Here is a 288,358-nt window from a genome sequence, read left to right as displayed (position 1 = left end):
TCTTGACCCACGAGGAAGTCAAGTGAATTGATTGAAGGGACAGACTCGTCCTTTTGAATTAATGTTTCAAATTATATCAACGCAGGATTTGTATTGTTCTATAACATCTCTAATTTTAACCATGCACAAACCTCAGTTTGTGGCTTTCCTTTTCACTCGGCAGCAGAAGAAAACATTGTACAGTACTTGAACATATTTTTTTTTTTAAAATGATGTTAGTCAATGGATGAACGGTAAATATATATGGACTTTGATTAATTAATAAAGGAAGGTTGAGATTTAAAGAAAGCACCCAATTAATGGTTTCCCAGCTATAGACTAGTGTCCACAGATTCCACTGAATTGCAATATGCTACATGACATAAATAATTGGAAATATATCAATCAAAGATTGCTGAAAGAAATTTATATTAATTAAAGTTGGATTATTTATTGTTAAAATTTGAATAAATATTTGTTAATTTATAATAATATTTTATAAACAAGTAGCCATTTTAGTTTTAACAATAACTCTTTTAAATTAATAATAGTCTATTTGAACTTGTTTTTAATTTAAATTTTAATAATAAATAATTTTTGATTGATATAAATTTGTTTTAATAATCCTTATTGATTGCTATTTTTCCTAAATAATTTTGAAGTCATGGCTTTAGTTGGTCTGTTTTATTTCAAGTTTTGAAACTGGTGATCCATCTCATCACAAAACATAATCGACATGGTTATAATTTCAACTGGTGCCTATTCTTAAGTTTCCCAGGCTTGATTAATGATTAATCTTCGTCAATTAATTGGTCCTTTCGTTGGAGGTAGGTATAATTGCTTTGTATGCTATAATAACCAAAACCATTTTATATCAACCATTATTCTCCAGGTTCGTGTATCTGATCCATTTTCACTTCTGTTGTGTTCATTAACTTTAAGCAACGACCTTGGTTTATTATATTGATCATGGTTAATTATATACCAAACTAGAGTCTAGTCAAGTAAGTAAACCCACCTTTGATTAGCAGCCGTGGGGTTAATGCCTTACCAGTGATGAGAAAAGTATCGATTATTATATGATAAACGACAATGAAACATGCATGTATACATGGATGCTTCTGGTTATGCCCACGTACCCATTATTATTCGCTTGCAATACATTCACTGCATACTAGGGGTGTAAATGGGCGGATATGAGCCACCCATAGTCGAACCCATTATCCGCCCATTTATGGGTAAACAGGTGGCCACCCACCCGTACCCGCTTATACCTGTTTGCACAGTATGGGCGGGTTTAGGTAGTTTTGAGTCACCCGTTTACCCACAGCACCCATTTTCTTTTAAAAAAAAAGAATCAAAACATATAATTTTCATCTATTCTAAGTTAACATAAATATTTAAGTAGCATTATTTTAAAAATTTAAATCTTTGAATAATACAAGGATAAATATTTTAATAGCAAATACTAAAAAAATAAGGATCAATAATTTTAATTTTTAAAGTCAAAACCCATTTAGCCTCATCGATCCTCATTTATCTTCTTTGGAGTCACTTGATACGGGAGAAAATTGAACAATTGACTCTTCCTCTACAAGACAAATTAAGACAATTAAATTAGTAAGTAATAATATATATTATATAATATGGAGAATTTAAATAAATTTAAATAAAATAACTTATTTATATTACCATCAACAGCACGTAAATTCTCATCAAAATAGTCAATATCATCTCTTCCAATGGGTTGCATGATGTTGATGATAGCCAATTCTTGGTGCAAATGAGTGCCTCGGCCATTTTCAAAGATAAGAAGCTCCTGAAAGTATCTAGTACTTGACCCCTAGTACTAAAAGCAAATTCCGAAGACATTGTGGAGAAAAGCAAAGCCAACAAATCACGCGCAATCAAACCCATAATTTTATATTTGGAAGAATTCACTTTTCACCATGCCAAAATGTCAAAACTATCATCACAAGCATCAACTAACTCTGCATTTAGGTACTCTTCCACTTCTAAAATTAGTTTCTTTGGATGCTTACTCATTACAATGGTTAAGAAATCTTGTATTGCCACATCAATAATTTTTTTTTAGAAGATGGAAGAACTTGCTTCCCCCCAATACTGGCACTGCTATCCCCCACCTCTGTACTAGCTTCAGATGGTTCACTACCACTAGTTATAAGAGTTGCAAGTACTCATCAAATAAGCAATGCAAGAGCTCCATAATCTTCTCTTTCATCATTTCCTTCTTTGTGTAATCACCAATAAAATGTTTAAAAGCAACTTCAACATAAGAAAATTTATATCTAGAATTAAGAATCACAATTATCTCCAATAATGGATTCATGTTTTATGCCATTCCCTAGTACTTGTCATACTTACTTTGTATCCTTTCTGCCATGTCACTCAACAAAAAATTAGATTAAGTTCCAATTGAATTTACTCGTGTCTTAATTGCAACTATATTTTAAAAGCGTGTGTTTGATATGACATAATTTAATCTAAAAAATTAAAGAGTCATAGTATAGAATCATGGTATTGAAAACCGGACCGAACCGGCAGGGTCAACCCGGAAACCGGTGAACCGGTCCCCTGTCCGGTCTGGGTTTGCTCTTAACCCGGTGAGGGAGTAAACCGGTGTAACCCGATCAACCCGGTATAACCCGGATAACCCGGTGGATTGACCGGGTTAACCGGGTTAATATTGTTTCAGACTTTTACCCCAAAACGACGTCGTTTTTGATTTTTTTTTTTCATTTTTAATTTTTCAGAGCTCTGAGTTCAGAAAAAAGATAATAAAAAAAAGTAAAATTGAAGTCAAAAAATAAAAAATTAGAGATAGAGCATGCTAAGTCTAAAAATATAGTATTTTATTATTGTTAGACTTTTGAGTGGTTGGATTTGGTTGAATATTTTTATAATTAATGTCTTTTTATTTAAATTGTATTATTTTAATCATGATCGGTTCAACCCCGATTGAACCACTAACCCGCGATCCAGTGCCATGACCGGTTCGGTTTTACGTACCTTGTATAGAATAACTCTAAAAAGGTAAGAAATTCTTTTGCCATACTCCAGTCATAAGCATTAGGAGGTTTAATTGTACCTTTATCATCATCATGATCACTAAGTGCATCTTCATCCTCCTTTTCCATCCTATCATCAACATAGCTTGAGCTAGAAAATAGTTTAACTTTCTTTTTGAAGTAGTTCTTGTAATCTTGATCCTCATCCTCTATTCTAACAAAGACCTTGGCTTTGTTTGGATTCTTTGGGCAAGATCAAAATGCCACAAAAGGTTTTTATCTCGGTTTTAGAAGAATGGCTAGAAAACCCTTTCCATAATAGTTGCATTTAGCCCGTTGCTCACCTTTTTTATTTATAAATTTTTCATAATGATTCCACATTTCAGATGTTGCACTCATTTTTCATTTAGTGGGTGGAGCTTCTTCAGCTTGGGAAGCTCTAGGTTCAATGGGTGCTGCTGGGATAATGGTGGTATTGGTAGCTTTAGATTCATGTGCCCCTTTCGTAGCTTGCACATTTTTCATAGTGAATTTAAAAATAAAAACTATACAACAGCTAAACCAAACCAATCACAAACATATTTGGTATTAGGTTCTTCACATTAACTAAAATATAAACAAAATTACAAGTTTATAACAACATAGATAAAATCTAAACACTTAAATAGTAATGGCACTAGCACTCACCTTTAACCAAACAACAATTATACTTGCTCACTGAAGTAGTTAAGGGCCAAAACAATATTATAATAGAGAGATAAGTTAAGCCTATTCAAGAATTACTAGAAATTATAACTTCAAAATTGATTGCATAAATTGACTAAATACATCAGAGCAATTGTTTTATCCATCATATGATCAGAATAAAAACTTGTATATCTAGGCTCTCTAGAAAAATGTAGGACTCAAATTAAGTGGTGAAGCTATAACTTGTACAGGTACGAGAGAACATTGAAACACTCTAACCTCAGAAGAGAAAGCTGTAACTTTTACATGATTTAAGAAACAAGATCCGCAACTCTAACCTCAGAAGAGAACACTAAAAAGCTCATTCAATGTGAGAGCTATCCCATAATTTATTACTACATGTCACCTTTATTATTGTTGTTATTGTTGTGATTTTTGGTTCAAGCATCAATTAAGGGCTAAAAGAACATTATAATAGAGGAGCCTGGAGGTCAAACCTGGAATGTGCGTGTGTCTGTTAGCTACTAGCTAAAGTGGAGTTGAGGTCGATGCTGGAGGAAGGCAAACGGTGTGTGTCTGCTAGCTGGAGCTGGAGGAAGGATAAAGATCTCACACAAGGGAATAGGGGAGATCAGGCAAACAGGGGAGAAATTGGCCAGGCGACCTTAGGAAGTAGTGGAATGATGGAGCTAGGGCACAAGCAAATAATGATAACAGTTATAGAAGCCTCACGGCTCATAGGCGAAGAGGACTCAAGGGTGTTTGAGTTTGACAAGGGTTCTAAAGTCTGGACGAGTGGATGACTTTAGCTCTTTTCTTTTCCATTTTGCGTTGCTAAGTTTTAAGTAACATACCATAAAATAAAATATATATATATATATATATATATAAAACATATATGGGCGGGTATGGGCCACTTGAGGGCTAACCCATCACCCGCCCATTTATATTTATATGGGTATCACCCGCCCTTACTCGTTCTTCTTCCCTCAAAAAATAGGTATGGATTGACCCATTTATAAACGGGTTGGGTGGGTGGGTTCAAGTATATTGCTTACCCTTATTGAATACATATCCTATCTCTCAAAAAGCAGACAAAAATCAAATTAGACTACAAAGCAATCAAGAGTCAGGATGGGAATACTAATATTAAAGTTTGGAATATTATATGAAATTGGCCTACTTATGAAAAGATTAAATTTTTTCTTTGAAAAGCTATTTGAAATTGCCTACATATTAACTTTGATCTTTCCACAAGAGATTACCCCTTCAGTTGCAACTCTCCTGACAACTCCATCCACATTTTGCGCAATTGCACAAAATTAAGGGAACTATGGACGAAACTAGTTAAACATTCCAATCTTAACGCTTTCTTTTCTCTTTCCTTGCAGGACTAGATTCTTTAGAATACAAATAATAATGTTTGAAATCTCAATACTAGAAGAACCTCTTGGAGGAAGCTTTTTTCACACATTTGTTGGAATATTTGAAAAGAGCGTTGCAAGCTTATTTATTCTGAAGATCACATACCTAACAAAAATATCATTTTCACTTGCACCTAAGGCATAATCAATCACATGTACCTTCAATCCCAACTTGAAATTATGCAGATAAACCAAGATAGATCTCTCACTAGATGGACTCCACCAAAACCTGGCCAGGTTAGTATTATATTGACAATTTAATTTTTTATGTTCTACTCTTACGGTGTCGTCTCCTTATGAGTCTTGATTTGACCTAATTTTTTCTATCTGCACGGCTTGCTGTGGCCTTGTATTCAAGATAAAAAGCAGACAAAAAGCCTCTTTCATTATTATCGTACATATATTCAAGGATTCAATGAACTAAAAACACTTTATCTTCGTCAACTAAATGCACTTTGGACTAATCTCTCCACTCATTGATTTCGATATCTGCATATTTTTCAACATCATCTGATTTTCAAAAATCATATATTGTATTAAAGCCCACTCAGATGGGCTAGTTTAGATGATATGGATGGAGTGATGTGAGTAGAAAAGTGTGCCGCCAGACAGAGTATATAAACGTGGCACTTTAAGCACGCAGGTCGTGTTTTCTTGGTTTTTGAGTTAGCTTGAAGCTGAGGATGGAGATTAACGTGTTAATATATGTATATATAAATGCATGCATCTCTCTGCAAGTGATTTTGGTTAAAATTATAAGAATTGCGTGAATCATGACACAAACGCAGCTAGCTCCGTCGAGCTACGTTTGAAATTTCATGATCTGTCCTTATCGGCTCTAGAAAACTTGTTGCTATATTCATCAGTTAGGCAAATACATTGCAGTTCGATAACTTTCAATTCCGTGTTTTAGTATTTAATTAACCAGTTTTATTCTCGCCCACATATAATTATTTTAATAAGTATATTTGCTTCTATATACGTATAAGTTCTTTTTTGGAGACTGGAATGGCTTTAATTTAAAACTGGCCTTGGAAACTTTGGCTTAGTCCACACTTTCCTAACCAAATACCAGTTGTTGACGTAAAGTATTATATCAAATTCTCAGATTCATTGAACAAGCCAACAAAACCTTCATCTCTAGAAAGATATATATATCTTAAATCAATTTGGGGGTAACATCACAATACAATGCTCCTTTTTTTTTTTTTTTATTTACTAATGTTGTGACTATCTAGCTATCATATTGTACAAAACTTCTTGTCCTGTATGATGCTGGAATGGAGGAGAAAAATCCACCGAAGTTATTGCTAGTTGGTGCTCAAACTGTCAAACATTTATTTAATTTTATCCAAGTTGCGGCAACTAGCTAGAATCGATTATTTCTAATTTTGAGTGACCTGTTTGAATACCTTTTTAGAATCAATTATAAGTTTAAAACTACATTTTTAAAAAAATTTATCCAAATACCCCATTTTTTCTAAACTCCATTTGGAATAAGTTAAAATTTATTCCATTTTAAAAAAATTAATTTTGAACATTATTAGCTTGTCACTTGGAATAGTAAAATCACCTACTCAAAATTGATTTTAAAAAAATTATCCAAACATCATTAAATTTATCATAACCAATTTCTGAAAATTTATTCAAGCATCATTACATTCTAATAATTAATTTTTTTCATAATCAATTTTTTCAATTGAAATACAAACACAACCGAGAAAGCGGATACACTGTACTTTATTTTAAAAAATAAATATGAATTGTCTAGAGTTTATTTTAAATATTTTAGACGCGATATTTTTCAAAAAAATTAATATCTTATGTTTCATAATAATTAATTAATTCAAAAATAAAAAAAGAGAAACCTGAAAAGTAAATTATAAGGGTATTTAAAATTAAAAAATAAGATATATAGATGTTATAGACCAAATAACTAAGTAAGATAACAAATAATGTTAATAAATAATTGCAAATAATAAATGGTTCTCATGAATATCCGTGTACATATACAATATTTATGTTTTTATATAGTAGATTGCATCCTTTATTAACAGAGGTATTTATTATTATTATTATTATTATTATTATAGGGATCTCCATTGAAAATAATGGGATCCCAATTACATAAATTATGAAAGCTTTGTTAGAGATGTTTTTTGATTTGTCATTATTTATCTTACAGTGCACAAAGATGTTATTATCCTAGGTCAAAAAATCTCACCTTGGTTAATTCCTTGACAAGTAATGGATCAGGACAATCTTACTCAAATCTCACTTTGAATTGAGATCACCAAATGGGAGGTTTTTCGAACCCATTTTCAACATTCATCAGTTAACTGTTAATTTACCTGACTTGATCGCCCAGATAATTAAGTAATTAACCACAACCCAATGCAAAAGGTGGGTAAATTGATAAGGAGGAAAGGAGGCTAATTTTTACGAAAATGAATAACAAGAAATAATAAAGAAAAATAACTTATTAATTTTCACTTACTCAAATCCAAATTCATAAGATTCATTTCTCACATTCACTGGTGGGTTGTATTATCTTCCCCTGTAGAGTCGTGGTGCTATGCTATGATAGAATGAGGGATTGACAATAGGAATAAAAATAAAAATTGGGATGTGTTTTGATCCAATAAACCGATTTATTTGTAATATGTGATGCAAACAAATTATGAGTTGGTTTTTGTATTTATATTTGGTTTGAATGAAAATAATAAAAGAATAAAAAAGGAAATATGATCAAATAATAGTAGGTAATACCTACAGTATAAAATAAAACATGGGTACGGAAATTTTCACAAATTTTAATTAAAAATATTATTATTTTTTTGGAGAAAAAATATTATTTTTTTAAAATGTTAAAATTCACAATAATATTAATACCAACAAACTTCGCAGTTCGCATCTCCTTTCCAAGAATCCTGTACCATTCCATCCAAAATTTGATAGAATTTCCTCATTTATTCACATCGCATTCCGGCCTGCGTAACCAAACATCATAGTCATGGTACATGCTTTTCCATTCCGGCCCATTGATGCGAACCAAACAGGGTGTAACTGCTCCATGGAAAAAAGTAAATGGCAGTGAAAAAGTAAAATAGAAGGATGCAGGAGGCGTTGCTTTGCTTATAAGGGAAAACAAATGAAAGAAAGAAAGAAAAACTCAAGTGACAGAAAGAAGACGTAGGTAGGAGGAATGTAAAGGGCCTATTATTATTAACATTTAAGGAGGGACATGGTTGAAATTACGAAGAGGACAGTGATGGTGATAAAATCCAAAAAGAGAAAAAGAAGCAAGAAAAAAGAAAAGGAGGAGTAAAGGATAAGAGTAAAGGTGAAGGTGCAGGACATATGCATGACCCTGCCTTGCACAATCAATAAATGATTATATACACAAGCATAGTAACTGTACATTTGTTTATGAAAGCTACATCTCAGTTGGTTGAACCCAGACATTGTATCTCTGGTCCATGACACTGACCCTTGCTCCATTTACACCATGACCCCACCACCCCTTCTTATACCCCGATCAATCCTCTCTCTCTCTGATCTCTCTCCCAAATTAAAACTCTTCCGCTACATCCTCACTCTCTACTCACCAACACCACCCAGTGGTTATGAGATGATCTTCTGCTATATATATAACAGAAATCTAATCTGTTGTTGAAGGAATCCAGTCTGGAAAATCCATGTTGATTTTGAAGGTGTGGACACAGTGCAGGGATAAGATATTGAAGGTAGGGAGCGAGGCTAGAGATAGGTGCATGTTACGGTACTCAGTCATGGTTCTGGCTTTGCTCACTCTCTCTATTCTGTTTCTGCCTCTGGTATTGCCTCCTCTTCCTCCTCCTCCTTTGCTCCTCCTCTTTCTTCCTCTTCTCATCTTATTCCTCCTCTTCCTCCTCGCCTTCTCTCCTTCCAAGCTTCCCAACCTTTCTTCTGCTGCTTGACTATCGCCATTATCAGATCCTTCTCACTTTCTACGTCAACACATAAATAAAGAAAGCACTTTTCTGCAGCAAGTGGATTCATGTGAGTCTGATCTTTTTTTTCCCCCTTTCCACCGGTATGTTCAATATAGTGTCTGTTTGAGTAGATCAACCGCTGTAAAATATATGAGATGGAGAGTTTTTTTTTTTTTGTTTTGTTTTAGTGGTTGATGCTGTGCGCGTTAATTTGTTTTCCATTCTATGTATCCGGCATGCTTCTTATGCTATACATTTCATCAAACCGATGGATAATCTAATAGCACGTACGGCTGGTAATATATAGGAGGAAAGAATTGATTAGATTTTCCTGATGAAATGGGTTGAATATATGTAATCCGTCAATGTTAGCTAGAAGATCTGTTATAAATACCTGCAGAAAACTAATACATTGTGCCCGGTACATTTTGCCCAGACGCGAAGAAGAAATTAAGCCCAGATATGGGAAATTTCTTGTGTACGTGTCTTCAATATCCATATGTAGGGAATGCAGGATATTAAAATCATCATGCTTTGGCGTGGTTTTTTTCATAGATGTTCTCATAGTTCGAGTTCGATCGAGCTATAAATTATAGAGGTTTTGCGTGGATTGTGTTTAATTAACTGATTTTGCTGAGATGAACAACCAAATTCATTTCATAATATTGTGGAAGGACGTGGCCGGTAAAGATATTACAGAGAGTAGGTAATTAACGGAACGACGATGGAGTTGGTTGAATCGGAGTAGTGATTAAAATTCAAAACGACCAGGTGGAGGGCGGAGGTTTGAATGTGGAGAAAGTGTACGTAGTAGCTGATGTCGATTAGTCATAAAAGGAGGCACGGAATTCAAACGTTGTCGTTCAAAATGGAAACAATATGTTGGGGCCTCAGTCAGATCCATGTATCTTCACGTCCTCTGTAAACATTTCTTCCGATGACCCAGTCCTCAACACACACATATTTTACGCAGATAAAGTCAGCTTACGAATGCGCAGTATTTCAAAGGAAATGGCTTCAAAACTTGGACTCCGAATCATATAACTATTAAGATAAGGAAGAAGATACGTTGGTAAGTAGAAGACGAAAGTTCTAGAGCGAGAAAAGAAAAACAAGCACTGGTTGTGACTTGTGAAAGCAGCTAGGAGAAATCAAAATACAAAAAGCCCAAAAAGAAATATTTAAAAATGGGGGTAGGGGAAACGAATCTTTATTCGTTTCAATGTACTCGCCCTTCCCCATAAGAGTAACCTAGTGGAAGCTTCATTCATTTCCAAAAGTCACCCCGCTGGATTTATTATTAAGTAGTTAATACTTTATTATACTATCTTGTTTAATTTATGGATAATTTGTAAGTATATATTTGTAAATGCTTTTTAAACTTAAAGGCAGGTTTCGATCGATTCGGCTCATCTAAATTTTTGTTCATAAAAAAAATCAAAAGAAAAAGTATATGCAACTAGGCTCTTTGTCAAATAATATGGGTAAAATAGGCAATTCACTCATCATCATGTGTGTGTATGAATCAACAATACAATATACTTTTACTTGGGGCGGTAAAAATTCATCAGTTGAACCTTGCATCAATCGTGCATGTATACCTAAATGATATGATGTTTTTTGAAAAATCAATCATCTAATTAATGTCTGATTAATATTGCCTACAAATCTAAAATTTGAGTTTGAATCAAGAACATCTCACCGTGAACTTTTTTTTATGCAAAGCTTAAATTTGAGATCCTATTCAAATAATGTTAAGTTCTTTTTGCTGAACTCAATGTTGATGGTAAATAAATGGTATCTGATTTTTTTAAAAAGGAGTATGATGAGAATATTTAAATGCACAAGATATGAATGACACATTTTAATGCGTTGTTAGGTACAATTTGCTATTAATAGGGTGTTGCCAGCTAGAACCTGCGCTGGTATAATATCACGCCCTCATGATCCCGCCGGTGAGAGTAAATTATATTTATTCAATTCAACTATAAAATCAATCGCACACACAGACGTACTTACTTCTGAAATTACAAATTACTCCTCCAATCTTCGTTATAATTTTTTTTTATTAACCTCACAATATTAATGTAAAAAAGTATAAAAAATGTGACTCATAAATAATATGGATGAAGTAAATGTCGAATATATGAATCAATCATGCACGCATAAAGATAAAAACGAAGGAGCCAGGCGGCTAGACATGTCTTGAATCCGGCCAAGATGATGATGATGATGATATGAGGAGCGTATCCAACTGAGAGAGAGAGAAAAGGAACGGTAGCATTTGTATTTTTAATTATACTTGTTCATGAGACACTCGATGCATGTTTTGGGGGAACTAATAATTTTTTAAAAAATTCATCAACGTATTTAAAAATTTAATAAATACCTCACTTGACTCTTATTAAATATATTACTTTTATTTTTTAATTTATAAAATATTTTTGAATGAGATTTAATGTCTTATAATATAAAATATTTTGACAATATTACCTTTTTTATTGTATTTCTTCTCTTTAATATTCTTGTATAAATAGAGTATTAAATGAATGATATTTTAAAAAAATTATATTTTTTTTTTGAGAAAGTAAAATTATAAAATATATTTAATAAATTTTATTAATATATATAATTTTATTTAAAAATATCTTACAAATGGAGAGCTTAATGACATATTTTATATGACTATTTAATGGAAGGTGGATAAAGAAACTTGTGATAAAAAAAGTAATGACACATAACTTATAAATAAAATTAAAAAATTATTTTTATATTATTAATAAGAGTGGAAGAAGTATCGAAAAAAAGAAAAAAAGACACAAGCACGCAGGGTGCCACTCCGTGAGACATAGGGATTATATGGAGGGAGGAAGGGAATTAGAAGGAGCCATGCCTGTGCGACGTAAGCCACTTGCGTTGTGTCTTTGATCTCTAAAACAAACAAAACATGGAGACATAAGATTTAAAAGGACGCCTACCCTACTCTGCCTCCCTTTAGTATTCAATTAACCACCACAACCCAACGCCCGATCTTATTTTCATGTCTCTCATCTGTATGATGACGAGCACTGTCTCTATCGGCCATAAGGAAAGAGCCAACACCATAATATAAATAATATATAGCACGTACGATTCCATGTATGCTGTAATTTAAGCTGTTCCGATCAAATTGCCCTTACTAGCTTCCACGTTACTAGCTGCGCCAAAAGGACTTTAGAGCTTCAGAAACTCACCCGAGGCATTCAAGGACCACGCAGCAAATTAGTAGTTCATTGTGCTTCATCATGTATTATAATAACATCATCCGCCAGTACATCCTAATTAGGGGTTCCCTATTTTTTTAATTTGTTGTATGAATTAACGGTCATGCATATATATTGTTACTGCAAAATTATTGACCCCGCGTCTATTTTCAATAATGCCTTTTCCAGATGTGAATTGGGAAAGCACTCTTGGACAGTTGGATTATCAGTGATTTTAAAATCAGATCGGATAGTTCGATCGGTTTGGATTTTGATCCCATCAATATATAAAACTATTTTAAAGGTTGGGCCGTTTTGGATTGACCCTCAGACTAAATTAGATCTAATTTTCAAAAATTGAACTGTTCGAAAAGAAATTAAAATTTTTTTGTTGATTTTTTTAAAACATGATTAATTTTTTAATCATTTGACATTATGTTATATCATGTGGCTTATTAAGTCATGATAAACTTAAAATATTTATTTTCTTTTAGTTAAGTAGTAATTTCATGTTTATTTTTTATATTTAGATTATAATATACCTATATAATTTTTTAATTTAATTATTATGTTATCGTTTTGACCATTGGTCTAATCCGATTGAATCATGCGAACCGTGAACTGCTGACCTTTTTAGTTTAATGTCCGATTCGGTTTTGAAAAATATTAAAATTACCCCGGTTCACTTGAATGTGTCTACATGTTGGTCCTCATCTCACTGCCCCATCTAATGACAACAACAATTTGTGTTGCTTCTTGCAAATTAAACCATCTATATTATTTACATGTATATTTATGAATAATATGATGGGCTTCATGCCATGCGCATGGTCCCTTGTAGTGTTACAATATATTATAATTTGCAGCATGTCTTTCAAAAATTAAAGAAAACATTAAATCTTATGAAATAAGTCTAAAAAATCAATAATTTTTTAATTTTTACTCCTATTAAAAAATATATTTTTTAAAATAAAATACAGCAACTTTTTCATAATTTAATGGAAGCAAAAGAGTAAAAATAAATATAAAAATCAGAGAGGTCTTTATAAATAAAACCAAAATAAATATTCTCTTCTTTCTATAAATTGAATTAGAGAAGTATGTAATAAAAATAGAGATGACATAATCAGTCCCCAAATTTTTTTTTTAAATTTCCGTTCATTGAACCTTGACCCGGGACAATTCAGTATTTAATTTGTGGTTTATAGAGATTATATTGAGTCATTGAGTAAAAAAAATAATAATAAGTATTGGGGTGTTCCCAATTTAAAATCTATCAGGGTTGAAGCGTTAATAATCGGGAAAGAAAATTAAGGATGAGAAGTTAAATTTCAATAAAAAAATATTACTTACCACTCCCTGATCGTATATATTAGTAACATTCTAAAATTATAACCTAATCTACTTTATAGATCATTAATTAATGATATTATTTTATTTTAAATTAAAATTTTTAAATTACTATTAAAAAGTAATAGAGAAAAAAATAAAAAAAATAATATTATATTATTTTTTATTTTTCTTTTTATTTGAAGATTATATTTAAAATTTTACTTATTTTATTGTATTGATATTAATAAAATTAATAAAAATAATTCATAAATGGGTCGGGAGTAAGTACTTTTCGATTTTTATATAAGTTATTTTCATTAATTTTATTAATATTGATATAAAAAAAGTATAAAATAAAAATATGTAAAATTTTAAATATATTTTTTATAATAAATTTAAAAAATAATATTATATTATTTTTTTGTTTTATAAAAATATTTTTAAAATTAAATATATTTTTTAAAATATAATTTATAAATAAAATTAGGTGAGTGCTTACTAAGCGCAGACTTAACACGGCACTAGAATGAGAAGTCGCACGCTGACACGCATATATTAAAATGGGCTTTCCCGTGGTCCTAGGTGCATGAACCCATCCCTTTCTACTCAAAGTGTGTTTATATATCCCAACAACTTGGCCATTTTGAGTCTGTTCTTCGCCTGCAACCAGACACAAACCTAGTACTCTACTTTCCCTCTCCTGGAATATTTATATTTGTGGGCACACACGGACCCTGCACGTGTCAACGAGTTGGATTATAATATTAAGAAATGTATTTGTGTCACTCCCCAAGTCCCCATCATCCCTTGCTGGCATTTCAATGATTAAATAATTAAATAAAACTTAGGTTCTCTGAATTTGTACTAAACTCGCATCCCTCACTCTTATATTTTTAACTGCAATTTGTACTTTACACAGTTAACTAGCACCAAAAAAGTAAGATGGAAATATTAAAAACTAATAGAAGATGAATATGGAATAACTATTAAAGTTGATAATTACAGTATTAAAAATAGTATTTAAAAGGCATAAAATAGAATTTTCTGAATAATTATAAATTTATAAATATAACCTATCATTCAAAGTTTTATTCCCAGATATGTGCATGGAGTTTATCGCTTGGGAGACAAAGCTATAATAAAAACATATTTTAATTTTTTTCAAAATATGTTATCATAAACTTTTCTTTTGGAATAATTTTTTTAAAAAAATGGGATGAGCACTGTAGAACCGACTTCTCTTACAAGATATAAAGAATAAAAGATGAAGATGATTATCTGTTGTTCATCGATGAAAGAAAGAAAAGATCATGGAAGAATACTCTTTTAATTCATAGATTATCGACTAAAGCCCTACATTTGTCCGTTAACATTGTTCCCTTGATAAACTAAAAACTATTGTTTGGCATCGCTAGTTTTAATAATGTAGAACGATACCAGACCATGATTAAACAATCGAATTATATGCGTTACACAAATCGAGGAAATGGATTAATTAATAAAGGAAATACTACTCGTATTTTTTAAATACAATGCAATAGGAAACTCATGCTGGTTAAATGGAAAGGCGCACGCCTTGCATTTAAAAGACCAAAACAAAACAAAAAAGCTATAAATGCCTCCAACTAGGGCAACCATTTAATAATTAATAAAATAATGGTTAAAAGAATGAAGTTAACACACGTACGGTTTTTTGTAATCATGCTGATAGATTTGATAAGCAAATTGTTTATGGAAAAAAATCCGGGTGTCAATAATTAATTAATTGAGCCCAAGTATACGTTTTGAGTTGGATTAAATGAACGTGTCCCCACTATACATCCAATCCAGGACGCTGCTCTGTATTTTTCATGCCACCACCACATAACTGTAACGTCATTCCAACATGTAAATTTGATTCACTTGCACACTAATATATACATTATTTTTATGCTTCCCGTGGAACCTACACATAGCATAGTTGATTGGTTTCGACTTTCGATTGTAATAATTTATAAGAGCTTCTTCAATCATGACATTTGTGAATGTTGACCGTGGAGTGGCCACAACTAGGCGCGCTCCACTACTGATATTATGTTCAGTCAGGACCACCCAAGTATATGCTTCACCTTTCTGGGGGCACGCGAACTTATTAATTAGTAAATTAATAAATAGTGTTAGCGATCAATGAATTTGGAGACAAGTAACAAATGATGCTATATATAGCAACTTGCTACTATATGATTTCCATTGGGTTTTCTGACACTTGTTTAATTAATTAACAAAGATTATCATCAACTTGGTGCTTTTGTTTTCATTCTGATCTCTTTTAAACATTAATAAAAAAAAATACCCGCAGTTTATGATTACATTGTCTTTTTATACTGACTTTACGAGACACAGAATTTTTTTGGCTAGTATAATAAAAAATTTATAAGGATTAAAAGGTAATTTTACCTTCAACCTGTATGTAAGAGCCATGACCATTTGAGACTATAACTTTATAAGGTATTTGTTTATAATTTTTTTTGTGATTTTTGATATGCCATTTTATGATCAATTAACTATATTAAAGTTAATATTTGTTAATAATATGATTAATATTATATCATTTTTAAATGTTAAGGGAAACATTGTACTAAAATAAGTTAGAATTTCACATTTCTAAACTTACAATTTAAAGACAAAATTATACTTTAACCCAATCTGTAGCTAATTCTTATAATTTGTATAAGAGAGTTAATAAATTCATCGACGTGGTAAAAATTAGAGGGAGTTATATGTAAACAAAATATGAACACTGGACACAATACATTTCTTAACCTGTGTGATAGAATTGGAGTTCTCCATTACTCTATACATCCCATTTACAAATCAAACTAGAAAGTATTATTATTTTTTATTACGTAGACAATATAATCCAAAGAAAAAGGCTTTTGCAGCGCTTATTTTTCAAAGTTTTGAAGTGCTGAGCCACAACCGGAAAGAAGATCAGAAGAAGCGACGTTGCTGATAATGTACTCTACACGGGAGGCAGCCACATGAATGAAAGTTAATTACTAAGTTGGGCTATTAAAAATGGTAGGGTTGGTTGGGAAACTATTTTAGAAGGTGGTGGCCGGTGATGATGCAGGTGCGGGGATTAAAATAGTACGTAGTTGAGTGACTGAAGCTGTAAATAATTCCACAATTGGTATGGAAAGTGACTTCATACCAAATGCTCTGCTCTCACTTCACCATCATATTCCCTTTTCAGCACAAGACACAGCTTCCAGACGTTGCGGTAGTGATGATCATTCTCTTCAGATTCGAAATTTCTGGTCAGACAATATATGCATCCCAGTACACGCTGTTTGGGATTCCTTTGGTAATAGTAAGTGTGGAAAGGGAAAATAAGTGGTTCGGTTAGTTGCATTATGGAGGCTTGCCCAGAACAAAGAAAGAATGACAATGAAGTCTCAAGAGTATCAAGTAATTCAAATTAGATCTTAAATATCAAACTTTAAAAATTTTTAAGTTTGGTTTTCAATTTTAAAACTTTGTTATGGTGAATTTGCAACTTGTTTTAATAATAAAAATAATTTTATTTATAATTCAACCATATTAAAATTTAAAAAATAAGTTACAAATTTTTACAATAAAATTATAAAATTGAAAGATAAATTTATGAATTCATAAAGTTTAACACTTAAAATTTAATTTAAATTAATTAATTTTTTTTTAGTACCTATCTATTATCTACCCCGGCGCAAAAGCACATGCACTGCACGCACATAGCTGGATCAGGAACCGAACTTCTATATGGTAGAGAATGACCCGCCACCAAATGGTGCCCTTCATTATGACATCTGTATGATCACACACAAATTAAAATGCTTTGGTAGGCTTTTCCGTGATGCAATATGCTCCTCCATTCTTAATTATTCAGTAAACTTTTAACTTTAATTTGTCTTCAATGTAAGTAAAAATATAGTAGTTAATTATTTTTTTAAATATTGTCTCTCCTCAATTTTATCAAATTGTTGGCAAATTTTTAATTTATAGATACATTTTATTGTGGTTATTCATTTCATGTGAAGGGTAAAATTAAAATGTCAAACTTTTTTTTTGACAAAATTAAATATTTTTATTATCATTTCTTAATAAACTTGAAGTTAATAACTTTTCTTCATAATTATAATAGGAGGGAGTGTATATATTCTAGGAATAGTATCAAAACATGCATGGTGCATGGCAATTTGGGTTATGGAGTATGTATACTTAACATTATTCAATTGATTTACGACTATTATATTTTAACTGATCATGGACTCGACAGTATCATATTACAACTACAACCCCGACCAAAAGTATTTTGCTGAAGTAAATTTGTGACGCCAGATATAAATACTCCTTACGTCAACATATTTTCATAAATTTTAGATTATTAAATAATGTCTCTTAAAATTTTAAATTTAATAATTACTAACAATTTTTTAAATCTATGGAGACAATCCTCGTCTTATTTTATTAGTGAAAAATGCGACAAATTAGCAACGCTAACAACGAATATTTAGGAAAATTACACTGCAGAGTCCATGGGATCTAACATTTACTATAAACAACCGTGAAAGTTAGAGTAATTAAATATCAAAGGGTCAGATTAAAAGACGATTAAGTAACCGTCATATCCTTTTTTAAAACACACCCTAATGTCTCACCAACACAAAAAATATAATATTACTTAATCATAACTTATTGTTGGGGGAAAATGAAAATCATTTAATCACAGTATTTAAAATAAGATGTATGATATATTAATTTTACTATTTGATTTTTAATAAATTTTTTTTAATCACATATATATTATTGTATAATATATTACATACACAATTATTTTACTATTTGATTTTTAATAAATTTTTTTTAATTATGTTTTCATTCATATTGGACATATGTATTAATTTTAAGAGTTAAAGGTTAAAAATATTCCTGAAATACAGACAAAAAACCTTAAAGTTAATTATGAATAATTTAAAACCCTCAGTTTCAAAAATTTATTATTCCATTACCTGACGTTAACTTATCTAATAATTATGTTACGTAGGTCTTACATATAAATTTTTTAATGTTTTTTATTATAAAATATTATTTGTGGACCCACATTATTATTTAAAAATTTCTCCTTATCTCTCTCACCCTCCCTCTCCGAATCACCGATCGGCCGTCTCCTCGTCCGTCTCCTCTGGGCTGAGTTCTCACCTAGAGCACTTGGAGTTTGCATCACCACGTCCATCTCCTCTAGGCTGAGTTCTCACTCCTTGCCTCGTCTTCAGTCGTGGCAGCAAGTGCTGGTACTCATCATTATCGTTGGTAGCTTCTTCCTGTAGATTGACCGCGTAGATCATGAAGGAGCAAGGGCGAGTCTCGAGAAGATGCATGCATGTATGAAAGGGGAGGGGAGAGAGAACTCTGTCACCATCAACACCTCCTCCCGAAGTCCGCCTGTGACGCCTCCCAGAAGGAGCCGTGGACGGAGATATCGTCAAATAGGATGATGAAGTCATGGAGAAGAAAACAACCTCCAGTATCTATACTTGTGGGGTCTTAGGTAGGAGAAGAAGACCATTCAATGAAATGGACATTAACCTTTAAAATAAGTTTGACTAATGGAATAGTGCCACGTTGACATCTCTTTCACTGTCTACCACTCCCAAACCATTCACCTTAACGTCGCTCTTCATCTTATAACTGGTGGTGCCACTCAACTCATACACAATCAGAAGTTTTGAAATTGCCACCGCCGATGAAGACTTCACCTCGTGAGCAAGAATAGAGAGAGTATTGGAAGGAGAAGCGAGCTCCTCAGTGACGGCATCGCCAATGGAGATTTCTCTCATCGAACTGCGCCGGATATTTGAGAAAGAATATAAGAGAATCCTGATGTCGTCCATCCATGATTAAACAAAGAGAAACAATAGAATGCTCTATTTTTACTGCTTCTCTCTGACATCGGTCACCGGCGTTTCATTGATTCTTTTTTAATTAATTTTACAGCTGATGATGAGGCAATAAAGTTGGCAAAATCTTCCCATAGTGAACATTTTATTCCTTTATATTGATGAATTTTCTCTTATCAGCTTACCCCTGTTCTTACTCACCAAAGTTTGGTTATACTTCATAGAAGATGCCAGAGGAAAAGTTGGGGAGGTGAGGTTGTGGAGGATGATGGAATGTATGTATGTATAATTCACTTGTGTTTATGGCATGGAAAAAATCATAAAAATAATTATCTAACATGTTTATGAGGCATGATGTGATGAATCAGTGAGGTTGAGTAGAGAATCCGTGGGTTGGTTTTCGAAGATGTGTGCATGGAGAGGAGAGAGAAGGTGGAGAGAGAGGAGAAAAAATATAAACAAGTTATGTGGGGGCCATAAGTAATATGTTATAATATAAAATATTAAAAAATTCATGTGTGGGACCTGTATAATGAAGCTATTAGGTAAGTTAATAATTTTTTAAAGTTGAAAAATATAAATAACTCATAATTAAGTTTAAAATTATTTGTAACCCTTCATGTGTATGTTAGGGGCTTTTTTTATCCTTAACCTTAATTTTAATGTTGGTACTTTAATTTATTGTTGTATTGTAATTGGTAAGTCATTTTAATCATTATACATTAGAATTGATAAATCATGTTATATAGATATAGATTTTTAATAGTTTGAAAGTATATTTAATATGTTTAAAATTAATATGTAAGCTTACATAAAATATTTACTGTTAAATAAGCTTTCAGGTCAAGCAGTGTTTTTAAGTAAGTTTAGACTTGAGTTGTAAAAAAAACTCTATATAAGCTTCAAGTTAGATTCAAACCTATTTGACCAAAAACTAGCTCCACCTGACTTATTTTCACCCTAATGCCATGTCATGTTTAGAGGTTAAGGAGTTTTAATTCTACTTAAAAGAGGGAGGTTAATTTGATCATCACATACATCATGGTTAGTCCCCATATTTGGGGTTTGTTTATTACTTAAGTAGGTTGATTAGATTAGTAATATTTCAAGTGAAGAAACGTCTTGTAATCATTGTCATTGTAGTATAATGAAAAAATTTCACCCATATTCTTCTCTCCTATATTGTTTTCAAAAGTAATTTAGTATCTAGTCATATATCTCGAATAGAATTATTTCCTAAAAAAGAATAATTATACACTATATTAAAATAATCTTTAGGCAAGTCAAATGCAAGAGAATATATAATTTCTTTCCACATAATTCACGTACACACACACACATATGACTTGCTAGATAAATATTTTATATAAAATAAATAAGTATTGAAAATATATATTCTTTTTTGTTAAAAAATATGAGATATTTTTAATCAAATCTCACCCCTAAAAATGTAATTATTTATTTTCAAACTAACCTTATCTTTTCATATTTACCCCTATTTAATAGGATATTTTATCATAAAATAAATATAAAATAATTTATTCAATAGAGATTTTTTATAAAAAAATAACAATTGCACTTTAAAAAAAAATAAAAATATTTAATATTTTTTAATATTTAGTATCTTAAAAAAAAAGTGTTATATTTTTCAACGGAGATGTTACAAAAGGAATTGCAACTTTTCCTGACCAAGTGGGTTTTTAGACTCACCGCCCTTCTTCCATCTCTCTTATTTGCCACCGCCATATCGTCTTCCTCCGCTGTCTGTCATTTATTGATGGCATTACCAAATTTAATTACAATTGAAATAAAATGCAAGCAGAATATTCTAAAGAAGATCCCCTTGCTGCTGAGTCACGCTGCCTCTGGTAAGTGAACAGTGTCAGTGTGGATAATTCAAACTTCAAATTAAAGTCGAATCAAAACGATGCACACGTCAAAGTTATACCCAAAAGCAAGAAAAATAAACGCCAACGCAAAACGACGCTCGAGAGCTCAACAAGTTTCGCCGCGACACGAACAAGACTATCTGTGCTCGCAACAACGGGTCAGAAAATTTCCTCAGATTTAAGGAGAGCTAGAGCTGAGATTCAATGTATGCTTGTAGGGGAATGCACCGGAAGTGGGAAAGCAATTAATGCCAATTTCTTTTTTTTTAAAAAAATTCTCCCTGCCTTGCATGAAGAGCTAAACTAATGAGGGTAATAACGATGGGATGAAATATCATAACAAGTTTGCGTTTTTTTAAATATTTTTTTAGACTTATCTTTCATTCATTATAATTAACCATCTTACCATAATTGATGGATTAAAGTTGTGTGAGGGTGCGCGTAAGTACGCATGTGTAATATCAAAAGCAAGGTAAAATCTATCATAAACAATGCAATATAAAATTTTCCAGGAAAAAAAAAAATTATCTGAATGAGGGGAATTAGGGTCGTTTTGTACGACTAATTATTTGTGTATGTTTCGTCTCATAGCCCAGCACCTATACGGTCATAAATGTATAGTATTGGCCGATCCAAACACCTGTATATATATTTTTTCGTGTGCATGTATTTTTTTTATTTGAAGCAATCCGATTCAATATTTAATATTAAATATGATCATTTCTTCTAATACAAATTCAAACCTTCATTTATCATATTCTAAAGGCTAGCTCTATTTTGTTAGATCCAATCCCTGACTCCCCATTGGCTAGCACTTAGATAGTATATATTCATGCATGTTTTCCAACTTAATGATTTTTTAAAAAATTTATAACGTGTCTTCAATTTATTTCAGTGATTAATGTTGTTTTAGGCTTTTGACGAGAAGAAAAACAAATAAAGACAAAAGATTTTCACAGGTTGGGTGGTGTGCATTTGGCATACAATTGTTGACAGCGACTTTAATTTTGAAAACTCAAGGCAAATTATATGTAAAAGTCAGTGCTCAATGTTGGAATATATGGATAAAACACAAGCAGTTCTGTTCTGGTAAACTTATATTATAAATTTAGGCCAAAAAAATTATATTATAAATAAGAGTTAAGGTATAATTATACCCCTAAACTATTTTTTAAAGAGTAATGTTTTTCCTAAATTACTTATCATAGTACTATTACTCCTAAACAAATTAATTCAGAGCAATATTGCTCCCATCGTCTAAACGTCTGTTACTATAACTAGTAGGACCCACTTTTTATGAATTTAGATGTAATTTTATCTCTAAATTATTTTTAGAAGACCAATGTTACCCTCGCCATTTAAAAATCACAAACATTCATTAACTGTAGCTAGTGAAACTCACTTTTCATTATTTTTCTTTTGTTAACATCGAATTAGGTCAGGATTTCAACTAGATTGTAGCATTCCAGTTGCTGGATTATTTCTTAGGTAATCACTTTATAATGGTTTATGTATAGACTTTTTTGTTTATAATACATATGGGAAAGTATATTTATTTATGATAGTCAATTTTGTAGACTGATCTATTCAAAGCAATAAGAAGCGACCTTTTTACCTCAAAAATGTTGTTTATATGATTTTTGTTGAATCAAGAGCTCTTCTTATAATGTTGTTAGTGTGAATTTATACTTCAACTATTATCATATTTGTCATTGAGGAAAATTAGTATAAAAATTAAGTTTCTTCTCAATGTATAGTCCATAACTTATTGAAATATTGGTAGAGAGTATTATGACACAAATAAATGCTTTCACATAAATATTGGATGATAGAAAGGATGTGAATAGAATGGCACTAGTACAAAAGGTACTTTTACTACTACACAAAAGGCTTTTCACGTTGCTTTTTTAAAGGTATTTACATCCCTATAGTGGGGGGCATATATCAAGGTGATATAAAAAGTTGACAATTCCACATCATTTTTGAGAGAGACGTGAAAAATAAAAACCATGTTCCTTTTTTTAAAAAAAAATGGACCTTTATTTTTTTGGAAAAAGGGATGTTGTTAATATAAACGGCCTCCGTTTCTATAAAAGTGATGTTATTTATTTAATTTTTTTAAATAACCAATCAGCATTTTCCTTTACAACTAATTAAACATGCAAATTTTCACAATAACAACAGCTTAACATGTACAGCCAATGTGCCTAAACAAATAACAACAGCAACAATGTAAGTATATACAAGCCAAAAGAACACCAAAGTCATTATCTATTCAAGTGTTCAATATTTACATTCAAAGTCTAACAAACTACAATAATATACTAAGCAAAGTTTCTAGCCATCTAACTTACCTATAAGTCAAGCTAAAATTCTAACTAAACAAACTATAAAATCTGAACTATGTAAATAGCTTTTGAAGAAGTTGACTTGTCAAATTATTTCAAATGTCATTTATCTCATCACTAGTGTAGGGGTACTCATTGTCAAAAAGTTACAAATTTTTATAAGATTTTTATTAGATCTAGTAAAATTCCAAAGCCTTTATAGCCCCTCTTTAAATTTTCATTGAGATTAAAATACATAACAAGTGTATATTCTCATTAGTACTGAATTGAATAATCTCATACATTTAACAGATAATATAGTATCCACTCCGTACTCCCTATCTGTCAATGGTACTAGAAAAATAAAAATCAAATGATCAGCATAAATAAAAATATGTATAGAATAATTGTGGATGAAGAACATTGAATAAAAATTATTCACTTTTGAGAATATCCAAGTCGATAAGCCATTTTTTTGTTCCATTTTTTGGTGGGCGGCAGCTTTTCCCCATTATTTAATATATCTTTAATGAACTATAATGAAATTTAAATTAAAAAAAAAGTTATTAAAGTAATTTAAATATCTAAAAAACCTAATGTTTATAAAAATAACATTAATTTACGTGTTAAATATATCTTTAGTTTTACCATTAGGTTGCTTGCCCGTAGAGAAAAATTAGTAAATCTTGTGCAAATACGGGCATACAACATAAAGAGATCAGTGATAACTACAACATGTAATGAATATAATCAGTATGAAAACAAAAAAAAAATATTACCAAGCTGAATATATATGCATAAATATAAACAATATGCCTTTCGAGAATTAGGGCTAGGTAACATGGTAATTTTATTTTTGAACTAGTATTGCTCACGTATCTTGTCTTATCGTGGATATCATTGTGAGCTGGCATCACAAAAGTTGGACACAAAAATTTAAATTGATTTTCTTTAGACCCAGTGCAAAGATTTTTGAGAAATTTATTGACAAAAAGAGATCAAAATTAATGCATATAAATTAAAATAAAAAAAGAGATAAAATATAAATAATAAATTAACAAAATTGTTGACATGGCCCAGGATATATCTTGCTTCCTCCTCAATAGGAAATCTAAGATATTTTTCTCATCAATTGCAAAAGGATATAACTTATCTACGAGCACAATTCTTTTAGGTATTGTCCACTTGATTGTCTTTGTCATTGCCTTAAAAAACTCATATAATTGTGGTAGATAAGGGAAGTTCTTAACATCCTCAGGATTCCAATGACACATCAAACGAATACAAGTTATATAAATTAATTTAAACAAAAAATCAAATAATAATAAGCATTTTTTATTATTGAAATTAACTCTCCATGTCAACAAGTCTTTTAGGCCATAGAATGAAGTGACCCAAGATTTGGCTTAATTTTACAACCTCATGAGTGGGGGAAGGATGCTGTCACATGAGGCTCAAGAACAACCTCAACTAACACCTTGACTTGGTCTTATGAAATAGTGATATGATGGATTGTTTTCTAAGCATGTATACCTGAATTGTAGTAACAACCCTCTTCATGGGCTTATTCAAATAAAAAAAACAAGGAGTTTCATCATCTACTGAGGGACTAAAGGCATGCACTATTGTCTCTTATGGATTATGGCTATATTTTGTGCTTTGAAGCACATGAGAAGTCTAGAGAAATAAGTGAAATGGTTAAATGTAAAATAAGAAAAATAGACAAGACTAAATATTTACCTAAATAAAAATAATTGAAAACCTGAGGTTGTTGCTGCTTAGTTTCTTGCTTCGTTCCTTGCATAGTTCCTTTATTAAAGACTATGGATTTGAACTCTTGAAGAAGCTGCTCACAAAACAACATGCAATCTTGTTTGTACTTTTGAGTAACCCTATTTAGTAGCTCATCAAGTTCACCTCTAAATACATCTCCTAACTTTTGTGATGTTAGTCCAAAGTACTGCTTGAAACTACTTTTCCTACCCCTCTAACACAACTAGGATATTTTGGTGTTCCAATTGCTATTGCTAAGATGTCCATTCTCCCAATAGATTGAAATAAATCTTGAAAAGCTTGTTCCTAAAGTGAATCCTATAATATAAAAGAAGGAAAAGCACAAAATTTAAGATTCAATTTAAGTCATTTAGTATAATTACTCATAATCCTTGCAACAACTTTAGCAGACTCTAAAATGATATACTAGCCTTTCTTGATCCTTGCCTCTTTCCATTTTCTTTCATAAGTTGGAGGAGGTGAGAGATTAACAACAATATTGGGATCTAATCTTGCAGCTTCCTTAAATTCCTTCCAATCGGCTTTCACAAGCTTCTTATCCAGCTTCTGATATCCCCCATGGGATAAGTAATATTGATATTTATTTTTGGACTGTTTCTCTTTGTTTAGTACATTTAATTTCTATCATTAAATTTCTACAAAGTCAAATGTATATTTTTAAAAAAATAAACCAAGTCAGTGATTGATTTTATTAATAAAATTGAGTCAAAATGTACTTGAAATTTAAGATCTCCCCATGACCTAACAAATAATGCCCAAGTCTCTTGATTAATAACATTGTATCCCAAACACGGATCCTTATTCTTCTTTTCTCCTCGAATGTATTCCTTGCTCAATGTTGACTTAAAATCTTTTCATCAATCATGTATTTATTGAAGCCAATATTTTTTCATCTTAGGGGTAAGAGAGACATCATAAGTAAGCTACAAGGTATAATATTTATAAAATAAGTTAATAACATGAAGTATAACTGAAACAATAAGATAAAAATAAAAATTTCCATACCAAAATATCATTCTAAATCATGTCCTTTGTAACTTGTGGTACTTCCTTCCATTTATAGTATAAAATGCTAGCCTTGGATTGGGCCATAAGGCCTATATAACTTATGAACTTATCCTCTTTTAGACCAAATAGTCTTCTCTCATCATGAAAATTTAAATGTACCCTCTTTATAGTACCTCGATGTAAAGCCAACTCCTTCAACTTTATACCACCCTTACCCTTCTCTTTTTAAATGCATTAGATGTGTTACCAACATCCTCACCAGAACCTTCTATGTTCTTGTTAAAAAAAATGAGATAGGTAAGTAATCTGCATTTAAATTAAATATATAAAAATAAATAAATGAATTATTAAGAGAAAACAAAATGATTGTTTTTACTAATTGAGGTCATACTTTATTCACTTTCTCAAATTCCTTCATAGTGATAATCTCTAACTGCATATTCATTATCGACCAAATCTACTTCAGTTGATCTAGGTGAAATTGTAGTAAATAGAAGGGTTTCATCAAGGTTGAAACTTGAGTCATCATCCTCCATATTAACAATCTGTCTTTTACCTTGCAGTATAATATAATGCTATTTATTTATTAGATCAGTGACATAAAATATTTGTTTCGATTGACTTGCTAAATAAAGGGCTCATCTTTAAAACCAACCCTATTGAGATCAACTAAAATAAATTCAAATTCCTTATTTATTTCAATGGTATTAAAGAGGACCTGCTTATATTTGAAAATAGGTATTTTGAATTTGGTGTAGTTTACTTTCCATATCTTTTCAATCACTTTATAATAATCCATGGAAGCTAATTATGGGTTATTATCTTTTGAATTGAAAAAATGCATTGCTTCTACTTTTACCATCACTATACTATTTTGCATGGTGATTTTATCATCTTGGGCTTTCATGTAGAAGGAATATCTATTTATATCATATCTGCCTTAACATACAACTTTAAAATAAGGTCCCTCAACTAACTATGTTATTATATTAGACACACTAGTCCCATTCATAATTATTTCTTTTAACCACCTTTTAAAAGTCTTATTGTACTCGTTAGCCAACAGCATCTCATTCTTTCTTGGATACTTGTCTTTCAACAACTTTTCATGAGTACTTAAATAAGGTTAGGCTTCTTTCATGTTATTTAAGATATACAAATGTGCTTACAACACTTCTTTATGGAACATACATTTCACTTTGACCTCCTGTGTTCCCTTACTAGCAAGTCTTGTTCCCTCATATTGAGTTTGAGGAACTCTAACAACCTTTAACTCTTTTAGACATGTAATACAAAATTCAATAGCCTCTTCAGCCATATATTATTCAATAATTAATGCTTCAAGCTAGTATGGATTCTTGGAATACCCTTTTAAAGTTTTCACGTTTCTCTCAAAAGAGTACATCTACCTTAGATAAACAGGACCTCAAAGCCTTACTTCTCTAACCAAATGAACTATCAAATGCACTATGATGTTAAAAAATATAAGAGGAAAGTGCATCTCTAATTGGCATAAAATGATATAAGCCTCACTTTTCAATTGATCTAACTTATTAGTGTCAATGACTTAGTTGTAAATAGCATTGAAGAACATACACAATCTAGTTATAATGTGTCTCACATTATCTTTCATAACACCTCGAATAGCCATTAGTAAAATTTATTGCATTAACATATGGCAATCATGAGACTTCAAACCTATTAACTTCAAATTATTCATCGAGACAAGTCTTCTAACATTTAAAGAATAACCTTGTGGCACTTTAATACTGTGTAAATATTCACACAAACTTCTTTTCTCATCTTTGGATAATGTGTGCGTTATAGTAGCAAATAAGCTCTCTTCTCATCTTCTCTTTGTGCATGCAAGCATTTTTTTATTCCTATTTTAGCCAAGTTCAGTCTGTCATTTATTTCATCCTTGATCTTACCACTTATGTGTAAGAGCACACCAACAAGACTATCACATATATTTCTCTCCACATGCATCACATCAAGACTATGCTTCACATGTGGACTTCACCAATAAGAAAGATAATGACCCTTTTTTTTTTTACAAATTCTTCTCACTTGCATTTTTTTACACTTACCAAAGATAATATTCATTCTTTCTACATGTTGATAAACTTGCTCTCTTATCAAAGTATTAGGAGCCATTTCATAATTCTATGAGCCATTAAAAGCCTTATTCAATCTATGGTAAGGGTGATACCAATCAAGAAATCTTTAATGACTAAGGTAAACTATTTTTCTTCCATGCTTAAGATGGTAATAGTGTGTTCCTTCTTCACATATAGGATAGACATTGTGCCTTTTAACACTATATCCTGACAAGTTTTTATAAACAGGAAAGTTATTTATTATGGTGAAAATTATGGTGTGCAACTTGAAATGCTCTTTCTTATAAGCATCAAATACCTCAATACCTTCCTCCCATAACATTTTTAGGTCCTCGATCAAAGGTGCCAACTAGATATCAATATTATTTTTAGGCTGTTTTGATCCCAAAATCATTAAAGATAACATTATGTACTTGCACTTTATATACAACTAAAGAGGTATGTTGTAAATAACCAATAAAATTGGCCATGCATTGTGTGTGCTACTAAGATTACTATATGGGTTGATTCCATCCATATAAAGCCTAAGCTAAAGGTTTCTTGGATTGCTATCAAATTCAGGAAACATGCAATCTATTATCTTTCATTGAGGAGAATCAGTCAAATGTCGAAGTTTTTCATCAAATATTTTCTCATCAAAATACCATATCAAATTCTTTGCCTCTATTAGATTAGTAAACAAACATTAAAAATGTGGTATTATTGGAAGATACCTTGATACCTTCATAAGAGGACTTTTAGTTATGATCTCATCACCATCAACACCATAATCTTTCTTTACTTTGTAACGCCAGGTCTTACATTTCAAACACCTGTGTAGCTCTTGATACTTATTTTTGTATAATATATAGTCATTAGGATAAGCATGTATCCTTTTATGATCCATACCCATCAGGCATAAAATTTTCTTTATCTTATACATCTATTTTAGAAGTAAATTATGGGCTGAAAGCATTTTACTCAAGAATTTAAGTAACTCCATAAAGCTTGAATTAGTCTAACCGCTTGTTGATTTTAAGTTTAACTAATCCCAACATAATAGTTAAGAGCATAAAATTAGTACATCACAGGTATAAGGGTTTCTCTGCATCACTTGTACAAATGATTGTGCAAATGATGCCATTCTAACATCATCAATCATATCTTTTATTCTATCATCCCAATCATTCACAATTGGCTCAAGCTAGGGCATAGAAGTTATTCCCACTTTCCCATGCCATATCCATCTTGTATACCTCAAATTTATCCCATCATAAATTGAATGCTCTTTTATTTCATCAACACTCAGTTTAATTTTATTCATATAGTTGACATAAGGATAGCAATACTTTTCATTTTTATTAGGAGTATTTCTTCTAACAAATTTAAGAAACTAATCCACACCATTCTTATATTCCTCACTTGTTCTCTTAGCATTCATCAAACTATAATCTATTTTATTTTTACATAATCAATCACCATATAGTCCATCAAATTAGCAATTCTCTAACTTGCATTTCGATAGTTTTTCCTTAAAGATAGGACCTCTCCAAATTTCAACAACAATAAATTAAACAATTTAAATAGTTTAAATAATTAAATATAAAATTTAAGCATAAATGAAAACAATATACCGTTAAAAAAAATTTGACAAACTTTCCTGTTAAAAATAAGACCTCTCAAAATTTCAACAATAATAAATTAAACACTTTAATTAGTCTAAATAATCAAATTTTAAATCAAAAAATGATAGATCAGAATTTGAATTATTATTGTCAAAGCAGTTATAAAGAATATTTACTGGAGTTTTAGCGGAAGCAAGGAATAATTTTTATGTAAACCAAACATTGGTGGATTAATATTTTACTCCACATCCAGTTTTTATTACATGACATTTTTTAGAAAGATTTTTTGATTCCCAATATAAGATATATAAAGAATTATTTATTATGATTTTTAAAATTCTCATTTTATCTTTATTGTAAGTTTAATTTTATGATTCAATATTCACTGTGTATCTAAGAAAAAGCATAATATAGATTGATGAATAATAAATAATAGAACAGAGAGAAATGAAAATCATGGCTGCCAAGCTATTTCTTTTTGGCTTAGCATTGGATAGGGAATTTATACATTCAATTTGATTTCATATTAAATGGAAATTAAATTGATTATAATCAATTTTATAACATAAAATAATAAGGGGAAAAATCATAGGGAGGAATGAGGAGGAGGTGGGATTCTTGAGCTTGGCAGAGAAGAAGTAAAAGAGAGAATCAATTCTGTGTGAAGGGAAGGGAAGGGAAGGGAAAGATAATAGGGCATAAATAGAATTGAGAGAAACGATATATATCAATCTTGTTTTCATTTTATTTTCTACTTTCCTCTGACTCAATCTTGCATTGAGAAGAAGTTGAGAGGAAATACATATTAGATATATATATATATATATATATATTTATTTATTTATATGTATACCAAATTGTTCAAGCAATTGATATCAATCTCAAGGATCAAAATTTTTAAGGCAAACTTTAACTTTGAATAATGAACCACAACAAACTCGACAAATGCTTTTTTAGCATTCAGAAATTCCACCACGCAAAAAAATCAATCAGTATATAAAAATGATTAACAATGGAAGAGCAAAGCAACAAGTCAAAAATACGCAAGGTTCGCACCAATCAGAGCTACTAAAATTTAAATTAAATCAAATTTTGTATTGTAAAAATTTGAGTCACAGTAGGGAAGAGAAGAGGGTTGTCGTGTGTTATTGTGGGGACGAGAAGAGAGGGCAGATGGTCGAAGGACACCATGGAGAGGAGAAGAAGAGGGTAGCTGTGGGGAGGAGAAGTAAGAGTTGCTATGGGGAGGAAAAGATAGAGCTGTGCTGCCATCAAAGGTAAAGAGGGAGATGGAGTTTCAAATTGCAGAACAACAGAATGAGGGAATTTAAAAATTTCAGCACCATCCACGTCGCTTTTCATTAAAAAGCCACGTGAATAAGAAAAAAAATGTTGTATTATTATATTATGATGTGGTTTTACAGTAAAAAGCGATGTAGCAAAGGATGGTCAATTAATTATTTTTAATCGATTTAATTCCTTAAATCAACATCATCTTCCCTGTGAAGTATGTGGATTAAATTAACCACGTTGTGTGAAACTTGCTACGATTTGGTTAATTAATCCATGTCGCTTTTTTTATTAAAGGGATGAGGATATTAAAAATAAAAATAATTATATTTAAATATCTTAATATTAACCCATGTCTTTTTAATTTTAAAAGGACATGGATAATTTAATCTTCAATATTATATTTTTTAAAAAAATTAATTTACTACATCATTTTTATGTAAAGGGACCTTAATATCCACTTATATTCAACACTTATTTATAAAATTATCACCGCCAGTATTTTTTATGTCACTTTTATAAAAAGTGATGTAAATTGAGAAATGTAAAATGTGTATTTTTTAGTAGTATTTTCATTATCTCTCTTTGATTAACGGACCAGTATTGCAAGAAGGATTTGTAACAACAGTTGTTTTTTACTTTTTACATTGATTATTAAGGCCAAGTAAAAGGAAGAGAAATGAAAAGTCAACTTTCATGTTGGTTATTTAACCGATATGAAAAAGACTTTCCACGTTGACTATTAAATTAATCAACATGAAAAGTTTCTATTTAACCAATGTTTAAATTTTTTTAATATTGGTTTTTTATATAACCGTTGTTAAAAGTTTATTTTTTAAAAAAATTTATTTTTTTATACATATAGAACTTAAACATGTAAATTTCAACAACAATAAGATTCAACTTAAATATCAATAACAATAAAATTTGAATCCAACTCCCAAGCCATGAATAAATTATATAAATATTAAAAAAAATTTGGCAGAGTTTTCCTTTAAAATAAGACATCTCAAAATTTCAATAACAATCAAATTTAACTTAAATTTTAACAACAAGAAGTTTAAATCAAACTCTCAAGCATTGTAAAATTTAAATAATATAATCTTAAACAATTTTTAAAAAACATATAATAATTTAAAAGAAAGAAACACGAAATAATTAAATCGAACAGCCATTTCAATTTGAGCATGGCTAATGTTATGTAAGAACAAAAATAAAACTTTTCATATTACAACTACTAACTACTCTAAAGTACATAAATTAAAGAAAAATTTAAAGGGGTAAAAAAGAAAACATACTTTAAAGGCAGAATGTGAACAGACGACAACATTAAGAATGAAGTACAAGAAGAATGAAGAAAACACCACACAACTGAAGAAGTGCTAAAGAAATTAACAATGAAAGAAGGAATAAAGAAGAATAAGAGAACCAAAATAGCACTTAAAGAGGGCAATGCGATTAGATGACGGCACCATGCAAAATGGCACAAAAATGGCAAAAAGTGATAGCAATGGAACTGAGACTAGTGGCTCAATGACAATGGTGGTGGATGGAGCAAGTAACACCAACAATGGCAAAAGAGGAAGCTTTTTAGATTTCGAGTTTGGGAGAGAGAGCAGTAAATGAAAAGAAACTTGAAATTGAAGAAAGAATTGTAAAAAACACATCTTTTTATAAAAATCAATATGGTTTCAAGATTCGACATTAGTTGTAAAAGCAATCAATGTGGAAACATATGAATTTTTTTTTTACAAAAAAACTTTTTGACAATCAACACGATGGATTGTAGTTTTTATGTTGGTCTTCTATAGAATTGATGTAAAAACTTTTGCATATAATTATAGTTTTCCATCGCCTTTTTTACTAAGGTTTTTTTAATAATCGACGTTAAAAGATAATGTAAAAAGGCTATTTTGTAGTGGTGAACATTTATAATTTTTAAATGAGGGGGACAACATTGCTTGTATTTAATTAACTTGGGGGGCATTCCTAATTTGATAATAGTTTAGAAGCAAAATTACACATTAATTTATGAAAAATAAGTCCTACTAGATACAATAACGAACATTTAAAAGGTAGGACAACATTACTCCAATTTAATTAGTCTATAAGCAATATTATTATGATAAGTAGTTTAGGAGTAATATTGTTTTTCTGAGAATAATTTAAAGATAAAATTACACCTTAATTCTATAAATAATTCTATTTGTAACCTCTAATTGATATCTAAAAATATAAAGTTTCAAATGTAAGAAAAATCTGGATTGAAATTGTGAAATGCGTGATTAATTGGGTAATAATAATTGCGTGACAGTTTAGAAATTAGAATGAAGCGCGGATGAATTAATGAAGAGATTTGTTGGAAATGGGGCCAACTACACTTAATTAATTTTTTGGGCCGAAAAGGTTATTTTTGACCAAAGAATCAATTGCGTTGACAAGAAGGATTTTTCCATCTCAAATTGTCATGCTAAACGAGTGGGTTGCCTCATAAACATGTTTGATTAATGACGTCTTAACTTAGTTAACAATCAATCATAAACATCAGCGCATTATGTAATTTGGTTTCATATTATTAGTTTATTTATTCGTTCAAAATTCAATACTCAAATTTAGTGGCGACAAATTTGGAATCATTTTTTGGTGGTAACTTTTCTGGACCTAAATTTTAGGTCACCAGTCGATTGATGTGAAAAAGAAATTATGAAATGGACATATAGTATTACTCTTTTTTTTTTTTTGGCCAAGACATATAGTATTACTGGGAGAGGCAAAATCCACCAACGTTATGTGTTCGTCTAAAAAGAATAATGATTATTAGAGCTGTGAGAAAGAGAAATAGATAATAAAATTGTCGCATCTCATCTAAGAAATTCTATAAATTAACGGATTAATAGACAAAAATACTTCAAATTTTTTACTCTAAGAGCGCTTGACAATTTAAACTTTTTTTGATACATTTTTACCTCACATTAAATTTTGAAAACGTTGACCATTAAATTGAAGTTTGAACAAAGGTCAAACAACATATTTGCCTTGAAACCTTTTCTTTAAGAGTGTTAGGTATCCTGAACTTCTGTTTGAAGCTTATTTCCCAATTAATTTTGCCTTGTTGTCGGTATGGATCGTTATTTTGACTTTAATTGCTACATGGCTACATGTAGCCACTTGACAATTTTAAAAAAATCCACTCAGATAGCAAGAATACCTCCATTAGTGTCAATAACAATAGCAAAATCAACTCCATGAATTGTAAGCAAGAATAATAGCAAGTAAATCCAAATTATCTAAACCTATACCCATACTAAAAAATAATCAACTATCCATTGAGTTAATTCATATGAACTTAGTTACGTAGAAGCTCTCTTCTTCTATATTTGACAATTCCACTATCTCACTCAATTATGATGACTCTGCAGACTCCAACCCTAACTTGGACTCTTCTAAGGGCTTCACAACATTAAACTTGACCATAACAGTGGTGGCAAAATCAGCAACTTGAATGTTACGAGGGGAGCACGTGGCAAGTTAGGGGAGGACAACAACAATCTAAGGGAAGTTAAGAATAGCATATTTGCACTTGATGGATAGAGTGGAGACATTGTGGGCTTGAGCAACCATTTTTAGGGGGCAAAAGTGGTGAGCCAGGTGCGAGACTTCTTACGAGGCTCACAAATTTCGAACACCCATTTTTTCTAACTTCTCTTTTGGATTCCAATCCATGATAGTGTGGGAGTTTATTGGTGCAAAAGTAGGAAGAAGAGGACGAAGAAGAAGAAGGGAGGGAAAATTGTCCCATTTTTTAAAGTTTCAAAATAAATAAGTTCCAAACAAAGTTCACAATACCTAATGCTCATTGAAAAAAAATTCTAGAATAAATATGATGTTTAACCCTTGGTCAAACTTTAATTTAACTATCAATATTTTTTATATTTAACGGTAGGGCAAAAAGACTTTCTTTTTAAAAAGTTCGAGACAAATAAAAAATGCTAAAAAAAAAAGTTTAAGGTGTCAGGTAAAATTCTAGGGCATTTTTGCCATTGATCCTAAATTAATTAATATCTTTTCAATAATGGTCTTCGTATTATTACATGTATACTCAGGATCAATAGAGTGAGGGATTATAGAAGATAAGTAAGACTTAATTAAAATTTATTATAGTTAATCAATTAAGGGTAATATTAAAAAGAGGATATAATTTTAGAAAGTTCAACCAAATTTAACAATTTTTCACTATAGCAAAATTAATTGAAAATAAATTAAGAATAAATTAGGGCTAAACCCAAAGCAAAAGGCAAAGATGCCCTTACTTAGGATATATTCCTCCAATTCTCTTTATAAGTCATTTTTACTAAAATTATCAATATCAATGTAAAAAATAAAAAGAATAAAAGTGTATAAAATTTTACATATGCTCTTATATAACAAATTTAAAAAATAATGTTATATTACTTTTTTCTTCATAAAAGATAATTTTTAAAAAAACATACCATGACTAAAAATGAGATGAAATAAACTTTTTAAAATGTTTTATAAGTAAGACAGAAGAGAGTATACTCGTAGACGTAGTGAAGCACATTTTTTATTTTCTAAAAGACTAAATTATTTTTGAGAACGAGCTCTTGGTATGGAGTTTTGCGTGAGAGTGAGGATAGGGGACACTAAAAAATACCTTTATAGACTTTGAAGATCAAATTAAAGTGACGAGAGAGATAAGACCATCAGGATTGACAGGCCAGATTCGCATGACGTCGACCAGGCTAATCAAAATAGCTGTTGTCGGCAAAAAAAAAAAAAAAGGAAGTAGAAGAAGGAAAAAACGGATTAATTAATGATAATTGTACTCATTCACACAACGTAGATATTATTTTTTCGCCTAAATTTAAGGAGTCGATCAAGAACATTTCTCGTCGTTCAAATTACAACGACTTGTGTTCAATTAGGAATACTGCTCATCCTATTTAAGTTTTTTCATCATTGCAATGTGAAATAATTAATATTTTTAAAAATTTTATCTTTTATTTATTTATTCTAGTTTGAATTTCTGTACAACAATTTATTATGATTATTAATTATAAAGAAGGATAAAATTTAAAATTACATATTTTTTAAACACATATAAAAGAAGTTGGTCAACATTGCCTTATGGCAAGGACAGAATTCAGACGGGAGCATAATATTGACTTTAATGAATATGATCAACTCATTTTTCTTGCTTAATCAGCAATGATAATTAAAGTTGCAAGATAGTATTAATTAATTAATGAGATAATGTGTTTATAGATGATTATTTGCAAAATTACCTTTCAAACTTCCGGTTATTCTGAGCAGCGAAGAACTATGCCTCGTGACTCGAAAAAAAAGAAAGAAGCATGCGCCGTGCTTATCGAGTAGAGTAAATTATCGAGTAATTACGCGAAAAGTGAGGGATGAGAATATTGATCAACTATGAGTTTGCGAAGGCTTCTAATGGAGTTGAGAATCTCGTGTTAATTTGATGCCTAGGTCATCATTCATATGCTGTTTACGTGGAGATTTTTGCTTTGCCAACCATGATCCAGTATCTTGCCGCATGATTACATTTCGATTAGCAAAAATTAATTATAAAAAACTAGATTAACAGCACATGGAGATGTTTGGATAATATTTTTTAAAATTAATTTTGATAATTGAAGATGTTTGAATTGTTTTTCAGAGTTAATTATAAAAATGGAAGAAATGAAAAATAATAAAACATCAATTCTCAAATGAAAAAAAAAAAATTATGCCAAATGAAGTTTTATTATGCGGGCGTGTATTAAATATACCTTCTTTTTTAAAAAGGGACAATTTCAGTCAAGAAATATTGTAGAAACTTAATTTCTTATGGGTCTGAAAAAATTTTGATTTTCAATTCAGTTCAATAGAAAAAATTTAAAAGAATTTTTATGATAAAAAAAAAAAATATCCTTTGTTTGCTGTGGAGAGTCATTAGTTATTATATTTTTCTTACTTCGCTTATTAATTTATTTAAATAAATTAACATCAGTTGATATGTGTTAATACATGAGTTGATATATGAATAATTATATAAGACTTAATATCAGTTGTTAAATTGTTAACTTTGCTTATCAATTTACTGATATTAGTTGTAAATTTCTGATAGATCTTGTAATTTATTAATATCAATTATAAATTACTGACAGGTCTTATAATTTATAAATAATATTAATAAATTAATGAGTAAAGTTAAAAAATTAACAACTAATGTTACTGATTGTCTGACAAATGGATATAACTTATAGGTGATATTGGTAAATTAACAAGTGCAATAAGAAAATTAATAATTAGTGATTCTATATAATGAGTGAAAAATATTTTTCACCATTGAAATTATTTTTCCTTTTCTCCTCTAAACTAAACTAAAATTTTAAAATTTTTTGAACTCGCCTGAAATCAAATCTCTACAGTAATCCTTAATTGAAATTCTCTTTTTTAAAAAAAAGGCATGCATGAATTTCTTTTTTTTTTCACAAGTCCTTCATGTACTTTTTTGATAGGTGATTTATGTAATGTCAAGTAATTAGTTAGGAGTTCAAATTTCAACCTTTATATATATATTACAATATAATTAGAAGAGAGCTATCACTTACCTCCCACACGCTAGGGAAAATATTCTCTTCTACTGACATAGCTTAGTCCTTATACAAAAAAAAAAAAAAAAACAAAGAAAAGAAAAGGACTTAGGGTCAAGGAAAAGACTTAGAGCTCATTTGCATGCTTGAAAGGAATAGAATGGAACATATTAAAAAGTTAAAAATAAAAATATGCAATGATCAAGGTGTGAGATAGGATAAGTCAATTAGATTCATGAAAAGAAAAGGGTAATTTAATTTGTAAGATTGAGAGCTATAATTCTTGAAGTTGTGGTGGGTGGAGTGATTTACACATTTAAGACATATGGTATTGAGTTTTCTTATATTTATCATGGTGGATTGAATAATTTAATTCATTCGTGTTCTTATATTTTTAATCCACTTAATTTCCTTTATTTCTAACAACCAAACAGCTCCTCAGAGAAAAAGGAGTGATGTCTACACTTTTCTCATCCCAAGTAATTTTTTCTTGCAATGTTTTGAAAGTTTAATCGAGGCATAACTTCATGGATATTTATTATAATTAGAATTAAAATACACTGATATATATACCTCTTGATTTTATGTTAATTATAGTTACCTCTTTTTTTTTGGGAAACATTTTTGGACCTCCTCTAAAATAAATAGTTATCACATACTCCCTTCGTTTAAAAATATAAGGCATTTTAATTAAATTTCATCCCCCATAAAGTAGGTTCTTATTTTTAAACTAACTCTATCTTTTTATATTTATTCCTATTTAATAAAGTATTTCACCCTAAAAAATATAAAATAATCTATTCAATAGGAGCACTTTTTTAAAAAAGATAATATTATATTTTAAAACATTCAAAATATTTTTAATTTTTTAACATCCGACCCCTTAAAAAATTTCTTACATTTTTGAATAGAGAAAATATAAATTTTTCTTTTATTTTTGATATCATTTATTTTATATATTGCCATATTTAATTTAGAGTTTTTTATCTGTGAGAAGAGGGAGTAGACAATAAAGTTACAAGGAAGAAATGATTATTTTAAAATTTCTAACATAATTTTAATAATGTATGGGAGCTTTTTGTAATTTTAGTAAAATGGAATGGAAGATACAATATTTTACTCTTATGATAATTAAGTTCCCTTATAGCCTGTAATTAATTTTTTTACAGGAAAAAAAATTCTCAACCAGTGTTATGATTAGAAAAAGATACAAGATTATTCACGGGTGGTGTATAGGAGCATATATATGCTTACGAGAGGAATTTTACGGTAATATAAATTATATTTACTTTGCTCAAATCACATGTTTACAAAACAAGAAGTCTGGCCAAGCTATTGGTAAAAAAGAATACTAATTCTAAATTGCAAAATGCCCACAAAGAAACTGTGCTGTTGAAGAGGAATTTATATTCGAATTAAAATTAAATTCATGAGTGCATTCTGAAATGAAGCCATTGGGGTGGACTTTGGCTCTTCCCAACCCCTTCTGGTCTTGTCCACTACATTATTTATCTTATCGTTTTTAAAATTAATTTTGGGTTAGATTTTAATTGTTGGAAATATATTTTTATTTGAAATTTTAAATATAAAATTATAAAATATTCACTCTGATTTTAAAGTCATCACAACTATGTAGACTTGGAAGAAGAAAGATGATAACAAGGCATAAAAAATTGAACTGGTCAAAGTTTTTGTTAAGATTCGGTGACCTCTATCAAATTGGTTATAGTTAAAATAATATATATTTTTAAATATATACACCAACTATTTAAAATTAGAAAGAAGAAAATAATGACAAAAATGTATTAAACATTTATTTCAACTAACAGACAGAAAAATCTGAGAAACAGATCAAATTGAGGGGGAAAAAAGAGAAATAAGGATATAATTATACAGCTAAAAAATTTTATAATTTCAAGAAGCTTAAATAAATGATTACAAGATATAAGATTTCTACTTGTTTTGCATGCCCTCTATCCTTTTGGCCAACCATTTGTTAATTCACGATTTTAAAAATAATGAGAGTACATATTTCATGTCCATTTATTCATTGCTTTTTTTAATCCTCACATGTAAAAATATGTATAAAACATTGGATTACAAATATTAATAATAACTAAATTTTTTAAAAATTTAAAATAATAAAAAATACGTGACCAGTTCAACCAATTGAGATTTTACTAGTTTTAATCCATCGAATTCTAAGTTGACTTAGTTTTTTATCAACATTAGATATTTTTCTATTCTATCTAATTTATAAGTTACCTTAAATATCTTAAAATTTAATAATTTTATTACTCTATTAAATATACATAATTTAATATGCATTTTCTCTCACCCACATTTAAAGAGAAGTAGATGAAGAAATTTGTAAAACAAAATCAATAACACGTTTATGATAAGAAATTACTTTGTTTAGATTATAATATAAGTCATTGTTAATTGATTAATGTCATTAAAAAATGGTTAAAATCTTGATGAGATAATGCAATTTTTAGTCCCTCAAGTTTTTTCTTAATTATCAATTTGATCCTTCAAATTTAATTTTAATCAATTTGATTTCTTAAATTTATTTTGACTAGCTACTGATTTGGTCTTTGTTGTTTAAAAATCAGTAACGTTGTTAAAAAACAGATCCCAAAATTTAGAGGAAAAAAAATAGCGCAACATAAGAAATTATGTTGATAAAGATTAAGCTAATCTGAGAACTATTTTATTTTCACTTAACTACCATGCCCAATCATCAATATACTTTACATATTATATTAATTAATCAATTTGTGCTTAAAATTTAAAGGACCCGTGTAATAATTTAAAAAATATAAGGAATTAAACTAATAAAATTTAAATATATAATTGAAACAGACTCAAAGGATTAAAAGTTTTATTATCCTAAATCATGAGTTTCTAAATTTTTTTATTTCTTTTTAATTGTACCATTGGGTGGAATAAATATATAATATTTAACGTGTTTAAATTAATCTCATTAACTACTTAAGTAAAATATAATAAAATGAGGATATAATTAAAAATATATACATATTTTGGATCAGATATGATTTTTAAAAAACGCTCTATATTATAATTCGGAGGGAAGATTCTCTCTTTCTCATGAACAAAATTGGAAGGACTACTCAGAACAATGAAGATGCATGGTTGAAATCAACTGGTTGAAATCAATGGAGAGTGGAGAGAAGTGGAATTAACATTAAAGAGCCCAAAATATTAAGGTAAAAAGCAAAAAGAAAAAAGAAAAAAGAAAAAAATACAACGGGGAAGTTTTAACCTCAACGAGGAAAATGTTAGAAATTAATGATGTAGTCTACATTCAATGCGCGAAAAAGATGAATGAATCTTTTCTTCTATAAAGTATACGTTGGTGAGTTGCATACCACCAGCGCAACTGAATTTTGGAAGAGAAAAATGGTCGAGAATGACCAGCTCGTGTAATTACATAAATAACCCTGAATTTCATAAGGCTTGAAAAGAGACGGTGTGCTGCGCCTGTTGCGGTTGAATCGAATTTAATGGTTGGTCGAATGAAGACAACGCCTCGATTCACAAATGAATCCTCTCTAACTCTAACCTCTCTCGCCCCTCCTCTTCCTCTGTCCTCCTGAAACACACTCATTAACTCTTTCTTCTTCTTCTGCTATGCTCTCTCCGTTTCTCTCTCTCTCCTCTCATAAAGAAAATGCGCCCGGATAAGCTTTTTGGGTTCAAAGGGACGATAACTCTGGTGGTTCTGGGCATCGCTCTGGTGGTTCTGCCGCTCCTGCTACCGCCGTTACCTCCGCCGCCGATGATACTGATGGTGGTGCCTGTTCTCATAATGTCGTTGCTGGTGAGGCTCGCCCTCTCTCGCTCCCCTTACCCTGAGGTGACTAATGCTCCTATTTCATATTGATACTCCCACTCAAGCCCGCTAATTTGCATGCACAAGATGACAAGATACGAGTTCGATTCTGGCCTTCTATTTTTTTCCTGTTGCTGTGAAATGTCTTGGCTTAGGAGTTGCTTGAATTTGTTCAGCTCTTTTGGTTAAGATTGTAAATAATCGTTTCAGCGCAGATTAGTCTCTTCTCTTCGATTCGGTTCCAGAATAGCTCTTTCTCACGTGTCTGACCATATTGAGATAATGAACAACGGTGGGTTGTGCAGTCGGATATATCATATGTGACCGGGTTGGTAAAAGCAATGTAGGTAATTTAAACCTGTCAATCGAGCGAATTCCAGATTAGAATAATCGTTTGCTGATAAAGTTCACATTTTTAAAAGAAAAAACGTGAGATCGCAGGGAAGCGAAGAGGAAAAAGTACGAAACGAGAGTTTGGAGTGTACGGTTATTGATGAATGATTGAATAGACAACGAAGTCTGAGGAAGAGGAAAAGGGGGGAGAGAGAGAGAGAGAGTAAGGTAACTGAGTTTGCATTTTCCGATATCAAATAGCCAAAGGAGGTGTTGGGAGAAAGAGAGTTTCGACGCCGACAAAAGGACACGTCGCGGGAGCAAGTTACAGCGAGAAGGCTTTGTTTTGTTTTCCAAGGAAGGGGAGAAGAAAGAGAGCCAAAAAGGAGAGAATTTGCGAACCGTGGGCGACATGTAAGCAAAAGCAGATTCATCTGTATCTTTTTCTACAAATTTCACATCATCATATTTCCCATTTGCGCCGACTCATCAATTCCCGCGGCTCAAGCCGACAAGGCTGAGAAAAGAATTTCTCAGTTTTATTTATAAACCATATCATTAAATATTTATCATAAATTTTGTACCAATAAAACTAGATAAGTATACAACCAACAATCAATTTTTTTTATTATGTCCAGTTATTTTTTATTAAAAATAATTTTAATCAAGACATTATTAAGTATTAAATATAGATTTTTTTTTGGGCGAGAATTCGAAACTAGCTAGTTTCGGCCAGACCAACCGCATGACCAACAGTTAATTTGATTGACAATAATATTTGAATTACGTAGAGGTGGTTTTCTATTGGGCCGGGGGGGATGAGGGAGAGCTATGACTTGATGGAAAAGGATTGATGGTGCCTTGCTGGGTGCATAAGCATAATCTAAGAGTTTGGTATCGAATAATAAAAAATAAAAAAAGGTGGGGAATGAAATCGAGAAGTGAGACGGACCTGTATCCTTTGTTCACGTTTTAAAAAAAAGGACGAGTAGGTGAGCCCTGAAAGAAACTAAATCTGGCAAGTCACAGGCGCATTGGACCGCTAAACGGCCACGTGGAATTCCCCTCCCATGAAAATAGAGTTGGTGATCGAACAAGTCGGGTACAATTTAAGTTAGATTTAGACATATAAGATTTTAAATATCTGAACATAAAAAAAAAAAAACTTATAGTTATGCTCATTTCTAATTCCTCAATTTTTTGTGTTAATCTAAATACCTGAACTATTAAATATTATTTTTTATATTTTTTTATTTCAATTCTATCTTGAAAACTAATATTATTAATTTTCATCCTATTTTTATATGATCTCATTAATAATAAAAAACTTTAGATATTCAGGCTATACCATTTAAGTTCTGGTTTAACCTGAGGATAAAAAAATCTTTTAAAATTTTCAGCTTAACTCAACATTTTCTTAAACTTATTTGATTTGATCTGTCAGACTTAATCCAAATATCACCTCTGCCTGAACACCAACAGCCATGGTATATTATGATTCCCAATTCTGAAGGGATTTCGTCTTCCTCTCTTGCGACGAACGTTCCGCCCTGGTCCCTATCCGGCATCCCCCACAGTCAAACATCACCACATGAAAATTTTCCTCGTCTTGTCATTCCTGACCCAAGAAGATTCTAGACACGGAATGGCCAGCAAACCTCTTTCCCCGAAAATTCTCGAGAAAATCGATTATGATTTTTTTCCGTATTCTCGGAAGCCGACCTTCTTTATTACCATAACCACGGGGACTGAAACACGAACGCCTATAGACTATTTGACACGAGCTTTAAGATTAAACACCGTACGACAATCATTTACCACGTTTTCCCCCTCCTACGGTTCTACCCACTTACTGGAAAACATGCTTAGCATTTTTTTTTAAAATTTTTAAAATAGAAATAACTATTTAATAGCAGATCGAGACTTGCCTAAATCCAAATAAAATAGCACCAAGCAGAAATAAAACGGCCGTCTTGTGCTCCAGAGTGCAGAACAAACTTCTGCTCAATGGAAATATCTGAACTGACAAAATACTTGATCAGTCAAACGAGCGACGAGATGCTTGGGAAAAGCAATCCATTAATTTAATTTTCGCAGTCCAAGAAAAAGAAATTCAATCGGATTGAAATAAACTGCATTTTATTTACATTTTCTTTTACAAGGGTCTTCTATACAAAGCGATGAAAAAGGCGAAGGTTAATGCTGAGAGAAGAGGGCTGCTCCACCTGCAACCAAACATGACGTTCCTCTATGGCTTTGTGGAATGGATAAATTAATCCCATGAATTTTTTTCCCATCTGTGAGGGTGAAGGGTGGTGACACGTCAGCAATTCGTGCACCAGGGCTCCGTATGACTAGACTCAAAGTAAAGCTCGGATTGTGTTCCTAAGCAGACTGCAAAGTGACCTGCTCAGCAGTTGTTGTGTCATACTTGGCATTAGCCTCTGGGGTGTCTTCTTCGCTTGGTGGAACCAGCTGCCAAAATAACGGCAAGTACTTGTCCCATCTTTCAAGATAGCCGCACCTTTGTTACTCCCAGTTTTTTCCTTCAAACATGCACAACTGGAATTAGTCTTCACAACTATGCTGACACAACAGTATTGGACTCTTCTTTTCAAACAAGATAAATAAATTCAGATGCCTAATTGCTTTGAACATGCATAGATTCCATGCGGTAGTAGGAAATGGGCCTTACAACATGGGCTTCAATAAGGTTCTTCAGCTGCATCTGCCCTACGGGCGCTGATACCCGTTGGATTTTTACGATTTCTCTGTTTACCTGTGAGCATAAAGATGAAATAACAACAGCTTGTTTATTTGTTTCCATGCAACAAAAATAAGGGCTTCATTGTTCATCTTTTTTTACATCTTTCCTTTTGACTTGTAAGTGTCCTTTCTTGGAGATGGGAAGGGGAACAGGGTATGAAAACACTTCATTGGCTGGCAAGCCAACAGCCAATGCTAGGAACTGGTGCAACAATATGGTCTTTAGTGGAATAAGTAGAATTTGTCAGCAAATTTTGTTCTATGAAAAAACACTCAATCCTTTCACTGATAAGAGAGAAGGAAAGGAGGGGGTATGAGAACGAATTATTGCATGCTCCAAAAGTGTACATTACATATCAAAGGGGACGTGAATCCCACAAGGATTTCCAAGCAGCAAGGGGTGCCAGATCCGCCAAATCAGGAAAAAGAATTCCAGGGACCAAGTCCGCTCATGCACATGGCTACTGGGAAATGGGAGAGAAGACAGTGAAAACGGGTCTTTGACACAAACCTTAGGTATGAGAGTGTTATCCTCATCAAGAATGTAAGCCAACCCTCCAGTCATTCCAGCAGCCACATTTCTACCCACTCTGAAGGAGTCAAGACACGCAATAGTCTCAGTAAATTCAGGTCAGTTCATCCAATTCACTAATCACAAAGAAAGAAGAGGTTGCGTAAACAAGGGTGAAGCTTAGATGATGAAACATTACTCACTTTCCAAGGACAACCACACAACCACCAGTCATGTACTCACAACAATGGTCTCCAGTGCCTTCAACTACAGCTTCGGCGAGTGAGTTTCTCACAGCAAATCGCTCCCCAGCTTTCCCTCTAAGAAAGATCTGCCCACCGGTTGCCCCATACAAGCAAGTGTTCCCAACAATAGTTGCATCCTCAGGTTGAAATCCTGCCTCGTCAACTGGTGTGACTACCAATTCACCCCCAGCAATTCCCTGGTAACAGTAGTACATAAATACACCTCATGCATCCGGTACTTCAGCACTAAAATTTGCAAATCGAAACCATATATTTAAGATATTAGCCTATTATGCTCAAAAGAACAAGTTAACACAGATACCTTCCCCACATAATCATTAGCCTCTCCTACAAGGCGAATGTTCATTCCAGGCGTCAAAAAGCATGCAAATGACTGACCAGCACTTCCTGTAAACCTGGAATTATGGAAAAAAGTATATCTTATTTAACTTCCATGTGATAAAACATGATATTAACTTCAGAATAGCAAAGGGCATCTTACGTTATATTCAACTGTCCAGCAAACCCAGTGTCACCATACTTCTTAGCAATAACACCAGCAATACGCCCACATACAGCACGATCAATGTTAAATATTTTAACAGTCTTATTGACAACCTTTTCATTCTCAATAGCATCTGCAATCTGGATGAAAATTATATTACTACCTTAATTAGGACATAAATATTTCCCTCAGTGTTTCATGCTTCCACTAAAAATAAAATGGAATTGAGCATATAGACTTCTTGTTTTTTTTTTTTTTTTCAAAGTCAGACAGGAGGCTTCAAGGCAGAGTAGGCGGTAGGGAGAAGGGCATGAGCAGGAATTGAACCCTTAACATGAAGTTCATTCAATCTTAAGTGGAGGCTGGGGCCATGTGAGCTATTAATGTTTGGGCACAGAATAGTTTCTTCATTTGCCACTAAGGAGGTTTAGGAATGAGATTCACTTAAAATATAAAGCGTGAATCAATAATATTTAAGCACTGAATAAGATTACCACATAAGATGGTCTAAAGAAATGGAACTGCACGGGCTGTGTCCATAATAAAACTGAGCTAGACCTATAATTGATTAAAAATCTACCTCTGGGTCTGCTAACAAAGCATCATCCAAAACCAGACCATTGGTATGAGTTTCCTGATTCCGAATTGCTGTACTGCTCCATTTTGGCAACCCAGCGCTCTGAAAAAAAGAAAGGTCCATTACATACAAGCTAGAGAAGCAGGCATTTATTGGACTCAGAAAGGCAATGCCCCACAAAAAAAAAAAAAAAGAGACAATTTAACAAATATACAACACGTACAGAGAGAATATAACTGAGATCTACATGCTGAGTTTTGACTAGAGAAATGTCTCGTGGATGCAGCAAGTCTGTCCTACCAATTACATCATCCAACTTCTCATAACCCAGCTGTGCCAATATGCCTCTTACCTGGCCAGAATAGCAAACGCATTTGTTTAATACAGGATGAGGATCGAGGAGCAACTATTTAAGCCAAACTACATAAATAATAAAACATCATCGCTAGGGACAGGTCCCATGTGACACATCGAGACAAATCTGAAAGAAGTAAACCGAAGGCATGTGATACCTCCTCAGCAACATACAGAAAGTAGTTGACAAGATCACCAGGTACACCAGGAAAGCGTGCTCGAAGTTCTTCCCTCTGGAGTGCAATCAGTTTGAAATTTGTAACAATGAAATACATACATGGCGTTGTTAAGAAAAAAGACAACTATGTAACAATATACAGCATTAAAGGAAGACTTCTATAGACCTGACTCGCAACACCAACTGGACAATTATTGGTGTGGCAAATGCGGGCCATTACACATCCAGTAGCAATCATGGCCACAGAACCAAAGCCATACTCATCAGCACCCATTGCTGCAGCCATCATCACATCAACTCCACTTCTAAAACCACCATCAACTCTGAGAATGACCCTTTCTCTAAGTCCATTTTCAATAAGTGTCTGAAAGGAAAATTGTCAATAAATAACATCCAAACTTTCACTTAAAGAATGCAAGAATAAATTGTAACAATACAATTCCATAGTTCAAATTGTAACCTGATGAGTTTCTGTAAGCCCAAGTTCCCAAGGACCTCCAGCATGCTTGATGGAACTTATTGGGCTTGCTCCAGTTCCACCATCATGTCCTGAAATCTGAGAAGCAACCACAAGATAAAATTATTTTACTCAGAAGAGCACTAAATTCAAAATATTGAATTCATTTTCTCTCGTTTTGTGTTTAACAGGTCCTTTGAGTCTACTTCAGCCTAGACCATCAAAATCAGTCCAAGATATTTAACACCAGCCTACCCCAGATGTACAACATATGACAGATCAGAGTGAACACCTGTATAATGTCAGCATTACCCTTTGCAACCCCAGATGCAACAGTGCCAATTCCAGCTTCAGCCACCAGTTTTACCGAGACCTTAGCCTTAGGGTTGACCTGTTCAATCAGAAAACCATCAAGTTTTTCTCTGGAGCACTGGATTTGATTAAAAATAAAATGAGCAGATACAAAATGCTCAGAGAGTCACCTGATGAAGATCAAAGATCAATTGAGCAAGATCCTCAATAGAATAGATGTCATGATGAGGAGGTGGAGATATAAGAGGAACACCTGGTTTAGAATTTCTCAACCTTGCAATATACATGCTAACTTTTTTTCCAGGCAATTGTCCTCCTTCACCAGGCTTTGCACCTTGTGCAATTTTAATTTCCAATTGATCAGCATTTGCCAAGAATGTTGGGGTGACTCCAAACCTCCCTGAAGCAACCTGAAGACATTGCCAGATATTCCTTTAAAAGTAATTCTTACAGTACATGAATCACTGATTGCAAAGAAGATAGTATTATGAATAACTCAATCAGCAATTTTGAGTTTATCACTGGTTAAATATTAATGTATTCTATAATTTTGATCCTCAATCTATTCTCAGCTGATAGAGGAACATGCTAATTGACATATACAGGTAGGCATTATGTATGATATGCTAATTGACATATACAGGTAGGCATTATGTATGATATGATCTACAATTACAATCTACTAGGTCAAAAATACTTCTTCATAGAGATTCCATAAGACGTTCTTGCTCCTCAAGAAAATGGATAGTGCATAGTTTCAGGGCACTGTCGCCAAGTTAGCACTACTCCAATAGTGGTGAATTAAAATCAGATTGCTTAATAAACTAGATTAGATCAGTCCTGAAATTATCCATATTAATATACCCAGGCTCCTATCTCTCGTATGCATTCCAGTCCTCAGAATGAATGAAAATATTCGAATCATAATTTTCTACACCATGCTTTGACTTAATGAATCAAGGAATCAGTTGAATATTGTTAAGCTTTGAACACAATTCAATATAAAATGACGTAGGTTGAAAGGTAAGAAGAGGAAAAGAGAGGGAGTGATGAAATGTAGGGATTAATATATTTTGAAAAAGCCTCCTATACGAGGAAATCTATCTTAATTTTATATTTCATTACTTTTTGTTTTTTTACTCTATTTAGCAAGTGGGCTGTTTTCTCACTTCATGTATTAAATGAGCTGCAAGTAGATGTTTCCTTATAGGGAAGGAAACCTCAAGCTTATATCTTATTTTGTTTTATATTTCCTTCATAAGAAGAAAACGTTAATTGTGGCTTCTATAAAAAGCCACCATGCAGCACATGTAAGGGACTTCTTAGATTTGACGAATGAATTCATTTGAGAAATTCTGAAAGCTCTTTCCCTCCAATCTGCGTTCTCTTCCTCTCAGTTCCTCCTCCCTCTTTGTTCTGTCCTTCCTCTTCTCTTTCCTCTCTCTCTGTTCTCATTTCCTGTCCCATCTAAGTCCCTGTTTCTGTTTCTTTTCCCTTATCCTATTCTGTTCAAATCAGTGTGAGTGTGAGTATGTGTTTTGCATCAGAAAGGGAAGTCGAGAGAGAGGATTTAGACAACTGAATTATTCTGATAAGCAAAAACATATCCTATTCTGAGTCCTAAGCCCCTTACTTATATACCAACCTAGGCTTAACAGTCATTAACTCCCTGAACATAATTATCCTATAACCAACATAACTACTATTTATATTATTATTTACATAACATAAAATGTTAGTGCAGTAACCTGTTTGATAGCACTAGTAGCAGTATCACCATTTTGAAGACCTTTGAGATGTGGTAGGGTTGGAGAATAACCATCAACAACATCTGTAAGGGGTTTCCATCGAATAGGATCCTGAATGCATCACACAATAAATATCATCATTTTTGGGCATTTCACCATTACTACCATAATGGGGAAAGCAATTGATGTCTAAGGAAAGGAGGGGGGGTAGTTTATAATTGATCGTGGGCACAACTACTACAGCCTGTCTTGTTGTGGAAATAAAGTTGTCTTACCTCCCCACCTTCCCCTGAATTGGATTTTCCACCTAATCTGTTCATTGCAACTGCAATTGCTTCATGTGTTTCTCTTGAAATAGCCCCGAGTGACATACCACCAGTACAAAAGCGTTGAACAATTGATGAAGCAGGTTCAACCCTTCCAACAGGTATTGAAGCACGATCACTTTTGAATTCAAGGAGGTCACGAAGAACCTGCAACAGATGCGAGCAAATATCAACAATCAATTTCAAAAGATCACAATAAAAAAAATGTAAAACTACTGAGTTTCAATCTGAAATTTATAATTTTATTTCAACCTAGGCTGCAAATCATAGAGGAGGTAGTTCGCAGAAAATCAACAACTCAATCCTCAACATAAAAGGGAATAAAAGCTAGAGAATATGAGCCAACCAACTTTAAATAAAAGGAAATAACATGCAACAAAAAGCCTCATTAAACAGGAATAAAAATGGAAGCAAAACACTTCACGTAGTCCACAATGAACTGCCACCATTCTACCCAACAATCCCATCCCATTAATGCATGGGACTTTGATGGGCACCTAATTAAGGTGAAGAAATTTCTCCTTGAAACTAACCATTAAGGTGGGAGAATCGACTCACTTGAAGTATCTCAGAGCATATCATATTACTGAATGTAGGACAGAGGCATCTCATGCACCTTAGTCCCCATTAAATTCCAACAAAAACAAAGTCATCAAAAGTAAGATCTTCAACTCACATTAACAGGCCGGTTAGCTAAATGCTGCTGATAGACTGAAAAGGCACTTTGACTTTTTTGACGAACAGCTTTGTGGAGCAACTTTGACATCTCTGGATTATTTGCATGATACTCCCCTTTGAAAAGGTGAAATAAAGTTTGTTAGAACTTTCATCTGCCAAAAAATACGGACAGAACAGACAATAATAGAATCTAGAAAAATGCAAAGCTATAACCATGGAAAACCATTAATTACTTTTGAAAAACAACCATTTTCTAAAATCTTAAATTCTGTAGAGCACAAAATAAGGTTCATTTTAGAGCTTCTAACAGTACAAAAAATTGCGTACTGTTTCTCTGAATTCTAACAAGTCAAGGAGCAATTGGTACCTCCAGGCCTAAACTGTATAAACCCAAAATTTTCTAGCCTTTTAGCAGTATCTTCAGAAAATGCCTTCACCCAGAAAGACAAAGTCTCCCTCGCCAGCTGCACAAATAGGAAGTGAGAGGGAGTTTCATTCATAATATAAAGCAAATTCAGAGCATGCCTGCATTCATATTCTGCAAATAGATTAAAACATTGAAACATTTTTGAAGGAAGTATATGTTGATGTTGAGTTCTAGTATCGTGGTTGTGGTCATGCAGCATAGTGGACAGTGTTCAGTAGGTTTGTGTTAAAGAAATTAGATTGGAAAGAAAGAGAAAGAGAGGGCAAACTAGAGAGAAGGAAAACACAGAGAGGGAGAGAGGGCAAATATGAATAAGCAATTCTTATTGGAAATCAAAGTCAGAAATTGGGTACTCTACTGCCTCTTATTTATAGTCATTATTCTCATATGAATACGTATCCTAACCTATCCAAATCCTACTAATGTAATAACAATATATTTAATATCAAATCATATCTAAATCATAAATTGCATCTAAATCTATTTAAACACTAACTAATTCTTAATTCTTTTCTTATTTATAATAATTACATAACAGTTTGTTTATTTCCAAGGAAGCAGTGATGAAAGCTCTCGCCGAGCAGAGATCCTGAAGTTGTGAATTAGAGTAAAGAACTTGCAAGGGAGGTTTTATTTTCAGCGCCTAGGTGTTCAACCAAAGTAGAGGAGATTAAAAGGGAAAAATATTGAGTTCTTCAATTTGAGTCGGCTATTTTTTGTTTCTCTCTTCAGTAGGTTTTGCTTGTAATAAGCCTTGGTTTCAACTTAGGCAAAGTCCTAAGGAATATTCGTGATTTACAAATATCCTATAGGTCAAGATTAGAATTATTAGCAAATACCCTAATAAGAAATAATACGGGTTTAGGAAAGTCTAGTATAGCAAAAGGAGTTACTAGTAAAAGGATGAGGCGTCAATTTTATGTAGGGACCCGCAGACTTCAAATACTATGTTTTGTCTAGATTCTTCGTTCTCTTTTGGGTTTCCATCCTTTCTATCTTCTTCTAAATATGTAAAGGAAAATGAATACTGTTGAAGAAAACCAGGCAGAAATAATTCAACACTTTCAAAATTAAAAATATATTCTTGGCAGCATGGAAAGGGTGCCGAGTAATAAAAAATTTTAATTTAAGGTTGCATTATTTTCTTGTTTTATTTTTGTAGCATATGGTGTGCATTTTTATCCACCAATTTTAATAATTTGAACTTTTCTATATGATACAGCACAGTATCCTAACCTCATCAAAAGTTAATCCGCCAATTTTTGATACACTTCCTCTAAATGCGAGATCAACAACTTCATGTCCTAATCCATAGATTTCAAATATCTGTGCGCCACAGTAACTACATAAAAGGAACCAAGTCAATAGTTAGTGAAAGCATACTCTTTTTGATCCTATTTATAAGTCACTTCTAACAAGCTCATCAAAATTAAGGAGAGGTAGTTAAATTATTGATGTTGCCTAAAAAAGAAACAAAATTCCCAATCTATCCTTTATTAAATGCATCATTTTTAAAACACATTCTCTCTCATATAGCTTTTCACTCTCAACTCATTGAAAATTGTGAAACGGTAGAACGGAAAGAAAGTAATTAATGATCCACCCTTTTATGGAAAGTGACTTATAAAAAGAACCAAGAATTCCTTCTAGAAAGTGACCTTATAAATAGGATCAAAGGGAGTAACATCTTTAAGAAAAGAAAATAGAAAGGGAAAACAAATATACAAGAAACCATGTATCAATTAAAACATGATTATGCCAGTGCTCCCTGGCATTAATGGTTCTTTATAACTACAGCTTTATATAAATCATAAAACAACATATACCTGGAGAGCAATGAGATACCCATTTTGGAAAGAATTTTAAGAAGACCTGCTTTAACAGCCTGAAAAGCAGATAAAAATATCGTTATTAAACAACCAAGAACTATGAATACCAAGCAAAAGTGGTGTTCTTCCAATTCCTGAAGTATATGAGAGAGAGAGAAATTACATGAATAGCATGCAAGACATATATGTACCCACAAGTAGACACTTATGCACATGCAAAAATAAATAATAAAAGACTACAGGTATTAAATATCACATACAATGAAAAACAATGCCAATCACATCTTGACCACTAACCTTGCAATAGTTCTTCTGCGCCTGTTCAATTGATACTGTAGATATCTTTCCATTCTTCATCAGATTAACAGTTTTATTACTCAAACGCCATTGCCGGCATGTCTCCAATGCCAAGTATGGACACACAGCACTACAAATTAAAACAGGCCTTTTGTCATGCTCAAAACATTAAAGTCACATAAAATGAGAATGATCTACAGTCTTTGAAAAAAAAAATTAAGGTGTCCTAAGTACATTATGCAAGACTACCATTTTATAAAGTTGTCAATTAAGAAAAAGGAAAAAAAAAAAAAAGGAAGGAGCAAGCAGTTTATCTCCATGACTAATCTACTTTCTGCAAATCCTTTCACAAAGCTACAGCATTTAGGTCTCTGATATTAGGTAAAAGTATAGATTATTAATTGGATTTAGCATAATGAATAAAATGGCATAGAAAATTAATAAGAAGTCTTATATCATCAGGTGATATCGGCCACATAGATTGAACGATGTCATTGTGCTCTATCAACAACCAAATCTTTGGGTATATTATTAACTAAAAGGTCTCGTTCAACAATTTCACTGAGTGTTCTTTTTGGTCTTCTCCTATTCCTCTTTACACGGCCCAAGACTCTTTGATAAAACATTCACAAAAAAAAGACTATAATATATAATTCCCATGGTGATCTTAAAATAAAACGTCAAAAATATGCCAAGAACCATGTACAGAGCCTTCAAAAGGCAGTAGGCATGGAAACAACCTTGCACCATATCCAATCAAACAGGCAAATTGATGGGTGCTAAAGCATTGTGCAGTGTCTGCTACAAGTGAGGCTGACATCCGTAGGCCATTCTGAATTAGATGCTGATGAACAGCACCAATAGCAAGAAGGATTGGAATTGCTGGATGAGTTGGTTCCTAAGACAAGAGGGAATAAATTAGTGCATCAACCCATGCTTAAAATAGCAATAAAAAAGTTTTGTAAAAGAAATCTGTTTTGAATGAATAAAATGGGAAGGTCAGGAGTCATTCCAAGTAGGAATAGACGATATCAAAGAAAACCTCTGTGCCCTAGTCAAATTGTAAAAAACAAAGTCCTCATAACCACCAAAAAAGGGAGGGGGAAAAACCAACGGTTAGAGCCTTTATTTTATAAAAATAATAAAAGGTTTTGCAGCCCAATTCTCAAGTCTCAATGTTTAAACGTAAGAGTGCCTTTTATGTCCACCAAATGGGGATGAAGTGGACATTTCATAAGCTACACTGCTACAGCATCATCAATACATAATTCCCATTGATCACTTCTTTCGGACCACAAACTATATGGCCAAAACCAAACCAAACCAAAACTATGAACTGGCTCTCAGTTAGCCATTAGAAAAACCTGTCCAGTTCTGACGACAATGGGAAAAAGAACTTCAACTTAATGCGGAGGTATCTGATGGACCCGTGGTATATAGAATATTTAAGCAGGGCAACAAGGGGCGGGTTGGTTACAAGGAGAGCGTGAGCAAGAATGGATCACATGACACTCATTACTAGGATGGCCTAGTCTAGGCAGCACTCTAATGAGGAAGGCTTAATAAGTACTGCAGAGAGAACATAGAGGACCAAGGAAAAATTATGGACTGGTTCGGGACTTGGAAGGCAACATCTTGAAAGTGTTTTCTCTTAAAAGGCTATTCTGCCGTTCTCTGGTGGATTGCCACTGTCCATCTGAATCTATAATTTTGGTAGTTCTCTTAAATTTTCCTGAGTGTTTGTCAGGGTTCTATCTGCATGCCTAACACCCTTGAATTAGATACTACAACTGCCAAGCTACCTCACCAAGCAAAAAACATTAGAGCATTTCGTGAATATGACACAGAACAGGGGAGAAGGCCCAGTAATATTTACACTGCACATTTCGATCCCCATAACCAAGAATACATCAATGAGGGGAAATCCTTCTTAATAGAAAATCAAAAGAAAACTAAGCCAAAGAAGGATGCTCAAAATGCAACAAAGACATCAAATCCTCTGCATGTACAAGGAACCACTTTTTTTTTTTCTTCCAAAAAGGAAGACTGCAGAGGTGCAGAGCACCAGAGAGAGGCCATAGATGATTAAAGGTCACACCTTACAGTAGGCACCTTAAAGAGGATAGATAGTCAATAGCTGTTACAAGACTGATGCAAGATTCAAGCATAGTATTATAATTGATGCAAGTACTAACGATTTAATGAAATTATTCCATGAGGCAAATCAGTAAGACATTTATTTCACCAAATTCCAGAAGGCAGGCAGTTCAGATATTCAACAAAATTTGTTGTGAACAAAGGCACCGAACAGTAATGGAGTTATGAAAGATTATCTGTGATGAATAAAACAATAGAATATTGCTCTTTTTAACAACCTATTGAAATATGATTTTTCTCATCTTTTCCACCAATTAGATGTATAAAATGCGAAGTTTCAAAGTGTCATCAATAATCTCCCTTGACCCAAAAAAAAGTGCACTTCAGAAAAAATATGTAGACACTCCAAGCTTGTACATACTAGTGCATCTGAACGGTCTGAGAAGATAAGCAACTGCGAGCCATTTCTGACAGCTTCATCAGCAGCTTCACAAAGTCTATATAATGCCTTCTCCAAGGAACCTTCAATTCCTTTGGTTATGTCGAAAAAAGTTGGTAACACTTGTGGTTTTAAGTGGGAATCTTTCAATAATGACTCAAGATCTTCTTCATTCAACACAGGACTAGGCAATATAACCTGATCCAAGACAATAGCATAAGCTTGTGGGCAGCAAAGGCCAAGGGTAACAAAATCACAGGAATCATGGACTGATACAGATTGACCAAATATGGTTAAAATTTACTCATAAGTATGCTCAAATACCTGTGAAGCATTCTCTGGTCCAACTTCCAATATATTCCCTCGCTTCCCTATGTTGACTTCAAGAGACATAACCAAGCCTTCTCGAAGAGGGTCAATAGCAGGATTTGTGACCTGCACTTGTGCAAATAAAGAACACTGAAATGGTTTTGTGAAAGAAGCTTCTAGAGCACTCCAAAGGGATTTTACATTCAAATTTTATAAAATATGAAGTCAAACAGGTGATCATATGATTCCCAGTATAATGTCTGATAAAATTCTGTATCTTAGAATATATCAATTCCACCATAGTCGATAACTCTCCTACTAACATCAGATCATAGTAAGTAGCAACAGTTGGAATACTTTTTATATAATTAATACCTATTAATTGGCCAGGAAGGGTTGGGCCTAGCCCAAACCCATTTGTCTTTAGGTGTTCAGATCTCATCACAAGTCTGTCATTGTTGAGAAAGACTAACAGAAGGGAAATCTATAATAGAGCAAGAAAGCTCCCTAATCAATCCCTCTTCCTATCAGACAAGCATAAATCCATAAAGATAGTGATGGCTCCCAACCCATTGCTGCCTATCTCTCCATCATGTCTCTGCCTACCAGATTGATAGAAAATTACACAATATAGGAAGAGAGGTTTAAGCAGAGAGAATAAGCAGTGGCATACATTGACCTCCTTATATAGACGGCAATATCAATTATCAAATGACATTGAAAATAAATTATGTTGCATTTTATAGAAATACACTGAAAAATGCAATCAAGTTTTCACTGAAGTTTGATGATTGATACAATTGGCATGTTTAACAGAGAAAATTACATGCTACAACTACATGACTTGTTGTAGAAAATAAGTTATTCTAGAGCACCTGTGCAAATCGTTGCTTGAAGTAATCAAAAAGCATATGTGGCTTCTGAGATAGTGCTGCCAAGGGAATATCATCTCCCATGCAAAATGTGGGCTCCTTTCCTTGAGAAGCCATAGATTCAATCACCATTTGGACATCTTCACTTGAGTAACCAAATGCCCTGCTCTCATTAAAGATTGGTATGGTAAGCACCACAAAAGATGGTGTATGCAGAAATCCAAAGCTAACACACTAGACCATCACCATGTTACCAACCAAATTTGAGTTCACCTGAGATTATATTTCAGATATGATCATAGGAAACAACCTTAATCCAATTACGTCAGTAAAGCAGAGACATTACACAAGATGCTTTTACTACTCCCTACGGAAAAAAATTTTGCTCTACAAGAGCAGTTTTAATGTTTTGCTGTTGCAACACTTCGTCAAATACTATTCAGAATTCAGAATGCATAGAAAAATAAGAGAATAAGGAACCATATAGGTTTTAACAATAAGCCTATGACAAATGACATAGTGATGTGTTTATATAGGATTTTGTTATGACAATACCGAAGAACACATTTTTTATCAGGATGAAACTGAAAACAAACTACGTAGAAAATTCTCACTGTTGGTGTCTTAATATTGTATCATTGTCCATGACTGCTGCTGAAAGGAAGCTTGCTGGTTTAAGAGATCGCAAATTCCCCTTGACCCACTCCCCGTATGGATTTGATATGGCTACTCGCTTTTTAACCTCTGTATTTTCAAAAACCTGCCATGCAAAATGATTGATATTTAAAACAATTCCTTTAAGGCAGTAAACACTGGAGCTTTTTACAAGCACTGATTACAAGATCATGGCCAATTATTAGTATACGAACATATAGAGAAAATGCCAGAGCTTTGCAGATCATAAATTTAGGGATACAGTGAGTGATATGAGTGCTTTCATTAGTCAATCAAATAGAAGTGTTCTAATCCGATTGACATTTGAGTTTTCAATTTGAAGGAGTCCATTTTCAAAAGGAGGTAAGGACTCAATTTTTGTACTCCTTTATCAAATCAAGAACAAGAGGAAAAAAAAAAACACTCGTTGGAGGTATTAATACATCACTAACTGATGATAGTAGTACGCAACTGATATCCCTCAATTGGATCACTGAAGGATATCAAGGAATTCCCAAAAACCAATTTTTATGGGAAAAAAGTCCGAGGCTAGATAGTCAGCCTTCTTTTCCTTCTTTGTTCTTGCTTCTTTATCGGAAGTCATAATATTTGTACGTCATTAAAATCTGATATTATGATTTCAACAAGGGGTGTTTCACTGCAAATTACATCCAAGAAATACTGGAGAAACAAGGACCTCAATATTCATATGAATAAGTAGCTATCAAAAGGCACCGTGGCGATGACCAAAAAATCAACCAAAATAAAACAAAAGTTATCATACAAACCTGACCACCAGCTAAATCAACTGTTATCATCATCCCTGGACCTAATCGGCCTTTCATGATAACCTTTGATTCATCAACTGGTACAACGCCAACCTGAGGAGCAATAAGAAAAGACAATATATCATTCATCATTGGATGTAAGTCATGAACCAGGCTTAATTCATAATAATAATTATTGCAAACAAGTACTAGAGCAGCTGATAATGAAAATTCTGAGAATCAAGTTACTATGTATTTAATTTTTCATATGACTAACTAAAAAACAATTTCAAAAAGCCTAGTCAAAACAAGAGACTTAGAGAATACAATTCTCTGCAGAACATAAACTAGATAGACTATTAGTGTCAGCCATTCCTTTACCTGCAGAGGACAGTTGAGCTTTTTTGTAAGTCTACAATAGAAAGCCAACAAGGAGGCAAAGCAACACTAACATCTAAAGGATGAGCCCAAGGGACTACGAAAGGTGCCAACAGATTAAGAAGTGGCCAGCAGGCCCACATTCCATCTGCTGAGGTAAAAGAAACTAGAAGGATGCTAATTATAAGCTAATAAAGAAAGCCTAATTCTTTAACAAACCAATAATGACAAAGATGCACAATTGATATATGATCAAGAAAAATAAGTTAGCCAGATCATAAGCTCTTCAAAGCCCAATACTGGCCAAAATAAAATTATCTACTATGCATTCTAAATTCATAAAATAAATAACTGAAATCTGACCAGTGAAATTTGTGACGCTAAATTAATCTTATATTGAATCCAAGAGATAAAAGAAGGGAATTTACCTCAGAGGCAACATAAACAACATTTTCTGATGTTCGCCAATACCTAGCAGGCCTTAATCCATTACGATCAAGACATGCACCAACAGTTTTTCCATCACTGAGTCACATAAAATCAGTTAGCAACAATCAGGAAAAAGGGGGGAATTTTGAAAGAAAAGATTAAACATAAAAAAATGCATTCTTACTAAACAATAGAGAAACAAATTGAAAAGGAAATGTTCAAAGATCATGGTTAAATGAATGGTGAAATTTTCTTTAACCTTAGCAACGAAGGCAAATGTTAGCAGAATGTAATAAAAGATTGTTGTGACCAGGGAAAATAAATAAATTCAATCCAAATCTATGTCCTTGACTTCATATATTGTGTTGCCATAGTGTGCCTCTTGAAATTCACTTTGCCAATGAGTTATTAACCTAAAATAAACTTCCTTCAGAAATTGTATTGCAGTTAATACAAAGAACAATTAGATTACCAAGAAAAGGGTGTAATCCATCTTAAAGCCAAAATTACCAAGAAAAGCCTACAGAACTAAAATCTGCATCTTGTTTGTGGAGCCCTAGGACAGATAGACAACTCCCCCCCTTTTCCTCTCATGGTAAATAAAACTCCAGCCATGCACAGATTGGGATCATCTGAATTCTACTGTTGCTTTTAGCTTCCATGCTCCAATAATCAATTTTAATTCAATATAGGCAGAAGCAAAATGAATTAAGATTCAGCAACAAAGCAAATACACTCTTCACAATTTTAGACTCATCACCTGAATAAAAGCAAGGCTGGTCCATCCCACGCCTCCATTTGACCCTTGTAGTAGTCATAGAAGTCAACCACCTAAAAAGCAACTTGGGATCACAGTTATTTCACTTCGGAAATGTAAAGTATGGTTTAGAGAATCAATTGAAATTCATATTAAAAGGCAAAAGATTTTCATCGAGCAGAGGAAGCTTCAATGAGTACTAACAGATGTTTCTTCTAAAAGTGGGGCCTAAGAACTACTCTAGATAAGCAGTTCCAGTAATAAGTGATATTTTTTTCCACTCTATTCCTTAACCTTGTAGTAGGGCTTAGGTTTCTTTAACACTGTTTGACGTTCATCACTTTCCCACTGCAATGCCCACTATTATTTGACCATTTTGCTAGCAGTTGCCAGTCACTGTTGATTAAAAATCAATAAATTCTTCTTTAAAAAAAATCAATAATTCTGTCAAGCTTTCAAGGGAAAAAAAAACTCATGAGATGATGTTAAAATTTCAGGGGAGAACATTATTAATAATTTGAAAGAATTAAATAATAACAATATCGGACTCACAGAGGTTCTCGTAATCAAACCACGAAATGGTAATATCAAAAGCTTTACACAGACTTAAAGTGACTTTTTGATTACAAGCTTTTTAAGTCATGCAGTAAAGCTCTGCGTTCTCAATAATTTTGCCAGTGAAAAAGAAACAAAATGAAGGAAAACTGTTGAATAAATCCATTTAAACCAACCCCACTAACGCAAGATCAAGGAACGAAATACCCAAGTCCCATCCATTTTAATTTCCCAATAAACACTCTGAACTGAAAGCAGTAAAATTAATTGAGCAAAATGACACCACCACTGTTCTAACCTGTGATGTTAAACCCCCCAGGAATGCACCATTCTCCCTCATTTTTCAACTACTTCAGTCACTCCATTTTGACTGCTCAAAGCAAAACACCTCATACTGCAGCAGATGCTACAAGACAATGAGGTGACAAGGTATAACAAAGTCCATTTATTAGACACAACACATTGTATCCATGAACTACACCTGTGCGATGCCAAATGACATAACAGTGTATCAAGGCTCATCACTCATGAGTAAGCCAGATAGAAGGGAGCCTGTGATCCTTAGTAACATGACATATTTCAGTAACAACTAACAACACAACAGAGTACCAAGTAAGGAAAATCAGAGATGCTCTAACGAATTATGGATTACCTCAGGGTATTTGATCATCAGAGTTGGATGATTCTTGTAAGCCTCTGGAACAAGAATCATCAATGCTTCCTCAGGACAACGACCACTTCTTATCATTAACTGAATCAAAAGATATCATATAGATTAAGAGAGATGTATATGAGTATGAACACAGTAACAAGCATTGAAAATTTCACCCACAAAAAAGACAAAAAGAAAAAGGAGAACTCTTAAAAGAAAAAACCAGGAAAAAAACAGTGCTGCTGAGGGAAAGAAAGGGGAAAAAAAAAGAATCTAAATACAAAAACACAATGGTCAGAGGGAACGTGTGGAATTGAAAAATGACAAGAAACTTTAGTATCCTTCCAGAGCAGCTAGAATTGAACAGACCATCTTTTCTCTTTCAGGTTTCAACTTTTCACTTCAACTATTTATTTCCTAGGAATCACCGAATCATTGTGCAGTAGAACTAGTAATTCTTTCAAAAAAATATAGAGAGAGCGAGCTAATGACACACTTCTGCAGCACTGTCCAGATTTGCTGAGTCTGATGCCTTTGGATTTCCAAATGGACGAATTTCATTTTCCCGACCACGCCACACAGGTGATTTTAATGATGTCTCACGAGATTGCATCCAATTTAAGTTACCCTGCAAAACCATGTTGAAATTTCCTAATTCCATCCCACGAGAATTTTAGACAGAAAAATTTCCAAAGCAAAGAAAATCAACCTGGATGGTATTGATCTCTCCATTATGACCAAGAAGCCTCATTGGCTGCGCAAGAGGCCATCTAGGACTAGTATTTGTGCTGTACCTTCGATGATAAATGGCAAAGGGGGACTTGTAAAGATCATTCTGAAGGTCAGAATAAAATAATCCAAGAACTTCTGACCGAAGCATTCCTTTGTAGACTATGGTTTGATTAGACAAAGAACAGAAATAAAGTTCACTTCCCCAACTTTCTGAGCTTACTGCTTTTTCAATCAATTTCCGGCAGACGTATAGTTCACGCTCAATGTCATCGACATTCTCTTCTTTTATGATCTTAACAAATATCTGCTGTATGTTTGGCATCGTCTCCTTTGCATAATAGCCTACTACTGAAGAATTTACAGGGACAGGTCTCCACCCAAGCACCTCAAGACCTTCTTGTCTAAATATATTTACAATAACTACAAAAGAAATTAAAATATATGTCAGAATCCAAAACAGTATATAGGAAATTGACTTCAGCCCATTCAAGAGAATGCATGCCACCAATCAAAGTCAAATAATTTTTCAAATACTCTGAATATTTATGAAAACATAAGAGATTAAATTTGAGCCCTTTTAAATGGAAGAAGAATTTGATTAATAAGACAAAAAAGTTCAAATAAGGAGGATAAGACAACCTTCTGCAACAACCCACCATTAACAAAACAAAGATGACAAGAAGAAAATGCTAGCTCAAAGGAGCACTCTGTCTCTGATCCCCCCTAAATCCATTCACAAGGAAAGCTAACAGATAACGTTATATATAACCCAATTGCAAAGTACGGAACTTGAGTCCAATATCTATAGGACTTCTGATGTAGGATTTATATGAACCATGGGTTCTCAAACCTCATGAGCTCATGACCTCTCAGTTGCAATTGTCAATGCAAGTGGTAACACCAGTACTGCAAAGCTCACCTGAGGCTAGACAGCAAGTACAAAGACAACATCCGTAGGTGACATGGCCACAGAGCCCAATGGAATGTTATGATCTAATTGCATCAACTGAAGTTTGGGATTTTTGATAGAGGATTCGTGGGAATCTTGGCCAGTCCAACCTCATGGGCTGGTTGGATGGGTCTTTTGATGGTTTATATCATACTATACTGTGGATAAAAAAGTTTTAACACACTAAAGTAAAGAGATATCAACTAAAATACAGAAAAGAAGCCAGAAAATTTACAACCTAACATATCATAGATTCCACAAGCTTAAATAGCAGTAACATATGCGATCACCAATTACAGCATGGACATCTAAGGAGCCTCTGTTTAGTTTTTTTTTTTTTTCTTTTTATGTTCTGTCTATTAACTCTAATTTTACAAGGTCCACAATTTTAACATGTCAAAAATTAAATGAATAAAAATTTATAGATGCACGGGCATGCTCATCTCAATGGAACTTCAAAATGATAAGGACAATATGGAAGAACTGTTGAATCAAACTCTTCAAAATGAAAACACTATTACCTTTCTTGACCTCTTGCAGAAGTCCTTCCTCTTTGGGCAGAAAAAACCATTCCAACACCAGTATGCAACTTATCAAAAGATGCAATCCCTTGCTTGTTCGCCCAATTGTCAAATAGATCCCATGGAATAGATGTCATCAACCCTGAACCATCGCCTGAGTCACCATCTGCTCCACAGCCACCACGATGTTCCATACAGCCCAGAGCAGAGAGAGCATCTTTAACAGTCTGATGTGATGCTTTGTTTTCCAAATTGGCAATGAATCCTACACCACAAGCTCCTCTTTCTGATATTATGTCCTCCAAGTTTGCAACCTGACAAACAAACAATCAGAACCATTTGAAATTTTGTCTATATTGATTACTTGTCACAAACAAGTTGATCACAAAACAATGAAATTGTCAAGCTAGAATGAAAGCAATGCAATGTGCAGCAACAAATATATAGTACCAACAGATAAAATTAAAATTTAAAATTTATTCTTCAAATAATGTATACCCACTATTATGAGAGAGATGAAATTCATGCTTCCACTAAATCATTCTTCTCCAGATATATCATAGCTAAAGTATCATTTAAACAGAATAAAAAGCACAACAAATAAGAAAATGGTCAAAAGCACAATTTGCCAGTTTTTTCAATACGTATTATCAATGCACATATGCATTATGGTGGTAACTGAACTGGCAGAATAAACAAAAAATGAAAATTGCATTCAATCTTCTTTATCCAAAAAAAAAATTGAATTGAATAGGAAGATGTTGTATAATGCATCCCCAAATAATGTGTTCATACATCCTGGATTTCTTAATTGTCAACAATAGCCAATCATGACCGTTGCAGCCAAAAAGAAAAGAAAGGAAAAGGGGGGAACAAAAGAAAAAAGAAAGAAAGGAGGAGGAGGAAGCAATAAATTTCCCATATAGAATCTTCTCCTACATTTGACTAAAACTACGCACAGCTCCCTATATTTCAAAATTTATAGAATCTTCTCCTAACATTGTAAAGAAACCTCATTTGGCCTTTTAAAAAGCATTTTGAGGTGAGTAACCACAATCACTACTTTTAGTCATAAGGACAGCAGCAAAGCAGCAAGTCCTCGTCAAATGAAATTGTGGGTAAATTGGTACAAATCCACCAGGACGTTTTCACAGCTTATTTACCCACTAACATAGGAGCAGTTGGGGCATTAGATAAACTTCCTTTGCACTTGTTTGGGATCCAACACCTCTTGCAATTTAAGAAAAAACCATCAAATGGATGCGTAGTGTCACAGTGCCTTACTGCCTTGTTGAATGTTAAAATGGTTTCTATAGATTCTCTAAGAAGAAGTGAGCTGTGTTAAATTTCAATTAAATCCAGTGGAGGGTGGAGTAACTACTTTTAGAATCGAACATACAAGAACAGCATGAGCAACTTGGCAAAGGATGCAGCACTTGCTTCCCATTAATCCTTGAATCACTGTTGTTCACCACCACAAATCTGCTAATATAATACAACAACAACAACAACAACAAGCCTTTATCCCACTAGGTGGGATCGGCTACATGGATTGCAAGACGCCATTGTTCTCTATCATTTATCAAGCTTTTAGGAATATTATTAATTAAGAGATCGTGTTCAACAACTTCCAAAAGTGTTCTCTTAGGCCTTCCTCTACCCCTCTTAATCGGACTCAAAGTTATATGTTCCACTCTTCTCACCGGTGCCTCCCTTGGTCTTTTTTGTACATGCTCAAACCATCTCAACTGATTTTCTACCATTTTTTCCTCAATAAGTGCTACCCTCACTTTTTCGCGTATGTGCTCATTTCGAAATCTGCTAATATAATATCTCAATGAAATGCTTATGGCCACGAAGACTTTACCCCATCACCACTATTATTTGGGTAACAAAACATTGCTTTACTGTCCTACAGGCTTCATTTTCCCTACAACTTTAGTATAAACTTAAGAAATTTCTGAGAGATTTAGACAGGTGAAAATGTCGTTTAATTACAATGGTAAGTTAACCATCATTTTTTAAAGCATTATTTGACACAACGAAGTCATAATCAAATGATCAGGTAAACAAAAGATTTATAAGGTGCCAATGTCTTTTTTCTCTTCGCATGAACTAGTTTTGGCACATGAAGCAGTTAGAAAATTGAGAAATAAATTTAAGGCTACCGCTTTCAAAGTAATTCTGAAAAATCAATGTGTAGTCATTTAGAGACAGGAAAATTAAGAAAGCACTCAAACAGTCAAAGTATCTTCCATGTCTCTCATTGCATAGTTAGAATCATGAAATGATTAATCTCTACACATTACACACGGCGGGGCACTCTCTTCTTTCTTCCAATCCAGGAAAAGCCTTTCATGTAACAATTCGACATAGAGAATTACAGGCAGATGCTTCAGAAAGAGACTTTTTCTCCGATTTTCAAGACGGATTTATTTGCCGCAATGAAGTATAGTTATTAGCCGAAGATGTTTGATTTCCCAAAAAGGGAAAGAAAAAAGGGGGGGAGGAAGAAGAATCGCCATCTCCTTAACAGCAAGAATTCAACAAAGGCAAAGTTTTCTAATATCAATGAAACAAACTTGAGAAGAAGGATAACAAAAAATATAAGCCGGTAGCAACAAAACGATCAGCATAATACGGACCTGTGGTTTTGAATCATAAGTAGCAGAACCGTCAAGAAGCTTGTTGCAGCGCTCGAGGTCAAGAACGGCTTTGACCGGGGACGAGTTCTTAGTCAAGTAATGCTGAACAGCTCTGCGAGAGGTGAAAGCTCCGAATCTGCGTCTGGCTCGCTTAGATTTGGAGCACAAACCCGTGAAGTCGACGAGTAAATTGCCACTGCCAGAGGCGAAAATGGAGGGAGCAAGGTCTGAGCGCACACTGGTATGGCGTAGTCGTGCTACGGAAGACGCTGAGTGTAGCGCCATAGCGCGCAGAGAGGGAGAGAGGGTTGGGGGGGGGGGGAGGATCGTGTGGAGCGGAGAATGGATGATAGAAAGAGAAGGGAGGGAGATAAAAAGAGGAGAGGTCAGGAAGCACCGGCCTCACACACAGCACCAGCAACGCAACTCTGGTGTCTGTTTCTTAGTTTGCCTTCGTCCACCACACTCCCTCGCTCGCTGGGTTATACTCTTCTATGCTGCGGTCTACATTCTAAACTCTGCGACTCTCGGTTTCTTGGTCCGTAAGCACCATCATCAGAGACAATTGCAAGCTTTTTTTCTGGCCTGAACATGAAGATAAATCCACGCTTCACACGCCCTCCTCCTCTAAGCACAATTACATTACAAATGCTGATTATTGATGGCGGAGCGTCCTGCGTAACGTAAGACAAATTACTTTGACGGAAATCAATATCTCATTATATAATATTGTAAAACGTAAATCTCGCGCTTATTTTAACTATTAGTTAATTAATAGTTGATTGATAATTATATTTTACTCTTCTATCAAAAATATAAAACATTTTTTAAAAATTTAAATATTTAAAAATATTTTTAAATCTTTTAAAATATAATTATTATCTTTTTTTTAAAGTAACCTCATTAATAATAAATTTATATTTATTGTAAAGTGTTTAATAGGAATAAGTATGAAAAGATAAAATTAATTTAAAAGTAAATAATTATTTTATTGAATGATAAAATTTAATTAAAATATTTTTATATTTTTTAAGGAAAGAAGTAACTATAATGCACAAAACCTCTTAAATTTTGAAGCAATTATATCTAACTCCTTTTATTTTTAAATATTTAAAATTAACCCCCTAATTTTTAATTTTATTTTCTAAAACTCCTACTGTTATTTTGTAAATATAATTTTTGTCATATTAAATTAATACAATAAGCATAATACATGATATAAAAAAATATTTTTACTATTTGTTAACTCAATTTAAGAAGGAGTAAAGTTATAATTTTTATTTTTAACATATATGATGTTATTCTTATCTTTTCAGTTGTTCTCCTTGTTCATAAGTAACGCGACTTAAGAAAAAATTAAAATTTTATATTTTTATGAATTAAAACAATATTTTATGTTAAACAAATGAAAAGAAAAACATTTAAAAGATGCCAATAATAAGAATCGCATAAATAAAAACTTATCTTTTAATAAAAAAAACTGTTATATCGCACAAGTTGTTTTTAACAAAATTAATATAAAACACTAATAATAAAAGAATACTCTCTCTATGAGATATTTTTTGAGGGATTAGATTTTTAAAAATATAAAATATTTTTTAATTTATTAAAGTATAATTATTATTTTTTTTAAAATCATTTTATGTTTATCTTAAAGTAAAATATTTTATTAAATAAGGGTAAATATAGAAAGATAGAATTAATTTGAAAACAAGTAACTATTTTATTGAGAATAAAATTCAATTAAAAATGATTTATATTTTTAAACAAAAGGAATATATTTTATTTTAAAGCTGGATGCATTCCATTTATAACATGCCAATAAAATATTTTCTTGTTTGAATAAATACTAAAAACTTCATGTAAATAAGAAAATAACAACTGCAAATAAATAAGAGTATAAAGAAAATAAATAAAACATACATTTTGGTTCTTGCATTTTGTTCATATTTTACTATAAGTCCCTATATTTTTTTTGATATTTTGAATTTCTATATTTTTATTTTTAGATATATTTTCCCTAAAACATATAGCAGAATTTATATGACTCAACAAAAATATTTTTTTCATGTCATGTGTTATGTAAATTATATCAATATAACATGATAATAACTATATTAATAAAATAATAATTAATTAATGATAAAGGATTTTAAAAAATAAAATTAAATGTCAAGAAGTTAATTTTAAAAATTAAAAAGTGAGAGGATCATAAAGTTCAAAAAATTTTATACATCGTAGCTCTATATTTTATGCATCAAATAATTAAAAAAAATCATGAAACGTCAAGGTGATGAACTGTTTCCAATAAATAGTCAAATAAAATGCTTCTTCTTCCTACACTTTTTTTTTTCTTTCACAGTTTGACGATTTTATATATTTTAATAAATAACAAATTTAAATATTTTATAACAAATGATTGATTTATAATAAACACGAATCATGACTTACACATGCTTTTCATTTTACTGCATCTCTCTGCCTCTTGTTAAAGTGTGACACTATTCAGGTAACAAAAATGACATTGTATCAACTAAAATTAACTCTCATTGCTTAAATAAATGATTAAGAATTTAAATCTTAATCATTATGCATGTAACAATTTTTTTGAAAGAGATTTATCCTTTTCCTTTTGCATTTTAGGAGAGATAATTTATGTTATTGGCAGTGTTTATTCCTCATGCTATTTTTTTTTTAAAAAAAGTATGACAATGTTTATTATATAAGATATCTCAGATAACTTTGATTGAAATTTTGGTCCGCATTATTTTTTTGGGCCAGCTTACATTAATTTATATTCGCAACTTCTTATATTATATTCTTTCTATTTTAATTTGTAAGATATTTTTAAATAAAATCACACATGTCAATAGTATTCATTAAATATATTTTAGAAATTTATTTTAAAAAGCAAAAAACAAGCTTTTAAAAATAGCTTTCAATTAAAATTTCATTTATAAAAGAACATTTATGAAAGAAAATATAATAAAAAGTGTAATATTAAAAAAAATTAGTAATAAAATTTTATTTTTATCAAAATATTTTATATTTTAATATGTAAAATTTTTTTAAAAATATATTATAATTTAACATAGAGGCAGTATCAAAAGCTTTAAAAGCAGTTCCTTGCTTTACCACCGAAACAGAACAAGGGAGTCCTAATGAGTATTAAAATATTAAAAAAAATCTCAAGGCATCGGATTCGTTGTGGGGATTGAACGCGGCGATGTAGCATTGCACCCGATAGTTTCCGAGGGAAAATTCCTTGAGAGAATCTCTAGCGGCCATAATATTATATTAGAAAATAGTTACCGTCCTTCGGAGTTACACGTAGCCGAATCGGAACTCCGCTGATGTCAGCGATTTCACAGGAAAAAGAAAAAAAAAAAAAAAAAACCTCTCCTTTTGTTTTGTCCGTTACCCATCGCCCCTTTGATGCCGCCAAACGACAACTTACCCACCACCCACATATTATCGGCGTTTCAGTTTTCCATTTTCATGCACCCTTCCTCTTAAATGCCACTAGACAACAAACTGAAAAATACTCCTTGTCTTTAAACACAGAGGCTAATCAACTCGTTTACATACATTAAAAAATTAAATGATAGTTATTCATAAAAAAAATATTTGTTGATTTTTTTCTAAAACGCTCGCCCTCTTAATTATTTATATTTGGAGTATTATTAACATAGCATATATTTTCTTAGTTCAAAATTACAAGTTATTATTAACTAATTTTCACCCTTTTATAAAAATAGTTAACATTATTAAAAACATTACTTAGGGCTTGTTTGGCAACTTGTTTTATAAACAGTTTTCTATATTTATCTTTATTTAATAAAATAAATTAACAATAAATAAATATAAAATTTTTATTAATTTCAAATATTCATTATAAGAATTTAAAAAAATTCATTAATTATTATTAAAAACACCAAAATGCTTATGATTGGGGCTTTCACAGATTGTAACCTATGTTATAGGACTAAACTAGACAAGCAACTCAATATTTATTATAATTTACATTATCACTAGTATATTATATTTGTTAATGACAGAGTGTTGTGTGTCAATGATGAACTCTTATAAATTTTCAATAATAAATTTATTATATATTTATAATAAATTTTTTATATATCAATATGAACTAACTACACTTTCAAGTTTTTAAAAATTTGGTTCATATTTTTTTGATACAAGAATTTTTTTTGGCCATCAAACCAATTTATCCCTTATAATTTTATATCAATGAAGGGAATACGTGATATAAGAATTTGACAAATAAAAAGGTAGTTAGAAAGAAACTCATGAACATGTGAGACAAAAAATATTAAATCTTACCAAAACAAGCAAATTAATTAATAACATCCTACAATTTAAGTTTGGATGGATAAGTTTCATTAATTTATGTCCGCACGTGTTAAAAATATCTGGCAGTTACTGACACGGTCAGGTGGATATCACAACATCAATGGTAGATTGGACTGGAGGTGGCACTCTCGGCTTCTGATTTCACAGCTTTTGGATACAGTGTATTTTTGGATGCAAATGGCAAGAGCTGTTTTGTTGGTTGGCTTCATTACCTTTAGGCTCCTTTCATTGTTGATTGATTCAATTCATGTTGAGATGCTCCCCTATTATTGCCATCCCCAATCAGTTTCTGAAATTAAACTAACCATAATCATCACAAGCATTATTAAATGTTTCTTCTCAGAATCAGGAAAATGACAACGGCCGCTTTTTTGTTATCAAATTACTCGGACATGAATTAGCTATCAAATTATATATCAGGCCAATCAATGTCCAGAACGTGTGATATTTTATTCACAAAAGACGTAAGCCCCAATAACAAATGCCATCGTCATTATCTAAAAATGTTGGAGTGTGAGCAAGGCGTTTTGCGTGTCTCTCTCTTTTTTTTTCCTGGAGAAGAAATGACTCAATGATTACGACCAATCAACACAAGAGGGATTCAGATCTCAAAATATCCGAAAAGCACAAGGTGCTCCATTTCAAAGGGAGCCTGAACTGAGGGGAGTTTTGTGTCATTGGAACCCCAAAAAAAAAAAAACAAATTTTTTTAGTGCTTTTCAAATGCTTAGTTGGCGTTTAGCTCAACTTGATACATTCATATTTATTAGTTATTACAAGTTAAAATAGCAGCACGATCTCAATTTCAGACAAACAACACCAACTCACTTCATTTATTTCGGTTTGTTTTTCCCCCTTCACAAGAAAGGATTATTTTGTAAGCGTTGATGTAATTATTGGAATACAATGACTTTTCTGGAATCCTAGAGCCAACTAACCTTCTCCCTTGTTTGTTCTTTTGGAATAAACCAAGTTATGCTATCTTTTTTCATTTTCTGACCTCTAGGAGCATAGAATGAATAATAGTGGCGTGCTCAATTTGCTTTTTTTTTTTTTTTGGTCCCCCTCTCATTGCCGTCAACCTCATTGTTTGGCCTCCACAGTTTTCATCACCAAAAAAGTCTGGTCCACAAGCAAGCCAATTCATCACACCCTTTTACCATACATTGAAAGATACCTTGTCAGCCGCAAGTGTTCTTTTCAAGTTTTTCTTTATCCTCAAACCCCATGTTTACAATTTATATCGTTTTATCATCGCATAGAGAATCAGCTGACATGAAAGAATCTGCTTAACTCCAATCTGTTAACAATTTAGATCCAAAAAGAAGCAGAGAAGTAAGAAATGAACATGTACATTAACTTATCCATTTCAATTTTCCTATATACACTTCAATCCAATACAAATGTCGGAACTCCTCATCACCCTCTTGTCTTGCCCATCTACGAGGAAAGATGAATTGGTCAGGAAGTCTATGGGTATTCTGTCAGCAGTTAAGGGAAAAAAGGGAAGGTGAGGTAGGGCGGCCGGCCTACTTTTTTCCGTGGCATGTTCAGGAATATGATATAGGTACTGCATAGTACATAAAATGAATGAAATGAAAGAATATGTATTGAAGTAAAGTTAGCTTGGAGGAGTGATATCCCAAGTCACGTCTGGCCATCCTACTAGTTAAAAATTTGAGTTTGGATACATCAGGCTTTGAAGTGAGTATGAAGGGTGCCATGAGAAGATAAAAAGTGAAGAGATGGTTGATGCGCTTCTTCAAATGTCTTCAGAAAATATTCTAAATATGAAGTCACGAAAGCGTCTTGAATATTGTCTAGGGTCAACGGCTGATATTGAGGTTGGATCATATTGAAAGGACTTGTATGCATGCTCGAGCTTCTTGCTGATGTCATAGTCTTGAAGTATGTCAATCACACCAAAAAACAACACAACCTCGTAAAATTCTCCAACTGGTTCTCCTACAAGCTGTAGTTCACAATCCCCTCTTCTCACCGTTCTTTCCACCCTAGCTGGCATATTCACACCCAATTTGATACTAGCCCACCTGAAAGTACCCACGTTACATTATAACAAGCACATTGATGAGTGTAGTCTTTGTGCCTAAGGCAAGATATTTGAACATAAATTTCACCTGGAAGGATCTAAAAGAAGCTGGTCCATGTCAGCTCTTGAAATACGGGGAGTTCCATTGCCCTCCATATCAACTGAGATTGAAGAGAGTGGCGGATTCATTATTAGTTTAGCAGAATATAAGTGTCACAGACATTGAGGTTGCAGAGTACTTCTTTGAAGCATATAATAATAAAACTACCTGTAGGATTACAAGATTCTGAAGGAATAAGGTCCCCATCCTCTGATATGTCTCTGAAATGAATACCCACAAGTAGACTGTAGTCCATTATCCCCTCTTGTTCCAAAAGCTCACAATCTCTATCAATTTGCCTGTGAGGACAAACAACATAACTAGCATGCTCAGTCAATCTGACTAGGAGATGGAAAAAGTAAATACCATATTCTTGGCTTTGCAGTGAAAAAAAAAAAAAATCTTCTATTACCTGCAAAACTCCTGAAACCAAGATTTTTGCAATCGGAATATAAAGTTAAGATCAAGATCTTTAAGGATGGTTGTTTCATCAATCTCTGTTTCAGGTTTATCTGTGATACGGCCAAGCGAAGAACCCTTCAAATCAAAGCGTCTATGAATGGTGTACTCAGAACAGAATAGATTTCCCATTATGATAAATCGAACCTAAAAAAAATCATTCACAATGTCTCAGAAAAATTTATAGAATATGCTATTCTGTATTCTTCATAATAGCAATATGAATTCCACCTTCTTCTGAGCAGTTCCTGTTAACTTTACACAATGCAGACCATAAAATTTAGTCACTAGTGTATTTTCAAAGGATCGAACATGATTGTAGTAGGCTGGAAGCATTCTCAAGAGCACCTACAATTGAAATCCAACACGGCCAAATTAGTTGCTAAAAAGAGGGAAATGCCTCAAATTATAAGAACCTTTAGGTGGGGGCAAGGCTTAAGTGATATTCACTTTTACTTCAGCTTTTCTCATTGTCTTGATCATGTAACGGTCATCGTTGGTCAAGTAAAAGAAGCTGCCACTTTTACCAGGAGAGGAAAATTCACGAAGGGCATCATTTCCACATATGGATATCATGTAATCAGCTGGATCCACCTTGAATAGCTTCCTTAAAGTCCTGAGCATAGATTATGATGGGAGACCAAGTCATATGTTAATGACCAAAGGAGCATTCATAAAGTAATTCTAACATAGGGAACTAAAATGCATGAACTAAAAAAATAAAATTAAAAAAAAAAGAATTAGCTCATATATATGTCATATCTTCAATGACATATGGACTATTGATAAGTAAATGACTTGGTATCATTCTTTGAAAGAAAGAAAGCAAGCAGATCAAGGTATATACCTAAAAACTACAGGGCAATAGTCCTTCCACCTAAACTCTGTGGATGAATGAGGTGGGGTATATTTAGATCCTTCAGGGGGAAATCTTGTCCAAACTTTCTCCTTGGGATCAAAAGCTGAAGGTTTCAAATCAAGAGATGCAGAAGGGGCAGGCCTTCCAACAGAATGCCTGTTCAAAATTCACACACAATCTGTAAAATGGAAAACACTGTAGATTTTTACAATGACTGCCAATTAAGAATATGAAGACAACCTAATCCCCAGTTGCAAATTGAGCATGAGGTCAAAATTTTTGTGGCCTTTGCATATGATCTCTCCCTGCCTCTTAGATTTTCTGGGAGCTTTAAGTGGACCCCCTCTTGAAATAGCATCATCAACTATATGCATGTTCAACAAATCCTCATGTAATGCTTTGACCGCAGTAGGAGTTGAATCACCAACAGCGTCAGTATCAATGACCGGAACATCCACCCCACCATCCCATAAATTCATTCTATCATACGGCTTCTCAACACCCACACTCACCCTCCCATCCACTGACCTTCTCCTTGGCTTTCCATCCCCAGTCTTGGTGGATCTCCAAACTGCAAGCTTCTTTTGAGATGGCAAAATTGAAACCTTCTCTCCTGGACAAACCTGAAACTCACTCAACTCATTGTACACTTCTTGAGGATCCCATTCTAAATGTGCTTCTTGTGATGATCCTACTGGATAATACGTTCCATTTTGTTCTTTAGGATCTTTACTCCAGTTACCCACATAAACGCTCCCATCTGGCCATTGAAAACTTCCACTTCCTTTGGGCAAACCATCTTCCCAATACCCATCATACCTATTCCCATTTGTCCACACAAACGACCCTTTCCCCCATATACATCCATTCCTCCATTCTCCGGAATATTGATTCCCATTCTTCCACAAGTAATTCCCCTGACCATCCTCTAGCCCTCGTTTCCATTCTCCTTCATACCTATCTCCATTCAAGAAACACTTCACTCCTTGGCCGTGCTTTAGATTCATACTCCATTGTCCCTTGTAGGTTTCACCATTAGGGGCCGTGTAGGTTCCTGTTCCATCCATGTAGCCACTTTTAAATTCACCTTCGTATATGGCCCCTGAAGGCCAGCTGAACCTTCCTCTTCCCATGGTCTTGCCTTTATGCCACTCTCCAACGTACATGCACCCATCAGTCCACAAGTATTTGCCCTGACCATGTGGAAAACTATCTGCCCATTGGCCTTTATAGTAATCCCCATTAGGAAGAACCTTCTCTGATAAGTATATTTCTAACGCTTCTGGGTTTTCATCGTGGTGGCTTCCTTCGTCTGAGTGAGCCATATACACCGTCCCTAACCCGAATATGCTGTTCGCGCGCTTCTTCGCAACTGCCTGCGTCTTCCGCACCGTGAATTCCCATGCCTTCATAACTCCGCTATCTCTACTAATCATTTCTCTCTATCCGCAAAACTGTGTTCTGGCCAAAATCTAAGCTTGTCTAAGGAAAATCATAGATGCCCAAAAGAAGAAATTGAATTAAGAGAAATATTTCATGCATCCCACAGGACCAAAATGAATTGGGAGCAAAAAATATCACAAGCCTGGGATGCTCCACCAATGCTGGAACATTTAAGTGGGGTAAGAAAATTACATGGAACTCTCTGCTCTGGGGTAATATTTTTCGAGTTTCTTATGCTCCTAGGGAAGAATTTCCACATTGTCCGACGAATTTCTGGTGTAACTTGTCAACCAAGCTAACGAATTGGGTTGTTTGAAGTCAAAACGTTGGAAATTGTGTCGTGCAGTGCAGTTTTTGCTCGGATGTTTGTAATTGCATTTCGCGATTGAGAGGAAGACTCGTTCTTGTCCTACAACCTCTAAGAACCATGACGTGATGTGAAGGAATCGGACCCTAAATCAAGGTGTGTGTTTGTTTACTATCCGTAGATTCCCCAACAGATTTTCCTATTCTTTTTCGCTTTTGCCCACAACAGATTTTCCAATTCGGGCAAGTTGATTGAGAAAGAAATGAAAGACATAGTTTTTCGCTAATAACCAAACGATGGTGGTACTGATCCAAATCAGAATTTTCAAGTACTGATTTGACTGCTTAACCTCTTTGGTTGGTTTCGTTGAAAAATGACGGTCAACGATTTGGAAGGAAGAAAGTGATATTAATAACACACAGAAACAAATCACGCCCTGTTATCATAACAGAATAAACTGATCGAGGAGTCAATTTAATTGAATATTTGAATGGCTATCGCTCCGGCCCCAAAAAAAAAAAAATACGGGTAGAGAATAGCTATGGGTTGTTAAACATTATTGTGTATTTAACATAATAATTGTCTGAATTAATTAAACTAACAAAGTTTGCCTATATTCTTGGGTGTGTACGACTCAATGCGAGTCCAACGGGTGGACAATCCAATTCAGGATCAAGTTCATTCATTGAATGCTATTAGTCTATTATATGCAAGGAAGAAGGCTGAAACCCGAATGTTTCAGATGCAGCATTGTTTCTTCGGTGCACCTATGCTCCCTCTTGTATTTAAGATAGGATAAATTTAATCAGTTTCACATTTATTAAAAGGTTATAGTTGTATTCTAAAAATTATTTAAATATATGTAATTTTTCATTTTGTCTTTTTTGTAATTACTAACTATAATAAATTGATTTTTAGAAATTCAAACTATGATATATAAATAAGGGGTAAAATTAAAAAATAAAATTAATTACTTTAACTCTGCTCTATATAAAACAAAATTCAAAATTTGCCTTGCGTCAGATATCGCGGGAAGTATACGTTGAAATTTGTCCCAAAATCGGGTGCTGTATTAGCATCGAAAATAATAATGCCTCAAACTGGAATATGATATTTGAAAAAAAAAAAAAAAATTTGTTCTGTCAGGTTTTAAAATTTAAATTCAATTGATGGACTTTCGCGTTCATTGTATCTTTGGAAAACATGGAGGATGCTTGCGTCGGGAGGCTCCATTTTTTTTTTTTGGGGGGGGGGGGGGGGGATGGGAAGTAATGAGTAGGCTCGTTTTTTGTTTTTTATTTATCTAACAAAGTAGGCATCATGATAACTTAGAATAGCAATCGATATTTAATATAAGAAAATAACATTTAAGATTTCTCAAAAAAAATTATTATAATAAAAGTTTATAAATTTCATATTAGATCTTGTCTAGTAAAAATATGTATATATTATTGTTAAAAGTTGAATATTGACTTATAATATGTTTTTTTAAGACAATATTCAATATGAAATTTATGGAATTGTATTGTAATAAATTTGTTTAAAAGGGCCTTTGATATCTTTCTCTCTCAAATATATAACCTCTCTTGTGAAAAACTTTACCTCTAAGGCTACCAATTAGACACTCATTTTTATTTTCAAAGAGGGAATAAATTTGTTGAATGATGTTTTTCCATAACGTGCGGAATGAAATTGTCCGAGAAAATTAGAGAGAGATTGCAAGCTAGTAGGAATTTGATATAATAAAAATAATTAATTTTTTATAACATAACAAATTTAAATTTAAATTTTTATTGAGGAATATATTCGTGTTTAATATTTAACAATATCTTGAATAAAATTATATCTAATAAAAAAGTAATATTAACTGCAGAGGACTTGGTCAGTAAATACAAACTTGATAATCGTACGGCCCAAAAAGAAGCCAATGAGGAAAAAAGCTCAGTAATCAATGATAATATCCATGTGAAGGCCCGTTTTGAGCCGTCGTATTTTGCAACCTGAAACTAGCTACTGCTGCATCTTGCGGAAAAATGTGAATTGACCCCCGAAAAAATAAAATGTAATTAGATGAACTAGTAATGTTTTTCGATATTATACAGAGTTAAGATGAGGTGTGTTATTTATTTATGACTTGTGTTGGTCAAATTTGCAATAAATTTTTTGCTAAAAATGTATAAAAAAAAATTGAACATTGAAGCAGTAATACATGAATCTCTTCACTTTTAATAGTTTAAAATTAACCCCTTTAACTTGAAAAATAATCCTACTGTTAATTATATTTTTTCTTCATAAGATCTAAAATATCATTTAATTAATAAAATATTCTTAAACAAGACATTATATTATAGAATTATGACTAATTAATTTCTTATAGTTTTTGAATAATTAGAGCATTAATAACCAAAAAAATATTAGTTCATCATATAAAATTTAAAATACTTACTTTTGTATTAATTTTATTCATTTTTTAGTTATCAATTGTGCATGATTTTCTTGTATTAAAGGATGAATTAATCTAACATCGTAATTTTTAAAATTGTGAATACTTTAGTCATGTATATTTCATTAATCTGACCTAAAATTATAAATAAAAACTTATCCTTTAAAACAATAAAACTAATATAAACTTAAATATTTAAAATTTTATACAGTAATAATAACATATTTTTGTTATCAATGACTCAACTATTTAAAAAATATAAAAAATTAATTATAAATAATTATACAATATAATGTTTTTATTTAATAATATTTTTTAATTAAATGACATTTTAACTCTTATAAAAAAATAATATAATCAATAGTATGAGTTTGAGAAAACAAAATTAAAAATAAAAGGAATTGATTTTAAATTTTTAAAGGTAGCAAGAGTAATATATAACTGTCTCAAAATTAGAAAGGTTTTACATATTTTAACCTAAATTTTCATATCTACATTAACATATATTAAAAAAAATCTGCATATCTACAGTATTTAGTGCTCATCCGTTACAACAATCAGACAGTTGTCTAGTTAGTGGGCACACGGTCTAAGGTCGGGATATTTTTCACGGTGCGCATGATAAAATCTAAACCAAGCTGCGCACTATGTGTCATAGACAATACACATTAATTTTCACTACCCGCGTGCCTAGGGGGAAAAAAAACTGTGGGCTGTTTTGTAAGCAAACAGACATACACACATTTAAATTAACTATATTTACTATTAAATTATACTGTTCGTGTGAAATATGAATATATAGTACGTGTTTTATTTTTAAAGAAAATATCATTTAAGAATCAATGAGAATATTTAATATCAATCAAGAATTAAAAGATTTTAAATATCACTGTAAGATTGAGAGACTGATTTGAAAATATAAAAACTATGTCTAATTTATTTTATATTATATGTTGATATCGATGTTAATAACTAGCAAGGGAATACGAAGGAAAAATGGAAAAGCATCTGCATAAAAACACTGATCCTTCAGACTAAAAAAGATTGAAATATTAGACTATTCTTTTGGGTTGGACTGGATAAAAGATTGAACATCTAAACTACTTGATCCAGTCCAATCCTATTAGTTTATTTAATATAATTATAATTAATTTATTTTTAACAAATGTTTTAAGTATAATTGATACTAAGGAGATAATTATATGAAGATTTGTTGAGTTTGTTTCTAAATTGTTGTTGTAATGTATTGTTGTTAAAGTTAATTGAGTGTTATTTTTGTTTAAGTTATAAATTTAAATTATTTAGACTGTAACTGAAATATTTTTTCTTCTTGTTGAAAATTATTATAGATTTATTATGATTATAGGTGTTTTTATTATATTAATTGAGTTTATTATGTTAAAATGAATTACTGCCTCTCGTAGAGAAAAAAGGGGGAAAAAAGCTAAGTGAACACTGAACTAACAAGATCAGTCTCCCAGTCCTATGAACCTAATTTGGTCTTATTAAACTTCAGATTATTATTGGACAAGACTAAACTATATGTTGCCTAATCAAGTCCTTTTCATAAAAGAGATTGGACTTCGAGTCTGGTCAAAGTCCAATGTCGTTTTGTCCTTCGTGCAACCCTAATAATACTCCCTCTATTTTAATTTACAAAGAACTATTTGAAGCCTATGTTCCATAATTCATAGTATAAAGCATTTTGCAGATTAAGTAAAATATTCAATGATATTTTACTAAATTACACCTCATAGTCAGTAATAACTAATGAGGTTAACTGTTAAGAGAATGTCAATTGTACTAGTAGTTAATGAAGGAGGCATATTTGAAAATAATATTTCAAGATATCAAAAAATTATAGTTAATTGGCATTTGATATGTGAGGTGGCTGTATGGTTCATGCGGTATTGAATGAATAAAATGACATTTGATCTTAACTTTGAGTCCTCCAAGGTTTTTGCTATGAGTATTTTGCAATATGCTGATAGAATTAAGAAAGCTTATGATGTGGATGACAATATTTGTCTCAAGCATTGAGATGATATCTAGTGGTGGCCGCTTGAAGAGATTGGTTAAAGCTCAATATTGATGGTGCTGCTAAAGGGTGACTTGGGGACGCTGGTTGTAGAGGAGTCATACAGGATTCTACTGGCGACTGAAAAGGGAATTTTGTTAATAGAGTATGTAGGTATAGCTTTGAAGGCAGAGTTATGGAGATTATAGTCTGAGTTCCTCTTGTTAAAAAGCTTGGATCTAAGGAAGGTTATTATTGAATCTAACTCTACTGCACTTGTACATATGCTGAAATAGATGTTGTCATGTTCTTGTGTGAAGAATCGATTCCTTTGTCAAATCCAGACTATGCTTGAATCTAGCTGGAATATCCGCGTGACACATACTTATCAAAAAAGGGAATTTTAGTGCGGATCAGTTGGCTAATTGGAGCCTCTCATAGGAATGTGAACATCAAGTTTTGAGTGAGCCTCCTGAAAGCTTGCTTGATGTACTATATAGGGATAGACTGGGCTTGACTTGTCTACAGTTAGCTTCAGTCTAATTTTATTTGGGCTTTGCCCCTCTATGTACCAAAAAAAAAATGTAGAAACAAGGGCAATACATTTGATGCATATTCAGTGAATAATTTTATGAAGGTGACAATTACAAGTTTCCAACTAATAAGCAATGACATTTGATGATATAAAGGTGAGAACTGAAAAAAAAAGAAACATTTAAATATACTAAAATTATATAAGATATTTTTAATTAAATTATATTTTTAAATAAATTAGTTATTTATTTTTAAACTAACATTATTTATTTATATTTATTATTATTTAATAAGATGTCTCGTTAGAGTATTTTATTTATCAAGGATTTTTTAAAAATTATTAATTATACATAAAAGATGAAAAAAAAAGCTTATATTTTCGAACATCCACCCTAAAAAAATTTCTATTTTTAAATAAGAGTAGTATGTTATTTAAAAAAGTTATGTGATATCAACGATAGTTGGGTTTAATGAAAGGAACTAACCCCTAATAATATACTGAATCAATATTCAAATTCTTATTAAAAAAAGTATCGATATTTATTGTTTAATTATATCTCAAATAAAATCACCCTTAATATAATAAAAAGATATATGTAAGTAATTGAAAAGAAAAGGCTAAGTGGCGTGTCAATAGACTGGTAAATTATTTAATTATTATTTGCAAACATGCGAGTAATATATAAACAAAATGTTAAATGGTGTGTGTGAATAGACTAATGAATTATTTAATTATTATTTGCGTGGATTATAATATTATTTTAAATTAGAATTATTTCTTGTACAGTGCACGTGATATTTTAATATTTAAAAGATAAAATTAAAATAAAATATATAATTTAAAAATAATTTATTTTTGTGTATTCAAAATATCATATTTTATTAATTTATATAAGGTTTAAGAGATATTGTTGTCTCTCAGTTATTCGTTCAGAAGCATCTAATATCCTAAATTTTTTTATAATGCAATTTCCCTCTTTAACTTTTTAAAATGATACGTTGAGTACTCTATTGAAAAAAAAATTAACTTTAACAGTTAGTTAATTAAAATATCATAAAAAATGACCTAAAAATTATAAAAGATGACCCATAAAATTACAAATAAGTATCATGTAAGAGAGTTAATATCGATTAAGTTTCTAAAACAATTGTTAGTTAAAAACGTATTTCAGCCTTTATATGGAAAAGAAATAACATTTATATCTATAATTTATATGTAATTTTGAAAACTTAATTGATATTAACGTTCTTATAGAGTACTTATGTGTACTATTATTTATGGGTCATTTTCCATAATTTTTTATTTCCTTTCTTGTAAATTTAAAGTCAACTAACTATTAGAGTTAGCTTTTTTAATGATATGGTGCTCAATGCATTATTTTCAAAAATTTAAGGAAAAAATTACATCACATAACATCCCAAATGTTAATCAAAGGGTAAAAGTAATTAATTAGTTAAATAAAATTATCAAGAGTTAAATGTAGAGTTTGAATAGCCATTTGAGACTAATGGACCTCATATGAGGTGTAAAATGGAGTTTAGTGAGCTATTGGGCTGTTTTAGACCTAAATTAATGGAGTTGCTTGTTTCAAGTCATTCATCGTGGTGGATAGTGCAGTTCATTATAATGAATGACACAAAATTTTAAATCTCAAATCTGCAACTCATATACATAAACATAGGTGGTCTCAAGGGTTTAGGCAAAAAGAAGAAGGAGAGTTCTGCTAAGATTTTGTTTTAGAGGTCCTTAAGAGTAATTTGAAACTTTCAAATCATTAGGTAAGCCTATTTTCTTCTCCTTCCACCTCTATTAGCATCTCTTTTCTGGTTCAGTTGTTAGGACCAGGGTTAAGTGCAAAGACATGAGCAACTACATAACTATGTAAAGTTACTCAAGTACAAGCGTCAGTCTCACAAGATTATGTAATATTAAAGCAAGCAATTCACTAAATGATAAACACAAGGTTATGCGTAAATCATTAAGTGGCTGAATTAAAACTAAGAACAAGTGAGAACGCCATAAGTATCTTTTTTTTATACAAAGACTAAATTCAAATTTGAATCACGAAGTTATGATAATCAAATCTTCAATTAAGGTATTTAATTATCAAGTTAAAAGATAATGGCTATAAAATAAGAAAAGCTTAGCCATAAAGTTAATGATTCATCATTCATCTTCCACTCTCTAGAATTCCTCTAAGGTGCTTAGTTCCTCATCTTTATCTCCACGGACTCCTTGAGATGCTTGCCTTGACCAAACATGTGAATCACTGGAATGAAGTGTTGAAGCTTGAAACCTTGAACACGTGGAAGGGGATGGATGAAATGGTAGAGAGGAATAGAGTATGCGTTATGTTGTGATTTGTGCAGGAAATTATGAAGAAAATGAAGGTGTTGTGTGGTTTTTGGTAGAAAAACAAGCGAGAGAAAGTGATAGGACATGAGATAATGGAATGAATGGGTGTTTTGATCTAGTTTGGATCCTTAAATTCACACGTAGATTGGTTTGGTTTAGCTCCTCAAATGAATAAAATAAAAAAAATAAAATGAAAATACAAGTAAATTCAAGTGACATAGAAGGGGCTTGCAAGATGGCATGCTCTCATTGACTTGTAAATGGTTTTGAAGTATGTAAGCTTAATCCTATACATCATCAACAATTTAATTGGATCTATTCCACCCAATTACAGTACTTGCATGCCATTTATGTTTAAAATTCCCTTCTTGACATGCTTGCCCAATTGATACATACGTACACATTTTGCATATGTCACAAAATACACATAATTTAATTTAATAAAACGTGACATTATAAAATATAATTGAAATGTAGCCTTACATTCATATTTAAATAGGATAATTTATTGAAATATCAAAGTAATGGATTCAAAGTTATCCAAAATCCACACAGACATGCAAATCCAAAACTAGAACAGATGAACGTACTTGAAATGGTCAATGAAAAGTGTTGACTCTTGTTCAATTACTCCCGAACTAAAATAAATTTGTAAAAACTAATTTGATCACTCTTCTTTTACACGTAAGATAGATGTTATCAATTTTTCTTATATATTTTCTCAAAAGTTCATTTTTTAACCAAAATATTTCTAATGCACAAAACCTAAGTACTTAGATAAATTTTCAATTTTAATGTAATGCATGTACACTTCAAGCTAATAACACATGACAGTCTTAATCAACCTAAAAAATGTGTAATAAATTAGTTTTATCATACTACTAGCAGCAACAAATTGACTTTTAGCCATAGTTGACATGTACTGAAGTCTTATAATTGCTGTTTTGTCCTTGTTCACTATGTTCTCAATGTTATTAGTATTTTTCAATGTTTTCTCATATCGTGTATTCTCTAATTCCTAGAAATATATCCGTGAAATACTTTTATGCTTTTCAAATGAATCATTAAGATCCCAGCTTTAGTTTAGTCTTTATAGATTTGCATCTCATATAGCCATGATTGATCCTTAATAATTAAGGTTTGCATAATTAGTTAAATTTAATTGGAGTTAATAGTGAAAGTTATTACACACAACATAAAATTTTAGGATACCAAATGCTTTTAAGTGAATAATTAAGTGGCAAAAATGCTCTTTAACCCTTTATATGAATAAAAATTTAAATGATGATTTATTTTATATTAAAAATTGTTTTGCCCATACATGTTAAAGATAAAAATAATTACTTATTTTATCTTAAAGTTTGCTATTCCCATTACACTTGTGCTTTTCTTTTTATCAATACTTCCTCTAGTCTCATTTATAAGTTACATACTAAAATGTTCATTTTATTTTATTTATAAGTCACAGTGCAACTTTCTAAGTAATATTTAAAAAATATTTTCAAAATTGCCTCTCTTAAAAGAGAAAAATTAACATGATATCACTTTTTTGAATTTATTATATAAGGGCATATTTGAAATTTTACACGCTTTTAATTCTTATACTTTTCTGCATTGGTATTGATGAGATTGATGAAATGGTTTATAAAGAGAATTGAATGAATATATGGGAAAATTTTGAAATCTAGTTAAAGAATACCCTTCCTATTAATTCCTCCCCCCAATCGAAAAGAAAAATTCTCCAAAGAAATATTCTTAAATCTATTGTCTCATGTGAATTAACATCTAAGCAATAGTTTTTATTTACCCTTATAATAAGAGTTACTTTTTAATATACATTAGTGCCTTATGTATATTGAAAAATATAAATAGTTTTCATTAAATTTCTCACATCCTACAAATTAAAATATAATTAACTTATTTTCTCTTAGAATTTGTTAACCATGCATCATCCTAGAAAAAATTAAAATATATACCATAATAAACTCTATACTTTAATTTATGTGATAATAGTATTTATAAATTACAATTATAGTCAAAATTAAAAATAAATAAAAATTATGTATATATTAAATAATAATTTTAAAATTAAGTAAATAGCATAGCTGATGTCATAGTACTCTCTCTTATCCTATGTATAAATCACTTTTAATCATCTCATCATTGAAATACAGTTAAATAATTAGTTTTGTCTAAAAAAAGAAAAACTTTTCAATTTATCCTTATTAAATGCTTCATATTTGAAAGATAATTTCTTTTTTATATGTAACCTTTTCCTTTGTTTATAAAAAATATATATTAAAGGGTAGAAATGAAAAAAATATTAACGATCCATTTTTTTATGTGGAAAAATTTATCAAATAGATCATTGATCACTTATAGAAAGTGATTCATGTATAGGATTGGATGTAGTACTATTTATCAATTACATGTACTGTATAACATGAAAAACCAATGAAAATAATCAAGAGAAGTTTAAGAGGTGCACATAAAAAGTAAGTTTTGTTTTAAAAGTTGTTATCTTATGCCCTCAAAAAGTGCTTTCAATTGTCAACTAGATTAGTTTAGGTCAAGAACTCGATATAATGAAGTGCACTCAAAAAATGAATTTCTATTTTATAAATTAAAATTTAAAATGCATGTGTTATCTTTAAGAAGTTAAAATTTATATAACCTTGTCTTATTTTGAATTTTTTTACTTTTGCAATTATTGAAAACATAAATAACATGCCCCATGCGTATTAAAATAAAACTATATATAAAAAATATAATCAACACATGATAGGCCCTCACCTATCATTTTTACTGTAAGCCACACATGATTCTTCAATATGCATTTTTTTTAATAAGTCATTGTTAATCTCATATAAATTTGTTTTTTATAATTTATTGTATTGTATATTTTAAAAATACAATTAAAAATATTTATTTAAAATTTTTTATTCCATGTAAGTTAAGATCCGAGAGAATAAAAATCATCCATTAAATTACACACATGCTCTTTTTTTTAATAATTTATGTAAATTAAAGTTTGTAATATTGTTACATATCAAGTTCACATTTTATAATTTTTTCTTGCAATTCTCACATTTGTTTTTTATTTTTTATTTTCAGTCTCTCTTTTGTCTTTTTTCAATCACGATTGCCAAACCATTTTTTAATCACGGGCCCCATTTTTTTTGCCTTTGATGTTTTCTCTTAAGAACACCCAACACTCTAATATGTTTTGCATAACATTTTCATTCTAAAGTAATTAATTTTGAGCACTCGTTGCCGTCGAGTTCAATCATGAGACAAATCATTTGAATTAGTTAGGTGGACTAAACTCTAACTGAAAATGCTGATATGGAACTTGTTTGACCTTTTGATTAAAATACAAAGGGCAAAAATGTTAGCATTAGTCTAAATGCAAAAATCAAACTAGATGTAAAGATAGAAATTGAAGAGGAAGAAATCAAACCAAAAATAAAAGACAAAAATCAAACCAAATGTCGAAATCAAAGACCCAAAAGTCATATACAAAGATCCATCTAAATCCACCATTTGTTAAGTTCTCCGTACCTACGATGAATAAAACAAAACAAGGTAAGAAACCAAAATGGCAGAATCAAAGAGGTTGAACCTTATAAATCGAAACTCAAGGTAAGAACCTTAGAAAATTTAAAGTTAATTGAAACCCAAGGTAAGAAACTAGAATCAAAGAGATTTTGAGCATGCACCGACTCTCCTTGCAATCAGATTCCCTGAGGTGATAAGATAAGCCCAATGAAGGGCTATCAGAGACCGCCAATGGATGATGATTTGGGTTTTGTATAGAACACAATAGAGTAGGTTAGAAGGATGATTGGAGTTAGGAAATCCATTTGCAAGGGACTTACAATAGTGGAGAATCATCAACTCATTGCCATCATTGCTGGCAAAGAGCTTTTGTTGCTGGTGCAGATGAGAAATGATGGTGGCAGTGGAGAAGACGGGTGAAAAGAGATCCATAAGAGAACATGATTTGGCTAAAAGAAATTGAAGGAGATGAATGGCAGGGCATGACATGTGGCAACTTGGAATTCAAATGGCATGACACATGGCTTTTTGGGTCAAATTTATTCCAAGTTAACAGAACATAAATTTAACAGTAAAAGAAAAAATGCTTCAATTTAATTACTTCATGAGCAAAAATGCTAAGTAAAATATGTTAGGAATGATAGGTATTTCTCAGAAAAAATTAAGTCCAAAAACACACCTTTGCTACTTTTGCAAATTTCTCAAAATTTCTCCTAAACATGAAAAATAAAAAATAAAAAAATATTTTTAAAAAAAGTTTATCTGGATCGCTAATTAAAAAATAGTTGATGAACAATGAATTCCCACTAAACTTTACAATATATATAATTTATAATTATAATTTTTTACCCTTGCATATAAAAAATAAAAAATAATTTATCTTTTGAAGATATTATTTGTGATTTTTTCCACAATTTATTATCTTTTTTACCTCACAATTCATTATCTCATACATATGCAAAATTCAAATAACAAATAACGTCTTAACGTTTGTAACATGAATCTCATATCTAGCATTATTTTTTTTCAAGGGCTCCACACTTATTTTCAACATTGCAGGTCCCATGTGATATTTAAACATACACAAATTTTGAAAAAAAGAGGCTTTTGTTACTAAATGAACGGAAGTAATATGACAAACTTCATAATATGAACAAATAAAAGAAAAGAAGATTTGAATGTCATAAGCAAGTTAGTTACGTGTCAATTTCGTTGTTCTAGACTTGAGCCGATTCATGTGCATTCGTTCAATAATTAACCTTATCGTTTTTTTCCCCTTCCCTATTTGGGAACCATGATAGTAGTATTATTATGAAGCACTTGTCATTTACGTCTCATATATCATTATCAGTACTATACTATCAAATTTGACTGCCCACTTTACATTAATTGGTTCAGTTCCCCCCCCCCTTTCGGTCTACCTTCGGTTTAAACTTTAATGGCTCACCCCACTGGTCACTGGACACACATGGCTTTGACGTGAAGTTTCGGTGTGATCATGACACGTATTTGGTCTCAGTGCATTCAAAATGAATTTGATTTGAATTTCTCAAACGCTTTTTTTTTTTTCAGTGGAAGAAGAATTTCATTAATCAAGGTTGTAAATCAAACTGTACAGCAACAAAAGGCAAATTACATCAAAATGCTATAAATTTAGTAGGATCTAGTACAGTGATCAACTATCGCTCTAATATTTGCTAAAATACTATTTACATTGAAAGTTTCATTACTAAATATATTCCGATTGCATCTATCCCATAATGTCCAACACATGATAGTAGTGCCAATCTTACAGGAAATATCAAGACGGGGGTTCATGAGTGTGCCAGCCATCCAAACCATAAAAATCAGTCTTCATGTTGATGATAGGATCTTCTTCCAAACTGCAGAAGCCAGTGTACACTCTTTGAAGTTTGAACACATGATTGATATTCTCTTAAGAACCATTGCAAAGCGCTCATTTTGGGTCCAATGTCATCCTCCTTCTAAGTCTTCCAATATTTGTAAGCAATCTACCTTGGAAAAGGAGCCATGTGAACGATTGTATTTCCACACTCTCCTCCAGATTGGTGCAACGTCATTCCACTCAGTTGATTGAGAAATATTATACGCTGACTTTGTATTAAACTTACCAGTAGCATTAAGCTGCCAAACGCTTCTTAAGAGCGCATAAAGTGTTTCATTTAAAATTTAGAATATCGATGAAATCAACGTAATTAAATACAGTAGTGTAGAATGCTAGTCTCTTTAAAAGCAATGCACATAGTATTTAAGTATAACGTGCTTGGATTGTTTAATTAGTAATTGGTTGCATGTGTAGTGAAACATTTGGAATGTCAAGCAAGTTAATATTTTTTTTATAAATAGAGGAAAAAGTTACATATAAAGGAGAAATTATTGTTTAAATATGATGCATTTAATAAATGTAAATTGAAAATTTGTCTTTTTTAGACAAAATTAATTATTTAACTACATTTCCCATGGCAAGATAATTAAAACTGGTTTATATATAGGACAGCAGGGTATACAATAATATTTGCTATACTATTTTCTTAATTTAAAATCATTATTTAATATGTACATAATTTTTTTTCATTTTTACTTTTGAATATAATTGTATTTTACAAATACAACTGTGATATAAATTATAATATAGAATTTATTATAGTGTATATTTTATTTTTCTTATGATAATGCATGGTTCAACAAATTCTAAAAGAAAGTAAGTTAATTGTATTTTAATTTGCAGAATGTGAGAAATAAAAAAAACTATTTATATTTTTTAATATACATAAGGCACTAATGTATATTAAAAAGTTACTCTTATGATAAGGATAACATATTAAAAGATAGAAATTGCAACTTAAGTTTCAATTCACACGGGACAACCACTGATAGATTCTCGAATCCTTCTCTGGGGAGATTTTTTTGATTAATCATTAGGAGAGAACTTAGTAGGAAGTATATTTTTTAACCAGGTTCCAAATTTTTCCCACGTAATAATCAAAAGGAAAAGTACCAATGTACCTTGGGTCGGGTAACACATTTTAAGATAAAATAAGTAATTATTTTTATCTTTAGCATGGGCTAAACAATTTTTAATATAAAATAAATCATTGTTCACATTTTATTTTATACAAAAGGTTAAAGAACCTTTTTGTTCCTCAAATATTCACTTAAGAGCATCTAGTATCATAAATTTTATGCGGTACAATTTTCTTTTTAAACTTTTAAAAAAGATGCATTGCTCGTCGTCATTAAAAAAATTTAACTTTTATGGTTAGTTAATTTTAAAATTATAAGAAAGGACTTCAAAAAATATAGGAAATGATCCATCAATAATATTACACATAAGTATGAAAATTAATATCAATTAAGTTTCCTAAATTACATATCAATTATAGGATAAAAATATTATTTCTTACTCGCATAAAATGTCAAAAATACAATTTTAACCAACCTTTATTTTAGAAATTTAATAAATATTAATTTTATTATATTTTACTTATTTGCAATTTTATGAATTCTTTTATGTAATGTTTAGGCTTTTTTTTTTGTAATTTTTTGACTAACTAATTGTTAAAATTAACTTTGTTAACATCATTTTGAAATTGACAAGTAAAGTTGCATTATATGAAAATTTAAGATACCGGATACTTTTAAGTGAATAGTTGAGAAATAAAAATACTTTTTAACTTTTGTATAAATTAATAAAATATGATATCTTGAGTATACAAAAATAAATTATTTTTAATTTATATAATTTGTTTTTCTTTTGTTTTTAAAATATTAAAATATTTCGTGCATTGTAGGGGAAAATAAATCTAGTTTTAAATTAAAACATCTGGATTTTGGATTCACACCTTAAAAGCTTATTCCATATTCCACTTTTTTCTTAATAGCTTGAAAGTATGGAGACAATCCTGTCCAAGTGCGGTCGGAGATTAAACGAGAACACTTCCATTAATTTGAGATTTAAGTTTGAGATTTGAGTCTTAATTCATTGTATTATGAGCAACTGACTTCCTAGATCCAAGTCCCGTCCCCATAAAATAAGCCATTCCACATTCCACCATTTTCGCATATGCCAGCAGCTCAATACGTGTACTGGGTACTATTCTATTGGCATTGTATACTTTCCCTCTCCTATAAACGAGAGAATTTTTTTTATCTTATTTATAAATCATTATATTAAGTTTTCATTGTAAATTTTTTAATTTAATCTCTATTGAATGTTAGAGAAAAAAATATATTATTAAAAATATATATTTAATAAGAGTAAAGTTAAAAAATTATTAAATTTTTAAATAGAGTTAAAAAGTTTTAATTCCTTTTTGATTCTGTTAAAACATGTAAAATTCTTTGTAAATAGTACTATAACAGTATTATACAAAGATATACTGCATTTTTTAAAAACTTATATATTTAAAAATATAAGATATTTTTAATCTTTTGAGATGTAATCATTGCTTTTTTTTTAAAAGTACCTTTATTGATAATAACTTCATATTTATTATAGGGTGTTTAATAAAGGTAAATATAAAAGGATACAATTAGTTAAAAAATAAGTATTTATTTTATTAAGGGGTGAGATTTAATTAAAAATATCTTATATTTTGTAATTGAAGGAGTAAATGACAAGTATCTAAATTCTTAAATTTAATTAGGCTTATTCTTGCGGGAAGCTATCCAATGAGCTTATCGCATTGCTAGGCTCTCCTGTAAAATATTCATTATGATTTTTGTAGTCGTGATCATCTTCCACGTTTTTTGGCAAGGAATCGGCGGACGATGAGCTGCTGTGCAATGGAAATTATTGACCTTCTTGTTTTTTTATTCGTTATTCATGTAGTTTCAGTTTGTACTTAAAAAAAAAAAAATCTAATTAGGGAAGCAGAGCAAGTGGTGGGCGTGATGAAAGAATAGTGATTTTTAAGCACTTTGGAATGCGCAGACGCTTGTCTTCTTCTGTCCGTATTGATTTGATTTCCCGTGGAATGACGAACCGCCACCTCAGCTCCCCTTCCTTCCCTATATAATTCGCGGCTTCCATAACCAAACAATCAGTTCAGTCTCCAACTTCTCAAGCCAATTGCCAACTTCGCCTTCTCCGACTTTCTAGAATTCTATCTGCACCCCACATGTATACTTTTATAGCCACTCGCTATTACTAGCCCATTGCCAAGCGCCTTTCTTTCCACGCTGTTTCGTTTTATTTTTCTCTTCCGTATTTGTGGTTCTTCAATACCGCATTTTTTTTTTCGTTTTTCTTCGACAGTTTGTTTGCGATGGCCAGCGATGGCAAGCAGAAAGATGCCGAGTTTTTCTTCGATCCGAACGAAGATGATGTCAACGATGACGATGAATCTACCAAGATTGCCATCGAGAGTGGTAGTGACGGAAGCGACGACGACGAAAATTGTGGATCACATCCTGACGCTTTCTCGTCGCAGCAATGGCCCCAAAGTTACAAGTAACACCTTCTTTAACTCGTCTCTTCGTGTATCTATCTTCCCATGATAACTTCAATACCGTTTCTTTACTCGCAGCGGCAATGCATTTGAGAAGAGTTGAAATTCCTCGAATTATGTCCATTAAGTTGATATCCTGTACTTGTCAAACATTTTATGGGGTTCGTATAAGAAGAATTAATTGAGAGGGGGACTGATATTGTTTAGGATTACTTAATAAGTGACGTTAGAATTATTTTTTGATTTTGATGTCCTCCTTTGTCTATTCTGTCTGCAAACCTGATGAACCTATAGGCACCACTTTCACTCACTGATGGCTTTATTATTGTTGTTGTTGTTATTTATCTCGGATTTCTTATGATAGAGAGACTGTCGATTCGTACACAATTGCTGCATCACCGAACATTGGGGCAGCTGTTCTACGAACACCGAGTTTGATATATTCAAGTTTTGTCAATCGTTCGAAAAGTAGTTTAAGCCTAGATGGAAAGACTCCTCTATTATCTGAGCAGGACTTAATTCAAAAGAAATCGTCATGGTTGGAGAGAGTTTCATTGCAAAAGGAACTTACTGGAGAATTACCTATTGGCCAAGGATGTAGCCTCACTCAAACAGTTTTCAACGGTAAGTTGTTTCATTGCACTTAATCAGTGATTGTTGCAACATTGGTGGGTGACAATGTAAGCGAATGAGAGCTAATCTTTTGTTTGAAAACTTGTTAAGAGATTTATGATGAAATCCTTCCTTTCTGGCTCATCTTTTGCATCCAAGAACCCGCTTTCTTATGTTCTGTTTCTAGCTAATCATTCTCTAAGGTGCTTCTGTATCTGGCAGGAGTTAATGTGATGGCTGGAGTCGGCCTTCTGTCCACATCCTATACAGTGAAACAAGGTGGATGGGCAAGCTTGGTGGTGCTGGTTCTTTTTGCAGTTGTATGTTGTTACACAGCCACACTTATGAGATACTGCTTTGAAAGCAGAGAAGGAATCCTGACATATCCAGATATCGGAGAAGCAGCTTTTGGAAGAGCTGGTCGTCTTGCCATATCCGTGAGTTTGTTTAATTTTTTTTTTTCGTTGAATGGGTTTAACTGCTGAGAAGTGCTTATGTGGCAATCTGAAGTGTTAACTGGAATTTTGTTGTTTTTGGCGCTGGCACTCGTTTGCATATGTTTATTTACTCATTTCTAGCTTTTTATTATAATTTGGTGGACCTCAAAATTTATTATCAGGCCCATGAGAAATATTCCACATCTTTTACTTAGCTTTCTCTTGAATGATTTCAGTTCTTCCCTATCATTTATCTCTTATTTTATTCTATATGTATGACGTGGGTGAGAAAGTCCCAAATGCTGACATGAACTGCTTTTAAAATAGGCAGAGTGGTGGTTTTACTACTCTGTTAACATTTTCATGTTTGGATCTTTTTCATTTTAAGATTCTGACATGTTCCGTGCTGTGTCATTCCTCCAGCCATTATGTTTTATCTCAATTCTATATGCATTATGCATGAGTGAAAATTCCCAAGTGCCGACATAAATTGCTTTTAAAATACGCAGAATGGTGGTTTTGCTACTTAGTATTTGCTAATCAATATTGTCCATTTTGGATCTTTTTGCAGATTATTTTGTACACTGAATTATATGTAAGTGCTGAATCTGTTCCTATTGTTATCATTCTTCTTAAAAATGAAAGAGAACCATGTTTTTTACTCTGTTTGTATGAGACCTCTTTTCATGTGTGCAGTCATACTGCGTGGAGTTCATCATCTTGGAAGGAGATAACCTAACTAGGCTGTTTCCTGGAACATTCCTTGATTGGGGTGTTATCCAGTTGGATTCCGTGCACTTGTTTGGAATTTTGACTGCTCTTATTATCCTCCCCACGGTTTGGTTAAGGGACCTTCGTGTAATCTCCTATCTTTCAGGTATTGCAAATTCTGAGTAAGATTATTCTTTGTTTGCAAATGCTCCTCATTTAGCATGTACTTACAAAATCTTTCTGAATGACTGCGCAGCTGGAGGGGTTGTTGCAACAATTCTTATTGTCATTTGTGTGTTCCTTTCCGGGACAACAAGTGATATTGGGTTCCATCACACAGGTCAAGTTGTGAATTGGAGTGGCATTCCATTTGCTATTGGTATCTATGGGTTTTGCTACTCAGGACATTCAGTTTTTCCAAATATTTACCAGTCTATGGCTGACAAAACCAAATTTACCAGGGCATTAATCATATGGTACAGAACATTCTTTAGCACTCACTTGCTAGACATTTTGTGTACCTATTTCATATGGTACAGAACATTCTTTGGCACTCACTAATGGCTTTTTGTGTTAGCTTTCTTCTATGTGTTTTAATATATGGAGGTGTTGCGGTCATGGGATATCTCATGTTTGGTGAAGCCACCTTGTCTCAGATAACACTTAATATGCCGCCACACTCCTTTGTCTCTAAAGTTGCATTGTGGACCACAGTGAGTCTGAAATCTTTGAGCTTCTTTAATATTTTGTTGCTTTTGTATGTTTTTGTGGATTACAATTTATTGTTGTTCTTTTCCCTTTAAGGTAATTAACCCGTTCACGAAATATGCTTTGCTGATGAACCCATTGGCAAGAAGCATAGAGGAGTTGCTGCCTGCCAGAATTGCAGATAATTGTTGGTGTTTCATTGCCCTTAGATCAGCGCTTGTTTTTTCTACAATTTGTTGTGCCTTTCTGATTCCGTTTTTTGGTAAGTTACAAAAATTTCCATCATAAAAAATCTCAATCAGTAACGGTAACTGAACAAAGTGTTATTTCTGTAGGTATTTTTCTTTTCATCCATTATGCTCAAGGGAAATTTTCTTGTTACCTATTTGTGGTAGAAATATTATTTTGGGAGGCTAAAATTCAGATAACTTATGCTTATGATTGCCCGGGTTATCTTCCAAAAACAAAAAAAACCAAAAACAAAACAAGAAGAAACTTCTGCTTTCTGAGGCAAATTTCAGATAGAGAAACAGCAAGAGAGGCAACGTTGTCTTCTAAGTTTATTAGCAGTTGCAAATACTTTGCGTAGCCGTAGCCATGCTGCAAATGTTAAAAAGAAAACGGGTACATGTTTGGATCACGAATGATATAGCATAGGGAAAATTACTTTCTGAATGGAGGAGGGTGCTAAGATCGTACGGACGGGGGATTGTGGGAGTTGCTTTCCTTAAGCTACAACACTTTTGTAGTTTTTTTTTTTGGGCCAAAGGTTTGTAGTTTTTTAATATACGTTTGAGCAATGCTAAAAATGTGTATATTTGTGTTGATTGTTCTTCTGTTAGTGGTGAATTAACTTGGATGCTGATTCCTGTAGTATCCTCGTCATTTCAAAGTGAGACGCTAATCTTGTATCATATTTTCTTTTTTCTGAAAAGAAAGCCACTTTATGCATGAAAAACATGCTTCGTCAAATTGTCAATGCTTATAAAGTGTGTTTGATGAAATCTAACATGCTTTATTATAATTTCAGGACTTGTGATGGCTCTAATTGGCTCTGTACTCAGTATTCTTGTGGTAAGCATATATTTCGATGAAATACACACACATACATACATACATATATATATATATATATGGGAAGCCACTATCTGGCGACAAAGAAGTCACTAGAATTAAAGGAAAACTAAGGTTTTAATTTCTCATTGTAACTTGTTAATTTTATGAAGTTATAGCTTTTGTTCTGAAATATCGTTTAAGTTGTGCTGCAAAATCTAGGCGAACTGCCGTATTTTCAGAAATCATCATTACATAACTAATGGTACAAAGAATTCACTTTTTAGTTGAAAGAAGCCAAAGCATATCATCCAGTATATATTTGCAAGCAATCTGTTCCTAGGATTCAGATTATGCCACTTTTGCAGATGCTTGTGAGAAGCTAGGTCATGGCATACTCAGGACCATTGCCTGTGATACTCATAGATAGTCTCTCTTATTTGAGTCGACTATTTTATATTCAGTATTCATGCAATAAACAATACCTGCGTCACAGCAAAGTTAAAGTTCATTGCAGATGGACTTGTAACATAGTGGCATATAAGCTTCTCTATAAGTGGGAGGTTACGGTTCCTGATGCCTTGTTTCCAATTAGCTCTTGACGTTGTTACAGAATTTGCTTTCCCACTTTCTAGTTTATGTCAATAGTAATACCACTAGAAGAAAAGGCCATTGAATTTCCTTAACCATAGTTCGTTCTTGATTTTGTGAAATAGTCACATGTATTATTAACGTCGTTAGATTCTTTCCAGCTTATAGTCTCGCAACCATATATCTCCACAATGTTCGTTTACATTCAATCTGACATGAGCTAGACTGCGTTGATTAATTTTTCGCTTTCACTATTGTTAATAGTTGTTAATGTTTAGTGTGAGAATTTCACATGAAACTGAATTCAGATATTGCTGAAACTCTTTTACCCCTTCCTTCACAGGCGGTCATAATGCCGGCTCTTTGTTTTATGAAAATTATGGACGGAAAGGCGACAAAAATGCAGGTTACTATATGCAGCGGATCTTTTCAGACTTAGTTAATCTTTATTTGACTTTTCTATCCTAAAACTATGGAAATCTTATTGGGATGGATTTTTTTCTTTTTCTACCACTCCCTCCCTCTTTTTTCTCTAATTCTTTGACGTCAGAAACAGTTTAAAAAATTTTTAACTTGAAAAGATTAAATTCCATGCAATCTGCTGTTGAATTGTTTCATTTCTTCTAATCTATACTTTTATTTTTCTTGACTTCCATCATCAGGTTGCTCTGAGCGTGGCAATTGCAGTGTTGGGAGTCGTTAGTGGAATTCTGGGAACATATTCTTCAGTGAAAAGAATTGCTGAAAATTACTGAAGCACTCCCTGAGACAGTTCAGCCCCTTCATATCTATATGCTAACTAATGAGTTTTCTGTGTGTGACCCTGAGGGCCGCTTGGATTGTTGTGACATGTGATCATACATAGACCTTTCTATCACCCTTGAAGTCTTTAGTGCATAGCCCTAAGCTATGTAGAGGATCGTAGCAATGCAGCGAAACTGATGGCATATTTCCATTGGTCATTCTTTTAATGTAGTAAATGTAGCTTATTTTTTCTCCCCAAAGTTATGTGGGCTTTTCTGAAAAGTTGTCATCACTTTGAAACGCCGTTCGGCCTTCGCTCCAATGAAAGGATACTCTTTTTTGTGAGAGTGGTAGGTGATGTCACCCCTATGAGCCGAGGACTCGCGATGAAATTAGGTTAAAAAAAAAAATCAATCAGACAAATTATATCAATTAATAATTATTTATTGTTAAATTTAAATAAATATTTATTGATTTGAGTTGGAGTTTTATCAATAAGAATCTATTTAGATTTTAATAAATTATTTTAAATTAATAATAATTTATTTAAAGTTGTTTTTTATTTGAATTTTAATAATAATTGGTATTTGACTGATATGAACTTTTTTCAATGGTTTTTTATTGTTAATTTTCCCAAAAAAAAAAAAAGAGAGTGAGTGAGTGAGTGAAGAACAGTGTGCTGTTGGAATCTGACAACTCTCAGTAATTTGCGGTGCCCGACATAATTGCATATGACGCAGCCTGCACCAGGTTCTTCATGACGTGATCAACTATAATAGGCACGACGTGCTCGTGGTTTTTTTTTTTTTTTTTTTTTGGGTTACAAGACTCAACGTACTTGTTATTTGAATGAACTTTCCCATATTTTGACGTAGAGAGAGAGGGAGAGAAGTTACTTTGAATGCGAACGATGATGGGCTCCTCAAGTTGTTAATATTTGAAAGAGACGGATGGATGCATTGCATTTTATTTAATTGAAGTGTCCATGGTTGATTCATACTCGAACACTATCGCGGTTGATAAAGTGAAATAAGGAATTAAATGATATAATATACTTTGCTTGTAGTGACGCCGTTTGGACAATCACCGTTGACCGTGATTAAAAGCATGAGATCGGATACCATGAGGAGTTGACGTGGCATCAACTGTGACATGTTTTTTCATGTGCTCTTGTATTTTATTTCATCTACTAGATTTAGATTTAAATTGTTAATGATAATTTTAACGGTAGGATAGGAAAGTCGATGATCGAAATACAAAACTTTATGCCCTGCCTGACTCAGAAAAATAGGGAAAAGAAAAAAATGTGAAGAGAAAAAATGAAGTAAAAATAAAAGTAGAAAGATGAACTTTAATTTTCTTGTTAATTTTAAATGGATAATAATAACATTATCATTTTTAAAAAATATTTATATATAATAAAATTTAATATTTTATCATATTATTTATATAATTTTTATTATATATATTACATATTGAATAAAAATATAATTATAAATTATTTTATTCGATACTAGCAAAAAATTATTGTCTAATTTTGATTTTTTTGTTAAATTAAATATATAATAATCTAAATTTTAAAGTGGAGGAAAAATTAAAATGAAAGTAAAGAAATGCAATATATAGGAAACAAAAAGATTGTAAATTTAAAAATTGAATTTTCTTTTTAAAATCCTCCTCAAAATCTCTCCATATTCAAAGAAAAAAGTTAAAGATATATGAGTTTTATATATTATTTTTCTCCTAATTTTCGTTTCCTCTTTTTTTTCTCTTTTTAACCAAACAGAACAAAAATGTCACTTTTTCCTCCACTTCTCTCTTTTCTCCCTCTCCAACCATAGCTTTAAGTTTTGATTTTTTTTTTTTTTGCCAACGCTTTAAGTCTTAATTTTAAACATCAAGTTATATTAAGTCAGGAATTTATTCTGTTGCCTTTTCTCTTCAACAAGATAAAATGATAATCTAGGTAAAAAAAAGATAAAATGATACATTAATTAAAATAATCATTAATTTAGGAAATGGCAAAGAAATTATAAGCGTGATTTTTCTTAAGCAAGAAGTTAAAAAAGAACAGGATGGAGAAAGAAACCTTCAGGCTTCACCGTCATCCTCAACCCTGCATATTTGGTTCGCAGTTTTGTCCAGGGCCCTGCCCCTCTCACCATTCATTCACACTTGTGTCTCTTTGTCTCTCCAGCTTCGCTTCGGCCTCATTATATGACTCGTTCCACGTCCCAACATTTTCCACAAAGTCTCTCTCCTTCCGTTTCCTTCGTCTTTCTCTCCCATTCACACAGCTCACTTCTCGTGTTGTGACCACCCACAACAATTTCCTTCTGTCGTTTCGCGGCGCTGCATGTAGTTCTTAGGCATTTTCCCTAATCTACCTCCCGGCATCACAATAAGAGTATCGCTATCCCCATCCAATTTCGCTAACCGTCTTTCATAATTTTTCGATTCGATCTCCAAAAGTTGCTCTGGACAATATGTTCGACGTTGCTTTTTCGCACTGCTCTTTCGGTATCGGCAGGCTCTGGCTTCTGTGATCCGATAGAACCTTTGTACAAATCTGGGAATGTCTGAATTGGTGGCTCGTACCGGTCGTCACCAACAGCGTTATGACTTATTATGAGGCCGGTTGCCGCCTCGTTGCTGGGTAATTCTCTCGTTCTCGTGCGCGTCATAATAATCTTCACAGAGGGTTTGAGCATTTTCTCTTATGATTTACGTGATCGACGCCATTGGCAGTGTATGCTGATTTTTATTCTTGTCGTTAGTTAATTCGACCGTCTTGTTTTGGATATTCGCTTTATTCTCCTCACATGTTAGACGTCCTATTGCAAGGCGTCTGTTGATATCAATTTTTTTCTTTCCAGTTCATATTTTGTGTCGTTACATGTTAGTAGATCTTTGAAGGGAAAGCAGCTTCTAAGGTGATTTATCCAGGAAGGACGGAATTACAGTGAGCACTGAGCCTCGAGCCGTTTCATACATGTAAGGACCATTCAACTGTAATTTAATCCAATGACATGTGCTGAAACCAACTGCTTTAATTTGCAGGCTACGGCTTCATTTTATATCATTTTGAAATTAACCTTGATAACTTTGCAATTTTACTTGTCAGCCAACTAACTTTCCTTGTTGCCATGTTAGAGTTTCAGAAAATACAAAATGCGAGTATTCAAGTATAAAAAATATTTGGGGGATTTTTTACGGGTAGAATACTTGCCTGGTACTGACAGTGAAGCTTTAACCAACTGCTGTTTATATGCTTTTCTTGTGGGAAGAATATTTAACTTGTAACGCATTTATCACCTTGCCATGATCTAATAGGTCCCCAATAACTTCAACCAGCAATTTCACGATGCAGAAACGAAAATATATATAGATATGAAAAATCACTCTTGTATTACTGAAGATGAAGAGAGTCAGAGACTAATGGCGAGACTGTGAGCTGACTGGCCTTCAAAATATTCTGACCTACAAATTGATTGACAGGTGTATTCCCTTGTATAGAAGTTCTCATGAGAATGGTGATGGTGCATCTGAAAAGACTTCGAAAGTGGTGATGGTCAGCTCAGCTAGCGGACCTGGTCTAGTGTTTCCAAAGGTACGCGAATGAAGGAATAAATAAATAAATATAAACCTTGTTAAAACAAAGAAAGAAAGCGATCTCTCCTCAGGTAACTTTGCAAGACGAACTTATGTCCTGTTCTCACTCTGTTTCTGAACATTTTTTCTTCATGTTATTATATATAACCTGTTCTTTTGATTAACTCCAATCCATGAACCTGACTGCTATATGGTTTCTTAATGAGCTGAGGCCGTGACAGCCACTTTTACTGTTTCTTTTCTTCCAGTTGCAGAATATAAAACTTAAAACCTTGCTGTGTCGTAGTTATTCTAATAAATAATATGCAATGACATAATGGCAGTGTCATTTATGCAAACATTGGTCTTAGATGATATATTCTATTCTTCAGTCTTTTGATGGATTAGATAGGTGTATATATACATCTTATTTTTTGGAGGAAAGTTAAATGTTACTTTGACTCATCATTTTATCATTCGCATAATGAAGGGGCGATGGCAAAATGATGAGACTGTTGAGGAGGCTGCGGCCGGAGAAGCTCTAGAAGAAGCTGGAGTTCGGGGAGAACTCCAGGTGAGGGTAAACTTCTTTTACACACTTAGTTTAATGAACGTTAGTCATACGAGGCTGACAGAATTGTTGATGTACGAGGCTGGCGCCAGAGTGGCTTTCTGTCTGTATTTGCTTGCGTCATCATGTTTAATACCTGCTCATCTACTACAAATTATTTTTGTAAAGGATTAATGTGTACCACATTTTTTGTCCATGTGCTTTTAAATGAAAAAAAAAGTTAAAAGAAAAATAAAAAATAAAAATGGAGATAAAAGGAAGAAATAAATCCATCCTGCAATTTGCAGTATTCAAAGTGTCTTTTCCTTCTCTATATCCCTTCCAAGAGATGTTAGACTTCAGCTACAATGATAAAAAGGGCGTGATGAGGTCGAGGCTGAACTTTGTTGAGGAGTTTTTTTTGTCCTGTTTTTAATCTTTCATTGACACAGACATTTTGTTTTTTTTTTTTTTAAAAAAAATCATAGGCAAGCCGAAGCTTGTACACACAATTAGTCTAAAACGGCTAACCACTAGAGCATAGGGATGAGTTTTCTTGCTCATTCTTTAGGATAAGATCTAGATCATTTAAATTTAAAGAATTATTTTATGTTATATTTATTAAAATAAAAATTATAAAATAATTTTAATAAATTTTTTATTTTTAATCTAGTCTAGATTTAATTTAGAGGGTCCAATTTAATATTAACATTTTTATAATTGATGTATATTAATTGTTTAGATATACTTTGCACTGTCCATATTATTAAATTTATAAAAAAAAAATTAATCTAGACTGTGCAGAGTGTATCTGAATAATTAATATACGTTAATTATAAAAATTTTAATATTGAATTGGACTCTTTAAATTAAATTTAGACTAGATTAAAAATAAAAAATTTATTAAAATTATTTTATAAATTTATATTTTAATAAGTATAATATAAAAATATATAATAATACTTTAAATCTGTATCATTTAGATTAAAATCAGGATGATTCAGATCTCATCCCAAGGATTAAGCATTAGGAAACTGATCCCCAAGGGCATATGCTCATATGTTTACAAAAAATATCACAGCACCGTGAAGGGACGCCGAGAAGCAGTTTCAAAAAAAAAAAAAATGTCTGATCCACAGAGTGTGCATTATTTTGCCAACTGATCAGCGCAAGTGATTGATTCACGACCAGTAAAAATATTGAAACAAAAATTCTGTGTCTCTAGATGTCCACTTCAACGAAGCAAGCAAAATCTAATGCTTTAGTGTAGAGTGGATGATATCTTTCTTTCTTTTTCTTTCTTTCTTTTCCTTTTTTAAGAGTCTTTGATTTTCATCCTTTAAAGCTCAACATAAACACTGTAATAATCGGGGGATGTAGAACTATAAAAGCTCTATAGTCTGTATATCTTGTTTGACTTCCCATTGGCCTCATTGTCTCTACATGGAACTTAAATAAGTGATTTTTGTTATGAATATTATTATTACAACTCAGAAGGATAGAGGGGATTATGTTGTTGGACTCATATTTCTGGCGTTGTGGTAGCCTGTCCTCAGTGGAAAGAAATCTAACAAGAAGGCTTTGTTTCAGGATTTTCTAGGGCATTACAACGTCAACAGTAATAAGACCCTAAAAGATGAGTTTTGTCCGGAAGGTTTATCCAAAGCAGCCATGTTTGCTTTGCTTGTGAAGGAGGAGCTGCAGTTCTGGCCAGAACAAAGCAATCGACAGAGAAATTGGCTAACTATTCCAGAAGCTGTACATTCGTGCCTACATCAATGGATGAGAGATGCTCTCAACGAAAGCTTTCTGAAATAGCAGGCGAATCAATTGGCGAGAGCCTCGACCAAGGATAAGGATGTAGAGTTGCCAGATTAAAGCTGAATTGGCCTTTTAATCAATTGTTGTAGGATGTAAAGTGGATAGAGTGCTGGGAATTTAGGAGTTTCTGCTGTTAGGAGCCTTGTTCCTGTACGGGATATGGACTTTATGTCACAATCATAAACTCCATTAAATGTCTGCTAAACCGAACAAGCGGAGATTCATCAAGGATCAATCCCTATCCCACCCTCTGGCAAGGTTTTTCCGTTGAACGAGAGGATGTGATGATGGGTATAGTGGGCAGAGGCGGCCCAATGCTGATATTTGCCTGTTGGTATTGAAATGACGAAACGAAGCAAAGGACTTCATATTAGCGAGGACAAATTGAGTTGCAAAAACCTCTCATATCGTATTAGAAAAAGTATTTATTGTTGGAATATTTATATAATATTTGTAGATTTTTTTAATTAATAAGTCTAAAAGAAATTAGTCTTTATGATTTTGTGTTGACAATAATAAGTGAAATACACAAGTGACTTCAATGAATAAAAATTACTTCCAACTATAATATCTAAATTGAGAAATTACTGCCTTTGCCGCCTCTGATTAACTATATATATATATATATATATCCTGCAATAATATATTCCCCAAATCACGCAACTGGCCATAAGCTAAGGTACTTGCTCGTTGATCGGATTTGTATTCCATGCGTATATTAACATGTATTGAGCGCATGTCCATACGTGGCGTAATCCTATGCAATCAAATAAGTCAACAGCTTTAAGAAGTTCTCCATAACCATGAACCAGTTTCAGCTAATCAGCCTAATGAGCATCATGCACTCATCATGCTGATGAAATTTCAATTGTTTAAATTTTATTTTAGACAGTCCAAATTTAAAATTTTTATTTTTTATTTTAGATAGTCCAAATTTTTATGTATGTTTATTAAGATAAAGTTAAAATTTCTTTAACAAATTTACTTTATCATTAATTTAAATAATATAGATTTAATTTGGATGATTTAGTTAAATATAGACTATTCAAATATCCTCTTATTAAATTTCTTAGAATTTTTATAGATTTTATTTTTGTAAATACAATATTAAAATTAAAGATAATTTCTAAATTGAAATTTCAAAAAAAAAATTTAGAAAAGAGTTACAAGTCAAAAATAATAATTTTAGATGGTTTGAAATACATCTAAATAATTAATTAATTAAAATTTTAAAATCGAGCCTTTCAAATTAAATCTATATTGTATGAACTAGTAATAAAATAATTTTATTAATATTTTTAAAATTTTTATTTTAATAAAGACAAAATAAACCTTCAAACTCGGGCGACCGAGATCACTGACACTGATTGCACGTAACTGGACGCTTGAAACATTGAAACCAATCCTTTTTGAGTTTTTTGGTCCCCACACTCTCGCTTTCACGCTAAGGATTCCCAGCTTTGCAAGTTCCGAGCAAGAAACTTCCATTTTCCGTACACGTGAATCCATCGCATCGGCGAAAGTATGGCAAGAAATATGAGAATCGCCAAGATAGGGCCATTCAAGTACAGTTTCGCAGAAAAGAGTGAGAGGCTGCTCTTCATGAAGCGAAGGGGCATTCTCAAATAGGGATCCATATTCCAGAATATAATGGCGGAATCTAATGAAGAAGGAGCTTCCTCAAGGAGGAAGTGCTATTCCCACTTCTCACCGTACGTGTCTCTCCGAAGGGATTATCGACAGCTAGAAGGCACTCAATAGGGTTTTGTCAGGTCTGGATCCCTCATCGAGGGCTTTAACGCTGAGGCAGAGATTTGGATTCGGTGTTTCAACTTTCAACCATCCCGTTGCATAGAGCTCCTTAAAACTATTGATTAAGTTGATAGCATGGAATTACGCCACGTGTATACATGCACCCAATGCATGTAGTTTCTACACGCATATATATAGAATCCAAATCCTCGCTGATCCTTCAATTTAGCATGTTGATCTTAATTTAACTATTTTGGTTGTGCTCCAAACAACAGAGCTATTTTGGATCTAGCCTTCCAAATGCGTAAAAGTCGCATTTTCTACTATATGCTTGAAGCATATGTATACTCTTCAAAGCTAGCAATTAGAAATGGCCCTTGAAAGATTAGGACCTAAATGAATTATTTTATTAAACTTTATTATATCTTAGAACTCTGTTTCATAGAGTCTAACCTTAGCCTTAGAGTCAAAGAGCTGGCCTTACAAGCCCTGATTCTAATATTTTTTTCTTTCTTAATTTTATAACATAAAAATATTTATAATTTAAGAAAAATTTATTACACAAAATATTAAGTCTAGAAAAATAAATTTATGATCCCAAAAAAGTTTACATATCAGATTTTGTTTGAGATTGAGGAGAGTGCGGCTAGCTATGGTCTGTTGAGGGGAGGCAAGGGGTGGCCGGCTAGCCGCACCGCTGAATCGCATGTGAAGTGGCAATGGGTACGGGTAACAAGGCAGGGCAAGTGAATTGGGGGATTTGGCTGTTGAAGTCAATAGATGAGGTAGACTAATAAGTTTAGGATTTTAGTTAGTCTTTTATTTTTTAAACTGATTTTTTTAAAAAATAATAGAGTTTAAAAGGATAGACCTTTTTATTTTTAAACCCATTAGAGCAAACTCTTTTAAGCCTAATTTACCATCTTTTCTTTTAATCCTAAAGTGGTGACTTGTCCCTTATTATTTTTAAATTTAAAAAGGTCAGCTTGACAAAGGCAGCTCTAGTTGTTGGCTTTAATATTTTTTATTGAACTTGTATTGATGTAATGTAATAACCTAACAATCGCATGCATTAATAACGATCATGTAATTCGCTTTTAAAGTTTCATATTACAAAAATCTAACATCGATGCCGAATTTGAAATGACTGCCAAACCTTGATTGTGGCTTCAATCAACCTGCTGCTTAAAATGCAGATTTTCATTATACACAAACCCAACAGGGAAATAGTGAGGCTACTTGAGAAACAAAAGTTCTGAATCTGATACATGCACAGTGCACTTTCAACTTGCAATGAAGTGAATATATGCCTAAGGAGAGAGACGTCCAAAGAAACAGACATCGAACCATAAGCACTTAAACGTGTGATACATGCATGTGGATGCATATATATGCCGACAGAGAATAACCAGAGCCCACCCATGATCAACTTGTGAGAAAGAGACCAGAAAACTTGCTTCCCATTGGTCATCATGCAAGTTGCATGTCAATCTTGCTTTACCAGTTAACCCCAGAAAAAGACAACTACTTAAGCAGCCATTTTTATCAGCTGCGTGTATTTAATATTTATTAGTTATAATGTGTGTGTGGATGTATATAATTATTGATCCAATGGATGCTCCTTTAATTTAATACGAGTTAATGTACGCATGAAGAATGTTAAATAAACATTGTTTCATCATTTCAGGCGATGAGAGAGCTCAAGCTCCTACTGGTACCTCTCCTCTAAAAGCTTCCAGAATCAAGAGTAGTTTAGAGTATGCGTTGATATATATGTAACTTTATCAATAATTTAGTTCCTTTTAGCAATTTTCCCTTTAAAAGTCTGCGTTGACATACACACCTGATGCTAAATTTCTCATAATTAAATTCTCCGTGCTTTTTTTTTATTCACGATAGATATAAACTAATTAAATTAACGTTATCAAAACCTTATCATGCACATGGGACATGCTAGCTAGTAAAATAGAAGTCCGAGTTCGTTGAGTAAAGGATTCCCATTTTTGTTATAAAAATTAGCACGCACGTTTTGTTGTGTACCGCTGTACAGAGTCTAAGATAGCTCATTGATGAGGTCAGGGGCGGAAAAAAAAAAAAAAAAAGGACAGCTCATTCATGATTGCTATAAAGTTTTATATATTTTCTCTTGTTTTTACAAGGCTTCATTAAATACTTTTATGAGATTAAAAATTAGTTTAATTTAGTTAAATGTGATTTTTTCTTAACTTCCTAAAATCATCCTTTCATTGATTATTTTATATGCTGGGGGCAGAGGAGAAAGAATATCATCACTTAAACTTGAAGTAGAAAATATTGTGAAATTTATTTAAATGGATCGTTAATATCTCATTAAATTTTATAAATGTAAAAAACTAGGTAGCAGAATCTCATATATAAAATCCGAGGCAATAATATACATATACATGCACATATTTATTGATAAATGGTACTTGTGGACATTAAAAATTTTAAAATAAATAGGGACAGTGCCTAAAAATCATGAATACTGCTAGCATATCCTGCTAGGTATTATATTTTGTTCACCTTTCTTTTTCTTTTTTTTTTTTATCAATAATCCATGCATCCAAACACTCACACCTCACCCCCCCCCCCCCTTTTAATATCCCATGTCTCTCTCTGTCCACGCAGTTTTTTTTTTTTTTTTTTTGCCTATATAATTTCTGGTCCATCTGTCTTTCACGCCAACTTGTCCCAATTGTTTCCTGCAGGCTGCAGCACGCAACTATGAATGAATGGACCAAGTGACCTACTGTTCCGGTTGAAAGCTATGCTGTAGTCTAGCTTCTGTAGACATACGTACATAGAGAGAGAGAGAGAGAGAGAGAGAGTTAGCTAGTAAAGAGACCTCTATATAAAGTTTTTTTTTTTGATATAATTTTATACGATGATAAAATCCATTTATCATGATTTTGAATATAATATTATAAATATATAATAATATCTAGCATCTGTAAAAAAAAACGAGAGTATGATACCAAACACATATTTAATTAATTTGTATGAAGTCAGAAGTTACAATATTCATGTTATTGGGTTTGTTATATCGTATATTCAAATAAAAATTAAAATAAGTTGAAGATATTTATAAATTATGAACACCTACTTTTTTTTAAAGGTTTCATACGCATATATAGGATTCCACAAATGGGCTTTTATAAATTATGATTGAAAAACTGATATTAAATTGGCTAGAAATCTTGACCCCTTTTCAAATCCAAATATAAAAAGATGGGAGCGGTAGGAAAAATTTTAGCTCCCCTCCCTTTTAAATTTTCAATCCAAATGAGGATAAATGAGCTTCTTCACAGGTGAAATAAATCTACACACATGTATAATTAATTCATTGAAAGCAACTATTAAGATCATTGTTAATTTCATTTACTTCCAACTGTAATATCTAAATTGAGAAATTACTTCCTTTGCCGCCTCTGATTTATATATATATATATATATATATATATCATGCAATAATATATCCCCCAAATTACGCAACTGGCTATTAATTAAGGTACTTCCTCGTTGATCGGATTTATATTCCATGCGTCTAGTAACTACTAACTACATGTACTGAGCGCATGTGCATGCGCGGCATAATCCTGTGCTATCAAACAAGTCAACAGCTTTAAGAAGTTCTATGCGAGCGTGGAACCAGTTTCAGCTAATCAGCCTGACGAGCATCAGGCACTCATCATGCTGATGAGATTTAAATCATCCAAATTTTATTTTAAATATTAAGCTAAGATTATAAATTTATTTTATCATCAATTTAAATAATATAAATTTACTTTGAATGATTTAATTAAATATAGATATTTAAATATATTCTGAACAATTTAGATTTAACATTAAATTTTTATAAACTTTATTTTGTAATACAATATTAAAAATTGTAAATTTAATCTGTCTAAAATATATCTAAATAATTAATTTATAAAAATTTTAAAATTGAGATCTTTAAATTAAATTTATATTGTACAAATTAGTGATAAAATAAATTTATTAATATTTTTTAAAATTTTTATTTTAATAAAAATAAAAAATTTAAATTAGGACGGTCCAGATCACTGAAACTGATTGCATGTAACTGTACGCTTAAATTATCGAAACTACATCCTTTTTGAGTTTTTGAGACCCCGCACTCTCGTTTTCACGCTGACCATTCCCAGCTTTGCAAGTTTCGAGCAAGAAACTTCCATTCCCAGCCCTTAGAGTTAAAGAGCTCACCAGGCCCCGATCCTAATATTTTTTTTCTTTTTTAATTTGACGACATAAAAAAATATTTACACTTTAAAAAAAGGTATTACATATAAAATTAAATCTTAAAAATAAATTTATGATCCCCAAAAAGTTTACATATAAGATTATGTTTGAGATCGATGAGAGTGTGGTTGGCTAGCCACATCGTTAAATCGTATGTGAAGTGGCAATAGATGAGGTTGACCAATAGATTTAGGATTTTAGTTGGTCTTTTATTTTTTTAACTGAATTTTTTAAAAACAATAGAGTTTAAAAGGACCGACTTTTTTATTCTTACGCCCATTAGAGCATACTCTTTTAAGCCAAAATTACCACTTTTTTTTTAAAATGGTGACCCATTCTTTATTATTTTCAGATTTAAAAGGGTCTGTTTAAAAAACTTGGCTCTAGCTAATTGTTGGGTTTAATATTTTCCATCAAACTTGTATTGATGTAATGTAATAACCTAACAATCACATGCATTAATAATGATCATGTAATTCGCTTTTAAAGTTTCATATTACAAAAATCTAACATCGATGCCGAATTTGAAATGACTGCCAAACCTTGATTCTGGCTTCAATCAACCTGCTGCTTAAAATGCAGATTTTCATTATACACAAACCCAACAGGGAAATAATGAGGCTACTTGCGAAACAAAAGTTCTGAATCTGATACATGCACAGTGCACTTTCAACTTGCAATGAAGTGAATATATGACTAAGGAGAGAGACGTCCAAAGAAACAGACATCGAACCATAAGCACTTAAACTTGTATACATGCATTTGTATGTATATATATGCGTGTGCCGACAGAGAATAACCAGAGCCCACACATGATCAACTTGGGAGAAAGAGACCTGCAAACTTGCCTCCCATTGGTCATCATGCAAGTTGCATATCAATCTTGCTTTACCAGTTAGCCCCGGAAAAAGACAACTACTTAAGCAGACATTTTTTTCTGCGTGTATTTAATATTTATTAGTTATAGTGTGTGTGTGGATGTATGTAATTACTGATCCAATGGATGCTCCTTTAATTTAACACAAGTTAATCTACGCATGAAGAATATTAAATAAACATTGTTTCATCATTAAAAGTCAAGCGATGAGACAGCTCAAGCTCTTAGTGGTACCTCTCCTCTAAATGCTTCAAGAGTAGTTTAGAGTATGCGTTGATGTGTGTGTGTGTGTGTGTAACTTTACCAATAATTTAGTTCCTTTTAGCAATTTTCCCTTTAAAAGTATGCGTTGACACACACACCTGATGCTAAATTTCTCATAATTAAATTCTCCGTTCTTTTTTTTTTATTCATGATGGATATAAACTAATTAAATTGCTTCTCTCCCGTCCATGCGGGATTAACGTTGTCAAAACCTTATCATTCATATAAGGGAGATTCAACATGCTAGCTAGTAAAATAGAAGTCTGAGTTCGTTGAGTAAAGGATTCCCATTTTTCTTATAAAAAAAGAGGACAGCTCATTCATGATTGCTATGAATTTTATACATTTTCTCTTGTTTTTACGATGCTTCATTAAATACTTTTATGAGATTGAAAATTAGTTTAATTTAGTTAAATGTGATTTTTTCATAACTTCCTAAAATTATCCTTTTATTGATTTATTTTATATACTGGGGGCAAAGGAGAAAGAATAATCATCATTTAAACTCGGAGTAGAAAAGATTGTGAAATTTATTTAAATGAATCATTAATATTTCCTTAAATTTTATAGATGTAAAAAAAACTAATAAGTAGAATCTCATATATAAAATCTGAGGGAATAATATATGTTAAGCAATGTAAAGTATTTTTTGAGAAGTTGGATGTTAAAAAATATAAGATATTTTTAGTTTTTCGAGGTGTAATCATCGTTTTTATTCAAAAGTATCCCTATTGATAATGACTTTATATTTATTGTAGGGTATTTTACAGGGATAAATGTAAAAATATAAGGCTAGTTAAAAAGTAAATAACTACTTTATTGAGAGATGAGATTCGATTAAAAATACTTTATATTTTAAAAAAAAAATGTATTGATTAATGATAGTGTGAATGGTATAACACTTTGAAATGAATAGGGACAGTGCCTAAAAATTATGAATGCTGCTAGTATATCCTGCTAGCTATTAACGCACAATTGATATTTTGTTCCACCTGTTTTTTTTGTCAAATAATCCAAGCATTTAAACACTCAGACCTCACCCTTTTTTAAAAAAAAAAAAATCCCATGTCTCTCTCTACCGCCCCCCCTACCAACACACAATTTTTTTTTTAAAATAAATTCTAGTCTGCCTGTCTTTCACGCCAACTTGTCCCAATTGTTTCCTCCTAGCACACGACTATGAATGAGCCAAGTGACCACCTATTCTTCAGGTTGGAACCTAATGCTGTACTCTGGCCTCCGGAGACAGACACACTGATATATTCCTCTTCCTCCGGTCCTCTTTATGTATTATTTTTATCAATTTTATTAACATCAATATAAAAAATATAAAAATAAAAATATATAAAATTTTAAATATATTCTCATATAACTAATTTAAAAAATAATATTATGTTGCTTTTTTTCTCTCATAAAAGATAATTTTAAAAACACATTTTAAATATTATATTTAAAAAATCACATCATGATTTATAAATAAGATCAAATAAAATTTTTAAAATTTAACTTATAAATAAGATCAGAGGAAGTACATAAAAAAGAGAGTAATAGTTAGCTAGTAAAGAGGCCTCTATAATTTTTTTTTCTTTGACCTGATGTAAATTTTATACTATGATAAACTATCTTGTAATTAATTTAGTTAATATATTAAAATTTACTTACTATGATTTGATTGAATATAAATATATTAAATATATAACATAAATCTTATCTTATAATTATATGTAGACTTTATATATAGAGAGTCCGATGAGGATGGAAACGAACGTACAATACAATATATTTTATTAAATAACTGCATTCGTGTACAATAAGCGCGCACGCACACACATATTATAAATGAGATCTGGTGCCCCTTGATTCCCTTGCTTGCGCAGAGAAAGCAAGATGCACCAACTAGAATACTAGAGCTTTATAATTTCGTTATAGAAAGTGAACCCTAGAGATTAAAGACAAATCGTACATTTATATAATTGCGCTCTCCAAATCTGCAAGTTGCAAATTAATTCCACAACCCGTGCATTCAATAACACACTTGCATCTAATTAAAGTCATTATAGAATTTGCTAAGTAGCTAGAAGATCATAACTAAATTAATGTTCCAAAGTCATAGTGTGTAAGACTTCATATAAACTCAAGCGGCTTAATTAACTTGGTTTATCTTTAAATTTTGTACATACCCGGCCCCCACATGTTTTGATCTCTCGAACCGGCTTTCGCATGTTAGAGGTCAATTATAGTAATCCTTAATTTTTTATCCCAGAACATCCTTAACTTTATTTGTCGGCTCCGATATTTTTTCTATCCCACTTGCTAAAAAGAATAAACGCACGTGCATCAACTAAAGCAGAGAAATAAAACTCATCAATCTGAACCCTGATTTTGGTTTTGCCATAATCTGACAGCCACGGTACTTTAATCTGAAGGAAAGAAGCAACCACACTGACCCATCATTAATGCACAGAAATGGTCTCGTCAATTCAAACTGCACCATGTAATTAATGAGAGAGGCCGGTTTGGTGGTTTTGTTCCTCCACCATAAACTAGCTACCGCTAGCTTCTATTATACATGCATGATTGTACTTGAAATATCATTTAATTCTTCACGAGTAAATTAGCTAAGGGCCCCCCGTGCCCATTTCTCTATCCACTTTTTACCCTCACGGCAAATAATTATTCAACTCGCTATTATCTTCAAAATGAAGACCCCAATACCACCACTAGTTTCTGCAACTTTTACGCATCAAACAAATATCTTGCTTCAGCCTTCCAATCTCCACACGCATAATGACACCACAACAACATATTAATATTGATCCATCCCATATATATCCGTTTTCTAATGACTAATTTGCGATAAAGATCAGTCCCTGATCCATGCGATTAATATCTATGTACACACTCGAATTATATTCAAAGTTACACTGTCTCTGTATCTGCGCAGTTCGCTAATATATGCACAAGCACATAATATAGAGCTCACAAGGCGTCTGAGATTATTGATTATCAGTGGACAATAGACGCCCCCTGTACGTGACAGAAGAACTATATCAACTTCTAGATAGAAGAGTACCTAATTAAAGGCCGAGCTAGCTAGCTAGCAATTGCTGAGTCAATAGTAATAATATATTATACTGCATGAAACACCTGATGATCAACTTGGGGAGATTCATAGAATGCTGAAACATTGTCCATGATCTGAGTGGTGAAAACATCGACATCATTGAACGGCCCGAACCAATCATCCACTGTGCTCCCAACTTGACCCTCCCATTTATGATTACCAGCCTCTACTAGCGGCATCACCATCCTAGAGCTACTACGGTCATTTTCAGCATGTCCGCCATTCTTCGTCTCAAAATTATCCGTCCGGTGCCCGCCGCCGCCACCTGCTCCGCCGACACTGTCACTATCATTGCTACCGTAGTCCCGGAATCTGGAGGGATCCGGCGGCGATTGGGCGTCTCGGCCGGTGAGCTCTTGCACTAGGGCCATGAATTCTGAAGCGCTGGCGCTGACCCTCATAGGGTTGGATATGTAGACAACCTTAACGGGGCTGTTTTTCTTGTCGGCCTTGCGTCGCTTGGTCGGAGTCCTCCGGTGCACGCTGCTCATCACTGAGCTGCTGGAATCCATGAAGGGATAAGATCGATGGAGAGGGGTACTTCTAGAGGCGTAAAGAGTTTCACAAGATATAGGGTAAAGGTAAAGAGTCTTGATTATTATTGATAGTGTTGTTATTTTGGCCAAGCGAAGGAGGAAAATAATGGATCTGAGAAAGACAAAACGAGAAAACGAAGGAAAATTATGGTTATAGATAGATGGGGCGATTGGAAGTAAACGGCAACGGAGATAATGATAACGAAATTACCAGTCGATGCCAAGCGCGTGAGGAGCCGAGGCAGAGATCTTCTGGAAAAAATATCATTAAAGACGCCTTGACTAATTTTTTTATAATCAAAGCCCTAAATTTTTAAAATATCACTGCAGTTTAGAGGTTATGATTTAATATTATATTTATAATAAAAATAATAAAATTACCCCTCATTAAATTAATATAAGAACAGTCTTATTTCACTCGTTCATTTACTTACGAAATATTATTCATTATCCAATCACTGGATTACATTCCAAGTGTTTAAATCATTTGAAGATGACTTGTTAGTTTATATACTGTATATTATTTATTTATTTATGAATTATTATTTATTATTCTATATTACTTATTTATTGCCTTATTTTCACTTGATTTTATTTCAAATGTTTAAATTATTTTAAGACGACTTGTTTATTTATATGTTGTATGTCGTTCATTGTCATACTTCACTTATTTATTGTCAAGCTTTTATTTGATTTCATTCTAAATAAATAAACAAGTGAAGTAGGATAATAAACAATATTATGTAAATAAATGAATGAGTAAAGTATGATATAGAATAAATAAAGTAGGGTAATTCTGATATTAATATAAATTAGAGATAATTTTATTATTTTTTTATAAATTTAATATCAAACCAGAATTTTATTATAATAATTTTTTAAAAATTTAGAAACTTCAATTTAAAACAAATCTTGGTCAAGAGATTTGTGCTTTAACTTAACCATTGGGACTGGATGTCTGGTGTTAGGGTTGTGCATAGGTAGGGTTGGGTAGGGCAGCCCATTAACCTGATGCCTTGACCTAAATGTCTTTGGGCAAAAAAACTATGCCCAAAGTCTGACCCTACCCGAAAGATGCCCGACTTTGGAGGGTTGGGCAGGCAGGGATCGAGCACCTCGTGGAGGGTCTCCAGCCTTGCTCTACCGAAAAAAATTAAAACCATCCATATAAATTTGATATGCACTATAGTAGATTAATTATTTTCATCAATAAATCACTTTAAGTTCTTATTTTAAAAATAACATATTATTAAATATCACTAGCAAAAATATTACGGTGTCATCGAAAAACTTAATGGCAAAACAAATATGAAAGAAATTTTTCATGCAAGTCACAAGTGCTGTTCAGTTCTAAATTCTAAGAAATATAGAAATATTCAACCTAAGGTTTACAAACCTAATCATCAAGGCACCTAAAAAAAAAAAAGAAACGAGAGAGGAGTGAAGTGAAAATAAACAATTAAACACCATTTATGTCTCCATCAAGTTAACAAATTACATCCTATATTATTATTTTTATAAAAAATATATTATATCTCGGGTCAGGAAAGGTCAATTGGTTGGATACCCTAGCCTTAAATTCTACTCAACCCGAAAATCGGACTCAACCCGACCATATCCAAATAGTACAGGGCAATATTTTTAAGGCTCGGGTTGGACATATTTTGCTCGGATTGGGTCGGGCATTTCGGACTTATAGATATCTTGCACAAGGCTACTTGGTGCTAGCGTAAAGGGGCTAGTGCGAAAAAATCATGAGAGAAAAATCTCGTACGGCAGAAAAAGTACTCCACACGCGCGAGATGAACGTGATGTTGAGGATTAGGGGTCAATAATTCTGCCACGTGGCGATAGGAGAAAGGCTCGGAAATATCATGACGTCATTTCTGAGGTTCATGATGACGTCGGAATAATAATGTTGGCTGCGCTCCTAGTGTTTTTTTTTTTTTTTTTCGTAGGCTTGCAAGGGAATAAAGTTAATCATGATTATGGGGCATGATTAAAATGCGGTGCGTGTGGAGATAAAGTGAAATACATATGTCTTTGGGTAAAGAAAAAAAACCGTATGTCACCTAAAAAAAAGGTATAGTGAAATGGATATGTTTAGGAACTGAAATTATTGTTTCAAAATTAATACCCAATCATATCTGGAACAAAATTATTTTTAATAAGTAAAAAATTATTGTCTTGTGAAAACAAAAAAACTAAAATTATTTCTAATCATAGAGGTTATAAAGATCAAAGCATAAAAAAATTAGCGGGGAGAAGAAAGATAAATATTGGGAGCATTTTAGTTAAAAATTACAGTAGGAACTTAATTATCAGTTGGTCCAAAAAAAATTAAAACTTTAGTTCATTCTAAAAAATAAAATTCAAATGAATTTCAATAGTAAGAATATCAAAATATTCTTAACATATTATATTATACAAAATCAGTAGTTATTAATTTTCTTACTCTACTTGTTAATTTAAAAATATGAGTTACAAATTACACAAGTTAACATGTAAATAATTATATGAGGCTTGACATTAGTTATTCAATCATAAGTGACAATATTAATTATTAAATTGTTAACTTTATTTTGTTAATTTACTAATATCAATTATAAATTATTAATAAATTTTATAATTTATAACTAATATTGGTAAATTACGAGTAATGATAGCAAATTAACAATTAATCAATTTGCATATTTTTCATTTAATCAAAACTCAATTCATGAATTTCAATCTAGTGTAACTCAATTTTTATATTTTTAATCATTAAAATATTGGCTTGTGTAGTTTATTAAATAAAATTATAAAGATTAAAATTATCTCTAAACCTTATGAACTGTATTTTCAAATAGCTAAAATTATAAAGATTGAATTATAATAGTTTAAAATTAAAGAAATGAGTTTCAGTTGAGTCAAAAATATAAAATTGAGTCACAATAAATTAATGATGATTGAGTTATAATTGAGTCAATACTAATATTAATTAAATAATTATTTTTCTTTGATTTATTACTAATATTTTTTTCCTTTAACTTTGACTGAAAAATCTTGTAGCTGACCAGTAAAAAAATTCTCACAAACTAAAGAATTGTTTTAAATTTTGTTTAAAATACTCCTGCAATGCAATAGTATGCGAATATAATTTGAAGCTTTGATAATGTATTATGAAATCAAGCATGACATGGACCAGAACGCAGGCCGGCTGATGGCGATCGAAGTACAGACAACGAGTGGAATAAATGTATTGATAATTTTGAAATAATTACTTACTTGTAGAATTTTTCAGAAGCCAAAACTAACCAAACCAGCCATATAATGAAAAAATTAGCCCAGGGCGCGCATTCTCATCATTATCGGGCTTGATCGTCCGTTTTATCCCGACAAAATCTTTGCCGTTAAATTTGAATTAATTTTAAGGTATTATATTTATAAAAATAAAAATAATAAAAAAATATAATATTAAATTGAAATTACTGTTGGCACTCATTAGAGGATGAGCACTACGCTACCCATCACCGTTGACAGGATGGGAGAGGGGTCTCTCCATTTTTTTCCCTCCACTTCCCTCATCCCCACCATTCAAATTATTTTATTAAATAATTTTTTTAAATGATAAAATTAATGAATGGTGGGGATGGGAGAAGTGGAGGGAAATGGAAAGAAAAGAAGTGAAGAAACCCCTCTCCCTGACAGGATTCGGGTAGTTCTGATTTAAGTTATCACCCTTGATAAGATTTGAAAAGCCCAAATTTAAGTTTGTATTTTTATTTTATATTTTCCAAAATAAAAATGTATAAAAAATATCAAATTTCTAATAAATTTGGTCATTATTGGTCTTTATAGTACATATTTAATTTAATATTAATTTTTTTATGAATTTTATAGATTATTTATCCATGCATACTCTAAACAGTATAAATATAATTTGAACAGTCTAATTTAATATTATATTTTTTTATAATTTTTAGAAATGGACTATTTGGATGTACTTTGTCAGTCCACATTTTGATATTAATTTTCATATTTTTTTAAATTATTTTCATAAATATAATTTTTAAAATTTTTAAAACTTAATTTAAGGTCAATGATAAAAAAATTTAAAGATAAAACGAAGAGCCATAGTTAGCTCTGATGCTCATCAATCCCAAATTGCCAATACGTATCCATTATCCTAGCAGTACTAAGCAAATAGCCAGAGTGATGTAAGTATAGAAGCTGTGATCTAATTAAATACAGCGAACAACGCGTCAAAAAATCAAATACCATATGCGGATGTATATTATTAATTATTAATTATTTACAATATATAGACGCATGATGTGCTTACAGGCCAGACAAGAAATGTAAAGGCTCTGCCCCCTGTCCTCGTACCAGCCCCATAAGCCGCTTCAATTTTTTGACCTGACAAAAGCCTCTTCATAAATACTATACCCCCTCTAACAATCTAGTGAAATGTTCCGTTTGATATAGAGATTTTATTATTATTATGAGAGTAAAAGTGTAAATAGACATAAAGAAGGAAATGGAAGTGGGAGTAAGACTTACTAAGACTTAAGAGTATATTTGGTAAATGGAAGTGAGATAAAAATTTTACTTTATATATATATTCATGTTTTGAAAAGACCATACTATCCGTTAAATTAAAAAATGAAAAATATCAACAAACAAATCAAGTAAAGGGAGATAGAAGACATAATAATAATAATAATAATAATCAATACAAATGATAAGCTTTATTTGTGCGAAGGAGGTATTTGTTGCCGCCATTGGAACAATCGATAATGGAGACTATGAATTTTTGCAAGATAAAGTACCCATGAGAAGGGATGCGACTATCAGGGCTAATTTGAAGGGAGGCATGCCGGCAATTGTTACTAACAAGATAGGGACCTCCATGCAATGGTTGGTCAATTATAGGATATAAGGTCATTTTTACTAATTAACACGTAATTCTAAAATTAAAGTAATTATTAGATTAACTCAAAAGGATTATTAAGTTTGTAAAATTATATAAAAGGGATCCCAAGTTTTTAAGCTTTCGAAAACACTCTCGTATACTTTTATAAATCAAAATTCAAAGTAAAATAAGTTTATAGAAGAATGATATACCAATTTATATCATTAAATTGATAAAATAACTTCTCACACCATAACATAGAGGTGTGCTGTGGCATGCCCTCACCATATCATGTGCAATAACACATTGCATAGTTCATAATATCATAGATGCCATCAAATGACAGCACCCCGAGGTGAATTCTTGACGTGTTTCATTTCTCTATCCAATATTTAATCGAGGCAATTTAGGTATTTACAGAAAACTCTTTCAGAGCAATAACCAATGATATTGATCTCACTCACATGTCATTTCTCATTAAAAAATTGGACACTCATTTAAAAACTTTACAACATTAAAAATACATCTAGGGTGTCTAATTTCATCTCCAAGTGTCAAAAGCTCACAAGAGTCCTAGATCATACTCAATAGGCTAGAAAGGACTTTTGTAGCATACCACAACAATTCAACAATACCTAAATCAAAATTTCAATGCTCAACCTCTTAATTACAAAACTTAAGAGGGAGCCAAATTACTATGTAATGCCACAATACTCCTTTACAATCAACAATGTCATCAATATCATATTTGCACTAATATTGTAGTCTTATATAGATTTCAAGATTAGTCATACATACACCTCAAGACTCAAAATATACAATTTAACAAGAATTATCACATACAGTGCAAGTAGTCAAAACTATGCATTCTTAGTTGGCAATGTCATTAAATTTATACATGTAATCGTTCAAAAGAAGAGAGGCCTACTAGTTATTAGATGTATACACATAAACATAATTAAATTTATAAATAAAGAGGCAAGCCATCAAGCTTCGAATGGTGACCATAACATGTGGATTTCCAGTACATACCCTTCTCCCTAAGCTGAATTCCTACGATAATGACCATGTCATGCACATATGCTCAACTCATAATATGCATATACTTATATATCAACTCTTAGCTTATAAGTTCTCAAACATTCAATTCATGGTGTACATTTTCAATCATCAACATTTACCCACGTAACTTTCTATCCGTGACATTTTCCAATTATCACAATCCTATCACTCTCTTCATTCTCATTCACTTCACATCATATTGCTTATACATGTTATCGTGTTTATGCTTAAATGAATCAGTTATCCTCAATTAACATTTAATCATATTACTAAAACTTAAATCAGTGTCTTTTGCCACATCTATATCTAATACATGTTGAAAGCACATTCATATCTTTCAAAGTAAGTTATAATTATTTATAATTAACAAAATAGATGCATAAACTAAATTTCCTCTTAATTACCTTAAACCTTTAATAGGTTAAAAGTTTTACCTCTTGAAATGATTACTTTCAAGGATCTACATAGCTTGAATGGTTTTAGAAACGATCAATCTACATTTAATCACATCTAACGTTCATTAGTATTACCATTAATGAATTCACAACCCTTTTTCTAAACACTTTATGATTCCTAAAATCTTAATCTCTCACTTTTAAATATACATATTGGGTTTGTCAACTTCCTTTAGTTCATACTAGCTTCATTAACCCTCTACACTGTCATTAATGGCACTTATCACTCTCAACCACTTCATTAAGTACTTATTTTCAGATATTTATGGCACACTTACTCCAAAAACAAGTAAGGCCATAAATGTTAGGTTTAAATAATCAAAATAACTCTCATTAATTCCATTCAAGTCAATAAATTTAGACCTATAACCACTATAGATTGAAAACTATCATTTCAATACAAACCCTAAATTAAAAATGGTATAAAAAGGGAGAGAAGAGGTTAATAGTGGCTTACCTTAGTGTAAACAAGCTTGAATCACTCTAACAAGCTTCAATATGCAAGCCTTAACAGACTAAAACACAAGCTCTACTTCTCTCTCTCTCAAAACCCACTCCTTCTTTGCTTGTTCACAAGTTTGATTTGCATTTATTATAAAAAAACTAGTGTGCCATAATGCATGGCACGAAAAAGTCTTCCCTTAGCGAGTTTATATATATGCACCACAATGATATTCTACACATCACAGCATATGGCATAGACCTAATCTTTACTTTTTTTCTTCCTTTTTATGAGGTCCACGCCACTCGACTTCATTCTAGACCTGAATCTAGGCTAAAACCACAACCCAAAATATTTGTTAGACATTTCTAGCCACATACCACATTAACTTAATTAATTAACCTAATTTAACTTAGCTAGTCACTGGTCATTTCTAGGATGTTACACAGGGGGTGAGGTTTAACCATTGTCTAAGAAGATGAGGTCGTTGCCAATCTAGTCACAATAGTTATTGTCATTACCCGTTTGTGTAACATTCTAAATTTTAATTCTTAGTTAATTAGCATGATAATCAGGTTTAAATTATTAAATAGAGTTAGTAGATAGCTAAAGATTTATGTGATGTGTGATTATAAAGAGCTAATGAGTGTTTTGGGTCATGATTTCAATCCTAAGATTGAGTATAAAGTGAAGTTGGCCACTTGGACATCAAAAAGTGAGAAAAATAAAGAAAAATGGCTTTGTGTCACATGTTGCGACGTGTGCATGGCATGCCACAATATACGAACCACCATAATACAAAATTTGCCTTTTTGTACAACATGTTGCAGCACATGGTACACTTTTTGCAAAAATAAGTTGCAAATCAAACTTGAAAAATAGAGGAGAAGAAATAGAGAATGAAGATGACCGGGAAAGCTCTGTTAAGGTTTGCTTTTAAAGAGAGATTAGAGCATTTTGACTATGCTAAACTAAAAGGGTAAGTCTCCTGGCTTATTCTTCTTCTTTTATAACCCATTTTCTTAAGCTTTTAATTAGGGTTTGATAATAAAAAACCATTTTTAATCCATATAGGTTATGTTTCCAAATTTATTAACTCAAATAGAGTTAGTTAGAGTTGTTTTGAGCATTTAAACATAGAAATTATAGTTTTAGACATTAATGGTGGATGGTAGCCATTAGTATCTAAAAAATGGGTAATAAATATGGATTATGAGGTTGTTGGGAGACATTAATGACCTTAAAAACGTTTAATGAAGCTAATGAGAGTTAAAGAGAGCTAATACACACAATAGGCAAGCCTAAATGTGAGAAATAAGAGCTTTGAGTATTTTAGCAATGGAAAATAAAAGTTAAAAGTGTGTACTTGATAATGTTAATGAGTTTAGACTTGATTAATTATAGATTAATAGTTCAAGTACTATATTTGGCTTAGAAAACAAGCTTAGAAGCAAGTTGTTGAAGGGTAAACCTCTAACCTCTTTAAGGTTTGAGGTAATCGAGGAAAATCTATCTTGGATAATTGTTTGTTAATTGTGTTATAAAGTGAGAATGAGTTTACTTGCATGTATAATTAAAATTTGTGAATGTAAAAGTATGCCATAAACCATATAATAGTGTATTAATCTTGATCTAACCTAAATGTGGAGTCAAATTCAAATTGATTTTCAAATTATCGATATGTATTGAAATGAAAAGTGTATGATATGTGATGTGATGATTGAATGTTAAAAAAGAATTGGTGCTTGAGTAAAGTGGAGATTGTATGTGATGATTTAGAATTGTTTATGCTCACATGTGTTAATTGAATAAGTGATTTAAAAATAACAAGCTTGATATTGTGAATTACAAGTATGCATAAATGCGTGAGTGGGCATGAAATATTGTATGATCACTTGGCAGGAGTTTTCCTAGGAAAGGGAATAGAAAATTCATATGGTACTTTATGGCCACCTTTTAGTGCACGAAGGTTAGCCTTGCCCCATTATTTTTTAAAGGACTGTCCCATAATTTATTAAGGAATTAGCACCTAGTCATTTTTACTTATTTGTCGAGGAGATTAGCTTAAGGTATACAACACCCTAGATATTTGAGAGAGGGAAAAATCATGGCCTAAGAGTAAGCACTGTGATCTATAATTGGGTCACACCTTACAATTGGTAAGCTTAGATAGTTCAATTACATGGATTGAACCCTGATTGATATTATAACCCATGGTTTCAATTGAAAGATGTAAGAAGGATAAAAGGAGGAATTAATCATGCATATATATATATATATATATATATATCGTAAGCTTGGGTAGTTTAATTACATGGATTGAACCCTGATTGATATTATAACCCATGGTTTCAATCGAAAGATGTAAGGAGGATAAAAGGAGGAATTAATCATGCACACACACACACACACATATATATATATCTAATATGTCACATGGTTGATAAGTTTATAGCAAGTCATGATAGTGAATAGTTGTTTATATTATGACAATGTACACGAGTTTGTGGATTAGGTCATTATCACGTGTTTATTTGTATTGTGACAATGTACCGTGCAATTTTGAAATGTGAAATATAATAATGAGTAAATTGTGAAATTACAACTTGTGTCATATGTAATCTTATACTTTTAAGTATTCAACTCCCTTTTGTGTGCTTTAATCAATTGATATGCAATTGTATAGAATGCATGTAACATAAAAAAACTAAGATATTAAAATAAATTAGGGACTAATTAAGATTATTGTGGGGTGAAATTTTGATGACTTTATTCAAAGTCATAATCTTTTTAGAAAAGGAAGAAAACAATTGTGGTTAGGTAGGATCAAAGCAAACTATTTAAGATATTGTTCTCACTTAACTTAATATAAATATTTTAATGCTTTACAAATGTTATTTGAACAAAACATATAAATTAGCTCAATTGATTTAATTTTTGAAAGGTCTAGAAATATGTATATATATACAAATATTGAATAGAATTTAAAAGAAAGAAAAAGAGAACAACAAATGGTTTTGATTTTTTATATATATAAGAAAAAGAAAAACAAAAATAAGGGTCATATTTTTGAAAGGAGGGGGGCACGTGGCTATATTATTAGGTGCTATCGTCTTCTCCTCCCAAAACATTCATTTCGGCGTCCTGGAAGAAAAGAAAAAAATAGAGCGTTTGGAAAGTGTCGATTGGAGGAGAATAATTTCAAAGGTTTGGTTATATTATAAGATTCTTGTAATGACATTTGAGTTTTTTAATACTAGATAAGTTTCTTAAATATTTCTGACAATAAAAATTTTGAAATTTCCTATAATTTTGAATTTATGGTATTTTTGATTATGGGAAAAGTTTTGGTTGATGTAGATAGATGAAATGGAATTTTTGAAAGTGTATTATTGTTGCCTGAATAGTAGGTATGATTTATTTAGGTATTTTGTCTGAATTTTTGTTTATTTGATCAAACCTTACATTAAAAATGGGTAATATGATGATTATGTTAGTGCTTAATGGGTTTTGTTAGGCTTATTAGGGTCTAATAACACTAATAAGGTTATCTTTTGAATTTTGGGATTTTTTAGTAAAAATTGGTAGTTAGGAAAATGGTGACTTTTTGCTATGGTTTGATATTTTTGATTTATCTAATTACAGATTAAACTCTTTTAGACTCTTAGAGCATTTGAGAGCTTGAAATTGAATTGAGTCCATTGGTGTTAATTTTGAGTAACTTAAGAAGTAGAGGTAATTGAGAATCTAAATTCCCTCGCATTCATGTTTTGAATATTTTTAATATTATAAAAATTATGAAATGTATATTATATGTGTAGTTACAATTTTGATATTTTTAGAAAATGTATAAAGTGGGTATAACTTTATTTGTTGAATAATGTGAGTGAAACAAGTAAGACATGCTTTATTGTAAATTATGATAATGGCTGAGAATTCTTAGGATATAAATTGTAAAGTACGCACATGTGGATAAAATTTATCATGTTGATTAGAAATTGTGATTTCTTTCATATGAAATTACATTATAGTGCATGATTGAAAAGGTGATACATTTAAGTCATGATTGAGAAGTAAAAAATAAGTGAAAATTCACCCTAGTTAGGAGATTATTAATTATAAGTTCACGTGGCATGGACAACACTTGGGTAGCTTTTAGTGTTGGATTGTTGTGGCACTGGCTCTGACAAGAGTTTGGTGTGATTCCGACTTGGCTAATGATACTCACTCTAGAAGTGGGTATATGTAACCGGCAATAATTATGACACCCTGTGGAAATTTGATTAGGAGGGGAGTCTATGGTCCAAGTTAGAGAGTGGTGTTTTTTGGCCGAGTTACCCCCTAACATTGAAGAGTTTAGGCTAGTCCAGTTATACGAATTGGTCCTATTATAAATTGTAATCCATGGGCTTAGTAAAAAGATATAAGAAGGAGATAAGGAGGAAAATCAATTAATCATGCATATTTAAATATTTTACTTTGATATAATATTATTAGTTATTACTTTACATGCCTTAATGCTTATGCCTGTATATGTTAGAAGTTAGGATTATTTAGTTGTTGATATGTTTATATCACCTCGTGTTTAATATTTATAGGTGATACATCAGGTAGTGGCAAAGAGAAGGATCTAAAGGCTTAAAGTCAGATTGCACCTTTTATAGCCTCTTTTATCTTTGTGTAGTATGATATATATAAATATATATACATAGATATATTGCCAACTTAGGGACATATTATGCATTTATGATTGTAATTGATTTTGTGACAATGGTTGTTGTATGCCTAGCCTTTTTGTGAAGCAAACTCATGAGAGTTTATAGTTGGGCTAGTGAAATTATTGTGGATAAACTATTGTGTTGAAATATTATTGAATGGGGGATGTCTAGTCGTTTTTGTCAATCCAAGCCTTTTGGACGTGCGATGTGGCTAGAAAAATTGTGATTGACATTTTGTATGATTTTGATGATAGTGTTCATGATTAAACTAGGATAGTGGGTTAATTGTTGTGGGTATTATAAGATAGGTGTACATTAATTATTGAATGGTTGTACTTACTCACCCCCACTTTTAATATTTTCTAGACTCTAGCTTTAGTGTGGAAAGGGAAAAAGCTCCAGAGGCTTAGGAAATATAAGACTCCTACTATAAAGTCTCTTAACTGCATTAATTTTTATGTAATAGTTGGAATATTGTCAATTATGATGCATTTTATTTGCACTTGCATTATGTTATTGTTTAAAATCTTGAGATATATTTTGGACTCTAAGATGTTACATATTAGTGAATTGTTAATAAGATCAAAATACTTGTGCAAGTGTATGAATGTTAATTTAATTATAACTATACACATTGATTGTAAATGCAATGCTAAAAACTTCCTTTTATATTAAAGGGGTTAAGGAGTAAAAATTTGGTATGATTAGACTTATGTGCTTATGATGTGCTGTATAGGTAATTCTAAGCCAATTGAGTGGGTCATAGGTGTTAGGAATAGCTTTTGACACATGTGTGAGGTTTTAGACACCTTCAAATTATGATGTTCATTTTTCTTGTGTGACATATTTTAGAAGTAAAAACTCATGCCACTTAGTTAGTTTATAAAAAGAGCTTTTTGTAAACAATTATATCACCTCATTTGAATATCGGGCTAAGAAATAGGGCACATCGAGAGTTACCCCAGGTTGCTATCAAATGACAACAAAATTGCTGTCTGATATGCGCAATATGCCCCGGTGCACCCCTCTGTTTTCATATTAAGCCTTTTTATTCTCGTGAGATATCTCATATTTTTAAAACATTATTGTACTCTGATTTAAGATTTCTGAAATGTTATTTAAGTATTTTGGATTATGTAAAACTTAAAATCTCATTTATATAAATTTACAAACTTGATAATTTAATTTGTTTAGTCCAATAATTACCTTGATCTTAGTGATAATTGTGATTAAGTAATTATAGATTTTATAGTTTGGTCTTCCACCGCGTCATCAAAGACTCTGTCAAAAATGGAAAGAAAGAGGCGTGAGGGCAAACATGAGAAAATGAGGAAAGAAGTGAGGGAGGAAGTGAGTTCTTCAAGTACAAGAATAAAACTAACTTTTATTATTTTTGGTGGAATCAAATTCCACGAAGAATCAAGATCTTATCTACCAAACACTATTTTTTTATTATTTCACTTTCACGTTCATTTCCCCACACCTAATTTCACTATACCAAACCTTGCACAATACTCTCACACACCATAACATATGGCATCCTTTAAAAATATTGTCACTCGTTTTTAACTATACTCTTAACTCATTTATGGCTTATTTTTGAAAAAATGGTAAATTTAAATTGTCATTATTAAGATAGTTACATAGAACATTCAACAAAATATATAATTATAAATATACTTTCTCTATTTAAAAATGTAGGGTATTTTTAATTAAATCTCTCCCCCTAATAGAATAGTTACCTACTTCTAAATTAACCCTATTTTTTTATATTTATCCCATTAAACACCATATAATAAATATAAAGTTACTATTAATAGAAGCACTTTTGAAAAAAAGACAATGATTATATCTAAAAAAACTAAAAATATCTTACATTTTTAAACTTTCAACTTCTTAAAAAATACCTTACATTTTTAAACGAAGGAAGTATAAATTTTTTTAGAAGACTAAGGTTTTACTCTATTTTTTAGAAATGTGAAATAATTATTAATATCTTTATTACTCTCTATAGGGAGTATAGGACATTGATATGTGTTTCATGGTTTTTAAAAAAACTTAAGTAAAAACCTTTACCTTTTAAATATTTTAAATGTGTTCCTTAACAATAAAAATTAAAATTTTAATACCTCTTTTCTCAAAAAATAATAAATAAAATAGGAGATAGTTAATAAAAAATAAAAAGTTACAAACTATACTCTCTAATATTTTATATTTTGAACATAGTAAAATTATAGAAAATACTATTTATCGTAGCGAGGGAAGAGTGTATATCTCCTTTCCTCCTCCTCGCATTCCTTTCCGCTTTTTCTAAAATGTTTGATTTATATACTCCTTTTGTTAAAAAATATAATATACTTTTAACTGAATTTTATCTTGTAATAAAGTGATTACTTATCTTTATACTAATCCTTTTTTTTCTTATTTACCTCTATTTAATAAAGTGTTTCACTCTAAAAAAATATAAAGTGATATATTCATTAGGGGTGCTTTTAAAAAAAGGCAATGATTATATCTTAAAAAACTCAAAATACCTTATATTTTTGAACATTCAACTTCTTAAAAAATTTCTAATGGACGAAGTATATATGTAAAGTATATCATTGTTATTGTTCATGTGCAATTATATGAACAATAATAATTTTTTTAAAAAATGTTTTATCCGTTAAAATATCACGTGGGTTAAAACAAATAAATGTGGGATCCATAGTAAAAAAAATTAATAACAGGTATAAATTCATAGTAAAAATGATAGGCATGAGATATATTATTTATTGCTTGTATTTTATATAGGTATAAAATAATATATTGTACAATAAAATATAAGTTAAACAACAAATTATAAGATATGAGAAGAGAATTATTTTTCATATTTTAATTTATATGATAATAACATATATAAAAATAATAAATCATTTTTAACATACAACACAGGTAACAAAATTGTATATATAATTGTTTAGGATCTAAATCCTCTAAAGTTAATATCTGTAAATTTCTGTAAAGTTTTCTTTTTTAAGAAATAAAGAGAAAATTTTATATTAAAAAAATAAAAAATATTTAATAAAATTACTGAAATTTACAGATATCAACTTTATAAAATTGAAATCTATTTTTTTAATATACAAGGGTTGTTATTTACGTTTTAAATACATATGTAGGAAAAAATTTAAAATACAACCAGGTATTTAAATTTTAATTCATCTACAATTTTAATTTCAAAATTTAACTTATAAAATATAATTTTATTTCAAAATAACAAAATATTAAGTAAAGTATATTGCTATTTAAATTTTAATTTATGTGAGAATAACATATCATTGGATACATGACAAGTTGTTTATTATATTTTTCATATATCCAGGAGTAACAAAATATAAAATAGTATACATAAAAATAAACTTGATACTATGAGGTTAATGAATTTATTTTTTATTACACACCTTGTAATCGTAAACTTCTTGTAGTCGTTTTTATCATCATAAGTGTATAGTCCCTCCATTAAAAAAATATAAGGCATTTTTTTAGAGTTTGAATGTTAAAAAAATGTAATTCATTTTTTATATTTCAAGGTGTAATTAATTTGCTTTTACAAAGAGCATCCCCAATAAATAAGTTGTTTTATACTTATTTTAAAGTAAAAAATTTTATTAAATAAGGATAAATATAAAAAAATAATGTTAGTTATGTGATAACTAATTACTCTGTCAAGAGTGTAATTCAATTAAAAATGTCTTACATTTTTTAACGAATGGAGTATATAATTAATCAAAAGTACTATAATATTGGCTATTCTAATTAATTAATTTAAAATTATTATTCATATTTGTTTTTACTTTTGGTTATATTATGATTTATAAATATTATTATGACATAATATATTGTATCATTCATTATGATACATGTTTTATTTTTCTCACTATGCATGGACCAACAAATTCTTAAATAAAATAAGTTAATTTTATTTCGCATGATATGATAAATTTAAAAAATATTTATAATTTTTAGGGTAATATATTATAAATCAGGAATTGTTGTTTAGAAATTGAGATGGAACAAATACTGACAAGTCTAATAATATATGTTGGAGAACAAGTTTTGGATAGAACTTAACAGAAAAGTTATTCTTTAATACAATTTTCCCTCACATCAATTGAAGTGAGGGGACAAATGTGAGTGTTACATTCTTAAATGAATTTAAATTTAAAATTACATAAAATAAGATATTACAGGTAAAAAAATAAATGATTTCAAAATGCAAGTTGTATGAGATGACATGGAGTGCAAGCTGGAGGGTGACAAGACAGCTTCGAAAAGACGGCTCTTGGAGGAGTCGATGCACTGAACCAAGTCTTTCACGTCGTTGGATTTTACAGGCGCACACGCCCCTAACCCTTTTCAGCATTTCATTTATTACACCCACGCATGCGTCAACAAACAACCTCGCTTGCTCTCGTTTATTTTTTCCGTCACTCCTATTATTTTTTTTCTAAAATCTGTAAAATAATATTCTTTTTATTTAAAAATATAAAATATTTTTTAAAAAGTTACATGTTAAAAAATATTTTAATATTTTAAAATATAATAATTATTTTTTTAAAAAATTTCACACTAAATAATTACTTTATATTTATTTTAGAGTGAAATATTTTATTATATAAAATAAATATAAAAAATAATATTTATTAAAAAAATAAATAATTAATTTATTGAAGGTTAAGATTTGATTAAAAAGATTGGTAAAAAAAATTATTTGATTAAAAATTTTTTTTTTTTTGATCAAATTGAAACCACTCCGGGGAGTGAGTGAATAATGGGGGAACCAGAGAACGCATGGAGGCATGGTTGAAGTGACAACGACGTAACATTGTAATTTACAAACGGCAGTGCATACAACGCAACTAGCAACGCCGTGTTGCAATCAGACGAGCCGTCTTTGTTTTTTTGCTTTTCGCATTTCATCGCTTTCTTGTCTTTCGTTATGATACCCTCCACACCAGGTTTCTTAAATATCCAACGACTTATGATGCAGCACGCGCGGGACATTTCTTGGTTGATGACATCCCAACTCAGCAATAATAATGCATGACACCATCTAATTAATTAATGAGCAAGTCACTTCTAATTTCGTCTTCAGATTCATCCTTCTTTGTGCGCCACAACACCCTCGTGCGGTCCTCGTCAATGAGCCCAATTCTTCATCGGGCTTAACTGCCTCGCCTAATAGCCCTTTTTTACACAAAGCCCATTTGTTATCGGGCCTACTTGCGAGGCTCATGGGCCTAAGCCCGCTTCATAAATAGAGGTATCATTATTTGCTTGTGTTTGCACTCTGTACACTGTATACACTGTACAGTACGACACAAAGAACAAACAATGACATGACAAATATTTCATGAGATCAGTACTAAAATGTTTGGTGATAGAGCTGTATATTACATTTCGCCCCGAAATACTAACCAAGTTTTTAAAAATACAGTTAAGTTTTGACGTGACGAAATAATTGCAGCGAGTTTAATACGTAATTGTTTAATTATACTAACAATTATAACAAACGTGATATAATCGGATGGCATTAATGTCAGGAGTGGATGAATTGATTGAGGTGGACGAAAAATAGACGTCATGATGATGGGCTAGTTGACGAGGGAAGGTGAAAGGTAAAAGAAAAGGAGGCTTTTGACTACTGGAGGACAGCAAACGATAATAATTATTGATTATTGATTATTACTAGTATCATAACAATTGAAGGAATGATGAGGAATGATGATAATATACTACTCCTTTTACACACACACACATATATATATTCGTCCTCATAAAATTAATATTTATTTTTATTAGATAGATTCATTTCTTTAATTATAGAGATTTTTCAGTTCAATTTTTAACTTTAAGATGTAATTATTGTATTTAATCAATCTTCTTAAATTGTTTGAATTGATTATTTTATTTTGTAACTTTCAAAACAAAATTAAAACTTTTAAAAATGTCTCTACACATTTAATTATTTTATTACAATATCATTTTATTTCCCTTCTCATTTAAAGGGTAATATTGAAAAAAAATTACTAATAAAATTTTATTTTTTTTAAATTATCCTATATTTTAAGATAATAAAATTTTTCTAAAGTTGTAATTTGAGACAATGGAAGTAATATATATACATATATATGAAGAATGATATTTAAAACCCTCCTAAAAAAATTTATTACAATAAAAACTTATGAATTTTTCTTTATATATTATGAAAACACATACACGGTTTATTAAAAGCTAAACATTAACTAACACTTTTTATTAGAAATTTCTTGAAAATTTAATAAATTAAGATTCAATTTTTAATAAAAACTTATACTATTTGTTTTTATAAAATAATATCTTGTACAAATTTTATTGGTCTTTGTCACGATACATTCCCTTAAATGTCATCCTTCCATATATATATATATATATATAATAACTTCCATAATAATAATAATAATAATTAATAATTAATTTCCACTCCAGCGTCTTGGAGCCGAAGTTACAAATTTTGACTTTGCAGTTGAACGATAGGGGTATTACTGGCATTCCATTTCGTTTACGAAACTTCCTCCTTTCCAGTGTCCACCGAGGCGGCCGCCGTTCCTTCACGTGCCTTCCATAATCCACACCCTCCGCGCCACTCCCCACCTACAACCCTTTAAAAAAAAATGCCACCATTTGTCATTAAAATTACCAAGCTACCACCACTTCCTGCCCTTTTCTGAATTATTTCGGCCGTCCTATTTTTATTTGTTATCCCAATCTCTTTTTTCGTTTTAGTTTTGCCATCTATTTTTATCCTGATTTATATTTTAAAATGCATTCTACTCTAATTGAAGACATCACTCCACAATTTAAATCATACTTGTTCCGTTCTAAATTATAAAATAATTAAATAAAATTATACATACTAATAAATTTTATTAAATATACTTAATAATTTTATTTTTTTAAAATAAAAATATAAACTTTTAAAAATATCCATTATTTAATATATTAAAAAAATAAAAATTAATTACAGAGAGAGAAATAATAATATTAAAATTAATGCATTTAATAAAACTTTAATTTATTAAAATATTTTATATTTTAAAATAAAACATTTCTTTAAAAATATTTTATAATTTAGTACGGAAGTAGATTTTTTTTGATTTTTTAAAAAATGACATTATTAACTTCTTAAGGGACAGTTTATTTTCTGGCAAGGAAAAAAAAAAGGGAAATTTTGATTAAAATGATGACAAGAACCAACTGGAATCAATCAAATTTAATCAATTGGGAATTGATGCGAATCGATTCGTTGTTGGGAACTCTGCTGCAATATAAACCATTGAAAGGACCTCTCATCATTAAAAAGGATTGCTATCACATGAGCAATTATTACTACACATAGAGTACGTCCACACAAATAATTAATCGCATTCGAATTTGAACAATACTAAAGCATTCCAAAATAATTTTTACTTTTTATATACCCACACTACTTATATGTTGAAAAAAAAAAAAGACTTGCTTTCATATCCATATTATATTCCAAATGCCCTGTCGAATATGGTACACTAATTTTATGCCGGTATTTTTATTTGTTATATTTTAAAACTGAAAAGTAAATATATCATCAGATTTACAAATGCTAACTAAACTATACAGTAAATGGGAAAGTTTAGACAACACCGATACGATCACAGGCAAGAGAACAGAGACTAAAAGGTGGCAAAGTTCACAGAAATGCGAAGAATCTAAAAAGGCGCGATTTTAAAAATGAGCGAGTTTCCGACGAAAGGGACATACGGCGGAAATTGGAATGGTCTCGATGTCACGCGACTTGGTATTTCTCTCTTTTCCCACTTCTTTGATAAATCGCGTACTACATCAACTTGATGGCTTGATTCTCTTACTTTAATATGTGACACGATAATCATAAACAGTACGCGAGTGAAAAAGCATAAAAAAATTTTCTGGTTAAAGAGTAAAAAAATGTACTGTTGAAAATTATTTTTTATTACTATATTATTGATATTGATGATTCATTGAATCAAAAGTCAAAAGGGCTCGGTATTTATCATCATCTTGTCACTGGTTAGGGTTTGCAGAGCTCTCTCTGTATCTTCTTCTGGGCTCGATCAATCCGGAGAAAAATTCTTAATTATCCTGTTTCGCCTGCTAAATTTATTTTGTCTTTACTTCAAGTCTGGGAAGGTGTCTTAAGCTTATTTGTTGCGAGTTTCGTTTTTAGAAGGTGGATTCTTGTCTGTTGTCCCCTTTTTTTTGGGTCGTGGTTCTCTATTTGGCAATTTTGTGCTGCGAAGAATTGAGCTTGAAAGCGTGGTCCTTGTTTCTAGACGGTATACGGAGAGTCATGCTGTCTTAGCTTCTTCCTCCTCGTAGTTATTTGGCTGGTCATGGTATTACATGAATTCGCAGTGCTTATTTTTATTCTGTTTTTGGAGCTTGCGATTTTCTTGAAGCTTTGGCGTTTGGAAACCGTCAAGTCTTAATATGCTTGGGTAATAGCTTTATGAGTTAAGAATAGCTTTATGTCTGTTTTAAAATTGTTTTCTGAAATGGACGCAGGCCTCCTCCGATTATTGTTTGCGGGAGATAACATGGTATTGCCGAGGATGATTATTGATGGGTAGTAGAACAATAAATACTAAGACCGACAACAATAACAAGTTTGCGAACGGCATGCCGAGTTACGCTCCTCCGCTGCCTACTTCTTCTTCCATGTAAATCTTCACATGGCTCCTCTGTTTCACATTGTTTTCTATTGTTTTTACTTCCTGCTGTCAGATTTATAATTTTTTTTAACCTTTACGTTTTAAATTTGAGCTAATGTTTCAGCACGGTTGACTGTTGTTTTCTTCACTTTCATACTCATACTGATGATAGTTATAATGTTGTAGCGTGATTCCTAATAAATAACAAATAGCAACGGGTCGTGTTGCTCGAGAGGCAGTGCTATTCTGAAAATTGACACTGCGCCTCGTGTTTGGTCAATAGGTTGTCACGAGGGTTGTTTTCTCATGGATGCGTCTTTTATAAAATGATAATACAATTTGGGGCTTTCTTTTTTAGCATGGAGATATGATTTTATGTTTGCCGGGTTTTCTGAATCTTGCATGAATATGTTTACATTATTATGACCTGTTGATGTGATGAATTTGGTTTTCCAGGGGTACGGAAGGAACTACTGTTATTCCTTCCCGAATTTCTGAATTTGGAGGCATTGATCAGTCTTTTGGATTTCGTGTGGAGGACGCTATCAATCTTAGCAGAAGTATGATGCTGACATTTTAATTTCTTATCTTTATACCCTTCTTTATTTTATTGTTGCTCCTACTCTATTCTTTTGTCATTTAATTATCTTATCTCATACTCATTGTTTTAATGATCTTCTCAGGCCCTATAAAGGGAAAAGGAAAAAAAAAAAAGAATTTTCGATGCTTTAATTATTTTCACAAATGCCTTGACTGTTTCACTGAACTTGTTTGCGGACTTAGGGTCCTTGCTGCTTGCTATTCTAATTTACCGTATTTTATGAATTTTTTCCTAATTATGTTGTGGGTAGGAAAAACAGAACAATGTACTTTCAAGTTGTTTGCTTTTGTTTTGATTTACTGGTTTATTAAGTTATGCTGCTTATAACTAACGCCTCTTGATTATTTTATAAATTTCCAGATCCTGTATTCAATCAAATGAAGTCAAATAACCAGCCTCTAGGCGTTGATGTTCAATTTGGCACTTTAAATAAGGTAATTCTGAATCTTCTGTATACAATGATCCTGAAATATTATTGGAGTTCCTACTTTTTGCACCCTTCTCTCATGTGGAAGATACAGTCAATAGCAACATCTAATGTAAAATCTCTCTGCTGCAATCATGGGGTCTCAGACATTACCACTACAAAATGACTCAAATTCCAACCTGGCTTCTACATCTGGTGGCCAGCGTGAGAACTGGGGGGAGTCCAACATGGCAGATGGTAGCCCAAGGACTGACACTTCAACAGATGATACAGATGATAAAAATCAGAGGGTGACTTTTTTGCTTCATTATACATTTTATCTTGTGGAATTTTGGTCATGCATCAATTTATTACCTTTTGGTGATGCCGTCTATTATAGCTAATGCTGTACATTCTTAAGCAGATAGAAAAATGCTTTTAGAAAAAAAAAAAAATTTATCAAATGTGGTGTTGTTTTGCAGTCTGAGAGGGGTCAATTAGCTGTTGGAGCCTCTGATTCCAGTGAGAGATCAAAAGATAAAACAGATCAGAAGGTTATATCAGTATAGTTTTGTTTGTATAATTTAAGCATGGTGTTATTGTTATATAATTACTTTATAACCATGCAGACATTACGGCGCCTAGCTCAAAATCGTGAAGCTGCAAGAAAAAGTCGGCTACGGAAAAAAGTAAGATTTTTTTAGCTGATTGAAAGTGCACTACCTCCTGCTAACGTAGTTCTTAATTATAACGAAATAATTGGGCAGCTGCTGCATACAGCATTGTCATATTACAGGTTTAATGAAAATCTGAAGTTGTTTCATGTCTCTTTCTCAATCTGTTATAATCATTGTTCATATTCATTCAGGCATATGTGCAGCAACTAGAAAGTAGCAGGCTGAAACTAACTCAACTTGAGCAGGAGCTCCAGCGAGCCCGCCAGCAGGTTTGGTTATATTATGTTTTAAGGTGTTCCTGTTCAAATTTCATGTGTTTTCTTTACAAAATGCTGTATTTTTCCTCCCTCCTATCCTGGCAATTTTATTGCATTATAGATTATAATTAGGTTATTAATCTTTTTTTGCAGGGCATATTTATTTCGAGTATGGGAGATCAGTCTCATTCAATGAGCGGAAATGGTATTTAAACTTCTTTCTCCAATCATGTGACTCAAGCCTGGGACTTAAGTACATCATTAGTGGCTTTATACTTGGAGTTGTCTCTTAGATGTTTTGAGTTTGTTTCTAATTTAAGGCTGTTACCATAACTGATCTAAAGGTTGTTAGTACTTAGCATGGCATTCAGTCAATTTATTGGTAAACTGTACTATTGACAAGAAGTAGATGATGCGTCCTGCTAAGTTGCTTGCCTTATTACAACATGGGATCCCAAATCAAGCTAAAGCTTTTTCCGTGCCTTCTTTTATCTGTAACCTAGGCTCTAAATCTAACATCAAAATGACCCTGTGATTATTGGTTGAATGAAATTTTCCTGTATATTTTAGTCCCTTTTGTTATGAGTACCTCTGGCCTTGTTAGCGGACATCATTTATATTCTGTATATGTTGGTCAAATAGACTCAAAATCACTTCATGTGATGAATTCTTGATGACAAGTTTTGATGTTTCAATCGGCATGAGTAGTGGATGCAGAAGTTTGTGAATTGTGGCTTTCCACTCTGCCAGCCTTATGTAGCTTTATCTCAAAATGCCATGCCCTTGTTCTAAATGATAGCTTACTGTAGCGTCGAAGTTGAAAAAGCTCTGAAAGGAAGCAAGAAAAATCTAGCTCTTTTGAGGAACTTGATCCTCCATTCAAAGTTCCAATTTCACGCCTCCCCTCCCTCTATCCTCGCCCTTTCTTTAATTCCTATTTTCCCAACAAGCTTCCTCTACAATCTTCTAATGAAACTTCCATGTCTTCGCTGCTCAAAAGCTGGAGCAGCTTCGTTCTTCTACCTTGTAAAAGTTTGTATTCTTTGATTGAGATTCTCAATTGCTAACACTTGTGTTACCTGGCTTTGTCCTGCAGGTGCAATGACGTTTGATGTAGAGTATGCACGTTGGTTAGAAGAGCATAATCGGCAGATAAATGAGCTAAGGGCTGCAGTCAATTCTCATGCTGGAGACATTGAACTACGGACAATTGTTGACAATGTTATGACGCACTATGAAGAGATTTTCAGGCTTAAGGGTGTTGCAGCCAAAGCTGATGTCTTCCACATCCTATCTGGAATGTGGAAAACACCAGCTGAGAGGTGTTTCATGTGGATTGGAGGCTTTCGCTCATCGGAGCTTCTCAAGGTGAGGAATCTCTCCCTCTCTCACATTCATTTTAGCTAGATGCTGTATTCTGTCATCCATGGTGTGTTGGGGTAATGGTTTGGCAATTTTCGCATTATAAATTGTTGAAGGACTTTCCGTGCAGTGATATTCTTTGTCTAACTCTGAACTTTGTTGGCTCTGGTTCAGCTTCTTGGAAGTCATTTGGAGCCATTAACAGAGCAACAGTTGATGAACATTTACAGCCTGCAACAGTCATCCCAACAGGCTGAAGATGCACTGTCCCAAGGAATGGATGCATTACAGCAGTCATTGGCTGAGACATTGGCTAATGAATCATCCACCCCCTCAGGGCCATCAGGAAATGTGGCAAACTATATGGGGCAGATGGCTATGGCGATGGGAAAGCTGGGTACTCTTGAGGGGTTTCTTCGCCAGGTAATTAACTATCTATCTATCATCTGTATTGTTGTTGCTGCCTCAGCACCTTCATTCGATGGATTTAAAGATGCAAAACATCATCGGAGTATTTGGTGGAAAAATGAAAGTATTTGGTGGAAAAATGAATGAGGAGGATTACTTTACTTTTAATTAGAGTGAGGGGTGGACATGAAAGGACTCATGCGTGTCAGTTTGACGAGAGTCCAATCATTGTGGTATATATAGTCCTAAAAGTAATGGGCGATTTTGCTCTCAGTAGACATGGTAAGATCTAATTAGTTCAAAGACGACGTCAATTTAATTGTGTGCTCGTATGACTAGGCTGACAATCTGCGACAGCAAACATTACAACAAATGCTGCGGATATTAACCACAAGGCAGTCAGCTCGAGCTCTTCTTGCAATAAGTGATTATTTCTCCAGGCTACGAGCCCTGAGTTCGCTGTGGCTTGCCAGGCCAAGGGAGTGAGGTATTTCAATGGCCCATCTGAGTTATGCTCATGAACACAATCATTGTACACCAAATTCCTCTTGAAGCCTATCAGTGTGATGTAAAATTTGTTCTGTACACGTCTTCATGTGTAATATATTTCTCCACGTACTGCTGATGTTGGTACCCACCTTTGTTGTCTCTGGCTGATTTTTCTTTAGTTTGAAAGTAGTCTCAATAATCTGGTGGTGTTGTAGATGCTTGATTGATAGAATTGAGGGAAGGATATAGGATAGTATTTGTACTCCTGTTTGTTTATAAGTGTTCAGTGCTCGAGATATCAGCTTTATTTTAGTTACTATTTACTCCCATTACTTATGGGATAATTGAGTTTAGCGCATAAATTTTAGAACAGCCAACAAAAATAATCACAAGCTTTAACATTGTGAACTGTGAAGGAGTGTTTGGTTATATTTCTAAATTTGAGAATGTTTCATCAGTATTTTGAAGATCGTGTGATATTTTGTGTTGCATGGAGTTTAAGGAGTCTTCGAATAAACCGTGCGGCATTTTGTAGCGCGCACACAGGCACGTTTTTATTGCTATAGTTGGGGCCAACATTCCTATTCCGTTTTAAACGTTTTGTAGCATACCTGCGGACCCAATAAACAATGGTACGTGGGTTTGATTTGACTTTTGAGTCAATTGAGGTGACGTGGAAATTGCCATGTATCCATTTTCTCCATTTTCTTTGCCTATAAACTCGCCTAAACAAGATGTTCAGAGTCAATATTATAATTATAGTAGGCAAAAAAAAAATATTAAAATTAAAGCGTGGGACGTTAGGGGAGAGTTTAAAATGCCGTTATTTCAAATGCCATGCATGAGAATTTGTTGGGTAAATTAAGTTTGTGGGTTTTTAGTTAACTTCATTATTCGTCTCGTTAATATCAGCAGTACGTGCAATTTTGTTTTAATTGAAAAATATTCGTAATAGATCTATTAAAATTATGAGTCCTAATTTTTTATGCAAAAATAAGAAGAAATCATGCATCATCAGCCATGCAATTTTTTTAATTAGTTTTTTTTCCCTTCTCACCAAAAACAATTAGTGTTTTTTCATGTTTTTTTTTCCAAAACTTAAGGCCCTTTGGGGCCTACAGTAGGGAATCCCAATATCATCGTCTTTATTTATCCTTGCATCCGATGTGTTGTCGACCATGCTTGATACTCATGCATCTAGAGGAGAGCTAGTGGGGGTAAAAATTACATGAACATGTCCTGTATTGACACATTTTCTATTGTCGGATGATACACCAATCTTCTTGAATGCTGAGGCTCAGAATTGTCAGCCCTTTAAACACATTTTGGATAATTACTGTAGTGTGTCAGGACATAAACTCAATTGTGACAAATCTAGCATATTCTTTTCATCTAATACACCAGGGGAGGTCAGAATATTCCAATCTCTATTTTTGGCAAACCAGATCACCTTATTTGGGCAGGACCGAAGTCTGGGAACTATGTGGTTAAAAATGCATATAGAATAAAATGGAGGAGGTCTATTCCCTTAAGCCCAGAGGTGGTGCCGGACACACAGATTTGGAAGGCTCTATGGGACATTGATGTTCTCCCAAAATTAAGATGTTTGCTTGGTGTTTGATGCATTCTGCACTTGCAACGAAGGATGCACAATACAAGAGAAGGTGTAAGTTGACTCCTCTTTGTAGCATTTGTGGTAAGGCCCCTAAACTCTTGAACATCTATTCCTCTTTTGTTGTTGGGTAAAATATGCATGGTTTGGATGCTTTCTTAATTTTCATTTAGAGAGCCATTTTACTCAACTAATTAGGGCCTGGATCATTGATTTATTTTGCATACACACTTGATTAGATAATTACGAAAAAGCATATATTTTGTGACTCTGTTAGAATATTTGGAAATTTAGATGCAGGATGATGTTTGATGGCAACTTCCCAAACCCCAGTGACCTTATTAGCTTGCTAATGTGGGTCTTTGTGAAATTGAGGCAGCAAAGGGGCCTTCAACTGGGAAAGCTAGGATTGGAATTGTTGTCAGGAGTGCAGACGGAGCCTTTCTAGCTAGCTGATTGGATACAATGCTGGTTGATTCAAGGTTCCTTGTTGGAAGTATATGTGGCTAGAAAGGCTATTGAGACTGCCCGAGAATATCCTTCTGAAAATATAATCACTGAAACAAATTGCTTTGAGCTTTTTACTATCTATTCCAGAAAATCAGTGTATAATCGTGCTTGGCAGTATCGTACGCTAGCAGGTGGCTTACTGGATATGATTTTGTCTTTTGGATCGTTATCTTTCTCTCTTGTACTTAAGGGAGTAAATCAAACTACTGACTTTCGAGGAGATTTAGCATTGAAAGAGTTGGAACCCTTGGGTCGGGTGCCTCTACCACCACCACCTCCTCTTGCTTTATACCTATCTGAGGACTAAGGCGTATCTAATTTTAGTAATTGACAGTGTGCGTTAGAGGCGGACTGAGAAGGAATTAGCGGCAACTGTAATCAATGCTAACTTTTTATGTTTTGTTGCTGTTTTCTTTTCTTTTGTTGTTTTCCTCATGTTGTTTTATTTACATTAGTTTTGTTAATTTCTTCCTGTCTACTTGTATTGTGATTAGGTTCGCCCCCTTCTCGTTATCTTGAACAAAGAATTCCTCTTCTGAAAAAAAAAAAAGAAAGAAAGAAAGAAAGAAAGAAGGTCCCTTTGGTTTAACCCTGTTATGAACCTCCAATGTTAAGAAGTGTTCTTTTTTTTTTTTTAAATAATGAAGTTTATTATGATTAAGGCTTAGTTTGGTTTGTAGAAAGTATGTTGAAGTTGGAAATGGAAATGAAATTGATACCGGAATTAGAAAAGAAAATAAAATTAAGTTTAAAAATATTTTTCGTATGATTGAAAAAAGTATAAAATGAAAACTCAAGTGAGATTAATTAGGTTGATTAGTAAACTAGCCTCTCCACCAATCCAAATTTTTAGTTAACTCAGTTTGATAGTGATCTAGATTAACCCAACTTACCCCAGGCAATTCAACAGGTTTTTGGGTTGATATGGTTATTTTTTTTTTAATTTAACCATAAAAAGTAAAAAGCTCAAAAAAGTTTCGTTTTGGAGGTTTTTAATTTTTTTTAATTTGACTAGAAAAAAATTTAAAAACTCAAAAAAGGCTGCATAAAGTGAATTCACTCTTCGAGTCTTGGCCAGTTGGCCTTCGAAGAACAGCGGTCTTTTGCGTCTTAAATCCCTGGCTGCCGTCGCTTCCCTCAGTTTTGAATCTGTCGCCGTCGCCCGTCACCTGTCGACGCTGAAGCGGTGAAGCTGTTGCTGGTCGTCATCGTCATCAAGTTTAATCGCCGTCATGGTCAAGCAATAAAGTCCTGAATCTATCGCAGTCGTCCATCGCTCTCCTCCTTCCTTTCTAACTCAGTTTTCTTCAGACTTTACTTCACCCTCAAACTAGATCGATCCTCAAACTGAGTGGCCGCTGCCTGTAACACCCTCAAATTTACAAACTGATTTTTTGCAAATTATTAATTCAACAAATCATTTTTTTTTTCATTGAACCCTTATCATACCCTTATCATGGTAGAAAAATTTCTACCATGATACATCCAAGACAATATACCACAGGTCTTAAAATATCTCAAAAAGCAATTAGAACCATGAGGGACAGACATGATCCTCATAGCATGTTATTTAAATTAGGTCATGAATCAAAAGGGACAGACATAATCCTCTTGGACATATAAATGCATTTAATAAAAAGGATTAGAGTTTACATGCTCCATAGACAAGATATGTCCTAAGTTGGCACAAGATACATTGTATAATCCAAAATAAGAGGCAACGTAAAAGATGGTGTCTCATACACCATAATTACACCTCTGGTGCTTTCTCGGCCGGATTCGCTCCTGTAAAAATATTAACCACGGGGAATGAGACTTAAAAGTCCCAGTAACCAAAAATTAATATGTAATGATGCATGCGGATGTAACTAATCATGCGATTGCTAAGTGGGCACACAAAACATTTAACCAAACAATATTTTCAAACAAACCGAACAAGTATTTAATTGCATGACTGCACCTTATCTCCTCCTTTCACCATGCTCGGACGCCAAATCACCCGGCCAAAGGTGAGTTGGACCAAGCGACACGCCACTCATTGGGTCCAATGAGGGCTTACCACGTGGTAATAATTAACCGAACAGAAATTCCCATTAACACCATACATTAAAATACCCTGACAAGTCATGCATCATTCAAATATCCAAACAGGAATATATCCGAACAATAATATCTCATCATGATAAACAAAAATAAATTTTTAACCCACTTGGCAATGATTTCACGGAAGTATATAACAGTATTTATTTTCAATAATTCATAATTTTTCCAAACAACAAAACAACACATAACCATTCACAAACACACCCATCACAACACATTAATAATGGTTACCTTGTGTCTTGAATAACAAGTTCCCCTTCACAACTCCTTTTTCACCACTATCTTTGTCAATATAATCTACATAATTATTTCACAATACTATATATTAATTTTACATTAAAATAAATAACTCTAATTTAAAGAGTTAGAAAGTCTTAGATCTATAATCCATATTAATACTAATTTAAGATTTATGCCTCATTTAACTTTCTAAATTCTTTTCTAAAATTCTCGTACCCTAATAAACTATTTTTTTTATCCTCAAATCACTTCTAGTATCACAATTTCATCATTCTATATTCTAAAAATTCGTTCAAAAATAAATTAAAAATTTTAGAATTATCCTGAAACCTCAAATCACCTTTCTATAACTCAAAAATACCTATTCATACTTAAATAAATATTTAATAATCAGAGATTTATCCCTACATCTCAGATTCCACATAAATTCAACCATATAGATCTAGATTTTAACTCAAAAATTCTTAAACATGAGTTTCAACCTCAAGAAAATATTTTATAATATTTATTATATCCCTAAGAGTTTTAACCTATATTTTAATCTATCATATCATCAGATTAACTATCCTATAAAAAAATCCTAATCAAAATATTTACTCTATCCTACAAAATAATCATATCACTAGAAAGCTAATATTATTTAGAAAATAACTATAAAATTAATTTTGTAATTAAATAAATTTTTAAATGCTAATCTAAACAGGAAAGTTAGAACATACCTGAAGAAAAAGAAAATAATCCTCCCTTGCGAGAAAACGCCGAGCAACGTGAGAGGAAGAGAGAAAAATAATATAAAAATGGGATTGTGAGTCCCAAAATTATATTAAAAAAAACTATAGGTTTGAATTTAATTATTCAAACCTTTGGGCCAAAAGTTGCAATTTTCTCTAAATTGCATCTTAGCCTCTCATGCTTCCTAATGCACACACCCCCTCCTTTTTATACATGAAGGCACCTCTTCTCTTCCCTCGTCTAACCAATGTGGGACTTAGAAACAACAACCTTCTACCCTCCTTTTTTTGTTCCTTCTACCTTCTCTTTTTTTTTAAACACACACATAAAAAAAATTATTTATATATTATATCTTATCTAAATATTGCTTATGTGGTTTTAAATTTAAATTTTTAAATTCATAATTAAATACCTAACCATAATATTATTTCTAAATAACCTCAAATAATATAAATTCCTATTATTATCATTTTTTTTTCTCAAAACCTAAATTCCACAATTTCTTTATTATATAAAAAATCAGGATGTTACACTGTCCATTGCTCTCTTAACTCTGAATCCCTAGCTGTCGACGCCATCTCCCCTTAACCAAATTGCACTCTCTCTGTGTGAATCAAAACTCATTGTGACGACCTCTACTGGTCAGTATTCTACTATTCTGTTCTCTTCCTCCTCTCCATTATTCGCTGGTTTTCATTTGTCATTGTTGCTGAGCCTTTCTGAATGTCATTGTTTGGTCGATCAGTGCGTGATTGAACTGGGAGTAAGTATTGAACTACTCTGAGTCTGAATGATCAGTGCGTGATTGTTACTTGAAAGTTAGAAAGTGTTTAGTTTTGTTGAAAATGGAAATTAAGGCTTGTAGTAGTGATTAATCTTGGATTTAATCAAATATTTTTTTAATTGATGGTTTTTTATTTAAATTGTATTATTTTGATCCTGAGTTTGCCCTCCCGTTGACCGGTTCAACTGACCGCTAACCTGTGACGACTGGTTCAGTAACGGGTCTGAGTTTCAGTACCTTGAAAAAGAGATGGAATCTTGAAATTAATTTTTCTGTATATGTATTTAAAATGAAAAAAGATAATATTATCCTCCTCTCTTTGGCACCATCCTCCTCTCCTCTCTCCCACACAACTGTCGTCCTCCACTCCTCCTCTCTTCTAATCAGACTTTTCAGATGTACACTAATCAACAAATCCTACAGTAAGCAGCACTCATAATCAAACAACTTATAAAAAAGAAAAAATCAACAAATTCATATTATAAAAAACCACAAATTAGAAAAATAAAATTGGTGAAAGTAAATGCAAATGTCAAAGATCTGGAGTTAATGAAGCTTATCAAACAACTACTTGCATCATGAAGCTTCCATGTTCTAGTATGCTAGCAACGGATAAATATGGTGAATAGTGACAATACATGTTGTGAATTTGAATGACAATGGATGAGGTGGATATGGTGTCAATGTGAACAAAATGGAGCAAAATGGAGGGAGGCCAGCGACTTTCTTTGCTGGGTTGCACACTGCATGACATCAGATGAGCATTTTGCCAACGGTGAGGGTGAAGAAGTAGAAGAGTAGAGACGCTATTGAAGATGGTGAAGTCGGAGCATGTGGCTGAGGAGTCCAATAAGTTCTTCAAGGGATTGTTCTTCTTCTTCAGGGGGTGCACGGTAGCAACGGCAAAGGCGATGGACGACATGGGTGCACAATAATGACGACGAAGGCGATGGTCAGTGTGGGTGCAAAGCGGTGATGGTGCATCTGGTGGGTGGAGGTCTAGAGGAGGGAGAAGGTCGACGGAGGCTATAGGGACAAAGTGAGAATGAAGAAAATTTTCTTGGAAAAATAAAATTTTTCTTGAGGTCTTGCCTTGAAAGTTCCAAGTATTGAAATTCTTCCTAACCAATCAAAAGGAAATCTGTTTTCCCTTTTCTTTTCCTGGCTGTTTACAATGAACCAAACCAGACCTAAGGGTGTTAGCCATTGAAGCACTAAGAGAAGATTTTTTTTGGTATCATGGGAGCCTACACTTAAAATTAAAAAAAGTTACTAAAAAAATTGTGGGGATAGTGAAACCTTTATGCTTTTAAATTTATTTCAATTATTAATTTAATTCTTCAAATTTAATTTTGATTGATATGATCTTTTGTATTTTCTTAAATTATCATGTAAATTTTTTAAGTTTTAAAACATAAATTGATTTTTAAAATAATCTAATATTTAAAATATATTGATGATTGACATGTAAATGCAACTAGATGAAAACGAATTAATCTAATTTTTATTAATATAATCTCTATGGTTTTGTTCTATTGTTTTTTGAAATTTTAGAGTACTTTTTAGCTAAATAAGTATACTTATTTTTATTGATCTATGTAACTATCATAATTATTTTAATAATTTTTAATGGTGTAATATCTATTTAAAACAAAAAGAATCAGATGATTAATTGAAATAAGTTTAAAAAATTGAATTAATAAAAAATAAATTTAAAAATTTAAATTGATAATTGAATCAAATTTAAGGGAGTAAGGATCATTCTAATTTCTAAAATTGTAACTCCGTTAGAAAGCTTTTTACTATCCATTGCAGGTATTAAAACGTCTCATTTGCCCTGCGCTCCCCTTCGCTTCTCCTCCCTCCTCCTTTATCGTCTGCCACCCCCACTGCACCACCACCTCCATCGTACAGAGCCAGCGTTTTCTTCACCTTCACCTTCTACTCCGTTGAATAGAAGCTCCGGTTAATTTTGGGTACCAAGACACTGTTCATCAACTGTTGTTTCAAAGGGTTCCACAACTTTTGTCCCACCCAGTAGCCACCATCTTTAACTGCCCTGCTTTTGTTCAAGGTTTTACTATTTTTCATCTCTTCGGTCCTACTGTCCTACTCAATGAACCCAGTTGTTGGTATCGGGCGAATTATAAGTGAATGAAGAACCGCTGGCTTGATTGTAGAAGTGAAGAACCACTGGAGGGGATTTATGACTTGTTTTCTAGAAATCAAGAAAATAGAATTATGAATTGGAGTTGAATATAAACAGTACTATGTTAATCCGTTCCTCGTTTTTACGTTACTATTATTTCGTTTGACTGACTGCTTGGTGCTCCATAAAATATATTTCCTGTTGTCCTAACAAGCTTAATTGTTGATTCTGCTGAAATGAAGTTGTTTGTGGAGCTTGTCTTTGTGGTGAATTAGAATTTTGATATTGGGTTTGAATGATCTCTGCTTGTAACTTTCTTGGCTTATTGTATTTATTTATGTCCTAAACATAACAGAGTTCGACTTTGTTCTTTACATTGCTGATCTCAAATTGCAATTTACTTGATGAATTGCTTGTTCCCAGAAATAGAGTAAGGTAATGTGAAGAAAATGTTGTAGATCCAAGGAGAACAAGCAGAATACAAGTGAAGGCTACTTGCTGACGGCCAAATTCTCATAACATGCTCTCATTGTGACAGCAACGAAATTATGCGGTAGTCTGCTCTTTGGCTTGATGGGTCTAGCTTATGCTTTTTTACTCTCTCTGAAAACTCCACGGGCAAAATTCTCCCAGATTTCTCACTTCATTTGAATGTTCAGCATTTCCACTATTAGATGAGAGGAACCCGCTTTCCTTTACATTATGGAAGCTGTCTTTCTGCGTAAACTCATCTAACAGCTACCAAACGTCATGAAAGTCCCTTCTTCCATTCCCTTTCCGCAGCTCCTTTTGCCTCCTACCAAACATAGCATAATAATTATCTCCAGTAATGGTTTGATGGAGCGTAGATGTCTCACTAGCATCTTTTGTGGGGTGTGTGAGCACTTGGAAGTAGTATTTTTCTTTCTTTTTTCACTCAGCTTGCTTTTGGATAGTGGAAGTTTCTATTGGATTTGGAATGTGATTTTGTGTACTGAATTTGTGAGTGGTCTAGGTTGTTAATGGTTCTGTCATAAATGATTGAATCTCAGTTACAGTATCATATAGAATTAGGAAGTATGGACTTTGTTATGGATTCGGTGACGCTTGAAAAATTAAACTGTCATAGCTAATCTCAAGTGATGTCTGAATTGTGTAGTACACAGACACCATTTTAAGCCATTGTTGGCTTGTTGTCGGTCATGGTTTCTTTCTGTTTACTTTTCTGCATGACAATAACTGAGCTGCGAATATTCTGTTATCTACACTTGTATACCTGTCAAAGCTTACTTAAAATGGCATATGATTGCAGGGCTTGGTCTCTATAAGAAAGAAACATGCCTCATAGAACCCGACCTATGACAGCACTACTGGTGTTTACTGGCTTAAATGTTGTGTTGGTTTCAACAATCACTCCAGTCTACGACTTTGTTTGCTTTCATCCTTATTGGGAGAGAAGGGTAAGGTTGTTGCTCCCTTTAGTTTTTTTCTATTATCTGGATCTGTTATTTTCCTATCTTCTAAAGAAAGTTTGCTACATTTTTTTTTTTTGGTCCCTTGTGCAAGTGTGTAAGATCATGCCAACTCTATCAGAGCACTTTTACTATTAGCCCGAGATACTTTAGCCATGGTGCAGACCTCAAAATTGCATAAGCAGTTTGGATAAGGTTTTTCATGAATACTCACGTTTGTTTCATTTAAAATAAATAGAAAAACATCCCCAGTAATCACATTGAACTCTCACTTGTTAGCTTAAGATACTTTAGCCTGCAGACCTCAAAATTACGTAAGTAGTTTGGATTAGGGTTTTCACGAGTACTTGCTTTTGCTCTATTTAAAACAAACAGAGAACATTCCCAGTAATCACATCGGACTCACACTTGTGATGCATAAACTTATCAGTTTTTGGATTGTTTCATAGTTCATAGTTCAATCCCAAAAAAGGGAGAACAGAGTTGTTTTATAGCAAGTAAGTGTAACACACTTGTAAATCCAATAACATCTTGATGACTATTACTCAGTCAGTTTTGGGATTGTTTCATAGTTCAAACCAATTGTTTTATAGTAAGTGTATCACAGTTATAATCCAATAACATCTTGAAAACTATTTACTCAGTTGATATGTGTATGTGTATTTATAAACGAAGCCATTGAAGATAAATTAGCAATGAAAAATATTATTCAGTGAGTTCTATGATTCCGGTGGATAGAATTTTCTGAGCTTGATTGTATATTAAAGCATTGAGCATGTAAATCTTAATTTTCTTAGAGCGGCAAGTACTGTTTTTTGGGTAGAGATCTTCAAGTTCTTCTTAGTGCATTATTTATGGAATTTTGGGCAAATTTCAAGGGCCATGTTTTACAAAACAATATGCTTTTTGAAATTCTTCTAAAAAAAAGAAAGAATAGAAAAGAAAAGAAAAGAAAAAAAGAAAGTTATCTTATCCATGCTAAGTTCAAGGCTGTGACTGGAATACGAGAACAATTACTTCATCCATTTAGTGTATATTAATAGGCATTCTTTCATTTACTTTTTAAGATCCCCTAGAAGAAATTAATCTCTGGAATTGGGTTTTTCCTTCTGTATTATTAGTTTTTAAATAAAGGTTAATGAGTATCATAAATCCTAAACTATTGTGCAAATAGCATTATGAATATTGAATTCTTGAAATGTGCAAAGACTTTTCTTAATTTTTAAACTTTGAGCGTTGGAAACCTCATTGTTAAGTTGGAGATAATGGCTACTATTTTTGTAGTTGTGGGGTCAGCCGCATACAAATATATTAGTCATCTTAATTTTTAAAAATAACAGTCGTTTTCTCTAACTTAACAGTGGGGCTTCAAGATTCGGAATTTAAAAGTTGAGGAGAGTTTTTGCACATTTAAGGGGTTTGGGGTCCAGGATATTATTTGTGTAATACTTTAGGATCTAGGATGCTCATTATCCTTTTAAATAATGATAAGCAGTGAGGCCCAAAAAAAAGTGATGAAAAGATGTATCTGCGGTTGATTTATTATTAATTAGTCTATTCAATTGACTCTTGACCTGGTCTTTGTTACAGAGGGAGCGGTATCGTCGGGAACGTGAAGCTGCAATAGCCAATAATTCAAAATCAATTTAACAGGTGCCATATGGGTAACCTTTTTGAAAGACTCTTGCTTTCAATTCCTGTTGTGGTGTAAACTATATCTTAGAATCCAAGTATGAAATCTCATATAATATTAGACCTTATTCTTTGGGTATTGTTAAAGGCATCCCTATTTTAAGTTTCAGGAGCTTTTGTTCAAGATCTGATCCAAGCAACCCACCCTGTCAGATTTACGTAGTATTTCTCTCTATTTTCTTTCCTTATTCGGCCTGAGTATTACACCATTTAGTGAGGCATGTATTCGTCATTTGATGGAAAATTGGGCAACTAGTGAATTTGGAATTGTAATAGACCGTCTTGAGTATGAAATGAAACTGACTCTGGAGCTTGAGATCCCTTGGGTGAAGAGATAAATGTGGTCCTTCAAGAGTTGTGGTTTGCTTACAAGCAATCCTCCTCCTTTTGGCTCTTCGTTTTTTGGATGTTGCTGAAAGTTTAATATTGGCTTTTTACAGAGTCACCCAAATAATCAGATTCCTTTTGGTGAAGACTTTTGAACGATCCATATTAATCTGATTGCAGTATTACTTTTAAGGGCCATCATAAAATGAGGCAATTTTCTTTCTTCTTTCTCTTTTTATCTCTCTCTACACACACACACACACACACAAATATATTTATATGAAAAATACGCCATCAGTTTTATTTCCTGTTTGACTAGTGCAGACAACGGAAGAATATTAAGAGCAATTAAAGGGGAAACCGGAATCTAGCATTATCAGATCTAGGTAATAATGAGATTGAAAAAGGAGCACCTTGGTCAGAAGTATTAACTTGGACCTTTTTGATTATGTTTGTGAAACGTACTGAGATATCTAAAATATTTTGCATGTTAAATAATGAATAATATTTTATTTTTAACCAAACGCGCCAAATAGAGGCTGGAGAAATTAGTGATTTTTACCTGCGAAGTAGGGGACAGAAATTTGAACGATAAAATAAGGATTTAAAAAAACCAAGAAGAACTAATTTTATTATACTTGTGAAATATGAGCCTGTTAAAATTTTGACCTTTGTTATCCCCCGTATCAATTAAATTAATAGATACTTTGTGGAAAGTTCATCTCTGCAAAATTACTAATCAGCGTGAATTGCTCTTGCGTTCGAGTGCGGAACAAGCTGGTTGGAAACCCGATCCGCTACACAGCCAGATGTTGACGGCTGATTCGTGATGGTACGGACAACTCACTGCTATTAATTTCAAACGTGTGGCAGTATGTGAGACAAAGTTTGAATATATTTATTTGAGATCGCATACAAATTCCTGGATTACCAATATTACAAAGGAAAGTTTTGGGGGGGGGGGAGAGCACGCTGCACGCTGGTGTGGGGCGCGTGCGGGTCAATTGGGCGCATAAAATGATGGGGCATTGATGATCAAAGGATTCAGAAACGTACAAGCGAATACAGTTATCAACATTTTATTTCCGCGTTGTTGTTGAAAAAATGGACGGGCAATAGTGGGCCCCACATGGGCAGAAACGTCGAAGGTTCAATGGCTGGATTTAAGATTTGTCATGTGTGCTCTCCACCTTTCCCACTCGCATGTGCGCCTTGTCCCGCCTTGCTTTCTTCCGGGCTTCCTCTGCGCCCCTGCTTCGCTCCCCACCCTTCGTTACGATGCGCCCCCCTTTTGGCCGTCTCTTCTTTTATTCCGCGGAGAGACACGTGCTTCTGTCTCCAGTGACACGTGTCGGTATCCTCTGCGCGCTGTTTCCTGACCATATCTCCCTAATCGGCTAATCCTCAGAATCTTCTAATGCCAGACTCATTATCCAGGTCCTTCATTTTTCATTCTTTGTAACGACAAAACATATAATTATTACTATCATATTAGTATGCAGTATGTCATTAGGATCTCGTTACTGGACTCCTCCGAATCTTCGTTAACTGTTTGTGCAGAGAGAGAGAGAATCTTTTATAACTGTTACTAGTACAACGTAATGGTGCCTCACGATATTTTACTTTAGCATTTCATTAAAGTAAATGAGTAGAAGATTACGAATTCCTGTCGATTAATAATAATAATAAGACTGGATTCTCACGAAATAAAAAAGTAAAATTGACTTGTCCTCCTCAAATCATCAATCATCTAAAGAAAAAATAATAATGGAGTCATGGCTCTTTTAGTGTTGCCATTTGTCACAGTGTCAGCCTTTCTCAGCAGAAAAAGAAAAATGAAGGAGCACTGTAAGTAGGATAGACAGGCAGGGCATGCTATAATTTCCCAGGTGCTGTTTCCATTTTCCAATCCCTGTCATTCGCACGCTAATCAGCAATCGGCATCCCCTTTCACTGCAAGAAGAGCTTTAAATAATCAGTGTCTAATTTTAAAACCCCCGCCTAAACCTCCTCCTTAATCACTCCGTATATACACACACGCACACTAGACTTCTATGTTTCTCACTCTCTCTCTCTCAATAGTGGCTAATCTTAGTTAATATAATATAGCTCAGTACTTTCACCGATTCTCGCTGATTTTGAAGTTAGGGTTCAGGGTAAGATTGTGTATGAGCTCACCGTTCCCAGATCTCTGATGGCGAACACCCACATTGGCAATGGCGCCGAGTTCGACTCCGCCAAGCCCCCTCTCCTCACCTCTTCTGCTTCCTTCAAAGCTCGCAAGAAGTCCACCGCAATCGCCCGACAGCCTTCCGAAGTAGACGATGTTATCACCCTCTTACACGGCTCTGATCCAGTCCGCGTCGAGCTCAGCCGCCTTGAGAATGAACTCCGAGGTTCCTTCTTTTCTCCCTCCTCGTTCTTCGGAATTTTTCTTTTCCGGGGGAGAATGTGAACGCATATTCCGGATGACTCTGAGCCTGATTGACTCTTCTGGCTAATTTGGGCAGGTTTACTAATTTTTTTCTCCCCAGAATGTGTATTGGAGAAGTGCGAGGCGCGTTATGCCGTTGCATTCGTTGCTTGTTAATTCCTTCTTTTTTTTAAAAAAAAAAATTGCTTGTTCGGGTTCTCATGAAGAAATTCTGTGGGAAAAAGAGAAAATCAAACCTAAAGAGGAATTTGGCCAAAAAAAAAACTAAAGAGGAATTTTGACAAAATGCTGTCGGGGCACTATATCGACTGTGGTCTTCTGTCAAGGAAACAACGTCGATTCAACTTAGCGAACTTTATGACGAGCAAAAAAAATAGCTAACTTTATCAATGACAAGATTATTCTAATTGAACTGCATTAGTTTCACGCTGAATTTGATGTATATATCTTGGGATATCTTTATCAATTAAATAATACTTCCATTCTTTCCACAACATGCAAATTTGGCCATTTTGGCAATAATTATTTGTTTTTTCTGTAAGTCAGGGTCTTTGAGGAATGAATCTTAGATATGATTTTTTACCTATTATGATGGATATTGTCCCGGACATCCATAAATAAATATATTGCATAAGAATGAATTATGGAATGTAAATGCTATCTTGCATTTTTCCTAATATCCCTTTTTCCTTGTCACCTTTGAAATAGAAACAGAACAACATTCTCTCTCTCTCTCTAATCAATGTTAAGTTGTCATCGCCATTTTGCTCGGAAAACTGTTGCTGTCAAATGGATCTTTGAACCAAAGCATGAACTTTATATGCTGCATGCGGTCAAATTGAGGCATCATTTTAGCATAGCTCAGGATCTGGTTCGAATCATCCTATATATAGATGGATAGGTTGTGGATATTCTCTGTTTAGATACCTAGATTGGGGAGTTAAGGTATGAAGATGGTTTGTTCTTCTGATGGATCTTATTTGTTGTATGCATTATGATCAAAATATTATTCCCACTTATTTTGGGTAGATGCGTTGCTATCCTGCCAATAGTGTTAAATTCTGGAGCCCAAGGTACATTATATAGCGCACTTGTATTTTCCCAAGAATCAATACCACGCCTGTATTCATCACTCCCGTCTTTCATTTGTTTCTTTATAACTGATAAGTTCTCATCAATTGAAAAGTCAGAATCTTATTTAAAAGATAATTCTCTTCATTAGAGTGGGGTGTGCCCTTGTTTTAATAATGAGCATCATTGAATATTGTTTCACTTGCAGAGAAAGATAGAGAGCTTGGGGAGGCTCTTGCAGAGATTAGGTCCTTAAAGAACTCAGAACGTCTTAAAGAAAAAGCAGTGCATGAGGTATATTTCTGTTGACTTGCTGCAGAAACTCTCCTGTCACAAAATTATTAGTTCTTTAATTGGATATATATAAGCTGCAAGCTTTCTATTTGAAGTCTTGTGCTTAATGAAGATGCCAGTATATTTTAGAATGCTGAACCCATTACAAGTATACTTATTGCTTCCATGGTCCTAATAATTTCAGATAACAGATGAGCTGAACAAGGTGGATGAAAAACTTAAAGCAACTGAAGCTCTTCTGGAAAGTAAGGTAGTATTTTAGTTATGGTCGTTCCCTTGTTGAAAATTTTTCCTCTTTTCTATAGCCATTATTTCCATGTCACCTAATGCTACATTCTGTTTCACAGAACCTTGAATTAAAAAAAGTCAATGATGAGAAAAAGGCAGCATTGGCCGCTCAATTTGCTGCCGAAGCCACACTAAGAAGAGTTCATGCTGCTCAGAAAGATGATGAAATGCCTCCTATTGAAGCTATCATCACACCTCTGGAAGCAGAGCTCAAGCTGGCAAGGATGGAGGTGTTTTTTTTTTTTAATTTATATTTGGTCTAGTATTATGCTTAAAGAGACATCCTCTTTCCACACTTAAGGCATCCTGGACTAGTGGCATGCTGTACAGTTAAAACTAATACTCCCTCCGGTTTGTATTTTATAATATAGGATATTTTCTAGAAGTTATGCTTGGTTGAAAATATAGGGCACTGGAAAATCTTATAATTTTATTCCAACTACAATTCAACTTCATTCATTAATGGTCCATTGGAATTTCAATTTTCATTATTAAAGTACTTATATAGGGCATTTAATAAGGGTATAATTGTAAATATGCATATTTTTTTTTTTTAAGATTAAAAGATTAAGGTAGCAACTAACTGTTTTTTAGGATTGTGAATTAGTTACCAATACCCCATAATGTGGACCAGAAGGAGTAAATTGGAATGGACTTGGCTTTTGGCGCAGCTACATTCTACATTCAAGTTTAGAGTCATTTTCCTATTTCATGTATGTCTTGTTCTGCTATGAGAATCAAGACCAAAAGAGTGTCCATCACACTTTGTGCTGGCTGTTTCCATGTTTCAGGTTGCAAAGTTGCAGGATGACAATAGAGCACTAGATCGGCTAACCAAATCAAAGGAGGCTGCCCTTCTTGAGGCTGAGAGAACTGTTCAAATTGCCATGGCAAAGGCATCCTTGGTTGATGATCTTCAAAACAAGAACCAAGAACTAATGAAACAGGTTGAGATATGCCAGGTGCGTCTTCCAAATTTTATTTGTTTTGTAACTCAGGCAACTGCCTACATCTTATAATCAATGAGTAGGAGGCAACATTTAGTTAAATGTGCTGCTTTAATGCCAGGAGGAGAACAAAATACTGGACAAAATGCAGCGGCAAAAGGTGGCTGAAGTTGAAAAGCTAACCCAAACAGTTCGTGAGCTTGAGGAGGCTGTCTTGGCTGGTGGGGCTGCTGCTAATGCTGTCCGTGATTACCAGCGGAAAGTGCAAGAGATGAATGTAATGATTTCCATTCTCGAAATATAAACCTTTATCATATGCCTGGTGATCGGTCTTGCTTGTTAGCCTATAGCACAAGCTTTTAGCTGCTTCTAACCTTGAAAGCATTTTTTATGGACCAATTCTAACCTTTGTAGTTTGTATATAGGAGGAGAAGAAAATTTTGGAACGGGAAGTTGCACGTGCTAAAGTTTCTGCAAACAGGGTTGCCACTGTTGTTGCAAATGAGTGGAAAGATGCTAACGACAAAGTGATGCCTGTTAAACAGTGGCTTGAAGAAAGAAAATTTTTCCAGGTATGGGATGGGTTCTGAATATTCTTTTACTTTATCTTTCACATTTTTATCTAAAAAAAGCTTTTTCCACAAGGTGCTTTCATGTTTCTCATGGCTGATTCTTACTGCAATGGGCTGATGTTTCCAACTGAACAGCTCATATAGTAGAAATGTAACAACTTTACTTAATTGTGTAACTTTACTTAGTTGTGTTTGTAATTACTCTAATGGTTCACAGTAGCTTTGTCGGTTATCCTAGCAGTTTGATGCATACATGATGTCAAGATCAGAGAACCACTTATCAGTAGACAGAGAATAGGGAAGAAACACAATAATTGCTAGCATATTTTGGGGATAGATTAACGTTTTCATGGTTTTGTAGGGTGAAATGCAGCAGCTCAGAGATAAACTAGCTATAGCTGAGCGCACTGCAAAAGCAGAAGCACAAATGAAGGTGTCTGTCTAATTTATGTTACTCCCAATCGATTTCTTTTCAGGCGTCTTCTCAATAACCAGTACTTAATTGAATTGGCTACACAGGAGAAGTATCAACTGCGATTCAAAGTTTTGGAAGAAAAGATTAAAGCATCCAATGGTAATTCTAAAATCATTGCATCAGACGTAAGAAACATTGCCAGTGGACCTTCAAGGCGTCAGTCTTTTGGAGGAGCCGAGAACCTCTCTGGATCCTCCAATGGATATCTATCAAGGAAAAGCTCAAGTTCAAAATCAGGGTCAATACGATCAAACAGTGCCAGCGTGTTATTAAAACATGCCAAACTCTCTTCTAGATCATTCGATGGTGGTATTAGATCCCTTGAGAGAGAGAGGCCAACTTCAAATGGGAGCGGGCAAGATAACATGCCAGCCAATGCCAGTGATCAAACCACCTGTACTGAGAATGTCACTGCAAGTGAGGAAAGTGCAAATGATGCGCCAATTGAAAAATCTAAAGCAGAACATGAAGACCATGTTTCTGGAATGCTGTATGACATGTTACAGAAAGAGGTTATATATCTGAGGAAAGCTTGTCATGAAAAAGACCAGACCCTTAAAGACAAGGATGATGCAATTGAGGTCTGGTATTTGATTTTTGGTTAACAGTTAAATTTTACATTAAATACTTTCTAGCTCTTCTCTAATTTAATTTGTGGTTTTCTCTTGCAAATGTGTAGATGCTCGCAAAGAAGGTTGATACATTGAACAAGGCTATGGAAGTTGAGGCCAAAAAAATGCGTAGGGAAGTAGCTGCCATGGAAAAGGAAGTTGCTGCCATGCGGGTTGGCAAGGATAACGATCATAGGGCAAGGCGAGCTAGTGCTCCAAGGGGTGCTGTAAATAGTTCTCATTTAGTTTCTTCCAGGTCAATTTCATCTTCCTTCCCTTCTTTTTTCACCATGATAGTATTTTTATTTAAAATTTGAGTAAACCTGAAGTTGATAATCTCATTTTACCTTCTTTGGATCCAGTCTTTACCTGGTTTCTGTATTAAGGCTACTGTAGAACTCGCCTATTTTTATGATCAATATGGTCAACTGTCAAAGTATATAAATTCTGCGTTTTAAAATAATAAAAGATGAGTTTGCTGGGATGCTGTTTTGCCATTGTCAAAGCCGGTCCCCGGATCCTTTTTCTTTGCACGGGCACCCTTTGAAGTTCTGCCTACTTGATATCCATTTCTCCAGATCTTGCTAGCCTTTTTCTTTTTTGGGGGTTAAAAATGTTGCTGTGAGCAGACTCATTGACGTTACTTTTTATGAAATTTTCAGGACCGGACGTAATTTTTAGGTGAAATTTTATTGGCTGTGATCCTCGGGCAAGGATGGCCAGACAAAAGGTTATCTTATGAATTATTTTTCCCCTCTGCGCTGAATAGAATGGTATGATTTTTCATAATTTCCTCCTCCTTTTTTCTTTTCTTCGTCTCAGTTTAATTAAGCTGTCTCGGCCAGGGGGGTCGTGTGTAAAGGGACTTTGTGTTTTCCCGGAAACCTTGTCTTGTACATTTCTTTGTATACTATGTCAAGAAAGAAAATTTATAAAATTAATGATTCCATGAGATTTATGGCAGAATTATCGGAGCATGGCATCCGTCAAACTGTGTTTCATTAGCATATATTATCTGGAACACAATTCTTTTATAGTGTTTTAAATAGCATATTTTCCTCTTACATTTTCTCTTGTAAGTTTATGAAAATTTTACAAAATATTTTTTGAGCCTCATGTTTACATTTACAAGCTAAAATTTGAAAATTTAAGGTCATTTCCAAATTTATGAAGAATTTTTTTTTATTTTTTATATATTTCGAAGTTGAATACTTAAAAAATAAAAATATTATAGATCAATATCAATAACAATTAACAATGCATATGAATGTGTAGTCGCCATATGACATTGAGTATAGATAGCCTATATGATTCTAATATTTATGACGTAGGAAAATAATAATGGTTGAGATTTTTTTTAAAAAAATAAAGTTTTGTTCATTGACATGATCGTACATTAATGTGTTATGTTTTTAAAAATTAATTATCATGTCTTGTAAATATTTTGAATATTCCCATGCAATAGGTACTGTTTAAGCTTTGGTTATATTGAAGTTTTGAATTTTGGCAGCAAATTAGGGAGGTATTTGATACGATTAAGGCTGGAAAAAATATTAGAAAGTGAATAACCTTAAAATTGTAAAAATGTTTGTTTTGGGCAAAAACTGTAAAGGTATTGTATAACATGCTCTTAACACGGCATCATATTATTTCCAATGTTGATTTCATGTTAAAAAAAACTAATACATCCACATTTAAATCTGGTAAAAATACAATCAATTTCATTCGATCGTCAATCAACGCCAATCATTCATTAATTTTAAAACAATAAAATTGCCGTCAATGTTCTTTTTGGTCAGGGATAAATCGCCGGTATATGTGTGCACCAACTCATCTATATCTCTATCCTATGCATAGGGACAAAAACCTATTACCTTTTTCTCATCTTGAAGATCGAACATACAACCTCCTCATTGGGGGAGGGTTGCTAATGTCCGCTAGTTTCAGGTGACAACGGCTTCTGTATTATTACTAAATCGGTATCTTTAATGTTGGCGTTAAATATCAATCAATTTTATTGCAAAAAAAAAATCAATTTAATTTTTTTTAAAAGAGTTAAAAGCAGCAAAGTTACAGCTCGTTTATTTTTTGCCAACAAGTTTCAGCTCATATTTAACGTTTATACGATCAATCTAATTTAATCATCAATTAATTTATACCGTTTTTTTTTTTTAAATCTACCAATCAATTAATGCTCAATACAGTATCTATTTAAAGTGATACCGGGGGAGGGATGGAGGGAAAATTAAGAGCTTTGTTAAAATGTAGGGTTTAGAGGGAAGCGAAGCGAGAGGGAAAGATATGGACGGCTAGTGATAGTGCTTCTGGTCTGACGCTTTCGGACAAAGTCACCCTGCAAGCAAAGCAGAGGCTAAATAATTTCTCGCCTTGCCTGCAAAATACTTCATGTCGTGGTGATGGCGCCTATTCTCAAACTCTCTTCTGCTTATCTTCCTCTTCGCTTCATGGCCTCTCGCTTCTTCCACACCGCTTCCATCTTCGCACATTCTTCTTCCTCTTCTCGTTCTTCACTCTCTTCGTCCTTTTCCTTTTCTGGGTCCTCCATGGTCTTCATGCGCAGGTACTCTCTATCTGCGCTTCCTCTTTCCCGTTTTTTATGTTCTTGACAAACTACTAAAATAACCAAGTAACGTAGCTGTAACAGGATAACGCCTGCTCAATATTACCGTCCGAACTTGAAAAATTCAATATTTCAATGCGGGCATACTTTTATTTGGTGATGTTCTTTCATCCTCTTAAAAAAGTCACGGAAGTATCTGAATGAAACCCAATAGCTGTTTTAGGTTGAACCGGGTATTAAAATTTTTCATTGGATTACCCTTTTTTCCTGGAGGAAAACGTAAATTATTGTTTGCGAGTAATTTATAAACGAGGATCGTACACTTCTTTGAGGTACTCTTACTGAGTTTCTGGGAGATACACAAACGGGTGTTTTCCGTTATGAGCTTTATAACGATTCGTGTGGTTTACCCAGGGCGACTTTTCAGCTGAGTAAAATTTCAACCCATTATCTGGTCCCAACAACAGTCACTCCGAGGGCGTATGTGTCATCTAGCTCAACAGTTGAGACTCTTCCCAGAAATGAAAGCTCCAAAGCTTATGGTTCTGATCAAATTCAGGTGTGTAGTAGGTTGTGTGTGAATTATGAATTAATCGTAGAAGGTGGATAGATCTTAATAAATTTTTTGGTGCTCAATAGTATCGTTACTACAATGTGCTGCGTACGCTTATCGCTTTATATCATTTCATGTAATGCTTTGCCCAACGTAATGAGCCAGTGGCTGTTTGATACATATAGGTCCTTGAAGGATTGGACCCTGTTAGAAAAAGGCCAGGAATGTATATTGGAAGCACGGGTCCACGTGGATTGCACCATTTGGTATGTTCTTCTAACTCTTATTGCGGTTATCTAATATCTATGTTGAAGTCTATCTGATCAAAGATGTTACTTGTTCTTACCTTAGGTCTATGAAATTTTGGATAATGCTGTTGATGAAGCTCAAGCGGGGTTTGCTTCAAAGATAGATGTCATTTTACTTGCTGATGATTCTGTGAGCATCACTGACAATGGCCGTGGGGTATGGCTTGTCATCTATGATTAAATCTCTAATTGATTTTTTTTTTTTCCATGGACTAACTGTGTTTTACCTGTGCGTTGAATGTGCTTCCTTGTTTATTTCCATTTATTAATTTGCCATGACACTATTTGATCTTAAGTTTAAGTTTAATGCATTTTTCAGGTTAATACTCACAAAATGTCATGGTTTTGCTTATCATCTGTAAAACAGTGGCAATATTATCGCAGTTATTATATTCACTTTGCATCTTCTTGCATACATAATTTTAAAATTGGGTTAAAAAAAAAATCGAATGCAATACCTGGCCACTTTTTCATGTCGATATAATTATGGAAAACTCATATCATTCTAAATTTGAAATGCATATTGTAATTGTAAATTAAAATATATTCTGTCAAGTAAAGATTGCTTTTACATATCATTTTCTTCTATGGTTGCAAGAGCCATATCAACTTCTTGCTTCATTCCAATTAAATATCATTTTTACTTGTGAATTGCAGATCCCCACTGACATGCACCCAGTTACAAATAAGTCTTCCCTGGAGACAGTATTGACGGTAATGTTGCATTTTCTGTAAACTAAATATAGCATGGAATTTGTTTGTTATTTTATTTTTGAAAGGTTTATGATTGTTTCAAAATTAAGTTTGGCTGCCATCAAATTAAATTCCAAATTTCCAATTTTGTTTATTCTCTTATTCCATCAAAATTAAGTTTGGCTCAAAATGTGGAGAAATGCCTTTGCTTTCATAAAAAGTAATTGAGTTTTAGAGTTGTTTTCTCCCCTTGATCATTGTTCTTATTATTCATTAGCAGCCTACTTCCCAAACCAAGTTTGGTCAATTGATCTCAATTGACTCTTTTGACCTTCTTATCAGTGGGGCTGCCAATTCCTGAACTTGATATCTGACATCTTCTCTCATATAACATATATAAAGTAGTCTTTGTTGTTCTCAGTTTCAACCACCTTTAGACTTGTATGCTCAAGAGCATCATCTGACCTGCATGTCTGAATAAACCTGGATATTTTTCACTTTGTGATATTTTGCATATCCATCGATGATATTCAAGGAATTGAATGTGCTCATCAACGTCAACTGTTGTGTATTGTGAAAGGTGGATGTTATCATGTTAAATGTTCTGGAAAGATAAAATATGCACTAGTTTTTGAAGAAGTCTAACTCTTGGGCTTTGATCCCTTGTGGTCATTTATCTTCTGAGATATGCAGGTGCTGCATGCAGGTGGTAAATTTGGGGGTGCAAAGAGTGGCTACTCTGTTTCAGGTGGCTTGCACGGTGTTGGTTTATCTGTTGTTAATGCCTTGTCTGAGGTGAAAACTGTCTTCTCTTGCATTAATCTTTTTTTCCCCAAAAAAAAAAAAAGTTGGTTTCCAAATCTATGGAACTTATTAGTATTCGGTTCCTTTGTGTGTACATGTGTGTAAATTATGAATTCTCCCCTTCCTGTTATGAAATCTGTTTCTTGCCCTAATATTTTAGGTAATTCGTCTGAATAATTGTGATAATGAATATGAGATAGCTAACAGTTCCATGAGAGCCATTTTTATGTGTTCTTATTATCACTAGCATATTTTGATCCCACATTTAAGGTTGCTAATACGGTTAAGTTATCTACAATTCTAACCTTGGTATTTAATTTCAGACGCTTGAGGTAACAGTGTGGCGTAATGGACTGGAATACAAGCAAAAATATTCTCGTGGGAAGCCAGTAACGCCTCTGATGTTTGACATGCTTCCTGTTGAACAAAAAGATCGTCAAGGGACATGCATCAGATTTTGGCCTGACAAAGAAGGTCTATATGATCATGCATGTTTAATTGTATGTTTAGGTTGACAGTTATATGTTCCTTCTTTCCAAGGACTTTCATTTGAATAATTTCGATCTCTGCTGAATGTGCAGTATTCACCACTGCTATTCAGTTTGACTACAACACAATTGCAGGGCGCATTAGGGAGCTAGCTTTCCTCAACCCCAAGGTAAAGTAGTTGATTTGAATCACCCAGTTGCAATGTCAGATTGTCTAATCTCGCACTCACTAATTTCATTAGAATTGGTCTCAATTTGGATAGCTCATTATGAGAATTTAGTCATGCTTTATGAGATGCCTAGTCACAGAATTTCCTCCTATGTTGCACAATTCTTTTTTTCTAGTCAGGGATGAACCACCATGAAATCTTTATTTTTATCTAATGGCACCATTTCTACCAGCTTCAGCAGACGTGATGGTATTTGTGCTACATAATTTTATTAACTGAAGATTTTCCAAGAAAAGAACGTTGTCACTATGAAAAGGGCACAAATTGGTGTCAAATATCAACATCTGATGAGGACTGACTATTACATAAATTGGAAGGAGCGAAGATATGATTTAGGGCTAGAAAGCAAAATGCAGAAATGAAAAGAATTGAATTGAGACATGGCTGTATTTTAGTACCTTGAAAATGTTTTATGCATCAATTTTGTTAAGCCCTATTGATAATATAATAGATTCTCATAATAAAACACATTTTTATGTTTTTAAGACTTTGACTTCCTAGCAACATCTATCCAGAGATATTAAACTAAGTTAGAATCTGTTGTAGAGTTATTGTTGATCTTAAACAAAGTGACACTCACAGTGAAGTTTTTAAAATTATTTAAATTTTAGAATCTGCTTCATTTCCTCCTAAGATTCTGTAGAGATCACAATACTCTGTCTCTACTTCTTGTTTCTGATTTTTTTTTTTGGTCAAAATCAGTAGAAAGTAAGAACTTCGTATTCTTGCAACATATTGTTACCTGATGTGAATAAAAGCAGTGAATATGTTCTCCTTTCATGGTAAATGAACTAGGCTTCTTGTTGAACTTTAGTTTGTTTGATAGATAATCCTACCTAGCTGATTGGGCTCAACAGAAATTGTTAACACCTCACATCCTTTTATTTTTTTGTGTGCGTCAGTGGGAACACTTTTTTGTTTATTTTTTAATTTACTTCACGTCTCACTTTGTGCTCTTTCTTGACCTTTGCAGCTTACTATAACTCTTCAGAAAGAAGATAATGATCCAGAGAAGATACAGTATAATGAGTATTGCTATGCAGGGGGGTTGGTTGAATATGTGAAATGGCTTAATACTGATAAGGTCTTTTTGCGTTTATGTTGAAATTTCTATATTGAAAAATGTTTCCTCTTTTTAAGATTATTAAGGTTTAAAAGTGCTTGTTGAGCACACATTTGCATGTTGCATCTTTCTTTTCCCTGCCTAGATTGTTGACTAATTACTTTGTCATCCAGAGAGCTCTCCATGATGTTTTGAGTTTTAGAAAAGAAGTGGATGGAATCTCAGTTGAAGTTGCTCTTCAATGGTAAGGCCTTTTGTGCTCTTAATTTTTGCAGTCCTTAAATTTGTTGGCTGGTTTTTTTTTCCTCCAAGTGTCAGGGGTCCATTCACACTATACATGGAAATTATACTACTAGTAAGGATTAACTAATTTTGATTTGCTATATATGGCAGTTATGCTTGGTTGGAGGGGAGGGGAGGGTTTTTAATGGAGGGGAGGGGATAGAGTACCGAGTAGCATGGGATAATGGGTGATATGGGGTAGTTACAGAAATATTAGGAATAATTATTATTTTCAAGTTATTTTAGAAATTATCTGTTTAATAATATTTTTTAGATTATTTTTTTGTTTTGTTGGATGGTCCTTAAATTTAGTAGTAGTGAGTATTGTAGATTATGTTAGTCATTTTATTTATTTATTTATTTTTCTAGTAGTTATGCCCCATTATCTAAGTTATGGATTAATGGGAGTATTTTTAGGAATTGTTAATTATTTTTCTGTTTATAAATACTAAGGCACAACATGTAGAAATCATCTGGAAATACAATTATTATTTTGTTATATCAGTGGAGATTCTCCTTTGGCCTTATTAATTGTATGAGTTTAAGAGTCTTGCTCATCTTCTATTAAAGATTTCCCTTTATCTTCATTAATTTATGATGTTAGATTCTAATTTCATATTTTAATAAAGATTTATCTTTCTTATTTCTCTCTGTCTATCTTGGATCTTATTATTTGGTATCAGAGCTATTTGATCCTTAATTGATCCCTTCCACTTATACACCCCTCCTAAACCTTCATCCTCACCATCCATCTCAGTATGCTATCCCTTATCTAATCATTCCTTGCCTTATCATACACACCAACTCCTTTACTTCATAGCTTGTCTTGACGTCTTTAATTCTACAGTTAGGGCACCACCAATTGTGCCAACTAGTAAAGGAATCAAAACTAGGCAAATTCATTTAGAAGTTAAGAGAGGTCAAAATCCATAAATTTGGAGTCAAGAAACCTAGGTCAGTTTATAAAGCCATGAATTTGGTTTTAGAATTTGAAGGGAAGGCACAACACATTCACAGGCCCAAGTCACGGACCCAATCCAACTAGAATAGAGCTCCTTTGACTAGGTCTTCTGTAGACACACATGACAGCAGCATCCTTCAAAGCTTTGGGCATTTATTTCAAAACCCAGTTTCTGTTTGTTGCCATGATAAAGGTCTCTGCTTTCCATCCAGAGGTACCTTTAAATCTGGGCAACATGGCAAGTCAACCTTTTCTCCAAAATTATGAAAGATGGTCTGGAACTCATCTCTTCTCTAGAAGAGAACACTGAAGCTGAAATAGAGCTAGAAAATGCTGAAAATTCCATTGCTGTAGTTTTGAGGAGGACTGCTAGAGCAACAATGAAGCTTCAAGGGATCCTCTTCAAGATTCTGCACTTGGCAAATACTGGGTCTACACAAGAAAGATATTGTCTCGCCTTGAGGACAAGCCGGATTCCTAAGGAGGGAGTATTGATAGAGTACTGAGTAGCATGGGATAATGGCTGATGTGGGGTAGTTATAGAAATATTGGGAATAATTAATATTTTCAAGTTATTTTAGATATTATCTATTCAATAATATTTTTTTACATTATTTTCCTGTTTTGTTGGGTTGTCCTTAAATTTAAGAGTAGTGGGTATTGTAGATTATGTTAGTCATTTTATTTATTTATTTATTTATTTATTTATTTTTTGGTAGTTATGCCCCATTATCTAAGTTATGGATTAATGGGAGTATTTTTAGGAATTATTAATCATTTTTCTGTCTATAAATACTAAGGCACAACATGTAGAATTATTATTTTGTTATATTAGTGGAGATTCTCCTTTGGCTTTATTAGTTGTATGATTTTAAGATTTTCCTTTATCTTTATTAATTTATGATGTTAGATTCTGATTTCACATTTTAATAAATATTTATCTTCTTTATTTCTCCCTGCCTATTTTGGATCCTATCAAGAGGGGTAGGGGGAAGTGGAAGGGGAGGGTGAATTTTCCCTCCCCTCCCCTCCCCTCCATTATAATTTTCCCAAACAAGGGGAGAGGAGGCCCTCCCCTCCTATTTTTTTTTCATTCAAACAAGGGGAGGGAAAATTAATGTACCAAACAACTAATAAGGATTAACTCGTTAAGTTTAATTGTATCTTAATACGTTTTGCTTGTCAAAATCTACTTCCAAATGGACATACAGATGTCATATGGTTTAATATTCAGCCAAATGCTCGATTACTATTCCTGATTCCTTTTATGAGTATGCTTGGTTCAGTTTACTTCTTCTTTACTAGGTGTGAAGATGCATATTCAGATACAATACTTGGATATGCTAATAGTGTACGTACTGTTGATGGAGGCACCCACATTGATGGTATGAAGGCTTCATTGACTAGAACACTTAATAATCTTGGGAAGAAGTCAAAACTTGTCAAGGTATACCTGGTGTTGTTTTCCATCCTTTTTTTTTTTTTTGTGCTTATGATGCCAGTTTATTCTCCTAAATATTCCAGAATGTTTTGTTTAAGAGCCAAAAACTGTCATGGATTGGAATCAAGTTCCATTTATTATATAGGATCCTGAAATTGCATTAATAAATATGTGGCAAGCTCCATGTGCATGCTTTGCTGTACATGTTAATTGAAAGATACCATTGGCCTCCTTGGTTTCAACGAGCCACTTCATGACTACTTTTTCTAACCATATATGACAGGATTCCTGCTAAGAATTGCCCAAAGGCTTATGCTTTATTGAAAAGGGATTTCCCTCTTAGGAGTTAGGAAAAAGGGAACTGCACTTTAAAATCACACCACCATTCTTTAGATTACAATAAACAAGATCATCACATATTATAGGAACTCCAAATACGTCATCACACATGCTAGGAGCTCAAGGAGTCTAAATCGAGTATGAAACATCAGAAGAAACTCATAATGAATTAGAGAAGAATGAACAAGAGTCAAGAGTGCTATGTTGCCTGTGACATGTGTCATGAGTTGCTATGAGCCAACACACCAACCTTAGCACAATACACACGCTGGAATCAAGAATAGAGACAAGTGGCGATATTGAAGCTGTTTTTTGAGAGGCTTGTATTCTCATCAAGACCTCCACCAAAAAGTTCTCTGTCCATACAAGGCTGGTCACCTTGCTCAAAAGCATTTCCAATCACCTGCAGCCACTTCTTCATACTCTTGTCACATGGAATCCTCGTCTTCCTGTAGATTTTGGAGGCAAAAAAGCTTATTTTTCTATTTGATTGTGATAAGGTACTTATAGGAGATTAGGTTTAGCCACACGTTAGCTAATCCCTAGAATCTTCCTAAAATCATGGGAATTAAATAAAAACAATAATAATAAAGATGCATTCAGATCTGGCCGAAATGCATGGCCCATTAGAAATACTGAAATAAATAATAAAATAAACCATTATGAGAAAACATAAATCAGTGCACTCCAATACTCCCCCTCTAATTGGTGAGTAGATTATTGATCATTCCCAGCATGGAACACAATGCCTCAAATCTGTCTTTCGTCAGCCTTCATTAAAATGTATGCTGCTTGTGCTCTAGTACACATGCAGGAGAGATCAATGATTCCTGCCTCAATTCAATCCTCTATAAAACTACGATCAATCTCAACATGTTTAGTTTGATCATGCAATATAGGGTTCGGTGCAATCTTATGGAAGCCTTATTATCACACCATGTCTTGATTGGTTGATCAATCTTGATTCCGAGACTCTTCTAATTCACATTGCCTTGCAAATTCCATGTCATAGAGCTCTATATTCAGCTTCACTTGAACTTCTTGCAACTATGCTTTGTTTCTTGCTCTTCAAAGTTACTAGATTTCCCCAGACATAAGTACAATAACCTGTTGTGACTTTCTGTCAATGATACATCCTGCCCAATCAGCTTCAATGTAAAGAGTAACATCCTTATCTCCTTTTTTAGCAAAGAGCAAGCCCTTTCCAGGCATCTTTTAGGGTATCTCAATATCCTGTGCACTATGTCCATATGTTCTTTGTGAGGATCCTATGTAAATTGACTCAACACCTGCTGCAAAGCTGATGTCTAGTCTAGTGTGGGATAAATAAACAAGTCTTCCAACTAATCTCTGATATCTTCTTTTATCTACTGAGGGTGTTCCTTTCTTTCTAAGCTTTGTTTTATAGTTTGCTTCCATAAGAGTATTAGCTGGTCTTTTTCCCAACATTCATGTATCCTTCAGCAAATCAATGGTGTACTTTCTTTGTGAGACACTGATTCCCTTATTTGATGTTGCAATTTCTAGACCAAGAAAATATCTGAGATTTCCAAGGTCTCTAATTTCAAATTCTTTTGCAAGGCTTTCCTTTAATCTTTGAATTTCACTTAGGTCATCTCCAATTGTTACAATATCATCACATAACCTGTTTCATTGCAATTATCCATTCATCACTCTCATGACACTCCCCTTGAATGGTTAATTTAGGATAGAAGGCTTGATCTTCAAAAAACATCACATTCATTGTAACATAAAACTTTTGTGTAACGGGAGAATAGCATTTATAGCCTTTTTGAGTTGGGTAATACCCTAAAAATATACACTTGATGCTTTGTGAATCAAGATCTGATAAGATTTCAGATAAAATTCAGACTTATTCAAGAAGGAAGCTGCAAAAGATAAATTGGGATTAATTTCATTTGATTTGGTATTTTGTTTAGTTTTTAAATATTTCTTTATATTCTATTTAATTCTTTAGATTTTATTAAGATTCAATATTTTATCTATTATTCAATATTTTAGATTTTAGGAGATTTTATTTAATTATCTAGTTATCTAGATTTTATTCATTATCTTAGATAGTTATCTTGATTTTATTTTAGAGTGTATTTAGCATTATAAATATGACTAGCAACCTTGAAGCTAGGATATCATCATCAATAAAACAGTCTTTTAAACCCTTTGGAGATTCTCCTGAGCTTGGCTATTGAGAGAAGTTTAGAACAAGATTCTTGTTCTATACCATCTTAATATACTTATTTCTCTTATTTCATTTTACTATCGTGGGCACCTATCAAGTTCCCCCCATTATCATTGTAAACAAATGCAGTGCAGCCAAAAACCTTTTGAGGAATGGAAATTGTGAGATGATAAGTAGGAAAGTAAGTCTGGAATTGAGGGAGTTTGGTATTAAAGAGTTTTTGAAGGCTTGCGATTTATTAAGTATGCAGACATAAGAACAGCCTCACCCTAATAAATTTTCAGTACATTCTTAGTAAACATTAGTGCTCTAGAAGTTTCCAAAAGGTGGCGATTTTTACGCTCAGTAACCCTATTTTGTTGGGGAGTATTAACACAAGACATTTGATGATGAATGCATTTTCCTCGAGATATTTTTGAAAATGAGTACTAAAATACTCCCTCCCATTATCACCTCATAAAATTTTAATATCAGTTTGAAATTGATTCTTAATGAAAATATGAAATTTCTTGAAGATATGAAAAACCTTATATTTATCTTTCATTAAATATACCCATGTCAATTGAGTGTGATCATCAATAAATGTTATAAACCATCTAGGTTTAGACAATGAACAAACTTTAGAGGGAACCCAAATGTTTCCATGAATCAAGGCAAAGGGATGAGTTGGTGTATATGGAGAAGGGATGTAAGATGCTTTGATGTGTTTGGCTAATTGAAAGAATTCACAATTGAAGGAGAAATTTATTTTATTACCAATCAGATTGGAAAACAAGTGTTTCATATGGCTAAGACTAGGGTGGCCCAAGCTATAATGCCATGACAACTCATTGCTGGAAGTTGTAGAGTGAATCTCACCTCTCCCATTTATTTGATATTCCCTCTAAATAGTAGAGATCTCCCAACTCCTTAACATTGCCAATATTTTTCCTGAGCTCAAGTCCTGAAAAATACACTCTATCAGTAAAATATACCCACAGCGTAGTTGGGCAGAAGTTTTCTTAACAGACAGCAGATTGCATAGAATGTCTGGGACATAAACAACATTATAGAGGACCTATCTGACAAAGCCACTGTACCCATGCCAAGCACCTTTGCATGTGTCATTAGCAACTTGAACTCTGGTGTGATGGTTTTTAGCATACGCCATGTTGCAATACTGGTAACAACTTTAACACCTCTATTCACTGCCCCATCAATCTTGTTTCTACATTCAGGTCATTTACTTTATGTTGGGATGGCTCTGATTAGGTCATCAATCCCATCACAATATTTCCCCTTCTATGAAAAGTGAAATTGAAATCTCAGTTTTTTGAAGCATTGCCTGCTTATTGCAGGATAAAGACATTGCCTTAAGTGGTGAGCATGTGAGAGAGGGTCTAACATGCATTGTCTCAGTCAAGGTCCGAAATCCAGAGTTTGAAGGACAAACAAAGGTACTGCTTATTTTATATTACCATGAGTGAACGCTGATATTTTTGGAACATTAAGCAGTTCTACATATATTGGGGTTTGCATGGCATATTTCACTTCCTGCTTTTGATGTCGTTCTTTGTGGTTCCTTCTTGCTCTCTTTGCTGTTAAAAAGACGAGGTTGGGAAATCCAGAGGTGCGAAAAGTGGTTGATCAATCTATTCAAGAGTACATTACTGAATATTTGGAGTTGCATCCAGATGTTCTTGATTTAATACTTTCTAAAGCTCTGAATGCTTTTAAGGTAGGCATATTTAAATAACATTTTTCAAAATTAAATCAGTTTAATTGATCCAATTGCTTCAGGAGTTGTGTCAGGTTTTTCATTTTGTTATTTGTTACATTTTCTCATGTGAATTTATCTCCAAAATAGGCAGCTCTTGCAGCAAAAAGAGCACGAGAATTGGTGAGACAGAAGAGTGTGTTGAGATCTTCATCTCTTCCAGGAAAACTAGCCGATTGCTCATCTACTAATCCTGAAGAATGTGGTATCTATTTGGCTCGTCTTTAATTAATTTTTTTTCTCTACTTGGTAGAGACAATTGTGAACCTTATGACTGATGTTCTTTAACCCATTCATTAGAATTTCTTTATTTTTTTTCTTTTCCTTTTTTTTAAATTAATTGATGAGAAGAGAAAAAAAAAAAGCAAAGGAAGTTGCAAAACGAGGACCAAGATCCCCTCTAAACAAAATAAAATAATCAGACTCTATGTAAAAAAAGCCTTTCAATTCCTTTAAAGATCCACAAGGGACACCCGCTCAAAGAAACTATTAGTAGAGATCAACAAAGAGGACATAAAACTATATTATCCCAAAGAAGATGCAGTAGATGGAATCTTGATTGAATACCATTGCTTTCTAACTAAAGACACTGCAAAACGGGGAAGGCTGCACATTGCCATGTCACTGTTATGTCATCCTTGGTTATTTGCATCTGAACTTTTGAAGCTTGTAACACAAACTTCAGGTGATAAAGCTTTAGGCGACACAAACATTTTTTAAGTCAGAATGCTTTAGGCTGGAACTTAACCATAACTTTGATGAAGTTGAGATTAAGCTGAACTGTTATATCATCCTTTTCTTGGAATGGAATGCCTTCTTAACGGACAAGTATTCTAGTTTTCTTATTTTGTCAGAGAAGCTATATATATATATATATATATATATGTATGCTTCAACCCGTTTTCATTAGAAATGGAATATTCTGCTCATTTGATGTGAGTTTCCCTTTACTCCCCTTTGTTTTATTTTCTGGTAAAATAGTTTTTTTAATATTTTGAATGAAATGTGTTGTTTCCTTATTTATGTATTGCAGAAATTTTCATAGTTGAAGGTGATTCTGCTGGAGGAAGTGCTAAACAAGGTCGTGACAGGCGTTTCCAGGTAAATATAAATCTTAGGATGAATTCCTATTATGGTGAAAAACCGCTTAATGACTTTAAGCAGTTGTGTAGCTGATAATAAGGAGGCAGCAGGCAGCATGGGCAAAGGGAAATCATGATATGAATAACTTAATTGCCATAGCCTTTCATCCATTTGAGCAATAAAGAAATTGCTCTTGCATAGCCATCTCTACCACCCTCGGACATTATTGATAACATTTAACACAACAGAAAGTAGATGAATCTATAGTGTTAATATTATCAATTGTGCAGGGGATTTTTTTTTTTTTCCTGCCATGAAGTAAATATTGATGAATGATGATATTACTTGGTTATTTTCATGAAAGCTTACAATTACTTGTGGAAATGAAAAACAGAGTAAATTTATTGATATTGTTGTGATGATATTTGGAAGTTCCTCCTATTGTAGTGTTGCCGTATGCATAATTGCATATGGCATTCATATTCCTGGATACATTTCTGATAATTTTGATTTGTTCTTCCCCTACTATTGATGTTACATATTTTTCACCTTTTGCATCTTTACTCTGTTTACTGACATGTGGGCCAATGAAAATCCTAAGTTCTGATGTTAATTTCCGATTGGTCCAAGACATATATTCGATGGCTTTCATTTTGTAATTATGTTCATGTTATATTTGCAACTACCTGTTTTGTTATTTTGGCCATGCTCTTGCACAACTGATAAACATTAGGTGTTGCGACTGTATGATTTTATTAGACAATGTTTGGTGCAGGCCATTCTTCCTCTGAGAGGCAAAATTCTAAATGTTGAACGGAAGGATGAAGCAGCAATTTACAAAAATGAAGAAATCCAAAATCTAATTCTTGCTCTTGGGCTTGGAGTGAAGGTTAAATTTTCCTATATATTATTTATTGAATTTGTTTTTGACATGATTGTAAGTAGTCGAGAGTTTGATCTTATTGAACCCATTGCTTTGCTCACATTTCAAGCCTTGAGGGTTCTTATGTTAGAGGTGCCTTGAGGATTTAAAACATTCTTGGATATCGATCTATGATTTTAAGCTTACATTGAACTGGTTTTTAGTTGTACTAATTGGCTATTGATAAAGGAGCAGAAGTAAGGTCAAAAAATAAACAAGAGTGATCTAATAGTCTCAAATGCAGTTTTCAAGCTGTTTACTTAGTCTTCACAATCCCAATTATTAAGGCCAGTATTTAAGATATTAGAAATTCCCAACAGAGACTCGTATGAAACTAGATAAATAGCAATTATTTGAAGGTTTAGAGATATTTGAAGAAGAGAGAAGAGGAGGAGAAGGAGAAAAGGAAGAAATCAAGAAACCATAGCGCTATATTCGGAGGCAATGCCATGTCCAAAAGGGAAATTAAGTGCAATCCTGAATGTGGTAGGGGAGTGACCTTAACTAAGAACAACTGAATCAAAAAACTACTGAGTCGCTGGAAGTTTTATTGCTTGTTAGCAATAGTCTCTGTATCAATTAAAATGTTAAACCAATTGGCTGAATCAGGGAGAGGATTTTAAAAAGGATGCACTCCGGTATCACAAGATTATCATTTTAACTGATGCTGATGTAGATGGTGCTCACATCCGGACGCTGCTGTTGACATTTTTCTTCAGATATCAGGTAAAGGATGGGAAAATTCTTCAAAAGAATACTTTACAAAGAAAACCAGATCAAGTCATTTAAAGAATAAATGTAAATTATATGATCCATTTGATGCGGTATATTTTTCCCCCACTTGTAGAGAGCTTTATTTGATGAAGGTTGCATATATGTTGGTGTTCCACCGCTCTACAAGGTTTGCTTATGGTTCAGTTTTGATGTTAATTTTACCCCCCAGGGAAAGAGAACACTTTTCTTCTTCTTCTTCTTCTTTTTTGTGGGTGGGGGTATTGGATGGGAAGTAATTTCTTGCTAACTTCCAGTTATATTAAATGCACTAACCAGGTTGAAAGGGGAAAGCAAGTATACTATTGCTATGATGATGCTGACCTTAGAAAACTTAGGAGTTCATTCCCTCCTAATGCAGCATACAACTTGCAAAGGTTCAAAGGTATGATTTTACTTTGTGTTGCATGCGTGCTTTTTGTTTTCTACTACTATTTCATTTGGAGAAATATATACTTTTAAATTACAATCGACCTTTGTTCCCAAGTAGAAATTTTACGAATGGTTATTAGGTTTAGAATGCATATCTTTCCTTCAATGGTTTATGTAATGATTATTTTTATCATTTGTACACCTTTTGTGCACTTCCAGTGATCAATATATTAGTTCAAAAACAGACTAAAGGCTGTATTACTATTATGCTTGAGTCAGGCTGTATTACAAGACTCACGGTTTCTCTACCTTTTAATGAGTTTTCTGGGAATTAAATTATTTTAACATCTCGTTCATAAATAGTATATCATTTTAAGGTCTATGAATGCAGGACTTGGGGAGATGATGCCTACACAATTATGGGAAACAACAATGGATCCAGAACGCAGAGTGTTGAAGCAATTAGTGGTTGAGGATGCAGCCGAGGCAAATGTTGTCTTCTCTTCCCTTATGGGAGCTCGGGTAATTTGCATTATTACTGTGATATTTTGTGAGGTGATTCGTATTAACGAAGATATTTGATTCTTGGTGATAACTACGGAAGAATATGACTGAATGGACATTGAGTTTAGAAAATCGACAGCAAGCAAAGCAACTTTAGAAGATTTCATTGAAAAAAGCGATTAATAATTTGTCTAGGATCTGATATTTTGTGTCCTATGTTGGGATTAAGTGGATATTTTCAATTTCGAAATATCGACTTTGACGGAGTTAAAATTATGGCAAAACATCGTCTGATAGTGGTTAAGTGGTCACGAAGCAAAAACACGAAAGAACCGAGTGATGTGCTTGGTAGAGGAGAGAATTTATTTTGGACCGCTTGATATATCAGATTACTAGTAGTTATATGTCGTATTCTAAATTTGCAACTCAAATTTGTGTTAGGTGGATGTTCGGAAGGAGCTGATACAAAACTCTGCAAGTATGATAGACCGTGATCAATTGGATATTTGAAGCAGTTTTTCCCTTGATAGCTACAGTGCAACATAGTCGAGCCCAATTTTTCCCTCCATACTGTGGTAAGCAAAGGCCTACGTCTACAGAGAACTAACTTTATTCTCTTCTTTTGGTGTTTGGGTAACAGCTGCCATTTAGTTATCGGAAACGCATTTTCACTGCATTCATGTAAAGCTGCCATTATGTAGATCTATCAAAATTTTGGAGGGTTGTTGGAGGTTTGTAATTTACTAATTTTCTTTCGGCCGCCACTGGAGGTCTGTATTTTAGTCATACCAATTATGTCAACGTTCTGGACGAACCGTCAATGAACTATTTCAGTTTCTGTATATTGTTTCCGTGTTTCTGCGCCACTCTGTCTGGTGTTTAATATTTCTACCGTGTGCTTGAGATTCCTGCAGTTTTCTCAGAGTTCATGTTGTAAACTTGGTTTTACTTGTAGTTTATGGCACGCTCAGTGCATCATTCTTTTTTCTTTTATTATGAAATGAAACGCATGGAGCCTTTTTGCAGAAGCAGGAATTAATCTCCTTTGAAATACTGATGGTAAAGAATAAATCTTTTTCAACTAAGTTTGCTTTGTAAGATTGGGAATATTATACAAATTGCATATAGTAATTACTAAAGGAAGTGATAATTTGTATTTTGATCTATATAAATTGCATATATTAAATTTGATTTGATTACAGAATTTCCAGTTGAAAAAATAAAAATGCCGGAAGCTACTCTGGTGTTCCAATTCAAATAGCAGTTTATGGGTTTTAACAGGGTGAACGAGCAAATTATTCAAATTCAAGTTTAGTAGCATCGTAGGTCTTAAAATTATTCATTGTATAAATTATTTTTTAAACTTTTAAGAACAGTGTAATCTAGTTTTAGTCATTAATAATGATTAATTTTAACTGTTGATTGATCAAAAAGTGATTAAAAAAAAGGACATCAAAAATTATGCAAAGGAACCAAAAAATTATAATAAAAGACTTCAAAATTACAGATAAAGATTAAAAATATTATAAGAAGGGACTAATTTTTTTTTGTTATTTTATATAATTTTTAGGTCCTTTTTTATCTTTTTTTTGGTTAAATTAATGATAAAAGTTAATTTTTATTAATAGTAAAAAAGTCAGATTGGATCTTTTTAAAAGTTAAGAATAAGTTATATAATAAATGAATGCAAGATTGATTTATGACACTAGACCTAAAATTTAAAAAATAATTTGTTCGTTTATCTTTAAATAAATATATGCCCAAGTCATGGTAAAAGGTTTTCTTCTAGTGAATTTTCTCTTGGTTCATTTTGATGCATATGAAGTTGTAATAAAGTGTTGTAATTTTCCAGAAATCCAAAGAAAAAAACAGAGAATTTTAGTTAAGGATTATTGTAAAGATTTAATTTCAAGTGAGCTCAAAAAAATTAAAATTTTAATTCAATCTAAAGGGTAAAAGTTAAAAGAATCTCAACAATGAAAAAAACTAAAATATCATTCACTTGTTATGCAAAATGGCTTGTTATTAATTTTCTTACTTCACTTGTTAATTTACGGATATAAGTTGTAAATTACATAAGTTAACATATCAATATAAGACTTGACATTAATTTTTCAATCATAAACAGCAATATCATTTATTAAACTGCTAACTTTATTTATTAATTTACTAACACCAGTTGTAAATATGTATTTACAATTGGTGTATTTACAACTAGTATTAGTAAATTAATAAGTAAAGTTAATAAGTTAACAATAAATGTTACTGATTGTCTAACAAATGATGTAATTCACTAGTGATATTAGCAAATTAACAAGTGCAACAAAAAAATTAACAATTAATAATTCTGTATAATAAATCAAAGATATTTTGATCTGTTCATCATTAAAATTTTTTTGATTTTTTCCCTTGAACTGAACTAAAATTTAAAAAAAAAATTACCAACCTAAAATTAAATCTCTATTGGAGTTCTTAACTAAAATTCTCCTGAAAATAAAAAATTAGTATTAGCATACACCCACAATGATACTTTAATCTTAAACCTAAAATAAACTCCGCAAGAAAATATGGATTTGGATCCTCTCATTCTATTTCTCTTTTTTTCCTATATCTCATCCTCTACTAATGGATTGAAAATTGGATAGTTGAGATTTACTCTCTTTGATTTTTTTTTTATAAAATACTTTTAATCATTTCATACATATTAAAAAAAGTTATGCTTTTTCTTGATATCATAAAAAAGTAAGATGCACTTTTATTTTTACTTTTAATTTTAAATAATAATGCAATGACATTAAATATTTTTATGCTGATCGAGATAAGGTAAAATTGGAAAAAATATTGTTTATTATTACAAGATGTTTTATATTTTAAATCAAAAATTACTTATAAAAGGTGTCTTATAAATAGAATCAGAAGGAGTAATTCTTATAAAATTATATAAAAATAAATAAATAAATTTAAAATGTTAAAACTTGATCAATCAATAAACAATTATAGATTATTTAGAAGTAGAAAAAAATATTTTAATCATAGTCTACAAAAAATTTTACAATTCTGAACTGTTGATGTAATATTATATCAGCATCGTCATTGGGTAAAGCTTTAAAGAAAGAAAAATAATAATAAAATATTTTTAAAATATATAAATGATAATTTAATCTCTCAAACTGTGATAATTTCCTAAAATTTTTAAGGACTTTTCTATCATTAATGAATTATCAAATTACTTTCATTAAAAATAAATAATTTATAAGTTTTATTTAAATATTCACAATTTTTTTCTCATATTCGTAATGATGTAATAGCAAATCACAATTTTGCATGTTTATTTCTTATTTTTTGTTACATTGTTGTGAATATAAGAATAAAAATTATGAATATTTAAATAAAACTTATAAATCATTTATTTTTAATAAAGATAATTTAATAATTTATATAAGTTTATTAATAACAAAAAAGTCATAGGGTCTTTAAAAAATTATGATATTTTAAAAAAACTAAATTGTCATTTATATATTTTAAAATAATTTTATTATTATTTTTCTTTGAAGAAAATTTTCCAAATAAACAAATAAATAAATAAATAAAAGTAGCGTTTCCACGGCACCGAAGAGAGAATATGCGTCTAAAATATTCGAATTCCGCAGGGGGGAGCGCGACCGCTGCATCCAAAAAGCATGGAACATCGACCTTTTTATTTTTTTTTTGCTGGAAACACTTGAAAGTTGAAAATCATCAAATTGTTCTTCCACATGGAAATCATAAACATCAACCCCATTCCTACCCTGTCACGAATGTACACACTTCTTATGCAAGTTCTGCCTTGCTGACTCGATTCAAGTCGCATTCCTCTCTCGATTTGTCTTGAAGTAATGCAAGCACGAGTTTCAAGCGTCCACAATGACAATTCGACAAACGGGTTCGCATATTTTCTCGCCATGCTTTTGGAGGATGCGCTTCAACTCTCCGATTTACTTGTGAAGGTATAGGCTTAACACGTTCTATCTATGGAATACCAGAATAATTATCTGTGAATTTTAAGAATGAGCGATCGTTATTTCGGGCTTATTGTTTGAAAGTTGGGAGATGTCTTTTTCTTCGCAAGAAAGTCCAAACAACATAGACACCAAGCGTAGTTGATAAGCGATGAACATCGATTTATATTTGAACTTTGAAGATATACAGTGCACTAAACATAAAGTGTAAATGTCATTAGTAGTCAAGTTGATGGCTTATGTGTTTTTTATCAAGTGCTTCTTTTGATGAATATTATATGGCTCTGATTTATTGGAGAATTGGAAAGGAAATTCATTCTATATGTTTCTTTCTTAATTTTTGAGAGCAGTTGAAAGTAGTGTTGGAAAGTAGTGAGGTATCTTTTTTCTAGATATGTTTTTGTCTGGGGGAAATAGTATTAAGGATTTTGCAAAACTCTGGTTAGTTTTGTGATATTAAGCTAAAAGCAGAATGCATTTCTAATAATGTCATGAATCAAAGAAGGGCGCAAGGTTAGCTTTGAAGGATGAAATTTCACAAGGCTTGTTATATAGAAGGTAGAATTTTCTGGGTTGATAAACCTGTAAGCATCCAAGAAACATAACCAAGGTGCGAGACGTCAGACTCCAGTTAAGCAACGAAGTCCTGCTAAGTTGCATTTGGCATCATATCCGTTGGTTTCCTGTTTTCAAACACTGTACTGGTAGTCAATGATCAAATGGGTGGCCTTGATTTTGATGGAGATTTAGCTGATGTATCACTGCTCAAATTATTTCGATGATTTTAGATGTTTACAGGGGGCCCAAATAGGATGTTTTCCATAAGGTATGGTAGTGAATTCTGAGAATGTCTAGTCTTCCAGTTTGCCAGGAAATAACTGCAGTGTCGAGTTTTTTTACGGACCTGTTGGTGGAGATTTAGTCCAACAGCAATGAAGAAAACAGCATTCGGATGGAAGAAATAATGATGAAAGTGATTAAAATTAAATACCACAAAAGCCCAAACATAAGTAAATAGGGGGGCTCAGTATTAGAATTGTTCTAACTAATAGTAGGAATAGAGCAAGTTTTTAATTGATTGGATGTTTAGCCGAATGAACATGACGTGTATAATTGAGGGCCTTCAGTTATTTCTGTAAATAAATTCAATTGCAATGACTTGAGTCTGAGCTCATTGCTCAAAAGATATGGCTAGATAAGCTACTTAGACCGTAAGAGCTTTACATCTATTGTTTTAAAGAATGCCAAAACTTCTTAGGTTTTGCAAGAAGGTTTCCCCAATTATGGAGCCAACCTTAATAAATACAGCAGGATTTCCTAATGGAGCTTCTACCCATGCTTCACTTCCTTTTTCAGAGAACACTTTCCCCGTCCAGATATGTAGCCAACTACTAGTCTCTCCCAATGGAAAATAGGCTTTAACTTTTTTCTTTCCTTTGTCAAGAACAGGCACCACTAGAATCTCAGAACCAACCATGAACTGCTGATAACTCAACTGAAGCACATGTTCATCACCTGGGTAATGGAGAAATAGGTGGCGGCATACAGGCAGCCCTTTTTGTGCAGCTTCCTGTGCAGAAAGAACTTGAAAAGGACATGTTAGGTGTTTGCTGAACTGAATCTACAAAATCTGGCATTAAATTGGTGCAAGGATTTTTGGAATCACCTTCACCAGTTGAATACGGTAAAATTTCCAGGCTGCGTACACTTTTGCAAAGCGTGCAAAATGTGACAGTGTTCGTTGGTTTGAGTAGAACTGGCTGTTGCGAGATGGTTTATTTCCCTGTTTGCCGAAGATACAAAATTTTCAGAAACCGATTGATGTACAAGTTGGGTATTCCAGGAAAAGTAGTCTCAGAGATTTAATGCGTTGCCGTCAAACTTTAGCAACGATTTATTGAAATTGAAAGTTCCCTTTCTCGTGGCCCTTAAGATGGCCCATATTATTCAGAATAAGGAATTTTTCAAAATAGATATCTCTATGTATAATGCCGTTTTCCTTTTTAAAGAGTAAGCATTTATACAGAAAACCGGTATTTTCTGAAATGAATGTGAATGATTTACGAGGATCGCAATACCAGTCAAACCATTTCTGTAACTTTCGAAATAGCTATGGAAAAGAAGTAACAATTATAGAACTTAGGAGGTGAATCTTCTCTTTTCAGGAGTATCATGTCAGAAACGAATATTTTCATTGTTAAGCAGGGTTCTTCACTATGATACATGCTTTAACAAACTTGATGTGAATTGGCTGTGAAGATGGAAAAAGGAAATCACGAGAGAAATTGTCATGATGCATGTGTATACTACTTACTTCATGGGTGCGGAAGATGGTGGTAAATGAATTGAGTTCCATCCATCGCAAAAGCAGCTCCTCACTTCTTGTGTACTTGATTATAGGTAAGTTTACTGTACAATAGCCTCCTATGTCACTGTGATTAAAAGCAAACCCTGAAATTCCGCTGCTTAGTAGGCCAACAACAGAACTCTTGATTCCATCATTCATCTGCCAACTAACCATTTGGTCTCCTTCCCAGAATAGCATCCCCCATCTGGGGCTATCTCTGAAACCAGCCCTCATGAAGAAAACCAAGCTCTCTTCTTTTGCCTTATCCAAATTGTCATTTTTCCATTCTTCAACAAACTCTCTGTTGACTTGGGCCCATAGTTCTGGGTATTTGTTATGAGCTGAAATAGGATCTTCACCTGAAACGTAGGGTACCAAATCTTAGTACTCACAAGCCCTAACAAGTTCTTCTTGCTATATGCTCTTCGAACATTCTTTTCTTTTTTTTTTTCTTTTCTTTTCTTTTTTCTTTTTTTTTCTTTTTCTTTTTTGGGAGTTGTGGGGAGGGGAGAATTATCAGCTTCGCAGATCAAGTAGTTAACAGAAGTGGTCGTGGGTGTACAGTCATCATTGAAACCTATTAAATTAGATTGAATTTGTTCCCCCTTTATGAATGTGTGAGCGTGTGTTTAAAAAGGAAACTGGACTAGGATCCAGTAGATAGAAGCAAAGGTATGCTTCCCAACCAATAGCCCCTGGATCTTCTGGTTGCTCGTTAAAGTTGTGGATATTTGTTAGTCACTGGAAATGGATATGAAATTCAAAAGAAGAAAAGAGCCTCGTCCAAATACTCCTTTCTTGCTTTGGCCCACTTCCATTTCTTTCTGTTTGATGATCACATGGATCATTCAGAAAAGTCCTGAGTTGTTCCGATGTGTCGAAGCTCTGGGTGAAAGAAGATAAGAAGAAAACCTGAATAGAGAACGGCATCCACAGGAAGGCCTTCCCCAAAATCAGCCATCCATCCTCTAACACCATCATTCACCATTTCTCGTAGAATTTGCTTGAACCATGTTGCAGTCTTTGGGTGTGTTAGATCCAACATGCCCACATTAAAAGCTGTATTAGGAACCATGTATGGATTCCCGTTCTTGTTTTTCACTAAGATGTCCAACTGCTTTGCCTCCTCAAAGTGGTTTCTTCTTTTGTTTGTCTTCTCATCAACCTACAGGGTCAGACAACAAATTTATATAAGTGGATTTTTGTCTCCAGTCTCCAGCTCCTGTCTAACGAAATATTTTATACCTAGTGCTCAAAGAATGTATTACCCGAGCTAGACATGGATTACAATATGTCATCACTTTGATTTGCTGAGCACTAAGATCTTTGTTAAGGTCCTTCCATCCGCTATACCTTTGTGCATCCACTTCCCAATTCCACCACAATTGTGAACCAATACAAGTTTCTCTTTGCCCTACCCAATCCTATTCAACAATTACAAATTCAAAGTAAATATACAAAATATCAAAATGTGACATCACTATATGCTAGAAGTTCACATTAGGATTGAAAGACGTTATAGAAGGCAGTTGCACTATAGGTTATCAAAAAGTCTGCTAAAACTGCATATTATTGTGTTGCTCCCTTTCCTCAAGGAATTACCTGCAACCAAAATGCTGAAATGGGAAGGTCATGGGCCCTTAGTTCATCCCAGATATGACGTACTGCTTCTGTGCCACCCTGCATTCCGACTACAGCACCAGATATTATCCACTCTGGAAGCTCAGGTTGCCTTCCAATCGTTTCTGTGAAACGTTCAATGAGTTCACAAGGTGAGTTCCCATGCAATATCCGCCCGTCAACTGAATTTCCATGTATCTGCAAGCTCCATTTCACAGAAAATTAGAAACTGCGTGTTTCTAGTAAAAGGAAAAACAAAATGAAAGGAAAGGAGAAGGGCTGGAATTAGAAACTACGTCTACATGTTCGAAGGTAGATTATATGAAAGAAAGAATACCTGGATCTGTACTCTATCCGGTATTGTCAGATCGAAGATGGTATAATCATATCCTTCAAGGTAAATGGACCTCATTTTAGATGTCATGTAGAATGGAGAAGGAGCATAAGTGGTACTCCAATCACCCCCTGCCCTGCCAATCAGTGAAATGCTGTCAACAACATATGCTTTACAGGTTGAGCATATGAAGCTTGTGCTCTGTTTTACCTGTAACTGACCAAGTTAGCAGCAAAGGTGATAGGTTGATCTCCTCTTCCAATTCCCTGTTCTTGAACAAAAATGGGTATCTTTTTCCCTTTCAAATTCATGTGAGAGAACTGCTCCCCGAAACCGTAAAATCTCTCATCCTCATCAGTTGCATACGTCACCCAAATCCTGTTGAACTCTGCTGATTCTGGTTTTTTAAATTTTGCCATTTCTTCCTCTGTTGATGAAAATAAGACAAAACCTCTTGGCCTCGAAAGATTCCAAAACCAACCAAATCTTCTTTTTCGGTTAATCAGCCTCTTCTTAAATCCTCGGTACATTCCTGAAACTGTTGTAGAGCTCTGCTTGCGTGAAATGATTTTTGGTGTTTCAGTCTTAACATGAAATCCAACCTGATTATTGTTTTTCTGACTGAACAAAACCCAGTACCTTGCGGAGGCAGAGGGTCCTGTTGCCTTGAACTGCATATTTGAATGCGTGACTTGCTTCTGAAACTTTCTATTCTTCGTCGTCGTATTGAAAAGCCTTCCCGTGATCAGCAAAGTAGGAAGATGCATACCTCTGATATCCCTTTTCTGACTTAATCCCAGGTACCCAGAAGGAGAATTTGCCACCTCGGTTTCCCGACGACGGTCGCATGGATTAACCACCCTAATAGAGTCAATGGTTTGGTGAGGACAGACCAAATGAACACCTCTGTCCTTGACAAGGAAGGATCCCCTGCTTTCTTCCACCTCGGTGTCAGCCAATGCAGCGGAGACGAAGGCCTGTCCTGGGACAGTAGACCAAATGGGTCGACTTGGCTGAGAAAGATGCGAAATTGAGAGGTATCCGCCATTGTCGGAGAACCAGGAAAGCTGAAAATCATTACCGATTGCAAAGATTTCATGTGAATGCAGTGTTTTGGAATTGAGGAAAAGAGACCCTTGAACGAAAGGAATACTTGATGGGGCAGGAGGGAAGGGGTTGTTGAAGCGGTTATGGTGCTTTTGGGTTATCTTAAGGATCGCCATGAATGAATTGTACCAGAGAAAAAAAAAATCATGTGAGATAAAATGAATGGAGAATTCTTGAGAAATGAAGCCGTCTGTTACTTTCGAAGAATTCTAGAGTTTCATTGTTCGAAACTATTGGATGGGGAAGGTTGGGAAACTCCCTTGCACGCCATATTTTGTGTGAAACGGTCCTGACACGCCTTGGACTTGACTCTGGAACAGGACAGAGTAATTGGTGCGGAACGGACTAAGCTGACTGAAAATTGAATTTTATCTTTTCTTTCATCACCTATCTACTTCTGCAGTTCTGCTCAGTATATATAATTTACGAGGTTAATGCTGGACGCGCGCCAATGAATCTTCCCCCTTCGAGACTAATCCTGAAATTGAATCTTCCCCACTTTCTGCACAGTGTTTCCCCATTCGCACTTGGTCCTCATATGAGTCAGTATTCATGCAGCTTTAACCTAAACAAAAGCGAAGATAGAATGTGCTCTTTTCTAAACTACATTAATATTAAAATAAAAAGAGTAAAATTTTAAATATATTTTTATATAACAAATTTAAAAAATATTTTCGTATTATCTTTTTTTTTATGAAAGATAATTCTAAAAATATTTTTTAAATATTATTTAAAAGTTACACTATAATTTATAAACATGATCAAATAAACTTTTTAAAATGTACTTTATAAATGAAATTAGAGGGAATACACTTTTAACTACTTTATACATAGAGAATTTTGAAATGTAGTTAAAATAATTTATATAGTTTGTATTGTATTTAATATCTAACTGTATTTTAAATATAATTACTTTTAATAGAAATATATGTAAAAGCAATAAAAATAGTTTATGTCATTAAAATTGAAAAACAGTATTATTAATTTTCAATATTATCTTAAAGTTAAAATAATTTATATTAATTACCTTTAATTTATTATATCATTGTTTTCTGCATAATTAGTATAGATATTTGTGAAAAAAGATAATTTAATGTTATTAACTTCTTGCAAAGTATTTTAGATTTAGGATGTTAGAAGCCTTTCACAGTGTATCTTTTATTAAGAATGAAAGTAATACTCAAGCCTTTCTATTCACATATGTTTTGCCTTTTAACCTTTCCTTTATTTATATATTTTTACGTTTTTTTTTTTTGGGGGGGGGGGGTTAGGGTAGGGACATTCTTGTAACTTTCACGGGCTCCTATCTTCCGTCAAATTGCCAAAAATGTACCTGGTCTTGTTAATAAGGAAGATTCAGTAAGACATGGTATACCCCGGGAAATGATTGGAAAGTAAAAGTAACATACAAATCAATAGGGTTAAGTTTCACAAAATGAATCAGTATGGATTAATGTTTGAATTTTTTTATAAAAAAATATGCTCATATTTAGTAAATGATTCTGCCTCAAACAAAATTGTTTGGCATGTATTTCAACGGTACACTGGATCTAGATCCTCAGCCATCTTCTGCTTACCTGTCTCTGCACATTCCATATGTTGCAGGCGTTGATTTCACACAGCCTCTCAAATTAATTCTTTCCCTTCCTCAACCCGCTTCTCAAGAACAGAATTAATAGACAAACCCGGGGTTCTAGTGATTGCCCTGAATAGTTGGGATTGAATCCCTTTCTTCTGTGATTCTTTTTTCAGTTGAGTCAATCTCAAAATACTCTGTATCATACAATTTAAGAAAGTCAGTTAATTGTAATAATTATATCTAAAAATAAAAAAATTAAATTAAAATACCCTATATTAATCATCATAAGCATGCATTAATTATTTCTCATTAATGTAAATATGAGGGATGATTTAAAAAATTTATAATAAATACTTATTGAAATAGACAATGTTGCTTATAAAAAATACAGGTGAAAAGTAACAATAAAAAGTGGAGGAAGTATCTGATAACTCCGACTCACTGTTTAAATCCTCCACACCCTCTTTTTCATAGGATGAGTCTTGTTCGGATATTAATTCAACATCCTTCCTACCATTGCCATGTACTTCACCCACAGGTGTTTCCAGTTCATACTCCGTATCATCCTCCTCTTTTCTTGCTTCTTGCATCAGCTTCTGAAGGAAGTTTGCGCACAATAATGTTGAGGGAAGCGTGTCCTACACTGTGAAATGTCTTGAATGAAAGAGATCCTTCGCCTGATATTTGAGGAGACTCAATGATACCAACCTCATCTTCTACTTTACTAGTTGTTCATTTAACACAGCAAGCATGAAAAGCTCCTAAACTGAATCCTCGAAGCCTACAGACAATGTGCAATAAATATTAAACGTCTTCAAAAGTTGTTAACTATAATAAATTGTTAATAAAAACTACAGTCCGGGGAAGAATATTCAATATTCATCTCTGGACTTCACAAAAAAGAGCCATAGAAAATCCTTAAGGTATATTATACATTTTTGCATAAGAATATTCACTATTTCTTGAAGCTCAATCTCTTCCCAAATGAACCATGCATTAGCCAAACTTTCGAGTAAAAGTTACTTGAACAGAACCAGCAATGCATCACTATATTGGCAGCACGTTGTATAGCGTAATATACGCATCAAATAAATCTGAAGTGTAAGCAACTAGAGGAGCATGCACAAACATAAACCCTGAACGAAAATATGAATTAGAACCTCCCTTTTTTAAATTGTAGAAATCTTATAATTTATGTTCATCTATTGTTATCCTAAATGCCACGCAGTCCTGTAAGATGCTGCCCACATTAACTAGACGCAGAAGCACCTACAAGTACCACGAAAATTTCGTATATTTGATTACCTTGCTGGATTGTTTTAACAGATGACCATTCTACATCACAAAACAGAAACATCCTAACGACCGGATCACTTCCATGTCACCCCGATCTCTCCTTAAGAATCATATTCCACAGCAAAACAAAAGTAAGAAACAAGTAAATTTTGCATCAAATAAACTACATAACACTCACCTTAGCTACTAGTGAGAGATATCGAAGCTCGATGATAGGAAGTACGCAAATAATTAGCGAAAGCAAATAGGTTAAAATAATTAAAAATTATAAAAAAGTTAGAGAAATTAATAAAAGATAACACAATAAATTTAACATAAGAAAACTCCCAATTTTGAGAGATGAAAAACCTACAAGCAATGAGCAAATAATTTCACTATAAAAAATAAAAATTATAATAATTGTCTCTTCTTTTTTAAGGATGGAGAGACAAGATAGATATATATATATATAGAGAGAGAGAGAGAGCTTCTCATCAATTAAAAATATTATTTTAAATGATAATAAATACTTTATAAAATATCAAATAGAGATATAATAAATTTATACCAAGATAATACACACACACATATATATATATAATTATAAAAAATTATAAAAATTTGAATCATAATTTTAACGGCCTAATTTCCTTAAAAGGTTGTTTGCAGAGTATTTTCATATTGGGGATTTCTATCAGTCGACGCCTTGCATTCGGAGTCACCTTTGCTGCTGAGGTAGAAATAGAAATCCATCGCTGTCACCGTAAAGCACTCAGATGTGCATACCTGCTCGGTAGAACAGCCCACGACATGGAACCTGAACTCAGAATTTTGGACTGCATCCCCCACTGCTGAGCCGATCTGCCCTTGAAGGATCCCAGGGACGCTCATTTACCTCTTACTGTTTAATCTCTCAAGAAAAATATATTCAACCCCTCCATATGAAATCAATTAATGGATGATGATAATCAATCAGCCAAGATTTTGACCCAATAAGAAATCATTGGTGCCCAATCTAGTGATATTTTTATGGAAATTATATCATTTTATGGACAAAATGTGTTTGAAATATGTTTTTTGTAATTTAAAAAATATAAATAAATAAGTTTTAATAAATTTGATAAACATTAAAATTTTAGTTTTTATAATATGATAAAAAATTAATAAATTTTATAACACGATAAAACTTTGAAAATGTATTTATTATATTGTTTTTAGTTGTACACAAAAAAAAAAATTTTTTTGGCAAATATAGATGCTTAGATAATTCTCATATTAAAGAGGAGTATTTTGATTAAATTACGAGTTTAAAAGTTAAACTTATCAATCAACTAATAGTTAGATAAATAAAAATGAGATTGGTTTATATAACATTTTTTTATGCAAGTTTTTTCAAAATAGAAAAATGGTCTTTCTTCATTTAAAAATATAAGATATTTTTAACTAAATCTCACCCCCAATAAAGTAGTTACATATTTTTAAATTAACCCTATCTTTAATTATCAATAAGGGCACTTTAAAAAAAATAATGATTACACCTCGAAAGATTAAAAATGTTTCATATTTTTAAATATCTAACCTCTTAAAAAATATCTTACATTTTTTAACGAAGGAGTATGTATCATTAAACTAAAATAAAAAGGTAGTCAATACATTTTACTTTTATAACATTGGTTAAAAAAAAAGAATTGTATGTGCTATAAATACCTAGCATCTTATAATATTTTATTTTATTTTAAAATTTGTAAAATATACATTTACTTTTAAAATTACATTTTTACTTCTTATTCTTACTCAACTTAAATTTTTAAATCTTGTTTTTTAAATAAGTTATAAACAGATTTTTACATTAAAATGATGTGAACCTTTGATATTTAACTTCTCATCTAAACTAGGCCGCAGCATCATATTTTGCTTTTTAGACAAATTTAAAAGGCTAAAAATTGTATATCCATCCTACTACTCCTTTAATTGTATTCAGGAAACACTTTTAATTAATTCACGTATACTAAGAAAATTTGTTAAAAGTAAACGATGGCCTTAAATTCTTCAGAAGTTATCTAAACTTTTTAGAACAGTCAAACCGAATTTTAATATCTTATGCATGTTAGATATTTAGCCACAATTCTTGATCATAAGGAGAATGTAGAGATGTTTAGAACTCCCTAGAATGTTCCACTAGGAATAAGGCCATTAACATATAATTGCATTCGAGTGTAATGAATCGTCGTTTGAATCAAATTCATCAACCGCATTAAGGTCGTCATCATCATCAAACAAACTAATGCTTTGCAAACATGTAGACCCTCCAAATCAGCAAAACTAGCACACTGGAGTGTCTTCCTGAAAGTCAAAACTTCAACCCTGGAACGTGACAAGGGGCTCGCCTATTTTATTTCAAATTTCGCCGACTATGCAAGCAATAGTCTCAGTCTACGTATACAGAAGAAGAACAGTCAACGTCTTGGAGAGTGATTTTTCCCAAGTATAAATCATTCATGTGATCAACACAGAGAGGGAGGCATCGTCTGTTCAGGTTTTCATGAATTGCACCCATACCTGGGACCCATGTCTCTTCGTCCAACGGGTTCACGTTTAAGCTGTTTTGCAGCAAACGTACTCGATAAAGGACACGAGTCGTTCTGTCACAGAAGTGAGCAATACAACAGGAAGGGGGCTCATCAGATGCCAGTCTAATTAAGGCCAAAGATAAAGCTCCATCAACAGGTTTTGGGTCTGAGAGATTTCTATCTCCCATCATCTTCACCTCCCTTTCAGTGGGAAAATTCACTTCTTCGTTCCCATTTATTTCATAGACTTTCAAATCTTTGCTGTAATGCTTAATGGCTTCGCGTTTAGTGGATTCATGCTTCTCCGCTAGCGTCAAGATACAAGAAAACCTCAAATGATAAGTTACAATAGTTTTGACCGTCATGAAGTTATGGCAGCAGCAGAAGAAATCAAGCCACCTTCTTGCTATGCCAGCATACCACTTGATAATATCAGCATCCTCGAGAGCCACGAGGAATTCTATTGGTCTTGGACGACCCATATGGTTTGTGAACCCAACCATTTTTACAGCCTTCCTAATGGCCACTATTGGTGCATCAACTTTCATACAGAGCCTGGTCAAATCTTCAACTGTTCTCCTAGCATACTTTTGTTCTTCTTCCTCCTTTGCCCTCCTTTCTTCTTCCTCTATTGCCCTGATAGCTTTTCTAGGATTCAAAATTTTGTCTACCTGGGCTTGAAACTGATCATATGAATCAACAAGCTTTGGCGGTAGTTGATTCCTGATGTGGTTTAAAGAAAGAAAATCACCAGCTGACAGCTTTCGATGCCATTCTCGACACTCCTCTATGTTCCCCAAGAACTCTTGCACTATTTCATCAGCCCAAGATTTAAAAATTTCTCTGACTTCATTTTCAATATTAAATTCAAATTTAAAGTCATTACTTCGCTTCAGCTTCTTATAAACATGACAAAATATCTTCAGCCCCAATTTCTTTCTGTTTCTTTCTCTAGCATTTTTCAATTCAAGAGCTCTAACTTCCTTCTGTCTAAGGTACTTCTTCCGTGCACGGATTGCTTTCTCCGACATTGGAGGGTGCAAAACAGAAGGTGGAACTGCCTGTAATTCCATTCCAAGAAAATTAATCTTCTCTGACACTGCACTATGAATAGCCGTATTCAATTTATTAACCTGTAACTCCAAATGGAGTTCCAAATGCTTCGTAACTTGTTTCATTAAGTCCATTGTAAACATCTTAGAGCCAGATGTTATAATAATTATCTCATCCAAGTACCTCACTGCATATATCTTCACTGGCTTGTAGAATACATCAGATGTAGAAACAATTAGCTTGGGATCCAATTTAGGATTCTCTTGACTTTCCGTAAGTCGTATGCGTTGAATTTCTTTATCAAAGCCATCAAAGTAAATATTTACCAAAATAGTACACAGCCCACATTCCTGAGGAAACCCCCTTCCTAGGTAAGCCCCGCCCAGTTCAATTTCCAGAGCTTGATATTCAAACAACCTCTTCATCAATTCAACCAGAATACTGTCCTCTACCTTATGTTCAATAAACAAGCATAACTTATCTACATGACTTTGATCAAACTTCTGGCGATTAAAGCCAACAGTAAACCACCAGGTGGGATTATGCACCGAGTTTTTCAGGTACCTTATAGCCGTGTGCCGTCCCATTCCGACACGGCCGCCGTAGGCGAAGGTCACGAACCGTTCATCATACACCACTTCCAACACCATCCTAATAGCCTCAATCAACACCTTCAATTTCAAATTTGGCAAAACCAAAGGCTCCCCGTTCTTCCTCAGAGGCAGTAATGTGACACAGCAAGCTCCGACATCGAACCTATTATCGCAAAGCTCTCGAGCCATCTCTTCGATGGAGAATCGCCTGGAGATTGATTCAACAAGGGAAGCTGAAGAAGGCGCGTCGGGAGCACGGTCGGCAGGCGGGGTAGTGAGGTTGTGGCAGGCGGTGAGGAGGACGGTGGGCAAAGCGACGACATTGGTTACGAGGTTGAGGAACTTACCGTGAGCGTAGTTGTTGAGAACTAGGGTCTTGATCTGGGATTGGGTTAGGGGTTGTTCAGGTATATGCTTGTCGGCTTCTTGATGGAGCGGAAGTTCGAGTGCGTGAGTAGAGTGAAATCTCAGAGCAGAGAAAGACGACCTGATTTTCTGTATTCGTCTGATGCTCCGCAGTTTGAGCATGGAAGGGGAAGAAGAGGGAGCTTGGGGATGAAAGCTTCATGCGCAATTGCGAAATGCTAGCAAAGTCGACAACCCACCGATGATTTCTTTCTCTGAAGCATAATGGGCTTGCCTTCTTTGAAGGTTTCGGCCTTTTGGGCTTAAGACAGTCAAATAAATAAACAATGGCCTGTGATTCGGATCAAGACGCCGGAGCTACCTTGGTCGGGTCGCATTCGGATCCAGAACTTGTGGGTCAGGATTGTTGGTGTTGAAGATACATGGGGCTTACCCGGACTAATACCATGGTCCACGGTCACGAAGGGATCATTGATTCGCTCCAGCAATGTGAACCATGATAGAGCATTGCAATTGAGTGAAGAATTCATCTTGCTGGAAATACGTGGCCCTTTGGAACTCGTGTGACGGATTTAAAATCCCTCGTCCTGTTTCATGGGATTATGCTCTACTAAAGATAAAAACAACGGTGGCCTCGGCTTCAGGGAAGTTTAAAAACCAAAATGTTACTTTTGTCGTGAAATTTTATTGGGGCCCTGTTATCAGACCACACAGTCTTTTGATGGAACTCCGTGACAAATATGGATGCCGGTGAGGTAGACTGACTGTTGCGGTCTCGTCCACGATGAGCACGACAACTTGTTAAAAGGATTCACAAGTTTTTTGGATTCCATCCTTAGTATAACTACCGAACTTTTCAAGATTGGGATGAAGAATTTAACAAAGTCCTTGTTTATTTTAATCCGATTAAGGCTCTTGCCCTCGCCTCACACAGATTTTCAGAACCATCGTCTCAGCGATTATATCAAAAAGATTAAGAAATTGATCACGGGAGCCTACACTGTCATCATCGATTAAGCTCTTAGAAAAGCAAGTTATTGTAGTAATGTGTTCCGGGACGATGATGATATTAAAATTTCCCACAACCTGCCACAACCTTTTTCTTTTTTTTTTCTTTTTTCTTTTTTTTTTTGGGTTTGACTCAGTCTTGTCTTCCCTACATGATTTTTGCTGTGGCCTTGCACTTAAAAAGATCACTGGTTATGAAAACAATAAATTGGTGATCTGATTTTATTTGACATGTACCTTGTAATTTAGTTAGAAGAATTGAGATCTCAATATTTTTCTATTTCAATACCCTCAATTCATGTAGTCCACGCATGAAGCTGGTGCGGTAATTTATACTAACTTCAATGAGCTAGAAAAATTTAGAATTGGCCTTAAGAAATTGTTTATTTTTATGTTTGAGCAGGCACAAATAAAGCCCGATGGAACTCAGACTTAGTTCAAATACCTGAAAAAAAGTTTAATTTTTAAAATATATGTCAAATATTATATTAATTTTTTTCATTTTTACCTTATTTTATATTGAGAGACCATATATTTGAGTATAGATATTTGCTTTAAAAAATCAAAATGGTAATATTGTTATATGATAGTGTTTAAAATATATTTAACATTGATTTTTAAATTTTAACATCCACAAAAAAAAATTTAAAAGAAGAGTTGAGTCCTTTATATTTTTTAAGTATTATAAAAAATCTATTCTTAAAATGATAAAAAATTAATTTTAAAATAAAAAAATGAATTTAAAGAAATTGGGAGAAAAATGAGTTGAACAGAAAAAAGGCCAACGTAACCGGTGATCTTCAAATTTTCTATTAATTTAGTTTCTGACTTAATACAATTTAGTCATTATAATTTTTTGAATTAAATTATTATAGAAATGAATTGCGCCAAGTCCATAGATAATAAGGATTGAGTTATTTTAAATTAAAAATTATAAAAATTAAATTATCTTGCGTTAAAATTTAGGATCTTGAGTTGATAATTAAAAAAAAAAAAAAGAGGATCTCGCTTAGAGCTTCTAAAACATATTCTTTTTGTTAAAAAATATAAAATATTTTTTAAGGAGTTGAATGTTTAAAAATATAAGGTATTTTTAATCCATCGAGGTATAATCATTGCTTTTTTAAAAAAAAGCATCCATATTAATTAATGACTTTATATTTATTATAGGATATTTAATAAGAATAAATATGAAAATATAAGATTAATTTAAAAACAAGTAATTATTTTATTGGAGAAGAAATTTAATTAAAAATACTTTATATTTTTTTAACAAAGGGAGTGAAAATTTGCACTAAAAGCCTAATAAAATATGAAAATGCTCACATACACAATTGCTAACATCTCTAGGACATATTCATATGTGCACAATATGATATCCATAAACTTTTAACACAATATTCAAGAATGTATGATACATCTGGCGCACATGGTTTAATTTAAAGTGAAATGTACAAGCAAGTAAATTATGAACAACATAATGCTCATGAATACACAACATAGTGTTTATTAATTCTTGATATAGTGAACATATGTAGACCTACAATATTATAAGGATAAAGTCCATGATAAATAATATATTTTTATTGAAACAACCTACTTTAAGTTAATGTTCACCATATGTGTTATATATTTATGAATATTGTATTGAAATTTTTAGATATTGTATTATGTATACAAAAATATTTTATCGAGATAAAAGTAAATATGTCTTTTTATTCACCATAAAATTTACAAGAATAACCATCAGACAACAGCGGAGCCACAATGAGTTAATACTTTAAAAAAAAAATTACAAGACATATAAAATTTATAACTTTACACCACCCGAACAGGGATTGACCAAAAGATACAAGTTGAGTTGCCAATGAATTTAAATAATCAATAAAATACAAGAAATAGCTATCGGCTGGGGGGCTCAATGGACAGACGGTGTACGGCAATCACGAAGAAATTGAATTTTATAAAAAAACTTACAGTTGGAAAAGGAAGAAGCTTCCAGGAAGGAGCTGCGCGCTCAAGTTGGAAGGGTTGGGAGGCGGAAAACGTGTGACCTGAAAATGAAAGCGACGCCGTCTTATCTTTGGCACGCCACGGAGACTCAAGTATATATGAACACAAGGATATGTGCACGTCTTGATACATTTAATATCCCCCCCCCCCCAAAAAAAAAGCAGCATTCAATATCTACATATTTTAATTTTTAAATATATATATATATATATTTAAGTTTTAAGGAAAACATTGAAATTATTTGTTCAGTTTCTATTTTGCTATTTTTATACCTTACCCACATTGTCGATAATTTTTTAATTCTTTTACAAAAAAAATAATATTTTTTGTATTCTGATATATTTATATATTTAAGTATCCTCCACCTACAAGGACAACTGGTAATTTTTTTTTATATAATTTTTTATACGACTATTTAACATAGACGCATTTAAATATTGTAGGATTCAATGGAAAGTCACTCTTATAAAAACAGAGGCATTTTCTGCATTTATATAGACTTAATTTAATTCTCCCTCCGTCCTAATTTATAGGGTACTTTTTAAAAAGTTTTTTCATTCTAAAATATAAAACACTTTGAGTAGATTATGATTTCATTAAATGTATCAATTTCAATATTATTTTTTCTTTCTTTAAAATTAATTTTCATCCATTTTCTTTTCAATGTGTATTAAATGGTGAGTATTTTAAAAAATTTATATTTTTATTTTAAAAAGATAAAATTATTAAGTATATTTAATAAAATTTGTTGATATATAAAATTTTATTTAAAATTTTTTTATAATTTAAAATGACAGGAGTATAATTTTTAGTTGACATCTCTTCGCATGTTCTACAGCACCGTTCACCAAATAATAACAACAAAAACGGGAATATTCCATTCATGGATACTTTCGCTACTTTCTTACCCCTTTACCCCACGATGCCATGACAAACAAACCCGCCAACCATTTTCCAACGATTATTTTCCTGCCGTTCACATTTTAAGTATCTCGTGGAATAAATGATCTCACAAACTTTGAATTAAGTATAGCCTTATATAAAATATATATCAAATACTTAAATCATGTTAATAATAATCCAGTGAATTGATATAGTCGTCACTATTTGAATTAGACATGTTTTTTGTTAGCAGACAAATTTAGCACCCACCATTAAAAACATTAGTTAATAACGTTCAATTACAGATAAAAAGTAGCTAACTCTTCGCAATTTATGTTTTATGCATAGATAATATAGACAGAATCATTTTTCAAAGACGATTCCTCTTTAAATTTGAAACGAAAATAAGCTGAAATAATAAAAATACATGGCACTCGAAAAATAATTGTGATTTATGAGATTATAATATTACAACTAGGAATACTTATTTTATTTTGCCCAAAAAAAAAGAAATACTTATCTTAATCTTTGACATAATTTTATGGTGACACTATTGATAACAAATTATTCACTAAAAGCCTGTGAGTAAAACTCATAACTAGGTCACAAAAAAAAAAAGAAAAATTATATTGAAACTTCATATAAAAAAATTAATTATTACAAAGTTCATTGATAATTAAACTAAATAAACTTTACAATAATTGGTTTTTTTATGCAGAATCTGACTGTAGTTCTTTCAAAAAGAAAAAAGGGGAAAAAAAAAAAAAAGCTCACAATAACAACAATATTTCACTGGAACTTGGGTTTCTTGATAATTGATTGCACGGCGGTGAATCTTTTCATGGCCAATGGGTTTAGTTTTAGTCCAAGTCAGTCCAAACAATACCAGCTACATCCCATAGAGACGTGGCCATTTACTCCATGTTCTCGTCCTCACATCACATGACTTACGAATTGTTTTTTTTTGTTTTTTGGTTCGGAGATAACATGGACGCGGTTGGCAAAAAGATAATAACGTGGACACGGACAAAACTGTAGGAAGAAGAACAAAATTATGTCAGGTCATGTAGTAGAAAAACCCCAACACCCTATAGACGGGTTATTGATGATTGATGATGCCAGCATAAAAAACAATCAGCAAATCTTATGATTTATAATCTTATTGATGAAGCTAATGAGAAGATAATTCAGAAGTTTTCCATCCCTGAAACTAAGAAACTAATACAATGATTCGGGACCTTTCTACTGTTTGCCATGATATTTGTGTCTTCACAGTTCAGCAACCAAATTTAACAGCGTATCTGGCAAGTAACTTGGTTTCTTCAAACACCCACGTTAAGTTCTGTTCCTAGTGCATACTGGTTCTGCTGCTTGTCCTGGTTATACAACGGCCTCAAATTATAGGTATTGATACGACAATGACAACTAAATGAAATCACTTGATCAATTAACTTATTCAATGTAAAACAGATTAATGTCAAACTTACGATATATTATATTTGTATCACAGCTCAAGTGAAACTTTTGACATTGAGAAACATGACCCTTCAATATTCAAATTGTCATCCAGAGATATCACCTTTGATATTCTACCCCGCCTTGAACAATTTTGCCTTGAAAGGAATATCTATGCACGAGAAAAAATAATTATTGAATGACTTTTTATAAAAATAAAAATACTAAATTTGATAAATTTAGCATCTCTTCCATCCCTTTTCACTTCAAAGGAGAGATCACTGGAACAGTAAAATCTCCATTTCCCCTAACAAAATCAAATGCGAGAACCACAAAGTTCTTCCCAGGTGGGTAAAAGACGCAAGTAACCAAGCAACCAAGAGAGAAAAAAAAATTGAAATTAAGTCAAATTTAAATTAATACTTTTTTTTTCAAATTATTCAAATTACACATAGTGATAACACTTCACACTTTATATACTCTTTGAAAACAAAACTACTAATTTTAAAAAAAACATTTATTCATTTAATTATTATGTTACAATATCATTTTAATTCACTTTGAATGAAGTATGATATCCACACAAATATAAATTTTTTTATTAAATTATTTTATATTTTGAAATAATGCTCTAAAATTATTTTATGATCTGAAACAAAGTCAACAATTACGAACATCAAATAACTGCAGAGAAAATTAAAACAGATGTTTTCACTTTTCAGTTATATTATACCAAAGGTTGATCATATAGAAGAATTATTTATAAATTTAATCAATTTTTTGCCAACAAATATAAATGTTTATTGACAACAGTTTTTGTCTAATATAGGCCATTTGTACATGTACATTCTCAAATATATTAGATTTATAGTAAATTTCACTGCTCAAGGACCCAAAAACTGAAACATGGATAATTAAATTTTAATTTATATCACTTTTTTTTTTCCTTCCAAGGTCGTCCTTGGGTTCAAACATTATACACCCAAATCAGCCAGAGAAGAAACGCCCGAACAAATACAGAGACAAAAAATAATGCTCGCACCCCTTCACTTGACACGATCATCGCCACTTCTTCGTGAGGATTCTAGAGGTGCATCATCATATGATCATGACCATTCATCATGTCACGTCACAGTCACCTCTGTGGCTCCATCATACGGGAAAACTCCTCGAAGCACACGAATCCATCCCCGTTCCTATCAACCCTTTTAATCATTCGCCGGCATTCCTCCAACGTGCACCGCTCGTCCCCGATAGCTTTGAAAAACTCTAACAGCTCCTCCGCCGAGATTTTCCCGTCACGATCCGTGTCGAATACCTCGAACGCCTCCCTTAAACTATCCGAGTCCGGCGTCGAACCACAGCCCGGCCCGACCCGGCTTAGTAGCGCATCGACGCTGATGCACCCGCTTCCCTCGGGATCCACGTCACTAAGCATCATTGCCACGTCCTCCTGACTCTCACCGAGCCGGGTCAGAAAGGCCTCCAACTCTTCTCGCGAGATGATTCCGTCGTCATCTCGGTCTACGAGCCTCAAAGCTTGGGCCAAATCGGACTGAATTTCAGTGGAGTGATCAGACCAGTCAGGAGAAATGTCCGGCAAGACGCTGGTGGGGGTCCTGGAGCCGGGAGCGCCTGGAGCCGGCTTGTGGGTGGATTCGTCGGAAGAAGACGATGTTCCGGAGCTGCTGAAGGACGGGGGATCGGATCTGGAGACGGCGGAGCGTTCTCTCTTGGAGCGGAAGAGTTGTTTGGCGTTGAGTCGGAAGGTTTTGGGGTTGATACTGATAAGTTTCATTGTGTAGAATGGAAGAAGAAGGAAAAGAGCAGCAGGGAGAAAGGAGATGGAGGAGAAGGGAAGAGAGTAAAGAGGTGAAGGGCTGAGGGGAAGGAGGGAGGAAGGTGGAGGGGTTAAATGGTGGGAGCGAACAAGTACCATCGAGTCCATCAGTCTGGCACCAGGGAGCTTCCACGAAGCTTCCCTTGGTCCTGCGTGATTTAAATATCATATTCCTATACTCCTACTATTTATATCTTATTTATATTATATTTTAGATTTTAGATAACAACATTGATAATGTTTTGAGCCATTCAAGACAGGTGGAGCGCAGGTTTTATTTTTTTAATCTTGTGGGTCCATGGTGTTAAATATAGAAATAAAAACATTTTTAATAAATTAAATGAAAGTTGAAGTAATTTAACACGCATTTCAATTTTTTAAAATGATTTAAGTCAATAAATAAAAAACTTATATTTATGGTAATAGAAATGATAGTTTTTGTATAGTGTGATAAATAATACCATCTCTCTCAAATTGTAACACATTTTTTTAAGGACTTTCTTATTCCAAATTATAAAATAATCTTAGAAAGTAAAATTTCATCAATAGTATTTTAATATTATTTTTTAATATTTTTATAAATAAAATATTAAATAAATGTAAAGGTTTATATTTTTATTTTAAAAATAAAATTAAAAAATATATTTAATAATTTTTATTCATATATATATATGTATAGTTTTATTTAAAAATATTTGTTTAAAGTATACTTTTAATAGTCTTTTCATTTTATATAAAATTTTATTTTGATCCTTTAATTTTATAAAATATTTTTTTAATTCTTTAACTCTAGCACAATCAATTTCATCCTAATCAATTTTTACATTAGACTTTTAAATATTAATAAAATATTATTAAATGTTAATATATTAAGTTTAATTTTTTAAAATAATAATGATTTACACAAAAAATAATTATTTAAAACTAACGAGGAAGAATTAAAAAAATAATTTATAAAATTAAAAAAATAAATTAAAATTTTATATAAAATTATATGATTAAAAGTATATTTCAGTCAAAATATTTTATAAATTGTGATGGAGAGTGACTTCATTATTGGTTTAAATGTGACTTGCGAAAAAGACGCTTCTAATTATGCCCTCAGGTGCTAGAGGGTGGGGTGACTTGGGACCATCTGGGCCGTCGGTTTGTTTTCCCGTGATTTTCTTCTTCCTCTTTTGGACGGTGAGAAAAATTATTCCAAATTTATAATTAATGGCGAAAGCTATTTTTTAAGAGAAATAGTCGGCTGTATTTTCTGTTTAATAATTATTTTAATGAAAATGATTTTAGAATGAAAAAAAAATTAATCATAGGTCCCTATAATTTTATTAAATTTTATTTTTAATCCTTATAATTTTTTTAGCATTTTCAATCTTTATAGTTTCAGTAAAATTGAGTTATGTTTGTTATTGAGATCCTTATTGTTTTAGAATTTTTAATCTGTATAAAACTTAAAACGCTGAAAAAAATTATAGGGACTCAAAAAAATTGATAAAATTATAAAATTAATAATTGTATTTTTTCTTTTTGAATCCCAAAACTTTGTCGCACGTTTCAGGTTCAGAGTTCACCTGCGCTTGACTTTTCCATCTAAGTATTATCACTATAATTAATTATTAATATTAATGGTGATGTTTAAAATCGGGCTGGAAAAAAAAAATCACGGGGGTATTTCAAAATCAGAAAATCTTACTATTCAATGCGTATTAGTGCGCATAGTGCAGCGTCTCATTCAGCCCGGTCCCTGCTTTCCCAAAAAAAAAAAAACAGGTTATTGTCACTTTGTTCGTTTTTGCCGACTTCAACATCTGAGAGATACAAGTCATTATATCAATTTACGACAATCATTGACGCCATAAAAAAACAACTCACAATTATAAATTCTGAATTACTGAAATTCTAATAACAAATCATAGTTTTTATTTGAAATTTAAAAAATATAAATAATTAATTTAAAAATCAATAAATACACTTAAAATTATTCATAATATCAGTTAAAAATTTATCACGAGAGTTAAATCTCAATTTTTTACTATCAATTTACATAAAAATTGTTTGAACAATTTAGAAAATACATTTGAAATTTTTTATAATATTATTTAGGAATTTACGAAAAACAATTATGAATCACAAGCCAATCACTTGAGATTTTTTTGTTGTCAATATATAAATAAATTGCTTAGGCATTTATAAAATAAAGTTGGAATTATTCATGATGTCAATTAAGAATTTAAGGGAGTTAGTAATGAATTGCAGGCATAATTATTAAACTCTCGAGTTGACTATATAAGTTTAATGCTTTTACATTTTTAACTTACAAAATTTTGTCAACTCACTCATAAACTCGGACTAAATACAAACTCGATTAAATTTGTGAGTTTACCTCTGAGTTTATCATTTTTACATTTCTAACCTATAAAATCATATCAACTAATTCATAAATTCAGACTATATACAAGCTTGGTTAAACTTGTTAATCTCATCAATTTTTTTTTGAGTTGAGTGAATTAATTATATATTATGAAGAATTTAGTTCATAAAAGTTATAAAACCTGGTTCAAAGAAAAAATTAAAATAAAAAATTAATATTAATAAAAAAGAAACAGATATACAAAAATAAGTTTCCCTATTTTTAAATTTTCATGTCTTGTATGTGATAGTATTTAGCAATGTATATGGGTTTAATCTCAATAATTTATATTTTAAATATATTTAAATTAAATTATAATATATTTTAATGGCTATTGTTAATAGAGATAAATTTTTATGGACTTATGATTCGAGTTTGCGATATGAATTTATATTCTTATCATAAGTTTATTTAAACTTGTGAATTTAACAACCTTGACCGCATGACAATCACTTGTGAACTTTTATTATCTCTTGAAAAATCAATAAAAACTATTTGAGAATATTTGCAGCATTAGTTGAAAACTTACGAAAGTCTATTATAGATCTCAAATTAATTAGTAAAAGATAATTTTTTATAAACTAGGATCATTGTATGTTATTGAAATGCCAATAATTCAATATTTACAACTGTCAAATATTAATGTTTTTATTGAATCCTTAATTATCATTGAAAAAAATGTACCCCATGGCAGTTTTGAAAGAAAAATATCGCAGAGTGAAAATTAAATCCATAGTACTTGGACAATAATTAAACAGAATATTCAATTTGAAATAAACAAGAGAATTATTAATGAATAATAGACTACTTTCATATTTAATCTAAGATCATTGTATATGAAATCAGTCTATCTGATCATATATGTAATTTTTGTCATGAGGAACTTACCGTGTATTCATAACATATATTCTCAAGGGGACGGGGAAGATCTGACACGCACATGATAGAGAGCATTAATAATGAAGCTCAGAAGGTTGGCGTGGCTTCTCTATCATATTCAATCATTGGCAGGTAGAGGACACTCCCTCCAGTCTTTATTGGTTAAGAATAAAATAATTTACTTTATAAATTATTTAATTAATAATGATATTTTATTTTAATAAAATATTTAAATTACATAATTTATTTATTTTTTGAGAGTTATATTTAAAATTTTATTAAATTTTATTTTTTATATTTTTTTATATTGATATTAATAAGATTGATAAAAATAATTTATAAATAAAACTTGATGAAATATAAATCAAATATATCAAAGTAAAATGAAACAAAAAATTGGAAACTCACGAACATGTAAGCTACATGAATTCAGTTGAAGAGAAGCACATGATCCCTGCATCGAGATCTGCATTTTATCAATATTTTTGTTGTGGTAGTTGAATATGAAATGACGCGAACAAGCTATACCACGAAACACTAAAGCATCAAGTCGTCCTTTTTTCCCATCTATATGTTCGACTTTAATTTGCAGGGAAAGAAGTCCCTTGAACAATGGCCGCACTATTACGCCCAAGGGAAGGGATGATGAAAATTAAAAAATAAGGACATGTTGTTTTGTTTTTGTTCTCATTTTTTAAATTTTTTTAAAACTATTCTATAATACAATTTTTTTTAAAAAAATGAAAATTTATGTGGTCGTGTCAATTAAAAATAAATTTAGAATAAAAAATAAGTTAATAGTGATTGTTATCGACAATTAATGATAGTAACTAATAATAAAAATTGATTAAAGTAGTTATAATTTTTAGCAATCAATGTTTTAAAAACAACAAAATAAAATGAAAATTTATGTGGTCGTGTCAATTAAAAATAATTTTAGAATAAAAAATAAGTTGACAGTGATTTTTATCGACAATTAATGGTAATAACTAATAATAAAAATTGGTCAAAGTAGCTATAATTTTTAGCAATCAAATTTACTATGTTTTAAAAACAACAAAAAATGAAAACAACTTAAAATTATATCTATTTCTCTGTTTTTTTTAAATATTTTTAAAAACAATTAAATGAAAAACATTTATCCAAATAAATTTTAAAATTTTTCTATTTTAAAAAATAAAAAATAGTTTTTAAAAACAAAAAACAAACCAGCTCTAAAACTTCTTGCTGAAATGTACTCATGTATTAAATGCACGTATATCATATACTCTCCTCATTTAAAAATATAAGATATTTTTAAACTAATTAACTCCTAATAAAATAATTATTTACTTTTAAATTAATCCTATCTTTCTACATTTATCCTTATCGAACACTTTATAGTAAATAAAAAGTCATTTATTAATAGAGATAATAAAAAAAAGGTAATTATTATACCTTAAAAGATTAAAAATATTTTATTTTTTTAATAGGTGAGTAAAACTTTTTGAAAGCAATGATAATGATAAATTATTTAAAGAACTGTTTGTTATAAATCGGTAGCAGTGACCTTTAAATTATAATAATTTATCTCAAAAAGACAATTTAATGCCAAGTGAAATGACTTTGGTATTACGAATAATTGCAAGATTCAAATTAAAACTCTACAAAAAAAAAATTGCACGCCAAAAAATATAATCTTAGGTTCAAAGGGTTAATTTCTGGCAACAATATATTGTCTCTTGAAGCCTGGAATTACCAAGAAGAGAGATACATCGATTCTCACGCTAGGAAGCGATATCGCGACCACGTGCCTCTTCAATTCCATGGAAGTTGCATCCATATTTTCTAAAGAACGCTTTAGTCACACCGAAACCACGCACCATTCTTTATTTATTTTTAATTTAATTACCAGCATACCTTTTTTCATCAGCAAATATTATTTGCAAACTTTATCCTCTTAACTTTCCCACGCGTCAAACTAATGTTTGGGACATGTCGTGTATAGGGACACGCCACAGTTTCCCTGAAAACCTAAGAATATTATAATTTTCTTAATTGAAAAACGTAACAGCTAGGATGCCACGTCAGAAGAGTGTTTCGTAGGATTACTCAATCAGCACAAAAAAAAAGCTTAAGGGGTAAGTTACACGGGATTTACGGGACAAGAAACACGGTTTTGACCCGGAGGTTCGACCGGGTCGAGTTATCAAAGGGAATTGTTATCGCCTGAGGCGATGAGCGTGAATATGGAATAATAAAGTTAAGTGGTTATTCGGCCCAAAGGCAGCTTTTTCCTTAACTAAATTTTTGACCTTTGCATCGCAAAATGACAAAATGTCTTCGGTGATGCCAATGCTTCCCCTAATCCACATTGTCAATACAAGGTACTTCTCACTTTATAAACACGAGATTTTTTACGGAGTTAAAATATTTTTATTCTTTAAAGCATAATTATTACTTTTTTTTAAAAAAATATCTCTATTAAATAAATAACTTTATATTTATTTTAAAATAAAATATTTTATTAAATAAAATTAAATATTAGAATATATGATTAGTTTGAAGATAAATAATTATTTCATTGGGAATTAAATTTAGTCAAAAATATCTCATATTTTTAAACAGAGATAATAAATTTTATTATTTTTTTAATTTTTTATATAAAATAAAGCTAGAGAAATACGTTTTGTAATTTTATTTATTTATTTATTATTATTTGCATTCCTAAGTAACAATCTATTATAATCTTGACTACGTAAAAAGGTAAATTTGAAAAGTTACTTGTTTTTTTAATAATCTTAAAGATATAAATTATTTTTTAATAAAAACAAGGGAGGATGAAAGAGAGGTACTAAAAAGATTAACTAATTTAAATTAGATCTCAAGTATTAAATTTCAATAATCTACAACTCAATCTTTTAATTTTACAATTTTATTGTGATAAATTTATAATTATATTTTAAATTTTAATAGAGAACAAGTTAAAATTTGGAATTTCATTGTGATGATTTTTTTTATTCTTTAATCACATTAAAATTTGACAAATAAGTTATAAATTTATCGTAATGAAATTATAAAATTAAAAGATTAAATTATAAATTTCTAAAGTTTAGTATTTGACACCTAATTAAAATTAATTAATCTTGTTAAAACCTCTTTATCAATCCCTCAAGAAGCAAAGTTGCTTGAGTTTTCTTCGCATAACTCCCTAAAAAATTACATATTTTAGTAAGTTTTTATTACAAAAAATTTAAAATTACTTCTCACATGGCTTTCGTCCACGAGACAAGACTTTTATGTAAATTTATTTGATTGAGTACAAAGATATTTCAATTATTCTTTTTATTTTCAAATATAATTATCCACTCAAGCAATTTTCTTAAATTGTATGACTTAATTTTCTCTTATATTTAAAAACAGAGAGAATATTAAGGGAGAGTCTTTGTAACTTTTTATAATTTACAAGGTTCCAGTTGATTTCGTTTATTAAATATTTTACTCCCATACGAGTTCGTTTTTAATATACTAAAAATTTCTTCCAGGATTTTTACGGCCATTAATAACTGGAAAAAATAAAAACTCAGTACTATAGTGTATGATATCCGGATTATTAAATAACCAGACCTCAGCATAAATTATACCACTCCAATCCTTGATATAGGATGAAGTTAACCAATTGCATGTTTATTAAACAATGATAATTATATCTGTAAAATTATTAAAAAAAGATGTTTTCAACTTTACCATTCTTTGCCATTTACAAAACAAATTGTATTCTAGGAATTCAAATGACAATAGATAAATAAGAGAGTCAAGTTAAAAAAATATAAATTACTCTGACTTTATCTTATATCAAGCATTAAAACAAACTTTTAAATTTTGTCTTATATTAAAGGTTGGAGGGAGTATTAAGTTTGTTATTAATTATATTATCCTTATAAAGTATTTTAAAGTTATTTAATCATAATACTGTTTGTTTTACCATCAAAAAATTTTACACCAAACTTTTAAATATTGATAGAACATCATTAAAAGTTAACATGTTAAATTTAATTTATAAAAAATAATAATATTGATATAAAAATAATCATTTAAAGCTTACAATATTTAGGTTAGAGATTGAAAAGGTATTTTATAAAATCAAAATAAAAATAAAATATTATATAAAATTAGATGAATGTTTGAATGAATTGAGCTGCTTTTGTAATATTTATAACCTTAGAATTTTTCTAATCCCATATCCCAATCGCTGCGCCCATTCACGTCCCTGTCTGCAGCTTTGGCAGACTTATTTTCGTGTTTAGAGGTTCTGTTTATACATGGGGCCAGATTCTAACCTGACACTCTAGAAACCATGCTTGGGTAATGCTAACTAAGACTATTTAATTTAACCATTCGTTGCCTTTTAGTTCATTTCAAACCAAAGGAGTGGATTTCTTCTTGGCCATGCGTTAGCTTTCCTCCTTTTACAAGCATTCTTTTTTCTTTTTTCTTTTTTTTTGGTGGGGCCAAAGTCCTTTTACAAGCATTCATTTTTTTTTATAGGCTCAAGCTTAAAAAATTTGCCTCACAAGTCGCATTCCTCGAGGGAGAAAATTGTGTTGAGAAGAACTCAGTGCATCAATGTCAAATTCAAACACTAATGCTAAACGTTATTGTTTATCAATCCACAGAACCAGTCATGTAAAAATGTATCATGTTAGTGGCCGTATCCAGAACCGACCAAAACAGATGCAATTTAACCTAACCAAAAAGAAGACGGAGAAAGAGAGAAAGAACGAAGAAGATCAGAGTCATCCAAACCCATTTACGACAAAGTTTTTGTTTGGTTTTTATCACGTGTCAAAAACAATTTGGTTTTATTTGTTTTTATTTAGCTTGAACCTAACCAAACCAAACCAATCATCTTAGAAAGTCATATGGTTGTAAATATAAATTAATTCTGCCAACTTTTATGATTTTATAAGGGTTGAACAATAGTGTTAAAAATTTGGCCCAAAAAAAAACTATTGTTAAAAGAAAAATACAGTTGAGCAATCAAGAATTCATCATTAATGATTAATCCTCAAATGATACCACAAGATTGTATAGTGTGTTTTCCACTTTGATAAATCATAGAGTATTTGATTTTTTAAGAATATTCTGGGAATAATAAAACAACGTGCATTTATAACTATTCTCCCAACGAATAAGCAGAACAAGACTTAAATAATAATAATAATAAAAATCTAGTTGCAATAGCAAAGGGCCGAAAATAAAAATCTCTGTGGGGTGGCAGCACTTGTGGACTATAATGGAGTTGGGCCACCACACCACTTCCATAAAGTCATCATAATTCACAGGAAACACGCCTTTGACTTCGGATCGTCCATTGCTTTTTCAGAGCAACAATTAACTTGATGTCTTGTATGGACATTAAAATTGTATCAAGAAAAAAGAAATTAAAGGATGTGCAGACTAAAATAAATAATCTAAAAAAATCAAATAATTGAAATTAAAATTAAAATATAAAATTTTCAGTCTAGTGATATAAAAAAAAATCTGGACTGAATATATAGGCGCGTCAACTTGTAGCACCAAATTACACGTGCCGTTGTGCAAAACGGGGAATACGTTGTTACGTGGTAAAAGTTTGACCGTGGAAGAGATGTCCTGAAACAACCGAAATCACAACTCTCAATGCAATTTCAGCTTTAAAGATTCTATTTAGCTGAGGATGTTGTTAATATTCGCATAAATTCGTGTCTTGAGATCCGAGTTCGACCCATGCAGCACGTTGCACAGTTTCAGCCACGATCATCATAATTATTCTTCTCAATCTCAATATTGTTTTCTTTTTTATTATTTATAAATATCCTTTCATCATAGACAATGCATCATGGTTGAGATACCATCATCACTAAATATAAACATTTTTTTAATAAAAATTTATTCTTTTTATTAAAAAATATAAAATATTTTTTAAAAATTTAAAAATTTAAAATATTTTTAATCTCTTAAAATATAATTATTACTTTTTTAAAAATATTTATTTTAATAATAAATTTATATTTATTATAAAGTATTTAATAAAAATAAATATAAAAAAAAAAGCTAGTTTAAAAATAGATATCTAATTTATTGAGAATAAAATTCAATTAAAAATATTTTATATTTTTAAATAAAGAAAGTAAATGTTAGTTTTTTATGTTGCATGGAACTACCTCTTTATACTATACCTAACCTCTATTAATTTACTCTCTCAAATTTAAAACTAAGTATTTTTTTCAGTAATTTTAATGTAAAATATAAATAATTTAGTATATGCAAAAGTCGTTTCCCCCCAATTTTACCTATTATATTTATTAATTTAATTTTTATTTAAAGTTATTTCTCATTCATCATGAATGTGGGACTTCAAATATCACATCGGAAAATTGCAAATTAATTTCGCAGAAGCCTAGAGTGGCCTTATATCTAGCTGGCTACCACCATTCTTTTCAGTCCACATCAATACGAGTGGTCCTTCTCTCCCCTTTTCTCCCCAAGTGTCAATATTTTCATGCTTCTTGGCCCGTGAACCGCTATAGTCTACCACATAAAAATGTAGCTACTCTTAACTTATCCTAAACCCTAGATTATAAATTATAGAGTACATCAAATAATGTGGATCCTTCATGCATTTGTATATGATAATAATGCTTCCCTAATTTATAAAATATTTTTTAAAATGATTTGATATTTTAAAATATAAAATATTTGATAAAAATATGATTTTATTAATAATTATTATTGTAATATCATGCTTCATTGTTCTATTCCTTAAATAAATTTCTTTTTCTCTTGTTATTAATGAATGGTATTTTTAAATATTTATAAAAATTAAAATTATAGTAAATTATATTTAATAATTTTATTGGTGTGTGTAATTTTTATAAAAATATTGTCTTATCAATTGAGATGGAAGGAATACAATAATTCTAATAAATTAGTAAGCTTATGCTATCCACTGGTCATGAATTTATTTCTCAGGAAATTCTGCATTTCAAGGGAATTTTCAGAAATCCATGTTCTTAGTTCAGGAGACTTGGCAAGTTTTTCTTTTTCCACATCGACTACGGTTCTCGGATGTACTTTTGCATTTTTAAGATGTAAGATGTTATTTGAAAATTTTATAATCAGACAAAATAATTTTTTGAATGCACAATTAAGGTAATTATGGGAAGTGGATTTGGAAACACACGCTAACGTCATTGGAGCTTTTCAAATTGATTTTCTATTGTTAGGTTTTTAAATTTACCATATTACCCTTACATTTTCTTGGATGTCTTAGGTTGAGTTTCGGCTTTTGACTTTCTGTGTGTGATTACCCTCCCACCTTATTTATTGCATGGTTTGTTTTATTTTAATAGTGGATATAAAAATTCTTTCATTTAGGTATTTCCTATTCCATGCTTCAAATTTCCATGCCTTTTATCGAGTCATGTTTATTTGTTTAGTAATTTCTATCGTATTTTAATAGAGTTCCGAATTTAATTAAAAATTAATTTATATATTATAGATCAAATGATTAATCATAATTTTTAATATGTATATATGTTAAATTATTTATTATATAATTTTTTTCAATACATTAAGCTTTATATTTTTATTTTTATTATTTAACATATCAAATTTTATGTTACTTGAAATTTTTATCATATTTTTTAAACATTTTAAACACATTACATTTGTATAGTAAAACTTATAAATTATTATAAATTAATATCCTTTTTAAAATTATATATTTAAAAGTATATTTTACCATGTACAATTCAAACGACTTTTAATTTAATAAAATAATTTTCATTAAATAAATTTTTATAAAATAAACTTTTGACAAATTTATTTGGGTTAATAAGTAAATAGAACCCTAAATTTTACTCGAAAATTGTCCTAAATATCAAACTTTTAAAATACGCAAAATAAATTCTAAACTTTTAAATTCATATCAAAATAAATTCTGACCTTTACTTTTTAACACTATTACCATCTATGCAGGTATTGTCCAAGGTTTATTTTCTTACAAATTTAACCTTGATTATTACAGTACCTGCATGGACAATAATGATATTAAAAAAGTTAACGGTCAAAGTTTATTTTACATGTTTTAAGAGTTCATGGTCTAACGTGATTTTCTAGCATTAGTTTAGGGTTCTATTTGCTCAATAACTTAATTTACTTTTAATCAATGAAAAACCAAACACATGCTTAGATATTTTTCACTTTAAAACATATTCTTTAAAAATTATAATATTTTTTATATTTTAACATATTTTTTGCATTTAATCAAAAAAGGTTTGAAGATGGCTTTTTTTTTTATTCATATACTCGATCCATTCATATTTAGAATAGAAGGAGAAAATGTTTTTTTTCCCTAATTAATAAGGTATGTCATTGATTTTTTATTACAGTTTTTTCTTTTCATCCTTCATTAATGTTGATGAGGGAGAAAATATTAGTACAATATATTCCCTCCATTAAAAAGATAAGATATTTTTAATTAAATCTTACTTTTCAGTAAAGTAGTTGCCTATTTTTAAACTAACTCTATCTTTTCATATTCATTCTTATTAAACACTTTACAATAAATATAAAGTCATTTATTGATAGGGGCACTTTTAAAAAAAATAATTAAACTTCAAAAAATTAAAAATGCTTTATATTTTTGAACACCCAACTCTTCAAAAAATACCTTATATTTTTTAACGGAAGGAGTATGTTTATTAGAGATTATATATTTTGGATGATTTATTTCATAATACTTCCTACATCCCAATTTATGTAGTATTTTTTGAGCAAAATTATACATGCCAAATTCATTAATTGCCGTTTACAATGTTAATTTTTCATATAAACTTTCAAAAAATATTATTCATTTTTTGGCAAGAAAAATATCATTCATTAATGAAAGAGGGAGAAGAAAATTTATTTAAAAAATAAAATAATAAATAATATTAAAATAATTATCATTACAAAACCTTATTCTTTTGCAAAATGTCTTGTATCCAGAGACATCAAATCTTCTAAAAATATGTATTATAAAATGAGATGGAGGGAATATAATATGCCTTGTGTACTCATGAGATTGCAGCTTGAATAGAGGAACAAAAGGAAGGGGAAATTGTTGATTAAAAAAAAAGATGGGGGAAATTTCCTCAAAAAGTGTTTGAAAGCTTACATCTAAGATCCTGTTGGGTATGATGGAAGCGAAAAGGGTGAATATGGACATAGAAATGGAATGGAATTGAGAAAAGTATATGTTTGGTAAGATGAAATTTAAAAAATTTTCAATTCCAATTTCACCAATTTTCTATGATAAAATCTCAGTTTTCTAACCATCATTTCATCCTTCCACTGTGCCCCTTCCTTCGTCTTCGACCCACATCGTACCCTTCCCCTATCCCTGAGGACAAGTACCACGTCAATGGTAGCGAGCACCACCCTTGATGGCAACAATGGCAATGAACCCCACCCCCAACAATAGTGATGGCAGCAAGCACTTCCCCCATGATGGTGACGGCAAGGGTCCAAAGATGCTATGGAAGGAGGTAAAGTCCAGTACCATTCTTCAAAATCTGCAACCAACAACATTTAGCAACCTCCATGATTTCTCGGCTTCACCTTGACAGCAACTTATCTCTTCTCCCTTCTTGAGCTTCTAGTTAAAATTCATGAAACCCACTTGTCGAGCTGTTAGCTATAAAGTTTTACAATTGATTTTGCTCTAGGTAAATTGTTTCTGAGGTATTCATGGAATCCCATGTGTTCTTCTTGATTGTCGAACAGGCACTTTCGAGCCATTTGTTCATTTGCTATTCAAAAGACCACAAAGTTGCTGAAGCGTAGCGCTTTGAGATTTGGAAAAATATGCAATGTCACAGAACAAATATGGTGTGAAGATTGGAGGTGTTGAAAAAAGGAGAATATTGAGATGTTGGAAGATTTTTTTTTTAATGATTTGGGTTTGAGCGATTTTTTTTTTTTGGAAATGAAGGCATTTTAGTGTTTTCATGTTTTAAACATTCAAATTAAAAAACAAATCATATTTCAATTCTATAAATATGCCAAACATATTTTTAAATCTTATATACACATCTATTTACATATCCATCTCCACTTTTATATCATTTTTTATTTTTTCAAATCAAAATCATTCCCAACATACCAAACGGGAAATAAGAAAAGGTTAGAGACCAAACATGCCAACAAAAAGATTCCTTCAATCACACTATAGATCATGAGATGATCATTTTGTCAAAAATGGATTTGAAACGCCCAACATATACCTAGGCAAATTACTATTGATCGTACATCCAAATATTCCCAAAACCGTCTATTCCAAGGGTTCCCCCCCCCCCCAACCTTTGTCACCAGCCATGTTTGTTTGGAAGAGAAAAACTGTAGGAAAAGGAAAGATAAAGATGGAATACTTTCTTCCATCGCGAAGTTAATTTTCCAAGTAAAAGGAAATTCAATTCTTTCAATTAACCTTCCCAAGCCCTCGCCCTTCAAAATAATTTTTTAAAGGAGAGGCTAACCACAGTAATTATTGTGTGCGTATTTACATCTTGAAAACACCGGACAAAGTACAAACACAAATAGACGCATGCATCCAGATACACAGATACAGATATGCACAAGAGTATGTACAGGCAGAATAGGATAGACGTGGTGGTATTTACATTGTAAAAAAAAAACTTAAAAATTTTTAAAAGTCATCTGGAAAAGAAGAAATTTCATAATCAACAGCTCTGATCCTTACCCACATCAGCGGAACAATGATCAGTTATTAAGGAATCGGCTGTTGTAGAATCATTATCTCCACAATCAGAAGCAGAGCTAGCATCCATCTCCTTCCCTGGACTGTCACTTTGAACAACACATTCAGCAACCTCGTGGCTGTGATGCTCAAGGTCATGGGTCCTAGGTTGCGTAAAGTCTTCTTTCTTGACAACATTAAACACAATCCCATTATGGATCCTCTCAGGCTGCAAAAGATCACCTTCATTCACCATTATGCTGTCAGGTGTTGAGACCCTCGAGCTCTGATTGGACTGAACCACTTGCCGATTGGAGTGAGCCACAACACCTCTATTTAGCTCAGCATCGAAATCTAGGCTCTGAACGAAGTCTACAAACTTATTTGCCGAAGCAGTTCTCATCAAAGGCCCACCAGAACGTGTCCAAGAGTTCTGATCAACATTTTCAGATTCACTGTCACTTCCATGATCATGGATGCTACGGTGGGTCATCCAGTTCTTAGTAGAGCCTTGATGCAATGAGGGATCTGTAGAAAAATCTTCAAGGGAACTTGCAGAATTCTCTCGTGCCATGCAATTCCATGAAGGGATTCTTCTTGAAGCACTGAATTTGACAGTATTGGCCAGACCATGAGAAGAAGTAGCAGATGCTCTCTCGGATGTTCTCTTGAGTCTTCTCATGTGGTTGAGCATGGCAACACATTCATCAAGAGCAATCTCAATTGCACAGTTTGCCTTTATGGCTGAAAGCTTCTCCCAAGTGCTCCTTCTCCCCTGGTTGGCTGCCTTTTGAAGCTCAACGTGGGATGGGTTCTGGATAATTTTCAAGTACTGGTGCAAGACAAAGAAAGAAACAATTCATCATAAGATTCCTCAAATACTGTCGACTGTAGTTTCAACTCAAAGGTTTAAACTATTGCCGAAGGTACATGAATAATTTTTATAATAATTCCCAATACACCCAGTACATAAAAGGCATTTGGGCTTAAAATTTGATAAAGCTTGAGCTCATCTAACTTCCGAAATTTCATTTTGATTACGAGGAATGAAGGGTGATAAGTATCAAACTTAAGACCATTTGATCACAGATGATCTAATGTCAACGCTAAAAGGTCATATCAATTCAAAAGTTCAAGATATTAAGTGAAGGCCTATGGATAATTGCTTTAATCTGTAACACTTGTATTGTTAAGGCATCACCTTTTTCCTAATAAACGAGACATTGTCAAGAAAGAAGGTAAAAAAAAAGAGGAAGAAGAAGAAGAAATATGTAAAGAGAAACATGAGCTCAGGACAAGAGAGCAATTGTGGAGACCTAGTCGAAACTTAACCATCAGGCATTATTTATTTTTTCTGAAACAATGATATATAGCTGAAACAATTTCTTTCGCCTAGCATAAATGGCTTGCTAGTATTAAATCTTCTCTGGGCACTTACCTGAGCAAGAGTAGCAGGAATAACAACAGTTACATCACCCTCCCAGTCTTGAGCAAACAACTTGGCAAGTCCACCTAATGGAAAACCAAATTCCAGTACTTGATTACATCTATGCTTCACCTCCATCTCCGTAAGATGAGCAAGCTACAGAATCAAAACCCATGTTAGTATTGTTCACAAAAAAAAAAATGTCAGTATTAGAAAAGATTTCGAATCGATTGGAAAACATGTAGAATTGTAAACCAGGCCACCTTAGATATAAACTCTGACAACAAAAAGACACAATATTATTCCCAATCAAGCGCTTAAAAAAAGCATCTTAAACATACGAATTCTCCACTCGTAGCTTTTATTAAGATTGCAAGGTGCGTCCGCCATTCATTATGTCACAATGTAGGAATCATAATTCAAGTTCCTCAGAGTAATTAGTTTTTATGCACTGCTAGAATTGTATGCTAGTTTAAAGAAGATGGTAACAGCCTCACCCACCCTCCCTCCCTTTTTAACGAGAAAAATCTCTCATCCATAATCTGCAGGCATAATTTTGCCGTAGAGAAAAGAAGGGGGAGTGTAGAAGGAGAGGTCATGAAACAACACAGCGTTTGTACCACAAGTAACAATTATATAGTGCTTATATTTCAGAAATATACATTACAAAAGGACAGATGCACAAAACACACAACCAGAACCACAAAACAATAAGACCAAAACCATATATAAGGTAATGGAAGGAGATAAACAATTCACATAGCTTAGCCACAAATTGAGGAACCTCCATACCTAAAATGGATCAGAATGAAGCAAGGGTTGAAAAACAACAGCACATGGGAAATCCAACCTTTTAATAACAGATATCACATTATATAGGCAATGGAAATGCAACAAGCTCATATAAGAAGCAATAAATAATGGCATACACTGGCAAAAGACAGACACAAGAATATGAGTATACTGTGTGTTTTTGTTATAAAGGAGCATGTCTATAATTGCATTACCTTGGCAGCAAAATTGCCTCCATAAGCTCTTACAAATTCTTTCAATCTCAACAATGGAGCAATATGAGGGTTGGCCTGACTGACAATAAAATGATTGACATTGAACAGCTCTTTCAACTGCATCATAGGTAAATCAATCTCCAAACTACCGTCTCTCCATCGACGTGCTGGTGAGGATCCCTCCTCAGGGCCCAAATTAAATGGGGGGTGGTAAGGAACAATCTCTCCGCTTCTATCCTTAGCCATCAATTCCTGAGCCTCGAAAAGGCCAGGAAAGGCACAAGAAGCAGTGACTGCACTCCATATAACAACATGAGGTGAAGTTAAATAGTTGAGACACCTAGGAGGTTCATGCTTTCTTGGAGAGCAAACAGTTATCCCAAGAATTCGACCTGTCATGTCATAAGCTTCTTGAAATGTAAGGTTGCTTGTCAAATGCCTCAACATTATTTGCAACTGTCTGATCTCATGGACAGCACGATATGTCATAACCCTCTTAACAACAGCAAAAATTCCACCCATTTCGTCAAAAAACTGCAATGAATGCCATGAATCCTTAAAAAAGCTTTGAAGCTCTGGCCAAGACCGAGTAGCAACAATAGAACACATAATGGAACCTACACTTGAACCTGCAATGATTCTAGGCAAGAGTTTATGTTCCACCAGTGTTTTCACTACACCAACATGAAAAGCTCCTAAAGAAGCACCCCCACTTAACAGCAAAGCAGTCCTCCCAAACGCATGTCTGGTTTCATGCATGAGAGCTAGCTTCTCTTCCAATGACAGCTCCTCTGAATCAGAATCACATACCATCCTCAACTGCGTAGATACTTCATCAATATACTCGTTGATTAATTTGGGCACCTGAAGCCTCCCTTTATGAAGCTCAGAGTTACACATATTGCCTAGATTTCTAACAAGATCAGCACGCATACAAAATATAATGTCTCTAAGAGATCCCTCTCGACGACGGTGACGGAGCTCTTGAAGTTTGTTTCTCACCAATTCTACATCATAAAGGTCTGATTCATTCATTTTTGGCGTTTCTCTATCAAGCATCTTAGCTGCATGAGCCCACTCCTCATATGTCAATGCAGATCTCATCATGTTTCTCCAAAACTTCCTCCTATATGCCATCTCAGCCCTTGCTTTCACATTTGTGTACCGATTCAATGAGAAAGCAACTATTGTCATCATTGCCAATATCCCCTGAGGGTTTCTTGGATGCAACCATGATATAATGGGTTTTATACACGCTCTGAATCTATAGAAGAGACCCAGCACTAGCCGAAAGATCTGCTGCCTCAAATGTGAGGTAGACTTGCAGAAAAGAATCCTAAAAGCAATTGTTTTTCCAACAAAACTTGAAGGTCCAATTGAAAAGGGGCTGACGTTGGCCTCGTTACTTATATCCATTCCTTAACTAAAGTAAGAAGCAAACAGTATGTTCTCACAAGTGAACAATGAATTCTAAGTGAAACCGATGAAAACAGATAATTACAAGAATCCTAGGTTCTGGATTATAATGTGAAATAAGTTGTGCTGAAGTTTATGAAATGCACGGACATTCTGGCTATCCAAAGAGTAAAATGTGCAAGACAGCAAATTTGGCGATTTAGGTATCCTTGGCATCTATGACAAATCATGACAACAAAAAAGAGACTTATTTACAGAGGAATCACAAAATAATTCACTTGATCAACTCCAAAACTCGTACATGAAATTTCCCCAGTTCTCTATATCAAACGAATTAGAGTACAAGAAAACTCCAAGAATAAGGAATAAAATCTTTAATCCCAGATCCCAACTTCCCGTGCACCCAAGAGAAATCGAGAAGCAAGCAAGCAAACCACAAGCAGATATAAGATTCTGGAGGATCTCGATAAACAAGTTGACTGATCCTAATCAGAAAATCCCCGCTGAAAGAATGAAGACGGACCTAGCGATAGAGGTATGAAGCGAATATGTGAATCAAGAAGAAGAAATAAAGGTCAACAAAATATTCAAGGAAGAACTGCTATATCCAGAGAATGAGGAAAGAGATAAAGATTACTCATGCGGCGGCGAGGCCTCGAGTCAGAAAAGCGCGCTGTGATTTGGATGGATATTACATGATTGATACGAAAGGGGGATGAAGTGGAGATAGGAGACGATAGAGAAAGCGAACGTTTCATCCGTTCGGAGGAACTAGTCTATCACACAAAGGCACGGGTTATTTTTGTAAATCTATCTTAGATAAAAACAGTTGGTATATACATTGAATAGTCCTATCAATGAAACAATAAAAAAGTAACTACATAATCAATAAACTATATGTAAGAGAAAGGTATATGGTGATAATGTGATAGATAAATAATATAAAGGATATGAATAAAGAAGAAATATAGACGTTGGCCAAAAAAAGGGGGAGGAAAGAAATATAAACAAAAAAATAAAAATAAAATAGAGCATGGCATTTTAAGAGATAAATGCCTGCCAAACATTGGTTAAATTATTAAAATTTTCCTTATACCTTACATTCCAAGTAACATTTGCAGGTTTACAATCAATATCAAAAATTAATTATATCTTCAATCTTTATCTACCCTGTACTCAAAATATAACAAGATATAATTAATTATATATAAAAACAAATACTAAAAAGTATAATTTCATGTCATGCAGGCTCTAACCCTAACTGTTGTTTATGATTATAGCAAGGGATTGTAAGACAAAAAATTATCCTCTCTAAAAAATTATAGTTAAAAGTCATAGACTAACATGTCAATTCTTAAAATGTAAATATACATCCCAACATTTGATATTAAAATGTTTGTACTTATAAAAAATGTTTTATTTTTGGTCCAAGTAACAATTAGACACATTCTAACACAAAGACCAAACAATTTATCAACATTTTTCAGACATAATAGGAGCTCAAACCTCAAGCTTTAATGCATAATTTGGGAGGCCAGACAATGCTTCAGAGATTAGGAACTTAATAAAACACAAATCATTTATTGAGTCAGGATTTATATCTTACTTGCGCACACTATCTTGAGGAATCAAAGTTGCCCAACACAATGGGAACTAGTCTCTTTCCTTGATGTTTCCTGATCTTATCCACAAAGCCGCAGCCACGTGAGCACCACGTTGAACCTCGTTTTTATTTTACCCTGAACTTGAATCCTACTACTGGATAATACTAGTGTATAAAAATATAGGCAATGAAACTTTAGGAAAAAGTTGAGTCAACCCCTTTTGACCTAACATAATTTTAGTCAGTTCCTATTAAAATTAAAGAATTTACTCAAATGACCTTATTTTCCCTGATAAAGCTACATGTATAAACAACTCACTTAGAAAAAATGAACAACTATTTAACTAACGTGGAGGGAATGAGAATTGCAAATTCATAGTAATGTCACCCTGTTAATGAAATTTATAAATTTCACCTATATTACTTGAATAGTTGCTCATTTTTTTTACATGAGTTGTTCATGTGCCTAATTTCATCAGGGTAATAAGATTGTTTGATTCATCTTTTAATTTCATTTTAATTTCCCTAATGTGTAGTGAGATTTTAGAGTCTGAGAGTTGACTAAAATTTTTGGCAAAAAAAAAAGAGTTGACTGAAACTATATTGAGTCAAAGGGGTTGGTTGGAATTTTCCTAGTTACTTGCCTTTCAATCTTTCACATATAGTCCCTCCATTCCTTTAATATATAAGAAAATTTTTTAAAATTTAATTTTGTTAGTTGATAATAAAAGATAGAGATGAAATAATTATTTTTTAATTTTACTATTTTTATTTATTATATTTTGAACTTTTAAATACCAATTTATTATGATTATTAATTGCAAAGAAGGACATAATTAGAAAGTTATAAGTTTGTGGATTAATGTTTATTTTTATTCCTGGACTATTTTTATAAAAACATCCAGTGTCATGAATTCTTTATCACAGTAATATCATCCTTAAAATAATTAAATTGTGAATGTTGTCGTAAACAATAAATAGGCATGAGTAATCAAATATGAGAGTTTCTTTTCGTTCTGTCCTTTTTACCCCTTTTTTATAATGATTCGCGAGTGTTTAGGATTTAATTGAACAGTTTTCAAGTTGACGCAAGCAGGAGTCTGGGAAACGCAAGGAGTTAGGGATTTATATTGAAGAGCAGTTGAAAGGAAAGATGTCAATTCTTAGTTTCATTATGTCAAAAGAGGAGAAGGAGAGATTGAAGCAGCCATTTCATTTGAGTTTATTCGTGAAATTGTTGGGAAGGAGGATTGGTTATCGCCAGCTTGAGTTAAATCTACGAAAGATGTGGGTGAAACATGGTTTGATTTCTATTACTGATCTTCGTAATGATTTTTTTATGGTTAACTTTACGAATGAGGATGATTATAAATGGGCTCTGGAGGGTGGTCCTTGGTTGATTTTTGACCACTATCTTACTATTCGTAAATGGAACCAAATTTTAATCCTATGAAGGCTTTAATTGACCAAGTGTTAGTTTGGGTGAGATTGATGGATTTTTCGTTGGAATATTGTGATAAGGAAGTGTTGCATTATGTTGGGGATCGGACTAGTAAAACTATTAAAGTTGATATGTCGACGTCATTACTTATGAGGGGATGTTTTGCAGAATAGGGGTACAGGTTAACTTGTTAGAAGCGCTTCTTCCTCTGATTGTTTTTTTTTATGGTATTGAATATGAGGTTGAATATGAGGGGTTGCATATGCTTTGTTATTGTTGTGGGAAATTTAGGCATGTTGATAGAGAATGCTTGGCGAGGGTGGTCAATGAGAATGAGGATGTTTGAAGGAATGAGCAAGAGCCAAGGACTGAAACTGGTTGTAATATTTTAGGGCCTTGGAATCTGATGCAAAAATTGAGACAGCCTAAAAGGTTTGGAGGGGATGGAGGACAGGAAGAAGGACGGGGTCATTTTAGTTTGGCTAAAGGAAATATTCAGAAGCCTTTAGGATCACATTTTACGATTCTTGAGTAGAGGATACAAGATAAGGCACAAGAAGGAGAGAATTTAGCTTTGGTTGTGTCTAATAGTGGTAAGGATGGTATTGTGTTGGAGGAAAAGGAGAAGGAAGAGATACCTTTAGCAGTAGTGCCTTTGGCTAGCGTAAGGAAGGAATCTTACAGGGAAACTCTTAAGAAAGCTAGGGAGAAGAAAGATTTAGAGCTTGATAGGATGAAGGTGGATTTCATGACTTTAGAAGGTGGTCAGAGGGCTCCTGTATCTGTTATTGAGCCTAAGGATGATTCTCGAGATACCTTTAGAAGAAATAATAGAGCTTGTAGTGAGGATGTGAAGATGGTTAATCTGCATGGATATGAAATTGTGAGGGATAGAGGAGTACTTAGTGCTTTGGATCCTAATATGCCTGAGCATCAAATGTTGCTGAATAAAGCAGGTTTGATTTCGTGGGATCCAATTAAAAAAAAACCTCCTAATAAGGAAGGAGAGGGTCTAATGTTTGATGTAGAGGGGGAATTTGATGAAGAAATGGATGATGTTATTCATTTGGATGATGTGAAGCTTTCAAGTGACAAAAGGGCTATTAATATGAGTCTCGATTAATTTGTTATGATGAATAAAAATATATTAGTTTAGAACTACCGTGGGGCTGGAAGTAGAGACTTTAAGAGAAGTACTAAGATGTTGATGGATAAGTATAAGTGCAGTGTGATAGAACTAGTGGAGACTAGAGTGGATATAGGTAAGGCAAAGTCTTTATTTTAAAGTTTAGGATTTGATGAGCACTTTGTTATTAGAGGAGAAGGTTTTGCAGGGGGGATTTGGGTTGCCTGGAGATTTCAGGTTGTAAAACTTATATTGTTGGAACATACTAAACAATTTGGTCATTTCCAAATTTCTTTTGGCGATGAGGTCTCTTGGTGCATCACTTTTACTTATGTCAATTCTAATGAGAGTAGAAAAAGAGAGTTTTAGGAGGATATGAAGAGGATTGCTGAGTATATAGAGCAACCTTGGATGGTAGTTGGGGACTTCAATGACATTCGAAGTGAAAAAGAGAAGAAGGGAGGTGCTGCTCCATTATATTAGAGATGTTCTTTGTTTTCAAATAGAATCAACAATTACAATTTGTTGGAGGTTCAATCATATAGGAATAGGTTTACTTGGAGAGGGCCTTTAATCCTGGATATGATCGTATTTTTGAAAGGCTGGATAGGGCCCTTTGTAATAATAAGTAGAGATGCCAGTTTGAAAATGCTTCTGTCACTATTTTATCGAGGCTTGCTGTTTCAGATCACCACCCTCTATTACCATCTAAAAACTATGACGAGATATAGAGCTAATCATATTAAGATGCTCATGAACGAAGAGGGTAGGTAGGTGGAGGATGTAGATGAGTTAAAAAAGATGGCTGTGGATTTTTATAGGAAGTTATTCTTGGAAGATAAGGAGGATTTATGTTGTCTGAAAATGTTTACAACTTTTTAAACCTTGAATGATGATGTTAAAAGTGCAATGGAGTAGGAGGTGACCAAGGACGAGATTAGGCAGGCAATGTTTTCCATTGGAGCATTGAAAGCTCCTAGTAGTGATGGTTTTCCAACAGCTTTCTATCAACATGATTGGGATTTAATCGGTGATGAGGTTTGTGATATGGTTCGTAAGCTTATGGAAGGGACTGTTGAGATGGAGTCTGTTAATAATACTCTATTGACACTTATTCCAAAGGTGGAAAGACTGGAGTCAGTGAAGCAATTGCGCCCTATTGCTTTATGCAATGTTTTGTACAAATACATTCCTAAAATTTTGGTGAATCGGTTAAAGTATTGTATGTCTGATTTAAATTTCTCTTAACTAGGTTAGTTTTGTTCCTAGTAGACATATCCAGGACAATATTGTGGTAGCCCAAGAATTAATTCACATTATTGGAAGAATAAGGGGAGATAAAGGGTTTTTTGTGATTAAGATAGACCTTAAGAAGGTTTATGATCGGGTGTGGTGGAATTTTATGGAGCAAGTGATTATTGAAGTTGGTTTTCCTATAAAGGTGCGAAATTTTATAATGAAGTGTGTGCGATCTGTTTCAACGCAAGTGATATGGAATAGAGGTTTGTATTGAGAAGTTTTGGCCGACAAGGGGAATTAGACAGGGAGACCCTCTCTCTCCTTATCTCTTTGTGCTGGTGATGGAAAAATTATCTCATGTTATCAATGATGCTGTGCAGGAAGGTAGATGGGAGCCCATTAGTTTAGGGAGGAGAAGTCCTGGAGTGTCACATTTAATGTTTGCTAATGATTTGTTGGTGTTTGGGGTGGCTACAGATGCTCAAATTAATTGCACTTTGAAATGCTTGGATGAGTTTTGTAAGTTTTCAGGCCAAAAAGTAAACAAGTTGAAATCAGCCATTATGTTCTAAAAAAATATGGTTTAGATGTAAAGAGGAGAATTGTAAGCAAAGCAAGGTTCTCTTTAACAGAATGTCTTAGGAACTATTTAGGAATTCCATTATCAAATCACAGGTTGAGAAACTAGGATTTTGGCTTTATCTTGGAAAAGATTAAATGAAGATTAGCAAGATGGAAAGCCAACACTCTAAGTTTTGCAAGGAGAGTAACTCTTGCTAAATCTGTAATTAGCTATATTCTTATTTACTTGATGATGATTTGTAAATTACCTAAATCAATTTATGCTGAGATTGAAAGGCTGGAAAGGGATTTCATTTGGGGGCATGATAGTGGTACACGAAAGATGCATTTGGTAAGTTCGAAGCAGATGCAGAAGGATAAACAGAGTAGTAGTTTAGGGATTTTGAATTTAGAATGCATGAATGAAGCTTACTTGAGTAAGTTGGCATGAAGGGTACAAATGAATCATAGTGATCTATGGGTATAATGTTTGAAATACAAATACAATAAAGGACAGGCAACAGTGGAACCTCGTGTCCTAAGGAATGCTTCCTCGATATGGAAAGACTTGAGTGATGTTTGGGAAATGTTTGAGGGTGATATTCGAGTGTCTATTTATGATAGTAGATCAACTTCTTTTTAATATGATAAGTGGATGGATGATAATATGAGGCTAATGGATGTGGTTATGAAACAATTACCAACAAAGGTAGAATAGTGGAAGGTTGTAGATGTTGTTGATGGAAGTGGGGAGTAGGATTGGAGGAAGTTTAAAGTTTAGATTTCTGATTCTTGTATTGATCATATTATGGCTATAATTCCTCTTGAAGAAGGGGTTGGGGCTGATAAATTGAGATGGAGGAGAGAGAGCAGTGGGGATTATTCTGTTCGCAGTGGTTATAAGAAGGTTATGAGTAATGATGTGGGTGTGCCTTCCATTTTTTAATCTTTAATCTGGGAATGGCCAAGTCTTGAGCGTGTTAGAATGTTTTTGTGGCAGTTGGCACTTGACAAGCTACACATAAGGGAGCTAAGGCATAAGAGGTTTGGAGCTCCTATTAATTGTGCTAAGTTTGGTCTTGGTGAATCTGCCTTGCATACTCTTCGGGATTGTAAGAGTGTTAAGGAGGTGTGGCAATCTTTAACTAATGTAAAGAGTGATGGTGTTTTTTTTGGTTGCAGTTGATTGAATGGCTTGAATTGAATTTGAGTGACAAGGGTAGGAGGGTACAGGGGTTTGAATGACATGTTATTTTTAGGATTGGTTGTTGGATGCTATGGAAGGAAAGGAACAATATTTTGTTTAACAGCAGTAGAAAGAAGAGTGTGCTAAATGCTAGATGGTGTATATTGGATATGGCAGCAAATATTGAAGCTGTTAAAAGTGGGCTGCAGTTAGAATTGAGGAAGTGGAGTAGGGGTGAGAATCGACGGTAGGTAAGACCTTTAGTAGGATGGCTGAAATTAAATACTGATAGAGCTTCAAGGGGCAATCGTAGTCTTGCTGGGTGTGGGGGTGTTATTAGGGACCACGAAAGGAAATGGGTGGTTGGATTTGCGAGGAAGGTTGGCTGGTGCAATGTTGAGGTGTCTGAGGCTTGGGGGATGGTTTATGGTCTTGATTTGGCCTGGAGCATGGAAATAAAGAAACTAGAACTGGAAACTGATATAGAAAATTTGTTTAAACAAATTATGCAGAAAGAGAAGAAGGATGGTAATAGATTGGTGGGGAAGATACATAGGTAGTTAAAAAGAAATTGGGAAGTGAAGGTAAGAGTGATTTGTCAGCAAAGTAACCAATGTGCTAACACATTGGCTAAGTTTGGCATTTCCGTGATGATTTAATGATTTGGCATGTGGCTCCTTTGTTAGTGAAGGATTTTATTTTTGTTGATATAGGGTGAGCAGTAGATTGTTATTAGTTTTTAGTTTTTTTTTTTTGGGCTTTGGCCTCCTTTCTTACCCAAAAAAAATTGATTAGTTGAATTTTTAATTGAATATGTCATTTCCATAAATTGTACTAGTACTTGTTAATTAGTACAAAGGTTGCCCTTTTTTTTTGGTTTGAAGGTTGCCTGTTGATAGGTTTGGACATGCAAGTATAAAATTATAAAAGTTTAAAATTAACTTGTTAAAATTCTGACTCAATTTATAATTTAAGGTAATATTTTCTTATTAATGTGCGAAGTCAATTGCATCTTCAAGGCTAGTCCTAAAAAAAAAAAGTTATAAAGTAGTCGACCAAGAACACCTAATATTATAAAGTGAGAAAAAGAGTATAAATACCTATAACATTATATGAATGTAGAAGTAACCAAATCATTAATTTTACCATGAGGCCATTAGTTTATTATAAGAATGAAATCAATTAAAATTATATCACATGAGATTTTATTTAGATGACTTTGAATATTTTAATTGGACAGATATAAATGACGCGGTATATTTGGTCTACCTGAGAATTTTTGTAATGGAAAGTATAATATTGAAAAATATAATTAATAAAATTTTATTTGTAGCTAAGTGTTTTATATTTTAAAAGATGATATCTCTTCCAAAAGTATATTACAAATCAGAGTAGAAGTAGTGTAAATTTAACTTAATAAAATAAAATCATCAATATCAATATAGATTTTTCATATAAATTTAATGTTAAAATATTTCATACTTTGTCCGGTCAATATTATAAGCTTCTTTTAACTTAATTACACCTTTAATAAATTAACTAATTGTTTGTAAAAGTACATGCTTTTTATATTATTATTTCTATTTAACAAGGTATTTTGATTAAAAATTTTATTAATTACATCCTCAGTTAAAATTATTTTTGAAAAAACATCATTAATTGTATCTTGAAAGATCTAAGATGTCTTATATTTGTAAACATCTTATATTAAAAATATTTTATATTTTTGAACCAAGGGGGGTGATTTTCGTCAAAACCATGTCTTGAATGAATGTAAAATTCAGCTTATAACCTATCACACATATAATAAACAAATAAATAAAAGATATATCAGTCTGATTTAAAAAAGATAACATAAGGGAAAAACCTGCGGTTGAAAGTGAATTAATAACACCTCGTGCTCGTATTCATAACCTATAATCAAGGGATAACAAACCAGAATGACACTTGAGTATAAAGGAATTATTTTATTCAAGTAAATTCATTGTAAATTTTAGGGAGAATGACATTTAAAGCTTTTTTAAGTGAATTTATCACAATGAATAAGGATTCATTAGTTTTATATCGAACATTGTCTTATAAAAACACATGCATGATATTATTAAAAGCTAAATTTTAACTTATATTTTTTGTTAATTTTTTTAAAATTTAATAAATTAAGGTTTAGTTTTTAACAATAACATGTAAGTATTTTTATAAGATAATGTCCAATAAAAATTAATAAGCTCTCATTACAATAAATTCTTTTGAGAGGGTCTTAAGTGTCATTCTTCTTAAATTTTAAATGAAAAGTAGGTCCCTTATATTCTTAGATGATATTTTTGTATAATGCAACATATTCTAAAGAAATTAAATTGCAAATTCAACTAAAAAATTACAAATTTAAAAAATAAAGTTGTCAATTTCCACAAATGATCAAATAATAATATGTTGTTTTTCAAATCTAATCATTAAAATCTACATTTTTTATTAAATGGGGTAAGCGAGTTATAAATTATTACAAATTTAAGGGATAAAGTTGGAAATCCTTGAAAGTATTTAAATAATAATTTGAAATTTTTAAATTTAATTATTAAGATTTATATTTTCTATTAAAATTAAAACAAATTACAAATTCAAGAAGATGAAATAAAAAATTTAAAAAATAAAATTACAAAATATCAAAATTATGAGGTAAATCTATAATTTTATTGTCTTGAATTTTCAACTCATTTTTTATTTTTATAAAATGCAAAAAATTTAATGATTAATTTTTTTATTGAATTTTTAGGAATTTGCAACTTTACTTATCAAATCTACAATTTTGTAATGTTGTATTTGTAACTTATTTTTTTTTTTTTCCAGTAAAGAGACTTGAGTGTCATTCCCCATCAATATAACTTCTGCTATTAGAAAGAGAGAGATTACGGGACAAAAACACGAGTGAGGCAAACTTAGCTATTAGCATTCAGAGAGATACATGAAATATAATTGAAAATATACGGCTGAAATATAATATAATTATTGTTTAAGAGAAAAAAGATATAAGAATTGTGTGTATGGGGGGGTAATATTCTGTGGATTTAGGTAAGTTTTGGATTAGCGAGATTGGGTTTAATTTTTAATTTAAAATTTAAAATTCTGTATTTAAAATTTTACATTTAAAATCTACATATTTAAAATTTCCTGTTTAGATGATTTGCAATTTTTTCAAATTCAAATTTAAAGACCATAAAAAAGACAAGATAAAAAATGAAAATAGAATGGCAACGAAAGAATAACGTGGCTCACATTTCAATTAACTATGTTGCGAATGAACTATAATAAAATGTATGATTCAAATTCATAATTTTTTATGAATCTTATTGAAAGATTTGATTTAAATTTAAATCCCACGCATCCAAACAAACGCAATGTAGCTCACAATTTCACATAATGGAAATGTTAGCAACGATAAAAGAATCGCAAGCACGAGAATATGAACAAACATAGGAATGGAATAGGTAATTTTATTTATAAGTTGAAGATGGAAGAATTTTTTTAAACTTATTTTTATACAATTAAATTTTCAACACAAATATATGGAGAATAATAAATAAAGATCTTCTAGAAACATTAATATTAAATTAAAATTTTTTAACATTAACATTCTCAAATTTCAGTATTCAATATATCATGTTTCAGTATTAAAATTTTTAATTTGATATTAATGTTATAGGGCCTTACTTATCACTCTTTCAAAATATATTGTTTAAGTATGTATATTTAATAATAATGAGGTTGATAATTTATTAAATTTTTATATAAAGTTAATAAAATTTGATATTTTTTATACTAATAAAATATGTTGTAATTGATTTATAAATAGAATTTGATGAGTATTTAATTACATATGATATAATTTATGATGGACAAAAAAATAATTAAGAGAGAAACGTGATGTTAAGCGGGGATAACTAAAATCTAAATGCTTAATAATCACGGACTAATTAGGATAGATCTCCAAGACAGGCAATTCCCAATCCTCCACAAACTTAAACAGCTCCTCCTGTTCTCTGATCGGCCTATAAATGCAGCCCTCCCTACCTTTAGTGCCTACATCAACCCAAGTACCCAACCAAGTCTCTCCCACCAACCCATATGCACACTCTCCTAAAACCTTCTCTGTTTTCCTCTCAATATTCTCCCATGGCTGGTCTTCAACAATACAACTTCTTCCCCACTGATCTCCTTTACCCTCGTCCTCAGCCTTCTCCTTCGTCTCTGGAATCTGCTTCTGCTAAACCCTCGGCTCTCCCCTTCCAAGATCCTCGTCCTCAGGAGCAGCAGCAGAAGAAGCCGCAGCACCCTTCTAAATATGCTCTGCTTTATAATCGCAAGAAGCGATCTGTGAACATGAGTAAGGTCGAGAAGAGGCCGTCCAGATACTCCATAAATCCCCTCTCTTTGGTGGCCTTGATCGAAGACGGTGACGACCTTGACAATATTTGAATCTTGCTTTCGCCATAAACCCAATCAAAGATCTTAATTGTTATGCCTATACAGCCCTCTCTTCTTTTCTTTTATTTGCTAGAATTAGAATCTCAATTTTTTCGTTTTAATTAGTTTTTATGTATTTTTGCTTATTTGAGAGGATTCTGTAAAACCCATGAATCTTATGTTTATCTTCTTCAATGCTTAATTTTCTCTCAGTTTTTCTTTCACCCTGCCGAGAAAATAAGTTGCGCCTGTATATGCGACTTCTTGAATCGTCGTCGAATAGAACCAGAGCTTTCATAACGTGAAAGGTCGTGATTCCTGAAGCTCTGGAATTATTATGTTTTACGATGTCTTCGACGTACTGTCTTCTCTGTTTTTTATCCTTCGTCTACTTTAATGCGATTCTTTCTTCGTGGCTTCGTTGAACAAGTCTATCTAGTGATTTTATGGTGGATATGGTTTCCTCGATCATGGAAGCAGAACAGAGACACGACTCTGTATGCGAACGGTGGAATTGGAAACCAACGGAAAATTAACGAAACGTGGACGAAGTTAACTGTCAACGGTGCATAGTAACCCCCGTGTGAAAATCAATGAGTGAAAACAGATCCCCAAAGGTTGATATATGAAGAGCTTTCGCGTTGGAGAATATGCCACGGCGTGTGACTGACGAGAGAACTTTTTATATAAACCCGAATATCCCATGAATGTGCTCCCTTGCTTAATCGTTGTGCTTGGTTGAGGTAGTTAACACGTTAAGTTCGGGCCCCTTTTGAGCCTGAGCATTACTGCATGCCTCAAATTTAGCAATAATTATATTCTTTGATACACCGAGATTTGCCTCATGCCAGTCGTACGTTGAGGTTATATCGGACACAAAGAGCGGTCTTAGTGCTTGTTCATACACGGTTTATGTTTATGATGAGCACTGCTGGTGGTTCTAGGTAGAAGCTTGTTTCCTTTTTCAAGCCTTGTCTTCCCTTCATTCCACTATCAGTGAATGAATTTCATTTTCAATAAGTAATTAAGTACTAATCCATTTTTATTTATAAAAAAATTGTCACTTTTTATTTGTTTTTTTATATAAGCAAAATCACAAATTTTAATAAGTATTTATTACATATTTTTTAAATCACCCCTCATAATTTATATTAACAAGAAATAATTAATGTATGCTTATATTAATTAATATGGGATATTTTAGTCTAGTTTTTTATTTTTAAATATAATTATTATGATTAACTAATTTTCTTAAACCGTGTGATGTAATTTTTTTTTTATATAAAAAAACGGAGGGAGTACTATTTTGATGAGAATTTATGAATTTCTGCGCATTACATGCATGACTGGTTCGTAAATATTACTATGATTAATGCGTATAGCAGTAGCATAGCCAAAAATTGAGATAACAAAAAAAAAAAAATCAAAGAAGGTCATTCAATGGCGGGCGCTTGAGAGAGGAATAAAATAAAGCAGTGTAAAAGTCAGTAACGCATAGGGATTGAATAAAAGCTCAGAAAATAATTTTATACGGCATTTGGTCACAGAAGCAGAGTGCATGAACATTGATAATAATAATTACAGTTGCGTTCCCTGCTTCTTAGGAGAGGAGTAGTTGACCTTGGTAGTGGATTGACCACTGTGTTGGATTGTTGTGTGGAGGAAGGAGGACCATGCGTTGCATTAAAATATCGGAGTGAACATGTGATGGATGGGTTAGCTTCAGCGTGCCACCAACTACCCAAGGACAAGGGCCCCAGGATTTTGTGAGTGATAAGCCAACCTACTTCTCCACCAAAATTATGCGCCCTCTGCTTCTCTTTGCTTCGAATGTGCTTTCAGCTAACACCTCGTGTTGGGTAGTTATCATCGATTAATGTTTTTTTATTACAGTCATTACTCATTAATATAAGGTAAATTTAATCAATCTCATGTTTATTGGCAAATGGTCGATGTGTCTTTAAAATTATTTGAAAATTTATATTTTTTTTCAATTCTACTGTTTTTTTAATTAGTAACTATAATAAATTGCACTATAGGAATTAAAATAACAATAAGTAAGGGGTAAAATTGAAAGCATATTAATTGCTCTAACTTCCTCTTATATCAATAATTAAAAAGAAAAAGATCTTACATAAAAAAATTAATTATCATAAATTTTATTAGCAATTAAACTATGCATAGTTCAATAAATCTTATAATAATTAATTATTTTTTGTGAAATTTCAACATAGTGTTCGCGGCAAAAAAAAGCTTACAAACTTCGTTTTATATCAAGAGCCAGAAAGAGTATTTATGTAGCAGTAAGTGGCTGGTGGTTGTATTATTTATAGTCCAGCTCAAATTTTATAGTCGAATGCGCGCAGCCTATTGTATAGTTTTTAATATTTTATTACATCCAGAATTAACAAACCAAATTAGCTTGATCTTAAATGTAATCGATACAACTCTTAAAATGTTTTAGATTTTTTTAAAATTGTTCTCTAGTATTTTTCTCCTCAAGAAAGAAAATGCACCGCAAGTTCGCAACATGCGTGAGTCTTGCTTCTAAAGCAAAAAATTATGTCATGTTATGTCTTGTACCATGACTAATATAATTGGAGATTTATTTATTTTTGCTCTTGAACCTTTTATGTAAGGTTTGTGAGTCTTTTGGACTTGCTTTTGAGTCATTTTTATTCTTAAATTATTAAAATTCAATGTCTTATTTTTTTATTATCCTTGTTGACCTATTACTTACTTAAGTGAACTTGTTTTGTTGACTTTTTTTAAGGCACGCGACATTCAAGTAGATGCATTTTTATTGAATTTTTTAAAGTTTCAGGAAAAAAATTTGCCCAAAAAATTTAGTTTAGGATATTCGCAGATCTTGCGCAAAAAATTTAAGGATAAAATTAATCCTTGACCTGGTAGAATCTTCCTCGGATTATGATCTAAATAAGGATAGTTCTATTTATAAAATCTAAATTTGAAACATCGCTAAAGAAAAATCAAATTCCTTTCCCTCTACCAAACTACCATTTCCTAGCTGAGTGAATTGTTTTTTTTTTCTTTCACACGACTATTCGATTATGTCAATTTCAAAGACACTTCCTCTATCCATGTGGTATCAAACTTAAGATCTAGTTTAAGCAGTCATAGCCTTATATTTTTAACACTAGAGGTTTGCTAACCGAACGTGGTTTTTTTTTTTTTTGGAAGAACGATCAAATTTCATTAAATTAGAAGCAAACAATTACAAACATAAAGACCCAAAAAATTTAAATTTCATGGGTCATAGCTAAAAACATCAACAAACTGTAACAGTAAATATAACACAAGAAAGGCGAACTGGCCTATTATAAGATGGGTTTTACAACCACAACAACAAAAATACATAGAAGAGGCCCAGCTGGAAACAAGACTAGGGAAACAAAGACTGTTGCTCTGGAAAGGAACTCTCGATAAAGTAAAGCCAGCATGTTCATAGCATGGCGACATCATCTTGAAGAACGACGAGCAAGACGATATAATGAGAGCTCAAAAGACGAAGTTCGGAACTTTTTTTTTTTTTTCTTTTTTCTCCTAAAGGTATTGAAACATGAAGTGGACATGCAAAGGAGGTAGGAAGGCAGCAAGTGGTTCAGCATAGTTTTGCTTGACTATGTGTTTTTGTATTGATTAATTTTGAATTATTATGTTTTTTTTCATCAAATTTGAAATTTATTGTACAGAAGTAAATTTGGATCCACTGAACGAATGTATTGCAGAAGCAATTTCAGGATGGGCGCATACTATTTTTTTTTTGTTTTTTGCATGAAATTTTAAATGCTTATTCTCTATGCGAGGCACAGAAATAAAGTGAAAGTAGAAAGAGAAAAATGAAAAACAGGTGAGAAGATTAAATTGAAAATTCTGTATGTATGGTAATATAAGATGCTGGTTTAGATTGTGCGCATGAGATTGCAGAGGATCAAGGGCACTTGGGTCCTCCCCTTTTGGTCTTCCAGTTATCGTAACAAGGACACACCTGCTTGTTGCCATAAGTTCCAGGAGGCACACACAAGCATTTTGCACAGCACTTTTTGCAGAAGAACATGCATGGCTTCTTGTATTGCATTCTCGAGCACCTCTGTGTGCACCTTGGCCCACATTCTGAGATCTGTTAATTTCTCATTCCAGTTTAAAACTAATAAGCAAGCTCTGCTTTCATAATGGGGTTATTCAATATTTACCTTGTGGTTGAAGACTGCCTTCAGTGATGCCACGCTGAAGAAACACAACGACAATCAAATCTTCGGCTTAAATAAGAAAGTAATGGACAGAGCAGTGAGATTATGCATGGGAGAGGAAAGTCTCACAGTGGGAAGGTGATTAGTGTTGTTGCCTAGCTGAGCAGCCGGAGCCTCCGTGGTGTCCATCAGAATCTCTGCCTGAAATCACCGTCGTCATCATGCTTCATCACTATATTCACTATCATTCCAATTTCCAAGACTTCACATGCATGACATTATACTGTAAACCCATAACGACTATACGTATTATGAAGTGGTATTGTTCGCTAGTTGTCATTGGCTAACATGGCAGAGAGAAATCTAGGCAACGACTAGAAATTTTTTTCTTTTGGGTCCTGGACTAGACATTCAAATGCAGCAAACATGAGATCCATTGACCGAAATTCGACCAAACCTGCGTGCATGATGTAACGGAACAGCTAAGAAAAATAGCCAAACAATCTCGCTTGGGAATATAAATAAATGTATATATGCAGAGCCTAAAGCTTTCACTAGATATGAGAGAGTGTCTTAGTTGCATGCATGGTTCTGCACGAGAAGGAGCAGCATTGATGAAACCAGAGAGAGCATAACGGATCTTAGTTTTGTGGCCATTGCGCACAGAATCAGAAGTTGTTTCTCTCAACTACGGGGTCTTGAGGAACTTTAAGCTTTCTTTTAAAGAGAAACGCGCCAAAACCTTCGTCTTTTCTAAACACAAGATACAGATTCTAAAGCCTGTAAAAGCCTTCCATGCTATCACATTCCTTCTTTTCTTCCGAAATTAATTCCCACTCTGACCCTTCATTCCCCTTCACAAACAATTCATTGCCTTTCTCTGAAATCGGAACTTGAACCATGGAGTGGCTTATTGAAGTATGTGAACATTGGAAGGGATAGGCTGGTCAATCAGGTGCTGGTTCTGCAGAATGGGCTAGTATTCATTCATGTGAATGAAAAGCATCATCAGAATGGGACAGGTGGCCACTTTCACGTGGGAACTGACACGTGGCCTTCACAGACACTAATTCATGAGAGCGATACCAGAACAAACAAACTCCATAATTTCTCAACCATCTTCTTTCTGTCTTTTCATGCAAATTCTACGTATGAATCAGCATTGGAATCCCCCTACTTGGTGAATAGCATCATCCCCGTGAACCCCATTATTTTTATTCTTGTTTGTGTTTGGGACTTGATATTAGAATCTTTCTTTTCTCTCCCCCCAAAACAAATTGAATTTACTAGTTTCCTTGTAAAAAATAATGGGATTTTGGATTTAAATACAGTAAATTTATTCTTTTAATAAAAACTTTAATTGTAGTTATGGAATTTCATCAACGTTAAAAATTATCAATATAAATTGTTTCTTAAAAAATCAAAACAACCCTCATAATTAGAGTATTTATGTGTGTGTGTGTGTTATTACTTCCAAAAATTGAAATTAAATGCCTTACAGTGTCATGTGATAATTGGTGTAGCATATCACGTGAGATGCTTATTAAATACTCCTCCTGTCTTTATATACTTCTCTCATCTTAAATTATAAAATACTTTTAAATAAAATTTTACACACCAATAAAAGCTTATTAAATACAATTTACAACCTTATTTTTTTAAAATAAAAATATAAACTTTTAAAAATATCCTTCATTTAATACTCTATTGATGAAAAAATATTAAAAAAAGAAAATATATGAGAAGGGTGATATTAAAAAAATATTATTAATAAAACCTTATTTTATCAAAGTATTTTATATTTTGAGACGCTGAATCTTTTTTAAAAGTGTCTTATAATTTGAGATAGAGGGAGTTTAAAATATTTTTGATCAAATTATATAATTCAATAAAAGTTGGTTATCAAATTAAAAGCATAGCAACATTTCAATTTTATCCATAATTATTGTAAATAAAAAATGAATATCTTTTTCTACAGTAAATTAATGAGAGTATTTAACTTTTTCTTTCTAATTTAATAAAGGTATAATGATTTATTTATTAAAAAAATGTTAATAACTTCTTATAGTTAAAGATAAATTTTTTTTTAGAAAATCTCTTATGTGTATGAGGATGGAGGGAGTCAGTAAATTTATACTATTTATTGAATCCAAATTGGATATTGTTATTTGTGTTACAATAAGCACGCGTTACTGTCGTTTCAAGCTCTCTCCATTGTTGTTAGTATACATTACGCAGCGTTTGATGGCAATTTCAGCTGCTTTATTTTATTGATAATGCGAACTAGCACACACACACACACACACAGAGAGAGAGAGAGAGGAGAGAGAGAGAGAGAGCGAAAATTGCAAGCAAGCTGTTATCAGCGTTTGACTACTGCGAGTTGACAATGACGTTACTAGATGACTTGTGCGTAAAATTAATTATACGCCGTTTGACGACGGAACTATGCAAATACAAAAACGACAAAACGTCCCTGAAAGACTTCAATTCCAATGTAGGCATTCCCTTGCGTGGAAATCAGTGTTTGTTTATACACAAAGCTCCAATTTTAACCTGGTTTGCACAGAACAACTTTGAGTATGTTTAGATTAAAAAGTTAGAACTGAAGTTAAAATTCAATTAAGTAGTAAATTAAAATTTAAAAAATAACATAATTTATATTTGAATATTTTTTAAAAAATCAGCTAGATAAATTAAAATTTATTTAAATAATTTGATTTAAAAGTCAGTTGAGATATTTAATAATAAAAATCAACATAAATTTTTTGTCTATGTTTTTGTTATTAATTAATAAGTAAAAAATTATTAAACTTAAAATTATAATTAATAAGAAAAAATCTTAAAATTCAAAAGTTAGAATTAAATAATAAAATTCACCATAAAACATATGTGTTTTAAGAACATATTTTTTTTCCAAGGCAATGGCCTCTCTTCCCATCGGCACATGTACGTGATTTTGATGTGAGCAATACTAAAGGCAGGGAAGAAGGCAAAGAAGAAGCTTATTCAGCGAGGAAAAGAATGGATGACAGCGACCACACTCTTAAAACCAGGACACTATCGACTCAAGAAGAAGGGACAACAGCTAGCAAGAATTAACGCAAGTAACAAATATAGTTGAGATCTTAATACGACGGCGACAATGGCAACGATCTCATGTCAAATTCCAACAAAGCAAAGAATAAGAAGATGAAGATAATATAGTGGACAACTAAAGAAAGTTTATCTCAATCACATTCCCGACACAAGAAGAAGGGATAATGACAAGCAATAATCAACGCAAGCAACACACACGATCGAGATTAGGTAGTAGTGACAATCTTAAGTCAAATTCAACAGAGCAAAGGAGAAGGAGGTGAAGATAATACAACAAAGCATAGCAAGGATTTGAGTAAGGGAGACAGTGAAGAGAGAGAAGCTTATAAAATATTTAAAAATCATTGAATGCTTCCCAACCTTCATCACCCACCTAATGCAACATTGAAAAGCTAAGGGTAGCAGCTTTGTGAAAAATGCTTGTTCAACTCCCAACTTTAGTTGCTATTTTTTTTTTTAATCCAAACATGAGTAAATGGGCTTTTAACATTTCAACCAAGGTTTGAATCATCACAACTTAAGTTAAGATATTATCCAAACACACGCTTTCACACTTTCACGATTATCATTTTTGAATCCAAAATTTTAAATGTTATATGATTACATATGGACACACTTCAAAATAATGGTTATTATTAATGGGCACTTTTACTTTTAAGTTTTAAGATATAAATTAATGACATGAATCATGAATGTGCGTTCGGGTATGGCTGAGCTACCAACAAGCCCATATGCATGAAGCTCATTATGGGAAGATTTTTTGGACCTATGATCCCCGTGTCTTAGACATGCAATCTATGGCTAATTAAGCCTTGAGTCCATCTTATATGTGCGATTGATGGGACCTGGCGATCCAGGAGCAGTGTTGTCTAAGCAAATCAGCGTTACCCTTTTAATTATCAGTCTTATAATTCTATTTATAAAACACTCTTAATATGTTTTATTAAAATTAAAAAATATTAAAATTCATTAACTCTATCTAAGAATTTAATAATTTATTAACTTTATCCCTATTAAATATATATATATATATATTTATTAATATATTTTCTCATTTTAATATTGTAAAATGAGAAAATTTATAATAAAAATCTAATGAGGGGATTTATAAATATGATAATTTTTTTTCTATTTGCTCTATAAATATAACCAAAAGGAGTATTTTCAAAATTATTGAATTCCAAATACTTTATCTATTTTTTCAATAAGAATGTTTTGAAACTCGACTTCTGTTCTTGTTTATAAGAAATTAACAAATTGGCTTGTTAGTAAAAATTGATTTATTTAGCAAGGATTACATTCGTGATCAACAATGTCATGGGTTTAAGTCTTAATTATCTTTTTTTTTTAAAGAAACAACCTGTCTTATTTTAAGGCATTTATTTAAAATTTTCCCTCATGCTCTTGTATATGAAAATTCATTAGTGTAACTGGATAATGATTTCCATGATTTTATAATCGACTGGACACAATACTTTGTAATCACAAGACTGGATCATTGTGTTTTGTTTTGGTGTAAAAAGAATGGTAGCTATCTACGCTCAACTGAGTTCTCTAGATAAGAATTAGACGCGCCGGTATTGACCAATGGTGTGATTCATTACTTGCTAGCGCTGTTAAGAGATTCTTGTTGCATCAACCTGCAGCAGTACTGTCAATAAGGTGCACCATATAGAAACATACTTACAGCCACACAACTTCAGCTTTTGGTGTTTTACTGATATTATACACGTGAAAAAATTTGAACAAAGACCTATGAAGCAAGTCCTGAAGCGTCCCCCCCCCAAAAAAAAAAAAAAGAACAATAGTGTTGTGTGGTTAAAGAGTGTGTCTAATTAACATAATGCTTCAAATAAAGAAGTTCCTTACACAAACCAAACACATGAATCGTCAAAGGGACTTCTTTTTCCTCCTAGCATTCTTTTTTTTTTTTTCCCGCTCAAAGAGTAAAAATTAACACCAGCCCCGGCCCGCGCTAAATAGGGTCAGGTCACTGCACAATGAAAGTCCCATCTTTTTTAGAAAAACACTAAAACCGCGGTAGCACCTAGAATGATATACCCACAAAATTGCTGTGACAAAACGAGGATTACTTAGCAATATGCTTGCGAAACCTAATTGACTGATATAGTAAATGACTCAATCCCACCATAAATTATCATGTGGACGAGTTTTACTTATTTTTTATTTGTTATTAACCCAAATTTAAAAAGACGCAAATAGACATGGAGACTATAAAGCCAGAAAAGCGAGTCAACAAAGGTCGCCTCACACGGACCATTTTATCGACCCCACTAGCTGCTCCCGGGCGCGTCCGAAGGTGCACAGTGGACGGTGCATTATTTCCATCGAACCCGCGGGCCCCATCTCGTTCCGAACCTTTGCCTCGAAGGCTCGGAACCCCGCCCCGTCTATTTATTCATTTTCTTGTCGATCTGACTCTCAACACTTCGCATCGTCTACGCGTTCTTGCTTCGTTGATTGGTCAGAACTAGTCATCGCCTTTCTTTCGTTGCAGGTAATTTGTTCTCTCTCCTCTCCGATCTGTTCGCGATCTCGTGGGTTTTCGTTTATTTTTATTTTTATTTTACGTGAATACCTGTGTTTGAATTTCTGCTTGGCCTGCGCGGAAGGAGATGAAACCGAGGGAAAAATTGAGGTGTTGTAGGTTGAGTGGTTTTCAAGAATTTGCTTTTATTGCGAAGGATGATGAAAATATATGAGCCAATTGTGTTTTGTAACTGGAAAAGGATGGGCGGTTTTAAACGATTTGGTGGTTTTGGTTCTTTGCCGCTGCATTTTGCGAGACTCAGGAAGATCAGTTTAATATTTTGTTAGCAAAAGAACCTCTCGATCTGATTATGAAATATCTTCAATCTTCCAGTTTCTTTATGACTGACTATTCGAAAGATTCCCAATATTATTATCTCATGTGCTAGTTTTGATGACTTGGCCCTGGACAAAATGGTGAATTATATGTTAATTACTATGGTTGTTACTCGTGTGAGTCATGGAATTGTCAACCGCTCCGTCAAATTCACTGCTTATCTTTGTTCCTTGACTGTTTTGGTTCCTCTGGGTCTGAATCACGCGGAGAAACACTTATCCCATGTTGAAAAAATAAAACGCGTCAGCAAATTCATACTGTGACTGTGGACTTAAGGTTTCGAAGTCTACTGACGTTATTGAGGTCGAAACTGCAAAGGAGTCAAGAATTGTTTTGACCTGAAAATACGAGTAACTTCTGTGTTTTGATCTGAAAACAGAAAGTTAAGTAGCCTTGTGTTCTTGGATGCCCCCCCCCCCTCGAAGTAATTTCAGAGTACCAAGCATCCGTTGCTTTGCCAATGGGATTGTTTGCACATGCTTTTGTTTTTTGTTATATGGGCAGTCCTGTATGTGTATATTAGTAACATGTCATATTCGATTTAACTCTTCTTCCTGCCTAGTGCCTAGTACTGTTGATGATCTGTCATTGGGCCCTGTGACACAGATAAAGAACAAGGATCAAAGTCAAACTCGAAAGATGGAATTACTCTCTGGAGGAAGATCAACATTAAATCCTAATGCTCCGATTTACATCCCTGCTGCCTTCCGCCAAGTGGAGGACTTTTCTCCAGAATGGTGGCAGCTGGTAACAACATTGACATGGTACCATGACTATTGGCTCAGCCAGCAACAGGATGAGGAAGGTTATTATAACAATGCTGAGGATGAATTTGATAGCAGTGATGTGCTTGATTTGCTGCCTGATACATTTGATCTTGACGCTGATGAGGATCTTTCTGTGATGGAAGCTCAGCTTGAGGAATTCATTCAATTTTCCGAGGCTGAAGGTAAGAAAGAGAAGTTGTCAATTTAGTGCCTAACAACTAATGGAAATTTCTGGATTTGGGGGTACTAGAACAGGAGACTCAGATTGGAAATTTTAACTCATCAATTATTTCAATGAAGCAGTTTTATGCTTGAATGTTTCTTTAGAATTGTGATTTGTCTTGTTCATATTGGTTTACAAATAATGAAGAACTTCTAATTTTCAGCGGAAACTCGTCCCAAAACTTTGGTGAAAACGGAGCATGGAGCAAAGCTCCCAACCGCATAAGCAAACCTAAGATGTAGGTACCTGTGAATTCAATAACCGGACCGAACTCGCCGTGATCCATGAGCTTGCCAGACTTGGGCTGGCGGTCAATTAAGCTACTTAGTACTCACCATATTTTCTGTAGCTTTACCTTTCTGTAACTTCTGTATAGGCAACGATCGGACTTTTCATCTGTCCCTACCTGCTACCCTGCATTGTTTCCACTGTATCCTTTGGTGAACAATGAAGTTCAAAAGGTTGTCAAACAAATGTGTATTGCAATGTAAGGGCTGCAACAAGTGCTATAGAAATGTAAACAAAAGAAAAAAAAAAGAAAAAAAATGACAAATTGGAGTCCATTGTGTCACTTATTTCTGGTTTCTCTATTGGGAAGGCTTGTGGCCTGATGGAATTGACTCGCATTTATATGCTTTGAGACAACAATTATGAAAATTCTGGTGATTTTCATTGTTAGTTATAAATAATTTGGCTTATTTTCATATTTCTCCCATTATCTACTTTAATTTTTTGCCAAATATTTCTTGCACCATCTGCAAGCATGCAAAACTGTAAATATTAATTCAATATATATATATATATATATATGTAACACTAATATTTTTGGTTGAAAATTTCATGGAAATATGACTAAAAACTACTATTTTAAATCTTGTCTAGTGTATAAATGTGTAGGGATTCGTTTGAATTGGCTAACTTATACTATCAGTATTCATTAATATGCTTAATCTAGTATAATTGAAAAAAAAAATTAATGAAAAGAGAATGTTAGGAAAAAAAGTAGAGAAACTTAACCAAAAATTTTCAATTTTATTTTTCAAAAAATTAAACTCATTAAAATTTCTTATTCCTTTCTCTCTCCATTTCCTAAATAGAGGACAAATAATAAAAATAAGAAACAGGAAATGATTAAATGGGTAAAAACTAAAAAGGGAAAGTTATCCATCTTTTTGAACAAAATGGGACCTTAGGGGCTTAAGTGTTTCATTCTTTCGGCAAAAGTCATCAGATGCATGAATGCTCCAGCAAAGCACGTCATCCTCAATGCTCATCTTAAAAATTAACTTCGTGTGTCTGTGCGTGTTAGATGCAACAGTTCAGCAATATCCTATGATCAGACCCCTGCCATTTTTTTTGGAGTTGACTTCTCACCATTCTTTCCTCTCTTCACTTGTTCTTTATTTCTCATCTCAATTATTAGATATATTTTTAAATGATTGATATTTAATATTTCATAAAATTAATTTTTTTAATTTTTAATTATTATTAAAACATTAAATTTATGAAAATAAATGAAGAAATTAAAAATATAATTATTTTTTAAAATAAAATTCAATATTTAAGATTATAATTTAAAAAAAAATTAATGAAGAGAAGCCAACTTCCATTCTCTCAGGAGGTGATACTAGTTAGCTCTTTGCCTTTTTCTTTTTTTAGTTTCTTTGTAGGTCTGTTTTTTCACATCTACATTTCTCACTCGTTACAGTGATGAGCATTTAATTTCATCTTTAATTGATATCTGTTGTTAATTTTAAATTTATTTTCCAGTGTTTTTAATATTATATTATTAAAATAAAAAATATGAAAAATTTTAATATTAAATTTGGATTGTCTTCCCTACTTAGTAGAGGATAAATACTATGTTACTCATCACTATTGATGAAATGACTGTTAAAATTTAAAAGTTTCTCTTTTTATTTTATATTCATTAAAATAAAAAATTATAAAATAAATAAGTTTACAAGCATTCTGACCGTATTTAATTTGAATTATCTAATTTAATATTAATTTTTTATAGTTTTTATAAATTAACTATTTATATATCTTCTGAACATACATATTTAATATTAAAATTTTTATAAATTTTTATTTTAATAATATAATGTTAAAAACACTGAAAATAATTTTAAAATGAATAGCAGAGATTAGTTAAAGATGAAATCAAGGGCTTGGACGAGCCCAAGCTGCTAACAAGTACCTGGTGCTCATGATGAGCGTGGAATGAAAACGCCTATTTTTCTTTGTTTCTTGTTTATCGTAGTCGTGCGTAACTTTGGTTTGAGTAATATATAGTTATAGTTCCATTAAAATAATTTAATTTCAAACTCATTTTTTGACATATTTATTTGACTGATCAAAATTTGAGTTTTGTTACGAGTGTATAACAGAGCACGATGAGTCTACCGCTGTGCTCTCTGGCGGAATTTCCCAAGCTTTCTAACAAGAGTCATCGATCAGCGGAGGAGGTGGATTTGCTGCAGAGAAGTAAGAAAAAGATTAAGGTGCTGTAGATGGAGGTACGGAAGAAGGTTCTGGTGTTTCACCTAGATCCTTCAAAGGATACGCTCAAGGGAGTTAGGTCAAGGAGCGGGAATGAGAGGGGTCAGACTGGTGAGATGGAGGAGAATGAATGCTTGGATTCGATTAGATCTGAAATTAAAGTGGTGAGGCACATGAGAGGTATGTTTGTGATTCCTGACTTGTGTTGTCTGAGAAAGCTCTTGTTCATATTAAGAAGCCATATGAGCTTAGTTTGACTGTGAAATTATTGGGGAAAAGATTAGGTAAGAGGATGATTGAGGATAGAGTGCAAAAGATGTGGGCCAAGAAGGGTACGGTTACTATTATGGACCTTCCGAATGATTTTTATGCAATTAATTTTTCTGCTGCTGAGGATTTTGAGGTAGCGTTATTAAGGGGTCCATGGATGATTTCTGACTATTATCTAACTGTTCGAAAGTGGGAGCCTAATTAATCCTAAGACAGGTACTATTGAAGATGTGTTGGTGTAGGTTCGGTTTCCTGATCTACCACTGGAATATTATGATGAAGAGCTATTGGAGGCAATGGGGAATGAGATTGGGAGGACAATTAAAGTGGATATGTCTACTTCTTTGAGGTCTCGAGGTGGTTATGCAAAGGTAGGAATACAGGTGGATCTCAAAAAGGCTCTACTTTCATGATATATCATTGATAAGAAGGAGAGAAGAATTGAATATGAGGGTTTGCATTTGCTGTTTTACTATTGTGGGAAGTATGGGCATATGGATAGGGAATGTAAGGAGAAGGGGCGTGATGTTCAGGATAGGGAGGAAGAAGTGATGGATGGTATGAATGGGGAAGCAAGGAGATTTGGGGGATGGTCAGTGGTTAACAGGGGAAGGAGAGGTAGACAGGGGTTATGGAATAAAGAGGGCAAGCTAAGCATGCAAACGGTTTCAAAATTAAATAAGGACAGATCCAGATTTGCTAATATTGTGAACTTAGAGGTTAAGGTTGTTGAGGGAGAGCAGATTGGTAATGGGGATGGCATGCATTTGGTGAGCAGGGTCAAAGAAAAGGTGTAGTTCAAAGGTAAGAAGAGCAATGCAGAGGCTAAGAATACATGTAGAGATTTAGTGCTTGTTGATGAACAGTTTGTGGAACTGGTCAGGGAGATTCAAAAGGAGAAGATGAGTCTTTTTAAAAAGGGGTTCAGGAATGACATAAGAAGTTGAGCTGGTCAGATAAGAGTTTCCCCAACAGAGATGGATGCCAATATAGTACTTAACTCCCTCAATGTAGGGTGGCATAAGCAGTGTCTGTGGTGTGGATAGAAATAGACTGCTTGATGAAGTTGTGTGATGGGAAAAAGGGGATATAATGGAGGCTATAGAGGAAGAGGGGGAGAGCAACTAGTGTGATACGCCAGTGCGAATGAGTGTGGATTGATTGTGTATATTTCCTTTGTGTTATGGACCTGAAAATACTTATCTAGAACTGCAGTGGTGTGGGTAGCGAGAGTTTTTTGAGGAGTTTAAGGATGATTGTGAATGATAGAGATCCAAATATCATTGGGTTACTAGAAACAAGAGTTAATGGGGATGGAGCTGCTGAGATTTTTAAAAGGTTGGGATTTAAGGATTGGTTGATTGTACCTGGCATTGGGTTTTCTGGTGGTATTTGGGTAGCATGGAGAAGTGAACGGGTTTCTATTCATTATGTGAGACAGCATGCACAGTACATTTATCTTTCAGTCAAGTATAGCCAAAAAGAAGAATGGAAATTGACAATTGTGTATGTTAGCTCGAGGGAAAGAGAGAAAGGGATTTTTTGGGAAGAGATACAGGAATTTGCTATAAGGATGAGAGAGTCGTGGGCTATGATTAGTGATTTTAATGATATAAGGATGGAAAGTGAAAAGTGTGGTGGGGCACAGGTGAATATGAGGAAGTGTATGATATTTGATGATCGGATTAATAGTTATGGGTTGATGGAAATTGGTGCTTGGGGTAACCGGTTTACATGGAAAGGTCCTTTAATTTTTGGCTATGAGAAAGTGTTTGAAAGGCTTGACAGGGGACTTTGCAATGATTTATGGAGATGTCAATTTTAAGAGGCTATTATTAAATGTTTAGTTTGATTGAACTGTTCAGATCATAACCCGTTGTTGTTATGCATTAAGGAGGCTTCATGTGGCTTTGGGGCTCGACCGTTCAGGTTTGAAGTAGCTTGGATGTATCATAATGATTTCAAGGAAGTAGTTCAGGAGGGTTGGAGAGGGGAAGGGAATGCAAAGGTGAAGTTAAAGGCAATCAGGAGTACGTTGAGTAAGTATAACTGTGAAGTTTTCTTGACATACATAAGAGAAAAAGGAAGTTGTTGGCTCATTTGGATAGTGTTCAGAGGAAGTTGAATAGAATGGTGAAGCCTTTCCATTATCTCATCAAGCTTGAAAGATCTCTCCAAGACGAATTAGAGGAAGTGCTTAAACAAGAGGAGATTCTTTGGTTCTAAAAGTTTAGGGGAGAATGGATAAATGATAGTGATAGGAACACTAAGTTTTATCATGTGTGAACCTTAGTAAGGAGAAGGAGGAATAAGGTGGCTATGCTAAAGGGAGAAGATGGATAATGGGTTGAAGATCAGTCTACTCTTAGAAGGATGGCAAGGGATTTTTTTCAGAACTTATTCAAGGAGGAAGAAGAAGGGGAGATGGAGCAACCTTTGTTTTTATTTCCAAAATTAACCCTTAATGAATGTGATAGATTGAATAAGGAATTTCTAATAAGGAAATTAAAGAGGCTATTTTTTCTATTGGGGCTTTTAAAGCACCAGGGCCGGACGGTTTCCCTGCTTTATTTTTCCAAAAGGAATGGTCAATGGTAGGGAAGGAGGTCTGTAGATATGTGAGGGATGTTTGGAAGGGTAAGGAGAATATGGAGGATATTAATGAAACACTCATTGTGTTGGTGTCGAAAGTTGAAGACCTGAATGCTTTAAACAGATGCGGCCTATATCTTTGTGCAATATGCTTTATAAGTGTATTCCTAAGATTTTGGTTAGGAGACTACGTGGTGTAATGAGGAAGTTAGTTACTCCTAATCAAGCCAGTTTTATCCTAAGGAGACATATTCAGGACAATATTGTTATTGCACAAGAGTTGGTGCAAAGTATGAGATCGATGAGAGGCAAGAGGGGTTTTTTTTTGCTATCAAGATTGATTTAGAGAAAGCATATGATAGTTTGAGGTGGAGTTTTATTGGAGAAGTTTTGGCTGAGATTGGGATTGAAGAGGAGATTGGGGAATTGATTATAAATTGTATTTGTACTATTTATACTCAGGTTCTTTAGAACGGGGAAAGGATTAAGGCTTTTAAGTCTACTAGGGGCACAAGGCAAGGGGATCCTCTGTCCCTTACATTTTTGTACTTGCAATGGAAAAATTATCACATATGATACAATAAGCATAGGAAGACAAAGAGTGGAGATCGATCAGAATGGGTAGAAGTGGACTTGAGGTTACTTGTCTTATGTTTGCTGATAATCTAATTTTATCTGGGGAAGCTACAGAAAGGCAAATTGTTGTGGTAATGAATTGTTTGAGGACATTTTGTACATGGTCAGAGCAAAAGGTGAATAATAATAAGTCAACTATCTTCTTTTAAAGAAACGTAAATAATGCGTCAAAGAAGAGGTTAGCTGATATATTTGGATTCAAGATAACAGGGGACCTAGGAAGGTACCTTAGGGTGCCTTTATCCTTTGCAAAAGGTAGGAGGAGATGTTGGCAGTATGTTCTAGATAGAGTGAAGAAGAGGTTAGCTGGATGGAAGGTAAATTGTCTGAGTATGGCTGGAAGGGTTACTTTGGCAAAGGCTGTGATAGGTGCAATACCTGTTTATCCTATGATGGTGTCATTGCTTCCTAAGACTACTATTGAGGAGATTGAAAGGGTTTAGTGGAATTTTATATGGGGGCATGAGGTAGAAAGGTGAAAGGTTCATTTGATAGGATAGGATAAGTTACAAAGGCTGGAGCAGTGTGGTGGGCTTAGGATTCTTAATTTGAGAAGTATGAATGAAGCTTGTCTTCTAAAGTTAGCTTGGAAACTGCGAGAGGGCTCAAATGAGTTGTGGGTAGAGGTAATACGTCATAAGTATAATAATAGGAGAGAGCTCTCTTCAATCCTTAAGGTGCTAGGTAATGCATCTTGCTTTTGGAAGGATATTATGAAGGTGTGGGATTATACCAGTAGATTTGTATGGAGGGTTGTGGTAAATGGAAGGTCAACAAATTTTTGGGAAGATTGTTGGGTGAATAAAAGCACTAAATTGGTGGATCATTGTATGGTAGATTTAGATGAGGGTTTGAGAAGATGGAAAGTTACAGACTTAATAGATGCACAGGGTTGGAATTGGGAGAAATTAGACGGACTCATGGATAGGGAAGGGATGACACTGCTAGAGGGATTTCCCGTACCTTGTGGTGAGGGAAGGGATAGGCTATCATGGAAGGAAGGGGATGGTTTTGTTCTCGATTAAGAAAGGTTATAATTATATTAGGGGTGATCTAAAAGGCGAAAAGGATGGATTTTAGGATTTGATTTGGAAGTAGAAGGGGCCAGAGAGGATTAGATGTTTCCTGTGGTTGTTGGGTAATGACAAGCTCTATATTAAAGCTTTGAGGAATAGGCGATGGGGGGCAAGTGCAGTTTGTGATGTGTGTGGGGGTGTAAAGAATTCTATCCATGTGGTCTGTGATTGTCAGGTAGCTAAGGAGTTATGGAGGAAGTTTAATAATTCAGTTAATATTAATTTCTTCTCTGAGCCATTACAGAGATGGATTAAACATAACCTTAAGAGCAGTGAGAGGGTTAGGAATGTACCTTGGTCGATTGTGTTTGCTGTTGATTATTGGGCTTTTTGGAAAAAGAGGAACTTGAGAGTATTTGGTTCTAGAAACCATGATGCTGATAGTTGCTTCAGGATCTAGTAGTTTGCTGGGGAAATTGCTCATAATAAGTGCGTACTAAAGTGCCTATCTTCAGTTGAAGCGGTAGAATGCTGGAGACCGCCTGAGTCTGGATGGATTAAAGTTAATATTGATGGGATTTATTGGGGTAAGCAAGGGATTGCAGTGTGTGGGGGAGTGATTCGTGATGATCAGGGGGAGTGGATTTGTGGCTTTGCTGAGAACTTGGGGGTCTACAGTGTTTTGGAAGCTGAAGGATGGGGAGCGCTAAGGGTTCTGGAGATTGCGTGGGAGTTAGGGTGGAAGAAGATAGAGCTGGAAGTAGATTCGTAAGAGTTGGTGAGATTTTTGAAGGGGAAGCATCACGCTGGAGTGGCAGAAAGCTGCATGTTGAGTTGAGTATGGCAACTGGTAGAGCAACGATGGGAGATTCGAATCAGAACCATTCGTAGATCAGCTAATGGGTATGCGGATGGAATGGCAAAGGTTGGTTTAAGGATGAAGAGAGAGTGTCGGCGATGGGGTTTGATGCATCCTAAGGTTCTTGATGTGTTTGTAAAGGATAAGGTTAGAGATGTGTCGGGTTTGGATTTTGGGTTAGGAGCTATTTAGTTTTTCAGGCTTTTGGCCTCATTTTTACCCAAAAAAAAATTGAGCATTGTTGGATCCAATTAAAATAGCTTTCCTTGAGATTTTTTTCCATTCAAATAAGAGAATTACTTGGATATATTGGGCATAATATATAATTTGTAGTCTACCCAATTAAAATTAAAATGTTCTAAGTAATCTAAATAGAATTTAGTGTGACATTTTTTTAATTGGTTTTATTCTTATAACATAATGAAAATTAAATTTTTTGCTCTTTCACTCTTTAGTATCATTAATATCAAAATTAATTTATAGTTAATATAATTTAAATATTATATTTTTATTAGACAAATTATAAATGATGTGTTACATCTGTCCTACCTAAGAACTCTTACAAGCAGATTTTCAGACATCTAGACACCTGCATGCTGATGCTTCCAAGTCCAGGCCCAGGCCCAGTCCCAGGCCCATGCCGTATTTCAAATTATGAGGATTCATGTCCTTCCTGATGGCCTTTTAACTTTAGCGCCTTTGGTTTTTATCTTGATGAAGTGAGATTGATCTCCTGGCCCAATAAAAAGGATCAGATTGATCCAGCCCATATTATAGATGGACGAAAATCGGAAAATGTCACCGTAACTTCATATTGGCACCGCCATTTGCTCCCGCCCTTTTATGAGAGTTTTGTTTAACCCTGAACTCCAACGACAGTACACAACTACACATCACAGAAACTATGGCGCCAAAAAACAAAACCTTCTTCTCCAATCCCTATCGGTAAAACCCTAGAATGCAACATTTTTCATTGTTTTGCTCCATTTCTGACCGGTACTTCGACACTTTTTCTCTCTTACAGGTAACTGCGAGATTATCGTTGAGGCCAAACGTTTCACCTGTAAGTCGGATTCAAATGGCCTCCAAATTTCTCTTCCTACAAGCGGGAAGATTAAAGTAGCTGGTATGTAATAGTGATTTTTCCCGGAAAGAAACATAAAGCCCGGACTGATTAGGATTTTGATTAACACTGTTTGTGGCCTTTTACCCTCCAATTTTGCAGTTGCGAAAGGCAAAATTACGAATAATGGAAATGATTCTGAGAATTTTAAACTTGGAGTTAGAGGTGAGATGTTATATTTCCATGTTTATTGTATCGAGCGTTTGAGAGTTTGGTCTTTATTAAGATCCGATTAGCGTTTGAGAGTTTAGTCTTTATTATAATCCGATGATGTTTTTATTTATTTATTTTTTAAAATTTTTGGATTTATGTAGATCATGAATTCGTCCTTGTTAATCCTAAAGATGCTGACGGCACCAGCAAATCCTACCTACAGGTGAAACATTTTCTCCCTCTGTGTGAGAATCTGTTTGTATGGTGTGAGTCTCCTTGTTTGCTAGATATTTTCTCTTCTCTCTCGTATGTTAAGCTGTAGTCTGAGTATTTCTGTAAATGGGTTGGCAGGAAGTATTACAGATGTATATGACAGAACTACCCGGAATGAATTATGCTGCGAATACTGGAAAGCAATCAAAATTTCTTGAAAGATGTGTAACTAATGGGTATTACGTTCTTCTCATTTCACTTTCTTCCCTTGCATGGTTATAGTCGTTTGACCATGGCTGTAATTCTGGCTCATCAATCATGCTGATCGTAATTTTTTACACTTGTGCAGTAGGATTGTATATGTATCGCAAGTAAGTTGAAAGGTGTAAGAGACTTTCATTTATGAATTGTTTATGCCTGCAGGAAATATCGTACACTGCTCTTGAAATCTGGTTCTATTGGAGATTTTGGAAAGGTATGTATGTTTGCTAGGTGAACTAGGGTGCTTGTTTACCAAATAGAGAATTCATGATTCTTAATAGCATTCCATTCTGTGATACGTAGCAATGTCCCATTAGGTCTTGCTCTACTCCTATAATGTAGCAACTTTCATTTAACTGAGGTGTAGCGAGAACTGCATGCAATATTAAAACGTCTGTGTAGCATGATCCATGCAATTCTGCATTATATTGCAATATAAGAATGGTATTTGAAATTGCTATGGGCCAAGGGAAGAGTAGAAGACATATTTGTGCGGTCTTCAACTTCATCCAAACATATATATTGGTACCTTCTGTCTCTCTAGAGAATAGCAATAGCGGCCTAGATATTGCCCTTGTTATTATTTGTAGCATACTTTTTTTTTGGGTGAAAATTTTAGCATATTTTTAATTACTGGGTAATTGAATATGCAGATTAAACTCATAAATTTATATGCATGCTTTAAGCCGTTGATAGCATTTCATGGCTGAATGAGTTAGACACCATATAACTATTACTTTTGCACAAGTGATTTGCTGGATGTAAGCCTAGTTTCACACCCGTCCGCACGCACAAAGCTAGCTTTAAACGTATAATTTTGTCATTCTAACTGATGTTAAATAATTTGTTAGATTTTATAAAATGTGTTACAATTCATTATAGTTAGTGCAACGCTATGAACTAGTACTGATTGAGAGAGAATTTGACATGTTTGTCATTTTATTAACTGCCATTTCTAATCTGTGAGGGATCTTCGCATGAATAGTGAAAGATAATTTATTTGATCTTAACCACTTCATGAATTTTGATATAGCCTTATGTTGGTTTCTTAATGAGAAAAACTGCTGTTCATACCTGAAGGATGCTTTGGAGTGTGCTTGTATGTGTCATTCTCAGATGAACTTAATCAACACAGATGAAGAGATTGGTCCTAACAGCTAGGTTGCATCGAGCATTGACCTTGTTGATCTCATGCTGCTTCTTTCCTTTTCATCTCAAAGACCACCTGAATTTACTAATTTAGAATTGATAGAAAACTTTTGTTTCTTACCATGTTATAATTATGTAGCTAAATGAATCGGTGGAATTAAAGAAATATGATTCTATATGTTCCTTCATCAATCCTTTTTCTCCCTTTATAGGTCATAGCTGCCATCACGTATCAAATAGTCCCTGCAGATACAGAGTATGCAGAGATCCCACTTGCAGCGGTTAGTGCAATCTGTCAAGGCAAGGTCTGTTCTTCTTCTTCTTCTTCTTTACATTTTCTTTATTTTACTTTTCTGTTTTCAAAATATCATGATGTCATGGAAACGAGGGTCCTTTCAAGAAATGAAGTTGTAATGGCTAATGTGTAGGAGTATTTTTTTAGTTTTTAGTTTGGTTTCAATTTCCTTGAAAGCTTCCAATTGTAATTTTCTTGGTTCTGTATCTTATGATGAAGTGGTGATGCCTTTAAGAGAATCATTTTAACAATCAATTCTGGCACATAATGAAATCTGGGAGAAGAGGGGTATATGACACGTGAAGTTCAAATTTTGTGCTAATCTTGTTTCTGAAGGATCTGGTATTTGAAAGCTTATCTGAATTTCAAACTGTTCAAGTACAAAGATGGTGTAACTTGTATACTATTTTAAGCACTTTATTAATTCTCTAACATATGATCTCTGCTTTATGTTTAAGCTCATTTTTATGCTGGCACAGTAAATTTCACTGACTTATTTGCTCAAGTAAGCTTTCTAAGTTATGTTTTTTTCCCAGGGTCTGGGTCATATGTTGTTTGTAGAGCTACGGAAGAGACTTCAACATGTTGGTATTCGTTCAATTTTCTGCTGGGGTGACAAAGAATCTGAAGGGTTTTGGCTTAAACAGGTAAATCACAGATAAAACATCTCAGAAGTGTGGAACATCTTAATTCTTATGGTCATATCTGCTTGTTTACTTCTGTGGAATGTCGTTTCATTTTTGAGCCTCTCTGTGAAGAGTTAAAGAGGCAAGTTATAAATGGAACATCTCAGGATAGGAGTATTGAGCATCTTATAGTCATATCTGGTCTTTTACTTATGGTGTTTTAATTTTGAGTCTTTCTATAAATGCTCAGTGATTGATAGATTCAAATGCACTAAAAAAACGGATTTAGTTTAACATTTATCTAAAGAGGGCAAATTTTATGGTTAGATGAATTCTCAACAGTGTCCCATGCAATTTGCTAAAATATAGAGCCATAAATTTTCTTCATTCATGTGAAAGTTGTTTTTTGAGTTCTGATGTTACTGTATTTAAAAACTCTTTGCAATTGCAGGGTTTTATATCTATAGCAGAGGTGGACACCAAAGGTAGAGCTCGCAGGTTACCTATAAAAGCTGCTATTCGTAAAGCATTATGCTTTCCTGGTGGTTCTACTCTCATGGTTTGCCATCTAAGGATGGAATTGTTAGCTGATGCTGCTAACTCTATGAAGTGTCTTCCCTCAAAACATCAGAATTGCTTGACATTTGGAAATGCTGAGAACGATCAGCTTAAATCTACAGGACAGTTGCACATTGATTTGAACTTTTCACATAAATCTATTGATAGACCAGATAATATGGAGACTAGTCATCCTAAGGCTTTGGTGAATGAAGGATTTTTCGGAGAATATGATAAATTGGGTGGTAGGTTTTCTCCTGATATATCTTTTAATCTGTCTATCTGTGGCTCTGGGCTCCCCCCTTCTCTCCCATTTGTGGGTATATTCTAGGATCTAATGGTTTTGAAAAATTGAAAGGGGGAAATGGTAGTCTCTTCTCTAAGGTCTATTAATTGATTTACAGTGTATTTTATGCAATCTTTTGTTCTAACAAAAAGACTTGACAGCTGCAATTCTTTGTGGGTGCAGTCGGGGACTCACTGCTGACTGTTGTTCGACTTGCAAACAATGGAGTTGGTGCAGAAATGAAGGATTGTTCTAATTCCACAAAAGGTGCAAAGAGGACATGGGAAGCCTCTTTGTCATCGTTAAAGTCAAAAAGAGTGAAAGGAAGCCATTTAGTTGACAGTGGATCTGAGTCTAGCTGGGGTTTTGTCTCAGAGGTTGCTAGGACTAGTTCTTGCTTTGTGGGATGCTCATGGGGCGTTTCAAGTGGAAAGAGTTCAGTGGAGCGTCCATGTGGTGATTCTTTGAGTGTCCAAGGAAAGAATTCTGAGAAACCTAAAGGGGATTATTTACAGTTAGAAGCTCAAGTCAACAATGAACAGCTATCAACTAAACAATGCTTTAGAATCATGCTGATGAATATAACTGATGATGCTAAGAAAACGCATCTTACAAAGGTTCGTTTGATAGTTGCATTACCAGAATAATTCAGACATGCTGTACTTATTGAATAGGATTGGTAGTATTGGGTATTAGCATGCTGCTTTAATTGTCCTATATGTGGGGATATGCTTTGCTCCTTCTGAATGAATTAATCTTTCTTGTAAGGACTGATTCACCATAGTTGGGAGGAACAAAGTATTTAAAAATCAAATAGTGTCAAATTGAATCTCTTGGCAACTATTTTCTCTAATAATGGAATGAATTCCTGGAAGGTTATGTCATATATGAAGTCTTGACACCAATTTTCTTCTTATAAATAGGCAATTGAAGCCCTTGGTGGCACTGTTACCTCTGAAGGAAGCATGGCCACGCATGTTGTCACAGGCAAAGTGAGGAAAACTTTGAATTTCTGTACTGCCCTTTGCTCAGGGTTAGTTCTAAACATTCATCTTGCTTAACTTCCTAGAGAAAATATTTGTGGATGATTATATTATTTAAATAGTTTTCATTTGTGGCTAGAGCTTGAGATTATCAGAGCCTTTGTTTTCCTTCTTTTCTTGATATCGCTTAATTTTGATATGGTGTTGGATAAGCATATTTCTTGTTTCTTGAATGAAGCGAATTAATTCGTTTCAGCATCTTTGATTACCTTTGAGTATAAATATTTTGAATCTTGCAGTTTTTTGGGACACAAGTTTGCTGTTATACCACCTGGACAATGTTACCTAACTTTTCCATAGTTATTGTTCGTCTTATTTTAATTTAACTGTTCGTATTCCTGAAAATTTCAAAGTAGTGTTCCCAATTTGTCAAGATCTTAAAGTTTTTGGCAGTTCACTTGTTGGAACAATAAAAATATGTTTCAAGAAGCACAATGCAAATTTTAGTATGTTTGAATTTATTCATGCAGAGTAATATTATATGATATTTGTAGTTTCCATCATTAAATTTTTATTATCTTGAGAAACCTTTTTCTTTTTTAATTTACTTATTTTCAGCTTATTTCTGTTCATGAAGGAAAGGAAAGGTTTCCACTAGACCTTGTTACCCAACACCAGAAAATACAGAGAGCACTTTTTGCACGATTACTTCATTGAAAGAGGAGCAGGGCCCAATGCACTTAAATGCACACTTATCTTAGAATATCTATCTGCTTGGATAAACAGTAAGCGGTAAAACTAAACCATTTACCGTACAATGTACTGTGAAAAAAACAAACCTAATAAAAAGAAATATGGAGTTAATTTGAAACTACATTCCATTTTCAATTGTTCTCACTTACAGGCTTATAATGGTTGTAGTTTTGTTATCGTAGGGTAGTCTTCTTTCTTATTTCATTGATTTCAAAAGCACTAGTTTCTGTTATTTTGTTTTACTCTTGATTTGATTAATATTGTGCATATGATACTACCATATATTCATTTTAAGTTAGTGGTGCATCATGTTTACAGCTAAGAGTTTCTTTATGTTCCTTAGGTTGATTATATATAACTCATAACATGTGGATGTTGCTAACTACACAGGGCTTGGGTGGTCTCATCTGATTGGTTAAAAGAAAGCTGTCGTGAAGGCAAATTTGTTGGTAGGTCAAATCAACTGTCTTGTTTAATATCTTTTATTCATTTGGGAATATAACCACTCCTTGTTCTAAATCAACATGCAGATGAGCTAGCTTATATATTGGATGACAAGGATTATCTATTGAAGTACAGGTCTGATTTAAAAGCTGCAGTTCTCCAAGCAAAAGCCAACCCTCGAGCTTTGTTCAAGGGGTACGACGTGTGTATTGCGGATCATGTTCAACCTCCTGCTAAAACACTATCTGCAATTGTGAGCTCTGCTGGTGGTAATGTAAGTTCTAGTACTTTCACTGAAATTTGAATATGGTTTAGGGGAAGTATGAGTATGTGCTTGGGAATTCCCTTTCCCTCCTCTTTTGGCATAGTAGAATATTGTATCATTTAAACATGTATACTGTACTGATAACTAATCAAATGAAGCATTTGAACACAAATTCTCATATGAAAACATGTATACGTGTATATTTATACTCTGTAGTAAACTATGTACATTCAACTGATTTTGGTGACCTCCCTTGGTTGATGTAAAGAAGGTTCCTTTACCAAGCTAGTTCAAAGGTTTAGAAAATTACTCAAAATAGCTTTGAAAACTTTCCAAGTTTCGTGAATGAATTCAGGCATTAATGATCTGTATTTGTCTTCAAGTGTGATCCAGACTTTCTTTTGTTAGACCTTCAACTTTCCAAGTATGCACACTGATAGGATAACACAATCTAGGGGCCCTCGTGTTAATTGATCTCAAGCTGTCAACCGTTGATCATAAGTTAGAAAGAGACCTAAGTATGGTGTACTTCCTTTTGAACACATGAATTTCAGTTCTCTGTATACTTTGGTTCTTTGCGCCTTTACAACCCTTTTAAAGAGAACATGAAAGTAAAGCGATTGGGATGTTAAAATTCATGGATGAACCAGTCAACAATCAGAACTAAAGATTCTATTTGAATGTAGGACTATGTTCCTTGAAGACATACCGTTTGACCTCTTATGGATGGTATACTACATCCTTTATTAGTTCTCCATCACTCAGCCCCAATATTCAATTCAATGAAGATTAAGCTGTTCTGCTGTTAATTATATTCTAATTTAAGATTCTCATTTTAACTATATCATTAATAAGGTTATAATTTCAAAGTGAAATAAATAATGAAAAGCTTAATTTCTTGGTGGATAGATTTTTCCATGGCCTTATGTTTCTTTTTCATGGCAAACCACCAATTTCCGGAGCCAAATTAGACTATGCCTAATTTGGATCAAGTTGGGTGAAGCTTTACACGAGAGGTTATTTTTCTAAAGGTGTTTTCTGCATTTACATTGGTTTAAACCTAAAACATCATGCTTAAGTAGAACCCACCCCCTTTTGTCAGAGCTAACGTCAGTCAGTTTTATAGCATTATCTTTTTAGTTACTTAAAGTGACGTGTTATGGAACCCTTAGGGAAGTGGCACCATCAACTTTCATGGCTAATTGACATTTTTTAGCCATAAAAATTTTCCTTAATGTCAAGCCTGAGCTTTTTTCTTTTCCAATTTCTTAGGAGCTATTCTTTCCATCGAGCAGGGAAATATCTTTTGAGAATTGTCTTGCATGTGCTTGCCTGATATGCTGCTCACACAAGTTTTGCTTGGTTAAAGATGAATATATTGATTTCTTCACAAATTCTGCCTTTTTTTTTTTTCCTTCTTCGTATCAGGTTATTTGTGGGTTGAAGAAAGTAAATGAAGCATCTTCAACCATTTTTGTGACATGTGAAGAAGATATGGAAGAAGCAATGGTAGCTGCAAAGAAGGGGATCCGGACTTTCAGCACTGAGTGGTTTATGAACTGTGTCATGAGGCAGGAACTTGACCTGGAGGCCTTTCAATTTGCAGAGTCCTTGTGAGGATGGTGACTTGCCCAGTGATGATTAACACGATTTCTTGTGACACAAAATTTGGCCATATTTATCGTTACTCGTGTATATTTTTTGCCCAACAGGTTTATACCACTGGAGAGGTAGTTCTTGTATAACAAAGGTAACCTGCCGACAGTGTTTTAATTTTGGGTGATAACTGGATATGTTCCTGTTGATTTTGTCAAAAATGCTGCAAATCTAATTGAGATGTACAGAGAAAGAGACCGGTATAGTTGGTTGGAGGAATGGATAAAATTTCTGGTATCGTTGTCTCGTTTCTAATTGTCAATCTTAGACATATTCCCCACTTTTTTTTTCCACCGTCGATCTTAGTATAGTGATGATAAACAAGCAATATTTGAATAATTACTAATACTCATTAATAAATAATGCTTTGTCTTCATATATTGAACTGGGCGAATATTCATCACATAGAAGTCCAAAAGTACCAGTTTTTTTTTCCCTTTTTTGAGGTTCTTTTTAAAAAGCTATCTTAATTTTATATATTTTATCTGTAGACATTTTTTAAGGAGTTGAATGTTAAAAAATGTAAGACATTTTTAATCTTTCGAAGTGTAATCATTATATTTTTTTTTCAAAAGTGTTTTTATTGATAATAATTTTATATTTATTTTAGGGTGTTTGATAGAGAAAAATGTGAAAAATAAAGTTAGTTTGAAAGTAGTTAACTATTTTATTGGGGGTAAGATTCGATTAAAAATGTCTTATATTTTTAAATGGAGGGAGTATAAAGCTTTATAAAAAAAGTAATATAAATTTCCTTAATTAATTAGAAGCACCTTTTTGCTGTCAAAAAACTTTTTTAGGATTTTTCAAAAAATAAATTAATTATTGCACAAGCTTTATAAATAATCTTTTTTTTTGGGCCAGAAATTTTATAAATAATCTTATAAATAAAAATATAGAACTGCTAAAAGAACATCTTACAAGAAGGAAGACTTCAAAAAAATATTCAAATTGTTACTTATTTAGTAGTAGTCAGTAGTAGATTCATTCCTGTGAACGGCGGCAAGTAGCAAAAGCAATTCACTATCCACTTCCCCGTTGTGGCTATCTTGTAGTCCACCTGTCTTCATTGGCAGCGAACGTCTTTCTGAAATGAATTCGAAGATAAGAGTCTCAAGTTTAGCCGGTGGAGGGAAGGAAGAGAAGGAGAGAAGTTGTGGAAAGAGCGGGGGCATCCAAACGTAGCAATGGCGACCATAATCTTTGATCGTGCTTGTGTAAGAAGCGCTTATGGTTCTTCGCCTTCTTTCAATGCCAAATTGCGGGCTGCCCTGATGAAGAAAAAGCTACGTACTCAGCTGGGAATTAGAGCTTGTCATTCCATGGTTGACGAGAAAGAAGTCTACAAGCAAGTGGGTCCGTTCCATATTGCTTTCTCTGTACGCATTAGCGTACGGGGACTTGAAACTATTTCAGATTTCTGTGGTTGATGTTTCGATTACACCGAAATGTTTGTCAATTGACTCAGGTCCTCTAAATAAATATGTTTGATTGACTAACTGATGATAAGGACGGAAGGAGGCATCTTCTGTTTAAGCTTTTAGAAGATAACTAGGGCTAGGGCTCAGCTGTGTGTTTTCTTTCGGCAACGGTTTCTCTTGGTGTTTGATTATGGAAGAAATAGCCATTATTGCGCGATAATTTGGGCAAGAAAGTGAGTTGATGGTGTTATCTTAGATTTTGGTTGATATGGTTATAGGTATTTCCCTATTTGTAAGAATATAGTTTATTTTGTATTTATGTTTTAATGTGGAGAATAGGAGCCTATAAACATTTACCTTTTCAAGTAGTCTCTCCAAGATTAAGATATAAGTAACTTTTACCTTTTTAAAAATTACCTTATCTTTTCAAAATTGCCCTTTTTAATAATCTTATATTAATGATATCTCTCTCGATTTCTCTCATAAATAATGGTTAACTTGAAAAAGAAATACTTAATGCTCACAGCATTCTATAAAATGACTTACATTTACATTTCGAATACCTCAAATATTCTTGAATTTAACTTTCATTTTGGGATGGAGGGAGTGAATATTATCATTGATATTTGATTTGACGGCTTGGAAAGTTAAGGCATGATAGTTCAATGGTTAGGTGAATCATGCATATATTTTCCCTTTGGGAAAGTGGTGCAGTGTGAAGCAGTGGTGGCGTTCATCAAACTTGCTCGCTGTCCGTTTCTCATTTCTTTAACTCCCTTTTTCTAAATAATTTCCTGGATAGGCCTTTAATTTTATGTTATTGACACCTATTCTGCCAATCTGGTTGGCCTTTGATAAGCCATTGAACCAATTTTGAGTGAGGAGCTCTATTAGGCTGGCAACAGTTAGTATTTGTCTGGTGCCTGCTTCTTTGGTGTCACTTCTTTCTGACAACCTACTGAAATACGATCAGGTTTATTTTCTCTAAGAAGGAAAATTGAAGATGCAGTTCTTCGGGCTGAAATGTTTGCTCCTATGGCCTTGGAGATGGAAGAAGCAAGATGGATTGAGCAAGAAGAAATGATACGTAACTATAATCTGTGGGATGATCTTAATAAGTCGAATGACATTCTGGTCAGGTTAGCAGATAGTGCCAAAGTGGTTGATGCTCTTAAGGACTTGAAATATAAGGTTATACTCTAGTCGCTTCAATTTCATCAGAAGTTTGGTTGAAATAATGATTCATTTTTACTGTTTGAAACAGTTGGGTTGGTGATGAGTTATTGGCTTATGAATTTATGATATTTTGGAATCTTATAAACTGATTAATAATAAGTGAGGTATAGCAATGAATTTAAGAGTGAAGTGCATATAAAGAAATTAGTGAACCATAATAGTTAGAATGCTGTTCTATGAAGCTTAGAGATATAACTAACATTATGAATGGCATCTTTGATTACTGAGCATTCATGCATAGCTATAGCCGCCATAAACTTCTTTTTGTAGTAGAGTTCTCTAGCTGTCAATATTCCACCAATCCCTTAAAACCAAAATGCGGTGAATTTTGCTTAAGAAGTCTCATATTCTAGAGAAGGCTAGCAAGCGTTTTGCTTCCTTATGAAATTATAACATGACTGCCCTCATAGCTCCAGCATATCGAAAAACATATTGTTTGCCGTAGCCACAAAAAGCATATAGATAAATGATTCAATGTTCTATGTTCTTGGTATTCTGCAGGTGGAGGAAGCAAAGTTGATTATTCAGCTGGCTGAGATGAATGCCATTGATTATGGGTTTTATAAGCAAGCATATGATGCATCTTTGGATGCAAGCAAGATTCTGGATCAGTATGAGATGTCTAAGCTTCTCAAGGGGCCATTTGATCTGGAGGGAGCTTGTTTAATTATTCAAGCTGGGACAGGAGGCATCCACCATAAGGTTTGATGATAATTTGTTTGCATTTTGCACTTCATTATGGTAAGGAACTCACTTGCTTAGTTTGATCTTGCTTCAAGGAGTGCACAGTTGGAACTAAAGTTGACATCACCCCTCATACCCCAATTTGGAGGGAACCAAAATAAGGGGAGGGGAGGGGGAAATTTTGGCTCCCCACCCCACTCCCAAAAAAAAAAAAAAAAAATCCCTCAAATCAAACACGGCCTTGGTAAATGAGTAGTTTCATTTACAACCCAAATGCTTAATTTTCCACACTGCTGTATGCATAAGCAACAATGAACAATGACTTCTTCAGTCATTTCTTCAGAAATTGAGTCCAGTATGTTAGTGAGGTGCATATGCAATTTAATGGGTGCACGTGTTCTTTTTAAGACTGTCAAGTAGCGACATTATGTAGCAGGTAATGAAATTTCGGCATGATTTCAATCTTGAGTTCTTGTTCTATCGTGAACCAGGAACAAACGAACAAAATCAGGCTTTATGATTTTTCAGGGCATACTCTCACACGTGAGGCAAATTGTTGACAGATGTTCTATAGGCATGAAAATACAAGGAATGTGTGGATTTTCGTAGTGTTCTTCCTAATAAAATCTGAATGTTCAACTGAGTTATTGTAATGCTGGGTTGCTGACAGCCGAAACTGTGAACCAATATTATCTGTACTCCGGCTGTTTATTTACATATACTTCTGGCAGTCTTTGACCCACATTTGCATGAATACAGCTTTGGGCAGAACAGCTTCTAAGTATGTATCTTAAGTGGGCCAAAAAGCAAGGTCATGAAGGAAGAGTAGTTGATAGATTCCTGTTCGAGAATGGTGGTATTGCCTCAGCAACTATAGAATTCGAATTTGAGTGTGCTTATAGTTATCTTTCGGGAGAAAAAGGAGCTCACCACATGATAAGGAGTTCTTTGGATGAATCTTCTCTGCTGGAGGTGACTACTCTTTTGTCCCACCTATTAGTAAACTTTTAATTTCTCGTTCATTGATTTTGCTTTGCTTTCATATTGAACATTATTGGTAAGAAATTTTTTTTATGGTGAGAAATATTTTAGTTCCTTATCTGCAGATTTCGTTCCAAATATTTCTCACTAAACTGGTTTTAAGAAGCGATCAATTTCTGACCAGCTTTGTCTGGTTTATTTGAATGTGGTTCACTGTCAGTACAGTTTCATAAATTCGATGATAGTTGAACTGCAAAAGTTTTAATGTCAGTATCATTCTTGTAAGAAAAATATCAGTATCATTCTTCGTCCTTGTATAAAACTTTTTTCTGCTTTCGGTGGATATGGACCAAATTTGCTAATTTCACTCTAAGATCTGTATGTTTTTAAGAAACTTTTCACTTTGTCAAGATTAGCACAATCAGGTTCAAAACTTCATGAAAATTAAAAAAAAAAAAGTTTTGGAATTGACAATGAGATTCCATCATTCATCCATACTTTAAAAATACCAATTGACTGATGGATTCGATGACATCTGAATGGAAGATTTCGTTTATATCTTAAAGCTGTTATTTATATGATCTTGATTGATTTGCCTTCAGAAGGTTCAGCTTCTTTATTGCCATGATAATACAATTATCGCTTGGCTTTATCTAATCTAGGCTTATGAATTTGTGTCCTTTTCTTTACCTTTTTCCACTAAAGAATGAAATTTTATTAGCATTTGTTTGCAAAAATTTAATTTTGTATTCCAGCACAGCAGTTGTGTGTGTGGTTCGTGTTCCTTGAAAATTCATCTAGCTAGGAAATTGATCATGAGGATTTGATATCATCTTTCTTTTCAAAAATTAAATTTTGTAGGCCAGCTCAGCAGTTGTCGATGTTGTTCCCCTGTTCCTTGAAAATTCATCTGACCTGGAAATTGATCACGAGGATTTGATTATCTCATCGCCTTCAAGTATTGGAGAACAGAAGGGCCGTACTGAGGCAAGAGTTTGCATTCAGCATCAACCGACTGGGATAAGTGCGGAGTCCTCAGGTATTCACATGCTTAAATGTTTAGTTTCATGTAATACGTGTTCTTCACTACTTGTCTTGAATCTTGTCAGAATTTAAGGCTCTAGTAGTTTAAATCAGAACCTGCATTTGGATTTGAAATTTAACATGAACTACGCTCGATGCTGAAGCTTAGTATGTTGGGCAGGTGAGAGAACCCATTTTGCTAATAAGATGAAGGCGCTTAACAGACTGAAAGCTAAACTTGAAGTGATAGCAAGGGAACAAGGAGTTTCCGGGATAAGTAGTATAAGGAAAGATGCCATTGTGAATCTGTGGCAAGAAGAAACTCGTAGGTATGTCTCTCATCCGTACAAGCTAGTCCACGATATAAAGACTGACATTGAGGTGCCAGAACTAAATTCTGTTTTGGAGGGCAATATTGGATCCCTCATTGCAGCTCATATCAATGCCAGAAACTTATGCCACAAGGTCTAAATCTTCTAGTCGCCTTCTATACAAGTCTCTGATTCCGTTAAGTGGGCAGTTGATTACACCTTCAATGTAAAAAAAAAAAAGAAAAAAAAAAGAAAAGGAGAAGAAGAAGAGTACGTATTACTTATATTCTGCATTTTCTTCATGTTCCAACTTCCTAGATCTACTTCAATTTCTTGTCATAGGGGAAATCATGTATATAGATTGATCGCAGACTCGGTTATATTAACATCGTTATGTTTCGCTATGCTAGATGCATGAAAACCATTCAAATATGGTCCTTTGCATAACTTTCGCATTTCGGTACTTTCAAGGGCTTATTGACACGTGTGCAGAAATTCAACAAATTTATATGGAATTGGTGAGTTAGTTGATAAAATTAACTGGTCATTGCTCAAATAACATGGTCGAATTCTACACTATCTCGTTCACGCCTTATTACATTTTTTGTGTGTGGCCAACACACCTTTTTCGTTTTACCTCATCAGTGTTGATTTATTATGAAATTAAACACCATGTTTATAGATATGTTGTGTTAAAATATCATGCATGAAGGATGGTGAGATAGTGTTGTGCGAAGAACATCATTCTAATTTAACGTGCTCAAGAATATAAGAGGAAGATGTATTTAGTACAATTTGTCATTCTAAAAGTCAAACTATGATGCTATGACTAATCTGACAATGAATTTAGTTTGAGAATAATAAAGGGATTTGATTACATTTGATTAGAAAGTTGTTCAGTTGAAAGACAAGGATAAAATTAGGGAGGAGACAAGCCCTCAATTTAAAAATTATTTTAGTGTATTTTCTATTTTTTTGCAAACAAATATTTCAAATTGAAGTTTTACTTATACAATTAATTATGAGAGAATATAGACTTAGTATATTCTATCCATTAATTTTAATAAATTATCTTATGAAAGGATTTTGTATTTCAATTTATAAGTCGCTATATAAAACTTTGAAAGTAATTAATGGGTTTATTTAAAAAATATCTATACTAAATAAGGAATTACTTTTTTACCTTAAATAAGAAAATGCTTGATTGATTGATCCTATTAATTTGTTTTATTTCTCTCTGAATCAACCGTATTTAATGGAAGTAAGGTATACTTAAAAATTAGAATTCTTAATGGGCATTAATTAATTATTTTAGTATGTGTAGGTGTGGGGTAGTTAAAAATAATTTATAAAAATTAATGAAAGGAGTATCATTTTTATTTTTTTATTTTCTGTGGCATCTATTTTTTATGGCTAAAAAACAAAAGATTCCTGTTTCATGGCATGAAAAGAGGATTCCATAAATCTTAAATTATATTTTTATCTTCTTAATTATTAATTGACCGTTTCATAAATTTTAATTTTACACTAAAACACCTTTAACACATCTATCGTCTAAAAACCATATAGGTTATAAAAGAAATATTTTTATTCACATGTTTTAAGTTTTATTTTACCATATTTTCAATTTAGTCATGTAAATTTATTCATTTATTAATTTTTAAAATTTAAATATGCAAGTTGGCTAAAATAATATTTCACACAAAAATGTATAAAAAATTTAAATAGATCAAGAATTTAATATAACGGGAGATATTCCAACGTTAACTACTCTTGGTTTTAGGTGAGATGTATTCTTGCGTGGGTAATGTTTTCGAATTATAAAAAGGTTTGCAACAGATAAAAACATCTGAAATAAAATTTACTATTTGATATTAAAGTCGCGCTAATAAAATTTTCAATTTACATTTTGTAAGAATTAAAAATTTTCAATAAAAATGATAAAGAGGTGAGAAATTCATAATAGATTAATCAGTTTTTAAAAATATCTCATATTAGTGATAAGATAGAAAACTTTTTCTTCATTTTTGAAGTTCCTAATATCCAAGAAAAACCATTTTAAAAAAAAAAAAAAACTCTCTTTCCCAAGATTTTCGGTGTAAAAAAGGTCATTTAATAATAAGCGGAATAACAACACTCTCGAGATTTAAGTTACCTAATTTTTTTTTTCCAACAAAAAATAAAAATAATAAAAGCATGTGGAAATTGTAATGTAATTTTTTTTTTATATAATTATTCATTATTCGTGAGTCGAGCCGGGTAGGATTATATTGATGGCAAATTTCTATCGATAAATATTTAACACAGGATATAAACGTTAAGCTAGCGCCTCTTACCACCTGAACTTGATGTTTGCTGGTAATTGCAATGTAATTCTAATGAGCAAAAAGTAATACTAATTGTCGAGGAAGATGGAGCTGCAGCGACCGAGGTGAGCAGCTGATGAAGAAGTGAACAGAGATATTGAGAAATTGAGATCTCGACATAGAGGTTGTAGAAGAAGAACCACTGAAGCTGAACGGTGAGGAGGAGTTGAAGCTGAATGCGATGGAGTGGGGTAGAGAGAGAGAGAGAGAGAAATAAAGATGGCAACTGACTCAGAGGGAGAGTAGTTTAATTGTTTCATCAGTCAGTTTTGATAGTATTTTTTGTCATGAATCTTATTTTTATTTAAAAATTGATTATTTATCTTATAAATTAAACTCTAACACTAAAACAGATGTAAAACATTTTGTAATTTATTATCATAGTATCCACATCTCAAAACTGAAATAAAAAAAAAATATATCATAGTCAAATTTTCACTCAAAACCTAAAAGACCATAAAAATAACTTTGTTCTTGCTATTTCATCTAAGGTTATTAAACTTGAGAGTTTAAATAAATTCAGAATACAGATGTAAACTCTAAATATAAACTCGAATCATAAACTCGTAAGAGTTCATCTTTATTAATAAATAATATTTAAAAATACATAATTAAATAATTAAAATATGAAATATAATTATAATTTAATTTTAATATATTTTAAATATAAATTATTAAAATTAAATCTATCTACATTTGTAAATTATTATATTCAATATCAAAATTTAAAAATATCATAACTTATTTTTGGTATTTTTTATTTTCTTTTTTATTAATATTAATATTTTTTTAAGTTTTATTTTTCATTGAACCAAATTCTTCCGCTTCTGTAAATTAAGTTCTACATAATATATACATATCTTGTTTAATGAGTTTGTGAGTAGATTAATACGATTTTATAAGTTAAAAATATAAAAATAATAAACTTAAATAGTTAACTCGTGAGTTTAACGGCGTTTTATTTAGTTTGAGTTTATGGACGAGTTAATACGATTTTATAAGCTAAAAATGTAGAGACAGTAAACTCGTAAAGTCAATTTAAGAGTTTGACAATAATGATTTCATCTAAACATTAATGATAGAATTGAACATTTTTAGTATCTAAACCAAATCCTATATTATTGGGTTTGTAAAAAAATATTCAATGTTAAGTTTTGAAAGGTTATATAATGACGGCGGTGACGACAAAGTGGCTACTCGTAAAACAAAAGATTGGCTGCAGTATGTTAAAATTATTTAATTTACTATTGCACAATAATAGCAATACATATAAGATGCATGCATTGAAGTTGAAGGCAGAACTAGGTGGGAAAGTGAATCTTTGTTTGATTGACAGTGTGTGTCCCTTGAAATTTTTTAGTTATTTTTATTGACGACTGTAGCATCATATCGCATACGAACATTGTGGTTATCAACAGGACAGGCTTGCCTTTTGGTGCACCTCATCCTCTCCTTTGTTCAAATTTCATGTCTAGATGCCTCTGGTTGTGCTTTTTACATCACTGAATATTCTTGTGAGTTGGAATACAAATGGTTTTATTTTTGGAGTCTGACTAATCAATCTAAGCACAAGAAAGAGTTCGTGAATTCCCTTTCCAAAAAATTTGTGCATCTTTGCTAGGTAGGCACCAAATGATTTTGTTTTACTTTGCGACATGCTAGTAATTGTCAGATTCTATTGGACAATGATATTTACAATATTTTTCTACTTGTTATGGAGATACTATTATTGTCGTTCAAGATGAAGTCAGTGACCTAAACCATTTTATCTAATCTTTATCCATATTTCTGCGCTTGTTATCTTACCTTTGTTAGTAGGCATACGTGAAAATTAAAGGAGTAATTGATGATTATATGTCTAATTCAGAGTTGGATCCCATGTCCCTAGCAAACATACATTGGGTGCCTATATTTAGGCGGCAAAATTTATACTATTCATTAAATCAATAGTTTGAAGGATCTTATTATAATCAATATTAAGAAACACTGAATTTAAATTCATCTAAATCTCTTAAATAACATTATGTAATGAAAATTTATCTCACTTTCAGCCTAAAATTTAAAGCTTTCTTAAATGATCTGAAATTTTCATGCTTCTTTTACATTGTGAAATTCTTTGCCTATTGTTGTTATAAAATCTTCCTCCATTTCCTATGACATTGAGCAACGCATGAAAGAAACAAAACAATGATATAATAGTATAAATTCATTCATAAATAATATATAATATAAACTCATATATCATAATATAAAAAATTATAATATGAAAAATAGATGCAAAATACCATAATATCGAATAAAAATAATAATATAGGCTTGTACTATTAAGAAAATTATGAATTTTAGGTAGGAATTGAGGTGGATATTTAGTTGTGCTATTTAAGATATTTGAATTCAGTGTTGCAACAAATTCTCCAAACCTTTGATTTAATAGACATCATAGATCTTGTTATGTAAATATAGGCACCCAACGCCTGTATTTGCTACAGGCCTAGGATCCAAATTCATCTAATTTTTAGATACAGCTGAACCAAATATTCCTTTTGCTATTGATATATGTTCTTTACATTTTATTAATCTTTCTACTTCCATGTTTCACTTTTCTCCTGTGGTTTTTTTTTTTTTTTTAATCAAAATGATTCCCGTGATCCCGTTCAGCGGGTTGACGTTGCTGTTATAAAAGTTGATATTGATTTCTTCACAATTTTTATTGCACTGCCCTTTGCTTAAATGTTCTAATTTTAACTCTTACGGGAGACGTTTGAAGAAATTGTCATCTTTCTTTCAATCTCTTTCCTAAATGGTGGAATCCTAAAGTTAGAATGAAACATTTAAATTTAGAATTGACACTGTTAATGAACGTAAGTCAGAATAAATTAAAAATTCACAACTAAAATTAATGATGAACCTAGCAGTTTAAGGAACTTATTGTATGTGGCATTACTTCCCTGGGGATGGATCACATCAAGGTCTTGGGTGCATATCCTTTCCTAATGCTTTGCATTTATTTTACTTGTAGATGGTGTCCAGAATCCAAATAAAACTAATTTTATATTTTGTGATTCTTTATCGATAAATCTGGGTGTCCATGATAGGGAGAATACATGCTCTTGCACAGGTAGTTTCACACAAGTCACGGATTGTCCAGGTATGAAACTTCTATTTTATGTCATCAAATTTGCAAGCATCGACTTTAATTTTAAATTTGAAATTTTTTATTTATTGCAATAGTCTTCCAATTATTTGAATTGGCAGTCCTCCTCCATTCTTTTTCTTATTGTTTCTAAATGAATCAATGTCTTCTTGGTCCTGTAGCCTAAAAGATCCTCCTCCATTTGTTCTTGATCACATTGACTACACTTGTGTATAGGTGGAATTTATAATCTTTGTTCATAAAACATTACCATGTCTATATTTGAACCTCTAATTCAGATTTTGATGAAGCTTCTACTACATTTTGGTTGTTCGTAATTTATGGATATGCATTCTAATTTTTGTTTTATGTCTAAACATTATGGAGGGTCAAATGTTTTATTTCTTGATGATGAGGAGAATGATAAAGGAAGATTAATATATTTGGATTAAATTTTGACTTTAGAGCATGTATTTGTACTTTAAAGCTTGAATTTGTATTAGTTATTTTGTGATACAATTATATGAAATTTATCTTTATTTTTTTTTTTAAAAAAAAAGCTTTCTAGCCTGATTAACTAAGATTGGATTTCAAGAAACAGTAAAATTGAATTAAGCCCATAAGCAACGGGCCATTAAAAATAAAAAAAATTAAACCCGCTAGAAGGAGGGTTGAACCTCCGACCTTGTGGTTAACAGCCACACGCTCTAGCCAACTGAGCTATTCCAGCAGCTGTTGAAGTGATGAGTCTTGATAATTTTAATTAATTTTACTTCATCGGCTTGATTCGAAGTTTTTCTTTTTCCATGTGCGATTCGTCCATGCTTCATCTTTGTCAATTCTGTTTCTGGGAGATTCCAATTGAAATTGTGTTTCTTGTTATCGCTGAATTGACCTTGGATGGGCATATCTGAATCTCGGGATCCGCCGTCACGATGAGGCATTGTGCTTTTTTAGGATTATGCGTGAAAGAAACTGAGATAGAAAGCACGTTGTGGTATTTTAGCGTTACTCTGTGAACACAAACTCGTAACACTATAAATAATCTGTAACAGTTTCTTGTTGTGCATGGTATGCTAATGATGGATCATGAAATTGAATTTTATGGTCTCTCCTTTTTAATGCCAGATGTTTACTACCGTAAGCACCTCCGCTGGTTGATTGTAGACTCTGCTATTGATCTCCTATCGTAAGGTTATGGGTGTTTCAACGTGGAAGAAAAGGTTCCCGTGCCTAACGTATCTCAAGTCTTAGAATTCATTCTGGTGGGTATGGGTGGTTTTCACATATTGTGCTTTAGTAGTCTAGACCTTGTTCTTAGCAAGTTTAACTCGAGGGGAATTAAAAGAATGAAGACGCGCCTTTTCTCTTGGTAATTGATGCACAAGGCACCCCGAGTCCTAGCTGTTATATAGAGCTACCACCTCCAAGTGAATCGAGTTTGCCCTGCTCTGGAAAGACTAAACCATGTCTTTTTGCTGAGCTTTTTTGCAAGAGCAACATTGTATGTGTCCCCATTGACCATAAGATGAACTCTGAACCAAGACATTGGAACCTGGATCGAGATTTAGTCTACTCATCTCTCAAATTGTTTGCAGGTTTTTGCGTTAAAGCAGCTCACCTTGGGTTATAGTTTACACTTTACACCATTCATGTTGTATCTGCCTTTAGGTTATATGAGTCTTCTCGTTTTATTCAGGTATTGAGGACTCATTCTACGACTATTAGAGCATTAAAATAGAAACTTATGATGCAGGGCAGCTTAACTCATATTTAGACTCCCATAGCAAGTTCATTTGCTTGAAGCTCGTCTTTTGTTTGTTGACTTGCCCGTATGTTCCCATGATAAGTTCATTTCAGGACTTTTTTTAACTCTTTTTCTCAAAAACTGTGGGTTGTTATTCAGAGTTTGAGGGATTTTAGTGTTTTCAGCTCTGAATTTACAAAAGCAGCTGAATCAATTTTATCAAATGACATTTAAAAAAAAAATGTGTTAGAATCGACCTTCGTTTAGGACAGCCACATCAGCAATACGCCAATAGAAATGCAAGGTAAATCAGAAGACTGAATACTTCCATATAGTTGTAGTGTTCAAATTTTCCTCCTAGGAATGTAGAAATAAATTTTGTTTGATGACTTTGTTAGATGACTAATGAATCTACAAGTTATATTTTTATTCAGTGCAACTTTGCAAGGGCAATGTAGTTTGCCTCTCCCGTGCTCCTTGGTAGTGACCAAATGCATCCTCAAAATATTCCTGTAGAATTTGAACTTTGAAGATTGTACCACTCATTCTCCTCACTTGGAGCAAATTCGGTGTTACCAGAATAAGCTAATCTTTCAAAGCAAACAGTTTCCTGTTGGATGTTTTGAATAGTGTTTGGTTTTGACTTTTGAAAAGCCCAAAAGTCCTCTTGGAGAACCAACTTTCAGGGAAAGACGTTAGGTTAATTTTACTTTAGAAATTCCATTTGCAATGTTCCTGAAAGTCCATTTGCCAAAAGCTGATTGAGATTAATTTCCAAATGTTACTTTTAGTTTTTGAACAATTTTCAGTTCCTTTCTAATGGTAAATGCTCGTTTGGAACTTTGGGTTACTAGTATTTCTTGATAACTTTCAATTTATTACTGACTTTTTAAAAATATTTTCAAACATAAATCTTGTTACAATAACTAAGTTTTAATACATGAATTTTTTATATGTAGACTTTTGAATTTTGAGAAAGTGGAAACCAAAGACGTACCATGGCTTGTCAAATGCATTCTAATGCTCATTTTACTTCTTCTGGTCAATTGGTTGAGAGATGTGGATGACCTTATTTATGGAATGAATTTAACATTAGCATTTCTAATACTAGTGGATGGGGAGATATCCCCTTGATGGATTCCAAGAGCAAACCTTATCGCCGGAGATCCTTTACAATTTCAATTTCTCCCTGTAATTTTTTACCGCAGTTTCTTTACCACAATATAAGCACTAGTTTTCGTACCTTTAACACTGTTCAGAGAAGGAATTACAGCTTCATGCATGTGTAAATAGTATCAGATTCTGTTGGTTTTGCCGAGTTGTCCTGGTGGCACTCCATGGCAGTGTCACCTCTTTCGCTTGGAAAAAATTCTGGGTTTGAACATAGTATTGACATGTTTGTGTGTGTGCCTGGGGGGTGTCTCCTTTTCATATGAGAAAATGCTAGGTTAGATGAAGGGAAAGAAGGGGATTCAACTTAGCCTTATAGGTCTTGGGGCAGGATTTTCACAAGCTAAGGGGAAGGTTTTTATGTTAAATGCAGGTCTTCCTTCTGCTCCATCTTGTTAGGAATGAGTAAATCAAGCAAAAGAAGGAATGCATTGTTGATGCCCGTATTTTAGCTTTAGCTTCTAATCTGCTTGGATGTATTCTGATTTGTGTCTAAAGACAATAATAAAAAGAAGGCAAAATTCTAGCCTTCAAAATTTGTTCGTTAATTGGGAAGTGAGAATTTATGTATTTGATTTTATCTCTCTTCTTTCTTTCTTTTTTTCCTGGAACTGATATAATTTACTTTATCTTGATGATTTTTTTTCTTGTAATATTTTTATGAGAAAACTGTGAGAAGCTTCATTAAAAGTGAAAGATCTTGCACATGCCCTTAATGACTATGAGCATTTTGTTACCTTTATCAACCCCACCTTATTACGTTAAGATGGTGGATGATAAAAGTAGATTGTCCAAGAACCTTGTCTACTTTGTAATCTTTTATGATACAAGTTTTTATTTTTATTTTTTTTTTGGATTAGAAATAGTGCTAAGCCCAATAGTTCAAAATAAAATTATATAGTGGGGGATTTTTCTACTAAGATTTGTATCTGAATGGGTATATTTTAGTTCATTTGCAATATTTTTCTACCAAAATATTCGTCAATTTTCTAGTCGATATGAAGTTCCTTCTGGATACAAAGTAAGCTACATAAAACTTGGCGTATCATCTCTTTTAGTTCACTTCTCAATAGTATATGAAATTTAAAAAACAAAAAGAAATAGTTGTATTGTTAGTGATTATAATATAAATAGAACAATTTCTTATAAACTTTATATTTGTATTAATTTAAGAATTTGAAATCAAAGGTTTATTCTTGTAGGATGGATGTGTAACATCCTTAAAAATTTAAACCTAATTAACTAAGCTTGATTAGAGTAATTAAGTTTATTAATGAGATGTGTGGCTAGAAAGGTTTGGTTGTAATTTTAGCACTAAATGCAGGTTTAAAGTGAAGTCTGGTCACCTGGATATGAAAAAAGAAGAAAATTTGAAGGGCGATGTTTTGTGCCACACGCCACGGCTTGTGGATAATCTACTGCAACATATGCGAGCTAATACACTTGGGTAAGATTTTTTTGTACCATGCGCCGCGGCACATGATGTGTCTACCACGACACATGGTTGCTTTTCTGTAGAAATAAAAGTGTATTAGACTCAAAAAATTGGGAGGAAACAAAAGAGCAAACGAAGAAAAAGAAAGGAGCTCTGTTAGGGTTTGGGGCTCGGAAGCATTGAGAGTATTTTAAAGCTTCTAAATAATAGAGGTAAGTTTTTCAAACTTAAATCTATCTTTATCTTTCATTTTCTTGATATTAGGAGTTAGGGTTTGATTAAGAATAATAATTTTCAGTCTATAGAGGCTATGAACCCAAAGCCATTGACTTAAATAAAGTTAATGAGAGTTAATTAAACTAATAAAACCTAACATTAATGGTTTTATAAGTGTTGGTGGTTGGAGATAATAAATACCTAAAAATCCTACCATAAATATGGTAGTTAGGGCAATATGGCTTCATTAATAGTTATTTAGGAGTTCAATGAAGTTAATATAAGTTATAAGAAGCTAAGAAACTCTATGGGTACTCTTGTATGGGAAGTGATTGAATTTTAGGAGTGAAGAAGTGTTTGAGTTAATAATGAAAATTATTTAAAAAGGGGTATTAATAAATTGTATTGTGATTAATTGTAGTGTGAGCATATTTGACACTATTCAAGTTTCGTGAAAGCTTAGGGAGTGTATAATTGAGGGATAAAATCTTTGACCTTTCAAAAGTTTAAGTTTATGATAACTGAAAGATTTTTTTTTTATACTTTTGTGTGTTAATTGATTTATTAAGTTGTATTTGATAATTAAAAAGTGTGAAATTAAATAAAATGCAAGTGTGGCATAACTTGAAAATCCATTATAATGATTTTAGAAAGTTCAATGACATGTTTTCTTTGGAGTCTAATGGCTTGATGTATGAGAAATGCAATAAAATAGTGTTGTGAAGTTCTATGATGTGTTGTTTTTGGAATTTAACGAGTGTGTGTAATATGAGGAGTTCAACGATTGTGTGATATGTAGAGTTCAATGATTACTTATAAATGGAATTCAATGATTATGTGTTTTGAGAAGTTTAACGATTATGTGTAATATAAAATTCTATGATTAATTGTAAATATGTGTAATGAGAATATAATGAGACCATTGAGCATGTTTGGGTAATGAATACTTGCATGCTATGGGTTATCACATATTTATGCATTGCATGATGATTATTGGACGTTCACCTAGGTGAGGAGTAGAGAATTAAAGTTCACGTGGTAAGGCCTCTTTCAAAGCTTGATAGTTTGCCTGAATTTATTATTTATATTATCCAACTAGTTCAATGAGAAAGAAACTTAAATATAACTAGTTATCCACTTATTTAATAAAGAAACTAGTTTAGGAAGAGTAACACCCCATAGTGATAAAAATGAGAAAAATCGTGACCCACCTCTGAGATGGTAAACCTTGGTTGGGTAACCTCTCATGCATGTCTTTGCTGGGATAGTCTCAGTTTAGAGATGATTCTAATGTGCTATAGCTCAGGGTTTCATGTCAGAGGTATAACAAAGATATAAAAGAGGTATACTCATGCATATAGTAATAAGAAGATACATGGTTGTCTATATTGTGACCATAGTAAAACAAATTATGTGATTAGTCCTATTTCTGTATGAAATTATGTTGCTCAATCATTATCTCATGAGCATGTACTATTATGAATGAGAATTTTGAATTATGCTTTTGAACATGATAAATGATTTGAAATTAAATATCTTTGTTACTTACATTTAAATTAATTGACATACATTAGAATGGATTAGATGGACGTTGGTTACTGAGTGGTTGTACTAATCCTACTGTCTTCAATGTTACAGGAATTAGTTTAAAGGGGCAAGACAAAGGAAAACAACCTGAGGCACAGGATTAATATCCTATTAGTAGGCCTCATTTACTTTTTGAAGTATTAATATGTATATTTTTGCATGATATTGCCAATTAGGGATAATTAACGTTATGACTTAGTTGCATTAAGTGTTTTGCTAAATTATATAGTATATTTTGGGTTCTACGGTATATGTATATTGATTGTGAGATTTAGAGCAAAGCCAAAATACTAATACAAGCAAGAAGAATATATGACATTTGAATTATGATGAATAATTGATGAAATGTGAGATTTGAGCTCCTCCTTCTGTTTTCAAGATTAAGGAGTTGAGTAATGAAAATGTATTTAATGAGTAGTATTAGTGATGTGGTGTATTGTACACATTTATTTTAATTTATTAAGTGCGGTCTGAGTGATATTGGTAGCCTTTGGCTTATGGTAAGAGTTATGGGCATTCAAGTCTTGTGTAATTGTGAAAAGGAGCGAACTTTGAAATGAGTGTCCAATTTCTAACTGAGAAATAATTACAATGTGAAACCAAAGCCATTGGTTAAAATTAGGAGAAAACTCTCTATAGACACCTAGATCACATTAGTAGAATGTCGGATTGGAAAATGAGACGCGTCGAAAGTTGTTCCGGTTGATGTCAAAAGATAGTGAAATTTGCTATAAAAAACATGCAATGTACTGTGGCACATGGTACAGAGGCTCACAAGCTTCAGTGCATGCCTTTTTTTTACATTGTTTCACTGTTTTTCATTTTTAAGCAAATGCACCAATTTTTTTTGAGATCCTATGCTTCCGCATATAAATTAAACTCTAATTTCCAATTGTAATGATCTTTTTGAATGTTTTAAATATTGAAAACTTGAAATTTTATTTATATAACTTGATAAATATGATAATTACATAGATGTTGGAGATTAGAGAGGATTAGTAAAAGTAATTTTACTTGTCTCCCCCGGATTTTACAGGATGAATTGGGAATATGAATGGAATGGCTTTCTCTTATTGGTAGAATGACGTCTAGAAATATCTTGCTTCAGGATAAAGTTTTGAGAAAAGCCTTACGAAAATCTTCTGGTAGATTAAAGGATTCCAAATCAAAATATTTGTCGATTTTTTGATGTATTCTAAGTTCTGGTTGTAGTTCCCCTCCCCCCCCACGCACGATAATTTTTTTTTCATATGTTTGACTTCAACCATCAGTATTTTCAGCATTTTTTTTGCTTGACTATTTTCAATTCAAAAAATTCAAATTACCAACATGGGAAGATCCAAATTTTTATCTTAAGATTTATATTTAATATACTTATTTTCAATTGAATTATGATCTTTAAATTTTCTATATATTATTTATTTTTTAATAAATTTTTATTATTAATATTAAAATTTATTTGTTTTAATTTAATTGAATAAAAATATATTAAAATATATAAAGTTAAAGATCTAATTTGTCTCATAAGCATATTAGTAAGGTATTTTTAATTAAATTTTATTTTAATAAATTAGTTAGTTATATTTTTATATTTATTCTCATTCAATAAGGTATTTTATTTAAAAATAATTTATTTCTTAAAAATATATTTTAAAAAACATATTAATTATATCTTAAAATACTAATAACATTTTATATTTTTGAAATTTTTTATCCTTATTTTTAAATATTTAACCCTTTAAAAATATTTTAAAATTAGGGTAATAGTTACTATCTGTTTTGCTCTATCTTTTTAGCACCTTTTTTTTCATGGTGCATAAAAATTAGTACCTTTCAGTAGTATCTGCCTACATGAAATTTTTAAATAATTAATATTCTCCTCATTTAAAAATATAAAGTATTTTTAAAAGGATTAGATGTTAAAAAATATAAAATATTTTTAATTTTTTAAAATATAATCATTATTTTTTTAAAAAATATATCTATTGAATAAATTATCTTATATTTATTTTAGGGTAAAATAACTTATTAAATTCAGGTAAATATAAAAAATAAAATTAATTTAAAAATAAATAAATATTTTATCAAAGGAAAATTTGATTAAATTTTTTTATATTTTTAAATAAAGGTTGCATAATTTAATTAAAAAAAAACCTTTACCAGGAAAGTATTCGGATAACAAGTTATGATTTTAAAATTAAAATGAAAGGTTCATTCAGGCTATTCCACGTTGACAACCTGGGTGAGGTGGCATTCCGTGATTGGCGGTATGACGGCAAGAAGAAGAGAACCTTCAGTGTCGCCGATGCATCAATAAAGGGGCGTGCACTGTGTAAAGCTCGGGGGAACATCGTCATGGCTCCTCGAAAGAGACTTTCAAGTGATGCCACCGCCGAAATCTCTGTGAAGGAAAATGCGCAGCGAAAACCCCAAGAACCCGCCGTCAATGATCCTCCAATTTCACCCCCAAAATGGGGCCTCATTCTCAAGCTCTCTCTGTTCCTCGTCCCTTACTTGTATCTTATTTTCTACCATTACAACATTGAGTCGGAGCTCTGGAGATCCATCCTCATCAATGCTGCGATGAGCCTTGCTGGGTTCTTTGTGACTGTCAAAATGATTCCCGTGGCGTCCAGATATGTGCTCAGGCGAAATCTGTTTGGCTATGATATCAATAAGAAGGGTACCGATCGGGGCACTGTCAAAGTGTGAGATTTTGTTTTATTTTATTTTAATTACGGTGGGGATCAATGAAGTGTCTGCCTGGTGGATTTTGATTTTCGATGTTTTTTCTGCATAATTAAGCGTTCGTTGGTTTACATTTGTTGGCTTTTTAATCAAATTTGTGCGCTAATTATCTTCTAGATTTGAGTTCACGTGTTTCTCAATTTCAGATCGAATTTCTAATTGGATTTTGTTTGATATTTTTCATCCCGATTGATGCAACAAATTTCCTTTGTAATTCTGATATTAATGCACTTTAGTGCGAACTGTGACTTCTCTTAAATCCCACCCTTGCTGTTCATTAATTGTCAAACAGATTTGAACAGTACTGTATCTCTCCTTTGGAGAGTAACTAATGTTATGTTTGCAAGTTGATGTGGACATGAATCATTTTTTGCAACCCCCCCCCCTTTTCTCTTGCCTCTTGTATTTTTTGTTTGTGATAAATAACATATAGCCTTTTTCCTATATTTCTATCTTTCATGCTAATTGATTCAAGACGATGAGAAATAATTTCAGTTTATTTTATTATTTGATAATAATGTAATTATTTTTTGGTATTGGTATTGGTATTTATGAGTTTATATTTAGATTATTGGAATAATCTCAGGAGTTGATCAGTAATTGACTGTAGGAATATGTTAACCTTTCTAGTACTTTAGTAGGATTAGGATTTCGTAATTAAGTTTCCTAGAAGCATAAATAGGTCAAATTCTGAATAGAACAGTTATCCACTTATCCCTGATTATTATTTGATAAAAAGGATATATTGAGTTTCTGATAAATTTGTGATTTTTATTGATTTTTCTTCCTATACAACATAATTATTGCTTCCATTTGATTTTCTCTATTTAGAATATAGTAGATAGATCATGGAATACTTCTGTACCAATATGGAAATCCACGATGTTAAGATGTTTTCCTGAAATACTTCTGTACTAATTTGGGAATCCATATAATGAATCAATATTGTCATCTACTCTTAGTTTTCTGTTTCCATAAGGTTTTCGCTGAAGTTCTTGGCATTCGGAACTCATTCTTTTTCAAAGGGAAATTCTATTTCAATTGTGCACATCCATGTATGTAACTTTGACCTCCCTTTTCTGTTGCTTTCCATGTAAAACACTGGTCATTCCGTTTGAAACTATGAGCATATAACTTGTTTAAAGTTTGTCCATTAAAGTCATGGTGATTTTTATAGAAGGAAGTTAGGGACTTGTAGAAGGATTGCTTGAGTAAGTTGGCTAGTTTAAGACATTAAATGATCTTAGGTCTATAAAGTAAGTAGAAAATGAAGAAAAAGCTGGATGAGTTTTCAGAATTTTCATGGGATTGGTAAGGACAATGACTATCTTCTCACCTAGTTAACTGATTCGGTTGAATATTTTTTTTTCCTTTTTGTTGTTTTTTTTTTTGGGGGGGGGATTGCTGTTGATGTTTTGAATGGATGGCACGCAGAGACCTGTATTTTCCTATGCGGAAGGGTGAGGGGATGCAAGAAGGATCATTGAAATGGATGAGATGAGACCTATATTGAATAATGGTGCGAGTCATTAAAAAAAATAAATAAATAAGATGCAAAGGCTAGCGAGGACAGTATTTAGTTACTTCCTTCATGATAAGTTGTTTTAGTAAGCTTTAATTAAAAAAAAAAAAGGAAAATTGATTTGGTAAGCATTTGACCTAGTGCTTCACAAGCCTGTTGTGGTGATGTCAAATCCAATCTAAGGGATGGAGTACTGTTAGCAACCTATTTTACCATCTTGGTTGACAATGTTACTATTTTCTGTGTAGGCCTGAGTCATTGGGCATAGTTGTTGGTATAGTCTTCTTGGTCTTGGCAATCTTATTTCAATATTTCAACTTCACAGCAGATTCAAATGTAAGTATTCTTTGTCATTTCTGAGCAAGATGATTTGACTATTTATTTCAGCTCCAACTTTTTGTAAGCGGTATAAGTTCATAATTGATATTTGATTTACAAACTATTAAAAATGCAGTGGCTTGTGGAGTACAATGCAGCATTAGCGTCCATCTGCTTTATGATACTACTTGGATTTGTTGATGATGTTCTTGATGTTCCATGGAGAGTGTAAGTATATGATCTTTTAGTATTTTTTTTCCAAAGGTTCATGTTTGTCTACAAGGATATTTTTGTGGTTTTGTTATGTAATGTGATTGGTGGGATGAGCAGGAAATTACTACTCCCATCAATTGCCGCACTTCCTTTGTTAATGGCTTATGCTGGTCACACAACTATAATTATACCAAAGCCACTTGCCCCACATATTGGGATAGAGGTTTTGGATCTTGGTAAACTTCCCTTACCTTCCAAAGGACACTGTAAAAGAAATACTAATTGCTTCATCATTTTGCTATGTTGACCACTTATTGTTGTGGCAGGATGGATATATAAACTATATATGGGGCTTTTGGCTGTTTTTTGCACAAATTCCATCAATATCCATGCAGGAATAAATGGGCTTGAAGTTGGACAGACAGTTGTTATTGCTTCAGCTGTAAGCATAAAAGCTTGTTAGATCAAATCAAATCTGTTTTGGTTGTAGAATATGATAGTTACTGTGCGTTTGCAGATCGTGGTACACAATATCATGCAAATAGGAGGATCAACAGATCCTGAATATAAACAAGCACATGCTTTCTCTATCTACCTAGTTCAGCCCTTGTTAGCTACCTCCTTGGCTTTGCTTTCTTACAACTGGTATTTAATACTGTATCTGTATCTTGTTTTCTCCTGCTTAATAAAAGAGTAACTTGCGGACTCAGTCCGTTGTCTTGCTCATTATAGGTATCCTTCTGCAGTTTTTGTCGGAGACACATATACATACTTTGCTGGAATGACCATGGCTGTAGTTGGGATTTTAGGCCATTATAGGTATATCCTTTACACTTGTATTCTTCTCAAACAAAAGAACTAATTTCTTGTCTCTCCCCATGAGTGTGTAAGGCTTCCTAGGTATGATAAATATGACTAAACTATACTAGGAACATTATAAAATTTGTAATCGTTGAAACTTAGTGATAAATACTTCCTTTTTATGCTGGTCTGACTTGAATAATTTCTTCACTCAACTCAGCTACCCATAGCTTCCAAGGTTGTTCTCATCTGTGAGTGCCATAACACATTTACTGAGGGCACAAAGATTCAACCAAGAAGTGGAATTTGGAACAGTAATCACAAAATACTAAAAGAGGAAAGCGTTGTACTTGTAATCATAAACTTCCTTGTAAACTCATTTGTTTATTTTGTTAGAAACAGGAAAAGAGCAAAACAATTAAGTTCAAAGCATTCATATCTAGTCCAGTCTACTGAGATTTATCATCTTATATCACTGTGGTTATTAATTACCTTATAATTAACTTTAATTTTTGATTCAGTGAAACGTTGTTGATTTTCTTCCTACCTCAAGTTTTGAACTTTCTCTTGTCACTGCCCCAGGTTATTAATCTCTCTCTCTCTCTCTCTCTCTCTCTCTCTCTGTGATAGTTTAGAACTCCCTTAAATGTGTATGACACATGTAACATGCTTTTCTCCAGCTCTCTGGCTATATTCCATGTCCAAGGCACCGTTTGCCAAGGTAGGCTTGGAGGGCCTCTTCCTATTTGTATTGTGGGGACTTGTTTCAGGCATCTTGCTTATATTCATTGGTTGAAAACTTGCCTATCTTCTGTCCAGGTTTGACCCTCAAACTGGACTGCTGACTGGGACTAATGATGGGACACTCGTTAATTTTTTCTTGAGGCAGCTTGGCCAGAAGTCTGAAAAGTCACTTTGTGTTTATCTTCTTGTTTTCCAGGTGATTGTCATCTTTATTTCTTCCCCCTAGTTGCCCGCAACTTCACTCCCTTCTCCCTCCCCTTTTTTCTTCTATTCTTCCAACTTAAATTTGTGTCAAGTACTGCAGTAAATTTATGGGATTTAAGCAAACTCTGTGTTTCTTGGGTCTCAGCTGCATGATGTATCCAGAGGCATAGACATGGTGAACTGCATTAGTCTGTTTAAGGCTCATGTGCAAAAATTAATTTAGACACCAGTTGATTCCTAGTCATGCTTATGTAATTGATTGGAGAATGACACTTAGATCCCAAAATATTGATGTAATGACAGTTAGGTCTCAAAAAAATTGTTCAAATATAAGTTGCAAATATTGATCCAGATACTTGCAATTTGCAAATACTGAGTCTCAGTTGCAAATTATTGGGAGTGATGTGTGAGACTTAAATGTTTGATTTGCAATTGACGTAAATGCTTTTGCAGCTCATCTTTCAACAAAGGTTTTCGAACATAACTGTCATTCAATTGATCTTTTAGGACCTAAGTATCATTCTCCTGAATTGATTCTATTTGTAGATGACACTTGCATCAAATTAACTGTCAAATACCAATTAATGAGTATCATAATCATGTTACAATGAGATTTGCATGTTGAATGGCCTCTATGGTAAGGGTTTTACTTTTTTATTAAAAAAAATTGTAGCAATGACCACTGGTGATTTTGAACCAATTTCTATCACTATGAAAGCTTGCATTTTAGTTTAGCTTATAATCTGAATTCAGATGCTATAATTGTTGTGTGGTATATTGCTCATATCCCCTGTACCCCTCCTATAAACAGGCTATTGCGTGCTGCTTCTGTTTCGTGCTGAGGTATTTCCTTGCTGGATGGTACAAATGAGGGGACTACAAAGTTACCCATGGGAACCACCCCAGCTGCCTAGGTTTGTTGTATAATCATTCTTGTAGAAAAACTGTCTCTAGGAATATAGATTTTGAAGATGAGGGAAGGCCTTTTTTTCAATTTATTTTGGGTTCGTTCGAGAGTTTTGAACATGGTATCCACCTAATTTAATACACCAACACAGCTATTCTCTGGGGATACATTGAAGGACCAAAATTTTGTATACGCTCTTTGAAATGAAGATTTTGAGGAAAGAAAAAGTTAACATTATAATGATCGACAAACCTATTATTCGGAGATTGAAAATTGTTCTCAAGTAAAGGTCATGAAACTTCCCCAGTTCTTTGGTGCCACTACCGTGAACTTTTAAATCGTGGCCTTTCATCTCATGGCTTGACTGCATTAATTGGACCACCTACCATATGTAGGCCGGTATCATCAACCCAAACTTCCAATTTCTTGAACGGATTTCTAAAAATTTTTAACTGTCTGCTGTAAATGTATTTTTTCATTTAAGTTTGTAATTTATAGGTTTAGATATTTGCAATTTCTAATCAGCAATGAAATTTGTGCCAAATTTTCTTTAGATTGAATGCTTCTGGAAATTAATGACAATATCAATCAATAGTAAAAATGAAATCTCGTTTTTGTCAAAATTTGTGACTTAGAAAAACGGTGACAGTGAATAAAGTAATTCTTACTCAGTTGCTCCCCCAGAACCAGAAAATTGTTTTTGATCTGCCTTTAGGGAAATAATAATTTAAGTGTCATTATAATGTTAATCACTCCGTAAAGCTGCACGGTGCAGTTAAAGAAAATTCAAGATGTAATGATGATAATTCATCGAGAGTGTGTGCGCGCGCGCGCGTGTGTGTAATGGTTTATTGAAGTACCATTATCATTAATTCCCTTTTCCCGGTAACATATCTCCGTAATATTTCATAGCTCGTAGTCATATACAAACTATTTTCACAATTTTTTTAAAAGGTTCCTCATTTTCATTGATGACCAAATGTGAGCAGTAAGCATGCAGGATCCAACTGGGGAAAAAAATCAATTTACAAATTATGCTAAGAGGAGAGGAGAAGAAACATTTTCAACTGAGAGAGTCTTTGCACAAAGAGAAGGCAATCATTTGCGGAGAAAGCTTTAAACATTGTCTTTTGCTTTCATGTAATAATTTGTAGAGCTTGAGCGTTTATATCAACTAGAGACGTGAATTTTTACAGAGAATTTCTTTTTGATTTTACTACAAAAAATGAACCATCCATTAGAGGAAAGATACTGCAAGCCAAGGTCCAGAAAAAGTCGAGGAAAGGGATCCAGTGCTAAAGTACTGCTCATTAGATCACGTCAGGTATATAAATCATCATAGTAGGTTTTTAAACGTCGAGGACTCCTTTTGAGTAAAAGCTAAGCTTCATTCCATGAGAAAGCCAAACGTTACAAAGCCAAAACGTAACAAAAGATAAAACACTTACAAGACTAATGCCACTTTCATCATACGCCATCTTCAAGGAAAGATGGAATATAATCAAAAATCCAAAAATCATTTGCTAAAGTATGATTAAACCTAGCTAATCTATCTGTGTAAATATTTGAGTCCCTATACATAAAATTTAAAGAAATATTCCAGTTCCTACACATGTTAAAACTCTTTGATAGCATAAAAGGGCGCATCATCCTTCCTTGATCTTTGCCATTTAACCTTTTAAAAATAGAGCTTTTGTGAAATTTGCTTTACTGATGCAAGTACTAATGCGTTTCATAAGAATAAATAAATAATATGGTAGAGACAATGAACAGATAAAAAAGATCAGAATCAATGATACCGGAATGAACGATTTAGCTATACTAAAATATATCAACGAACAATTCACCTATCAACAAAAGCTCTCTCTCTCTCTCTGTTTCCTTTTTTTTTTTTTGGGGGGGGGGGGAATGGGAGTGATCGCACTATCACATGAGCTCTGGAGATACTGACATAAACACAATCGGGAATAAAAGCTCTCTATCTTTGAACGTACCTGAGAACACTACCCTCAGCCCAAAGAAACGGTCATGTTCATATCTAGGAGGCTACAACAGCTTGCTATCTCCAGAGACGATGTGAAACGGAAAATGAAATTGCTGACCCTCCGCAAAATCCTATCATATTTACCAAATATTCCCGAAACAGCAACTTATTAACTCAAACAGGCTCTTCCCAGTAACAATCCATGGGATTCCTTGCAGTCCAATCCTCACTTTGTCTTCACTTCCCACCTAGCAGTGGCCATGTTGTCCCCATAAGAACGGCCATGAGCAAAACCACCCCTCTTTCCTCCCCTATTGTTTCTCCTTCCCCTACCACCCATCTGATTCTCATTACCATGAAAAGTATTGGTCTGAAAGCCACTTTGTTGTCTGAATTTTTCTCTCCTCTTGTTACCCCCATCAGAGCTTACCCAATTCCCAATACCTCTTCCTTTGCCAATTTTCTGAAAGCCACTTTGTTGTCTCTCCTTCCATTGCCAGGAATCATTCTCTTGGTTGGGCCATTGAGATACTTTTGCAGGTTCTTGAGGGGTCCAGAACTGTTCCCAGGAGCCTTCACCTGTATCAGTATCTTTTGGAAGGTTCGTCTCAGCTTCCCCCCATCCAATGCTGTAATTTACTCCACCATATGCATTCAGGTCAGAATCCCTACCCTGAGGAGGACAATAATTATCTTCAGCTGGGTCTGTCTCAGCTTCCCCCCATGCAGTATCCCCCCATCCAGTGCAGTAATCTACCTGGCCATATACATTCACATCGGAATTCCCCCAAGCTGGAGGCTTTGGGGTGTGAACTTCCACCTGACCTGTAGGCAGTGGGATTTCATCTTCCCCCCAGCCTGTAGGCACTATGACTTCAGCTTCTCCCCAACCAGTAGGGGGCTGGGTTTCAGCTTCCCCCCACCCGGTGCAGAAAAATGATTGGTCCAAGAGGTGAGAACTATCGAGAATCACAACTTCATCACTAGCTTTGACACTGGGAGCTGGTTCTCGTTCCAAGTCCAGAATAAGCTCAGGGTCAACAGTCGAATTCCAATCTACATGTTCAATGTGCATGTCAGGGTCTGGCAAAGATACTTCACAAGGAAGGCCGTTGATCTCTGCCCAAAACTTCTGTTTAGCATTGTCAAATGCCTCTTTACCAGCAGAATCATCCCACTTTAGTATATTGTCATGCAGATAGATATACCTCTTGGTTTCTAACAACTTTGGCCATGGAACAGCAGCACAGAATTCTTTTTCCCATGCAGGTACTGTTGCCTGCCACCTATCGGCTGCACACCAAGAAAAGTAGAACTGTCACTTCAATTCAAAGCATAAAAGGACCTAAGATCATACTAGAACAAGACATGGAAAAAAAAAGAAAAGATTGTCTTGCAGACAAAAACAAACTACAAACATAATTAGCACAATAAATGTCCAAGAAACAATGTATACGGAAGAATAGAAACCACCTTTCATAAAAGGGTCAGCAAATAAGAGTCCGCATAGACATTGCCTTGATCATGATAGTTTCATTTCACCACATCTCATAACATATCAAAAACTGAGGTTCGAGTTGGGCAGAGTCAACAAATAAAGGAAATTTAGTTACACATACAGCTTTATCTAAAAACTCATTGATGCACGTTTTGTTCCCGTAACCATAAGATTTGCTTGATAGATGCTTATTTAGATGTTATCAAAATGTGAAACGGTTTCTCCCCAACAAATGACAGAAGTCAACAATGCCACAACAGAGAATATACAAAACGTCAACCAAAACAAGGAAAGCTCATTATCTTAAATTTTTTTCTATATCGATAGCTCAATGAGACAGTGATGTATTTCTAACACATCATAGAAAGATTCAATTAACAGATAACTACTTTAACGTTGCCAAAATCCAGAAGGTTTCAATCCAAATATGACATAAACCAACATAACAATCAACTAAAATGAAAATTTATGCATCTATAAATAAGCTTTGCCAATTCAAGGAAGTAGGGATCACTTTTTTACGAGCAACTGCATGAATCAATTAGCAGAAATGACATACAAAATGGTAAGATCAAGGCAGCTTGAGTTCAAAACAGACAGCAACCTAAATTTGAGGAAGCAGGGGTCTATGAACTTTGCCAATTCAAGGAAGTAGGAATCAATTGGCAGAAATGAACATTCAAAATGGCAAGACAAGATCAAGGCAGCTTGAGTTCAAAACATACAGCAACCTAACTTGCAACAGGGAATGCAGAAGATCGACTAAATGAAGGAACATCAGTAACGTTAAAGCAACTCCGTAGCACTAAATCAATGAAGTAGGGACCAATCAACTCATAGAGGAAACTAGAACCCCCAACCTACCAACCAAAGCTATTGCAGCACTTTAACCCTTTAAAACCCTTTCCTCGTTATTGAAACTCTTTTCTCAAAAGAAAAAAAAAATTAAATTCCTTGTCATAACCTCATCCGGCCCTTTAGAACTTGAGAACCACACCCAAGTGAACTAGATTATCAAGTTCTGCCCACAAAAGAAGCAATGGTTAAAGCCAGACCGCAGAAACAAATGGCACAGAAAAGCAACAAAGCCATGATTGCTACTTCAAAATGATGCTCAAAATTTGACGGGAACCTAACCTCTTAAGAAAAACCCAGTCAAAAATTTCAAAGCAAAGTTACCATATAACACAAACAAAATCCACGTCTAGCAATTTCATCATTCACCCCACCATTCCACACCTTTAAAAAAAATAGCGTAGACGGGAACTACCAGATACTCATGCAACAAGTCCAAAATAGAGAACAAATATACTGACCCAGAGGAGGCTTTCTGCTGTATGATCTGTTCCACTGACCCACTTGATGACGACTCGCCTCTTGTTGTTTTGTCCAATTGGCCATGACCAGAACCAAAAGAGAAGACCCCCAGAAGAGGAAAACGGACAGCGAGAGAAAAAACTAAGGAACAGAGGCCAGAAAGAGAAATAAGGACTATCAGACAGGGTTATCAGAATTTTGCAGAGCTAAAAAAGAAGAGGAGGAAATTAAGGAGGGGATAGAGAAGGGAGAGTGTAGGGACCCCCCCGAGAGAGGAAACGCTCCGAGGAGTGAAGGAACGATTCCTCAGGGATTGGTTATGAGAGACGCACATGGATGAAGGAAGGAAGGAGAAAGGATCAGAATTTATAGCCCATAGTATTGGATTCACTACTATATCGGTGCGTCATTATTCTAATTTGGTTCCCCCGGTGAGGGCATGAGGACCGAGTCCCTATCTCGCTTCTTTCTTTTCCCTTTTTGCTCTCAAAACTGCTTTTTTTCGTGTAGGTGATTAACCCGACGCTGACGATGACGCACTATGTGCCAAAATCGAAACGGTGTGTCTCGCGCACCCCCTTCCTCCTCCTGTTCCTCCCCCTGGAAACTAACAATCAGTTACGCACCGGACACCCCATCTTTCTTTCCTCTTTCTTCTCTTTTTCCTTTTTAATTTTCATGAAACGCTTGTGCGTTTGATTCAATCACTGACCGGCACAGTGTATCCGAAGTGAAACTGATCAGTGATCAGGCTGTTCAAACTGACTAGGGATTCGTGAAGTTACAGGGATTAGGCGGATTAACATAGGGATGCACATCAACAGTCTGAAACGTGGGCTCCAAGTTTTCAAACTTTGGATAGATTCCAGCGTTTTATCAAAATTGGGTTTCTTAGCTGTAATTTTCATATCAAAACCAGCGTGAACCAGCTTAAAGTCCGCGTGCTCCGTAGAAGTAAGGGTGCTCGAAATTGATTCAAATCCGAAGGATCAAATCAAATCAACCTAAATCGAAATAAATCAATCAAAATTAACCATTGATCAAATCTGTTTTAATTTTTATGATATATAAATCAATTGGTTAAGTTTAATTTTGATTTCAAAATCTAAAAACCAAACCAAACTTAAATCAAGTCTGAAAAAAAAATTATTTATATAGTATTTATCTATTTTGATATTGAGAGATAGATATTATGTTTTGAATATATATGTATAATGTATGGAATTATGAACATAAGTATTAATATTAAATAGTATGATATTTAAAATTTTAGATATTTAAACTTGAGATATTTATATGTTTGATATTTGCTATTAGGTGATGAATTTTGTCTATGGGAATTTAAATAGTACATCTAATATAATTATAAAAATGACTAGTTATTTACCATCATTGTTTTAATTTTTCGCTGCTTGCAATCATAAAATAAATACAATACACTCAAGACTAATGAAATGAAGGCATGAATAAGATTAATATGATATGAATTCATTTGAAATCAAGCAAAAAATTTATGAAAAAGAATGAATATGTATGTATAAGATATGTGATTAATTAAGGTTTAAAGACTTTCCATAAATATGTTTTAATTTAAATAAAGTATAAAATAAGCAAAGACCTTCCATATAATAAAAGCGCCAACAATACATAAATGAATTCAAATTAAAAAAAATCCAACTATTATAAAGACGGGAAAAGAAGGAAAAAAAGTCAAATAAATTTATTAAAATTAATTCAGACATTAACCAAATCGAAACAAAAATTAAACCAAACTATTTTCATAGAAAACAATCAAGTTTCACTCACAAGCAAATTGATTAGTTCAGTTTGATTTAGTTTTTGCTTAAAACCAAACCAAACCAAGCTCGTAAACACTCTTACCGTGGATGAGAAGTTGGTAACAATTTATTCACTCCTTTTTAAAAAAAAAAATATATATATATATAAGATATTTTAATTGAATTATATTTCAATAAATTAATTAATTGTTTTTAAACTCACATTGTTTTTTTATATTTGACATTATATGGTGTTTGATAAAGTGTCTCATCTTAATGTGAAAGATTGAGTGACTTATTTATTAGGTCAAGGGTTATTTTTATTATCAACTTTTATTCAAAAGTTAAGTAGGTACCTTTAATTCAAATATTTTATTAAACTAAAAACCATTTTTCTCCTTTAATTTTACCCAAAATGTCATTGGACACCTTAAACTCTATTATGCATCAAATTTATCCCTAAATGATCAAAATGCTTTTCACCATCACCCTGTCATTAATGTGCACCTGACTCAATTTATAGTCAGTGGGTCCCATAAATTTTTAATATTTTATAATTCTCATCCACTTTCTCTCTCATCCTCCCCCTCTTCCTCTCTCTTCATCATCCTCGTCGAACCTAGTACAATACCTCAATTGTGAAGACCTATGGCAAGATCTCACTCTCACTCACATGAGATCACAATCTCCCAAATCATGTTCTGTTGGTTTTTATCTTCTTCAACGTCTTGGTTTTATTTGTCACTTACAATGTCATCTTGGTTAGTTTCATGTCTCTTCCTACAAAGCACTTTACCCCTGCCAACACTCCTAACTTCATTGCCTTTATCAACTTCGTCACCGATTCCTCCATCACCCTCTCACCCTTGATTAAACAAGTCAAGTTGCAGGCTGTCACTTGTTCTCTTTACAATAAGAATGGCCTTCATAAGCACCACCAAGACTTAATTGCTTTCGACAATATTGTTTTGAGCCCCTCCTCTTCAAGCATCAATGAACTCTCTCGTCAGCTAGGAGTGTAATTAGGTAGCTAATATCATATGGCCTTATGTATAGTTATGTGCACGAAGTTGCTTCTTTTTTTACGCTTTCTACTTAGGAAAGCCCACCATGTTCAATTTTGTGTAGGGCATAATTATTGGCCTCATTTGCATTACTCCCAACACAGGAGATATTAATAACTACCTTCCAATTCTATTTTGGACATTTCATCCTTTACACTTGAACACTTTATTGACCCCATAAATTCACTTTATTGTTTGCATTACTCCAGGAGCAAGTGATCTTTGTTTCTAACAAAAAAAGCAAAGAAGAGCAGAGTATTTTCTTTATAGGTATGGCATCCTCCTCTACACTTAATCCCCTTATTTTGTTAATGCCATATATAATAGTGCTCAAGAAGAAGCTTCCTTCACCCATTATACATCAGGCGAATGTGTGTGTGTGTGTGTGAGAGAGAGAGA

The 288,358-nt window shown here is 32.9% G+C and overlaps 19 protein-coding genes, 4 long non-coding RNA genes and 1 other non-coding gene across 47 annotated transcripts; 12 read left to right on the top strand and 12 right to left on the bottom strand.

Annotated features, from left to right (window-relative positions):
• Positions 1-44,479: 44,479 nt before the first annotated feature.
• Positions 44,480-66,955, bottom strand: LOC129287538 (ferredoxin-dependent glutamate synthase, chloroplastic-like). The gene is given in 35 exon segments (XM_054923738.1): positions 44,480-44,933; positions 44,936-44,966; positions 45,116-45,199; positions 45,698-45,776; positions 45,901-46,139; positions 46,265-46,358; positions 46,445-46,587; positions 47,028-47,126; positions 47,248-47,376; positions 47,537-47,611; positions 47,723-47,920; positions 48,017-48,112; positions 48,306-48,404; positions 48,496-48,735; positions 50,074-50,184; positions 50,349-50,546; positions 51,076-51,191; positions 51,445-51,541; positions 52,741-52,846; positions 53,331-53,389; positions 53,631-53,760; positions 54,371-54,528; positions 56,149-56,364; positions 56,491-56,601; positions 57,351-57,510; positions 57,962-58,107; positions 58,790-58,882; positions 59,575-59,671; positions 60,336-60,406; positions 61,540-61,638; positions 62,036-62,167; positions 62,249-62,691; positions 63,742-63,784; positions 63,786-64,055; positions 66,387-66,955. Coding segments are annotated over 35 exon segments (4,875 nt in total). The 5' UTR covers positions 66,672-66,955; the 3' UTR covers positions 44,480-44,805.
• Positions 66,956-72,108: 5,153 nt separating this feature from the next.
• Positions 72,109-76,215, bottom strand: LOC129288354 (phosphatidylinositol 4-phosphate 5-kinase 5). The gene is made up of 8 exons (XM_054924879.1): positions 74,466-76,215; positions 74,214-74,381; positions 73,817-73,982; positions 73,598-73,714; positions 73,320-73,513; positions 73,076-73,206; positions 72,896-72,968; positions 72,109-72,808 (listed from the first exon to the last, which is right to left on the bottom strand). Exons 1-8 carry the CDS (start codon positions 75,659-75,661, stop codon positions 72,520-72,522), a joined length of 2,334 nt encoding a protein of 777 aa, XP_054780854.1. The 5' UTR covers positions 75,662-76,215; the 3' UTR covers positions 72,109-72,519.
• Positions 76,216-91,871: 15,656 nt separating this feature from the next.
• Positions 91,872-97,555, top strand: LOC129307517 (amino acid transporter AVT1A). Of its 2 annotated transcripts, XM_054948512.1 has the most exons (12): positions 91,872-92,026; positions 92,162-92,356; positions 92,719-92,978; positions 93,189-93,403; positions 93,975-93,998; positions 94,100-94,280; positions 94,371-94,590; positions 94,692-94,827; positions 94,919-95,084; positions 95,853-95,896; positions 96,810-96,872; positions 97,129-97,555. In XM_054948512.1, the coding sequence occupies exons 2-12, from the start codon at positions 92,172-92,174 to the stop codon at positions 97,219-97,221; spliced, it is 1,587 nt and encodes a 528-aa protein (XP_054804487.1). In that variant the 5' UTR covers positions 91,872-92,026; positions 92,162-92,171; the 3' UTR covers positions 97,222-97,555. The 2 variants fall into 2 exon arrangements, with proteins under 2 accessions (XP_054804487.1, XP_054804455.1); XM_054948480.1 differs by lacking the exon at positions 91,872-92,026 and having other exon boundaries at positions 92,033-92,356.
• Positions 97,556-99,209: 1,654 nt separating this feature from the next.
• Positions 99,210-103,597, top strand: LOC129292062 (nudix hydrolase 16, mitochondrial-like). 7 transcript variants are annotated; one of them, XM_054929588.1, is made up of 5 exons: positions 99,210-99,866; positions 100,117-100,204; positions 100,709-100,820; positions 101,292-101,381; positions 102,942-103,597. In XM_054929588.1, coding segments are annotated over exons 2-5 (432 nt in total). In that variant the 5' UTR covers positions 99,210-99,866; positions 100,117-100,202; the 3' UTR covers positions 103,170-103,597. The 7 variants fall into 7 exon arrangements, with proteins under 7 accessions (XP_054785563.1, XP_054785553.1, XP_054785570.1 ...); XM_054929578.1 differs by having other exon boundaries at positions 99,210-99,959; positions 100,087-100,204; XM_054929595.1 differs by having other exon boundaries at positions 99,211-99,866; positions 100,087-100,204; positions 101,292-101,375.
• A 29,943-nt stretch (positions 103,598-133,540) lies between these two features.
• LOC129315237 (transcription factor TGA2.3-like) lies at positions 133,541-138,836 on the top strand. Of its 3 annotated transcripts, none has more exons than XM_054958834.1 (12): positions 133,541-133,843; positions 134,179-134,333; positions 134,781-134,884; positions 135,286-135,359; positions 135,499-135,642; positions 135,814-135,885; positions 135,961-136,020; positions 136,200-136,277; positions 136,419-136,470; positions 137,362-137,633; positions 137,802-138,050; positions 138,375-138,836. In XM_054958834.1, the coding sequence occupies exons 2-12, from the start codon at positions 134,236-134,238 to the stop codon at positions 138,519-138,521; spliced, it is 1,350 nt and encodes a 449-aa protein (XP_054814809.1). In that variant the 5' UTR covers positions 133,541-133,843; positions 134,179-134,235; the 3' UTR covers positions 138,522-138,836. The 3 variants fall into 3 exon arrangements, with proteins under 3 accessions (XP_054814809.1, XP_054814802.1, XP_054814796.1); XM_054958827.1 differs by having other exon boundaries at positions 133,541-133,949; XM_054958821.1 differs by having other exon boundaries at positions 133,542-134,009.
• A 3,402-nt stretch (positions 138,837-142,238) lies between these two features.
• Positions 142,239-143,887, bottom strand: LOC129304376 (uncharacterized). The gene is made up of 3 exons (XR_008591684.1): positions 143,709-143,887; positions 142,981-143,046; positions 142,239-142,431 (listed from the first exon to the last, which is right to left on the bottom strand). It is a non-coding gene; the product is annotated as an uncharacterized LOC129304376 (long non-coding RNA).
• Positions 143,888-146,315: 2,428 nt separating this feature from the next.
• On the top strand, positions 146,316-150,113 carry LOC129307766 (uncharacterized). 5 transcript variants are annotated; one of them, XM_054923106.1, is made up of 5 exons: positions 146,320-146,579; positions 147,078-147,207; positions 147,946-148,093; positions 149,696-149,758; positions 149,902-150,113. In XM_054923106.1, exons 3-4 carry the CDS (start codon positions 147,971-147,973, stop codon positions 149,753-149,755), a joined length of 183 nt encoding a protein of 60 aa, XP_054779081.1. In that variant the 5' UTR covers positions 146,320-146,579; positions 147,078-147,207; positions 147,946-147,970; the 3' UTR covers positions 149,756-149,758; positions 149,902-150,113. The 5 variants fall into 5 exon arrangements, with proteins under 5 accessions (XP_054785908.1, XP_054779081.1, XP_054815256.1 ...); XM_054959281.1 differs by having other exon boundaries at positions 146,322-146,579; positions 149,908-150,113; XM_054952222.1 differs by having other exon boundaries at positions 146,323-146,579; positions 149,696-150,113.
• Positions 150,114-152,072: 1,959 nt separating this feature from the next.
• LOC129321113 (microtubule-associated protein 70-2-like) lies at positions 152,073-157,768 on the top strand. Of its 3 annotated transcripts, none has more exons than XM_054966848.1 (11): positions 152,073-152,520; positions 153,838-153,923; positions 154,108-154,173; positions 154,271-154,441; positions 155,003-155,173; positions 155,280-155,435; positions 155,584-155,730; positions 156,092-156,163; positions 156,250-156,786; positions 156,885-157,072; positions 157,479-157,768. In XM_054966848.1, exons 1-11 carry the CDS (start codon positions 152,319-152,321, stop codon positions 157,495-157,497), a joined length of 1,815 nt encoding a protein of 604 aa, XP_054822823.1. In that variant the 5' UTR covers positions 152,073-152,318; the 3' UTR covers positions 157,498-157,768. The 3 variants fall into 3 exon arrangements, with proteins under 3 accessions (XP_054822823.1, XP_054822824.1, XP_054822825.1); XM_054966849.1 differs by having other exon boundaries at positions 152,384-152,520; positions 152,635-153,923; positions 154,108-154,168; XM_054966850.1 differs by having other exon boundaries at positions 152,466-152,520; positions 154,108-154,168.
• A 1,305-nt stretch (positions 157,769-159,073) lies between these two features.
• Positions 159,074-175,009, top strand: LOC129313030 (DNA gyrase subunit B, chloroplastic/mitochondrial). Its single transcript, XM_054955863.1, has 21 exons — positions 159,074-159,397; positions 159,812-159,956; positions 160,136-160,216; positions 160,302-160,415; positions 160,916-160,972; positions 161,645-161,746; positions 162,079-162,229; positions 162,337-162,413; positions 163,447-163,557; positions 163,710-163,780; positions 166,085-166,226; positions 170,097-170,195; positions 170,348-170,476; positions 170,606-170,720; positions 171,549-171,616; positions 172,374-172,487; positions 173,130-173,246; positions 173,368-173,421; positions 173,571-173,676; positions 174,055-174,185; positions 174,609-175,009. The coding sequence occupies exons 1-21, from the start codon at positions 159,234-159,236 to the stop codon at positions 174,675-174,677; spliced, it is 2,217 nt and encodes a 738-aa protein (XP_054811838.1). The 5' UTR covers positions 159,074-159,233; the 3' UTR covers positions 174,678-175,009.
• A 2,801-nt stretch (positions 175,010-177,810) lies between these two features.
• On the top strand, positions 177,811-180,121 carry LOC129317920 (uncharacterized). Its single transcript, XR_008595093.1, has 2 exons — positions 177,811-178,153; positions 179,615-180,121. It is a non-coding gene; the product is annotated as an uncharacterized LOC129317920 (long non-coding RNA).
• Positions 179,293-183,956, bottom strand: LOC129317906 (uncharacterized). 2 transcript variants are annotated; one of them, XM_054962328.1, is made up of 8 exons: positions 182,677-183,955; positions 182,470-182,602; positions 182,115-182,330; positions 181,781-181,936; positions 181,425-181,677; positions 180,480-180,871; positions 179,832-179,948; positions 179,293-179,735 (listed from the first exon to the last, which is right to left on the bottom strand). In XM_054962328.1, exons 1-8 carry the CDS (start codon positions 183,687-183,689, stop codon positions 179,400-179,402), a joined length of 2,616 nt encoding a protein of 871 aa, XP_054818303.1. In that variant the 5' UTR covers positions 183,690-183,955; the 3' UTR covers positions 179,293-179,399. The 2 variants fall into 2 exon arrangements, with proteins under 2 accessions (XP_054818303.1, XP_054818309.1); XM_054962334.1 differs by having other exon boundaries at positions 179,505-179,749; positions 182,677-183,956.
• Positions 183,957-185,154: 1,198 nt separating this feature from the next.
• LOC129305997 (uncharacterized) lies at positions 185,155-187,345 on the bottom strand. Its single transcript, XR_008592091.1, has 3 exons — positions 187,150-187,345; positions 185,595-185,933; positions 185,155-185,346 (listed from the first exon to the last, which is right to left on the bottom strand). It is a non-coding gene; the product is annotated as an uncharacterized LOC129305997 (long non-coding RNA).
• A 1,170-nt stretch (positions 187,346-188,515) lies between these two features.
• LOC129305030 (nuclear intron maturase 3, mitochondrial) lies at positions 188,516-191,276 on the bottom strand. The gene has a single exon (XM_054944936.1). It carries the CDS (start codon positions 191,169-191,171, stop codon positions 188,856-188,858), a length of 2,316 nt encoding a protein of 771 aa, XP_054800911.1. The 5' UTR covers positions 191,172-191,276; the 3' UTR covers positions 188,516-188,855.
• Positions 191,277-195,632: 4,356 nt separating this feature from the next.
• LOC129305469 (uncharacterized) lies at positions 195,633-196,876 on the bottom strand. The gene is made up of 3 exons (XR_008591988.1): positions 196,400-196,876; positions 196,151-196,288; positions 195,633-195,944 (listed from the first exon to the last, which is right to left on the bottom strand). It is a non-coding gene; the product is annotated as an uncharacterized LOC129305469 (long non-coding RNA).
• Positions 196,877-197,267: 391 nt separating this feature from the next.
• On the bottom strand, positions 197,268-198,353 carry LOC129285835 (probable calcium-binding protein CML35). Its single transcript, XM_054921762.1, has one exon. The coding sequence runs from the start codon at positions 198,313-198,315 to the stop codon at positions 197,503-197,505; it is 813 nt and encodes a 270-aa protein (XP_054777737.1). The 5' UTR covers positions 198,316-198,353; the 3' UTR covers positions 197,268-197,502.
• Positions 198,354-212,089: 13,736 nt separating this feature from the next.
• Positions 212,090-216,858, bottom strand: LOC129288683 (triacylglycerol lipase SDP1-like). Of its 2 annotated transcripts, XM_054925409.1 has the most exons (4): positions 216,748-216,844; positions 214,695-216,633; positions 213,700-213,843; positions 212,090-213,093 (listed from the first exon to the last, which is right to left on the bottom strand). In XM_054925409.1, exons 2-4 carry the CDS (start codon positions 216,108-216,110, stop codon positions 212,245-212,247), a joined length of 2,409 nt encoding a protein of 802 aa, XP_054781384.1. In that variant the 5' UTR covers positions 216,111-216,633; positions 216,748-216,844; the 3' UTR covers positions 212,090-212,244. The 2 variants fall into 2 exon arrangements, with proteins under 2 accessions (XP_054781384.1, XP_054781376.1); XM_054925401.1 differs by having other exon boundaries at positions 214,695-216,858.
• A 10,475-nt stretch (positions 216,859-227,333) lies between these two features.
• LOC129294499 (uncharacterized) lies at positions 227,334-227,926 on the top strand. The gene has a single exon (XM_054932933.1). The coding sequence runs from the start codon at positions 227,386-227,388 to the stop codon at positions 227,734-227,736; it is 351 nt and encodes a 116-aa protein (XP_054788908.1). The 5' UTR covers positions 227,334-227,385; the 3' UTR covers positions 227,737-227,926.
• Positions 227,927-231,634: 3,708 nt separating this feature from the next.
• LOC129304426 (protein GAST1-like) lies at positions 231,635-232,772 on the bottom strand. Its single transcript, XM_054944075.1, has 4 exons — positions 232,521-232,772; positions 232,065-232,136; positions 231,939-231,972; positions 231,635-231,858 (listed from the first exon to the last, which is right to left on the bottom strand). Exons 1-4 carry the CDS (start codon positions 232,590-232,592, stop codon positions 231,677-231,679), a joined length of 360 nt encoding a protein of 119 aa, XP_054800050.1. The 5' UTR covers positions 232,593-232,772; the 3' UTR covers positions 231,635-231,676.
• A 4,621-nt stretch (positions 232,773-237,393) lies between these two features.
• LOC129321343 (protein EARLY RESPONSIVE TO DEHYDRATION 15-like) lies at positions 237,394-239,486 on the top strand. Its single transcript, XM_054967085.1, has 3 exons — positions 237,394-237,552; positions 238,528-238,870; positions 239,075-239,486. Exons 2-3 carry the CDS (start codon positions 238,561-238,563, stop codon positions 239,134-239,136), a joined length of 372 nt encoding a protein of 123 aa, XP_054823060.1. The 5' UTR covers positions 237,394-237,552; positions 238,528-238,560; the 3' UTR covers positions 239,137-239,486.
• Positions 239,487-241,287: 1,801 nt separating this feature from the next.
• Positions 241,288-255,788, top strand: LOC129289715 (uncharacterized). 3 transcript variants are annotated; one of them, XR_008588219.1, is made up of 14 exons: positions 241,288-241,593; positions 247,811-247,912; positions 248,012-248,074; positions 248,224-248,285; positions 248,414-248,511; positions 248,699-248,750; positions 249,898-249,990; positions 250,517-250,627; positions 251,058-251,409; positions 251,634-252,067; positions 252,374-252,483; positions 253,071-253,218; positions 253,577-253,635; positions 253,717-253,795. XR_008588219.1 is itself a non-coding variant. In XM_054926512.1 (14 exons), the coding sequence occupies exons 1-14, from the start codon at positions 241,425-241,427 to the stop codon at positions 255,510-255,512; spliced, it is 2,082 nt and encodes a 693-aa protein (XP_054782487.1). In that variant the 5' UTR covers positions 241,383-241,424; the 3' UTR covers positions 255,513-255,788. The 3 variants fall into 3 exon arrangements, 2 of the variants coding, with proteins under 2 accessions (XP_054782487.1, XP_054782488.1); XM_054926512.1 differs by lacking the exon at positions 253,071-253,218 and adding an exon at positions 255,324-255,788 and having other exon boundaries at positions 241,383-241,593; positions 253,717-253,904; XM_054926513.1 differs by lacking the exons at positions 241,288-241,593; positions 248,224-248,285; positions 253,071-253,218 and adding exons at positions 247,276-247,731; positions 255,324-255,788 and having other exon boundaries at positions 253,717-253,904.
• A 748-nt stretch (positions 255,789-256,536) lies between these two features.
• On the top strand, positions 256,537-261,611 carry LOC129291387 (peptide chain release factor PrfB3, chloroplastic). Of its 5 annotated transcripts, none has more exons than XM_054928704.1 (7): positions 256,537-256,907; positions 257,946-258,163; positions 258,710-258,910; positions 259,652-259,864; positions 260,735-260,912; positions 261,078-261,225; positions 261,330-261,611. In XM_054928704.1, the coding sequence occupies exons 1-7, from the start codon at positions 256,739-256,741 to the stop codon at positions 261,397-261,399; spliced, it is 1,197 nt and encodes a 398-aa protein (XP_054784679.1). In that variant the 5' UTR covers positions 256,537-256,738; the 3' UTR covers positions 261,400-261,611. The 5 variants fall into 5 exon arrangements, with proteins under 5 accessions (XP_054784679.1, XP_054784671.1, XP_054784694.1 ...); XM_054928719.1 differs by adding an exon at positions 257,020-257,205 and having other exon boundaries at positions 256,788-256,907; positions 261,078-261,611; XM_054928728.1 differs by adding an exon at positions 257,020-257,234 and having other exon boundaries at positions 256,788-256,907; positions 261,078-261,611.
• Positions 261,612-267,363: 5,752 nt separating this feature from the next.
• On the bottom strand, positions 267,364-267,436 carry TRNAN-GUU (transfer RNA asparagine (anticodon GUU)). Its single transcript has one exon. It is a non-coding gene; the product is annotated as a tRNA-Asn (tRNA).
• A 7,741-nt stretch (positions 267,437-275,177) lies between these two features.
• Positions 275,178-280,558, top strand: LOC129312824 (uncharacterized). Its single transcript, XM_054955574.1, has 11 exons — positions 275,178-275,569; positions 277,380-277,467; positions 277,586-277,677; positions 277,780-277,898; positions 277,989-278,104; positions 278,180-278,307; positions 278,395-278,481; positions 278,985-279,045; positions 279,144-279,184; positions 279,283-279,403; positions 280,223-280,558. The coding sequence occupies exons 1-11, from the start codon at positions 275,217-275,219 to the stop codon at positions 280,280-280,282; spliced, it is 1,266 nt and encodes a 421-aa protein (XP_054811549.1). The 5' UTR covers positions 275,178-275,216; the 3' UTR covers positions 280,283-280,558.
• Positions 280,559-282,044: 1,486 nt separating this feature from the next.
• Positions 282,045-285,995, bottom strand: LOC129312826 (uncharacterized). The gene is made up of 2 exons (XM_054955577.1): positions 285,117-285,995; positions 282,045-283,595 (listed from the first exon to the last, which is right to left on the bottom strand). The coding sequence occupies exons 1-2, from the start codon at positions 285,199-285,201 to the stop codon at positions 282,529-282,531; spliced, it is 1,152 nt and encodes a 383-aa protein (XP_054811552.1). The 5' UTR covers positions 285,202-285,995; the 3' UTR covers positions 282,045-282,528.
• Positions 285,996-288,358: the final 2,363 nt, after the last annotated feature.

The sequence above is a fragment of the Prosopis cineraria genome, unplaced genomic scaffold, assembly GCF_029017545.1.
Source record: "Prosopis cineraria cultivar Desert tree isolate PC_DT_omini unplaced genomic scaffold, ASM2901754v1 PC1, whole genome shotgun sequence".
Taxonomy (NCBI): domain Eukaryota; kingdom Viridiplantae; phylum Streptophyta; class Magnoliopsida; order Fabales; family Fabaceae; genus Prosopis; species Prosopis cineraria.
This window is presented reverse-complemented; position numbering and strand designations above follow the sequence as displayed.

Bases quoted from the DNA above. Each gene is read 5' to 3' on its own strand.
- LOC129288354 (XM_054924879.1), bottom strand. From the start codon at position 75,661: ATGATTAGTAGAGATAGCGGAGTTATGAAGGCATGGGAATTCACGGTG. The intron at 73,715-73,816 runs GTGAATATCACT...TTTCAATTGTAG, and splicing joins TGAGAAAAGCTGAAGTAAAA to GTGCTCTTGAGAATGCTTCC. The intron at 73,207-73,319 runs GTAATAGAAGAT...TTGTCCTCACAG, and splicing joins TGGTTTCAGGAGTTTTGCAG to GCAAATTGATAGAGATTGTG.
- LOC129307517 (XM_054948512.1), top strand. From the start codon at position 92,172: ATGGCCAGCGATGGCAAGCAGAAAGATGCCGAGTTTTTCTTCGATCCG. The intron at 94,591-94,691 runs GTACAGAACATT...TTTTTGTGTTAG, and splicing joins ACCAGGGCATTAATCATATG to CTTTCTTCTATGTGTTTTAA. The intron at 96,873-97,128 runs GTTACTATATGC...TTCCATCATCAG, and splicing joins GAAAGGCGACAAAAATGCAG to GTTGCTCTGAGCGTGGCAAT.
- LOC129292062 (XM_054929588.1), top strand. The intron at 100,821-101,291 runs GTACGCGAATGA...CGCATAATGAAG, and splicing joins CTGGTCTAGTGTTTCCAAAG to GGGCGATGGCAAAATGATGA. The intron at 101,382-102,941 runs GTAAACTTCTTT...GCTTTGTTTCAG, and splicing joins GGGGAGAACTCCAGGTGAGG to GATTTTCTAGGGCATTACAA.
- LOC129315237 (XM_054958834.1), top strand. From the start codon at position 134,236: ATGGGTAGTAGAACAATAAATACTAAGACCGACAACAATAACAAGTTT. The intron at 135,886-135,960 runs GTTATATCAGTA...ATAACCATGCAG, and splicing joins AAGATAAAACAGATCAGAAG to ACATTACGGCGCCTAGCTCA. The intron at 136,278-136,418 runs GTTTGGTTATAT...CTTTTTTTGCAG, and splicing joins TCCAGCGAGCCCGCCAGCAG to GGCATATTTATTTCGAGTAT.
- LOC129307766 (XM_054929933.1), top strand. From the start codon at position 147,971: ATGCCTCATAGAACCCGACCTATGACAGCACTACTGGTGTTTACTGGC. The intron at 148,094-149,695 runs GTAAGGTTGTTG...TCTTTGTTACAG, and splicing joins ATCCTTATTGGGAGAGAAGG to AGGGAGCGGTATCGTCGGGA.
- LOC129321113 (XM_054966848.1), top strand. From the start codon at position 152,319: ATGGCGAACACCCACATTGGCAATGGCGCCGAGTTCGACTCCGCCAAG. The intron at 152,521-153,837 runs GTTCCTTCTTTT...TTTCACTTGCAG, and splicing joins CCTTGAGAATGAACTCCGAG to AGAAAGATAGAGAGCTTGGG. The intron at 155,731-156,091 runs GTATGGGATGGG...ATGGTTTTGTAG, and splicing joins AAGAAAGAAAATTTTTCCAG to GGTGAAATGCAGCAGCTCAG.
- LOC129313030 (XM_054955863.1), top strand. From the start codon at position 159,234: ATGGCGCCTATTCTCAAACTCTCTTCTGCTTATCTTCCTCTTCGCTTC. The intron at 173,247-173,367 runs GTAAAGGATGGG...CCCCACTTGTAG, and splicing joins CATTTTTCTTCAGATATCAG to AGAGCTTTATTTGATGAAGG. The intron at 174,186-174,608 runs GTAATTTGCATT...AATTTGTGTTAG, and splicing joins CTTCCCTTATGGGAGCTCGG to GTGGATGTTCGGAAGGAGCT.
- LOC129317906 (XM_054962328.1), bottom strand. From the start codon at position 183,689: ATGGCGATCCTTAAGATAACCCAAAAGCACCATAACCGCTTCAACAAC. The intron at 181,678-181,780 runs GTAATACATTCT...CTGACCCTGTAG, and splicing joins GTAATCCATGTCTAGCTCGG to GTTGATGAGAAGACAAACAA. The intron at 180,872-181,424 runs GTTTTCTTCTTA...CCTACGTTTCAG, and splicing joins GGATGCCGTTCTCTATTCAG to GTGAAGATCCTATTTCAGCT.
- LOC129305030 (XM_054944936.1), bottom strand. From the start codon at position 191,171: ATGCTCAAACTGCGGAGCATCAGACGAATACAGAAAATCAGGTCGTCT.
- LOC129285835 (XM_054921762.1), bottom strand. From the start codon at position 198,315: ATGGACTCGATGGTACTTGTTCGCTCCCACCATTTAACCCCTCCACCT.
- LOC129288683 (XM_054925401.1), bottom strand. From the start codon at position 216,110: ATGGATATAAGTAACGAGGCCAACGTCAGCCCCTTTTCAATTGGACCT. The intron at 213,844-214,694 runs GTAATGCAATTA...TTGATTCTGTAG, and splicing joins GAGGCAATTTTGCTGCCAAG to CTTGCTCATCTTACGGAGAT. The intron at 213,094-213,699 runs GTAAGTGCCCAG...GTCTTGCACCAG, and splicing joins TTCCTGCTACTCTTGCTCAG to TACTTGAAAATTATCCAGAA.
- LOC129294499 (XM_054932933.1), top strand. From the start codon at position 227,386: ATGCACACTCTCCTAAAACCTTCTCTGTTTTCCTCTCAATATTCTCCC.
- LOC129304426 (XM_054944075.1), bottom strand. From the start codon at position 232,592: ATGGCCACAAAACTAAGATCCGTTATGCTCTCTCTGGTTTCATCAATG. The intron at 231,973-232,064 runs GTGAGACTTTCC...GTGTTTCTTCAG, and splicing joins ACACTAATCACCTTCCCACT to CGTGGCATCACTGAAGGCAG. The intron at 231,859-231,938 runs GTAAATATTGAA...AACAGATCTCAG, and splicing joins AGGCAGTCTTCAACCACAAG to AATGTGGGCCAAGGTGCACA.
- LOC129321343 (XM_054967085.1), top strand. From the start codon at position 238,561: ATGGAATTACTCTCTGGAGGAAGATCAACATTAAATCCTAATGCTCCG. The intron at 238,871-239,074 runs GTAAGAAAGAGA...TCTAATTTTCAG, and splicing joins TCAATTTTCCGAGGCTGAAG to CGGAAACTCGTCCCAAAACT.
- LOC129289715 (XM_054926512.1), top strand. From the start codon at position 241,425: ATGGAGGTACGGAAGAAGGTTCTGGTGTTTCACCTAGATCCTTCAAAG. The intron at 248,286-248,413 runs GTGAAACATTTT...ATGGGTTGGCAG, and splicing joins CCAGCAAATCCTACCTACAG to GAAGTATTACAGATGTATAT. The intron at 251,410-251,633 runs GTAGGTTTTCTC...TTGTGGGTGCAG, and splicing joins AGAATATGATAAATTGGGTG to TCGGGGACTCACTGCTGACT.
- LOC129291387 (XM_054928696.1), top strand. From the start codon at position 256,739: ATGGCGACCATAATCTTTGATCGTGCTTGTGTAAGAAGCGCTTATGGT. The intron at 256,908-257,945 runs GTCCGTTCCATA...AAATACGATCAG, and splicing joins AGAAGTCTACAAGCAAGTGG to GTTTATTTTCTCTAAGAAGG. The intron at 258,164-258,709 runs GTTATACTCTAG...GGTATTCTGCAG, and splicing joins TTAAGGACTTGAAATATAAG to GTGGAGGAAGCAAAGTTGAT.
- LOC129312824 (XM_054955574.1), top strand. From the start codon at position 275,217: ATGGCTCCTCGAAAGAGACTTTCAAGTGATGCCACCGCCGAAATCTCT. The intron at 278,482-278,984 runs GTATATCCTTTA...TTTTTGATTCAG, and splicing joins GGGATTTTAGGCCATTATAG to TGAAACGTTGTTGATTTTCT. The intron at 279,404-280,222 runs GTGATTGTCATC...TCCTATAAACAG, and splicing joins TTTATCTTCTTGTTTTCCAG to GCTATTGCGTGCTGCTTCTG.
- LOC129312826 (XM_054955577.1), bottom strand. From the start codon at position 285,201: ATGGCCAATTGGACAAAACAACAAGAGGCGAGTCGTCATCAAGTGGGT. The intron at 283,596-285,116 runs GTCAGTATATTT...CTTGGTGTGCAG, and splicing joins CAGCAGAAAGCCTCCTCTGG to CCGATAGGTGGCAGGCAACA.